This window comes from Triturus cristatus, chromosome 5_1 (genome assembly GCF_964204655.1).
Source record: "Triturus cristatus chromosome 5_1, aTriCri1.1, whole genome shotgun sequence".
NCBI lineage: Eukaryota > Metazoa > Chordata > Amphibia > Caudata > Salamandridae > Triturus > Triturus cristatus.
In genome coordinates, this window is record NC_140587.1 from 32,938,886 (window position 1) to 33,227,243 (window position 288,358).

The 288,358-nt window shown below is 49.1% G+C and overlaps 1 protein-coding gene across 2 annotated transcripts; it reads left to right on the forward strand.

The window, feature by feature from the left end:
- Nucleotides 1-23,583: 23,583 nt before the first annotated feature.
- LOC146830016 (lymphocyte antigen 6E-like) lies at nt 23,584-219,915 on the forward strand. 2 transcript variants are annotated; one of them, XR_014961125.1, is made up of 5 exons: nt 23,596-23,920; nt 94,847-94,966; nt 193,071-193,256; nt 195,123-195,251; nt 219,593-219,915. XR_014961125.1 is itself a non-coding variant. In XM_085604012.1 (4 exons), exons 1-3 carry the CDS (start codon nt 23,869-23,871, stop codon nt 193,247-193,249), a joined length of 351 nt encoding a protein of 116 aa, XP_085460138.1. In that variant the 5' UTR covers nt 23,584-23,868; the 3' UTR covers nt 193,250-193,256; nt 219,593-219,915. The 2 variants fall into 2 exon arrangements, 1 of the variants encoding a protein (XP_085460138.1); XM_085604012.1 differs by lacking the exon at nt 195,123-195,251 and having other exon boundaries at nt 23,584-23,920.
- The last annotated feature ends 68,443 nt before the right edge of the window (nt 219,916-288,358 follow it).

Sequence of the window (288,358 nt, forward strand, 5' to 3'; positions counted from 1 at the left end):
AATCACTTAATCTCCCAGTGCCTACCAAAAAATGAATGTGTCCTTGTGTAATATAACTGGTGCTCAGTATAGCGCTCCAATAACTTTGGGTTGAGTTGGCTCTATATAAAACTCCCAAAAAATAAAACCTTTGTTACTTTTGAATCCTCAAAGCCTGCCATCGCCAGTGGAAGTCTCATTAAATGCCCACTCGAGGGAGCTGCCAGAACAAAACTAATCCTATATACTCTGTCCCTTTAGAGACCCTCCCAGTGCGAAGCAAGCATGCCAACTGCATACAAGACAACAGACCTGATTCAGGCAGTCGACTCCATATTTAAGCCAAATAAGGATTCATTTTAGCCGTCCCCCCTCTAGTCTCCCACTTTCCTGTTCTACAATGTTGGCATGTATGTGACTGGCACTAAATGTATACAAAGATAAGGATGTAGCAATCCGAGATTAAACAGTAAGGATTAGAATAAGTGAACATAAACACTTCTCAGCACTTTGAAGAGCACTGTTCTTTAGAACTACACTTCTGAGCCAAGACATGGGTATGTACGTGACGCAGCAGAGATCCAAGCTCAAGACTTGTGCGTAGTTTATAATCCTTGTATACACAGTGCTGGAATGACAGGGGATCCTGCCGGACCATGATACGGCAACTATTATTGAGCGAGCGAGATCGGCGATCCGTTTGGCTCCAGTTAAATATGCTGACTTTGTCCAGACCGGGACACTATACAGAAGTACCCCGCGTTGTCTGCTTTCTGTTAGGAGCGGCAATGGGGAGGCAGCGAAGGGGCTTTCTTATTTTAGATTTTAGCTGGGCCCAAAACAAAGGCCGAAATTAAAGGACCATCAGCCCTCCTTTTGTTCTAGTATAATCCTGACTGGGAGCTATCTGGAGCCTAACACCTAGACGCCAATGAAATGGTGGGAAACAAGGGCACGTAGCTTGTTAACACTTCACAAGTACTTAAGAGAAGCTACAATGTAGGATGCTGGCTCAATATATATTGTCCCCCTACGGTGAGGTACTGAGGCCAGGCAACCCCTAGTGGTAGTGTTTAGGTCTCCGAAAACCAGAGCTCTCAAGGGGTAGCTGTGGAGAGCAGCTAAGGCTTATTCAGGAGGGTGTAAAGCAAGTACATTTACCACGCAGTCTGTCAATAAGCTTTTCATACAAGAAAGAATCACACCAGGTGAGCATAACAATACTTTGTATTTATTAGCACACACTAGACACTAACTTGGTATATCTCAGAGATTTCAACTACACACAAGAAATATTTCAGAAATAGGTCGGTAGCATAGAAAAAGGGCCCAACCAGGAGGTCAAACCATGTGCTAAAATAGTGGAATGTGAGGTAAGCACCAAAACAGGACTTGTGGCCAAGGATGGAGGACCCCAGGGGAGACATGGAATCACCCAAGGTGAGCAGCCAGGGACTCTGAGGTGCACAGGTGTAGAGTGGTTACATCGGGTCAAACATTCATAGGATAACACGGGGGTAAGTCGTGGTTGGATCAAGGAAGGTGGGAGAGCCACCCCACCTGTGGATACTTCAGGAACCAGGATACCTAGACCAAGGACCCCAGGGGAGACATGGAATCACCCAAGGTGAGTAGCCAGGGACTCTGAGGTGCACAGGTGTAGAGTGGTTACATCGGGTCAAACATCCATAGTAGAACACAGGGTAAGTCCTGGTTGGATTTTTACAGTTCTAGGACCCTTCCCGAAGGACCCCAAAGAAACCACTTGGATCAAGGAAGGTGGGAGTGCCACCCCACCTGTGGATACTTCAGGAACCAGGATACCTAGACCAAGGAGCCCAGGTGCAAAGGAATGAAGTGGTGTTGGAACCGTCCGTAGACACCAATGGAGGTTCGTGGAAGATCAGCAGGTACAGATTCTTGTGACCGGGCCGGTGGAACCAGGATGTGGAATCCAGATGAGAAGAACCTGAATGCAGAGGAGGTGACCAGGAGGCACAGGAGCACAATCCCAGCCCTTGTTAGACGTTCTTGCTGGAGCACGGTGAGGGTGAAGCAGCAGCTGTGGAGATCAGCCGGTGATGCAAGAGAACAGGAGTTGTTCATGAGCTGTTCTATGCTGGGTGATGAGCGCAGGAAGGTCTGTGGCCAGTAGGACCACCAACAAACCTTTGCAAAATGCAAACAGATGCAGTGCACAGGGAGGCGGTTCACGTCGGCTGGAGAGGGGTTACAGGTGCCCAAATTGCAGGAACGACTGGTCAGGCATCTGGAGTGCCAACAAACCACCACCTGTGTTGCAGAGTCGGGCGATGTCCATGGGACAAGTGGATCAGCAAACTGGTCATCGTTGTAGAGGGACCTGCAGATGCAGGGAACTGACTCCTTCATCCCAAGGGAGATTCCTTCTTGCTTGGATGCAGGCTGAGTCCTTGGTGACTCGGAGGATGCACGGTCATGGAGTTGCAGAACTTGAAGAGGCACGGAGACGGAGATGCCACAGGAATCTTCCTACTGAACCAGACTTGTCTCTGGTCCTGGCTTGAAGAACGGCAGAGTTCCAGTTTCCATCAGCAGAAGAGTCTTTGAAACGTCTTCAGACGACAGGCAGCTGGATCTTGAAGTTGTTGTCGGGACTAACCTAAGGGCCCACCCTTAGGGCAACCCTTAATTAACCCTAAAAAGGTTGACGGACCTCTTCTCTGGTGACCTACCTACCAGAGGGGGTCAGAGACGCTACTCATCTCATATAGCCATGCTCCCAGGGGCTTAGATTCAACAGGGAAGAATCAAGTGCCCACTTGGAGGAGCTCTGGGCACCTACCTAGCGGAGAGCTGGGCAGGGGGTAGACAATCCCTTCTCCTTTGTGTAGTTTTGTGCCAAAGTAGGAGCCAAAGGCTCCTGAACTGGGCAAAACTGGTTTATGCAAGGAGGGCACCAAATGTGCCTTTCAAAGCAGTCTGGTGGTGGTTGGAAGCACGTCCACCCTACCTAATTCTAAAGGAGAGTTGGTCACACCTCTCCTTCACAGGAAATCCTGTGTTCAGCTTCCCCTGCCTGAGTTAAGCTCATCAGCATGGGGCAGAACGGTGTCTGGGGACTGCAGCAGCGCAGGATGATAGCAAGGGCCATGTAAGGCTACACAGGTAGGTATTGGGGGGTCCTCTAAGGAGCCCCCCAGTACATGTTATCATGCAACCAACACTGGAATCTGTGTGGTTGAATGATTCCAACATGTTTCATACCAAACATGACCAGGTTCGGGGCAGCCATTATGTACTTGGACATCTTGACTTGCCAGTGTGCACTTGGACTGGAGGGCCTCCCTTAGGGGTGACTTATAGCTAAAAAGTGCAGTGACCGGGAAAGCGTATGTCCAAAGGTGCATGGGGGACGCTAACCATCAGCAGGAGCTTTGCTGTGAGGGAAAATGGCTGTCGCTTCTCTGCCTGTGACAGCCGTGAGGGGAACGGCTTGGAGGACAAATCAACACGCCGTGAGGGGAACGGCTGGAAACTACTCCCCCAGCAGACTTGGGCGCCAGCTACTGACGCTGCACTGGGCACCCGGAGGCGCAATAAAATCCACGCTAGGCTCCTGGGGCAGCGGGGACGCTAACCATCAGCAGGAGCTTTGTCATGAGGGAAACTGCCCGTCGCTTCTGTGCCCGTGACAGCCGTGAGGGGAACAGCTTGGAGGACTAATCAACGCGCCGCGAGGGGAACGGCTGGAAATTACTCTCCCCAGCAGGCTTGGGCGCCTGCTACTGATGCTGCACTGAGTGCCCGGAGGTGCAATAAAATCCACGCCGGGCTCCCGCGGGCGGGCGGGCCCGTCCTTGCCCATCAGAGTCAGGAAGAGGCAGGGCTGGGCCACCCCCCTTGAGTTCCTGATTTCAAGAGAAAGAGGGTCAAGCACCAGGACACTACCGGTGGAAGGTTAGTGATTGAACCCTCCCCCCTTGCTCACTTCCAACAGTGACCCTTTTTATTTCATTCCCTCTGGTGGCTAAATACATCTATGGAACCATGTGGAAGCGTGATTGTGTGGACAAGAAACAAATTGTCCCTCTAAATTGATGCCTAATGTCCAACCTATCTCGATTGACAGCATGTTACAAAGGGCAATAGGGGTAGTGTCAAATGAAATTGAACTGACCGGGAGACGGTTATCGTTAACCCCAAACTTGGAATTGCCCCTGATAGACTTGAACGCAACTCAGCCCTCAGGAACTTTGGTCCCAGAAACACCTTTGCCACAGCTAACGGTAGATGATTCCCCCAATGATGACCAGCCAAGGGGGGCCAGGCTAACACGCCATGATAAAAGGGGAAAGCCTAAAGTTACAGTAACAGCGGGGGCAAAACGCAGGAAGGGAACGGATGAAGTTACAACAAACACAACCATGGGAGCAGACGGTATCATAAGTCCCGCAGCTACAGTCCCTGACCAACCTATTTGGATTACAAATTTAGTGGTGGACTTGCAAATACAAGTCAGGAACATCGTAAACAGATGTCTGAAAGGGTAGAAAAGTTTGGCGTGATGCTCGAGGCCCATGTTGGTAACTGTGGGGTAATAAATGGGGTAGCAAAAAAAGGCAGAACTCAAGTGGGCCAGGCCGTACCCAGTTTAACTAAGGATGACCCCCCACCAGTATTGAATGGCCTTACTGTAAGTAATGCTAGGAGCCATGATTCTTTGTCTACCACTAACATAACCAAGAGAAACTCTACCATTCCACCAGTGCCCAACATCAGTCCAGGGCAAGAAATAAGACTTTGGGGGGGGGGGGGGCAAGTCTTAGCAAGAGCCCAGTAAATAATCCACCCTTGCCTTGCATTAACCTACCACCTGCGTCAACACCCTATGTTATTGTCCTCTCTGGAGTCAAGGAGTATGGGAGGGGGTGCTCTGAAACGCATCAGGAACTAAAAAAACAAATGTATGTTTTGGTTAAATAGACAAAAGAAATTCCCATTTGAGGAAGCAGGAGAGATCTTAATGAGTCGAATAGTTAACTGGCTAGGCTGGAGACCTAAGGATAGGCAGGGGGGCTGCATTGTTATAAGTTTTAGAAACCCACAGATAGCAAGAGCCATTTTAAATAGAAACATCTGGAGACAGGAGGGGCCTATAGTGGACTTACCGCTAGGCTACTTCTATCCTATAGGGGGACCGTGCCAAACAAGAAGGTCAAATGAATGGGAGGAGGACAAACTACATCAGCCCAACCAGCCAATTAACCTGTTTCATGACTGGGCTAGGAACCAACATTTGAACATACACACAACCAATAGGTTTAGCGTGGTAGAGGGTGTTGATTGACTTGAATCTGCAAGTCATAGGTTGGAGGAATTTCACCATATGGGCAAGTCACTGGCGGAAAATAGTCAGAAAAGGGAGGTACAAAATCGGAGTGTGTGCCGAAGAGGGGATAAGACAAGTATCCAAAAGAATGCGGTAAGGACGGGAACAATTGATGGGGAAACTAGGGACCCAATCACTAGTTATCCAGATGATACAATAAAAGTAATCCCACAGTCTCTCGACAAGGGCACCAGTGTGAGTAGGTATTTGCCCTCACCGTCACCGGTAGAACCAGCTAACAAGCCGGATTCAGCTAGGAATAATTGTTTTATCATGGAACCTAGACAGTATGACCTCCAAGTTAGAGAACCCTGAATGGAGCACTTTTATTGAACAGCATGAGATCTGCATGCTACAAGAAACGTGGGCAAGGAGGCACACGTTTAAATCTGGATATGCATCATATAGTTAAGCTGCAACTTCGGAGGGTAAGGGTAGACCCTCAGGGGGCTCTGTATCTGGGTGGGCACCTACTTGGGATTCACAGTAAAACAATTGGATACATCATCAAAAGACATCCAAGGTATTCTTAAATTCCCCACAAAGCTTACAATTGCCCTAATTAATGTATACTCGCATCCTGTAAGTCGCAGCCAAGAGTCCAAAACCCTGGATGAGCTCACAACATTTTTAGCTACCATTCCTGACCACTGCACTGTGATCCTTGGAGGGGACTTCAATTGTCAGTATGAGCCTTTATTCTGCATGAATGAAAATAACCCCTGTGAAGAGGATCAACAGTGGGCCATCCCCGAGACGTCATGTGCACCAGTAGGAGTCTGGACTCCGCTGGTCCTTCAAATGATCTCTCTCACGCTCAGACACTCAATGAGGGCATGTAATGGAAGATCACAGTCGGATACACCTGGTGGACACACTTACAATGGAATCGGGCACTCCTCTATACTGGACTATATCTTGATAGATACCAAATCCTGGTGCAGGGTAGTGGACTTTAAGATGGAACCCCGCTTTGACAGCGACCGCAATGCACTGATTTTAGAACTATTAGCGCCATGCTCGGGGAGTACACCCGGTCTGGAAGTACCAACTGATGACAAACTAACCCTCACTAGCTGCAGGAGGCGAGTTAGATGGACAGACTTAAGTCAATTACAAGAAAAACTAGCACTCATCCATGACAACTATAGGCCTATTTCCCTTCTCCGTGCTCTGGCGAAAGTGGCCGAGAAATTTGCACATCGGACGATTTCCAATTTCATCGAAGGAAACGACCTGTTGCATGATACGCAATCTGGGTTCCGTGCAAATTTCAGCACGGAGTCGGCTCTTCTCGAGGTCACGGATGCCATCAGGGAAGTTCTCGATTCCGGAGGAAGGGCCATGTTGGTAATGTTAGATCTGTCGGCGGCCTTCGACACCGTCCCTCATGATCGCCTCCTTGTAAGACTCTGGGAGAGCGGCATTCGGGGGACGGTGTGGAATTGGCTTAAATCCTTTCTGGCCGGCCGCCGGCAAACGATCTGGGCGCCTCCTTTCTCCGCTGATATGGCTCCACTAGAGGTAGGGGTACCGCAGGGTTCCATTCTTAGCCCCATGCTATTTAACATCTTTATGGCCCCCCTGGCGGTAGTCGCGGAGTCTTTTGGCGCCCAGATCGTATCTTACGCCGGTGACACCCAGCTCCTGTTCACTTGTGATAGGGGCGGGTCATTCGACGGCGTACAGATCAGGGATTGCCTTGGTGCGGTTTTTGAGTGGTTCAGGTGTAATGGATTAAAGTGCAATTCCGATAAGTCGGAGCTGCTCTTTTTTGGTTGCACCTGTGAACCAGATTGGAAAGCTTGGTGGCCACAAGATCTGTTTCCACCTGACAATGTGTCTCTTAAGGCTAAAAATTTGGGAGTTATTGTGGACAGTGAATTGTCCTTTGGGCCACATGTTTCATGCCTTTCAGGCACATGCTTTGGCATTTTACGGATGCTGAGGAAGTTTCTTCCTCTAGTGTCTTTCCAGCATAGGAAGATTATTGTTCAGGCTTTGATCGGATCCCGACTGGATTACGCAAACGTACTTTTCTTGGGTCTACCAAAATATCTTTTGACCCGTTTGCAAGTGGTCCAGAACTCGGCAGCCCGTGCTATTTACGGGCTCCCGAGAAGAGCAGGTGCCACGGCTTTACTGAATTCTTTACACTGGCTACCGATCGCTAAAAGAATTCTTTTTAAGTGCCTGACTTTTGCCTTCAAGGCTTTACAAGGATCTGGCCCTAAGTACATAAGGAAACGTCTCTCCCGATATGTACCTAGCAGGTCTCTGAGATCATCCTTTCTATCCAAAATGACAGTCCCGGTTATCAGGCGTGCAAGGATGGGAGGTCGATCGTTCCGCTACCTAGCCCCGAAGGAGTGGAATGAACTACCACTTTCTCTTAGACAGGCTCCCAATCTCCTTGCTTTTAGAAAAGAGCTTAAAACGTGGCTTTTTACTAAATAAATATTTCTACTACTAAACTTGATCCTTTTCTTCTGTCTGTTTTCTTTAGCTGTTATGTCTTGTTTTGTCTGCCGATATTCTTCATTAAAGCGCCGGGATGCTCCTTGGAGTAGCCGAGCGCTATAGAAGAAATAAATTAACATAACATAACACTCCTATACCAGACTGCTATTCCTATCCTCGAAAACATAATTCAGTCTGTGCAAGAGGATGGCATAACAATTGATCTCGAGACGGTTTCCACTACCCACTCTAGTCTGATATCCACTATGGAAGAATTTTTTTTCCCAAACCAAAAACCTAGGTCTAAAAGTAACCCCAAACATCCCTGGTATAGCGGGGAATGTCGACAATCTAAAACTGCCCTGATTGATGCAATTAAGGCCAAGGATAGGTCCTTGATTAAAACTAGAAGAGCAGTCGACCGTAAAACCACAGACGAGGCCAAAAAAGGGTGGGAGAGTGCAAAGTGGGACACCCTGAGAAGTGCTGTAGGTGCTCATGACATGAGGACGTTTTGGCTTACAGTTAATACTGGCAGTGCCCATGGGGATTCAGCGGTAGCTCCAAACTTGGGGGCGGATGTGTGGATGGACCACTGTGAGTCCAGAAACAGAGGTTGGCAGTCCAGATAATGACCGCTCCCCCTCACAGGGCAGCACCGCTGTTGGTAATATAATACCTCCTGACGATAACCAAGACGGTCCAATGATGACCCTTAAAGAGGTCATTGGTGCTTTGAGTAAAATAGCCCCAGCTAAAGCCCCTGGGTTAGACAAAATACCTGGGGATCTTTACCGCAGCAAACCTACCATCTGGCCCCTATACTTTTGGATTCTTTTTAACGCATGGATATCCCCACAACCTGGGCTGGTGCGGAAATTATCCCTGTCTTAAAAAAAGGCTCTCCACTGCTCCCTTCAAATTATAGGCCAATCAGCCTTATCGATTTCAGCCAAACAAAATGTGCGCGAGTGCTGCTTGGCCGTTTACATAGATGGATGGAGGAGCACAATGTTTTGAGCCCGCTACAAGCAGGGTTTAGGGAAAAAATGTCTACTCTGGATCAGAACTTCAGGCTACAACTATTACATTGGAAGAGCGTGTGTATCGAGGGTGGCATCCTCTACCTAATATTTGTAGACCTGAGATCTGCATTCGACCTGGTTCCAAGAGACCAATTGTGAGGTATTCTTCATGAGCTAGGGGCCTCGATCTACTTGTGCCAAATGTTGAAGCGACTACATAAGGGAAACTTTGCCCGAATACGGTTCGGTAAATATGGGGAACTCACTACTCCTCTCCCAGTAGCAAAGGGAGGTCAACAGGGATGCGTCCTAGCTCCAACACTTTTCTGTCTTTTTATAAATGGGTTAATTGAATTCTTACACTTAGAGCAAGATTTAGATGCACCCAAATTGGCGACTCGTAACATTCCGGCAATGATGTTCACCGATGACACCTTGCTAATCTCTAAATCCATGTATAATGCCGCGGCCTTTAATACAACATGTCGGATTCCCACGTTTCGTAATTATGTATTTAACCCAATGCATTTCGGCCCTTCGGCCTTCGTCAGGGGTAACTCTGAAGTAAAGAAAAACATTGTCTCAACAATTGTTTTTAGTTCCTCTAAACAAAACATACTTAACTAATAGCTTGGCTGTGCAAACTTAAAAAAACTCTTGTGATTAAACCCTCATTTCACTTAACGCAACATAATCCACTGTTTGTTTGAGCCCATGCCGTTAAAAATTCACCCGCGTCAAAGTCGTCGTTTGTTGTTAACCCTCATTTTTACATAACATATGCTCTATATTGTATCCAATTCCTACCTTAAACGTTCAAATTCAAAATCATTCCTTTTGCACTCCTGCTTAACGAATTGCAACACGTACTTACATATCTATCACCCCGCTAAGGCTTATATCCCCAATGCCACGCCTTCTGTTACCACGTGTTTCCCCACGGTGTGTGTTCCTAAACATAAACGAAATACTTAAGCACAGAACTCAACCGTCTCTGTAAAATAACATGAATCAATCAAGAAACCCAAACACAGTTCAAGATACCACTCATTATCTTAAATAAATTGGTGTCCATTCAAATTGTAAACAAATTTGTTTAATCCTCCGGTGCTGGGTCGGTTAGGACATCGAGTACACTGAACAAACATAGGTGCGGCCCGCAGTCACATTTCATCAAAGTTACTCTAATGAGATGCACCGTAAAACAATTGGATACATCATCAACAGACATAAAAGGTATTCTTCTTAAATTCGCGACAAAGCTTACAATTGCCCTAATTAATGTACACTCGCATCCTGTAAGTCGCAGCCAAGAGTCCAAAACTCTGGAACCCCGCATTAGAGTCAAAGTCGTCTAAAGCGGGTGAATTTTTAATGGCATGGGCTCAAACAAACAGTGGATTATGTTGCGTTAAGTGAAATGAGGGTTTAATCACTAGAGTTTTTTTACGTTTGCACAGCCAAGCTATTAGTTAAGTATGTTTTGTTTAGAGGAACTAAAAACAATTGTTGATACAACGTTTTTCTTTACGAGTTACCCCTGACGAAGGCCGAACGGCCGAAATGCATTGGGTTAAATACATAATTACGAAACGTGGGAATCCGACATGCTGCGGAATTATACATGCATTTGCACATTGGGGTTATCATGTTTCACATATTCTACTAAATGGACAATAACATTTCTAATGAAGATGAAAGCGGATTAAGAATTATTACTTCTGATTTACGATGATTTTTATCATTCAGCAACGTGGTGGTTGCCTCCTGGGACTGATATATTCAATATCAGCTAGTTCAACAGACGTTTTCATAGTACTCTAGGACATGGCACTTACCAGGAGAGCACCCCTAAATGCTTACATTTTAGTACCTTTGATGAAATGTGAGTGCGGGTCACTCCTATATTTGTTTAGTAATCTCTAAAACCCCCATGGGCATACAGAGGATTCTCAATCAATTTGTCCTTTTCTGCAAGGAAAGGGGTCTCGAGATTAATTCACAAAAGACGAAGTCCATGGTCTTTAACCCAGGAAAATGTACCCGACCAAATCCATGCCTGGATGGCACACCTTTAGAAAGGGCACCAGTTTTTGAGCACCTTGGCTTAACGATCACCGACAAAATGGACTGGGGTGCACAAATTAAGAAATCCAGTCTGAAACTAGCCCAGACAACGGAGGGTTTGGCCAAAGTATTCCGAAACTCTGGCCACAAACCAGTTGGCCCAGTATTGGAAATATATAATACCCAGGCTAGAGCAGCATCTGTTTACGGAGGGGATTTTTGGGGGTACGGCAACTCTATCAGTCTTACTCAGGCTGAAAATTCTTTTGTAAGACGACTATTCAGTCTCCCCGTAGTTTTCCCCATGCTCCACTCAGATTAGATTTTGGGGTCAGACCAATCGTAGAGGTTATTGCCCTTAGACCCCTTCTATTCTGGTGCCGTCTTTGGGCCACCCAAGAACTGGCTAGCTTTAGAGAAGAACTAACGGAGGTGATCAGTCTACCCGGTGCAGGAAAAATGCCATGGTTATCTTACATACGAAACATGCTTGTATCCATGGGAGTGGGTCATATGTGGTCTAGTTCAGAAACAAGCTGCCCTACTGTGTCAAAGAAGATGTTAAAGGATCTCTACTGGGTCCATAAGTTGACCTTGATACGGGGGCGTTGCACAACTGGCAGACTCACTATAGCTGCTGCTCCTGAGTTTCAAAAAGAGAAGGGAAATCCAGAGTGAAAATAACTCTCTTTAAAGGGTTTCCCTCCCCTACAACGCTCCCCTGGCATGATGGCATGCCGTATCTTCTCCACTAGTGACAAGTGAGCAGCTCACACTTGTGAGAAGTGAGCAGTGTGCGCAGCGCACACTAGTGAGAAGTGAGCAGTGTGAGCAGCTCAAACTAGTGAGAAGTGAGCAGTATGAGCAGCTCACACTAGTGAGAAGTGAGCAGTGTGTGCAGCGCACACTAGTGGGAAGTGTGAGCAGGGCACACTAGTGAGAAGTGAGCAGCGCACACTAGTGAAAAGTGAGCAGTATGAGCAGCTCACACTAGTGAGAAGTGAGCACTGTGAGCAACACACACTAGTGAGAAGTGAGCAGTGTGAGCAACTCACACTAGTGAGAAGTGAGCAGTGTGAGCAGCGCACACTAGTGAGAAGTGAGCAGTGTGTGCAGCACACACTAGTGAGAAGTGAGCAGTGTATGCAGCGCACAATAGTGAGAGGTGAGCAGTGTGCGCAGCGCACACTAGTTAGAAGTGTTAGCAGGGCACACTAGTGAGAAGTGAGCAGTGTGAGCAGCGCACACTAGTGAGAAGTGATCAGTGCGAGCAGTTCACACTAGTGAGAAGTGATCAGTGTGAGCAGCGCACACGAGTGAGAAGTGAGCAGTGTGAGAAGCTCACACTACTGAGAAGTGAGCAGTGTGAGCAGCTCACACTAGTGAGAAGTGAGCAGTGTGAGCAGCGCACACTAGTGAGAAGTGAGCAGTGTGAGCAGCTCACACTAGTGAGAAGTGAGCAGTGTGAGCAGTGCACACTAGTGAGAAGTGTGAGCAGGGCACACTAGTGAGAAGTGAGCAGTGTGAGCAGCGCACACTAGTGAGAAGTGAGCAGTGCGCGCAGCACACGCTCAAGAGAAGTGTGAGCAGGGCACACTAGTGAGAGGTGAGCAGTGTGCGCAGCGCACACTAGTTAGAAGTGTGAGCAGGGCACACTAGTGAGAAGTGAGCAATGTGCGCAGCGCACACTAGTGAGAAGTGAGCAGTGTGAGCAGCTCACACTAGTGAGAAGTGATCAGTGTGAGCAGCTCACACTAGTGAGAAGTGTGCAGTGTGCTCAGCACACATCGATGGGCCTGCTGTCACTGCAGTCCGGAAAAAAATGGACCGTTTGTGCCAGGGCACAAAACAGAGCCCGATAGAGACCCGTTTCGAAGCCCCCTTTTAAAAAACTGCCGGTGAGACCCGGCCCACTTAAAGCCCTGCCTCTCCGTTCATATTATCCCATCAGACTTGCTGGCCACACAAAGATCTCTGCAGCTCCATGAGATATATTAAAACGCAGACTTTGTGCCCATTTATGCCACAACAGACTTACCGTTACATTAATCTTTTGCCCATTTTTCTGTGCAGAGTTAAAAAAAAATATATATATATATATCTGTCAAACTACTTTTCATGACCCCGCCCCTCGTGACCCCACCCTTTTTTGTTGACACGCAACGACCCCCTATTTATGGGTTCACGGACTAAATTTGTTCCAAAACAACCCTGCGTCTACATGTGAACTGGTTATATGTATATTAACGGTGGTGCTGTGTAGCGCCTCCGTGAGGTGGGCCACCGGTAGCCCCGCAGCGCTAGCGGCTGGTGCTGGGGTCGCGACTCGCGGGGCGGTGCCGGGGTACGCAGGGTCCTTTCTGCAGTAGATCGATGCCGCCCACCGGGCAACCCCGCCCTCCAGCGCCTGGCAGTGGCAAAACGAAACTTGAGGGGGCCCCCTTGCAAAGTACATGGAGGGGGGGCCCCATGCTCTGGACCCATTCAGGAGCTCTCAGGCCAGGGGCCAGCCACTCATGCACAGTGCTGGAACGGGCCCTCTGGAGCTTACCACCCCCCACCAATGGGTGTGCGGGGGCTATTGTTATGTCACTGATGAGAGGATAGGTGAATGAGTGGATCTGGTAGCTCAGTGGACTAATGCGTCAACTATAGGGGCTTGTTTTTGACCTCATAGTCACAGATTCAAATCCCGGCGGGTCCACTCAGACTTTCATCCTTCTGGGGTCGATAAAATGAATACCGATTCAATTAAAAAAAACTTTATTTCGGACAAAATGTCCTAAAAAGTACATATGAATAAATAAAACAATACAATTGTACATACAATTTCAAATTATGAAAATCATCGAATCATTGAGTCATAGTATTAGGACAGAGGTAATATGGTTTTTGTTGGAGAGTTCATGGAACAATAAATATATAAATTAACCTTAAAAGTACATTCTTCAATAAAAATAGGAATAAAAAATCCTATATTTAAAACTAATACGTAAAAAATCAGTTAAAACATACAATTCTAGCATAAATTTGCACAATCAATTTACATTTTGGGATCTCAGAAGGGCCCTTCTAGTGCACCAAGCCGAAAATAAAAAGCCAGCAACCGAATAAACTATTGGGATACCAGTATCGGATTTCAATATCCTAAATGCTTCTAGGCAAGACCTGGAGCCAAGATTCCTGTAGATCTGTACCAACCAACGACTTCTTGCCTTCTGGTATCCAACACAACAAAAGAAAACATGCAGTTCTGTTTCCACAGGATGATCACACATGGGGCAATGGCTCGGATTTTGTTTACTCCATTTAGATGCAAAACAACGAAGTGGGAGTACCCTGTGTCTGAATTGTAAAAAAAGCTTCCTGGCTGCAGGTGGAGTAATAAGATCAATTGCTGGTTCAAAGCAGGAAAGTGATTTAATTTCTAAAAAGGCACTGGTATATTTCCCAACCCCGGGGGAGTTATTGAGTTGTGCTAATCTGTACTCTCTATAGCAAGCCTTCATTTGGCCCTTTGATATTAATAGACAAGCAGACTCGGGATAATGCCAACAATCTCCCAGACCCAGGCTAGATAGGAGGAGTCTTATATGGTCAAACCATGGAATTTTCAGAGAACCACAAGACCTTAATACCTCTGTAAGCTCCTCCCTGTATGATGTAAGCTCGGGGGTTGTCCACAAACGACGCCAATACATGATAGGTTTAAGTTCTACAACTTCATCTATTGGGGTTATGCCTGTATCCAGGCGTAAGGGGACCAGAGGTGTGCTACGGGGTAATCTAAATAATTGTCTTAAAAATTGGTTCTCCACCTGCAGTAATTTTAACGAATTTAGGTGACCCCATAATTCTGCACCATACAATGCTCCACCCCTTGCCTGCGCCCTATAAATTTCCAGAGCTGGGCTAACATTTCTTTTGCTAGAATTATTAAAAACCTTCATAATCCCTCCTGAGGATTGTGCTAATTTTAAGGTAGATTTTGCGGTATGGACCCCCCAATCCATAGACTCAGTAATTGTTAGTCCTAGATACACAAAAGAAGACACCCTTTCAAGAGGTTTACAATTTAGGCATGGATTGGGACGTGTACTTTTTGGGCAATTGAATGCCATAAATTTAGTTTTTTGAAGATTTATTTCGAGACCACGATCCCTACAAAATTCTTCAAACGTATCCAAAACCTTTTGTATCCCCATGACTGATTTAACAACCAAAAGGGTGTCGTCGGCAAACATCATGGCCGAGATTCTGCGAGTAGCTAGTTTGGGGGCATCTAGATCTTTTGCTGCTAGAAGAATGTCAATTAGGCCATTAATGTAGAGGCTAAACAGGGTGGGTGCGAGAACGCAACCCTGTCTAACTCCACAATTTATTGGAAAAGGGTCAGTAAGGTTGCCATCCTTCCCAAACCTAATTTGAGCATAATTGCATTCGTGTAAACGTTTAAAAAGATGTATTAAATAAACAGGAACCCCCATCCCGGCCAAAACAGACCATAGTTTCTCTCTCGGGACCAAGTCAAATGCTGATCTAAGATCAACAAATACTAAAAAGAGACTACCTCCCTGTAAACGGACAGTCTTCCAGTATAATAATTGGAGTCTTAGGACTTGGTCCAGGGTTGATAATTTTTCTCTGAAATCAGCCTGGAAGATAGACAAGATATTCCTCTCCTCCATCCATGACTGTAGTCTAAGGAGGAGGACTCTCGCAAAAAAATTTTGGGGAATATCAATCAAACTTATAGGTCTGTAATTGGTCGGGAGAAGTTGGGAACCCTTTTTAAAAATCAGAATAATTTCCGCACCTAACCAACTTTTTGGAATCTTCATGCCTTGGATAATTGAGTTAAAAAGCATCCACAAGTAAGGAGCCCAGATATCAGGTTCACTTTTAAATAAATCCCGGGCATCTTGTCTAACCCTGGGGCTTTTCCTGGTGCTATGCTAGCTAAAGCAGTATTGATTTCCTTTATAGAGATGATTAAAGACAAATCATCTTCAAATAAAGGATCCAAATCTTCGCTATTTGTTGCACCAGGAGTTAGTGGAACAAGCCCGTGGGCTTGGGCTACTTCAGGTTCCTTAGCATACAGGGATTCAAAGTGGGTCCGCCAAGTTTGTTCATCCAGATTGGGTTCGACCACACTGCGAAGAATAGTTGAACCTGAATTAACTATTCCCCAAAAGGTCCTCATATCTCTATCACCCAGTGCAATTTTCTTAGTTGCCCAATTTTCCACTTCCCGATTTTGTTTGGATTTATTTGTAACAGATTTATAATTTGCTCTTGCCATCCTTATTGTAAGGTGATCACGGTTTTTAATGGCTGTTACCAATTCCTTTTTTGCTTTACGACACAAACTGTCATACCAGGGATGGATGGGCTGTTTATCTTTTTTGCATTTTTTTGTTGGGAAAAAGAAATCATAAGTAATTTTACCCAGTTCTTCAAAATTTGATTGGACCAAGTGGATATTTGGGCTCTCCTTGATCATATTAGATAAGTTGGATGCATCTATAAGAACCGGAAGCAAGGCATCATATAAAGTGGCCATTTTTGTTTCAGAATCAATAAAATTAGACCATTTCACTCTCTTTCTGCAATAGGAGACCACAAGCCTAGGATCAAGAGGGTTGCTTGTGTCAGACGGAGTCCCTGTATTTAGTGCTTTGAGTTCCAGCATAAGGGCGGAATGGTCACTATCAATACGGGGAATTATCTTAAAGTCCACCATCATATCCCAAAAATATGAATTCATCAAAATGTAATCTAATATGGACCCTCTATTCTTACTATAGAATGTGTGGTTGTTTGATGTAACAGATGATGCTCTCCCGTTACAGGCACGAAAGCTGTGCCTCATGGTGATGCAACTCATCTGGATCACCAAGGGGGACCAAATTTTAACTTTGGGGCAACCTGACTCTGGAATTTTTAAAAACTGGTCCTCATCATACAGACTGTCCAGTGGTAGACCTTCCAATGGTTCATATTGACAGTTAAAATCTCCACCTAATATAATCAACTGGTTATTGTCAATGGTACCAAGGAAGATAGTTAATTCTTCCAAGGTAATAGATTCAATACCTTTTGGACATGGGCGTGAATATACATTTATTAGGACAACTGGGGGCCTAGATGGGAACTGTAACCTGACGCATAGTATATCTTTGGAGCCTGTATCAATTTGGGAAACTGAGCACCCCAGATGCAAGCATACCCAAATAATAAGACCCCCAGAGGGTCTGCCTTTTCCACTCGAGGATGCCAAGATGTGAAAACTAGCATATCCCGATTTAAGAACCTCTTTTTTTGCCCAGGTTTCTTGGAACATACATATTTCAAAACCATCAATAAACGTACCCCACTCAGTTTCATCAAGTTTACTGTTCATACCTGCTACGTTCCAAGATAAGACCCTAGTAATTTCATTTATAGAGGGGTTCTCATAGAGTGGAATGTTTGGGTTGTTATGTGGGGGCACATTTGGTGGGTCAATGCTTGCAATAGAATTACAAGCGGGGTGGCTCAAATGGACTGTGGAATCTGTGGGAGCACAACACAGACTAGAAGGACTTCTATTACTAATACCAATCTGGTTGGTTCCGACTGATTCCTCCATAGTCATAGGGATCATCCCATTGAACTTATCCTGGAGCTCAACATCAGAGGTAATAGTATCAGTTCCCACTTCAGTAGCATTGTCAAAGACCCCAAGTCAGTCCACACCTTCAAGTGCACTATACCTGTTACTGGTGGGGATATTAAAAATTGGATAGTTATAAGACGAATAAGCCGTCATTGGAGGCGCCATCTTTATAAAAGGTCCTCTCCTTTTCCACTGGGGAAAATGATTTTGGTAGAGAGGCCTAAACGGGGGATAAAAATGTCCTAGGGGAAGTAGAATAATTGACCCCCTATTTTTTCCATACTCTGTCGCTAAAATATGCTCAATGATACAAGGGTTTCTAAAATTGATTAATACACAGTCCCCTTAAATATCTTTTTGATGTTTACCAATCCAACCTACCCTTCTTGTGGTCAAAATCTCATGGGTGTATTCATAGCTAAAGTCACTGTGATTAACAAGCCAGTGAATAGTTTTGTGTTTTAGCTCTTCATGGGATTCACGTATACCCTCCCTTAGGGCAGGGGTTCCTGCTAAGATCAAAACATAGGGTGCAGATTCTGGTGGTAGGTTGATAGTTGGGAGGCCCTGTGCTTGCATATTTGGTACAAAATCGTTAAAATTCTGTTTAGGGAGAGTTTCAACCAGCCCCCGTCTGCATGGAGCCTCTAGTGGTACTATCGGTCGAGCCTGGGGCATAGATTGAGTAGGGGCCACATTAGCATCAGAACTCACCCTGTCAGCAGCAATTGTTCCCTGTGAGATCACAGAGGACGGGGCCTTAGATATAGTAATCAGCCCTGATTGCTTATTACTCCCATGAGCCCTGGCATTTGCCATATTCCTTTCTTTATTTGTAATGGAGGGCATTTCTTTATTTTGTATCCGTATATTCCATGCTGATGACAAGCTATCCAACTTTGCTAATACAGGGGTTAATTCTTCTTTAATGATGAGTCTTATCTGTGATTGCAGATTCGTCATCAATACAGTAACCCACTCCGGTTGGACATTTAAATTTACATCATCCCCCTCAGTGGGCTTACCCTGGTTCCCCTTCTCCAGAGAGAGGGCCTGTCCCTTTGTTTTTTTTGTTAGGGGTGGTTTCGTAGTGTGTTTAATTTTTTCTTTACATTTACGACCGGGACAGCGGGATGTCCCCACTCGTGGCCAATCAATAGGTTCTATAGCCTCATTTACAGGATTTTCTTTAGGAGGCTCGATTTCTGTTGATCGTGAAGTGTTTAGAGATTCAGAGACTTGAATAATCTCTTCTAAATTAGGAGTAATAGAAAGGCACCTTTCAGTGCGTTCAATTTCTGTAGCCACTACACCCAAGGCTTTCTCCAGCATTCTATCTATGGATGTGGGTTTGGACATGTTCATTGCAGGAGTAGAATCGCGTTGTCGCACGATACAGGCCCGTTTCCCCATCCTTAGGACAAATCACAACACACTTCAAATTGCTTCAACCCAATCTCAAACAGTTGCATAAGCACAATAGAAGTTCAGAACAGTTTTTTTGTAGTCCACACAGGGGATTAGGCACAGAATGAAACTGTCGGAGGGTAGTAAGCGTGGGCCCAACTACACGCACTGTCACATGCACAAGATACTCACGAACCACGGATGACAGAGATGTGGCCCAGCCCTGCCTCCTCCTGCCCCTGACGGCCACAGACGGCCCGCCCTCTGCCCGGGCTCAGCCCGGCACCGCCCGCGCGCGTCCCGCGAGGCGGGGGGAGCCTGGATTGAAGTAGCGCCTCCGGGGGCCCTTTCCGCCGGATGTGGGCGGGTCGGAGAATGGATGCTGGGGGCTGTAGTCCACCTCTACAGCGGCCTCGGAGTGACAAGAGGCGGCGAGGGAGACTACCAGCGGCAGTTCAGGGAGGTAAGAGGGACTCTGCCCCCCGAGCCAGAAGCCAAATGGAGACTGCTGCGTGGCGTGGCGCTGTGTGGCAATTTGGGCTGAGGTTCTGGTTCCGTCCCCCCGCTCCACCGGGGGAGCCTGGATTGAAGTAGCGCCTCCGGGCGCCCTTTCAGCCGGATGTGGGCGGGTCGGAGAATGGCTGCTGGGGGCTGTAGTCCACCTCTACAGCGGCCTCGGAGTGACAAGAGGCGGCGAGGGAGACTACCAGCGGCAGTTCAGGGAGGTAAGAGGGACTCTGCCCCCCGAGCCAGAAGCCAAATGGAGACTGCTGCGTGGCGTGGCGCTGTGTGGCAATTTGGGCTGAGGTTCTGGTTCCGTCCCCCCATTGAGTTGGGTGACAATAAACATCTTTTATTCAATGCCAAGATACCCTTGTGCACGAACGTGTGCGTTACAAATACATATGTATATGAGACGATAAGTAAGTCAGAGGATAGATACATGGGTGGATGAAAGGATGACAGAGTAAAGGGAAATTTTAGAGGATGGATGGATGACAGAGTAAATGGAAATCTGAGGAAGGATGAAAAGATGGTAGAGTAAATGAAAATCTTAGAGGATGGATGAATGGATGGATAAAATGGCCAATGGATGGAATGGTGAACAATTGAAAGTTTGGTGAAATAATGAATGGATGACAGAATGTAAAGGTGAAATGATTGATAGCAGAAGGTGGATGGGAGGGTGAAAGGATGAATGAATAGATGCTCGGATGGAAGAGACAGAGGAGCACTTCTAGGGTGTTTTGGACTCACTTGCTTCACTTGCTTGGTGGCATCAGAGCTTTGGTGCGAAGTGGTAGGATATTCTAATTTTCTGGCTAATCCATTACACACAGGCATGTCTCTCACTCTGCAGTCACCCAGCCCCTTCTCTTCCCATGCATTCAGACAGACGTGCCTCTCACCCTGCATTCACACAGTCACATACTCCTCCTGAACTCACATGACTCACCCTCTACTTAAGCGAGCACACCTCCCACTTTGCACTCACATGGGCACATCACTCTCCCAGTACTCACACAGCCACACCACTCACCCTGCACACGCATTTGACATCACTCACTCTCTGCTCACATAGGCACCCCTCTCACTCTGTACTCACATGGGTAGACCGCTGCTCACTCTCAAAGGCACATCCTTCCTTTGGGAACATCCTCCCCCATGCACTCACCAAGGTTTATCTCTCATCAAGCATTTACAAGGGCTCAAATATCCCCCTGCATTCTCCTTGGCACCCATGCATTTACAAGAGCTCAGATCTAACCATGCACTCACATAGGCTCACTTCTCGCCATACACTGTCGCACACTCACCCTTCGCCATGTACTATCATAGGTACGCCTCTCACCCTTCCTCCACACAGACTCCTCTCTCACACAGACATACCACTCACCCTGCAAGAACATCAGCTCACGTCTCAACCGGCACTCACAGAGGCACACCCTGCATTCGCAAGGTCTGAAGTGCATTCACAGAGGCCCCCCTTTCACACTGCATTCACACGGCTCAGCTGTCACTCTGCACTCACATAGGCTCAAACTGCACTAGGAGCTCGGACAGGTACATCATGCACCCTCCGCTCAGAGGGGCTGATGCGAAACAAACGCACGGAAACAAAATACTTGCTGACAGACATACATAACGCTCAACCTTCGCTATAAGGAGAGTTCTTGCTTGCTCTTCGATGTAATGAGTCCAATGGCAGTGTTGCTAAGTCTTTAAATAAAAGTAAATGCAGACGTCCACCTCATCTTCAAAGGTGTGAGGGTAGGGCGTGTTCTCTGCTGTGCATCGTTGACATACTTAGTGCTACTCGTGACTGGGCCACACCTGGGACCCAATCTACCCCCCCCCCCCTTCATAGAGTTAAGCCCCACGCTGGTCTGTCTAGTATTTAGTGCTTCGGTTTTGGAATCCAAACCCCACTAGTCTGTTTTCAGTGCTGTCAGCCTTCATTTGGGGCGCCTCCACAGACCCGCCATGGCTTCTCCACCCATCTAATATTCCCACCATGACCCCCCCGCCCCCCACTCAATTTATCACAGACCTCCAGATGTTTTTTTTACAGATATTAAGAATCTCTTGTTTGTTATTTTTTCCTAGCAGGTTCCCAGATCTCTTCCTGAGGCTGCTGTCTCTCAAAGGAGTCTCCATCAAGAGCGAGACCATAATCTTGTTCCCAGGTATGTTTCTGCCCAATCCCACTCGTGGCATGAGAAGGGTCTCTTTCATCTCGCAGTTCCCCCAATCCACCACACCTACCCCACTGCCCAACTGGGTGGCACCTCTTCTCCGGTAGGAAGAGCAGTAACTCGCATTTCCTCATAGGTCCCACCACCTCAAGAAAATGATCCCTTCTGCGCCAAGAGCTGGTTCACAAGCCTCTATTTGCCACCAGGCTCCACTTTGCCCATGGCCCAACTGTTGCCATCTTGGAATCTCCTGTGGAGGACAGAGTGAGGGACCTACTTGTGCTGTCAGTCCCTTGGGGAAAGGAGTGATTCTGCGGACCAAGCTCTGAAAATCAGCATCCTCAGTACAGTGGGTCATGGAGACAAGCCCAGAGGGCCAATCAACGCGCCTTTTCACAAGCCCACTTTTCCATGACCCTTCTGTTTAATGCAGCTAATGGTTTTTTCAAAAGTGTCTTTTACTGACATCATGTATTGCCTGTTGGCATTCAGAACTCGCTATTTGAACCAAGGGGTTACAAGATGCAGGATACTTGGGAGAGTAACTAAAATCGATAGAGAAGCCATGGCTCTTGTTTACAGAGCGACCTGCAATAAAAGTCACAGCTGGGAATGGGGACGTAGTTTAGTAAGGGCCAGTGCTTAGTTTGAGCCAGTGGTTGCAGGTGATGCCCCGCACCGCTATTTTATTGGGAACCAAGAGTTATTTTTAGGCATCACACTTTCACCCAGAAGAAGAGCGAAAAAAATCGGCAGAGGAGGAAAAGAGGAAGTAAAAGATGTAAAAACAGAGGAAAAGGGAGAAAAGCATGGATAAATAAGAACCTGTATGAGACAGCAAAAGTGGAAGGGAGTGTCTGGTGGTGGATGAGGGAGGCAGGAGATCGAATTAAGTGCACAAACTTAGTGTTCGATAACACCGATCTTCGCCAGTGGCACAGGCAGCATTTGAGAAAAAGCTGCGGCGCCACCACTTAATACTTTACAAATTAAGCACCAGTAAGACTTTTGGCTCGAGAGCTCCCAATGGGTCCAATGAGGAGCCACTAGAAGCTAGTATTCCCACAAAGGCAAAGACGACCATTCGTTTAAAACCCCAACCAAAGCAGTTCATTCAAGCCTAGAAGCTTGCTTTGTCACTTGGAGGCCGCCCTGTACCAACAGCTTCTATTCTTGGTACCCTGGGTACCGTTTTCAGTCTTTCTTTACTTTTTGCAAAGTACCTTTTGAAAGTTGGCACCAAGCCCAGGGCATGTGATGACACAGGGGAGACATGCCGGAGAGCATGCAACATTCGAAAAAGTGGGGCCACGTTCATCCCAGTTCAATGCACCGCGCCGTCACCCAGTCATGTGCTCCTCACACATGTCTCAATCTGCACTCGCAGCCGCACCTCTCACAGCCTCCACTCACAGACACATCACTCAACTGGCACTCTCACCTGGCACTCGCACTTAGGCACCATGTTCCTGCACTGAAATTGAATTTCCCCTCTAAGGGACGAGGCGGGCGTGCAGAGGTAATGTTTAAACCAGGCCTCGAAAGGGCTGTCGAATCCTGCTGGTAGGACGACTTTAAAATACTCAGGCCCCAGCCGCTGCCAGCGGCCTAACAACACGTGAGAGGGCCCCCCTGCACGATGTGCTGAAGGGGGCCCTCACATCAGTAGTCTCTGAGGGGGGCCCCCTCCGGCATGGGTAAGCCTGGGGCCCCCCCGCACCGCGGGGGCTGCGGGGGCCTTTGTTACGCCCCTGGCGCCTGGCGCCTGGTGTCTCATGCCAGGCGTGAACAATAAAGCGCTTTACCCAGAATGTTTCATGTGCCAGTGCCAAGGCCAGGTGCGCGCTGCTGCCACCCGGAGGCCGCGGGAGGCAGCACGAGAGGCTATATAAAGCCCACCCTCCGACTTCACGCGCCGACACACCCACCCCACAGCAAAACATCCCGAAGAGAGCTCCTCCCGCGGACTCACGAGCGGAGCACACCCGGGCGCCAGGCAGACGACACACTGGAGTGACACACGGGCACTAGACATCTGACACGCGGGCACCAGACATCCCCCACACGGGCAATCCGCACAGCCATCACACGGGCAACAGACACCCGTCACACAGGCACTAGACATCTGACACGCGGGCACCAGACAGCCGACACACAGGCACCGCACCCGGCCGTGCTCCCGTCCCCTCCATCTCCGAAGAGATGCAGGCTGTGCTGGTCTGGCTCCTGGCTGCTGCCCTCCTGGTGGGCACAGGTAAGGTCTCCTGTCCTTAGCTGCCCTGTACTGCCCTGCGGGAGCCTTCATGGGGTCGTCTGAGGTGACGACACTTTCCATTGATTCCATGGAGCCTGAAATAGACTGTAGTTAAGCTATGACGTATGTGTTCTGTTCTGCCGTAGTGTATGATGTGTATCTGTACATATATGTGTGCATTGGTCGAAGTGGGTGGGATCCGAGGGGCACGTCGCGCCCATACAGCTTTCATTGAGTGTCTGCTGGAGTGTCAGGCAGGGGGGTCTCCTTGCTGTGAATCCCAGGGCGGGGCCGACGGCTAGACGAGCCGTCCTGCCCGGGTGCTGCTGACAGATGTGAATCTGTGCATATATCTTCATGCATTGGTCAAAGTGGGTGGGACCCGAGGGGCACGACGCGCCCATACAGCTTGCATTGAAGAGGGAGAGTGTCTGCTGGAGTCTCATTGCTGTGAATCCCAGGGCGGGGCCGACGGCTAGACGAGCCATCCTGCCCGGATGCTGCTGCCTTAAGATATTTAACATCTGCATATGTAAAGTGCCAGAACCCGGCAGGGGCGTTCATTAACGGGGTCTCTCGACGCCTCCAGACAGCGCACCTTTTATTGAGTGAGTTTTATTGCAAAGGAGAGAGCCCCGGCCGAGCGGCGAGACGTGTGCTCCTGAGCAACGGGCATTGAAACAACGGGACTGCGCCCAGTCCGGGCGTCACAACAGTCGATGCTCCGGAAGCCCTTTGTATCTTAAGTCTTGTTGCGCCCTACCCTGCTATACCGTGTGAAATGCAAGGTTAAAATAAAGACTCCCGTATTCACAGCGCTGTATGTCACGCAGAGGCGCAACTAGAGACAAATTTCAGGGGGGGCTAAGAAAAAATATCGGGGGGGGGGGGGGCTGCCTCTTAAGCAACAGGCAGAGTGGAGCTGCAGGGGCTCTTAGAAGGGGTGAAACACCAGCGACAGCGAGGCCTCATTAACATGCAGATGGTCTTTTAAAGACCTGTGAACTGCTCGGGTGCGGCTGTGTGGGTGCCCGGGAAGCTGTCTCAGCCTGGGCTGCCACACACGAGGGGGGGGGGGGGGGGGGGGGCTGAAGCACTTTGAGTCCAATGGGTGTTGCGCGCCTGATGCCACGGGCTGGTCCCTCGCAGCGCTAAAGGCACGCAATCACTATCCTTCCCTGCACGCACCAACCCGGATTATATGTGTGTATGTATCTTTAATATGAGCCGGGCCTTATTTTATATGTAGTTCCCTGAAGGCAGGCACAGAACGCCCATAGGGCTGAAAGGGCTTCAGCGCCCCCCCCCCCCCACCCCCTCGTGTGTCTCGGCCTGGGCTGCTGCAGCTCGAGCTGCTGGGGGCTCGGCCGCCCCCCCCCCCCCTGTGTCTCAGCCCGGGCGGCTGCAGCTCGAGCTGCTGGGGGCTCGGCTGGGCCCCCCCCCCTGTGTCTCAGCCCGGGCGGCTGCAGCTCGAGCTGCTGGGGGCTCGGCTGGGCCCCCCTGTGTCTCAGCCCGGGCAGCTGCAGCTCGAGCTGCTGGGGGCTCAGCTGGGCCCCCCCTGTGTCTCAGCCCAGGCGGCTGCAGTTCGAGCTGCTGGGGGCTCGGCTGGGCCCCCCCTGTGTCTCAGCCCGGGCAGCTGCAGCTCGAGCTGCTGGGGGCTCGGCCGGGCCCCCCCTGTGTCTCAGCCCGGGCGGCTGCAGCTCGAGCTGCTGGGGGCTCGGATTGGCAGTGTCTGGACTCTTATCTCCCGCACGCCCGAGTTCTTCACAGGTCTTTAAAGACCATTTGCATATTTACATACCTTTGCAAACTGAGGGAGGATTTTTTTTCCTGGTTCCAGTCTCCCCTGGGCCCCCACTCTGCCTATTCCTTACATTTGTAATTTACATTTACTGCCCTAGTGCGAAAACGCATTTCCTGAAAAGGATTATAAAGTAGGGCTGCCAAAGAACAATGCAGCCATGTGTTGTTTCAAGAGCCTGCCATGGCCTCGCCCTGACTCTAAACAGGGCTATAAATATATAAGTGTGTCTCATTTCTAATGGGACTGCTGTCTGTTCCCTTTAATTATCAGTCATGGGTCATCCAGGCAGCCCCAGAGCACAATTAGAAGTGCTTTCTATGTGTATTTGCTGTTCGCACTATGCACAGATAACCCTGGACTTCTGGAATACCGTCTACCTCCCTACCTGCTGTTGAATCTTTCTTGGCGTCCTTGGCGTTTTGGTGCTGGCGCTGCTGTCACCGTTTGCGGGTGCCTCCTCGTTGCGTGTCTCCCCGCCGCCGTTGCCACCCCTCGCGGCCGGAGACCGGAGACCACAGCCCCCAGAGTGCCTTGCGCTTCACACGCGCCCGGAGGCGCATAAAAGAGCGACGTTCTTGTTGCGGAGTGGGAACCCTGGACTTCTGGAATACCGTCTACCTCCCTACCTGCTGTTGAATCTTTCTTGGTGTCCTTGGCGTTTTGTGTCTGGCGCTGCTGTCACCGTTTGCGGGTGCCTCCTCGTTGCGTGTCTCCCCGCCGCCGTTGCCACCCCTCGCGGCCGGAGACCGGACACCACAGCCCCCAGAGTGCCTTGCGCTTCACACGCGCCCGGAGGCGCATAAAAGAGCGACGCTCTTGTTGCGGAGTGGGAACCCTGGACTTCTGGAATACCGTCTACCTCCCTACCTGCTGTTGAATCTTTCTTGGCGTCCTTGGCGTTTTGGTGCTGGCGCTGCTGTCACCGTTTGCGGGTGCCTCCTCGTTGCGTGTCTCCCCGCCGCCGTTGCCACCCCTCGCGGCCGGAGACCGGAGACCACAGCCCCAGAGTGCCTTGCGCTTCACACGCGCCCGGAGGCGCATAAAAGAACGACGCTCCTACCGCGTCGCGGGACGCGCACGGGTGGCGCCGGTTTAAGCCCGGGACAAGGGCGGGCCGTCTGTGGCCGTCCGGGGCTGACCGCGGCTGGGCTGGGCCACCTCCTTTGATTTTCATCACAGGTATTTTGTCGATATCCCTATATAAGGGGTGCTGAGATATATTGAACGCACGGTGGTTGTCAAGAATGGGTAAATCCACGCGGATGGCCACTCGTTCAACTGTTAAAACTAAAACCGCACCTAAAACCCCTCTTCCAAGCTTGACAGCAATAGATAGGATGCTGCAAAAAACAGTTGGGGTCGTCGCTAATGCTATTGAGAGCACTGAGAGGCGGCTATCACTACCCCCTAGCCTATGTTTGCTAACGCAACAGCATCAGGACATTGAAGATCACTCTAACACCGCGCTGAGCATGCCATTATCACAAGAACCCATCCTAATGGCTTCATATGCGGACTTTCCGGTTAAGGACCCTAACTGTGTTATAATTTCGCAAACTACACCTCCTGATGACTTTATGACTCGGGAAAACAGGTTGTCTCTTACCCCCAGATTAGGATTAAGTGAGGGTCAACCTAATATAAACAATGTGCCTGATCACAGGGAGGAGTTAATTATTTGTGGAAATAAAGACATAAACACAGTGGGTTCAATACATGGTGCTATCTCCCCACAGGGGATACAAGGGAGCAGTTGAAAAGTAAAAATTGTGCAGAACGCACGCAAGAAAGGGAAACCAAAAGGCAAAAATAAGAAAATTGTACCAATCCCCCCACAAGAAAATGGGGAGAAAAGTAAGTCAATAAGTAGTATTGAATCCCTTAACCAAGATGATACGTCCACCATACAAGAAGGAATTACATTGACTGGTTTGGTAGACTTCATGATAAAAATTGAGCAGGTTATGAAGTCTTTGATATTGCCAGTCGTAGGAAGATTAAAAACCCTTGTTGAAAAAATTGAGGGCTTAGAAAAGCAAGGGGCAGGTAATTCAGAAACACTGGAACATCTTAGTACACTAATTAGACCTATAGTTGTATCTAATACTAATAAAACAGATAATGCTGTTATCAGTGTTTCGCACTCATTGGAACCTGCAATCCTACCTACGGGGGCAAATATGTTAAATGAAATGGATTCTGGTGGTAAAAGAACTAAAAAAGAGAAAGGTAAGGGACTTGAGGAGAAGGAGGGAATGGCAGATTCAAAAGTCTATAATCGAAATAAGGATACAAACGATTATGATAAGGATAAAAGAATATATATTGACCTCCCTCCACAGTCAATTCCCTATACCGTAGTGTTGACAGGGGTACCAGTGTTGAGCAATGGAAAGGTAGAAAACTATCAGGAACTCAAGAATAAGGTAATACACTGGCTGAATTATAATAGGCCATTGCCTGGACAAACACGTGTGGAAATTCTAAATGTTAGGAGAGTACACTGGATTGGACAGAGGCACAAAGATATTCAAGGAGATTGTATTATCGTAAACTTGAGAGATAGAAGAGCGGTGAGTTTTATTTGTCATTGGGAACCTAACTATAATATAGGCAGAATTCAAACTGTAGACTTAACCTATTTTTATCCATTAATGGATTCAAGGAGAGATAATACCTGGTATCATGGGGAATATAGGTCCAGACATAGAGGTAATGTCAGCCCAAATTTCAATATCCCTTTAGCAAATAGATTCCAGATCTTGCAGGGGCTAGAAGATATTGACTGACTCAAGGGAGACAACAGGCCCACTGATTTGAACACTAGCGAAAGTAGTGAGTTAAAGGACCAAGGGCCTCGGAATACCATCACTGCAATGTAATGTAATGTAATGTAATGTAAAAGAAACTTGTAAAGCGCAACGTTCACCATGCGGTTTCTTGGCGCTAAGGTAAGCAGCTACCTGGGGAGGAAGGGGTGGGAGGAGGAGAAGGGGGAGAAGTTAGTTATAAGCAAAACGGAAGAAATGAGTCTTAAGAAGAGATCTGAAGTGGGTATAAGATGTGGCCAATCTTATATCCAAGGGGAGAGTGTTCCAAAAAGAAGGGGCGAGAAACGAGAATCTAAGACCGCCCCATTTCTTGCGCTTAATTCTGGGAACTTTGAGGAGAGCCAGATGGGCCGAGCGCAGATTGCGGGTAGGAACATAAGGGCGGATGAGAGAGGAGATAAACACAGGGCTAAGACCAGCCAAGGATTTGAAGATGAGGCACCCCAGCTTGAATTTGCAACGTTCAGAGACAGGGAGCCAATGCAAAGATTTTAACAGAGGGCGAGTGTGACAATGCCTAGGTTGATGGAAAATAAGGCGGGCTGCCTGATTCTGGACGAGTTGCAAGCGTTTTTGCTGATAGTCGGGGATGCCTGCATATAAGGAATTGGCGTAGTCGATTCTGAAAATTACTAAAGCTAAGAGGGCCAGAATGAGGGCTTCCGTAGTAAGAAAGCGAGCAATTTTGCGGATTTTTCGCAGCTGAAAGAAACAGACAGAGACAGTGGCGTTAATCTGAGGTTTTATTGAGAGGTCGTTACTGATGATGACTCCCAGACTTTTAGCCGAGGTGGAAGGACAGGGAGGCGAACCCAGACTGATGGGCCAGAAGTTAGAGTTCCAAGGATTGGAAGGGCCTCCGACAAGAACCAGTTCGGTCTTGTCGGGATTAAGTTTCAAATGGTTAGCCCCCATCCAGTTACTGATGTGACAGAGGGTGGTTTGGAAATCGGTAACTGACTGGTCCGAGGAGTCGATATTGAAGACTAATTGAATGTCGTCTGCATAATTGAATGCAGAGACATTTTTGTCTCGAAGAGAGCTGATCAGGGGAGTGAGGTAAAGATTGAAAAGTAAAGGGGACAAGGAGGATCCCTGAGGCACACCACAGGTCAAATCGACCTTATCTGCGGAGAACTGTGACAGACGAACCGCTTGTTGGCGGCGGGAGAGAAACGAACGAACCCAATCAAGGGCAGTACCCTCGATCCCGGCCTGTCTGACACGGTCGACCAAGATCGCATGGTCGACCGTGTCAAAGGCGGCCGACAAGTCCAGGAGAACCAGGGCCTGGCAGATGTTAGAGTCGGCTCCTCTTCGAAGTTCTTCCATAACGGAGAGTATGACCATCTCAGTGGAATGAGCAGGCCTAAATCCGGCTTGTTGGGGGTCAAGAAAATGAGATCGCTCGACATGGGAGCTCAGAATGTTAGTGACGTGGGTCTCGAGAACCTTTCCAAGATAGGGAAGGAGGGAAATGGGGCGAAAATTACTCATAACTGTTGGGTCAGCAGTCGTTTTTTTTAAAATAGGTACCACTTCTGCTGTCTTAAAGATGCAGGGAACTTGGCCAGAGGTGAGGGAGGAATTCAGAAGAGCCAAAGGGGGAGCGGGGCAGGCCGAGAAGGCCTTGCATAAGATATTGGGGGGGCAGCAGTCAGTGGGGGATCCAGAGGAAACTTTGCTGAGGAGGGCGGGAAACTCCAATTCCGTGATGACAGGGATCCGCGAAAGGGGCGGGGAAAGAGAGGGGTCTGCACAGGGTAAAACTGGAGACAGGCAAGGGGACGGGATGGGCGGTGCCTGGATACTGTTTTTGATTTTTGCAACCTTCTCGATGAAGAAGTGGTTGAGGGAATCGCAGAGCGTCTGGGAAGGGAGGGGTTTGATGGACACTCTGTCAGGAGTCAGGATCACTGAATTAGAGATAGCTAAGGTGGTCCTTATTAGTCAGAGTCCACAAATTGAGGTACTTTGTGGTGGGGAAGCATCTCTTAACTGTAATAATAATTCAGTGGATGATCAATTTAGTGGGGAGGTTTGGTCCTTTGTGAGTTGGAACATTGCAGGTCTGAGATCTAAATTGGGTAATGAAAACTGGGAAAAACTGGTAGGTAATTTTGATGTTATTAGCCTCCAGGAAACATGGACAACTGAACCTATACACATTAATGGATTTAAAACATATTTTTCCCCAGCAGTAAGCTCAACTCATGGTAGGGCTAAAGGAGGTTTGTGTACTTACGTTTCAAATCTGTTAGCAGGAATTAAAACCGAGTTAGTTTTTAATAATGTGTATTATCACATTATAAGGATCACAGTTAAAAAGGGGTTTTCCTTAGTTTTGATTAATTTTTATGATAACATCCAAGGAGAAGACCCAATGGATGTCTTCAGATTATTAGGTAGTAATATCACCTCAGCAATTGGGAGGAGGACCGAGGACACCTGCATTATTTGGGTAGGAGATTTTAACTGTCAAATATGCAGGAGTGCAGAGAGTGGGCTATGTGGGGTAAAATTAGATAGAGACATTGGCTTTAGTCATTTTGAACATCTTGGACGAGGGGATTATTTAAATGAATTAATATTTGAAAATGATTTGGACTTTGTAAATAGGTTGATCAGTCCAGAAATCCCCTTTTTACCAACGTTCAATGGCAGAGGGGCAAATACAACTATCGATTATGCCTTAATGACTTCTAGACATAGGGAATATGATACGGAACTATAGAATTCTGGATTGCCCGCTTAGCGATCATTTTCCTCTAAGCTTCAATCTGACTATGAGACCTAAGAAACATCGTGGTAGGGCCAAATCTAAAGTGATAATAGATAATATCACTATGGCCCGTAAAAATGGATACGCTTTAAAGTGGACAAAAATTTGCCCAGTTGACTTCCAGGAGAAACTAATAAAAAGTATGTTGCCACAATTTTATGTATGTACAGATGAGAATGCCAATGATTCTGATTTTATTAATAATTGTTTACTAATTATTGCCCAAATAAGGAAGTTATTGTGGGTTGGTACTAGTGGTGGGAATGCAAGGCAGAAGAGGTGGTTTGATTCAGAATGTACTAAGGCATATAGAAGTCTAAAGCATGCTATACATGCTACGGAGAAAGATACTGATTTAATTAGGAATTGTAGGAATGTCTATAAGCAGACCCTTAAAAACAGGAAAAATGCTTTAAAGTTGGAAGCATGGGATGCTTTATGTGACGCTTCGCTAAGTAAAGACTCTGCCTTATTCTGGAAAGTTGTTAATGCCCCTTTTTTAAACTTTAGTCATACAGACCCATTAGATGTGGCAATTACAGAGTGTGAGTGGGCTGAATATTTTGCCAAGTTGTATTCCATTGTACAGGACAAGATGGAATGTACTAATGATAACACCCAAATGAGAGACTGTACACAGAGTAGTAGCCCACTTGAACCGGAAATAACAATAACAGAGGTGCAGAAATGTATTGATGCATGTCTGGCGGGGAAAGCACCCGGCCCTGACGGGGTTCCTGTTGACTTATTTAAAAACAACAGGGATCTATGGGCTCCAATCCTCACACGTTTGTTTAACGCCACTCTGGAAAAAGGCCTCCTCCCATCGTGGTGTGAATCCCTGATAGTCCCTATTTTTAAAAAGGGTGACCGTGAAAACTGTAAGTGTTACCGCCCAATATCACTCCTGGATTCTACTATCAAAATTCTAGGAAGGATAATTCTAAATAGATTACATGTATGGGCTGATGAAGCTAATATTTTAAGTGACCTACAGTATGGCTTTAGGAAAGGTCTCGGAACAATTGAACAGTGTTTGAATTTGCATATTTTAACTGAAAAATATACCAAAGTTAAAGAGGGACGAATGTTTTTAACTTTTGTGGATCTTACTTCTGCATTCGACTCTGTAACACATTGTAAACTTTGGACAGTTATGAATAAACTGGGTGTGGATAAACAGATTATTAACTTTCTTAGAGATCTCTATGCAGGAGCATCGGCCAGAGTAAGATACGGAAAAAATGGCGAATGTACTAGATCCTTTGCAATCAAAAGGGGTGTACGACAGGGCTGTGTACTGGCGCCGTTCCTTTTTACACTCTATATCAATAATGTGGAAAAGACATTGATAACTGAGTGCAGGGACGTACCAATGGTAGGGAAAAGATCAATCCCTATTTTGCTATATGCAGATGACGCGGTCCTGATGGCTAGAACACCGCAGGCCATGCAAAGAGTAGTTACATCCTTTTCTGATTTTATGAATCAGCTTGATCTAAGTATAAATTGTTCTAAGACATTCACCATGCACTGTGGACCGGGTGCACAGAGAAAGAAAAAAGCAATTTATATTGGATCTACACCAGTAGAGGATATTTTAACTTTCCCCTATTTAGGGGTCTTAATTGATAGTTCTGGGCTATGGAACAATACAATTAAGACAAGGAAATTGCTGTACTGTAAATCTATCATGGCTTTAAAAAATTTTAGTCGAAAAATAGGGAGGAAACCAATTAAGGAAATGTTGACTGTTTATAAAGCAACTTGTGTAGCCATTGTCACTTATGGGGCAGGCCTATGGGGATATGCAAATGTCAGCACTTTACAAGTGGTTGAAAATAATTTTATGAAATATCTCCTAGGGGTCCCACAGAGTGTTTCGACATATGTTTGCCATGTAGAACTTGGGGAGTCATATCTAGAAGATATAATAAAAACTACACCAGTTCTACTATGGCATAGAATATGGACTTGTTGGAGGGAGGACCACCGGGGGGTCGATGAGACTACTCCGGGGCACCTTCCTACCGCAAAGCTATAGCCGAGCGCCACTGAGAAGCCCCCTCGGGGAGGTCTTTCTCCTATGATCGTACTAGGCCCAGTAATACCACCACACAGGACTCAATATCAGTTGCTTGACTTGGTTCTTTATCAGCAGTAGTACGTTCAATATTTACAGTGGGATCGAGGGATCCAGTAAGAGTCTCAATGTCTTTCAGAGGGATAGGGTAGCGGGACAGTCTTAGTACCAACCAGGTACGGAAGGGCTCTGCGCCAGACCTTGAGTGCTGGTCTCAGAGCGGCTCGGACGTGGGGAGCCGCGACGGCGTCTGCAGGGCTCGGGTGGTAGTTCCGCTTCGGTCAAGCCGCGACACAGTCAGCAGGGCTCCGGTGGTAGGTCCGCTTTGGTCGAGCCGCGACGAAGTCAGCTGGGCTCTGATGGTAAGGTTCAACAAGGTCGGGCCGCGACAGCGTCAGCAGGGCCCCAAAGGTTCGTGTAGGTCTTTAGCACGGTGGAGCCGCAACGTCGTCAGCAGGGCTCAGAGCGTGGGTTCAGGATGAGTCTTCTTCCGGAGGGTCAGCCGCGATCCGATCAGCAGGGCTCTTGACTCCAGGATACAACTATTGTCCTGTTGTCGGGTCGCCCCAGATATAGGACTGGAGCCCTTTGATGTCCGGACCCTTGTGCCCGGAGGGGGCGGAGAGGCCGGGTAGGGAGCGGCCAGACGCCCAGCAGGAGAGGCGCCAGGCCCCAGAGAGCTGTGGGGCGATCGCACCTAGGTGTGGAAGGACGGTTGGGGGTCCCATTGATACTGCCTGCTTCCGGGGTGGGAAGGGTTCACGTGGTATGCCCCGGGCCAGGGGTTGGCGCCTTGATGTCGGGCCTCGCTGGGACAGAGGCCGGGTGCAGCGGGGTCACGCAGGAGGTCACGTGGAGTGACGTATAATCCAAAATGGAGGAGCCCCGAGGTGCATGGGACCTCGTGCGGCTTAGCGAGGGGGAACAGGACCACGCCACGAGGCCGGCTCCCACACGCGTCCCCCCCAGCTGAAGGCAGGGAGAGTCACCCATCTCCTTGGGGGTTCTCCTCGCCGAGGCGGAAGAATCTGGACAGGCCGTCAGCGTTGGCGTGGTCGTTGCCGGGCCGGTGTTCCACAGTGAAGTCCATCCCTTGCAGCGAGATGGACCATCGCAACAACTTGGGGTTCTCGCCCCGCATTTGCATGAGCCACCGCAAGGGCCGGTGGTCAGTTTGGACCCTGAAGTGGGTGCCAAAAAGGTAGGGCCGGAGCTTCTTGAGAGCCCATACCACGGCGAAGGCCTCCCGCTCGATGGTGCTCCACCTCTGTTCTCGCGGCAGCAGTCGGCGGCTGATAAAGGCCACAGGTCGGTCGAGGCCCTTGGCGTCCAGCTGGGAGAGGACCGCCCCGACCCCGTACTCCGAGGCATCGGTCTGGACTACAAATTCCTTGCTGTAGTCAGGGGCCTGTAGCACAGGGGCAGCGCACATGGCCGCCTTGAGGGCCTCAAAAGCGGTCTGACAGCGGGGCGTCCAGTGCACCGCCTTGGGCTGTTTCTTGGAAGTGAGCTCCGTGAGGGGGCCCACAATGCTGCCATAATCCTTGATGAATCGTCGGTAGTAGCCTGTGAGGCCTAGGAAGGCCCAGACAGCGGTTTGGGTTGCGGGGGGCTCCCATGCTTGGATGGCGTCGACCTTTAACTGGAGGGGCGCCACCTGGCCACTCCCCACCTGGTGGCCCAGACAGGTCACAGATCCTTGACCGATCTGGCCTTTACTGGCCTTAACGGTGAGTCCGGCTCTTTGGAGAGCAGCCAGGACTTCCCCAAGGTGTCCTAAGTGCGCGGCCCAGTGGTCGCTGAAGACGGCAATGTCGTCGAGGTAGGCCGCACTGAAGGCTTCTAGTCCGGCCAGGACCTTGTTCACTAGCCTCTGAAAAGTCGCTGGGGCGTTCTTCATACCGAAGGGCATTACCCGAAAGTGGTAGTGCCCATCGGGGGTGGAAAAGGCGGATCGTTCCTGGGCGCCGGGAGTGAGCTTGATCTGCCAGTACCCAGCGGTGAGATCAAAGGTGCTTAGGTAGCGGGCGGCCCCTAAGCGATCGATCAGCTCGTCTGCTCGTGGCAAGGGGTGGGCATCGGTCTTGGTGACTGCGTTCAGGCCCCGGTAGTCGACACAAAACCTGAGTTCTGGGGCAGTGCCGGGGGCGGCGGCCTTCGGCACCAAGACCACCGGGCTGGCCCACGGGCTGTCGGACGGCTCGATGACTCCGAGGGCGAGCATCTTGGCGACCTCGGTCTGTATGCAGGCTCGGACTCGGTCAGGTACTCTGTAAGCGCGGTGTCGCACAGGGGGGCTGTCCCCAGTATCCACGTCGTGGACGCACCAGGGGGTCACCCCGGGCGTAAGAGAGAAGAGGGCAGCGAAGGGTTGCAGCAGCTTCTGGCAGTCATGGCGCTGTTCTGGTGTCAGGGTGGCGGAGAGGCGGACGCCCTCCAAGGAGCCGTCTTGGCCCAGGAGGTCTGGTAGGGGCTCGGAGTCACTTTCGCCCCCATCGTCGGTAGCCAGCAGCAGGCTTAGTTCAGTTCGGCAAAGTGGGGCTTGAGCCGGTTGGCGTGCAGGACCCGGAGGGGGTTCCTCGGGGACTCCATGTCGACTAGGTACGTGACGGGGCTCTTGCTCTCAACTACCTTGAAGGGCCCGGTCCACTTGTCCTGCAGGGCGCAGGGGTCCACGGGTGACATGACCCAGACTTGCTGGCCCGGCTCGAACTCGATGGTTGAGGCATTTTCGTCATACCAGCGTTTCATGTCTTCTTGGCTGGCTTCGAGGTTGGCTTCTGCCAGGGCCCGGAACTTCCGAGTCTGGTTCCGCAGGGTCAGGAGGTACCGGTAGACGTCGGGAGGGGCATCTTGGACTTGCGCCTCCCAGCCCTCCTTGACCAGGCTGAGGGGCCCTCGGATGGGGTGCCCATACAATAGTTCGAAGGGGCTGAAGCCCAGGGATTTCTGTGGTACCTCCCGATAGGCGAACAGGAGGCAGGGCAGCAGGACATCCCATCTCCTCCTCAGGGGCTCTTCCAGGCCCTTGATCATCCCCTTCAGGGTTCTGTTGAACCGCTCGACCAGTCCGTTCCCCTGGGGGTGGTAAGGGGTGGTGAATTTATAGGTGACCCCACATTGTTGCCAGAGGGATCTCAGGTACTTTGAAATAAAGTTCGCACCCCTGTCGCTCACCACTTCTCGGGGGAACCCCACCCTGGAGAAGATGCCCATCAGGGCCCGACTCACCACTGGAGCTGTCACGGTGCGGAGTGGGATGGCCTCGGGGTATCGGGTGGCGTGGTCGACCAGTACCAGGATGAAGCGGTGTCCCAGGGCGGTTCGGGGGTCGAGGGGCCCCACGATGTCGATCCCCACTCGTTCGAACGGGGTGTTGACGGTTGGAAATGGTTGTAGGGGGGCTTTTACTCGACCCCCAGTCTTCCCGCTAGCTTGGCAGGTCGGGCAGGACCGGCAGTGATGGTCCACGTCTCTTCTCATAATAATAATAATAATAAAATACAGAATTTTATAAAGCGCGAGCAGTTACCTCTCAAGGAGGTGTCCCGGCGCTGAACGCAAGCAGAAAAAAACAGCTACCGAAGTGCAAAACAGTAAATTAACGAGGTTGGGAGAAGAGCCAGGTTTTCAGCATTGATTTAAAGCACGATTCAGAGGGGGCCTGCTGGAGCTCCGGGGGGAGTGAGTTCCAAAGACTTGCTACATTGGCAGAAAACCTTCTGCCGCCCAGCCGGGCCCTTCTTATTCGCGGGACTGCAAGCTGGGTCCGGAGGTTGGAGCGAAGAGAACGGGCCTGCGTATATCTTGGTAATCGGACCCTCAAGTAAGTGGGACATGAGCCAAACAAGGATCTAAAAGCTAGCGTGAGAGCCTTGAATTTAATCCTGTGTGCCACAGGTAGCCAGTGAAGTGATCGAAGATGCGGAGAGATAGAATGCTTAAATGGAATATGCATTAACAGTCTCGCAGCCGCATTCTGGACCACTTGCAAGCGTTGAATTAAGTATTTGGGCAAACCCAAGAACAGGCCATTCGCGTAATCCAATCTAGATGTGACTGTCGCATGGATTACCATTTTCCTGCAATGTGTCGGCAAAAGTCGCAGGATTTTGCGAATATTCCTGAGTTTACCCAAGCAACAGCCCATCAGCTGTTGGGTGTGGGAAACAAAGGATAGATTGTTGTCCCAACGCACTCCCAGATTTTTTGCCGAAGTGCTGGGAGAAGGGGGGGAGCCCATTGCTGCCGGCCACCAAAGCTCAGAGGGGGGCGGGGCGCCTTTGCCAAAATGCAGCATTTCTGTTTTGTCCACATTAAGTTTCCAACCAGGTACGGAAGGGCTCTGCGCCAGACCTTGAGTGCTGGTCTCAGAGCGGCTCGGACGTGGGGAGCCGCGACGGCGTCTGCAGGGCTCGGGTGGTAGTTCCGCTTCGGTCGAGCTGCGACACAGTCAGCAGGGCTCCGGTGGTAGGTCCGCTTCGGTCGAGCCGCGATGAGGTCAGCTGGGCTCTGATGGTAAGGTTCAACAAGGTCGGGCCGCGACAGCGTCAGCAGGGCCCCAAAGGTTCGTGTAGGTCTTTAGCACGGTGGAGCCGCGACGTCGTCAGCAGGGCTCAGAGCGGGGGTTCAGGATGAGTCTTCTTCCGGAGGGTCAGCCGCGATCCGATCAGCAGGGCTCTTGACTCCAGGATACAACTATTGTCCTGGTGTCGGGTCGCCCCAGATATAGGACTGGAGCCCTTTGATGTCCGGACCCTTGTGCCCGGAGGGGGCGGAGAGGCCGGGTAGGGAGCGGCCAGACGCCCAGCAGGAAAGGCGCCAGGCCCCAGAGAGCTGTGGGGCGATCGCACCTAGGTGTGGAAGGACGGTTGGGGGTCCCGTCGATACTGCCCGCCGCCGGGGTGGGAAGGGTTCACGTGGTATGCCCCGGGCCAGGGGTTGGCGCCTTGATGTCGGGCCTCGCTGGGACAGAGGCCGGGTGCAGCGGGGTCACGCAGGAGGTCACGTGGAGTGACGTATAATCCAAAATGGAGGAGCCCCGAGGTGCATGGGACCTTGTGCGGCTTAGCGAGGGGGAACAGGACCACGCCACGAGGCCGGCTCCCACAGGACTGCAGATGAGTTTAAATCGAATGATTATGGAAAATGCGATGGGTCTAGAGAAGTGCGGAAAAATTAGATGGCTGAATTATATTAATAATTTTCTCACGCTACTAGGGTTGGGGAATTATTATACAGATCCGTCTACTCTTTGTAATATATCTAGGAAATGTTTAAAAGATAGATGTATGACCTATTTGCATGAGACCAGAACTAGAATAGAGCTTAAGAAAACTACGGTGGTAGCTCATGAGCAAATTGTAATCTGCAATCATTTACAGCCATATTTAAAGCTACTGATGAGTGATTATGAAAGGTTTTTACTAACACGTTTTAGATTTAATTTACTATTCAGATCACTCAGCTTTCCAGTTCTGAATAATTGGTCAAAAACTTTGAGTAAATGTCCCTGTGATGATCTATCAGTGCAATCTGATATGCATATATGTGGGAGCCGGCCTCGTGGCGTGGTCCTGTTCCCCCTCGCCAAGCCGCACGAGGTCCCATGCACCTCGGGGCTCCTCCATTTTGGATTATACGTCACGCCACGTGACCACCTGCGTGACCCCGCTTCACCCGGCCTCTGTCCCAGCGAGGCCCGACATCCAGGTGCCAACCCCTGGCCAGGGGGATACCACGTGAACCCTTCCCACTCCCGGCGGAGGGGAGTATCGATGGGACCCCCAACCGTCCTTCCACACCTAGGTGCGATCGCCCCACAGCTCTCTGGGGCCTGGCGCCTCTCCTGCTGGGCGTCTGGCCGCTCCCTACCTGGCCTCTCCGCCCCCTCCGGGCGCAAGGGTCCGGACATCAAAGGACTCCAGTCCTATAACTGGGGCGACCCGACAGCAGGACAGCAGTTGTATCCTGGAGTCAAGAGCCCTGCTGATCGGATCGCGCCTGACCCTACGGAAGAAGACTCATCCTGAACCCACTTCTGAGCCCTGCTGACGACGTCGCGGCTCCACCGTGCTTAAAGACCTTCACGAACCTTTGGGGCCCTGCTGACGCTGTCGTGGCCTGACCTTGTTGAACTTTGCCATCGGAGCCCAGCTGACCTCGTCGCGGCTCGACCGAAGCGGACCTACCACCGGAGCCCTGCTGACTGTGTCACGGCTCGACCCAAGCGGAACTACCACCCGAGCCCTGCAGACGCCGTCGCGGCTCTCCACGTCCGAGCCGCTCCGAGACCAGCACTCAAGGTCTGGCGCAGAGCCTTCCCGTACCTGGCTGGTACTAAGACTGTCCCGCTACCTTATCCCTCTAAAGACATTGAGACTCTTGCTGGATCCCTCGATCCCACTGTAAATATTGCACGTACTACTATTGATAAAGAACCAAGTTAAGCAACTGATACAGAGTCCTGTGTGGTGGTATTACTGGGCCTAGTGCGAACATAGGAGAAGGACCTCCCCTAGGGGTCTTCTCAGCGGCGCTCGGCTATAACTTTGCGGTAGGAAGGTGCCCCGGAGTATTCTCCCCGACTCCCCGGTGGTCCTCCCTCCAACAATATACTTTTCTTTTGTAAGTTTTATACTAGACCCAGACAACTGTATGTTGTTCCTTTGCTAAAAATTATGGAAATTAATCGATGTCGCCCTGCTTTTTTAGCTGTACAGAAATTGGATAATATTTTAACAGTCGTATTTATTTCCTCATTCCTTAAAAATGTTTTTAAATTACGTAAAACAATTGAGAACTGAACTTACTCGGTTTTTCCTATGTGTAGTCTCAATAATTGTTATTTTAAAAGATGTGTAATTTTGTCTTTGTACTTTTATGGTTATTCTGTTTTAATAACCCAATAGAGATTAACTTGACTTGACTTGATAAGTGCTGAAAATAGGGCTAGGTGATTGTCTAGTTGTACTGTTTGGACATTAGAATAATGAGCTGCAAACATAATCACAAGACTGGAAGTTTGCTGCAGGATCAGCACATGATTTATTTCCTCACCCTTCAATAGTCCTGAGGAAGGTGATTTCAATAACATTGTCACCGAAACGTACGTAGACCAGCTACTTCACAACTGGACAACAAACTCTATATGGATCAACTTAAATCAAATAAGAGAAAAAACTTAACTTGCTGTCACAATCATCACAGCAAACTCTGATAAATTACTCAAAAATCAATTTGCAGTTGACCCACCCAGTTGTGTATTTTCATAAGTTTCTTTCTCTATATTTCTCTGTGTGTGGTATGTTTGTTGGGATGCAAGAATAGTATGCAAGATGAGAATGTAGATATTTATGTCGTCTGTTGAGGGGCAAACCTAATTGTTCAAATATTGTGATTTGAGACCAATGTATTTGATGTTCACATTATTGATCACTTCTACTCACTTGTTTCCAGAATATTTGTAAATCACAAAAAAGAAAATATAGAAATGAAATATGAATATATTTTTGATACAAAAAAATGTGTTTCTTGTTAAATAAAAAAACAAAGGAAAAAAAGCAATAATTGTGTGTAGACATTGTATTTATGGGTGTTGGAGGGAGGACAACCGGGGAGTCGGGGAGACTACTCCGGGGCACCTTCCTACCGCAAAGTTATAGCCGAGCGCCGCTGAGAAGCCCCCTAGGGGAGGTCCTTCTCCTATGTTCGCACTAGGCCCAGTAACACCACCACACAGGACTCCGTATCAGTTGCTTAACTCGGTTCTTTATCAATAGTAGTACGTGCAATATTTACAGTGGGATCGAGGGATCCAGTAAGAGTCTCAATGTCTTTAGAGGGATAAGGTAGCGGGACAGTCTTAGTACCAGCCAGGTACGGGAAGGCTCTGCGCCAGACCTTGAGTGCTGGTCTCGGAGCGGCTCGGACGTGGAGAGCCGCGACGGCGTCTGCAGGGCTCGGGTGGTAGTTCCGCTTGGGTCGAGCCGCGACACAGTCAGCAGGGCTCCGGTGGTAGGTCCGCTTCGGTCGAGCCGCGACGAGGTCAGCTGGGCTCTGATGGCAAAGTTCAACAAGGTCAGGCCGCAACGGCGTCAGCAGGGCCCCAAAGGTTCGTGAAGGTCTTTAAGCACGGTGGAGCCGCGACGTCGTCAGCAGGGCTCAGTAGTGGGTTCAGGATGAGTCTTCTTCCGTAGGGTCAGCCGAGATCCGATCAGCAGGGCTCTTGACTCCAGGATACAACTGCTGTCCTGCTGTCGGGTCGCCCCAGATATAGGACTGGAGCCCTTTGATGTCCGGACCCTTGCGCCCGGAGGGGGCGGAGAGGCCGGGTAGGGAGCGGCCAGACGCCCAGCAGGAGAGGCGCCAGGCCCCAGAGAGCTGTGGGGCGATCGCACCTAGGTGTGGAAGGACGGTTGGGGGTCCCATCGATACTGCCCTCCGCCGGGAGTGGGAAGGGTTCACGTGGTATCCCCCTGGCCAGGGGTTGGCGCCTTGATGTCGGGCCTCGCTGGGACAGAGGCCGGGTGAAGCGGGGTCACGCAGGTGGTCACGTGGCGTGACGTATAATCCAAAATGGAGGAGCCCCGAGGTGCATGGGACCTCGTGCGGCTTGGCGAGGGGGAACAGGACCACACCACGAGGCCGGCTCCCACAATGGGGAATACTGATGTGCTGTTATTTTGATTTTTGAGAGTATTCACCAGAAAAAAAGAATGAAAGGTCGGTAAAGAGGTAGAAATCTTATATATTTGTTCTTCTTCCCCCCTCTTGGACCTTAAAGTAACTGGGGAACACCTTTTCCCATAATCACTCACCCTCGATCCCTGAATAATGCCATAATAGCAATAATTAAACTTATATCTGAAACCCTGCGCCGACGTCAATGACAGGCTGAGTTACTTCAAGTGTCTGTGAATGCACCATGCGCTCAGACAACTCACTCCTCATTCTCGCCCTTCACTTTCACGCTCACCCTGCAGTCACAGCGATCACCATGCACTCACAGCGATCACAATGCACTCACAGCGATCACCATGCACTCACAGCGATAACCCTGCACTCACAGCGATCACCATGCACTCACAGCTATCACCATGCACTCACAGCGATCAGCATGCACTCACACCTTCACCCACTCACCCTTCACTCACAGCGATCAGCATGCACTCACAGCGATCACCATGCACTCACAGTGATCACCATGCACTCACAGCGATCAGCATGCACTCACACCTTCACCCACTCACCCTGCACTCACAGCGATCACAATGCACTCACACCATTCACCCGCTCACCCTGCACTCACAGCAAACACCATGCACTCACAGCGATCACCATGCATTCACAGCGATCACCATGCACTCACAGCAATCACAATGCACAGACACTGATCACCATGCACTCACACCTTTCACCCGCTCGCCCTGCACTGACAGCGATCATCATGCACTGACAGCGATCACCATGCACTCACACTGATCACCATGCACTCACACCTTTCACCCGCTCGCCCTGCACTCACAGCAATCACAATGCACTCACACTGATCACCATGCACTCACACCTTCTACCGCTCACCCTGCACTCACAGCGATCACAATGCACTTACACTGATCACCATGCACTCACAGCGATCACCATGCACTCACAGCGATCACAATGCACTCAAACTGATCACCATGCACTCACACCATTCACCCGCTCACCCTGCACTCACAGCAATCACCATGCACTCACAGTGATCACCATGCACTCACAGCGATCACCATGCACTCACAGCGATCACCATGCACAAACACTGATCACCATGTACTCACACCATTCACACGCTCGCCCTGCACTCACAGTGATCACAATGCACTCACACTGATCACCATGCACTCACACCATTCACCCGCTCGCCCTGCACTCACAGCGATCACCATGCACTCACACCATTCACCCGCTCGCCCTGCACTCACAGTGATCACAATGCACTCACTGATCACCATGCACTCACTCCTTCTCCCACTCACCCTGCACTCACAGTGATCACAATGCACTCACACTGATCACCATGCACTCACACCATTCACCCGCTCGCCCTGCACTCACAGCAATCACAATGCACTCACAGCGATCACCATGCACTCACACTGATCACCATGCACTCACACCATTCACCCGCTTGCCCTGCACTCACAGCGATCACAATGCACTCACACTGATCAACATGCACTCACACCATTCACCCACTCGCCCTGCACCCACAGCGATCACAATGCACTCACACTGATCACCATGCACTCACACCTTCACCTGCTCGCCCTGCACTCACAGTGACCACAATGCACTCACACTGATCACCATGCACTCACACCTTCACCTGCTCGCCCTGCACTCACACCTTCTCCCACTCACCCTGCACTCACAGCAATCACAATGCACTCACAGTGATCACCATGCATTCACACCTTCTCCCGCTCACCCTGCACTCACAATGAACTCACACTGATCACCATGCACTCACACCATTCACCCGCTCGCCCTGCACTCACAGCAATCAAAATTCACTCACACTGATCACCATGCACTCAAACCATTCACCCGCTCGCCCTGCACTCACAGCAATCACAATGCACTCACACTGATCACCATGCACTCACACCATTCACCCGCTCACCCTGCACTCACAGTGATCACCATGCACTCACAGTGATCACCATGCACTCACACTGATCACCATGCACTCACACCTTCTTCCACTCAGCCTGCACTCACAGCAATCACAATGCACTCACAGTGATCACCATGCACTCACACCTTCTCCCACTCACCCTGCACTCACACCTTCTCCCACTCACCCTGCACTCACAGCAATCACAATGCACTCACAGCGATCACCATGCACTCACACCTTCTCCCACTCACCCTGCACTCACGGCAATCACAATGCACTCACACTGATCACCATGCACTCACACCTTTACCTGCACGCCCTGCACTCACAGCGATCACAATGCACTCACACTGATCACCATGCACTCACACCTTCTCCCACTCACCCTGCACTCACACCTTCTCCCACTCACCCTGCACTCACAGCAATCACAATGCACTCACACTGATCACCATGCACTCACACCTTCTCCCACTCACCCTGCACTCACGGCAATCACAATGCACTCACACTGATCACCATGCACTCACACCTTCACCTGCTCACCCTGCACTCACAGCGATCACAATGCACTCACAGCAATCACAATGCACTCACACTGATCACCATGCACTCACAAAATTCACCTGCTCGCCCTGCACTCACAGCGATCACAATGCACTCACACTGATCACCATGCACTCACACCATTCACCTGCTCGCCCTGCACTCACAGTGATCACAATGCACTCACACTGATAACCATGCACTCACACCATTCACCCGCTCGCCCTGCACTCACAGCAATCAAAATTCACTCACACTGATCACCATGCACTCAAACCATTCACCCGCTCGCCCTGCACTCACAGCAATCACAATGCACTCACACTGATCACCATGCACTCACACCATTCACCCGCTCACCCTGCACTCACAGTGATCACCATGCACTCACAGTGATCACCATGCACTCACACTGATCACCATGCACTCACACCTTCTTCCACTCAGCCTGCACTCACAGCAATCACAATGCACTCACAGTGATCACCATGCACTCACACCTTCTCCCACTCACCCTGCACTCACACCTTCTCCCACTCACCCTGCACTCACAGCAATCACAATGCACTCACAGCGATCACCATGCACTCACACCTTCTCCCACTCACCCTGCACTCACGGCAATCACAATGCACTCACACTGATCACCATGCACTCACACCTTTACCTGCACGCCCTGCACTCACAGCGATCACAATGCACTCACACTGATCACCATGCACTCACACCTTCTCCCACTCACCCTGCACTCACACCTTCTCCCACTCACCCTGCACTCACAGCAATCACAATGCACTCACACTGATCACCATGCACTCACACCTTCTCCCACTCACCCTGCACTCACGGCAATCACAATGCACTCACACTGATCACCATGCACTCACACCTTCACCTGCTCACCCTGCACTCACAGCGATCACAATGCACTCACAGCAATCACAATGCACTCACACTGATCACCATGCACTCACAAAATTCACCTGCTCGCCCTGCACTCACAGCGATCACAATGCACTCACACTGATCACCATGCACTCACACCATTCACCTGCTCGCCCTGCACTCACAGTGATCACAATGCACTCACACTGATAACCATGCACTCACACCTTCACCCGCTCACCCTGCACTCACAGCGATCACAATGCACTCACACTGATCACTATGCACTCACACCTTCACCCGCTCACCTTGCACTCACAGCGATCACAATGCACTCACACTGATCACCATGCACTCACACCTTCACCCGCTCACCTTGCAATTTAGTGTGTTCATAAACATACTCAGGAAAGTCGGCTCGAATAAAAGTATCTTGATTCGGCCGTGGCGTAGGTTAACACAGGATACTTTTCTAGCACACTTTGAAGTGCCACCACTAGGTCATGCGGATACGGGGGATTTCGCAGTTAGTAACCTTGAATCCTCCATTACAATGGCTTTGGACAAAGCTGCTCCTTTCACCAGGGTTCAAGTGAAAAATATTGCCTCACCCTGGTTTACTGCTGCATTAAAAATTGATAACCAGCTAAGTCGAGCTGCCGAACGTCGGTGGAGAAAAACCAAAACCGAGGAAGATCGTAGGAATTATAAGCATCTTCATTCAATTTATATAAACAACATTAAATCAACTAAAAAGACTTATCTTACTCAGCATATAAATAACGCCGCCCACTCCAGTAAAGAACTCTATAAAATATTGAAGGAATTTACTTCCCCTCAGGTTGAACAGTCCTCCTTTTTGCCTACGCAAGAATGGGTCGACTCTGTTTAAATTTTATTATCAAAAAAAGAAGAAACAATCTATGCCTCATTTCCGCATCAGGCTGATGACCATAGTCATCATATCATTAATGTGATTAAGTCTCCCTCTTTGCTGGAATCTCATGAGGCCCCCTTATTAACGGAGTTTGAACCTTGTTGGAGGGAGGACCACCGGGGAGTCAGGGGGCCCACTCCGGGGTACCTTCCTACCGCAAAGTTATAGCCGAGCGCCGCTGAGAAGCCTCCTAGGAGAGGTCTTTCTCTTATGATCGTACTAGGCCCAGTAACACCACCACACAGGACTCCGTATCAGTTGCTTATCTAGGTACTTTATCAATAGTAGCACATTCGAAATATTTACAGGGGATCGAGAGATCCTGAAAGAGTCTCAATGTCTTTGTAGGGACAGGGTAGCGGGACAGTCTTAGTACCAGCCTGGTACGGGGAAGCTCTGCGCCAGACCTTGCGTTAGGCCGAAGGTGGCTCCGGGGATCGGAGCGGCAGGTGCTGGTCTCAAAGCAGCTCGGACGTGGAGAGCCGCGACGGTGTCTGCAGGGCTCGGGTGGTAGTTCCGCTTGGGTCGAGCCGCGACACAGTCAGCAGGGCTCCGGTGGTAGGTCCGCTTCGGTCGAGCCGCGACGAGGTCAGCTGGGCTCTGATGGCAAGTTCAACAAGGTCGGGCCGCGACAGCGTCAGCAGGGCCCCAAAGGTTCGTGAAGGTCTTTAAGCACGGTGGAGCCGCGACGTAGTCAGCAGGGCTCAGAGCGTGGTTCCAGGATGAGCCTTTCTCCGTAGGGTCAGCCGCGATCTGATCAGCAGGGCTCTTGACTCCGGGATACAACTGCTGTCCTGTTGCAGGGTCGCCCCAGATATAGGTCTGGAGCCCTTTGATGTCCGGACCCTTGTGCCCGGGGGGGGGGGCGGAGAGGCCGGGTCGGGAGCGGCCAGACGCTCAGCAGGAGAGGCGCCAGGCCCAGGAGAGCTGTGGGGCGATCGCACCTAGGTGTGGGAGGATGGTTGGGGGTCCCATCGATACTGCCCTCCGCTGGGAGTGGGGAAGTGTTCACGTGGTACCCCCTGGCCAGTTGTTGGTGCCTTGATGTCGGGGCTGGCTGGGGCCGAGGCCGGGATGAGCGGGGTCACGTAGGCCGGTGCGCAGAGTCACAAACAATCCAAAATGGAGGAGCCCCGAGGTGCAGGGTGTAGGAGAGTAGGGTCTGCTTTCTATGTTCACCCCCACTTTTTGCTTTTGCTTTACTGGTTTTCGACTTAGATGTGGCTGTGGGCCTGCTAATCAGACCCACAGCCCTGCTGTTCTCTCTCTAAATTAATACTATGTACTTTAGGTGCATAACCCATTTGGATAGGATCACCTTATTGGCCCCTGTACAGTGTACCCTAGGTACCCAGGGCATAGGTGTACCCTAGGCCTACCAGGGGCTGCAGCATGTATTGTGCCACCCCTGGCCTGGCCTTCCATTTTGACACAACTGGCTGATCACTCAGCTGGGGCAAGGTCGTGTAATCACCCCTTGCTTAGGTGTAGTATTCCTATACCTAACTTACATATAGACACATGTGTACCTATCAGTCACTCCTATGGCAGGCCTTGACAATCCTGGAGGCAGAGTGCTTGGTAACATGTGAGATGGTGCTCTAGCATGAGCTGAGCCTGTCTGCAGCTTTCGGAACCTTGTCCTTATAGCTGTTCTATGATATAGCCTACCATATACTCTTAAAGTGCCTTATAATCTTAGACGGTTATGGTAACTATGGTTTGGCTTTATCAAAACATGTCGTGTAAGGTGTCTAACACTCGGGAATAATACCCCCATGCCATTTCTGGACATGAGAATATTATTCCCCCCTTCTAGAGGGAAAGACATGTTAAAATCATACTTCAACTGTTAGCCTCTGACCAAAGCCTCAGCATCACAAAATGGATGCTGCTGCCACGACACAAGTCTGACCTCCTGCTGCTGGGAGTGATCCCAGCCAGGGAGGCCTGGACAATAGGTTTCCTGCTTGGGGAGGTGCTAGCACCTCCCCAGACAGCCTTTAGTGTATTGGGGCAGGGTGGGCTGAAAGGAATGAGACATGCCTGGGGCACACAAGGTGTTCCTTGCATAGTCCAGTTCAAACCGGCGCTGGGGCACCCCAGCCCCAGCTCTGGCGCGAAACTGGACAAAGGGAAGTGGGTGTAACCACCCCCTCCCAGGTCCCACCCATAAGGCGTGACCTAGCAGGTATCCCAGCCCCCCAGATTAGTATAAGAGTGGGAGTTGGGCCTCAAGACTTTAGATTATCCTGAACCTGCAAAACTGAACAGAAACTCTGGACCTTCGACATTCGACGAAAGAAGAAGACTGAAGAATCTCCCTTGTAGCCAAGGAGTGGCTACCCTGTGCAAACAGGCACCATCAAGAGACTACCCTTTGCTTTGCGACCGTTCTACGAGGAACCGACTGCAGAGCCCGACCAGAGCCTTGATTTCCAGACTTCTCCGACCCTCATCCACATCTGCAGCAGAGCTGAGATCCGTGGAGGCGACGAGCGACGTGGGACCGGCTACCTGGGAAAAGTGGCTAGTAACTTACAGCGCAGCTTCTGAGGTACCCTCGAAGTTGTGCACCGGGGATTGAGAAGCCCCAACCCCAAGCACCAACTGCACCGAAGATCAGCCCCCCACACTCCACGAGTCCTGCGTGGGGCCCTTCAGCATTTTCCTGCTTGCCGCGTCTGTCCGGTTGCTTGCCCGCTGGCTAGTGGCCTCTGTGACGACGCTCCCTGAAATCTTCTGCGCTGGTTTGGCTCCTCCAGACTGGCTCCCGCTTCTCTGCAAAGAAGAAGCACCCCAGACCTTCCTGGTCTGCACCAGAAGCAAGTCCCTTGTTCTTCGTGGGTTCCGCTTGCCAAGGCTTGGTGAGTCCTAGTCCAACTTCGACGACGCCGACAGCAAGAGCCTTCGTGGGACAGCTCGCCTCCTGGTCCTGGTCGTCCTCGACGCTTCCTGGTCCTCCTGGCTGCAGCGACAAGCTTCACCTTCACCTGCAACTCTTCACGACATCGCCTGGTTCCTTCCTGGTTCCACGTGGTCACTGGCTAGTGACCTTGACTCTGTCCCCTCTGCTTGCAGGTTTCTTCTCTTCTTGATCCCAGCCTTGGGATCCACCGGACACTCTTCACTGACTGCCTGTCAGCATCTTTCTTCAGGCATCCATAGGAGTCGACGACGAAAACGACGCATCTTCACCCCTATGCACCCGCAGCCTGTGGGCTAGGTAACTTGGGTACTCCGGTGCTCATCAGGATAGTGACTATCCTAGTGTCTAGTTTTCAAGTCTCAACTTCCTAGCTACTCCGGAAGTGTCCTAAATCTATCTATTTCTAAACTGTAACATTGCTATTGACTTTTACGCATTACGCGTGAGTGTTTCCACTCTGCACACGAATCCCGTGGGCCTCCCACTTCCTAACCAACGCTAGTGTAGTGTAGCCCCAGCGATTCCCTAGGCCTAGGCCTATTCTATTTCCGTGACAGTGGTTCTTATACCACTTATTTAGTATATGGTTTGCGTGGCCCCTAGGGCCTAACTGTATTACTTACCTGTGTGACTTACTGTATGCATTAATAAGACTGTGTTGTACTTACCTCTAAACTCATAAAGAGTGCTGAGGGTTTGCTTAGAATAAATACACTTTATTTTATATATATATCTGTTGTGGTGTCCTTTCATTTGGTATTCAAGGGATTATATATGGTATCACAGCTGGCTTCACATGCCATTCAGAGTTTAGCCTAAGACTGCTCTTGTCCATGCTACCACTAGGATAGCTGGTCTATAAGGTTGACTTTACAACCAATCACCATAAGGGTATTTGGACTGATATAAGGTGTACACTATAACTAGTGACATCATACATCAGGCCAACTTCTCACATTGGTGAGCAGCGGTTGGGATCTGAGCTTGCTGTTGTAATACCATTGTAATCTTGAGATACTAAATTGAAAGATCACACAGATATTGTCTAGGTACATATAACATAGTTTATAATACTTAAGTCCTACTGGACTTAGTGGTTGTAGGTTGAAGGGAGTAACACACCCTGACTACAACTACTAGAGAGGTTTAGTAGAAACAACTAGTGTAGGTAGGTGCACACACCACACCCTCACTAGATCATGCCTCTGGGAGGAGATCAAGTAGATGCTCTCTCAGGAGGGGCAGGTCTGCAGAAGACCCCCTCTAGGTATGATACCTTAACATTCCAGGAGATGAGACAATTGTGTACCTCCAGAGGAATAAAACAGGGTGCAAACCCTACCCTCCTTCAGTTAAGACAACTCCTAGAGGAGTATGATGCTCAGAGGGCATCTCAGGAAGGTGCCCTAGGCACAGAGGAGGGTCTACCCACCACAGAGGAGTCAGATGGGGCTTCAGATGGGGAGGTAGACAGCCAGAGCCAAGTAAGGAGACTTAGCCAGGCTAACTTAAGTTTACATGGGAGTTTGCATGGGATCCCCCCATACAGACCCAGACATTCACAGAGAAACAGGAGGGACAGATCCCCTTCAAGGGAATCCATCCACTCCCATGTCTCTAACATCTCTAATGCTTCCTCTCACAGGGGAATGACTTCACCTGAGAGAAAGGAGCATGCAGCCAGAATGAGGGAGGCTAATCTGAGGATTCAGAGGGAAGAACTTGCCCTTGCCAAAGAGAAGCTTGCTCTGGCTAGAGAACAAAAGTTAAGTGGGTTAGAACCCACTGGTGGCAGCAACATTCCTAGAGATAGAGACAGGCACTATGATAATAGAAACCTGAGCAAGATTGTCCCTCCCTACAAGTGTGGGGATGACATCCACAAATGGATAACTGCTTTGGAGAGAGCTTGCAAAGTACAGCAGGTACCCCAAAGTCAGTGGGCAGCTATCTTGTGGCTCTCCTTCTCTGAGAAAGGAAGAGACAAGCTCCTCACAGTTAGTGATGAGGATGCAGATAATTACACTGTCCTGAAGAGTGCTCTGATTGATGGGTTTGGCCTAACCACTGAACAATACAGGTTGTTGTTCAGGGATACCCAGAAGACACAGACTCAGGACTGGACTGACTTTGTAGATTGTGCCACTAAGGCTCTGGAAGGCTGGCTAATGGGAAGTAAGGTTAAGGACTATACAGGATTGTATAATTTGATCATGAGAGAACAAATACTTAACAACTGTCAAAACCAGCTACTGCATCAACACCTGATTGATTCTGATCTGACTTCTCCCCAAGAATTGGGAAAGAAGGCAGATAGATGGGTCAGGACTAGAGTTAAGCAGAAAAACCAGAACCAGGGCGGTGATCAGAAAAAGGCAGACCAGAAGGGTAATGAGCAGAAACAAAAAGACCAGAAGTCTTCACCAGGCCCCCAAAAGGCTCAGGGGGAGGGTGGTTCCAAAAAGGATAAGAAGAAAGAAGGCCAAAAGAAACCATGGTGCAACTATTGTAAGTCTACCTCACATTGGTTTAGTGAGTGCACCAAAAAGGATAAGCCCCCAGCCACCATTGCCCCTAAGGCAACTGTACCCCCTAGTTCAGCTGTAAGTGGTGGTTCCCAGCAAAAGGGTGTAGTAGGGTTAACCCTGGGAACTGAGGAGGATTCTGGCCTAGTCAGAGTACCTACTCAGGCTGTCCTGATCTGTGATGGGGACTTAGCTTTGTCCTCTACTGTAGGCCCCAGTAACCTGGGCAAGTACAGACAGACACCTTTTATCAACCAAAGAATGGCTCAGGCCTACAGGGACACTGGGGCTAGTGTCACAATGGTGACACCTGCTTTTGTGGACCCTGGACAGATCATACTAGGTGAGAATTACCTAGTGACCAACGCTAGCAATGCCACTACCTCCCATAGTGTGGCTATTGTTAACTTCTCCTGGGGAGGGGTAACTGGCCTCAAGAAAGTTGTTGTTAGTTCAGACCTTCCTGTAGAGTGTTTACTGGGCAATGATCTTGAAACTTCAGTTTGGTCTGAAGTGGAGTATAGGACCCATGCAGAAATGCTGGGGATAGATGCACATGTCCTTGCTGTGACCAGGTCACAGGCCAAAAAGTGCAACACTGAACAAGTGCTGGATCCTGAAACTATGGACCAGTCACAATCCAAGAGAAAGAGCAGTAGGGTTAAGGCTGTGCCTTCCCCCCTGCCTCAGGTGGTGGATCAGCCCTCCCAGGAGGATGATTCTGAGAGCCCTGAAGGAACTGTCCTAGAAGAACTTGAACCTGATCAGGTTGAGTTTCTTGGGACAGGGGGACCTTCCAGGGCAGATCTGAGGCAGGCTCAATTAGACTGCCCCTCTCTTGAACCCCTCAGACAGCTGGCTGCTGCTGAGGCTGCAGGGAATGCTCAAGGTACCCATAGAGTGTATTGGGATGAAGGGCTACTGTACTCAGAGGCTAGAGACCCCAAGCCTGGTGCATCCAGGAGGTTGGTCATACCACTGAAGTTCAGAGGCTTCCTTCTAACCTTGGCCCATGATATTCCCCTTGCAGGACATTTAGGCCAGAACAAGACTTGGGACAGGCTTGTCCCTCACTTTCACTGGCCCCATATGTCAGAAGATACTAAGGAGTTTTGTCACTCCTGTGTCACCTGCCAAGCCAGTGGCAAATCAGGTGGCACCACAAAGGCCCCCCTCATACCACTACCTGTGGTGGGGGTCCCCTTTGAAAGAGTGGGCATAGATATTGTAGGACCAATGGACCCACAAACAGCATCTGGGCACAGATTCATACTGGTGATAGTGGACCATGCCACCAGGTACCCAGAAGCAATTCCCCTGAGGACCACAACAGCTCCTGTTGTGGCAAGGGCCCTGCTTGGAGTATTCTCCAGAGTGGGCTTTCCAAAGGAGGTCATTTCTGACAGAGGTGCCAACTTTATGTCAGGATACTTGACTGCAATGTGGAAGGAGTGTGGTGTTAACTATAAGTTCACCACACCCTATCACCCACAGTGCAATGGGCTTGTTGAGAGATTCAACAAGACCCTAAAGGGAATGATAAAAGGATTACCAGACAAGCTTAGGCGAAGATGGGACATCCTTTTACCCTGCCTTCTGTTTGCTTACAGAGAGGTCCCACAAAAGGGGGTTGGCTACAGCCCTTTTGAGCTTTTGTTTGGGCATCCTGTAAGAGGACCCCTGTGTTTGGTGAAGGAAGGATGGGAGAGACCTCTCAGACAACCCAAACTAGACATAGTGGATTATGTACTTGGTCTCCGCTCCAGGATGGCAGAGTATCTGAAGAAGGCTTCTAAAAACCTTGAGGCAAGCCAAGAACTCCAAAAAGCTTGGCATGACCAAAAGGCTGTACTGACTGTTTACCAGCCAGGACAGAAAGTGTCCTGGCTTTTGCTTTACTGGTTTTCGACTTAGATGTGGCTGTGGGCCTGCTAATCAGACCCACAGCCCTGCTGTTCTCTCTCTAAATTAATACTATGTACTTTAGGTGCATAACCCATTTGGATAGGATCACCTTATTGGCCCCTGTACAGTGTACCCTAGGTACCCAGGGCATAGGTGTACCCTAGGCCTACCAGGGGCTGCAGCATGTATTGTGCCACCCCTGGCCTGGCCTTCCATTTTGACACAACTGGCTGATCACTCAGCTGGGGCAAGGTCGTGTAATCATCCCTTGCTTAGGTGTAGTATTCCTATACCTAACTTACATATAGACACATGTGTACCTATCAGTCACTCCTATGGCAGGCCTTGACAATCCTGGAGGCAGAGTGCTTGGTAACATGTGAGATGGTGCTCTAGCATGAGCTGAGCCTGTCTGCAGCTTTCGGAACCTTGTCCTTATAGCTGTTCTATGATATAGCCTACCATATACTCTTAAAGTGCCTTATAATCTTAGACGGTTATGGTAACTATGGTTTGGCTTTATCAAAACATGTCGTGTAAGGTGTCTAACACTCGGGAATAATACCCCCATGCCATTTCTGGACATGAGAATATTATTCCCCCCTTCTAGAGGGAAAGACATGTTAAAATCATACTTCAACTGTTAGCCTCTGACCAAAGCCTCAGCATCACAAAATGGATGCTGCTGCCACGACACAAGTCTGACCTCCTGCTGCTGGGAGTGATCCCAGCCAGGGAGGCCTGGACAATAGGTTTCCTGCTTGGGGAGGTGCTAGCACCTCCCCAGACAGCCTTTAGTGTATTGGGGCAGGGTGGGCTGAAAGGAATGAGACATGCCTGGGGCACACAAGGTGTTCCTTGCATAGTCCAGTTCAAACCGGCGCTGGGGCACCCCAGCCCCAGCTCTGGCGCGAAACTGGACAAAGGGAAGTGGTGTAACCACCCCCTCCCAGGTCCCACCCATAAGGCGTGACCTAGCAGGTATCCCAGCCCCCCAGATTAGTATAAGAGTGGGAGTTGGGCCTCAAGACTTTAGATTATCCTGAACCTGCAAAACTGAACAGAAACTCTGGACCTTCGACATTCGACGAAAGAAGAAGACTGAAGAATCTCCCTTGTAGCCAAGGAGTGGCTACCCTGTGCAAACAGGCACCATCAAGAGACTACCCTTTGCTTTGCGACCGTTCTACGAGGAACCGACTGCAGAGCCCGACCAGAGCCTTGATTTCCAGACTTCTCCGACCCTCATCCACATCTGCAGCAGAGCTGAGATCCGTGGAGGCGACGAGCGACGTGGGACCGGCTACCTGGGAAAAGTGGCTAGTAACTTACAGCGCAGCTTCTGAGGTACCCTCGAAGTTGTGCACCGGGGATTGAGAAGCCCCAACCCCAAGCACCAACTGCACCGAAGATCAGCCCCCCACACTCCACGAGTCCTGCGTGGGGCCCTTCAGCATTTTCCTGCTTGCCGCGTCTGTCCGGTTGCTTGCCCGCTGGCTAGTGGCCTCTGTGACGACGCTCCCTGAAATCTTCTGCGCTGGTTTGGCTCCTCCAGACTGGCTCCCGCTTCTCTGCAAAGAAGAAGCACCCCAGACCTTCCTGGTCTGCACCAGAAGCAAGTCCCTTGTTCTTCGTGGGTTCCGCTTGCCAAGGCTTGGTGAGTCCTAGTCCAACTTCGACGCCGCCGACAGCAAGAGCCTTCGTGGGACAGCTCGCCTCCTGGTCCTGGTCGTCCTCGACGCTTCCTGGTCCTCCTGGCTGCAGCGACAAGCTTCACCTTCACCTGCAACTCTTCACGACATCGCCTGGTTCCTTCCTGGTTCCACGTGGTCACTGGCTAGTGACCTTGACTCTGTCCCCTCTGCTTGCAGGTTTCTTCTCTTCTTGATCCCAGCCTTGGGATCCACCGGACACTCTTCACTGACTGCCTGTCAGCATCTTTCTTCAGGCATCCATAGGAGTCGACGACGAAAACGACGCATCTTCACCCCTATGCACCCGCAGCCTGTGGGCTAGGTAACTTGGGTACTCCGGTGCTCATCAGGATAGTGACTATCCTAGTGTCTAGTTTTCAAGTCTCAACTTCCTAGCTACTCCGGAAGTGTCCTAAATCTATCTATTTCTAAACTGTAACATTGCTATTGACTTTTACGCATTACGCGTGAGTGTTTCCACTCTGCACACGAATCCCGTGGGCCTCCCACTTCCTAACCAACGCTAGTGTAGTGTAGCCCCAGCGATTCCCTAGGCCTAGGCCTATTCTATTTCCGTGACAGTGGTTCTTATACCACTTATTTAGTATATGGTTTGCGTGGCCCCTAGGGCCTAACTGTATTACTTACCTGTGTGACTTACTGTATGCATTAATAAGACTGTGTTGTACTTACCTCTAAACTCATAAAGAGTGCTGAGGGTTTGCTTAGAATAAATACACTTTATTTTATATATATATCTGTTGTGGTGTCCTTTCATTTGGTATTCAAGGGATTATATATGGTATCACAGCTGGCTTCACATGCCATTCAGAGTTTAGCCTAAGACTGCTCTTGTCCATGCTACCACTAGGATAGCTGGTCTATAAGGTTGACTTTACAACCAATCACCATAAGGGTATTTGGACTGATATAAGGTGTACACTATAACTAGTGACATCATACATCAGGCCAACTTCTCACACAGGGGACCTCGTGCGGCTTGGCGAGGGGGAACAGGACCACGCCACGAGGCCGGCTCCAACAAGCGTCCCCCCCCAGCTGAAGGCAGGGAGAGTCACCCATCTCCTTGGGGGTTCTCCTCGCCGAGGCGGAAGAATCTGGATAGGCCGTCGGCATTGGCGTGGTCGTTGCCGGGCCGGTGCTCTACGGTGAAGTCCATCCCTTGCAGCGAGATGGACCATCGCAACAATTTGGGGTTCTCGCCCCGCATCTGCATTAGCCACCGCAGGGGCCGGTGGTCAGTCTGGACTCGGAAGTGGGTGCCGAAAAGGTAGGGCCGGAGCTTTTTGAGAGCCCATACCACGGCGAAGGCCTCCCGCTCGATGGTGCTCCACCTCTGTTCTCGGGGCAGCAGTCGGCGGCTGATGAAGGCCACAGGTCTGTCGAGGCCCTCGGTGTTCATCTGGGAGAGGACCGCCCCAACCCCGTACTCCGAGGCATCTGTCTGCACCACGAATTCCTTGCCGTAGTCAGATTCCTGTAGTACAGGGGCAGCGCACATTGCCGCCTTGAGGGTTTCAAAAGCGGTCTGACAGCGGGGTGTCCAGTGCACCGTCTTGGGCTGCTTTTTGGAAGTGAGCTCCGTGAGGGGGCCCACAATACTGCCATAGTCTTTGATAAATCGCCGGTAGTAGCCTGTGAGGCCTAAGAAGGCCCGGACAGCTGTTTGGGTGGCGGGGGGCTCCCACGCCTGAATGGCATCGACCTTCAACTGGAGGGGCGCCACCTGGCCACTCCCCACCTGATGGCCCAGATAGGTCACTGATCCTTGACCGATCTGGCACTTGCTGGCCTTAATCGTGAGCCCGGCCCTTTGGAGAGCGGCCAGGACTTCTCTGAGGTGTTCTAGGTGCGCGGCCCAGTGGTTGCTGAAGACTGCAATGTCGTCTAAGTAGGCCGCGCTGAAGGCTTCTAGTCCGGCCAGGACCTTGTTCACCAGTCTCTGGAAGGTCGCTGGGGCGTTCTTCATACCGAAGGGCATCACCCGAAAGTGGTAGTGCCCATCGGGGGTAGAGAAGGCGGATCGTTCCTGGGCGCCGGGGGTGAGCCTGATCTGACAGTACCCAGCGGTGAGATCAAAAGTGCTTAGGTAGCGGGTGGCCCCTAAGCGGTCGATCAGCTCGTCTGCCCGTGGCAGGGGGTGGGCATCGGTCTTGGTGACTGTGTTTAGGCCCCTGTAGTCCACACAAAATCTGAGTTCCGGGGGGGTGCCGGGGGCGGAGGCCTTCGGCACCAAGACCACAGGGCTGGCCCACGGGCTGTCGGATGGCTCAATGACTCCGAGGGCGAGCATCTTGGAGACCTCCGTTTGTATGCAGGCTCAGACCCGGTCGGGCACTCTGTAGGCACGGTGTCCCACAGGGGGGCTGTCCCCGGTATCCACGTCGTGGACGCACCAGGGGGTCACCCCGGGCGTGAGAGAGAAGAGGGCAGCGAAGGGTTGCAGCAGCTGCCGGCAGTCATGGCGCTGTTCTGGGGTCAGGGTGGTGGAGAGTTTGACGCCCTCCATGGAGCCGTCTTGGTCCGAGGACCCCAGGGGGTCGGGTAGGGGCTCGGAGTCGCTTTCGCCCCCATCGTCGGTAGCCAGCAGCAGGCTTAGTTCGGTTCGGGCAAAGTGGGGCTTGAGCCGGTTGGCGTGTAGGACCCGGAGGGGGTTCCTTGGGGACTCCATGTCGACCAAGTAGGTGACGGGGCTCTTCTTCTCAACCACCTTGAAGGGCCCGGTCCATTTGTCCTGAAGGGCGCAGGGGTCCACGGGCGACATGACCCAGACTTGCTGGCCCGGCTCGAACTCGATGGTCGAGGCATTTTCGTCATACCAGCGTTTCATGTCTTCTTGGCTGGCTTCGAGGTTGGCTTCCGCCAGGGCCCGGAACTTCCGAGTCTGGTTCCGCAGGGTCAAGAGGTACCTGTAGACGTCGGGGGGCATCTTGGACGCTCGCCTCCCAGCCCTCTTTGACCAGGCTGAGGGGCCCTCGGACGGGGTGCCCATACAACAGTTCGAAGGGGCTGAAGCCCAGGGATTTCTGTGGAACCTCTCGATAGGCGAACAGGAGGCATGGCAGCAGGACGTCCCATCTCCTCCTCAGGGGCTCTTCCAGGCCCTTGATCATTCCTTTCAAGGTTCTGTTGAACCGCTCGACCAGTCCGTTCCCCTGGGGGTGGTAAGGGGTGGTGAACTTGTAGGTGACCCCACATTGTTGCCAGAGGGATCTCATGTATTTCGAGATGAAGTTCGTACTCCTGTCGCTCACCACTTCTCGGGGGAACCCCACCCTGGAGAAGATGCCCATCAGGGCCCGGCCCACCACAGGAGCTGTCACAGTTCGGAGGGGGATGGCCTCTGGGTATCGGGTGGTGTGGTCGACCAGTACCAGGATGAAGCGGTGGCCCAGGGCGGTTCGGGGGTCGAGGGGCCCCACGATGTCGATCCCTATCCGTTCGAACGGAGTGTGGATGGCTGGAAATGGTTGGAGGGGGGCCTTGTCTCGACCCCCAGTCTTCCCGCTGGCTTGGCAGGTCTGGCAGGACCGGCAGTGGTGGTCCACGTCTCTCCGCATTCGGGGCCAATAAAAATGGGTCACCAAGCGGCTGTAGGTCTTGTCTCGCCCGAGGTGTCCGGCGAGGGGCACGTCATGCGCCAGGTTCAGGAGGAACTCTCGGAATCGGAGGGGAACCACCAACACTCGGCCGGCTCCTAGTTCGGCGACTTTCTGTTCGCTATATAACAAGTCATTGTCCCAATAGATCCAGTGGGTTCCCGTGGGGTCCCCCGTGGCCTGGGCGGCCGCTTGCTGACGGGCCCCCTCGAGGGACGGGCAGGCCTTCTGTTCTTGTTGGAACTGTTCGCGGGTGGGGCCCCTGTCGTGGCGCCACTGGGCCAGCTCGGGGATCTCGCTGAGGGAGGCGGCCTCGTCAGGGGAAAGTTCGGATGGCCCGGCCTCATCGTCAGGCTCCTCCGTGCCAGAGGAGGGTGGCAGTTCTGGACCCGCAGGCTCGACGGGGGCCGCTGCAGCGGCTGGTTGGGCGGTCAAGGACCGGGTGGTGGCGCAGGCCCATTCGGGCAGCCCTAGCATCCCCAGATGCTCTCGGCGCTCCACCTGGGCTCAGGGGGAGCTCTCCAGGTCGTTCCCCAGGAGGCAGTCCACTGGAGCGTCGTCGCGGACAGTTACTTTCAGGGTGCCTGACACTCCTCCCCACTCGAAGGGGATCCGGGCCATCCGGCACATGCTTTCGGTGTTGTCCGCGGTCCGGACAGGGCATAGGACATGCGGCAGGATCTGTTCGGGGGTCACCAGGTGGCAGCGGACAGCGGTCACACTGGCCCCAGTGTCACGGAGGGCTTCGGCCCGTTGCCCATTGATGGTGACCCACTGCTGGTACTTCTGGGTGTTGCTCGGGATGGGGGCTCGGGGCACCATTTCTAGAGTGCCCAGGCATACGAGTGACATGGCAGCCGGTTCCCACTCGGGGGACACGTCGTCGCGGTTTTCCTCCTCTTCTTCTCCTTCCCCCAGGGCTGCGGCGGCTATTTGTCGGGGAGGGGGCCCAGCGGTCCCGTTTGGTCGGTTCACAGGGCAGGCCGGGTCGCTCGCATAGTGGCCTGTCTGTTGGCAGCCGAAGCAGGTCACTGTTGGTCGGGGTCCAGGCCTGGCGATGGGGGTCCCCCTACAGACCAGGGTCGGGGACGTGTGGTTGGCGGCTTGGCCTCGTGGCGGTCTTCGGGGCGGCCCGGCCGGGAATTCTCGACTGCGGTGGGACCCTCCTCCTCCGCCCCGCTGGCGAGGAGGTCCCGTGGTCCTCCGTTGGTAGTCCCCCACGGGGTTCCGGGGGACCAGGGTGTTGACCCATCGGTCGGCTTCGGCGGCGAGCTTCCGGGGCTCGGTCAGTTTGCTGTCAAGGAGGTGTTGCCTTAGTTCGACAAAGCAGTTGTTGGCGAGGTGCTCCCAGACAATGAGGTCGAACAGTTCGTTGTACGAGGTGACCTTGCTCCCTCTTATCCACCCTTCAAAGGCTCTGCTGAAGAAGTCCACGTATTCGACCCATGTGGTACCGGGGAGCTTCTTGCAGTCCCGGAAGCGTTGCCGGTACATCTCGGCTGATAGTCCGTAGCGGGTAAGTAGGGCCTCTTTCATGTGGTCGTACGAGGTCATCACCGCGTCGGGGAGTTGCAGCAGGGTATCCCGGCCCTCGCTGAGGAACCTCCCCCATAGGCCGGCACCCCAATCCTTCCGGGGTACCCGATGGGAGGTCATGGCTACCTCGTATGCTCGGAACCATTGCTGGATGTCGTCTGTTAGACGGACCGTGAGGGTCGGCCGAGGACAAGGGGAGAGGTCTCCGGGGAGAGCCGTCTCCAGCGATCGTACAGATGAATAACTTCCCCCCCACAGATATACACCACACAAGGATAAGATTTAGCGTTCTTTATAGGTGATTTCTTAAGGTACAATGAAATGGTACAAGGAGGTCTGGACTCAGGGGTCCCCTCGATTCGAGTCTCTTGGTTTGGGGAAAAGGGGGTAGCGGGACAGTCTGGTTACCAGTCTGGTAGCTGAGATGGTATGGTGGATAGCTCACAATCCTCGAGCTCGGTGTTCTAGCTTGGACGGGCCGCGGCAGCGCCAGCAGGTCCCGGTGAAGATGGTCGTTACACGGTCCGCGGCAGCGCCAGCAGGTCCCGGTGAAGATGGTCGTTACACGGTCCGCGGCAGCGCCAGCAGGTCCCGGTGAAGATGGTCATTACACGGTCCGCGGCAGCGCCAGCAGGTCCCGATGAAGGTGGTCGTTACAACGGTCCGCGGCAGCGCCAGCAGGTCCCGACGAGGATGGATGTTGCAGAAGGCCGCGGCAGCGCCAGCAGGCAGGACGATAGTTCACAAGGCAGGGCTACGGCAGCGCCAGTAGTCCGTCAAGGATGAGTTCTCTCGGTGTCTCTCGACTCCAGGATACAACTGCCTTTCTGCTCTGGAGCTGCCCTAGTTATAGGTCTGGCGCCCTTTGATGTCCGGACCCTCGCACTTGGAGGTCGGGGGGTCCGGGATGAGGGAGTCCAGACACCCAGCAGGGGGTGGAGCCAGCGCCTGGGGGAGCTGGAGGGTGATCGGCACCTGGCGGGGGAGAGCCCTCGACGCTTCTTTCTCCCATTGACCTGCCAAGTGGTCCGTTCACCTCCTGGGTGGATGGGAGTGCCGGGATGTCGGGGCCGGCCAGGCCCAGGGTTAGGGTCGGGCTGAGGCCGCGCGGCCTCGTGGCGCAGTGTCCAAGATGGCGGCTGATCCGGCCGGGGGAGCCGGTAGTGGTTCGGCCCCATTATACATGGATGTCCGGGGGCAGGAGTTCCGTTGGGAGACGGGGTGCGGGTTGCCCTTGGGGGTAACACCTGGGAGTCCGGGGTTTGGGCCCTGTCGTGCGGGGAGGGAGCAAGCCCTTCATGTGGCCTGTCCAACATCGTCGTTTTTATAGTACTCCTTGACGACATCCTTGGGGATATGAACCTTTGGCTCGGTCAGTGGCAGAGCGTCCCGGGATCCGGGGGTGCTGGTCTCCCCCGTTTTGGATTTCAGTTCGAGTTCCTTGAGGCCCCTCTCGTGCTCGAGGGTTAGCCGTTTCTCTTCTAGTTCTCGATGCCGTTTCTTTTCTTCGATTTCCTCCTGCAGCCGTAGTTGCTCCAAGGCCAACTTTTTCTCTGCCAGCAGGAGTTCACCGTCCAACTGGAGTCGTGCGAGTTCCAATTCGTGTGTCCGGACCCTCTCCCGTTCTCGCATTTCTTCGTGGGATAGGCCGGCTTCCGGGATGCTTCGTCCCCCATCTGCCGGGGTCATGGTCGGCGGCAGGTTTTCGTCCCGGGCCGAGGTCCCTTCGCCTTGGGGTGGAGTGGCCTCGGATTCTGCCCAGGCTTTCAGGGCTTTCTGCATTTCTTCCTTGGTGCCCACTCCTGTGGTTGGGATCCCTTTGTCCTTGCAGAATTGTTTCAATTCTTTGTGGGTGTATTCTTCCAACCTTTCTTACTGGAAGGTTGCGGCCACGGTTGTTTCTTGGCTGCTCATGGTTCTCTTTCTTTTTCCGTCTGGTTAGGCAGCGGGTGCGTTACTTGCCTGTACGATTGCGTCTGGCTCGGATCCCGTTGCTGGCCACCAAATGTTGGAGGGAGGACCACCGGGGAGTCAGGGGGCCCACTCCGGGGTACCTTCCTACAGCAAAGTTATAGCCGAGCGCCGCTGAGAAGCCTCCTAGGAGAGGTCTTTCTCCTATGATCGTACTAGGCCCAGTAACACCACCCCACAGGACTCCGTATCAGTTGCTTATCTAGGTACTTTATCAATAGTAGCACATTCGAAATATTTACAGGGGGATCGAGAGATCCTGAAAGAGTCTCAATGTCTTTGTAGGGACAGGGTAGCGGGACAGTCTTAGTACCAGCCTGGTACGGGGAAGCTCTGCGCCAGACCTTGCGTTAGGCCGAAGGTGGCTCCGGGGATCGGAGCGGCAGGTGCTGGTCTCAAAGCAGCTCGGACGTGGAGAGCCGCGACGGTGTCTGCAGGGCTCGGGTGGTAGTTCCGCTTGGATCGAGCCGCGACACAGTCAGCAGGGCTCCGGTGGTAGGTCCGCTTCGGTCGAGCCGCGACGAGGTCAGCTGGGCTCTGATGGCAAGTTCAACAAGGTCGGGACGCGACAGCGTCAGCAGGGCCCCAAAGGTTCGTGAAGGTCTTTAAGCACGGTGGAGCCGCGACGTAGTCAGCAGGGCTCAGAGCGTGGTTCCAGGATGAGTCTTTCTCTGTAGGGTCAGCCGCGATCCGATCAGCAGGGCTCTTGACTCCGGGATACAACTGCTGTCCTGTTGCAGGGTTGCCCCAGATATAGGTCTGGAGCCCTTTGATGTCCGGACCCTTGTGCCCGGGGGGGCGGAGAGGCCGGGTCGGGAGCGGCCAGACGCTCAGCAGGAGAGGCGCCAGGCCCAGGAGAGCTGTGGGGCGATCGCACCTAGGTGTGGGAGGACGGTTGGGGGTCCCATCGATACTGCCCTCCGCCGGGAGTGGGGAAGTGTTCACGTGGTACCCCCTGGCCAGTTGTTGGTGCCTTGATGTCGGGGCTGGCTGGGGCCGAGGCCGGGTTGAGCGGGGTCACGTAGGCTGGTGCGCAGAGTCACGTACAATCCAAAATGGAGGAGCCCCGAGGTGCAGGGGACCTCGTGCGGCTTGGCGAGGGGGAACAGGACCACGCCACGAGGCCGGCTCCAACAAACCTATAACGGTCATTGAAGAAACGGAAAGTTTAAGTAGGATTGAATCTGGCTCTTCAGCTGATCCTTTTGCTCCCCGTTCCTGTGCCAAAATTATGCCGCTGTTTGCGAATGCCTTAACCACCATTTTTAACATGTCATTAAATCAAGCCAAGGTTCCGAAGAGATGGAAACATGCTCAGGTCAAGTCAGTTCTTAAGAAACCTTCGACTGACCCCAGCGCTCCAGTAAACTATCGCCCTATTTCATTGCTTCCCTATTTTGGGAAGGTACTGGAGCATTTAGTTAACAAACGTTTCACTGCCCATCTAGAGACCCATGGCCTTCTTGATCCCTCTCAATCAGGTTTCCGTGCTGCTCATAGTACGGAGACCGCAGTTATCGAGGTAGTAGATAACATCAGACTTGCTCTGGAAAAACGAGAATCTGCAATCCTGGTTCTCTTGGACCTGTATGCGGCTTTCGATACCATCTCCCACAGTACTTTGAAACATCGACTGTGGGAGGTGGGAATCAGAGGGAAGGCTTTGGACTGGTTTGAGAACTACCTGGCAGACCGATCCACCACAGTTTGTGTAGATGAAATGGTCTCCCGCACCCACCCAGTAACGGTTGAGGTTCTGCAGGGATCCATTCTCAGTCCCATGTTGTTCAATGTATATTTAACACCTGTAGCGGGTATCATTAGATCATACGGTTTTGAGACCCTTTCGTATGCTGATGATACCCAGCTGCTCGTTACCTGTGACTCTGACCAGAATGGTGTTCAATCCCGTTTAAAGAGCTGTATGGTCCAGATTAACAATTGGATGATCTTAAATAAGTTACAGTTGAATGACAGCAAGACTGAGGTTATTATCTTCGGAAAAGCCGAGCAGTTCTGGACACAGGACTGGTGGCCCACGGAGTTGGGCTCCTGTCCCTCTCCCAAGCTAGCAGTGCGCAACTTAGGTATTACCATAGATAACTCCCTGTCCATGAAAGCTCGTATCAATCAGGTGCTAGGAGTTTGTTTTGGGATCATGCGTAAGCTCCGAAAAATCTTTAAATGGCTACCCATTGAAGCAAGGAAACCACTGGTCCAGGGACTTATCATTAGTCGCCTTAACTATGGTAACACCCTGTTTACCATACTTAATCAGGATCTGCTTTCCAAACTTCAAATCCTTCAAAATACTGCCGCCAGACTTGTTCTTAACCTCCCTTCCCATATTCCATCGGCTCCCACTCTTAAAACCTTGCATTGGCTCTCGGTTCGCCAAAGAGGACGCTGTAAAATCCTATGCATTACTCACAAGTTAATGTATGGTATCGGTCCACACTATTTGGCAAAAATACTACAATGGTATGTACCGGGACGTTCTTTAAGGTCAGGCACAAAGTTTCACATTGCTCAACCGCGTATTAGAACGGTCCGTAATGGTGGCAGATCCTTTTCTTATCTAGCTCCTATGCTCTGGAACAAACTATCATTGGAACTGCTATCTATAACTGACCATTCATACTTCTGTAGAAGGTTGAAGACCTGGCTTTCTTCTCAGTAAGCTTCTGTATCGGGTATCTATGCTACTGTTCTGTTTCTTTGTCTTTTGCTGCTAGCGCCTTGAGACCTTTTGGTGATTTGTGCGCTCTATAAAAATGTTTGACATTGACATTGACATTGACACCTTGCAGTCACAGCGATCACAATGCACTCACACCTTCACCCGCTCACCCTGCACTCACAGCGATCACCATGCACTCACAGCGATCACAATGCACTCACACTGATCACCAGGCACTCACACAGCTCACTCTGCGCTCACCCTGCACTCACAGCGATCACAATGCACTCACACAGCTCACTCTGCACTCACAATGCACTTGCGTTGTTCACCCTGTACCTCACCCTGCAGTCACACAAGCACACTACTCCCCCTGCACTCATGTGACCCTTCACTTACCTGTCCCCCTCACTGCTCAATCTGCAATCTCACTCAAACAAGCCCATCACTAACCATGCATTCATTCGTCCACCTGCACTTACATCTGCACCCAAATTCATATGGTCACCTCACTCACCCTGCAGCCACTCCTCCTACCCTACTATCACACTGTTGCATCGCTCACCGTGCACTCAACGGGGCACTCCTGCCACTTACACAGCGCAGAGGGTTAATGTGCCTGCTGCAAAGAGAGTCTACCATGCAGATCACAGAACTGAGTCTCAGTAAACTATGAGTAGCGCATTAAAAAAAAGAATGTTTTTCAGAAAGGTGCTATAGAGAGATGAGGTGCTTCGTTGGTGAGTTCCAGTGAGGGAATTCATGGAGAAGGAGGAAATGGGGGAGGGGCGCCAAAAAAGACTGTTGAATCGTGTGCGACTAGTGCTAGGGCCAGCCCTGGCTGGGAGTGTTAGACCGCCCCCCCTGAAGTTAGGGTCTAGTTGCACCCCTGCCTTAAGGTGAAATACCCAAAAAAGATTCAAAATATTTTGTTAATTTTAGCCACACATTGGCCCTTTTACCCACCCTGAAAGCTGAGACTGTCCGGGGAAATCCGGGACGGCTGGTCACCCTACCCCCCCCCCTATGCTTTCTCACCAACCCCCACTTGCAGGCAGCACTACAGCTCCCATACTTTCATTTTACGCACTTCGACCAGTGCATGTAGGGCATGCACACAAGCCTAAATGCAAAACAGTGGGTCAGAGGGGAGGGGATATGAGATGGCAGCTGAGAGGTGTGGAGGCAGTGGGGTAACAAGCGTGCCAAAGGCCCCAGTGCAAGCGGAGGGAAAGGGGTGCAGAGAGGGTAAGGGGCTTACCAGACGGGGGTCCATGTGGTGTGTGGAGAGGGCCCTCCCAGAAGATGGAGAGTGAGGGGCATGCTAGGTCTGGGGCAAGAGAGCACAGGGTCCTGGGGGGAGAGAGCACAGGGTCCTGGGGAGAGAGAGCTCAGGGTCTTGGGAGGAGAGGGCTCAGGGTCCTGGGAGGAGAGAGCTCAGGGTCCTGGGAGGAGAGAGCTCAGGGTCCTGGGAGGGAAGAGCACAGGGTCCTGGGGGAGAGACCTCAGGGTCCTGTGGGGAGGGAGCTTAAGGTCCTGGGGGGAGAGAGCACAGGGTCCTGGGGGAGAGACCTCAGGGTCCTGTGGGGAGGGAGCTTAGGGTCCTGGAGGGAGAGCGCACAGGGTCCTGGGAGGAGAGAGCACAGGGTCCTGGGAGGAGAGAGCTCAGGGTCCTGGGAGGAGAGAACTCAGGGTCCTAGGGGAGAGAGCTCAGGGTCTTGGGGAAGAGAGCTCAGGGTCCTGGGGGGAGAGAGCTCAGGGTCCTGGGAGGAGAGAGCTCAGGGTCCTTGATGGAGAGAGCTCAGGGTATTGGGAGGAGAGAGCTCAGGGTCCTGGGTGGAGAGAGCTCAGGGTCCTGGGAGGAGAGAGCTCAGGGTCCTGGGGGGAGAGAGCTCAGGGTCCTGGGAGGAGAGAGCTCAGGGTCCTGGGAGGAGAGAGCTCAGGGTCCTGGGGGGAGAGAGCACAGGGTCCTGGGAGGAGAGAGCTCAGGGTCCTGGGAGGCGAGAACTCAGGGTCCTAGGGGAGAGAGCTCAGGGTCTTGGGGGAAGAGAGCTCAAGGTCCTGGGGGAAGAGAGCTCAGGGTCCTGGGGGGGGAGAGCTCAGGGTCCTGGGGGGAGGGAACTCAGGGTCCTGGGGAGGAGGGAGAACAGGGTCCTGGGAGGAGAGAGCTCAGGGTCCTGGAAGGAGAGAGCTCTGGGTCCTGGGGGGGGGGAGAGGGAGCTCGGGGTCCTGGGAGGGAGAAAGCTCAGGGTCCTGGGAGGAGAGAGCACGGGGTCCTGGGGGGATAGAGCTCAAGGTCCTGGGGGAGAGAGCTCAGGGCCCTAAGAGGAGAGTGCTGGGACTAGAAGGAGGGAGCTCAGGGTCTGGGAGGAGAGAGCACAGGGTCTGGGAGGAGAGAGCTCAGAGTCCTGGGAGGAGAGGGAGAGCTCAGGGTCCTGGGGGAAAAGAGCTCAGGGTCCTGGGGGGAGGGAGCTCAGGGTCCTGGAAGCAGAAAGCTCAGGGTCCTGGGAGGAGAGAGCTCAGGGTCCTGGGGAGAGAGAGTGCAGGGTCCTGGTGGGAGAGAGCTCAGGGCCTGGGAGGAGAGAGCACAGGGTCTGGGAGGAGAGGGGTTTCTTCGAAGTGTTTGGTATCACGCATGTTTGGTATCAGGCATGTTTGGTATCAGGCATGTTTGGGGTAAGGCATGTTTGGGGTAGGGCATGTTTGGGTCCAGGTGTGTTTGGGGTAAGGTGTGTTTGGGGTAAGGCATGTTTGGGGTAGGGCATGTTTATGATCAGGCATGTTTGGGGTCAGGCGTGTTTGGGATCAGGCATGTTTGGGAGACACCACAGACCTCATTTCCCATTAGAGGTCTGTGGTGTGCAGCCCAGAGGGCCTGGCACTCAGTAGAGGTCTGTGGTGTGCAGCCCAGAGGGCCCGGCGCTCAGTAGAGGTCTGTGGTGCGCTTTACAAAAGGCCCCTGCCCGTGGATGTCTGTGGTGTGCAGCCCAGAAGGCCCCGGCGCTCAGTAGAGGTCTGTGGTGTGCTGCCCAGAGGGCCCCATTTCCCAGTAGAGGTCTGTGGTGTGCAGCCCAGAGGGCCCAAGCTCCCAGTAGAGGTCTGTGGTGTGCTGTCCAGAGGGCCCAAGCTCCCAGTAGAGGTCTGTGTTGTGCAGCCCACTGGGCCCCATTTCCCAGTAGAGGTCTGTGGTGGGCCTCCCAGAGGGCCCAAGCTCCCAGTAGAGGTCTGTGGTGTGCAGCCCAGTGTGGGAGCCGGCCTCGTGGCGTGGTCCTGTTCCCTCTCGCTAAGCCGCACGAGGTCCCATGCACCTCGGGGCTCCTCCATTTTGGATTATACGTCACTCTACGTGACCACCTGCGTGACCCCGCTTCAACCGGCCTCTGTCCCAGCGAGGCCTGACATCAAGGCGCCAACCCCTGGCCCGGGGCATACCACGTGAACCCTTCCCACTCCCGGCGGAGGGCAGTATCGATGGGACCCCCAACCGTCCTTCCACACCTAGGTGCGATCGCCCCACAGCTCTCTGGGGCCTGGCGCCTCTCCTGCTGGGCGTCTGGCCGCTCCCTACCCGGCCTCTCCGCCCCCTCCAGGCGCAAGGGTCCGGACATCAAAGGGCTGCAGTCCTATATCTGGGGCGACCCGACAACAGGACAACAGTTGTATCCTGGAGTCAAGAGCCCTGCTGATCGGATCGCGGCTGACCCTACGGAAGAAGACTCATCCTGAACCCACCCTCTGAGCCCTGCTGACGACGTCGCGGCTCCACCGTGCCTAAAGACCTTCACGAACCTTTGGGGCCCTGCTGACGCTGTCGCGGCCTGACCTTGTTGAACTTTACCATCAGAGCCCAGCTGACCTCGTCGCGGCTCGACCGAAGCGGACCTACCACCGGAGCCCTGCTGACTGTGTCGCGGCTCGACCCAAGCGGAACTACCACCCGAGCCCTGCAGACGCCGTCGCGGCTCTCCACGTCCGAGCCGCTCCGAGACCAGCACTCAAGGTCTGGCGCAGAGCCTTCCCGTACCTGGCTGGTACTAAGACTGTCCCGCTACCTTATCCCTCTAAAGACATTGAGACTCTTACTGGATCCCTCGATCCCACTGTAAATATTGAACGTACTACTATTGATAAAGAACCAAGTTAAGCAACTGATACGGAGTCCTGTGTGGTGGTATTACTGGACCTAGTACGAACATAGGAGAAGGACCTCCCCTAGGGGGCTTCTCAGCGGCGCTCGGCTATAACTTTGCCATAGGAAGGTGCCCCGGAGTAGTCTCCCCGACTCCCCGGTGGTCCTCCCTCCAACGCCCAGAGAGCCCAAGCTCCCAGTAGAGGTCTGTGTTGTGCAGCCCAGAGAACCCGGCACTCAGTAGACGTCTGTGGTGTGCAGCCCAGAGGGCCCGGCACTCAGAGGTCTGTGGTGTCCATTACGGAGGGCCCTCAACAGTAGAGGTCTGTGGTGTGCAGCCCAGAGGGCCTGGCACTCAGTAGAGGTCTGTGGTGTGAAGCCCAGAGGGCCCGGAACTCTGTAGAGGTCTATGGTGTGCAGCCCAGAGGCCCCATTTCCCAGTAGAGGTCTGTGGTGTGCAGCCCAGAGGGCCCCAGTTCCCAGTAGAGGTCTGTGTTGTGCAGCCCAGAGGAACCCGGCACTCAGTAGACATCTGTGGTGTGCAGCCCAGAGGGCCCTGCACCCAGTAGAGGTCTGTGGTGTGCATTACAGAGGGCCCTCAACAGTAGAGGTCAGTGGTGTGCAGCCCAGAGGGCCCCAGCTCCCAGTAGAGGTCTGTGTTGTGCAGCCCAGAGGACCCGGCACTCAGTAGACGTCTGTGGTGTGCAGCCCAGAGGGCCCGGCACTCAGTAGAGGTCTGTGGCGTGCAGCCCAGAGGGCCCCAGCTCCCAGTAGAGGTCTGTGTTGTGCAGCCCAGAGGAACCTGGCACTCAGTAGACATCTGTGGTGTGCAGCCCAGAGGGCCCGGCACTCAGTAGAGGTCTGTGGTGTGCATTACAGAGGGCCCTCAACAGTAGAGGTTTGTGGTGTGCAGCCCAGAGGGCCCCAGCTCCCAGTAGAGGTCTGTGTTGTGCAGCCCAGAGGACCCGGCACTCAGTAGACGTCTGTGGTGTGCAGCCCAGAGGGCCCAGCACTCAGTAGAGGTCTGTATTGTGCATTACGGAGGGCCCTCAACAGTAGAGGTCTGTGGTGTGCAGGCCAGAGGTTCCAGGCTCCCAGTAGAGGTCTATGGTGTGCTTTACAAAGGGCCCTTGCCAGTAAATGGCTGTGGTGTGCAGCCCAGTAGAGGTCTGTGGTGTGCAGCCCAGAGAGCACCGGCACTCAGTAGAGGTCTGAGGTGTGCAGCCTAGAGGGCCCCATTTCCCAGTAGAGGTCTGTGGTGTGCAGCCCAGAGAGCACCGGCACTCAGTAGAGGTCTGAGGTGTGCAGCCTAGAGGGCCCCATTTCCCAGTAGAGGTCTGTGGTGTGCAGCCCAGAGGGCCCCAGCTCCCAGTAGAGGTCTGTGGTGTGCAGCCCAGAGGGCCCAAGCTCCCAGTAGGAGTCTCTGTTGTGCAGCCCAGAGGGCCCGGCACTCAGAAGAGAACTGTGGTGTGCAGCCCAGAGGGCCCACGCTCCCAGGAGAGGTCTGTGGTGTGCAGCCCAGAGGGCCCAAGCTCCCAGTAGAGGTCTGTGTTGTGAAGCCCAGAGGGCCCGGCACTCAGTAGAGGTCTGTGGTGTGCATTACAGAGGGCCCCCAACAGTAGAGGTAAGTGGTGTGCAGCCCAGAGGGCCCGGCACTCAGTAGAGGTCTGTGGTGTGCAGCCCAGAGGGCCCGAAACTCTGTAGAGATTTATGGTGTGCAGCCCAGAGGGCCCCATTTCCCAGTAGAGGTCTGTGGTTTGCAGCCCAGAGGGCCCCAGCTCCCAGTAGAGGTCTGTGTTGTGCAGCCCAGAGGACCCGGCACTCAGTAGACGTCTGTGGTGTGCAGCCCAGAGGGCCGGCACTCAGTAGAGGTCTGTGGTGTGCATTACGGAGGGCCCTCAACAGTAGAGGTCTGTGGTGTGCAGCCTAGAGGGCCCCAGCTCCCAGTAGAGGTCTGTGTTGTGCAGCCCAGATAGCCCGGCACACAGTTGAGGTCTATGGTGTGCATTACGGAGGGCCCCGGCACTCAGTGAATGTCTGTGGTGTGTAACCCAGAGGGCCCCAGTGCTCAGTAGAGGTCTTTGGTGTGCTTTACAAAGGGCCCCCACCAGTGGATATCAGTGGTGTGTAGCCCAGATGGCCCCGGCACTCAGTCGAGGTCTGTGGTATGCAGTACGGAGGTCAACGGACAGTGGATGTCTGTGGTGTGCAGCCCGGAGACACCCAGCTCCCAGTAGAGTTCTGTGGTGTGCATTACAAAGGGCCCCCATCAGTGAATATTTGTGGTGTGTATCCCAGAGGGCCCCGGCGCTCAGTAGAGGTCTGTGGTGTGCATTACAAAGGGCCTCTGCCGGTGGATGTCTGTGGTGTGCAGCCCAGAGGGCCCTGGCGCTCAGCAGAGGTCTGTGGTGTGCTTTACAAAGGGCCCCTGCCAGTAGATGACTGTGGTGTGCAGCCGAGAGGGCACCGGCGCTCAGTAGAGGTCTGTGGTGTGCTTTACAAAGGGCCCTCGCCAGTGGATGTCTGTGGTGTGCAGCCCAGAGGGCCCCGGCGCTCAGTAGAGGCCTGTGGCGTGCTTTACAAAGGGCCCTCGCCATTGGATGTCTGTGGTGTGCAGCCCAGAGTACCCCGGCGCCCAGTAGAGGTCTGTGGTGTGCTTTACAAAGGGCCCCCACCAGTGGATGTCTGTGGTGTGCAGCCCAGAGAGCCCGGCTCCCAGTAGAGGTCTGTGGTGTGCATTACGGAGTGCCACGTCCAGTGGATGTCTGTGGTGTGCAGCCCAGAGGGCCTCGGTGCTTGGTAGAGGTCTCTGGTGTGCATTAGAAAGGGCCCCTGCCAGTGGATGTCTGTGGTGTGCAGCCCAGAGGGCCCCGGCACTCAGTAGAGATCTGTGGTGTGCAGCCCAGAGGGCCGAAGCTCCCAGTAGAGTTCTGTGGTGTGCAGCCCAGAGGGCCCCGGCGCTCAGTAGAGGTCTGTGGTGTGCTTTACAAAGGGCCCCCACCAGTGGATGTCAGTGGTGTGTAGCTCAGAGGGCCCAGCTCCCAGTGGATGTCTGTGGTGTGCAGCCCAGAGGGCCCCAGCACTCAGTTGAGGTCTGTGGTATGCATTATGGAGGGCCCTTCCCAGTCGATGGCTGTGGTGTACAGCCAAGAGTGACTTTCCCATTGCAGGTCTGTGGTGTGCAGCCCAAAAGGCCTTGGCTCCCAGTAGTGGTCTGTGGTGCGCATTACGGACGGCCCCTGCCAGTAGGACCCCGGCGCCCAGTTGAGGTCTGTGGTGTGCTTTACAAAGGGCCCCCACCAGTGGATGTCTGTGGTGTGCAGCCCAGAGAGCCCGGCTCCCAGTAGAGGTCTGTGGTGTGCATTACGGAGGGCCACGTCCAGTGGATGTCTGTGGTGTGCAGCCCAGAGGGCCTCGGTGCTCGGTAGATGTCTCTGGTGTGCATTAGAAAGGGCCCCTGCCAGTGGATGTCTGTGGTGTGCAGCCCAGAGGGCCCCGGCACTCAGTAGAGATCTGTGGTGTGCAGCCCAAAAGGCCTTGGCTCCCAGTAGTGGTCTGTGGTGCCCATTACGGACGGCCCCTGCCAGTAGAGGTCTGTGGTGTGCAGCTTAGAGGGCCCAAACTCTCATTAGAGTCCTGTTGTGTGCATTACAGAGGGCCCCTCCCAGTGAAGATCTGTGTTGTGCACCCCAAAGGGCCCTAGCTCCCTGTAGAACTTGTTTCCCCAGGGGAATCCCCCCGCTGGACCTTATTTGTGCCCCGGAAGAACTTGCTTCCGCAGTGGGTATCCTCCCCCTGAACTGTACTGACCATGCTCTGGTATCTTTCTCCATCAACCGCCTGAATGTTATTTGCCCAGAATGGACACCACTGGGTCAGCCCCTTGTAGAGGTTGGTCAGAGCTTCCCTGCATCAGAGCCTACTGCCTTTGAAGATGTTAAGCTTTCTCTTGCAGCGAGTTGTTAGACCTGGCATTCTTGGCATGGTTTCCCCTCACTTTTTGCCTTCTGACCTTCTATTGGTGACTGTTTCTGCTGACTTCGCTTTTGCTGGCTTTGGCAATCTGAGCACGTTGCCAGTACTAAAGTGCATGTGCTCTTTACCTAAAACATTACAACAATTGGTTTATCCGCAACTGGCTTAGTTGATTTACTAATAAGTCCCTAATAAAGTGCACCACCTGTGCCCAGGGCCTAGAAATTAAATGCTACTAGTTGGCCTGCAGCACTGAATGTGCACCCTCCTTAAGTAGCATTTTAAACATGACTTAGCAGATACCCCCGGGATATTGAGGCATGGATTAGCAAATTTAGCGGCACAAATATGGAAATGTAGCGGCACAAATAAGGACATTTTGCGGCATTTTGAAGCATTTTATTTTACTCATAATCATTCATTTTCAGCCTTAAATTAATGGAAACTGTTTTAGCAGAGTATTCCACTTTGAATAGGCAACCTGGGATTTGGAACAGAGGAAGCAGCCCAAAGGTGAAGGCTGTTATCCCTTGGAAATGCAATCCTCCATTTGCTTTAGTATAGGTTCTGAGAAGCCCATCAAAGATGGCCTGGTAGCATCCCATAGCAAATGGCATTCTAGAACCTACCTTAGTGTATGCTCTGGGGGTCCAGATTGGGGGGACAGGGAGCTACCCAAAGAAATTGAAATTATGCAACCAGTCACAGTATATGACCTGTGGAATCCACTGAGGAGCAGCTGAGGAGAAACTCTTAATAAAGGCACTATACAACGGAGTAATACTTCAAGGAAAATCGCGAAATCCCAGAGGGTCTGGCTAGGGCTCCGACCTTTGTTTTCACGGGTGAAGGGGGCGGAGGGGCACAACGTTATAACATTTGCAATGTAATAGGACTCGCATTTACGCGCGTTCAAGCTACTGTCATTGTAAATGACAATGCCATTTATTTATGTTTTATAAACCAAAACATAAAAAAAAGGCATTGTCATTTACAATGCCAGTAGCTGGAACTCGTGTAAATGCGAGACCTATTGCATTGCAAATGCTTGTTTTTTTACTTTTCTGCTAGGGTGACAGACATTTACACAGGACATGTATGGATGGATTTTGCTGCTGCTCTGTCCTCTCTCCACCAATTCCTTGCCGCCTGACAGTTTCCAGAGTATGACTTCTCTTCACCTGATCTGCCCCATTGGGTTCACTGCCTGCGCGCTAAGTGTCCTGTTCTGGTCCCTTGTCTCCATGGTACCCATCTCCTTGCTTCCCATAAATTATCTGCCTGTATCCCATTCTGCCCCCAAGATGGTCACTTCCTGTTTACCTTTCCTCTACTCCCTGCTTTTATCCAGTTGCCACCTCATCAACTCATATCCTGGTCTTATCTCGTCACTTCACTTGATGCCTGGAAAATGTCCTCCTCTCTTGATTTCTACCTGCGCCAGGTTCTGTCCTAAGGTGCTCGCTGCCATCCCACTCCTTCCTGCCTTTGTCCTCATCTCATCTACTTGTGCTGCCTTTTGGGCCATGATGCCTGACACCTTTCGTCCACTTGGCCCTTACTTGTGCCAACTCTGTTACCAGGAAGCTTGCCGCCTGCCCTTCTCTCGCCTGCCACCTACATTTGTCATGTTGCCATTACCATACCAGTTTTTTCACTCGGTTTAAATCCCAAGATGTCCTCTTTCTGTCCGAGTTTGCTATGATAAAGGCACCCTCTTAAATTGGGAAGAAGCGTCTCCCCAGAAAACTTAGTCACCAGCAGTTGCTGTCTGATTGTGCGCATTACCGATTTCGCGGCCACTTTTTAAAAAATCGCGGCATTATTACAAAAGTGACGATTACATACAGGTCACCCCTAAAGTAGGCTCTGGACATCCCATGGACAGGGTGCAATGTATTGAAAAAACAGGACATGTAATTTAAAGTGTTACGTTTCCTGGTAGTGAAATACTCTTAAATTCTTTTTTACTACTGCAAGGTCTATCTCCCCTATAGGATATCATTGGGACTGCCTTACTACATTTCATAAGTGTAGTTTCCAATTGGGAAAGGATAAGAAAACATTCATTGAGGTCTCTGGACTCAAACATTTTAAAAACACACCCTATGGTGAAGTATGTTTTTAAATTACAGATCTGAAAATTTCACTTTTAGAAAGCTGACATTTTCTTACTTAAGCCATTTGGTGCCTTCTGTCCATCACTGGAATACACGTCTAGGCTGGGTGACAGCTGGCTTCCTGCATTCCCTCTGGACAGCCACACACAAAGGAAGAGTAGGTGTGTCTGAGTAGACATCTGCATGTTGTTGGGTCCTCCTGAGGCAGGGTGAGAGAGAGGAGGTGACACTATGCACCTGAAAGGGCTGGATCCTGTCCCCACACAAACAGTTGCATACCCCCTGTAGTAAGTCTGGGGCCAGGGCAGGAAAAATAGGGTCTTGTACACTTCAAAGCATCTCTTTGAAGTCTCCCCAATTCAAAGGACAAACTGGGGATAAGTACTGGACCTCTGACACCATGAATTCAGAACACTTCTGGAACTGAGAACATTCTATCAGGAAGGATTGCTGTGCTGCCAGGAGGGACTGCCACTTTAATGAAACTGCTTTGCAGTGTTGGCGTATCGCCTAGTGCGTCTTGCCTGGGAGAGAGAAGTACTGAACCTGACTCTCTAAATCTCCAGAACCTGAGGAACTCCAGGGGCTGGTTTTCTTGCCCCCTGCTCCCAAGTCTCAGGACCATCAAAGACTTCCTGCAACTCAACAACATCACCTGGACTCTGCTGTCTGTGAGTCCTGCACTTCCAAGTGGTGCCAATCCAGTCCTGGGCCCTTGGAAATGACTTTCCTGTGCTGATCCATCAGAAAGCATGCATCGACGACTTGACGCCGATCAGAACCAATTCATCCCCTTTGATGTAGTTGTCGCTCCATTACATCATTTCAATGGAATGCGCAGCTCGATGACAATGGACTGCGCGGCTCAATGACTACTTATCGCCTGCATTGCAAAGGAGTTCATCGACAAGGCTTCATTTACATCCACAGGATCATCAACGACTAATCATGTCCTCTGCTCCTCGCATCGGGTCCTCGGTCATTTCTCCAAACAAGGTACTTCTTCAGTGGGCTCTGCATGAGTCCTGTAGCTGGCCTGCTCTCCATTGTGGTCGGCCTGAACTTTGGTTTTACCCCGGTCTAGCGTGACCAGATGTCCCTGTTTAAAAATTCATAACTCCAGTTCCACTTATTGGGTCTTTTTCCTTTTGGTCATGTTTACTCATAAAACTATATATTGGTTATTTTCCTAAACTGGTGTGGTGTCCTTTTGTGGTGGTTTCACTGTGTTACTGTGTGTGTTGTGCACATATATTTTACACATTGCCTCTTAGTTAAGCCTGATAGCTCTGTGCCTAGTTACCAGAGAGTGAGCACAAGACAATTTAGAGTGCATTACTGACTTACCCTGACTAGGATTGTGGTTCCTGCTTGGACAGGGTGCATACCTCTGCCAACCAGAAACCCCATTTTTAACAGGGGGTTGCGGAGGCTTTAGATAAGGCATTACCATTTAAAAAGGTTAGAATTTGTAGAAGACCTTCTGCACCTTGGTACAGGCCAAATGATCTTGTAAGCAACATTTACAGTACGCTGTGTGCCTAAAGCTAAAGAGGACTATTATGCAAAGACTGTTCTTGAGGCTTCAAATAATTAAAAAAGTATGTCTGGAATTGCATGCGAGTTATGCGACTCAGACTGCGTAAAGCAGGCTATCACGCCCTCCCAATCCTTATGTGACACTTTGTCAGACTTCTGTGATAATAAGGTCCAGGTCATTATCTCCACTATTAATCTCCCCTGATATCCTCCTTGACTTTATCAAAGGTGGAAGAGGGCACCTTAGACGCAACTCTAACGGCCCGTACCAGCACTCTAGAATCCTTTGAAACGATGTCCAAGGATGGTTTCTGGCCAGTAGCAGTGTCCATTTCATCAGGCGCGTCACTTGACTCGCTGCCAGGCAACTCCTGGAAAATGCAAGCAGATCATCTGTTCTTCCACTTTTAAATGTCTGCAGTCTGTCTTTGGAAATTGGCCAGGTCCCATGTGCCTGGAAATGGGGCACACCAGTAATTCCTCATTCAAAGAAATCCACGGTGGATCCCTTAGTGTCCTGCACCTACAGGCCCATATCTCACTTGCCTTTTCCAGTTACAATCGTTAAAATATTTGTAAGTATTAACACCCTTATGCATCAAGCCAAAATCCAGTCGGTAAAATACCGAATCGCATAATAAATAACCTCGAACATACCGAATCGCTAATACCCAAAATGCTAATTTACCGAATCGCTATATACCGAATTAGCAATTACCGAAATCACTATTAGCTCCCGGAAAGTGCCAATAGCAAATAACGATTCGCACCCCAATGCAACAAAACTCACTAATAACGAAAATCCCAAAAATCGCTATTTTGCAAGAGCTAAATAAGGGGAATCAAAACCTGGAGGTAAAGTTACAAAAAAAAAAAAAGATGAGGCAAAATTTTTTCCAACATGTGCAAATGATTGAGGCAATCACTAAACCCTTAAATGTGGCCCAGGAGACCCTGTTGGCTCCCACAAAATGGCTGCCCTCTAGGTGCTTGCAAGGAGGATGCGGATCAATGCAGCAGGACAGCGCAGGAGAAGGGTCCAGGAGCGAGTTTTCAGACTGCGCATAACCTTGCTCGGCCAGAATGAGGACGAGGTGTACCAGAAGTATCGCCTCAATCGCGCTATGATCATGCGCCTGATTGCAGACCTGGAACCATTACTGCAGCACCAGACACACCGGACAAATGCTATCCCTGCGCACGTTCAGGTCCTATGCAGCCTGCACCTACTGGCCTCAGGGAGTTTCCAGGGGGTAATTGCGGTGGCCGGAGGTGTTTCGCAAAGCGCACTGTCACGCTTCTTCAAGAAATTCCTAGATGCCATGCTGACAATGCTCCACACACACATCAGCTTCCCAACAACCCCACAGCAGTTGGACTGCACCAAACAGGCTTTCTACCAGGTGGCACAATTCCCACATGCGATTGGATGCATCGACTGCACGCATATCCCCATATGTCCTCCGTCAGCAAATGAGTACCTATTCCGGAACCGCAAGTCATACCACTCGATCAACGTGCAGGTTGTGTGCGATGCCAACAACATCATAACGGACCTAGTGGCACAATTCCCAGGGAGCACACACGACTCATACATCTTCCGCAACAGTGGAATGCACAGGCGACTAATCAATGGAGAATTTGGAGAGGGACTCCTGCTAGGTACGTAGAAATACGCTTCCCCACACCAACACCACACATGTATGTACATCACCAATGCTAAGTCTATGCTTCTATCTTCTAGGTGACAGTGCTTACGCCCTGCGGGAATACATACTCACCCCATACCTAAATCCAGCAACCCCGCAGGAACATCGCTACAACGCTGCACACATCAGCACGAGGAATGTGATAGAGCGGACTTTTGGGATTCTCAAGAGCCGCTTCCGTATCCTCCACAAGACTGGCGGCGCCATGCTATACCAACCAGAAACATGCTGTCGGATAATTGCTGTATGTGCAATGCTGCACAACATTGCCACCAGAAGGGGGATACCCATGGAGGTGGACAGGGATGACGACCACCGGGCTGACCAACCACCCGCCCAACGACGACAGGCACACATCCCAAACACAGCAGAGGGCCATAGGAGGCGGACATACATAATGCAAAATCATTTTTGACCCTGGGTAAAATGAGACATTACAAGTTGGTTTGGGGTGCAACTGTTTAATGCACAGTAGCACTGAGGATTGTGCAACAGAACTAGCATTGTAAATCATGCTCCGATTGCATTCATGTAAATAAAAGGTGCCTTAAAGTCAGGCCTGTGCAAACACAATAATTGGATGGCCATGGTTGCCCCACCATGGTCCTGCAGCATGTCCAACTGTCTAGTGGCGCTTGCCACGTACCCTAAGCCTCCGCTCAGGTGCATCCAATGCCTCACCACGGCCTGTCCCCGTGGAGGCACGCGAACTGCGGCGCCTGGTGCTGGCCTCTGCCAGTGACACGCTGCTGACACTGGAGGCAGCCTCACTTGTGTCATCCCCTCCCAATGCAGCAGCACTGCATGCGCTGCTCTGAAGTTGTTCCACAGCAGTGGTGATGTGTCCCAGTGACTTAGCGACATCCCCGCAGAAGTGCCCAAGGTCCACCTGCAGGCAGACTGTGCGGCGTGCCAACACAGCGGTGCTGTTGCTGTGCCGTGTTATGGCCTTGGTAGCGGCGGCGGAACGCAACATTAGCTGCCGGTTACTCCTCCTCTGGGACTCATGGCCCTCCCTGATGGCACGGGTGAGCTCACGTACCTCCTCCCTGAGCTGAGCATTGCCATCAGCAACCGCAGTGGTCTGGTCCCTGACCGCCGTGCCCATGTCCCTGACCGCCGTGCCCATGTCGGTGACTGCTGCAGTCATGGCGCGCATCTCCCTCGCAAGGCGCACGATATTGCAGCTAATGCTAGCCACATGTCGTCCCTGCAGGCGCTGTGTACGCAGCATCCTCTCCTCGATTGCAGAGGTTGTTGGGACATCCTGGTCTGCTGAGGAGACGGAACTGCGACGGGCCCTGTGACGCCGTGCGTGTCTTGAGCCTCCAGGTGGTGCAGCAGGTGGTGTGGATGTGCGCTGCCTGGGTGCCAATTGCGGGGGGGGGGTGTTACCATCTCCTGCAAGGGCGCAACTTGGTGCCTGTGCCTCTGAGGTATTGTGGCTGTACTAGCTGCAGGCTGTTTTGCTGGTGCCGTTGCTTGTGGCGCTGTTGCTGGTGCCTTGGCTAGTGGCGCAGGTGCTGGTGCCTTAGCTTGTGGCACTGGTGCTGGTGCCGTTGATTGTGGCGCTGGTGGAGGTGGTGCTGGTGGGGTGGCAGGTGTTGGCGATGCGTGCTCATCCTGCGCTGTCTCCTGGTCTGACAATACGGGTGTCTCCGAAATGATCAGCTGGTCGCTGTCGTCAGAGTCCCCAGGTGATGCATCTGTGTGTGAAACAGTGCATGGTTAGTGGGATGATTACACCTACATAGTGTTGTACCCATTAATGTCCCTCTGTGGTCCAACAAATGAACAGTCTCCATCCAACTGATGTGGTGTATGCTCATTGGATTTACGTCTGTACATGCACACTGGGCTGACTAGACTACAACTCCCAAGATGCACTAGTGTCATGTGTGGAGCTGTCTGTGCCAGAGCTGCAGACACAGTGAGATTGGGCTGGGGGCATGGGTATGGATTTACGCTATGCTGGGTGTGGCACAGGCATGCATCTTACCTTGGGCACTTGTGGCTGCGCCGGACATGTCCATCTGGGTCACCCCCACGACGGCTTCCCGCTCTATCGTCCCTTCCACAAGGTCCTCCAGGGCTGTGTTGGATGGTGCAGTAGATGTGCCGCCTCCAGTCCTGCTAGCCTCCCGGAGCCTCTCAGCAATCCTCTCTTTGGCGCGCTTCCGCAGGTCATACCACCGTTTTTTAAGGTCGTCGATGCTGCGGGTAGTGACGCCAACCGCATTGACCCTCTCACGGATGCGCAGCCAGATGCGCCGCTTCTCTGTCTCAGGCACCTTGAGGGACAGCTTGCCAAAGAGGCGGTCGTGTTTGCTGGACACTCCCTCGATGAGGTACTCCAGCTCCCTGTCCGAAAACTTCTTCTTGCGCTTGCGTGCAGATTCTGCGCTGGATGGCACTTCCTGCGCCATGATGGATGTCTGATGTGATTTGCAGAATCGGTGTGGCCTCACTCTGCACAGGCAGTCTTTCTTCCCAGCTCCTGTCTGCTCCTCTATCGAGGCTATGTGGGTGGGGCAGCAGTATTTCCTGGTTGGTGATGTCATCTGCACGTTCCCGGAGCGACGCGGCAATTTGCGATTTCGCTATTACCGATTCGGTAATAGCTAACTCGGTATTACCGAACTCGCTATTAGCTAATTCGGTATTACCGAACTCGCTATTTGCTAGTGAGGCCGTTTGCGTGCCCCGCTATTAAGGAATCGGTAAATTTAGCGATTTTTAAGGAATCGCTAAATTTTACCGAATCTGTTGATGCATGCCAATTACCGATTCCTTAATGGCGATTCCTTATTTTTCGCTATTAAGGAATCGGTATTCGTTTGGTTGATGCATATGCCCCTAAGTACTTAATTAAAAGTCTAGAGGTCTTTGCCCGCCAGACTCATGGTGGCGCAGTGGTGGCAGCCCTGCACCCGCCGTATTGCGATACGGCCATTTGGTCTGCCACCGTTGCGCCGACTGTGCCAGGAAATCAGCATTCCCTGGTGGTGGCGTAGTGGACAGGGGTATCCAGTAGGCAAGGGAGGACCACTGTGGTCCACTGAGAATATTTTGAGTTACCCCACTGCCAGTCTTTTCATGGTGGTGAGCCCACCATGAAAAGGCTGGCGGTGGTGAAACAAAGGGCCCCCATGCCCCCATCGCCATGGAGACGCATTCAGGGGGACAGAACATGTGTCCCCCTACTTACATGCACCCTAAGTTCCAGCACTGTATGGAGTAAACAGTCCATTCTGTGCTGGAATTGCTTTTGTGTTCCCGTTGCAGTGCTAATTTTCAGGGCACCAAACAGGTACCACCATGGGAACTGCGAAAGAAAAGCCCGCCAGACATGAGTTGAACTCGTAATCTGGCAGGCAGACCAATCACAGCTTGGCAGCGCTGTGCTGACGCAAATTCAGTGCAGCACAGTCAAAGATGTAATCAGGCCTTTAGACAAACTGACTGTCAAATAAGACATAAGCAACAGTGCACAGCCATTACGTTCCACTTTGCGCAAGAATATGTGGTGTGTGGCTCAGGCTTGGTCTGCAGTTACTTTAGCTGTATGCTTTTGGTGAGGGGACTGACATTTCTGCTGCCTCTGCTTTTCATGCTTTTTGCAAAAGCAGGTTACATAGGAGTCCTGTACCCGATATGTGATGAAGGCATGCATGGCTGCTTCTCATTCTGTATCTGTTTTGTGATGAAGGCATGCATGACTGCTTCTCGTCCTGTATTTGTTTGTGATGAAGGCATGCACGGCTGCTTCTCATCCTGTATTTGTTTGTGATGAAGGCATGCATGGCTGCTTCTCATCCTGTATCTGTTTTGTGATGAAGGCATGCATGGCTGCTTCTCATTCTGTATTTGTGATGAAGGCATGCACGGCTGCTTCTCGTCCAGTATTTGTTTGTGATGAAGGCATGCACGGCTGCTTCTCATCCTGTATCTGTTTTGTGATGAAGGCATGCATGGCTGCTTCTCGTCCTGTATTTGTTTGTGATGAAGGCATGCACGGCTGCTTCTCGTCCAGTATTTGTGTGTGATGAAGGCATGCATGGCTGCTTCTCATCCTGTATCTGTTTTGTGATGAAGGCATGCATGGCTGCTTCTCGTCCTGTATTTTTTTGTGATGAAGGCATGCACGGCTGCTTCTCGTCCAGTATTTGTTTATGACGAAGACATGCATGGCTGCTTCTCATCCTGTATCTGTTTTGTGATGAAGGCATGCATGGCTGCTTCTCATCCTGTATCTGTTTTGTGAGGAAGGCATACATTGCTGCTCCTCATCCTGTATCTGTTTGGTGATGAAGGCATGCACGGCTGCTCCTTGTCCTGTGTCTGTTTTGTGATGAAGGCATGCATGGCTGTTCCTCTTCCTGTATCTGTTTTGTGATGAAGGCATGTATGGCTGCTTTGCATCCTGTATCTGTTTTGTGATGAAGACATGCATGGCTGCTTCTCATCCTGTATCTGTTTTGTGATGAAGGCACGCACAACTGCTCCTTGTCCTCTATCTGTTTTGTGATGAAGGCATGCATGGCTGCTTTGCATCCTGTATCTGTTTTGTGATGAAGGCATGCATGGCTGCTTCTCATCCTGTATCTGTTTTGTGATGAAGGCATGCATGGCTGCTTCTCATCCTGTATCTGTTTTGTGATGAAGACATGCACGGCTGCTTCTCATCCGGTATCTGTTTTGTGATGAAGACATGCACAGCTGCTTCTCATCCGGTATCTGGTTTGTGATGAAGACATGCACGGCTGCTTCTCATTCGGTATCTGTTTTCTGATGAAGGCATGCATGGCTGCTTCTCATCCTGTATCTGTTTTCTGATGAAGGCACGTACAGCTGCTCCTCGTCCTAAATCTGTTTTGTGATGAAGGCACGCATGGCTACTCCTCATCCTGTATCTGTATTGTGATGAAGGTATGCGAGGCTGCTTTGCATCCTGTATCTGTTTTCTGATGAAGGCATGCAGGCATGCATGGCTGCTTCTCATCCTGTATCTGTTTTATGGTGAAGGCATGCATGGCTGCTTCTCATCCTGTATCTGTTTTGTGATGAAGGCTCACACAGCTGCTCCTCGTCCTGTATATGTTTTGTGATGAAGGGACACACGGCTGCTCCTCGTCCTGTATCTGTTTTGTGATGAAGGCATGCAGGCATGCACGGCTGCTTCTCATCCTGTATCTGTTTTGTGATGAAGGCATGCACGGCTGCATCTTGTCCAGTTTTTTGTTGTTGTGATGAAGGCGTGCACGGCTGAGTACCATCATGTATCTTTTTGTGATGAAGGAATACACAGCTACTTCTCATCCTGTATCTGTTTTCTGATGAACGCATGCACGGCTGCTCCTTGTTCAGTATCTGTTTTGTTATGAAGGCATGCACGGCTGCTTCTCTTCCTGTATATGTATTGTGATGAAGGCATGCACAGCTGCTTCTCATCCTGTATCTGTTTTGTAGTGAAGGCATGCACATCGGCTTCTCATCCTGTATCTGTTTTGTGATGAAGGCACGAACTGCTGCTTCTCATCCTGTATCTGTTTTGTGAGGAAGGCATGCACGGCTTCTTCTCATTCTGTATCTGTTTTGTGAGGAATGCATGCACGGCTGCTTCTCATCCTCTATCTGTTTTGTGATGATGGCACGCACAGCTGCTTCTCATCCTGTATCTGTTTTGTTATGAAGGCATGCACGGCTGAGTCTCATCCTGTATCTGTTTTGTGATGAAGGCAAGCGTGGCTGCTTCTCATCCTGTATCTGTTTTGTGATGAAGGCAAGCATGGCTACTTCTCATCCTGTATCTGTTTTGTGATGAAGGCAAGCATGGCTGCTTCTCATCCTGTATTTGTTTTGTGATGAAGGCATGTACAGCTGCTTCTCATCCTGTGTCTGTTTTGTGATGTAGGCATGCACAGCTGCTTCTCGTCCTGTATCTGTTTTGTGGTGATGGCGCACACAGCTGCTTCTCATCCTGTATCTGTTTTGTGATGAAGACATGCATGGCTGTTTCTCATCCTGTATCTGTTTTCTGATGAAGGCATGCATGGCTGCTTCTCATCCTGTATCTGTTTTCTGATGAAGTCATGCATGGCTGCTTCTCATCCTGTATCTGTTTTGAGATGAAGGCACGCATAGCTGCTCCTTGTACTGTATCTGTTTTGTGATGAAGGCACGTACGGCTGCTTCTCATCCTGCATCTGTTTTGTGATGAAGGAATGCGCAGCTGCTTCTCAACCTGCATCTGTTTGGTGATGACGGCATGCATGGCTGCTTCTTATCCTGTATCTGTTTTGTGATGAAGGCACGCACAGCTGCTCCTCGTCCTGTATTTGTTTTGTGATGATGGCATGCATGGTTGCTTCTCATCCTGTATCATATTTGGGAAGGTTTAAATTTGTTGTAATATTTTCCAGTGGAATTTCCACCCACAAAGAAATAATACTTCAGGGAGGGGTGATACTTACCATGGGTTCTACTGTGGCTAACAGTTCATTCATATAATCACAAGGAGGGGAGGGAGGGAGAAGCAATGGTCCATTCAGCTTCCATATAATGTCCAAAGTTCAAAAGGGAATGGACCACTTGTACCTGTGTGACCAGGGTCATGGGTTGTTGGTACCTTTCATAAAAACCCTCATACATGTACTCAGGTGGTATATCTTAGTTCTCCGCCTATTCGTAACGTGGCAGCATCATCATAGGGTTGTTTTTGGTATGCTGACCTCTACCAGGAGGTAGACCCACTGGTACTACAGTAGTGTCCAGAAACCAACACATTTTGCAAAAGTGAAGTGCTCAAGTGGAGTGGGATTAAAATTTTCTACATCCTCATTTTTGTGAAATCATTTATGGAGATGTGAAAAGGTTAAAACAACGGTGTGTAGATTGCGTTACTAACCTTACGCACTAGTTTAGTCCATATGTGCGGTCGACATGTTTCAGCCCCATTCCGCCCAGCCAGGTCTGGGGCCTTTCTTCAGGATCTATAGAAGTGAACTGTCGCTATTTGTGCAACAGTGTGAAGTGGGTCGCTGACTTACCACTTAATGATCAGGTAAATAGTACCTGAAGGATCCCTATTGCGGGCCTCTGCGGGGGACCGGCGAGACTCTCCCAGCTTACTGCAACTTCAGGAGTGCTTGCTTGTGCTCGCTCTGAAATCAGTTGCACAAATAGTGACAGCACATGGCTGGGTGGAATGGGGCTGAACCATGTCGACCTCACATATGGACTAAACTAGTGCGTAATATTAGTAATGCAATCTACACATGCACACCTTTGTTTTAACAGGGTGATGCACAATTGCCCATTGATGTCCCTGACAGTTGTAGGTAGTATTCATCCTTCCAGCTGAAGTAGCTGTGGAAAAGTGAAAAGTGTGATAGTTCCAACCAGAAAACTTTCAAATCCTCATCCATTTCGTGATTAACTAGGAACGATTCAACTGCGTTTAATCCCTGTTTGTGTGGGATAGATGTATACAAAGAACATACATCAATTGTGCATAAGGGGAATGCACTGTCTTCATCAAATTCAATAGTGTTAATTTTGTTGAGAAAATCGGTAGTATCTCTTATGTATGTCAACATTTTTTGTACAATAGGTTGTAGATGACGATCGAGATATCTACCTGTGGATTGAAAGACTTAGGGGCTCATTATGATGTCGAGCGGAAAGCCTCCGCCCGACACTGTCTCGAAATCGGGACCGACGACTTGCGGTCGGCGGTTCCAACAAACTGATTACGATGCGACCGAACACTGTTTGGTCGGATTCCCATTGTTTCCTATGGGAGTCCATCTTATGCCAGAGAACCAGCCATAACACAGGCTCCTATGGAGAAATGGGTTGCTTGCAGGAAACCTTGCACCCTGTGGCAAGCACCCCGTGGTGCCATAATCCCATGGGTGGAAACGCTGTACATAGGGGTGTAAGATGTGGATGCGACCCACACGAATACTCCAAGTCACTCCGAACAGATTCGGAATAACCGACCGGTTTACGTTCTGACCGTGGACATCTTAATCGGGCGGTCAGAATGTAAACCGACCGAGTCAGTCGGAAGGGCTCCGACGCGGTTGAGGAGATTCTGACTGTAGGGAGGAGGCTTCCAGCCCAACATCGTAATCTGCCCTGGAGTGTTTATTGTAAAGCAAGAGTTAACCTTCTATTTTAGGAGGTTTGCAGCAATTTCAAGATATTTTTACAGTTTCTGATTACTCAAAAGTGTGTAATTTCTGATATTTATCCCTTTCCATTCACCTCATTACTTGGATTTACCTGCGAGAAAATGTCACTCTAAGTGTCACACATTCAACTGTGTGTCACTCATAAGTGCTCTGAAGCCATGGACATGTCACACATAAGCAATCTATAAACTTGGCAGCTTTGGAACAGATGGATGAAAAGTGAAAGAAAGAGAGGTGAGAAGAAGTGAGCGAAGGTGCTAAATGAGAGAAAAGATGAAGGAAGATCAGAGAGACAGAGAAGAGAGAGGATAGAAGAAGATAAACAGAATGGATGGATGGAAAGAGAGAGAGAAGGAAGAAGTGATTAGTGCTAGTTTGAACAATTTTGCTTGGTTGTCTTTTTGTTCCCAGTGTGGCCCTGGTCAGGTCACTCAGAGTTTCAAAATGCACAAATGCAAAACAAGCGAAACAATCCGGACTCTTCACTGATGTAAATATGATCCTTTAATGGATACTTGGACCACATATGGCATAAGATGATGGAATAGTGCAGCCAGAGTGCAGCCAAAGTGTTTCGCCTTGAATAGGGCTTACTCGGGGCAGTAGTCGAAATCCTCCAATCTAAAAATGGTCACAAATGTACCCGGATCATTGTATAATACACTTCAAATTAGTGCGATATCGTTCCACAACTGTAATTAGTCCCAAGGACAACCTTCTATTTGTCTCCAACTTTTCTTAAAAGTCCGCAATTACTCAACAAACAATGTGGTTTATTCCCAATATGCGTAGTCAAATCCAAGTTCTGATTTCATGTGCTCACTATGGGCCTCATGTAGGTAGCCAAATACCGGTCGGTAACGGCCGATTTTCGGTAAATATGCCGTTACCGACCGGTATTCAGACAAGTGAGATGTAGGAGTCCAAAAACCACTTTTCGGTAAATATGAGGCGGTAAATACCGAATCAGATTTACCGAATTCCAAAATACCGATTCATATTTACCGAAGACATAATTAACGAATCGGTAAACATGAAGTGGTAAATATGAAGTGGTAAAATTTAAAATGACATGTAGGAGCACTCGGTAATTAAGAAATCCAGGAAAATCGGTAAATAAGAGTCGGTAATTAACACGGATTGAAAGCAGGTGGTAACCATCAACAATGCATATTAGCAAACCCAAAATGCAACAGCGTGGACAACATGGCCGCTATGTACGTCATTGCAAGGCGCCTACGTCTACAGGCAGCAGGACTGAGGGTGTGGCGACGGGAGGAACAAATCTACAGACAGCGCATCACACTATTCCAGCTGACTGATGCAGAGATACATGAGAGGTACAGGCTACACCCCGAAACCATCATGGACTTAATCAGGGACCTACACCCACTCCTGGACCAGCCAATAAAAAGGGCGCACGCCATACCCCCACATGTGCAGGTGCTCTGCAGCCTACATCTGTTGGCATCCGGCAGTTATCAGGTGGTGATAGCTGCGGTGGGTGGGGTATCCCAGAGTTGCCTGTCACGTTTCTTCAGGAAGTTCCTGGATGCCATGATGCAGAGAATGCACCACTACATAAGCTTCCCAAACACACAGGCTGCACTGCAGAAAACAAAAACTGACTTTTATCACATGGCACAGTTCCCCCATGTCCTCGGCTGTATTGATGGTACACACATCCCAATCTGTCCACCAGCTGATACAGAGCACATCTACAGGAACAGGAAGTCCACCCACTCCATCAATGTGCAGGTGATCTGTGATGCAGGGAACATCATCACAGATATTGTAGCAAAGTTTCCTGGGAGCACCCACGACTCTTACATCTTCCAGAATAGTGGGATCTACACACGACTGAGTGCCGGAGAATTCAGAGAGGGATACCTGCTAGGTGAGTAACAGTGACGCCCCTTGAAACCTGCAAATCATAGTGTATAGAGGCATGTTACTGATGGTTCCCTTTTACTCATCCAGGGGACAGTGCATATGCATGCCGGTCATTCATCCTCACTCCCTACCTACACCCAGCAACCCAGAGTGAGAGACGATACAACGTGGCACACAAAACAACATGCAATGTGGTGGAGCGCACGTTCGGACTACTGAAGAGCAGGTTCCGCTGCCTGCACAAGAGCGGAGGCGCACGCCAGTACAAACCCATCACCTGCTGCAAGATTATTGCCACTTGTGCAATGCTGCACAACCTTGCCACGAAAAAAGGTACAGGTGTGGAACTAACATATTTTGAGGACAACGAGGATGAGTCAGGCCAGCCAGAGGGCAACGCAGCCAGAGTGCCAACTGCAACAGATGGGAGAGAGAGACGGGCAGAGATCAATGCAACTATTTCTGAGTAAGTAAGGGGACACAGCGAGTTGTGAGAAGTCATGACGTAGTTTTAATGTGGCACCACGCCATGAACACAATAACAGGCCAATCTGGCAAAATGCCATCTATACAATGAGTATGTCCAGGGTTACGTCACCCAATGGCAAGTGGATAAGCAGGGCAACATCAATGTTTGCGCATACGCGCTGCAGTGGTGGATTGCACGGCCTGTGCATCCTCACTAGTGCCAACCCCTAGGCGCCTGCTGCTCCTGCGTGCTTCTGGGACGGGGGGTGTGATGCTGGTGTCGATGCTCTCCGCAGCATCCCCTGCAGCAGTTGTCGACGCCTGACTAGTCAATAGCACCCCTAGTGCACTTGTCACCTGCACCATCCCCCGAAACAGATCGCTGCAGCACTGTGTTAGGCCCTCCTGCATCGTCACAGAGCGCCGGCACAGTAGAGAAGTCGCCGTTGCCAGACGGTTGAGTGCCCTGTTGGTAGTGTCCCTTCTCTGGCGTTCCCGGCGCCGTGCTTCGATGTCAGCATCTAATTTGCTGCACAACTGCTGGATTGACTGGGACATGTCCCGAATGCCCGCAGCCATGCCGCTAATGTTAGTGTCCATGTTGACTAATGTTGTCTTCATCACCCGCATGTGCCTCTGGACTGACATGACTGCCTTTGATTGCAGGCGCTGTTGCTTCAACATTTGGCCCTCGAGCCCCAAGAAGACACCATGGCCGTCAGTGGGTGCTGGTGGACTCTGGACACGCGACCTGCGGCGCCCTCTTGCTTCCGTCTGTGCTGCCTGTGAGGTGTGGGGTACAGTGGCATGGCTCCCTTCCTGGGGCCCGGTGCGGTCTTCTGGGCCCATGCTGTCGTCTGACGAGGTGTCTAAGGCTCGTAGCCTGGCTGCTGGACGCCTCCTCATTCTCACACCTGCAAGCGGAGATGTGGCCGGTGATTCGAACATGAGTGGCGATGCTGGCTCTGGTGGTGGTGATGCTGGCTCTCGGTGAGGTGATGCTGGCTCTGTGTGCGGCGAGGCTGGCTGTGTTGGTGGTGCGGCTGCCAGTGGGCCTGCTCCCTGGTCTGAACTTGTGCTGGCTGGAGGTGATTTATGTGGCCGGTGTGCCGTCTCTCCTGCAGCATGCCCTGTCCTGCATGATGTCACATCTGTGGACAGAAATACAACATTGGCTCAGTGTCCCCGAAGGGCTGCATTGCAAGCGTCAATATCAATCATTTCACATTCCAATATGTCCCCTGTCTCCTTGTGCCTCGAGTGCGTGACATGCCTTGTTGCCCTGTAACATTTACGTCATGGTTAGTGTTGCCCTGACTACATCTCCCGGAATGCATTGCCTGTCTGCACTGACACGTGTGGACTGCAGTGTGATTATCGTTTCACAATTGGGGGATGTGGGATAGGGGTAGGGGGGGCTACATTGCTGTGCTTTCGTCTTACCTTGGTGTGTTGCGGCTCTGGCAGAACTGTCGGCGTCCCCAAGACCCACGACGCTCTCTTGCTCGATTGTGGCCGCCACCAGCTCCTCCAGTTCGGTGAGGGCAGGTGCCCTGTTGGTTCCACCTCCGGTCTGGCTGGCCTCCTTCTGGATGTCGCCCATCTTTCTCTTGGTTACGATCCTGAGGTCATACCATCGCTTTTTGAGGACCTCAATGTCCCTGTGGGTCACTCCCACGGCATTGACCTGCGCCTGGATGGCCAGCCATATGTTGCGCTTTTCCACCTCAGGCACTTGCAGGGATTGCCTTCCAAACAGCTTCTGGTGCTGCTTCACCACCTCCTCCACCAGCACCTGGAGTTCCTTGGGGCTAAATTTCAGCTTCCTCCTCCTTTCCCCTCCGTCTTTCTGTGTTCTCTGGCTGGACATGCTGTTCGTTTACCCGCTCGCACATGCAACGGCTCCCTGCCTCTCCTCTGCACTCCAAGCCTCTCCAGGGTCGGCTAATTATGTACACCTGCCTGGGTGTGGCCACTTCGGATAATTATGTACACCTGCCTGGGTGTGGGCACTTCCTGGTTGGGTGGGCTGTCGTTGCACTGGATTAGCTGTTTCGTCAAGTCATGTGATTGTATTTACCGAATCCGTACATACCGATTCGGTATTTTCCGATTCGGTAAATTCCACCTCGGTATTTTCCGATTCGGTGAATACCACCTCGGTATTTTCCGATTCGGTAAATACCACCTCGGTATTTACCGATTCGGTGAATTCCGATTCGTAATTACCGAATGTTACCGAATCGGTAACTGTTACCGAATTTTTACCTACATATAACTTACCGATTCTAATTTACCGATTCGGTACGGCTCGGTATTTAAGAACCGGTAAAATTTATTTACCTACATGAGGCCCTTTGATAGGTGACACACCTATAATTGATCTTTGTCTGAAATCGTTACTCCATTCAAAATCACTGTGCGGAAATCGCTGTTTTTGAGCCTGACAGCGGGTCGAAAGACACGGCGCCGCACAGTGATTTTGAATGGAGTAACAATGAGAAGCCCACAAGAACCTACAGTTGACATATATACAGAGACCTCTATAAAGGATAACTATTGTATTGCCAGAAGGTCTAGTAAGGCAAACAAAATCTAAACCCACCGCCTGGCTTAAATTGATGTCTAACGTGAGACCTGCATGGTGCCTCACTGGCTGACAGACGTGTAATGGCTACAGATTTACAATTCCTTTGCACTGTCACTAAGTAGATGCAAAGAATTGCAAAGTGATGTTCTCTTTGGCATCACTTTGCATCAATGAAGTGTTCTTGGGGCGGTACTTGGGAGAATTATTGCATATACTCATAAGGCATGACCCAAAGTGAGATCTTCTACAGCAGTCTGATTGAGATTTGCATCAAAATCTAGGGCCTCCTTGACGCGGGTGTCATTAAGAGGACATGTGTTCATTCCTCTACAAAGGCTACTCATTACAGTGCACACCACTCATCCAGTGCATGGAATCCTTTTAAGTTTGCCTAGGGACAGCAATTTGTAGTGGAAGGGTCTGCTGTTGATTTGTTAGAATGGACAAAGATCTCATGTGGATAGCCTAACTTGAACCATGTTCTCTAGGCCTGAAGAAGGGCACTACCACTCTTAAGTACTGTTGAAACATGGGTTGTATGGGAACTAATGGACTGATCCATATCCTCATGGGTTGGTGATTATCCTGTGGAGGGCACACAGAAGTCATCAAAAGTGATCCGGTGGAGCATGGCTGCCAGTACAGGTTACCAACAAGGGGATCAGCGTGGTGAACAAGTGTGGGTAGAAACCACCAATTGGGGCGCACTTGTTGACCGAGGTCCTCTATGTGCCATTATTTGCTATCTTTTAAATCTTTAATTGTTTTACATGTGCTTGTTCTGTAAAGCATCATCTGATGTACATGTTTATGGCGGGTGGTTCTGTACATGATCTATGGTCTGGTTTTATGAAGGAAGCTCTGTCCAAGCCGTTCACATCATCAACGGCAGTGGCTATGACGTAGAGGGGGGTACAGGGATAAACCCATCATCACAGCACGTTGCAGTGGCACTCTCTGGCAAGACGTTATTGGAATTAGTAAACTTGAAGGCGTGCTTTGGGATGTCCCCTAATAATGCTTGTGATTTTCAGACACAATGTGTGCTGCTTGGACGATCAATGTATGTGCTCAGAGGTTGAAGATTGATTTGAAAGTGAAGTATCAGTTTGAAACAAAGGAAAATACTTATAAAGCGCTATACAGTACTGTGTACGGCAAGTAGTTTCTAAGCACTGGCGTGACCCCTGGGAATGGTCTGGTCAGGTCAGAGAGCTGCCATGCCTGACTTTGTGGTGCCCAGCACATCAGAGATCTCTAGCCCTTGGTCCTGCCTGTGGTTGCCTGGATTCCACTCTTTTGTTTTGGGGAGGGGGACTGATAGCCCCCTTGCCTGAATCAATCAATCATTATTTGTAAAGCACTGCTAATCACTGCAATGGTATCCAGGCTCTGGGCACAGCCTAAAACCAGATCTTGAGCCTCTTCATGAAATACACCAGTGATTGTGATGTCTGGAGGGGAAAGGCATTCCAGGACTTAGCAGTGAAGTAGAAGAAGGAACAGCCTCTAAGATGGCTTTGGTGGATGTGTGGTGTCTGTGTGAGGGTGAGGGAGGTGGAGAAAAGGTCTCTGGATGGTTGGTGGCAGTTTAGGTGGTAGGTCATGTATGCTGGTCCTTGGCCACTGCGGTGGCTCCTGCATATGTGTGGGGTCTGTGTGAGGGCGAGGGAGGTGGAGCGAAGGTCTCTGGATTGTTGGTGAAAGTTCAGGCAGTGGGTCATGTATGCTGGTCCTTGGCAACTGATGTGGCTTCAGTGTATGTGTGGTGTCTGTGTGTGGGTGAGGGAGGTGGAGGTGGAGCGAAGGTCTCTGGATCGTTGATGGAAGTGCAGGCGGTGGCTCATGTATGCTGGTCCTTGGCCACCGCGGTGGCTTCAGCGTATGTGTGGGGTCTGTGTGAGGGCGAGGGAGGTGGAGCGAAGGTCTCTGGATTGTTGGTGAAAGTTCAGGCAGTGGGTCATGTATGCTGGTCCTTGGCAACTGCTGTGGCTTCAGTGTATGTGTGGTGTCTGTGTGAGGGTGAGGGAGGTGGTGGTGGAGCGAAGGTCTCTGGATCGTTGATGGAAGTGCAGGCGGTGGCTCATGTATGCTGGTCCTTGGCCACCGCGGTGGCTTCAGCGTATGTGTGGGGTCTGTGTGAGGGCGAGGGAGGTGGAGCGAAAGTCTCTGGATTGTTGGTGAAAGTTCAGGCAGTGGGTCATGTATGCTGGTCCTTGGCAACTGCTGTGGCTTCAGTGTATGTGTGGTGTCTGTGTGAGGGTGAGGGAGGTGGTGGTGGAGCGAAGGTCTCTGGATCGTTGATGGAAGTGCAGGCGGTGGCTCATGTATGCTGGTCCTTGGCCACCGCGGTGGCTTCAGCGTATGTGTGGTGTCTGTGTGAGGGTGAGGGAGGTGGAGCGAAGGTCTCTGGATGCTTGGTGGCAGTTCAGGCGGTGGGTCATGTATAGTGCTCATTGGCCACTGCGGTGGCTTCAGCGTATGTGTGGTGTGTGTGTGAGGGTGAGGGTGGTGGAGCGAAGGTCTCTGGATGGTTGGTGGAAGTGCAGGCGGTGGCTCATGTATGCTGGTCCTTGGCCAGCGCGGTGGCTTCAGCGTATGTGTGCTGTCTGTGTGAGGGTGAGGGAGGTGGATCGAAGTTCTCTGGATGGTTGGTGGAAGTGCAGGCGGTGGCTCCTGTATGCTGTTCCTTGGCCACCGCGGTGGCTTCAGTGTATGTGTGGTGTCTGTGTGAGGTTGAGGGAGGTGGATCGAAGTTCTCTGGATGGTTGGTGGAAGTGCAGGCGGTGGCTCCTGTATGCTGGTCCTTGGTCGTGGAGGACCTTGAAGGCAAGCATCAATATCTTGAACTGACATCTTTTCTGGACAGGGAGCCAGTGGAGGTTGTTCATCTTCATCTGTTTTCATTTCACAGTACATTCGTTGAGATGCTACACGTGCATTCAGAAGCCCAGCAATGACGACTGTCAAGACACTGGTAATTGCCCTACAGGATACAACTTCTGTGATACCTTCATCGAAAAGGATAATCAAGGTAAGTGTTGGGAAGGGGCCCACAAAGCTTTTCAGGTCTGAGTAATTCATCTTTAACAGCTTGAGATAGTGCCATATAAGAAATGTCTCATAGTTCTCTAAGAATAGAGGAGGGCACTGGGACCCTGCACTGTAGAATTCTACCAGGTCAGCCTCAGAAATGGAACAAACGTGCAAGTGAGGGTGCCAGAAAAGGGGAATGCACATCTTCCTCTTGTTGAATGCCTATTGGCAGTAGGAGAAGGCTAGAGAAATAACCTGGCAATCACTGAAAGCACACCCATTGCTTTTACATTGATGAGTGCATGATGGGTACTCACAGCCAAGAACGTCTTCCAAGCAGGTGCCAGGAAGAACCATTCCTCATTCGCTTCGTTGCATGAAGAACTTTAAACACAATGGACCTACAGCTGATGTAATGTGGAACGCTAGGTAGAATAAACATAGGAACTTCTTACAAGGACACAAAGTACAATGCATCCCCTCCCATCACAATCAAACACTGAAAGATGACCCAGTCACATCGACACTGTTAGTTTCTTCATCCTCTTCAAATCCTATCCAACATTAGTCGGAACTGTCCACTACTTCTTGGCTGGCACACGCATGATATTTCCACTACCTCTTGTCTGGCAGGCTCATGATCTTTTCACTACCTCTTGTCTGGCAGGCTCATGATCTTTCCACTATCTCTAGTCTGGCACGAGCATGATCTTTCCACCACCTCTTGTCTGGCAGACTCATGATCTTTCCATTACCTCTTGTCTGGCAGGCTCTTGATCTTTCCACTACCTCTTGTCTGGCAGGCTCATGATCTTTCCATTATCTCTAGTCCTGCATGCGCATGATCTTTCCACCACCTCTTGTCTGGCAGGCTCATGATCTTTCCAGTATCTCTAGTCTGGCATGCACATGATCTTTCCACTACTTCTTGTCTGACAGGCTCATGATCTTTCCATTACCTCTTGTCTGGCAGGCTCATGATCTTTCCACTATCTCTAGTCTGGCACGCGCATGCTCTATCCACTACCAATTGTCTGGCAAGCGCATAATCTTTCCACTACCTCTTGTCTGGCATGCGCATGATCTTTCCACTACCTCTTGTGCGGCACGCTCATGATCTTTTCACTACCTCTTGTCTGACAGGCTCATGATCTTTCCACTATCTCTAGTCTGGCACGCGCATGATCTTTCCACTACCTCTTGTCTGGCACACGCATGATCTTTCCACTACCTCTTGTTTGGCACATGCATGATCTTTCCACTACCTCTTGTCTGGCACGTACATGATGTTTCCACTATCTCTTGTCTGGAACACGCATGATCTTTCCAATACCTCTTGTCTGGCACGCTCATGATGTTTCCACTACCTCTTGTCTGGAACACGCATGATCTTTCCACTACCTCTTGTCTGGTACGCTCATGATCTTTCCATTACCTCTTGTCTGGCACGCTCATGATCTTTCCACTTCCTCTTGTCTGGCAGGCTCATTATCTTTCCACTACCTCTAGTCTGGCATGTGCATGATCTTTCAACTTCCTCTTGTCTAGCAGGCTTATGATCTTTCCACTATCTCTAGTCTTACACGTGCATGATCTTTCCACTAGCTCTAGTCAGGCACGCTCATGATCTTTCCACTACCTTTTGTCTGGCAGGCTCACGATCTTTCCACTACCTCTAGTCTGGCACACACACAATATTTCCACTACCTCTTGTTTGGCAGGCTCATGATCTTTCCACTACCTCTAGTCTGGCAGGCTCATGATCTTTCCATTACCTCTCGTCTGGCAGGCTCATGATCTTTCCACTACCTCTTGTTTGGCACGCTCACGATCTTTCCACTATCTCTTGTCTGGCATGAGCATGATCTTTCCACTACCTCTTGTCTGGCACATGCATGATCTTTCCACTACCTATTGTCTGGCGGGCTCATGACTTTTCCACTACCACTTGTCTGACACGCGCATGATCTTTCCACTATCTTTTGTCTGGCAGGCTCACGATCTTTCCACTACCTTTAGTCTGGCACACACACGATATTTCCACTACCTCTTGTCTGGCAGGCTCATGATCTTTCCACTACCTCTAGTCTGGCAGGCTCATGATATTTCCACTACCTCTCGTCTAGCAGGCTCATGATCTTTCCACTACCTGTTATTTGGCATGCTCATTATCTTTCCACTACCTCTTGTCTGGCATTCTCATGATTTTTCCACTACCACTTGTCTGGCACGCGTATGATCTTTCCACTTCCTTTTGTCTGGCATGAATATGATCGTTCCACTACCTCTTGTCTGGTACATGCATGATCTTTCCACTAAGTCTTGTCTGGCACACGCATGATCTTTCCTCTACCTCTTGTCTGGCAGGCTCATGATCTTTCCACTACCTCTTGTCTGGCAGGCTCATGATCTTTCTACTTCCTCTTGTTTGGCACACACATGATCTTTCCACTACCTCTTGTCTGACTTGCTCATGATCTTTCCACTACCTCTTGTCTGGCAGGTTTATGATCTTTCCATTAACTCTTGTCTGGCACGCTCATGATCTTTGCACTTCCTCTTGTCTGGCAGGCTCATGATCTTTCCACTACCTCTTGTCTGGCAGGCTCTTGATCTTTCCACTATCTCTAGTCTGGCACGCGCATGCTCTATCCACTACCTATTCTCTGGCAAGCGCATAATCTTTCCACTACCTCTTGTCTGGCATGCGCATGATCTTTCCACTACCTCTTGTCGGGCACGCTCATGATCTTTTCACTACCTCTTGTCTGACAGGCTCATGATCTTTCCACTATCTCTAGTCTGGCATGCGCATGATCTGTCCACTACCTCTTGTCTGGCACACGCATGATCTTTCCACTACCTCTTGTCTGGCATGCACATAATCTTTCCACTACCTCTTGTTTGGCACATGCATGATCTTTCCACTTCCTCTTGTCTGGCACGTACATGATGTTTCCACTATCTCTTGTCTGGAACACACATGATCTTTCCAATACCTCTTGTCTGGCAGGCTCATGATGTTTCCACTACCTCTTGTCTGGAACACGCATGATCTTTCCACTACCTCTTGTCTGGTACACTCATGATCTTTCCATTAACTCTTGTCTGGCACATGCATGATCTTTCCACTTCCTCTTGTCTGGCACGAACATGATGTTTCCACTATCTCTTGTCTGGAACACACATGATCTTTCCAATACCTCTTGTCTGGCAGGCTCATGATCTTTCCACTTCCTCTTGTCTGGCAGGCTCATTATCTTTCCACTACCTCTAGTCTGGCATATGCATGATCTTTCAACTTCCTCTTGTCTAGCAGGCTTATGATCTTTCCACTACCTCTAGTCTTACACGTGCATGATCTTTCCACTACCTCTAGTCAGGCACGCTCATGATATTTCCACTACCTTTTGTCTGGCAGGCTCACGATCTTTCCACTACCTCTAGTCTGGCACACACACAATATTTCCACTACCTCTTGTCTGGCAGGCTCATGATCTTTCCACTACCTCTAGTCTGGCAGGCTCATGATCTTTCCATTACCTCTCGTCTGGCAGGCTCATGATCTTTCCACTACCTCTTGTTTGGCACGCTCACGATCTTTCCACTATCTCTTGTCTGGCATGAGCATGATCTTTCCACTACCTCTTGTCTGGCACACGCATGATCTTTCCACTACCTATTGTCTGGCAGGCTCATGACTTTTCCACTACCACTTGTCTGGCACGCGCATGATCTTTCCACTACCTTTTGTCTGGCAGGCTCACGATCTTTCCACTACCTCTAGTCTGGCACACACACCATATTTCCCCTACCTCTCGTCTGGCAGGCTCATGATCTTTCCACTACCTCTCGTCTGGCAGGCTCATGATCTTTCCACTACCTGTTATTTGGCACGCTCATTATCTTTCCACTACCTCTTGTCTGGCACACTCATGATCTTTCCACTACCTATTGTCTGGCAGGCTCATGATTTTTCCACCACCACTTGTCTGGCACGCGTACGATCTTTCCACTTCCTTTTGTCTGGCATGAATATGATCTTTCCACTACCTCTTGTCTGGTACATGCATGATCTTTCCACTAAGTCTTGTCTGGCACACGCATGATCTTTCCTCTACCTCTTGTCTGGCAGGCTCATGATCTTTCCACTACCTCTTGTCTGGCAGGCTCATGATCTTTCCACTTCCTCTTGTCTGGCACACACACGATCTTTCCACTACCTCTTGTCTGACTTGCTCATGATCTTTCCGTTAGTTCTTGTCTGGCACGCTCATGATCTTTGCACTTCCTCTTGTCTGGCAGGCCTGTGATCTTTCCACTACCTCTTGTCTGACAGGCTCATGATCTTTCCACCACCTCTTGTCTGGCACGCTCATGATCTTTCCACTTTCTCCTGTCTGGCACACGCATGATTTTTCCACTACCTCTTGTCTGGCAGGCTCAGGATCTTACCACTACCTCTTGTCTGGCACACACATGATCTTTCCACTACCTCTTGTCTGACTTGCTCATGATCTTTCCACTACCTCTTGTCTGGCAGGCTTATGATCTTTCCATTAACTCTTGTCTGGCACGCTCATGATCTTTGCACTTCCTCTTGTCTGGCAGGCCTGTGATCTTTCCACTTCCTCTTGTCTGGCAGGCCTGTGATCTTTCCACTACCTCTTGTCTGACAGGCTAATAATCTTTCCACCACCTCTTGTCCGCCACGCTCATGATCTTTCCACTTTCTCCTGTCTGGCACACGCATAATCTTTCCACTAACTCTTGTCTGGCAGGCTCATGACCTTTCCACTACCTCTTGTCTGGCAGGCTCATGATCTTTTAAGTACCTCTTGTCTTGCAAGCTCATGATCTTTTCAGTACCTCTAGTCTAGCAGGCTCATGATCTTTTAAGTACCTCTTGTCTTGCAAGCTCATGATCTTTTAAGTACCTCTAGTCTAGCAGGCTCATGATCTTTTAAGTACCTCTTGTCTGGCAGTCTCATGATCTTTTAAGTGCCTCTTGTCTTGCACGCTCATGATCTTTTAAGTACCTCTTGTCTGGCAGTCTCATGATCTTTTAAGTGCCTCTTGTCTTGCACGCTCATGATCTTTCCACTTCCTCTTGTCTGGCAGGCTCATGACCTTTCCACTACCTCGTGTCTGGCAAGCTCATGATCTTTCCACTACCTCTTGTCTGGCAGGCTCATGATCTTTTAAGTACCTCTTGTCTGGCAGGATCATGATCTTTTAAGTACCTCTTGTCTTGCACGCTCTAGATCTTTTAAATAGCTCTTGTCTGGCAGGCTCATGACCTTTCCACTACCTCTTGTCTGGCACGCACATGATCTTGAAGGTTTTCTAAATATTTCCATCTGACAAATCTATAGCGTTCTTGCACACCCTTACAACTTACAGGACCTCAGAAAACCTTGGCAGTTTCTTCATTTGGCTTTTAGTCAAGTTTACTCTTACCCACTATCCTATGCTGAACAGAAAAACCTTATCTTCACAACTTCCTCCACACTGTTCGACACATTCAAGACGGAATCTTTGTACAGGAGAATCTTCAACCTCCTTTTTTTTTTTTATAAATTATTTTTATTGTACATAATTATACAATTAACAACAATCATTATTCCTTTTGGGAAAAAAAAATGAATAAATAAATAAATATAAAAGAAACCGTATATAAATGTAAGAAAAAGGAAAAGGCAGAAATTTACACAAAAAGCAGTGAAGATACATCAGGAAATAAATATCCACCATAAATGTATAAATCATGCACATTTTTTAAAGTTATTATATTACCCCGCCCACCCACCCTCTGAGGGGTTTGACTTTTTGTAAGCCTTTAGAGCGAGCCTGCCTACCCCTCTTTGCATAAATAGCTTTCTCAAAAGTATAATTTGCTATTAAACGAGAAAGCCATTGATGGAAGCTTGGGGGTGTTGGGTCCAACCACGCTGTAGCCAAGCTTAGACGCAAAATCGCCATACCAATAAATACCAGTTGCTCACCTGGCTTTCCCTGAATTTTTGGGTCGACCCCCAATCCCACCAGTGATGAGGTAAGAACATAGGGGCAGATTTACAAGCCCCTTGCGTGACTTTTCCGCTGCAGTTGCGTCACTTTTTTGACGCAACTGCGGCACAAACAATGCGGCCTTTTTACAACGTGACGCATCTAGGGAGATGCGTCACGTTGTAAAGCCCTGCGTCACATTATACCTGTGTCAGGTATAATGTATGCAGGGTGGGCGTTCCCACTCAGGAGGGCCTCATAAAAGTGACTCAGTGAAATCTACAAGATTTCACTGCGTCACTTTTAGAACACCACTGCGTCAAAACCTTACGCCTGCTTCAAGCAGGTGTAAGTAGTGATGCAGTGTAGTGGGAATAGGCCTCAACACGCATTGCTGGAGTTGCGTTCTGCTTGCGACACAACTCCAGCAATGCGTGACTTTTCCGCCAACAAATGCGTCAGAATTTCTGACGCATCTGTCAATACTTGCGCCATCGTGCGCCGTATTGTAAATACGGCGCATCTATGGTGGCGCAAGAGTTTCTAAGGGTGGCGCAGGGAAAGTGACGCATCTGTACAGATGCGTCACTTTCTTGTAAATCTGCCCCATAGTCCCCCCGTAGCACTTTCTTCAAGAAGTTTGAGATTTCCTGTTTTAAGCGACTTAATATGTTACATGAGCTAAACAAGTGATCCAGATCCGCTTGGTAGAATGAACAACGGGGAGATAGGGTTCCTCTTCCTAACCCCCATTTAGAGATTTTCTTTGGTGTATAATAGAGTGAGAAACAGGATTTATAAAATTGGGCCTGAAGCCGCGCTGGGATTAAAGTTTTCTGTGCTAACTCAACTGAGTGGAAAAATAGATTTTCTTGAATACCTATCTCTGCTTTCCATTTTGCGGCTCTGGCATCTATATCATCCGGCATTAGTGAATTAAAATAGCTATATACATCCCAATGGAGAGCAATCTATTTTTGTTCTGCCTTAATCTGTCTATCATGATATTATTAGCAAATCCAATTGAGCCTCCACCTTTTTTACTCAGAAAATCTCGAACCTGGAGGTATTTATAAAAGTCTCTCCAATCTAAACTATACATCTCCTTGAGATTATTGAAACTGATTATGTCAGCTAGAGAATAGAAATCACCAAGTTTGAATAGTCTGACCGTACACCATAATAGAGTCATTAAAAATTTCGGGTAAGATAGGGTTATTGTCTATTGGTGTATAGTAATTCAGTCGGCCCATCCCCAGCAATTTCCGAACTGACTTCAAAATTCTGTAACTGCCTATAAGTGTTTTAAAGCAAACCTTCTTGTAGTGGCTATCATTAAGAAATCGCCAAAGCCACCCCCAGGCGTCTTTGCCCATAATAAGTTCTATTGGTGTGGGTACTCAGTGGTCTTTCTGATATGAGGGTTATATTGGCCAATAAAGTAGTAGCCCAGTAATATAATCTAATAATTGGCAATGCTAGACCACCTCTATCTCTTGGTAACGATAAAAGTTTGCAAGCTCTTCTCGGTTTCTTATATCCCCAAATGAAACGAGAAACTAAGTTTTCAATCTTTTTCAAGCAGAGGACCGAAAATTCTAAAGGAATTGCTCTTAAGAAATACAAAATTTGGGGAAAAAAAGCATTTTAATCATGTTACAACGGCCAATAATCGATAAATGTAGATTGTGTATTCTCAATAAATCCGCTTTAATTTATTCAATTAAGGGGTCGATATTATTTTCAACGATCCTATTAACATTTGCCGAAACCTCAACCCCCAAGTATATGGCCTTTTCTACCAGTCTAGGTTCATTAGCCATAGTTATATTGCAACAAATAATTTGGGATTTTACTGCAATTAACCCTTTCGCTGCGGCGGGAATTCCGCCGCAGCGCTGGGGGGTGCGGGGGGGCAGCGCGGTGACGCTGTGCTCATGACGGAGCCGCTCCGTCATGAGCCACGGTTGAGCTGTGCTCATGACGGAACGGTTCCGTCATGACTCCGCCCATTTGCGTTGTCCCCCCGCACAGGCGGGGAAACAGCGCCGCGTAGGCGGAGCGGCCGCCAACGGCCGTGACATGACGGAACCGTTCCGTCATGAGCACACGGCCACCGTGGCTCATGACGGAGCGGCTCCGTCATGAGCGGGGAAGGGGTTAAGGGAATACCCTGAAAGATGCCCAAATCTTACTGCTTCTGTTTCTATCTCGACCATAGCTATTTCAGGGTCAGGGGTAGCAATCGCTATCTGCATAGGCTAAAGTTTTAGTGTTCCCACCTGGAGATTCGATAGGCCTAATCCTTTCATTTCATTCAAGTTGTTGTAAAAAAGGGTCTATATACAGAGCAAATAAAAGTGGAGAGCTTGGACAGCCCTGCCGAGTACCTCTAGTTATTTCAAAGAAATCTGTAAGAACTCCATTTACAGAGAGCCTTGCTTTAGGATTAAAATACAGCATTTTAAAGGCCTGTATAAGGTTTCTACTGACACCAGCCCTCGACAGAGCCACCCATAGAAAAGACCAGGAGACCCTGTCAAAGGCCTTCTCCGCATCCAGGAAAATAAGTGCTGTTGGTGCTCCAGTTATATTAGCAGCGTCAAGTAATGAAATAACTCTCCTAGTATGGTCAGTCGATCCACGTCCAGGTATAAAACCATGTTGTCGGGGTGAAACTATTTTATGAATAACAGCAGCTAAAAGACAAGCTAACATTTTTGAATAAACTTTACTATTGGCGTTTATTAAAGTGATGGGGCGATAAGAGCCAGGTTCTAATGGTAATTTATGTTTTTTTAAGAAAATTATAATTTTAGCCTGAGTCCAGGATTGTGCGGGATTCCCTCCCTCAAAAACCTGTGTGAACAAATGTAATATTATCTCTTTGAGCTGTGGGGCAAACTTTTTATAGAATTCTAAAGGTATATCATCCAGTCCAGTGGCTTTACCATTAGGTAAACTATTAATACATAGCAAAATATCCGTCCATTGGGGGAGTTCCTCAAGTTGTTCTTGATTTTCCTCTGAAAGTTGTCTCACAGAGCATTGATTAAGATATGATGAAATTTCTTTAGAGCTGTCATTGAAGTCCTCATGGCATAAGTTTTTATTGTATGAAAAAAACACTTTGTTTATACCCTTTGAATCTCGAATTCTCCCCTTTACAGGATCATTAATCTCAACTATTGTATTTTGGGTCACCCTTTGCCTTGCTTTTGTAGCAAGGTGTACCCAACTTGCTCGCTGCATTCATATGCCTTTTCTCGCCATACTGTTAGTCTATCTGCAGCTCTTTCTGTAATGACTTCAAGGATTACTGATTTTGCTAGTAGCACTTTCAAATGTGCTTCTGAGGCATTCCTGCCTTCATGAATTACTTCAACCAAATATTCCTCTGCCACCGCCAGGCTATGCTGCATGTCATCAATCAAGCAGCGTTTCTCCTTATTTCTATTAAATGAAAAACTGAATGTCTCGCCCCGTATCCCAGCTTTCAGCGTATCCCAAACTAATTCCAGCCCAGCGCTCCCTATATTCTCTTTTAAAAATTGGGGTATCCATTTCCTCATATGTATACAGTATTTCTCATTGAGAAGTAACGCACTCTCAAAACTCCAATTAGGCTTATCCTTAATTCTTCTACCAAACCCCTTAAGTTCCATCATTAGTGGGTTATGGTCTGATAAAATGCGTGGAGCTTTCTCAATGGCACAATCATGAAGAATAGTGTGTGATATAAACATAAAATCGAGTCTAACATGTTTTTGATGTGTAAAGGAAAAAAATGTAAAACCCGGATCATTGGAATTTTGCCGGTTCCAAAGGTCGAAGAGTGCTTGTTCATAACATAAAGTCCTTAGAGCTCTAAAAGCTTCAGGTTTTTGTCCACTATACTTCCAACCCTTACCACAAGATACATTCTGATTAGCAAGCAAATTTATATTAATATCCCCACACATGATGATAGGCAGTGGCCAATTAGCTAGTTTGTTTTTTATATAATCAAACACTGTTGGATCATCCATAATACTTCCATAAATGGCGCATATAGTAATTGGGTCCCCATTATTTCTATGGCATTGTGTAATTACCCACCGCCCGTTTTGATCCGCTATTGTTCGGGAAAATTTAATGGATTGATTAGCTGCAAATATTGCAACCCCCGGGTCTTAGAATTTTGGGTGGTGGCCCCCACTAATCTATACCCAAGAGTCTCCAGCAAATGTATCTGTGCTCTTTCAATATGGGTTTCTTGGAGACAAATTATATCAGCTTTAATTTTAATAGGCGTAGTCCTATCGCAGTATTTCGGCATTTCATGGCATCATTCAGAACACAAATATTAATCGTAGCAATACGCAGATTATTCATTATTACAACTATATTTCATCCAATCAAATAAAGCCATGCAACTTACTTTCAACCCCCCACATACCAGCTCCTCACCCCTCACCCCCCTCAAACCCCTCCCCCCTCTTGGACCCCCAACCCTCAAACCCCACCCCCCTCCCTCCACCTACTACTGAGGCTACCTGGCGTCGAAGATGCCATGGTGATGGCATCCAAGCACTCTAATGCCTATGACTCCCCCAGTCTTTCCCTTAACTCTCACTACTATACCATTATGTTACCCTATACAGATCAAAAATAATACATCTAATTTGTTTCTGTCAGTCCTTACATCACTCCCTTGAATCCCTATTAAAAAGAGAAAGAATAGAGATAAGTGTTGCTATTTCGGTTATAAATCTATTGTAAAACTTGTTTCAAGAGAAGAGCAGCAAATTCAAATTTCAAGCACTCATCCCAGTGTCTAATGTCACTTTTTATGAGCTGAAATCTCTTGCAAGTACGCTTGGGCTTGAATTTCTGATACAAAGCTGCGTGTAGTTCCCTTAAAGATAACCTTTAGACTGTTGCACCCAGTTGTTGAAAGGGTGCAAAAAGTTGTCTCAGACTCCATCTACGCTCCACTGTTGCGTGGGCAAAATCAGGTCATGTAAAGAAGGTAATACCATTAAATTCCTTTTTATTTGTAGGTCTTGCAAGATCACATAACATTTGTCGCAGAAGAAAGTTGCCAAAATAGATTAACATAGCTCTAGGATATTGTGCAGGGGTGGGTGATTTTTTAGATAGAGTTAATGGAAAGCGTTGTACCCGCTGTACTTCCTTGTCCCAATCCCACGAGTGTAGATCCAGGAAAGCTCCCTTAAAGAGAGTGATCATAAAAGTCTTGGGATCATCCCCCTCTGCCCCCTCTGGAATATCTAATATGCGTAAGTTGTTACGGCGTAATCTATTTTCCTGCTCCTCGATTTTAAGCATAAGATCTTTGAATACCCCATCATGTTCCTCACCTTGTGTCTTTAACGTGGCAAGATCATTCTCTAGGCTCTCGGTACGCACCTCGACTGAAGTCATCCTGTCCGCAATCTCAAAACAAGTCTTGCCCACTTTCCTGATGGTGCCCTGTAAGTTTTGCGTACCCAGGCGTGACCTTCGATTATCTAACTTAACTTCCTCTTGAAAGTTCTTTATGGATTGCATTTCATCTGATAGCGTAGGCTCCCCTTTAGACTCAGCATGGCCATCAGCAATGGGTGCATAACTCTCTTTTGAACAAATCGTTGATTCTGTCACTGTTACCAATTGTGACGCAGAATAATCCCATTTGAGGTCCGTCATGCTGCCTTGGTCCGAGGTCTCAGACTTTTTATTTCGGTTAAGCCTCTTTCTCAGTCTTTTCCTTTGCGCAATAGTTCTCAAAGATAAATCTAGGTCAATACTGCTATCCCAATTTTTTGGGCTTCCGTCTTCACTTGCATCAGATATGCTTCCATTCGACATTTCAGACTCATCCGTAAGTGAATAAAATTTATCCATGTTATCTGGTGTGTGAGGTGGAAGAGCGACGTGTTCACCGATGCCTAGATTATTCCGAGCCAGTACATCCTCATTAGTTTCAGTTGGTGTGATATTAAGGGCTTGTGAGCTATGTGCGTTGGAGCAGACTAAAAGCAAATTGTTCCCATCCTCTTCTTGAGTAACACCAGGGGAAACAGTTGGACTGGAGTAGAAGACTGGTGTTTTAATCTCCATTACACTCTTTATGGGTTGCACATTTATTAAGGAAGTAGGTTGGGTTACTAAATCATTTGAGCCAACCATTTCCACCCCTATCACATTATGTACTTTCCCTTCAACTGGAGCAAAAATATTCGTTATAAGTGGCTGTCCGCCTTGCACACTTTGGATAGATTGGCCATTTGTTATCCCTTTTACTGTTCCCTTAATAGTCTTTGCTTGTATCTTTCTAATCTGTTTGGCAGTCTGTTCACTCTTTTCTGCATACTTAAAGTTATCACTCTGTTCTTTATTTTTAGCACCGCGTGTATCTGGGCGTTTCTGACGAGTCTCATTTGTAGCAGCAACAGATTTAGGCTTTAGGAGCTCATCCCCCTGTCTCTCTGTGGCTTGAGCACTCTTGATTTTAAGACCTTTGGTCCCCCGCTCAGCCATTCTTACTTGTTTTGCAACTGTTGCGGCTGAAAAGACACAATGTATCTTCACCATCCGACGGGATCCGCCAACGTCTCTCCCCCCGTCCTCAATCGACTCCCTGGGGTCCGGAAGAACGCCTGCAGCAAGCACGCCACGCCAAAGTCCCGTCGCAAGGCAGCAGCGGTCGACGATACAGGAACGGGACCTGGAGTGAAGCGCGTGTCGAACGCCGAAAAAAAACAGCATAGGAGCATCAGCGTCTCCGCGTCTCCTCGTCTCCACAACCCGACAGGATTCTCCAGCTGAGCTCTCCGAAGACTCACCCAGCAAGTGAAAGTCCCAGCTTCAAAGCGAAACCAAAGCCACGCAGGTCGGAAAAGGTACGACTTCAGTACAGGGTCAGCACAGCCTCAATCAGGGACCAGACCAGGAGAGTCGGACCAGCAGCTGACTACTCGCCATCTTGCCTCCCCTCGCGGGAGAATCTTGAACTTCCGCCTCTTTCAACCTCCAGGAGTTCACTTCTCTATTAGTCTGCACCCTGTTGTAATCTCCCAACTTGGTATGTTCCCTTCACCCCCCTCCCCTTGATCGCAAATGGTACAGTCGTGGAACCTTGAGATGAAGCCTACCTTAGAATGTTGATGAGGCTGACTTCAGATTAGTTATGCTGTTCGACTGACTAGCTGAGGATGCATTTATGGAGTTAACAAATAAAGAAGTTTAATCCAGTTACCTGCGTGGTCACTTACTATATTTTGGCGACGAGTTACAAGGGATGCTGTGACAGGGACGGCGATACATCCTCCCCTGTAGATTTTCAGCTTGGAGTCGGAGATGTTCAGGACCAGGTCTAACAGGACAGCATCTGTGGAAGCGGAGGAAAACGAAACAACAACTGCGGTGAGGCGAAAAGATTTGGCCGGATGACCGTTGACGTTGGTTGGTGTTAGATGCTGATTTGACCTGGTGTCTCACGGAGGGTCCGGAGTGAAAGTGGACTGAAGTTATCTCCCACGGTGCGGTGCGAGATACAAATTCTAAGCAGTGATTCTGGTAAGCGCTGGCACGAAGGCAGTGGGGCTGAGCGTTGAAGAGTATCCCGGGCTGTTTGAGTGAGAAGCGGCGCGGCATTCAGTGGAAAGCATTCGCATCACTAAAGGTGGTGGCGGACATTCGTACCCCGGGAGCCACGCAGTATCCGGAAGTTGTGAGGAGGAACTGTGGAGGAGCGAAGCTGTGGTGGGAGAGACAGCGCTACCGGCGGGGGTAATGTTATTGAGGCGGCGCGCGAAGGGAAGCAAAGTCGGGAAGGTGAGCGAAGGTCTGAAGCTCATGTGTTGAAGCCGCAGCTACGGGGCATGGGATTGCCTGTGGGAGTATCTTAGCGGGAAAAGGAAAAGTATTTCAGCGAAGACTGGACTCACTCACCTCGCGTCGAGCGTCGCTGGAATCTTTCCCTGCTGTCGGCGGAAGCGACCTGAGGAGAGGAGTTTCCTGTCAGCGTTTGTGGCGACGCCTTTCTTTTCACACGGGCCAACCGGTTCCAGGAGGAGGTGGTGATTCTTGATAGAAAAAATAGAGAAAACACAGTCATAGAAAAGGGACTGCTTCTGGTTAGAAAAAAACAGTGACTAGTATACATATTTTGGAGGATACACAGTCATAGAAAAGGGACCGTGTGGCATTTCACATTGGACTAGGTTGCTAGGTGATGTCTTAGAATCTCCTCTATGTCATGGAAGGTTGTATGTGGGGAAGTTCTGTAAGTGACCAGTTGCAGGAAAGCCTCTTTGACTGTTGGATGGGATCTTCTTCTGTGGAATAAACTTCTACCTGTCTTCATCTACAATTTGATCCTGGTTTTATTACATGGGATCTTACACTGGCGTAGTCGGCTCAGGAAGTCAAAGGAGAAGATCTCAACAAGAATTCTTGGCTGGATAATTTTATAATTCAACTAAAAGAACTTAAGGATCTAAGGACTTATTTCTTCATCTGATTTAATTTGCGCTTATGAGACTGCCTTGGATGTTTTTCACCATCCGTTATGCCCTGCATACCTTTTGTGCTGGTAAACTTGGAAGGAAAGCTGAATCTCTAGCGTGATTGACTCTGGTTCACTATCTACACTGTGTTTACAAGCTGCACTTACACGACGTTTTAAGCGGTAGTGGCAGCGGAGCATTGGAATCAGTGCCGTAGCGCTGTGGATGCAGTGGTGTATCGTGACGAGATTTGGGGAAAGAATTCGTCTGGTGAACCGGTAGCTGCTCCGCTGACGAGATTTGGGGAAGTGAATTTCTGTGGTGAACCGGTTGCTGCTAAGCGAATGTGTTTTGGCATGAAAGCGCATTTTTGCCATGAAAACGCATCGTTTAAATTGATGCAACGTGGATCCCTGGAACCGCATCATTTAACCTGATTCAACGTGGCTGTTGCGAGTCTGCGACTTCATTTGAATCAAACATAAACATTGTAGTCGTCAAGGAGACGGAATCTTACCTGTCTTCCACCGGCATTGACGCTCTCTTCTCGTCTCGTTCCAAGTTTTCCATTGCTGCTCATTCCAGGTTCTCGATCGCTGCTGCATCGACGCTCTCCGTCTTTCACCAGTTTGACGTCTTCTGGATTTCTTTCAAGCACGTCACTACGCTCACGCTGACTCACGTGTGCGTGGTGGCCATTTTGAGGTTGCTTAGCAACCCAGTGTGTTTGATCATAACAAGTTGCTCGACAGTGTTTGAGCCTCGTTTTTTCTCAAACGTTTTTTGAGGAAACTCGCAGTTAATGTGCAGATATCTGTGAGTCATAAGGAAACTTCCGAACTTTGAAACCTGTATTTTTATCTTAATGTTATATCTCATATGGTGATTGTTTTTTTTTTTATTTAAAAAAAAAAAATGCTTTGTATGTAAGGGTTTGATCTTTAGTCTCATGTAAGCGTATTCTGGTGTTGGTATCGTAGTGACAATCATTTAACATGCAAAATGTCACTGCGGCTCCATTTTTCCTATCCTGTCCTGGTTCACCTCCAATCAAATGGAAAAAGTGGAAAGTTGTTTTTGAGAGGTACGCTAGAGTTTGCGGTCCCTCTTTGAGCGCGGAAAGGAAATCGGCATTGTTACTACACTGTTTGGGTTCGGAAGGTCAGGATGTGTTTGACCATTTGCCTGATCTTTCTACTGAGGAGGCGGGTAGGTTAAATGACTATGAAGTTTGCATTAAGAAATTAGATAAGCATTACCTGCCCAAAATCAGCACGATTCTGGAAAGATATCAGTTCGCAAAGAGGATGCAATCTACTGACGAGACTATTGAAGATTACATAACGCAGCTAAGAAAATTAGCTTCCTCGTGCAGATTTGAAAATTTAACTGATGAACGTATTAGAGATCAGTTCATGTTCGGTTGTTCCATTGAGAAAATTAGGGAGGAATTATGGCTAAGAGATGAGCCAAGCCTGGATGAAGTGTTAACAGTTGCCAAACGCATCGAACATTCTTTGAAATGTGTTGCTGTAATTAAAAAAGATTCAGAAAAGGGGACTAGGATTGAAGTAGTAAAAGTTAAATCTGATAGTAGTGGTCTAGTTGATACAAGCAAATCTGGGAAAGCCTGGGCAGACAGGAAATGCTATAGATGTGGTAAGGCAGACCATCTTGCTAATGACAAGAAATGTCCAGCTCTTAATCAAACATGTTCAAAGTGCAAACTGAAGGGGCATTTTACAGCCTTTTGCAAAACGAAACAAAAACCCAAGGTGAAAGAAATTGATATATATCATAGGGAATTTGAGGTATGCAATTCTGAGGAGAATGTTTGTGGGCAGATTGTGGTTCAAGTGGAAGTCAAGTGTAATAACAAAAGCTGTCCCTATGATAATATCTTGGTTGAAGGAGAGTCTACTAAGGTGTTATTTGACTCTGGTGCTAAAATAACCATTGTATCAAGTGATTTCTACAATCATAAGCTGAAGGGGAAGATTACGTTGATGAAACCTGACATAATTCCTTTAGCGTATGGTGGAGAACCTATTAAGCTGCATGGGTATTTTCTAGGGTTGATAGAATACAAAGATAGATTGATATCTGGGAAAATCTATGTTTCTAAACGTGGTGATAGCTTAATTATCTGGATTCATCAGGGTGACCTAGGTGTGTATCTTGATCCTAATGCAAATCCCTCTATACAGTTAAGAGATAGAGTTCAATCTGTCGATAAGGGGGTGGATAACAAGTATGTTCATGATTTAAAACTAGAGTTCCCGAACGTGTTCAAGGAAACTCTAGGCTGTTTGAAAGGATATCAACTTAAAATTCGACTAAAAAGTGATGCAGTACCTGTATGTTGTAAAGTAAGAAATGTACCATTTTCTGTTAGAGATGACATGAAGAAAGAAATAGAGAAATTGAGTAGTTGTGGGATCATTGAGGAGATAGAGGGATCGGAATGGTTGGCTCCAGTCGTTGCAGCACGCAAGCCTAACGGTAGTTTGCGTTTATGCATAGACTTGAGGCAGCTTAATAAGGCTGTGGTGGTGGACAGATATCCATTGCCGAACATTTCTGAGTTGTTGACGCTTCTTGATGGTGCGCAGGTATTTAGCACGATAGATCTCACTTCTGCATACCATCAAATAGAACTAGAAGAGTCATCCCGAGATTATACTTCCTTCATCACACCCTTTGGTACATTTAGGTTCAAAAGAATGCCATTTGGTTTGGTATCGGCCTCTTCGGTGTTCCAACGGGTAATGGAGAAAGTGTTAAATGGTCTTCCAGGGGTATGTGTATACCAGGACGATATTTTAGTGTTTGCTAAAGATGATGCAGAGCATGATATCAGACTAAAATCGGTTTTGAAGAGTTTGTGCAAACATAACTTAACGGTCAAGGGAGAAAAATGTAAGTTTAAATCTAACACCATCAATTATCTTGGTCACAGTATTTCAGGGGAGGGAGTAAAACCTAAGCCTGAGTTAGTTGATACCATAATGAAAATGTGTTCTCCAACTGATAAAACGGAATTAATGAAATTTTTAGGGATGATAGAATATTATGCAAAATTTGTGGTGGGCTTTGCAGTAGCAACAGTAAACATGAGACAACTGTTGCGTAAAGGTGAGGAGTTTGTTTGGTCAGATCGGTGTGAAGAAGAATTTCTGGCCATCAAGAGAAAGCTTAGTCAGGCTCCCTCGTTAAGAAGTTTTAATCCAACGAGTAGATCAATTCTTGTAACTGATGCTAGTGAGAAGGGGCTTGGAGCTGTATTAAAACAAAGTGGTCCTGATGGTATAAGAACTATTATGTTCTTGTCCAGAAGTCTCAGGGATCCAGAGATGAGATATTCTGTGGTGGAAAGGGAGGCTTTAGCTGTTTTTTGGGCAATAAGGAAACTGAAGAAATTCTTGTGGGGTTTGGAGTTTGAGGTTCAGACTGATCATAAACCTTTGATTGAGATTTTTAGCAAGAAAGGATTGGATTTAGTTTCTGGAAGAATAACCAAATGGATAATTGGTTTGCAGGAGTATAACTTTGGCATAAAATATATTCCTGGAGTTGAAAATGGCGTTGCTGATGTTCTGTCACGTTTGGTACCTGGTGGTGGTGAACAGGAAGAAAGTTTGCATGATGATGAGGAGGATGAAATTGTTTGTATGGTGGACCATGACATCATTTCTGAGGAGAGGTGGTTGAAGGAATTGGAGAGTGATGCAACTCTGGTTGAGGTGATGTCTTTATTTAAAAAAGGTTGGAATTCCAGTAAAGAGGGATCAGAAGGTACTAAGGTGTTTTGGGCTGTTCGCAATGAATTGTCTGTTGATAATAAGTTATTGTTTCGTGGGGCCAGATTGATTCCTCCTACCAGTCTCAGGAAGGAGTTGATTGATTTAGTACATATGGCTCACTCAGGTTTGTCTAAAAGTAAAGGAAGACTTCGCATGTCGTATTGGTGGCCAGGAATGGACAAGATGATTGAAAGAGTTATAAGGGACTGTGTCCCTTGTGCCATCAGTGACAAGAATAAGATTACTCATATACAACCTATGGTTTTGAGGAAACGTCCTAGTGGTCCATGGGAAGAGATTGCTGTGGATATTGTTGGGCCTATACAAGGTAAGGGCTCTCAAGTGTTCATACTGGTGATTATTGATATGTTCTCGAGATGGCCTGAAGTTTTTTTTTTGTCAACCATAAACACTGGCAATGTGATTGAATGTTTTAAGAATTTATTTGCTAGGGAAGGGTTGCCATCGTCAATTTTGTCTGATAATGGTGTTCAACTGGTTTCCAGGGAAATGGAGCAATTTTTATCGTCTAGAGGGATTCTCCATAAAACTTCTGCTCTTTATCATCCTGAAGCCAATGGTATGGTGGAAAGATTCAACAAAGTTATTAAGGAAACCATCAATTTGGCTAAAGGAGTGGGGATTGATTGGAAAAAGGAGGTTGTTAGTAAGGTTGAGGAGTACAGATTGACTCCACATGCTACCACTGGTAAAACTCCTTTCCTGTTGTTTAGGGGTAGAGTCCCTAATACCTGTGTTGAACCGTATTGGGTTAACAAGTATGGTTTATCAAAAGGGAAGGAGGGAGTGTGTGATAGTGGGCAGATGGTAAAAGTTGAAGAGGAAAAAGCTAAAATGAGAAAAGCGTATTTTGATGCCAAACATGCTGTTAGGAAAACTAAGGTGAATGTAGGTGATTGGGTCAGAATTAAACGTCCTGGTGTGTTGGGTAGTTCTTCGTGTAAATTCATGGAACCAATCAAGGTAATCAAAATTTTTTCAAATGCTATTCAAACGCAGGACCATCGGATTTGGAATTTAAGTAGAGTGTTTGTATGCAGTGGGGTGTCTGAACAGAAAAAGAGTGAGGTGTCCTCTAAAGGTGGTTTTTCTCTTCATCAACCTAAAGGGGAAGAGAGAGAGGATTTAAATTGTCCTAGGACATCTTCCAGAGTGGGGAAAAGACCAAGCTATCTGAGTGATTTTATTAACGTTATTGTTTAAATTTCATAAGCTATTTGAGTGATTGTATAAACGTTATTGTTTAAATTTCATGTGTATAGAAACTATGTTAATAGTAAATTAAATGAATGTTTCTTTCAAGGGAGGGAGATGTGTGGCATTTCACATTGGACTAGGTTGCTAGGTGATGTCTTAGAATCTCCTCTATGTCATGGAAGGTTGTATGTGGGGAAGTTCTGTAAGTGACCAGTTGCAGGAAAGCCTCTTTGACTGTTGGATGGGATCTTCTTCTGTGGAATAAACTTCTACCTGTCTTCATCTACAATTTGATCCTGGTTTTATTACATGGGATCTTACAGACCGCTTCTGATTAATAATAAACAGTGACTAGCATACATGTTTTGGAGGAATTTGAAGGGGGCATTTTTCGAGGGTGGTTTGGTCATAAGTATAGGAGGGAATTCACAGTTATAAGAGGACCATTGGAGCCCTGACAGATCCTTAACTGTCACCTTGGGGAAATTTTGCTTTAAACAGCAGGCTTTCAGTGTGATTATTGTTACCCATTAGGGCTCTTGGAGTGCAGGGACGTGTGACTGGCTGCATAGCGTACTAAGGAATTGTAATTTACACCCAGGGTGATATGGCAGGTGCAGGAATGAGTCAACCGCCCCCATTTTTGAATAAATTAGGGGAGCCAGAAATTCCGTGGAGGAGATGGGTTGGTATTTTCAAATCATATTTGATTGCCATTGGGGGTGGAAACTTTTCAAACATAAGAAAGCAGCATATTTTGTTGCACAATCTGGGCATACAAGGCAGAAAGGTGTACGAGTATGTGACAGGGAGGCTGGTGGAGGACGATCCCCTGGAGGAAGATGAAGGAGTGGATGTATATGAGTATACGTTGAGGAAATTGGAGGCGCACTTCAAAGTAAAAATAAATGTGGTCTTAGAGAGACACAAATTTTTCAAACGTAGTCAAAAGAGGGATGAGAAAGTGTCCTCCTATGTTGCGGTGTTGCGTGGGATGGCAGCCACATGTGAGTTTGGTGCCCTCACTGACTCTCTTATAAGGGACCAATTGGTGAGATGCACAAATGATGGGAAGGTGCAAGAAGAACTACTCACAAGGAATCCTGATCTAGAGGAGGCCATTTACATAGCTAAAGGGCTGGAGCACACAGCACAGTGTATGAAAGAAATGAAAATAGGGGAGGCAGTAAAGGAAAAGTCTGAGTCCAAGGAGGGAGCCAACACTGAGGTGGTGTGTATGGTGGATGTAAAACAAAGAGAGGGGGCAAACAAGAAAACGGGTAGTTTACAATGCTTCAGATGTGGTAGCCATAACCATTTGGCGAACAGTTGGAAGTGTCCGGCCAGGAATATTGTATGTAGGAAATGCAATAAGAAGGGGCATTTTTCAAAAGTATGTAATGTATTTACGCCTAAAGTACATATGATTGATCACAATGATGCTGGAGAAGAAACAAATAAGAATTTCATTTTTCAGATTGAGGAGGAGAACACGGAGATAAATACAGTGTATCTCATGTGTGAAATTAGGCTGGATGACGAATGTTTTAAAGTTTATGCAGAGTCATGTTCCCCATTCACACTAGTTGATACGAAAATATTTGATGAGAAATTCGCAAAACGTGACATTAATATAGAAACAGCAGACATTTCTCCTTCAGGGTACAACAAGGTTCCTATACCCCTAGAGGGCATGGTGAGAATGCGGATATCATTCAAAGATAGGCACACGGTGGGGAAGGTATACATTTCCAAAGAGGGGTCGAGCTTGTTGGGTTGGAAACATCAGAAGGAGCTTGGCACAAAGCTTGATCCCAACAACAGTGAACAGGTCCTACTCATGGAGCCCCCAGGGGTTGGTGCCACACTTATTGAGAGTTATCCCAAGGTTTTCAATGAGGAGTTAGGGTTGCTCAAGAATTACATGCACAAAATTGTACTGAAAGAAGGGGCAATGCCGGTGATTCACAGGACGAGATCAGTCCCCTTATTAATGAGGGAACCATTAAGGTTGGAGTTAGAAAAATTGGTGAGACAAGGGGTAAAACAGGAAATAGAGAGCTCAGCGTGGTTGGCACCAATTGTTATCACAACCAAGGATGGGGGGAAGAGCATTAGGCTCTGTGTGGATTTGAGAGCACTTAATGGAAACATAGTAGTGGACTGACACCCTTTGCCAAGGATACATGAGTTGCTGAGCACCTTGCAAGGAGCAAAAGTGTTTAGCTTTCTAGACCTATCGTCCGCATACTATCAAGTAAAGCTACACCCTGATTCACAACCGTTAACGGCATTTACTACCCCTTTTGGCAATTACAAATTCCTAAGAATGCCATTTGGACTAGCCTCTGCAGCCTCAGCCTTCCAAAGAGCCATGCAGCATGTGCTCAAAGATTGTCCAAAATCCATGTGCTTCCAAGATGACATACTTATATATGGCACTAGCGAAGGGGAGCATAAGGTGAATGCAGAGAAAGTTTTAGAAAGGTTGAAAGAAGTAGGATTCACCGCAGAGGAAAGTAAGTGCAAGGTAGGTGTCACATCAGTAGAGTACTTGGGACACATAATCTCGGAAGAGGGCATCAAACCCAAAAATAGTCTAGTAGATGCAGTGAGGAGAGCGCCCACGCCTACGGGCAAGGAGGAAGTGCTGTCATTTCTGGGCCTGGCAGAGTACATGGTGAAGTTCATCAGGAATATTTCAATGATGGCTCAACCCTTAAGGGAAATGCTAAAGAAAAAATTAGAATTTACTTGGGGCAAAGAACAGGAAGAGGCGATGGAACAAATAAAAGAAGCCATTGCTACGGCCCCTTACATTGGCAACTTTGATGTTAATAAGGATACCATCATTACCACGGATGCCAGTAGCAAAGGGATAGGGGCTATGCTATCACAAAGTACGGAAGAAGGAGTAAATGTGGTGGCCTTTGCTTCGAGAACATTGTCAGCAGCAGAGTCAAATTATTCCACTATCAAGAAGGAGGCATTGGCGGTGTATTGGGCAATCAGACACTTCAATTTTTATGTGTGGGGCATGCCTTTCGTAGTGTACACAGACCACAAACCTTTAGTGGGGTTGTTTGGAAAAAAGGATTTGGAGAACTTGACGCCAAGGATTGCTAAATGGATCCTGGGCTTACAAAGCTTTAACTACAAAGTGGGTTTTGTACCAGGTCACCAAAACAAAGTGGCAGATTTTCTATCTAGATCACCAATAGAGAAAGATGTAGAAATAGAGACCGAAGGAAAAAAAGTGATGAAAATAAAAATACCAGCAGTGACGAAAGAAGTATGGGACTTGCATTCAGAACATGATTCTAAGCTGGGAGAAGTGAGAAGGTATGTGACCAAAGGGTGGCCCAATAAGTGCAGGGATCTTGCAGAAGACATTCAACCTTTCTGGAATGTACGCAACTGTTGGACCCGGCCTCGTGGCGTGGTCCTTAACCCCCTGGATTGTGCCCGTTCCCCGCCCCGGCCGTCACGGGCCACCCGTCTGAACTGCACCAAGGCCCTTCACCCGGAGCTGCACGTGGTCGCATACTCCTCGTGGCTCCACCATCTTGTTGGCATCCACGTCACACCGTGCACCAGCCGGCGCGACCCCGCTCAACCCGGCCTCCACCCCAGCGAAGCCCCGACATCGAGGCACCACGAACTAGCCAGGGGGTGCCGCAGGAACCATTCATCGCCCCCGGCGGAGGACAGTATCGATGGGACCCCCAACTGTCCTCCCCTCTCAAGGTGTGATCGCCCTGCAACTCCCATGGGCCTGGCGCCTCTCCTGCTGGGCGTCTGGCCACCTCCACCCGGCCACTCCGCCCCCTCGGGCGCATAGGTCCGGACATCAAAGGGCTCCAGACCTATATCTGGGGCGACCCCACCACAGCTCGGCAGTTGTATCCCGGAGTCGAGAGCCCTGCTGATTGAATCGCGGCTGACCCTACGGAGAAGAACTCTTGTCGGAACCATCACGAGCCCTGCTGACTGCGTCGCGGCTCCTTCTTGTGAACCCTTTCTGAACCACCTGGAACATCGGAGCCCTGCTGACGCTGTCGCGGCCCAACCTCGCTGAAACCTTCCTCGGAGCCCTGCTGACGACGTCGCGGCTCGAGCTGAGCAGAAACCATCTTGAGAGCCCTGCTGATTGAATCGCGGCTCTCCACGAACTGTACGCCAGAGCCCTGCTGACGCCGTCGCGGCTCGACCCATCCGAGATCCGGAGGTCCTCCAGCTTGAGGATAAGAACTGGGCCCCAGGTACCCTCGTACCGCACTCCTGCCAAAGACTGTCCCGCTACCCCTACCCTTCCAAAGAGACACTGCGACTTTTTGTGGATCCCTCGATCCCTTCGTGTAAATATTGACCTCGTAACCTTTTTATTGCTGATAAAGAATTGCTTGTCACCAGACAACCTCCTTGAGTCCTGTGTGGTGGTGTTACTGTGCTAGTACGTGATAGGAGAAGGATCTCTCAGGAGACTTCTCGGCAGCGCTCGGCTACTTCGTGCAGTGAGAGGGCCCCCCCTTGGTGGTCTCACCGACTCCTCGGGGTCCGCCTTCCAACATTTGGTGGCCAGCGACGGGATCCGAGCCGAACGCAGTACGTACCAGCCAGTACCCACTAGCTACCCATCCAAACGAATAGCATCATGAGCAGCCAGGAAAACAACGCGACAATGGAGTTCCAGCCCGAACGGCTGGAAGAATATACGCACAAAGAATTAAAACAGTTCTGCAAAGACAAAGGCATTGCAACCACCAGCCTAGGTACCAAAGAAGAGATGCAGAAAGCTCTGAGGGCATGGTTGGAGGCCGGGGCAGGCCCCTCCCAGGAAGAAGGGCCCTTGCCCCTGACGGAGACCACAGCAACCGCACTGACTCCGGCAACCGGAGGAAGAAAGAGCCTAGAAACCGGCCTCTCCGAAGAAGAAATACGAGAGCGGGAAAAGGTCCGGAGCCACGAGCTAGAGCTCGCCCGACTGCGGCTGGATGGCGAACTCCAGCTGGCAGAAAAGAAACTGGCCCTCGAGCAGCTACGCCTTCAAGAAGAGATAGAAGAGAAGAGACGACACCGGGAGTTGGAGGAAAAGAAACTAACTCTTGAGCACGAGCGCAGTCTCAAGGAGCTCGAGATCAAGGCCAAGAATGGAGGGACCGACACCCCCAGTACTAGAGACACTCTACCGCCTTCCGAGGCCAAGGTACATATCCCGAAAGAGGTCGTCAAGGAGTATTACAAGAATGACGACATCCAACAATGGTTTAAGGCCTACGAGGTGGCCATGACCTCCCATCGGGTGCCCCGAAAAGACTGGGGCGCAGGCCTGTGGGGGCGATTCCTGAGTGAAGGGCGGGACACGCTACTCCAGCTACCGGAGGAGGTGATGACCTCCTACGATCACATGAAGGAGGCCCTGGTCACCCGCTACGGGCTAACAGCGGAAATGTACCGCCAGCGGTTCAGAGACTGCAAGAAAATCCCGGGTACCACATGGGTGGAATATGTGGACTTTTTCAGTCGGGCCCTAGAAGGGTGGATCAAAGGAAGCAAAGTAACCACCTACGGGCAGCTGGTCGACCTCATCGTGTGGGAACATCTTTCCAACAATTGCTTCGTGGAACTGAGACAGCACCTCCTCGACAGCAAAATGACCGACCCGCGAAAACTTGCCGTCGAGGCCGATCGATGGGTCAACTCCCGGGTCCCCCGGAGCTCAATGGGGGAGTACCAGAGGAACCCCAACGGACCCCCACGCCAGCACGGTGGGGGGGGGAGGGCCGAACAGGAACCGAGACCCTCCCGCCGGGGCCCCCAGGAGCCCCCCTCGAGGGCCACCGCAGCCACATCTCTCCCCGAGCCTAGCTCGAAGGGTGGGCCCGGCCCGACCCGGACCACGGCCACCAGTGACCTGCTATGGCTGCTGTGAGAAGTTGGCCTGGTATATGCTGTTCACTAGTTCTAGTGACCACCTTGTACCATGCCAAGCAACCCTTATGGTGTGGTTGTAAGTCAACCTTTTTGGACTAGCTGCCCTAGTGGTAGCGTAGGCTAAGCAGTCTTTGAGGCTAAACTCGTGAAGCGTGTTAAGCAAGCTGTTTTACCAATAGTAACCCCCTTTTATACCAATGAAAGGACACCACACAGATATATATTCAAAATATATATGTATTTATTTCTCAAAGTAACCCCTAGTCTCTTTATGAGCACAGGAGCACAAATCGTCAAACAAGATTATCACAGAATACACAGAAGTTGCACTTTATATGGATAGGCCCTGGTGGCCACTCGAACCATATACTAAAATAGTGGTATAAGTACCACGAACAGAAAAGGAAAAAGGCCTAGGGCCTCTAGAATCGCTGGGCCTACAAGGAGCTAACGTCAGTTAGTGACCAGGAGGTCCACGGGTGGCGTGTGCAGAGCAAATAGTCACACGCGTGCTCCCATAGGTTTCAATGGGTGCGTAAAAAGTACAAAGTTACTGCAAAAGGAATCTTCCGGATGACCTAGGAACTTAAGATTTGGAACACAGGCACTAGAGATGTAATACTACACTTGGGCACAGGAGTGCCAGCTTTACCTCACCCATAGAAAGCGGGTGCATAGGCCTCGAAGTGCGTCGGGTTTCTTCTATCGGTTCCGTGGGGCCTGTAGACAAAAGTGCTGCAGGCGGTCGGTCGGGAAGAGATGCAGTGGATCCAAGAGTGGATCGGAGATGTTGAAGACCTGTAAGCAGAGGGGACAGTGTTCACAGTCACTAGCCAGTGACCAGCGTGGCACCAGGTGGGTACCAGGCGATGTCGGGTGCAAATAGGAAGGAAGGTGTAGCTTGACTCTGCAGCCACGTGGTCCCTGAAGGTCGACGACGTCCAGGAGTCGAGTCACGAGCTGTCCCACGCCGGCTCTCGCTGTCGGCGGTGTCGGCGACTTGATCGAAGCAAACAAGCCTTGGCAAAAGCAATTGTTGTGGGCAAGGAGTTTAAGCTGATGGTTCTGACCAGCAAGGTCAGAGGAACTGCTCCTTTGGAGGGGAGCAAGGGCCGGTCTGGAGCAACCAGACCAGCGGTGTTTGTCGTAGATTTCGTCGCCAAGATGGCCACTAGCCAGCGGGCCAGCAACCGGTTAGGCGCGTCGAGTGGCAAAATGCAGAAGGGCCCCACGCAGATCGTGGAGATGCTGGAGGGCTCACCTTTGGTGCAGATGCTGCTCGAGGGTTGGGCTTCTCAAGACCCAAAGCACAACTTGGAGAGAGCCTCGGTTGTTGCACTGGTCAGCTTGTCGTAGTCGTTTCAAGATGGCTGGCTCCACGTGTCTCGGTGCCTCCACGGGTCTCCTCTTTGCAGGGACTGTGGATCGGGCGGTGAGAGGTCTGGAGGTCCAGGTCTTGTCAGTCTCTGGGCTCGGGCTCCGGCGGGAGGCGGCGGCAAAGCAGACGTTGATTCGCTGGATGGTGCTTGCGTGAGCAAGGTGGTCACTCCCTGACCACAGGGGAGATTGGCTTCAGTCCTCTGTGCGGCAGAGCGTCGAAGTTCCCGTCTTCTTCTTAGTGTTAAGTTGATTCCAGGATGTCTGAAGTCTTAGGACACAGCTCCTACCTTTAAGCGGATTCTAGGGGCCGGACTACCTGCTAGGTCCCTCCCTATGGGTGGGACCAGGAAGGGGGGTGGTTACACCCCCAATTCTTTGTCCAGCTCGCCCCAGGCCCGGGACTGGTGTGCCCCAGGACCGGTTTGAACTGGCATATGCACCGAGGCTCCTTGTGAGCCACAGGCATGTCTGGTTTCTTTCAAGCCCTACCTGACCAATACACAAAATCCTGTCTGGGGTGGTGCACGCACCTCCCCTGGCAGGAAACCCTTTGTCCACACCTCCCAAGCTGGAAGGACTCCCAGCAGCAGGAGGGCAGACTTGTGTCTGTGGTGGCAGCATCCATTTTGTGGAGCTGAGGCTATGTCTGATTTTACCCGGGTTTCAGGTACTGTACATGTCGTGTCCCTCTAGAAGGGTGGAATGCTAACCCCGTCGCCAGAATTGGCGAGGGGTTAGTATTCCAATTCGTATGACACCTTACTCGACATGTTTTGATAAAGCCAAACCAAAGATAGCATTTAACCGCGAGGTTCATAATGCACTTAAGAGTATATGGTATGACGATATCTGGAAACAGTAGAAGGAAGTTGTTCCGACCACTGCAGACAGGCTCAGCTCATGCCAGAGCACCATCTCACATGGAACCAAGCACTCTGCCTTCAGGATTGTTAAGGCCTGCCATAGGAGTGACTTATAGGTTACCAGGTGTCCCATTTAAGGTTAGGTATAGGTATACTACACCTAAGTAAGAGGTGATTACACCAACTTACCCCAGCTGAGTGATCAGCCAGTTGTGTCAAATTGTTAGGCCAAGCCTGGGGTGGCATAATACATGCTGCAGCCCTTGGCAGGCCTTGGGTACACCAATGCCCTGGGTACCTAGTGTACACTGGTACAGGGGCTGACAGGGTGATCCACTTCCAATTGGTTATGCACCTAGGGTGCATAGTTTTAATTTAGTAGAGAGAACAGCAGGCTGGGGGTCTGATTGGCAGGCCCACAGCCTCAATATGTCAAAAACCAGTGAAGCAAAAAGCAAAAATTTGGGGTGACCATAGGATAGCAGACCCTACTCTCCTACACAACCCCCCCCCCAAACGCTGGGACATTAAACTAGCCTTGACCAGTCTCGTCTTCATGTCCTAAGTGGAAGTACCTGGAGAGACCATCTGCATTCCCATGGTCAGTACCTGGCCGGTGCTCCACTGTAAAGTCCATCCCCTGTAGGGAAATGGACCACCTAAGCAGTTTGGGGTTTTCACCCTTCATCTGATTTAGCCACAAGAGGGGCTTATGGTCGGTCTGAATCTTGAAGTGAGTGCCAAACAAGTATGGCCTCAGCTTCTTCAGGGCCCACACCACAGCAAAGGCCTCCCTCTCAATAGCTGACCAATTCTTCTCTCTGGGGGTCAACCTTCTGCTAATAAAAGCAATGGGTTGGTCTTGACTAGGGGTGGGCGGAATTTGCGTAATCGCGTTACGCAAATCTCCGCGAAACGGTAAAAAATCTCCGCGAACATGCAGAAATTCCGCAAACACGCGGAATTGCTTGTTCGCGATGCTTTTTTCCTGTTCACAGTTGCTGTTTGCGTGCTCGGGGAGAAATATCTCGCGAACACGCATTTTGAGAACGCGAACAAGAACAAATTTCGCGAAGTCGCGGAAAGCAGAATTTTGGGCAATTTTGCGTTCTCCGCGGAACGCGAAATTACCGAAATTCCGCAAATTCCGCGAGCAGAACGGAATTTGCCGCCCAGGCCTAGTCTTGACCATCTACATTAAGTTGTGACATCACAGCTCCCACACCCAACTCAGAAGCATCTGTTTGGACAATAAACTCTTTGGAGTAGTCAGGACTTTTCAGGATAGGTGCAGAGCACATGGCCTCCTTCAGGTCATCAAATGCCTTTTGACAGCTTACTGTCCACTGAACCTTTTTGGGCATCTTCTTGGATGTCAGATCATTAAGAGGAGTCACAATGGACCCATAGTTCTTAACAAACTTCCTGTAGTACCCAGTCAAGCCCAAGAAAGCTCGAACTTGAGTCTGGGTGGTTGGAGGGGACCAGTCCTTGATGGATTGTATCTTACTCTCCAGTGGTTGAACCTGGCCTCCACCTACAAGGTGGCCCAAATATACAACCTTACTCTGCCCTATCTGGCACTTTGTAGCCTTGATAGTGAGGCCTGCCCTTTGCAGAGCCTCAAGAGCCTTCTTCAGGTGGATCAGGTGATCCTCCCAGGTGGAGCTAAAGACAGCAATGTCATCAAGATATGCTGCGCAAAAGTCATCCAACCCAGTAAGGACTTGGTTCACCAGCCTTTGGAAGGTGGCAGGTGCATTCGTCAGACCAAAGGGCATCACCACAAACTGGTAGTGCCCACCTGGGGTTGAGAATGCTATTTTGGCCTTAGACTCCTCAGCTAATCTGATTTGCCAATAGCCAGCTGTTAAGTCAAATGTGCTCAAAAACTTTGCAGAAGCTAGTTTGTCTATGAGCTCATCTGCCCTTGGAATAGGGTGTGCATCTGTCCTGGTGACAGCATTGAGTCCTCTGTAATCCACACAGAACCTCATCTCTCTCTTGCCATCTTTGGTGTGAGGTTTGGGGACCAGAACCACTGGGCTAGCCCAGGGGCTCTCTGAGGGTTCAATGACACCTAATTCCAGCATTTTATGTACCTCAGCCTTTATACAGTCCCTGACGTGGTCAGGTTGTCTGTAAAGTTTGTTCTTTACAGGCAGACTGTCACCAGTGTCCACCACATGGGTACACCAGTCAGTTTGACTAGGTATCAAGGAAAACATATGTGAAAATGATTGTAGAACCTGTCTACATTCAGTCTGCTGATGGGCAGTGAGGTTGCCTCCAAGGGTCACTCCTTCAACTGAGCCATCTTCAGGGTTCTGAGACAACAGGTCTGGGAGAGGGTCACTCTCTTCCTCCTGTCCCTCATCTGTAGCCATGAGCAAGCCCATGTCTGCCCTGTCAACATATGCTTTAAGCCTGTTAACATGGAGTACCCTGTGGGGACTCCTGGGAGTTCCTAGGTCGACCAAGTAGGTGACCTCTCCCTTCTTTTCCAGGATTGTATGGGGTCCAGACCATTTGTCTTGGAGTGCTGCTGGGGCCACTGGCTCCAACACCCATACCTTCTGTCCTGGCTGAAACTCAACCAAGACAGCCTTTTGGTCGTGCCAAGCTTTCTGTAAGGCCTGGCTTGCCTCAAGGTTTTTGGATGCCTTCTCCATATACTCAGCCATCCTGGAGCGGAGACCAAGTACATAGTCCACTATGTCTAGCTTAGGCTTTTTGAGAGGTAACTCCCAGCCTTCCTTCACCAAACACAGTGGGCCTCTCACAGGGTGCCCAAACAACAATTCAAAGGGGCTGTAGCCAACTCCTTTTTGTGGGACCTCTCTGTAAGCAAACAGAAGGCAGGGTAGAAGGATGTCCCATCTTCGCCTGAGCTTTTCAGGTAATCCTTTGATCATACCCTTTAGGGTCTTGTTGAATCTCTCAACAAGCCCATTGCATTGTGGGTGATAAGGGGTGGTGAACTTGTAGTTGACACCACATTCCTTCCACATAGCTGTTAAGTATCCTGACATAAAGTTGGTACCTCTGTCAGATACTACCTCCTTAGGAAACCCCACTCTGGAGAATACTCCCAGCAGGGCCCTGGCCACAACAGGAGCTGTAGTGGTCCTAAGGGGAATTGCCTCTGGATACCTGGTGGCATGATCCACTACCACCAGTATAAATCTGTGCCCAGATGCAGTGGGAGGATCCATGGGACCCACTATGTCTATTCCCACTCTTTCAAAGGGAACCCCCACCACAGGTAGTGGTATCAGGGGGGCCTTTGTTGTGTCACCTGATTTGCCACTGGCTTGGCAGGTAACACAGGAGCGACAAAACTCCTTTGTATCTTCATTCATATGAGGCCAGTGAAAGTGAGGGACAAGTCTGTCCCAGGTCTTGTTCTGGCCTAGGTGTCCTGCTAAAGGAATATCATGGGCCAAGGTAAGAAGGAAGCCCCTAAATTGCAGAGGTATAACCAACCTCCTGGTTGCACCAGGCTTGGGGTCTCTAGCCTCTGAATAAAGGAGCCCTTCATCCCAATACACTTTATGGGTACCTTGAGCATTCCCAGCAGCCTCAGCAGCAGCCAGCTGTCTGAGGGGTTCAAGAGAGGGACAGGATAACTGAGCCTGCCTCAAGTCAGCCCTTGAAGGTCCCCCTGTCCCCAGAAACTCAACCTGGTCAGGTTCAAGCTCTTCAGGGACAGTTCCTTCAGGGTCCTCTAGATCAGCTTCCTGGGAAGGCTGATCATCACTCTGAGGCAGGGGGGAAGGCACAGCCTTGACCCTCCTGTTCTTCTTCTTGGTAGGTGCTTGGTCCATTGTTCCAGGATCCAAGACCTGTGGTTCAGTGAGGCACTTTTTGGCCTGTGACCTGGTCACAGCAAGGACATGTGATGATATACCTAACATCTCTGCATGAGTCCTGTACTCCACTTCTGACCATAGAGAACTCTCTAGGTCATTGCCCAACAAACATTCTACTGGGAGGTCTGCACTAACCACAACCCTTTTGAGGCCAGTTACCCCTCCCCATGAGAAGTTAACAACTGCCACACTATGTGAAGTAGTGGCATTGCTGGCATTGGTCACCAGGTAGTTCTCACCTGGTATGTACTGTCCAGGGTCCACAAAGCCTGGTGTCACCATAGTGACACTGGCACATGTGTCCCTGTAGGCTTGAGCCACTTTGTCATTAATTAAAGGAGTCTGTCTGTACTTGCCCAGGTTACTGGGGCTCACAGTCAGGGACAAATCAATGTCCCCATCACAGATCAAGACTGCCTGTGTCAGGGTTCTGTCTAAGTCAGAATCTCCTTCAGTTCCCATAGTGATTCCCACTACACCCTTTGTCTGGGGACCAACACTGCTAACAGTAGTACTGGGAGCAGGTGCCTTAGGGGCAACAGTGTTGGGGGCTCCACCCTTTTTGCAATCACTAGTCCAGTGAGTTGTATTTTTGCAATGATTGCACCAGGGTTTCTTTTGACCTTCTTTCTTCTTTTTGGACTGTTGTTGGGACCCACCCTCCTTAGCAGTAGTTTGGGGCCCTGTTGAAGACTTCTGGTCTTTAGATTTCTGATCTCCACCCTTTTGGTCTGTTTTCTTCTGATCACCCCCTTGGCCCTGGTTCTGGTTCTTTTGCTTAACCCTGGTTCTGACCCATTTGTCTGCCTTCTTTCCCAATTCTTGGGGAGAGGTCAGATCAGAGTCAACCAAGTGTTGATGCAGTTGCTGGTTTTGACAGTTATTTAAAATCTGTTCTCTCATCATCAAATTATACAATCCTGTAAAATCAGATACCTTACTTCCCAGCAACCAACCCTCCAAAGCCTTAGTGGCACATTCAATGTATTCAGACCAGTCCTGAGTCTGTGTCTTTTGGGTGTCTCTGAACATTAACCTGTACTGCTCAGTGGTTAACCCCTTCAGCGCTGCGCGGATTCCCCCGCGGTGCTGAAGGGTTCGAGCGCGGGCGGGGCCATGACGGAACGGTTCCGTCATGAGCACAGCTCAACCGATGCTCATGACGGAACCGTTCCGTCATGAGCATGGAAGGGGTTAAGCCTAACCCATCAACTAGAACACTCTTCAGGACTCTGTAGTTTCTGACATCCTCTTCTCTAACAGTGAGGAGTCTGTCTCTGCCTCTTCCCTCAAAGGAGAGCCAGAGGATTGCTGCCCACTGGTCTTCAGGAACCTGCTGTACTTTGCAGGCTCTCTCAAGAGCAGTTATCCACTTGTGGATGTCATCCCCACTTTTGTAGGGGGGCACAACCTTAGACAGGTTTCTATTATCGAAAACCCTATCTTTGTCCTTAGGGACAATGCTGCCACCAGTGGGTATAGACCCACTCTCTTTATGCTGTCTAGCCTTGCTCAGTTTCTCTTCCATCAGGGCTACTTCTAGCTCCTGCTTCCTGATCCTCAGCTGGGCTTCTTGCATCTTGGCCTCATGTTCCCTCCTCTGAGGGGTGGTCATCCTTCTCCTGGAGTGACCTTGAGAGCCTCTAGAGCCATGGGAAGCATTGGAGTCACCTGAGCGATTCCTTTGCCTTCCAAGCCCTGTGTTAAGTCCACTGGGGAGATCCAGTGGGGTGAACCCACTGTCAGTCCCCAATAGCCTTGGTTTAGCTGGGCCAAGTATAACACTTGGCACTGGGCTAGTTCTCCCTTCATCCTCACCACTGTCTGTATCCCCCTCACTTTCCTCCTCTGTAGTATGGTTTTCATCTAAGGGATGGCTATTGGAAAGGGGTACCTCAGTGGCATCTTCAGAAGGGGGGCCTCCTGTTCCTGTCCCTAAGGGGGCTAACTGGGAAGCTCTCTTGAGCTCTCTTTGATTCTCATCATCTTGCAAGAGTGCTCTGAGCACAGCAGAGGTAGGGTTCTTGGGCTGTTTAAGGCCTCTAAGAGTTGCCAACTGCCTGAGCTCATTCTGATTAAGGGTAGCAAAGATGGATGGTGCCCTCGGGGGGTCACTCTCAACAGAGATGGGTACAGTGGACCCCTCTGCCCCAGCCATTGCTCTTAAGTGTGGGTGGATGTGTTGCAATCTACCTACACTTGGGTTTACCTACTAAACCTATCCAGTAGTTGTAGTCAGGGTGTGCTACTCCCTTTGCTCTACAACAACTAAGTTCAGTAGAACTTAAGTATATCTAATCTTGTTTTATATGTACCTACAGGTACCTATGTGATCTTTCAATTGGTAACCAAGAGATTACAATGGTAAAACACAGCAAGCTCAAATCCAACCGCTGCTCACCAATGTGAGAAGTTGGCCTGGTATATGCTGTTCACTAGTTCTAGTGACCACCTTGTACCATGCCAAGCAACCCTTATGGTGTGGTTGTAAGTCAACCTTTTTGGACTAGCTGCCCTAGTGGTAGCGTAGGCTAAGCAGTCTTTGAGGCTAAACTCGTGAAGCGTGTTAAGCAAGCTGTTTTACCAATAGTAACCCCCTTTTATACCAATGAAAGGACACCACACAGATATATATTCAAAATATATATGTATTTATTTCTCAAAGTAACCCCTAGTCTCTTTATGAGCACAGGAGCACAAATCGTCAAACAAGATTATCACAGAATACACAGAAGTTGCACTTTATATGGATAGGCCCTGGTGGCCACTCGAACCATATACTAAAATAGTGGTATAAGTACCACGAACAGAAAAGGAAAAAGGCCTAGGGCCTCTAGAATCGCTGGGCCTACAAGGAGCTAACGTCAGTTAGTGACCAGGAGGTCCACGGGTGGCGTGTGCAGAGCAAATAGTCACACGCGTGCTCCCATAGGTTTCAATGGGTGCGTAAAAAGTACAAAGTTACTGCAAAAGGAATCTTCCGGATGACCTAGGAACTTAAGATTTGGAACACAGGCACTAGAGATGTAATACTACACTTGGGCACAGGAGTGCCAGCTTTACCTCACCCACAGGAAGCGGGTGCATAGGCCTCGAAGTGCGTCGGGTTTATTCTATCGGTTCCGTGGGGCCTGTAGACAAAAGTGCTGCAGGCGGTCGGTCGGGAAGAGATGCAGTGGATCCAAGAGTGGATCGGAGATGTTGAAGACCTGTAAGCAGAGGGGACAGTGTTCACAGTCACTAGCCAGTGACCAGCGTGGCACCAGGTGGGTACCAGGCGATGTCGGGTGCAAACAGGAAGGAAGGTGTAGCTTGACTCTGCAGCCACGTGGTCCCTGAAGGTCGACGACGTCCAGGAGTCGAGTCACGAGCTGTCCCACGCCGGCTCTCGCTGTCGGCGGTGTCGGCGACTTGATCGAAGCAAACAAGCCTTGGCAAAAGCAATTGTTGTGGGAAAGGAGTTTAAGCTGATGGTTCTGACCAGCAAGGTCAAAGGAACTGCTCCTTTGGAGGGGAGCAAGGGCCGGTCTGGAGCAACCAGACCAGTGGTGTTTGTCGTAGATTTCGTCGCCAAGATGGCCACTAGCCAGCGGGCCAGCAACCGGTTAGGCGCGTCGAGTGGCAAAATGCAGAAGGGCCCCACGCAGATCGTGGAGATGCTGGAGGGCTCACCTTTGGTGCAGATGCTGCTCGAGGGTTGGGCTTCTCAGGACCCAAAGCACAACTTGGAGGGAGCCTCGGTTGTTGCACTGGTCAGCTTGTCGTAGTCGTTTCAAGATGGCTGGCTCCACGTGTCTCGGTGCCTCCACGGGTCTCCTCTTTGCAGGGACTGTGGATCGGGCGGTGAGAGGTCTGGAGGTCCAGGTCTTGTCAGTCTCTGGGCTCGGGCTCCGGCGGGAGGCGGCGGCAAAGCAGACGTTGATTCGCTGGATGGTGCTTGCGTGAGCAAGGTGGTCACTCCCTGACCACAGGGGAGATTGGCTTCAGTCCTCTGTGCGGCAGAGCGTCGAAGTTCCCGTCTTCTTCTTAGTGTTAAGTTGATTCCAGGATGTCTGAAGTCTTAGGACACAGCTCCTACCTTTAAGCGGATTCTAGGGGCCGGACTACCTGCTAGGTCCCTCCCTATGGGTGGGACCAGGAAGGGGGGTGGTTACACCCCCAATCCTTTGTCCAGCTCGCCCCAGGCCCGGGACTGGTGTGCCCCAGGACCGGTTTGAACTGGCATATGCACCGAGGCTCCTTGTGAGCCACAGGCATGTCTGGTTTCTTTCAAGCCCTACCTGACCAATACACAAAATCCTGTCTGGGGTGGTGCACGCACCTCCCCTGGCAGGAAACCCTTTGTCCACACCTCCCAAGCTGGAAGGACTCCCAGCAGCAGGAGGGCAGACTTGTGTCTGTGGTGGCAGCATCCATTTTGTGGAGCTGAGGCTATGTCTGATTTTACCCGGGTTTCAGGTACTGTACATGTCGTGTCCCTCTAGAAGGGTGGAATGCTAACCCCGTCGCCAGAATTGGCGAGGGGTTAGTATTCCAATTCGTATGACACCTTACTCGACATGTTTTGATAAAGCCAAACCAAAGATAGCATTTAACCGCGAGGTTCATAATGCACTTAAGAGTATATGGTATGACGATATCTGGAAACAGTAGAAGGAAGTTGTTCCGACCACTGCAGACAGGCTCAGCTCATGCCAGAGCACCATCTCACATGGAACCAAGCACTCTGCCTTCAGGATTGTTAAGGCCTGCCATAGGAGTGACTTATAGGTTACCAGGTGTCCCATTTAAGGTTAGGTATAGGTATACTACACCTAAGTAAGAGGTGATTACACCAACTTACCCCAGCTGAGTGATCAGCCAGTTGTGTCAAATTGTTAGGCCAAGCCTGGGGTGGCATAATACATGCTGCAGCCCTTGGCAGGCCTTGGGTACACCAATGCCCTGGGTACCTAGTGTACACTGGTACAGGGGCTGACAGGGTGATCCACTTCCAATTGGTTATGCACCTAGGGTGCATAGTTTTAATTTAGTAGAGAGAACAGCAGGCTGGGGGTCTGATTGGCAGGCCCACAGCCTCAATATGTCAAAAACCAGTGAAGCAAAAAGCAAAAATTTGGGGTGACCATAGGATAGCAGACCCTACTCTCCTACAGCTGCCAACAAACCGGACACTTTGCCAGCGATCCGGCCTGCCCTCTGAACCGAAGAAACGGGGCCGGCGGGCCCCCGCCCCGGCAGCTGACAGCCGCCGCCTTGGGGGGAGGAGAAGAGGAAGAGGAGGCCCTCGACCGAGAGAACACTGAGTGGGAGCCGGCAGCCATGTCCCTGGTCTGCCTGGGTAGCCGAGAGATGGTACCCTGCACCCCCATCCCAACCAACACCCAGAAGTACCGGCAGCAGGTCACGGTCAACGGACAACGGGCCGAAGCCCTTCGTGACACAGGCGCCAGTATCACCGCTGTCCGCTGCCACCTGGTGACCCCTGAACAGATTCTACCGAATGTGCTGTGCCCCGTACGGACGGCCGACAACAGTGAAAGCCTATGCCAGATGGCCCTGGTCCCCTTCGAGTGGGGAGGGGTGACGGGCCTGCTGAAGGTGACAGTGCGCGACGACGCCCCGGTCGACTGCCTCCTGGGGAACGACTTGGAAAGTTCCCCCTGGGCTCAAGTAGAGCGACGAGAGCACCTCCGAATGTTGGGACTGGCTGATTGGGCCTGCGCCATCACCCGGTCCATGACCGCCCAGGCCCCCCGCTCATCCTCGACCTCCGGGACCGCCCAACCCGAGGGGCTCACACCCCCTCCCACCAGCAGCGAGGAGGAGGCGGACACCGACCCTGGGCCCAGCGAATCCTCCCCCGAAGAGATGGCTTCTCCGAGCGCCCTCCCAGAGCTGACGCAATGGCAACACGAAGGGGGCCCCACCCGAGAGCAGTTCCAGCAAGAGCAACAGTCCTGTCCCTCTCTCGAAGGGGTCCGACAACAGGCGACCGCGCAAGCCAACGGTGACCAGACCGGCACCCACTGGATCTACTGGGCCGAGGGCCTGTTGTACAGTGAACAGAAAGTAGCAGAACTCGGGGCCAGCCGCGTGTTGGTGGTCCCCCTCCGCTTCCGGGAGTTCCTTCTCAACCTGGCCCATGATGTGCCCCTCGCCGGACACTTGGGGCAAGACAAAACGTACAGTCATCTGGTGACCCACTTCTACTGGCCCCGGATGCGGAGAGATGTGGACAACCACTGCCGGTCCTGCCAGACCTGCCAAGCCAGCGGAAAGACGGGGGGTCGGGTCAAGGCCCCCCTCCAGCCCTTTCCCGCCGTCAGCACCCCGTTCGAACGGGTCGGAATCGATATTGTGGGACCCCTGGACCCCCAAACCGCCCTGGGCCACCGCTTCATCCTGGTCCTCGTGGACCACGCCACCAGGTACCCGGAGGCGGTCCCGCTAAGAACTATAACGGCCCCTGTGGTAGGCCGGGCCTTGATGGGGATCTTCTCCCGAGTGGGATTCCCCAGCGAAGTGGTGAGCGACCGCGGCACGAACTTTATCTCCAGGTACATGCGGTCCCTGTGGCAACAGTGCGGGGTCACATACAAGTTCACGACCCCCTATCACCCTCAGGGGAACGGACTGGTTGAGCGGTTCAACCGAACATTAAAAGGGATGATCCAGGGCCTGGAAGAACCCCTCAGGCGGAAATGGGATGTCCTGCTGCCCTGCCTCCTGTTTGCCTATCGGGAGGTCCCGCAGAAGTCCCTGGGGTTCAGCCCGTTTGAACTATTGTATGGACACCCGGTCCGCGGACCGCTCAGCCTGGTCATGGATGGCTGGGAGATGAAGCCCCGAGGCGCCCCTCCTGACGTCTACCGATACCTCCTGACCCTCCGAAACCAGACCCGCAAGTTCCGAGCCATGGCCGAAGCCAACCTCGAGGCCAGCCAGGAGGACATGAAGCGGTGGTACGATCGCAACACTTCTACTGTAGAATTCGAGCCAGGTCAGAAAGTATGGGTCATGGCCCCGTCGAACCCGGCGCCCTCCAGGACAAGTGGACCGGGCCCTTCAAGGTGGTGGAGAAGAAAAGTCCCGTCACCTACCTGGTCGATCTGGAGTCCCCCCGGAACCCCCTCCGGGTCCTACATGCTAACAGGCTAAAACCCCACTTCGCCCGGACCGAACTGAGCCTGCTGCTGGCGACCGACGAGGGGGGCGAGGACGACTCCGAGCCCTTGCCCGACCTCTTGCAATCCGACATTCACGATGGATCGATCGAAGGGGTCCAACTCGCCTCGTCCCTGACCCCGGAACAGCGCAACGACTGCCAGCAATTACTGCGGGACTACGCAGCCCTCTTCTCTCTCACCCCGGGGGTGACCCACTGGTGCGTCCACGACGTCGACACCGGGGAGAGCCCCCCCATACGACACAGAGCCTACCGGGTGCCTGACCGAGTGCGGGCCTGCATCCAGGCCGAAGTAGCGAAGATGCTGGCCCTGGGGGTCATCGAGCCTTCCGACAGCCCGTGGGCCAGCCCTGTCGTCCTGGTGCCCAAGGCCGCAGCTCCCGGTCACCCCCCGGAGTTGCGATTCTGCGTGGACTACCGAGCCCTGAATGCAGTAACCAAGACAGACGCACACCCGATACCCCGGGCCGACGAACTCATCGACCGCCTAGGGGCCGCTCGCTACTTGAGCACGCTGGACCTCACCGCCGGGTACTGGCAAATCCAGCTCACCCCCGGCGCCCAAGAAAGATCCGCCTTTTCGACTCCGGATGTGCATTACCACTTTCGGGTGATGCCCTTCGGAATGAAGAACGCCCCGGCCACCTTCCAAAGACTGGTGAACAAGGTTTTGGCCGGGCTTGAGGCCTTCAGCGCGGCCTACTTAGATGACATTGCCGTGTACAGCAACCACTGGGCCGAGCACCTCCTCCACCTGAAGGCCGTCCTGGCCGCCCTCCAGCAGGCCGGGCTCACAATCAAGGCCAGAAAATGTCAAATCGGCCACGGATCCGTGACCTACCTGGGCCATCAAGTGGGGAGCGGGCAGGTGGCCCCTTTCCAAGCGAAGATAGATGCCATCCAGACCTGGGAACCCCCCACTACCCAGACCGCTGTCCGGGCCTTCCTGGGCCTCACCGGATACTACCGGCGGTTTATCCGGGACTATGGGAGCATTGTTGGCCCCCTCACAGAGTTAACGTCCAAAAAGCAGCCCAAGAAGGTACACTGGACACCCCGCTGCCAAACAGCCTTCGACACCCTAAAAACAGCCATGTGTACTGATCCGGTGCTGCAGGCCCCGGACTACCAGAAGGAGTTCGTGGTACAGACGGACGCCTCCGAGTATGGGATCGGGGCCGTCCTATCCCAAGCCGACGAAAAGGGGCTAGACCGACCAGTGGCCTTCATCAGCCGACGACTACTGCCCCGAGAGCAACGCTGGAGCACTATTGAGCGCGAGGCCTTCGCTGTGGTGTGGGCCCTCAAGAAGCTCCGGCCCTACCTCTTTGGCGCCCACTTCCGGGTCCAGACCGACCACCGGCCCTTGCAATGGTTAATGCGAATGCGGGGCGAGAACCCCAAGCTGCTGCGATGGTCCATCTCGCTACAAGGGATGGACTTTGACGTCGAACACCGGCCCGGCAATGACCACGCCAACGCCGACGGCCTGTCCCGCTTCTTCCGCCTTGACGAGGAGAATCCCCAAGGAGATGGGTGACTCTCCATGCCTTCGGCTGGGGGGGACGCCTGTTGGACCCGGCCTCGTGGCGTGGTCCTTAACCCCCTGGATTGTGCCCGTTCCCCGCCCCGGCCGTCACGGGCCACCCGTCTGAACTGCACCAAGGCCCTTCACCCGGAGCTGCACGTGGTCGCATACTCCTCGTGGCTCCGCCATCTTGTTGGCATCCACGTCACACCGTGCACCAGCCGGCGCGACCCCGCTCAACCCGGCCTCGACCCCAGCGAAGCCCCGACATCGAGGCACCACGAACTAGCCAGGGGGTGCCGCAGGAACCATTCATCGCCCCCGGCGGAGGACAGTATCGATGGGACCCCCAACTGTCCTCCCCTCTCAAGGTGTGATCGCCCTGCAACTCCCATGGGCCTGGCGCCTCTCCTGCTGGGCGTCTGGCCACCTCCACCCGGCTACTCCGCCCCCTCGGGCGCATAGGTCCGGACATCAAAGGGCTCCAGACCTATATCTGGGGCGACCCCACCACAGCTCGGCAGTTGTATCCCGGAGTCGAGAGCCCTGCTGATTGAATCGCGGCTGACCCTACGGAGAAGAACTCTTGTCGGAACCATCACGAGCCCTGCTGACTGCGTCGCGGCTCCTTCTTGTGAACCCTTTCTGAACCACCTGGAACATCGGAGCCCTGCTGACGCTGTCGCGGCCCAACCTCGCTGAAACCTTCCTCGGAGCCCTGCTGACGACGTCGCGGCTCGAGCTGAGCAGAAACCATCTTGAGAGCCCTGCTGATTGAATCGCGGCTCTCCACGAACTGTACGCCAGAGCCCTGCTGACGCCGTCGCGGCTCGACCCATCCGAGATCCGGAGGTCCTCCAGCTTGAGGATGAGAACTGGGCCCCAGGTACCCTCGTACCGCACTCCTGCCAAAGACTGTCCCGCTACCCCTACCCTTCCAAAGAGACACTGAGACTTTTGGTGGATCCCTCGATCCCTTCGTGTAAATATTGACCTCGTAACCTTTTTATTGCTGATAAAGAATTGCTTATCACCAGACAACCTCCTTGAGTCCTGTGTGGTGGTGTTACTGTGCTAGTACGTGATAGGAGAAGGATCTCTCAGGAGACTTCTCGGCAGCGCTCGGCTACTTCGTGCAGTGAGAGGGCCCCCCCCTTGGTGGTCTCACCGACTCCTCGGGGTCCGCCTTCCAACAGCAACGACTTGTCAATAGAGGGGAAATTGCTACTTAAGTCAGGAAAGATTGTACCCCCAGAGGGTTTGAGATCGAAAATTATTGATCTAACTCATGAGGGACACATGGGCAGGAGTATGTGTAAGGCACGCTTAAGAGCGGTGTACTGGTTCCCAGGTATGGATCAGCTGATGGAGGACAAAGTGAAGGACTGCCATTCATGCAGTAGCAGTGACAAAGCAAGAAGTATAAGACATTCCCCACTCATACCAGTGGAAATCCCGATGGTCCCATGGGACAAACTAGGATTTGACATTACAGGGCCCATCCGGGCAAAAGGACCCCAAGATTGGTACCTCTTGGTCCTTATTGACTATTATTCAAATTGGATATCTTGTAAATTCGTGAACACAATCAATACTAAGACACTTATAGAGTTCATGAGTGAAGTATTCTCGAGAGAAGGAATTCCCTCCACCTTGGTTACCGACAACGGGGTACAGTTTGTGTCGGAGGAGATGAGAGAGTTCCTTAAAGACATGTCCATATCACATGTGCGCACCCCCTATATTGTCCAAAAGCTAATGGAAAGGTGGAGAGGGCCAATAGGATGGTGAAGGAGTGCATACAACTGGCAAACAAGTCAGGGATAGCTATTGAGCCTGCCATTAGAGACATGCTATGGGAATACCACACCACACCCAGTCTCTCAACGGGTCATTCCCCCTTTGAATTGTTGAGGGGAAGGAAGGCAGGTACAAAGTTGTCCCCGAATTGGTTGTGTCCGAAGGAGAAGGTAGTGGTCAACACAAGTGAATTCAGGGAAAAAACTGATACCAGGCAGAAAAAGTACCAGGAGTGGTATGATAGGAGGTGGGGGGTTCAGGAGAAATCCCTCAGTCCAGGGCAAAGCGTGTACATCAGGAAACCTGAGATCCTGGGTGGCAGTGGGGGTAAATACTACTCTCCGGGAAGAATTAAGGATGTCAAAAGAAATGTGGTAATCCTGGAAGATGGGAAGAAATGGAGCATGGACAGAGTGGCGTTGGACGAGAGGGAGGGGATCCACAGAGAGGACAACAAGGCTCAGGGACAAGGAGCTGGGTTGGAGAAGGCACAAATCAGGAGAGGGTACCGGCAAAAGTACACTCCGATCTGGCACAAGGATTTTAGTATGGGAGACTCAAGTTAAACTTATAGGGCTCATACCTAGGGCTACAGCGGTGCTAGGGACACGGAGGGAGACCTTATGTTTTCCTCTTCTCCTCCACAGGACGGGGTCCTCACCCTGTCTGGCTTTTAGGGGAGGAAGATGTGTTGTAATCTCCCCACTTGGTATGTTCCCTTCACCCCCCTCCCCTTGATCGCAAATGGTACAGTCGTGGAACCTTGAGATGAAGTCTACCTTAGAATGTTGATGAGGCTGACTTCAGATTAGTTATGCTGTTTGACTGACTAGCTGAGGATGCATTTATGGAGTTAACAAATAAAGAAGTTTAATCCAGTTACCTGCGTGGTCACTTACTACACACCCGCTGCCACATTAGAAGTGATTGACTGGGAAGTGGAGCCCAGGAAGATAATGTGGGCTATCCCGTCTTCTTAAATATCACTCGTGCTGCATACTCCATTCAATATTTTTCAAAATTTTATTTTTCTCAACATTTTAGTGCACAGAATTTGCAATAAGTTTGGCCTAATATTCTGATTAGCCTGGAAAAGCATGCTACTGGTCTTTACCATTTGGACAAGTGACGCTGTGATATCTCCTTTTCTCTCATCTTTTTGCAGTCAATTTAGTGTCTCAAATTGTCCATTCCTGCTTGTTCCACATTGAACTTTTCTCCTTTAATTGTGAGGCCACTTCGTTTCATATCCCTGAACACCTCTTCAAGTGCAGAATCACATTCCTCCTCGAATATGCAAGAATATCTTCTTGGAGTAGGTTACACTGTGGACGCCCCTAAATAATTGATACACTGCCCTTTGTAGAGAAGCCAAAGCTGGGGCTGGTGGTGTGCAGAAGACAGTGACATTCTTCTACGTAGCCGACATCTCGTTTTTGAATGGATGCCGGCCGACCCAGAAGTTGTCTTTTCTATCTATGAGATTACAAAAACTAACAATTCCTGAAGCCCTTTAACAAACCCAGCCAGTCACACAATTGATCTATCCATCTCCTATAGAATCCCTGTTCCACTGTCCCATCACCTGTAAGACTGGTAACTGGTCAGGGTGGTTTGGGTCTGTTTTATTCCAAGGGCCTTGGTTGTGGCCAAGTCCAATCCATTTGGAAGCAAATATAACTGTGCTCATCAATTCAGATATAACCTATATGCAGCGATTATTGAGTATTAAGGGGACAGGCTTCTTCCAGCAGTGATGGACAAGTAGAGCTCCCTGAATCCTTAACTGTCTCAGATGTATACACCACATAGGGGGTGGCCCGAGGGCGTTCAGTGTTAAAGCTTGTTCATTGCTGCTTTGCCAGGCCAATATTTAATAGTTTCTTGAGTATGATGCCCATCCTTGAGTTTCTAGACCTCAGCGGGAACAACTTGTCTAACAAGGGTGAAATATCACACTTATCAGAACCGCACGTGCTCCCTCTCATCTGAGTTTTAGATTGTGACAAATATCAGATTTTCTCATAGTGTCTGACTGTTGCAGGTGGTGACTGGGTGGAAAAGCATGTTCGCGAGGTAGATGTGACCAGAGGTTTGCTTCCTCTTTTGCTCTGGAAGGTTGATACCCTGTTGTAGAACTGCATCTAGCATTGCCCAGCTGTGTGCACTGGACCAATGTAACGAAAGAGATGTTTTTTCTTGATCAACCCCCCCTCTCTCTACCCCCATATAGTTTCGACTGCTGCTGTTGGTGTTTTGACTCTACTATGCACTGGGCCCCTTTAATCTGGTCCCAGAGCATGTGCTTGGACCCTTCACAATGTATATAGTATTGGTAGATACCTTATTGGTATGTGTGACTGTTGGAGACAGCCCTTTTTGAAGGGTTAGCCCTAAACATTTTGCTTCTTCCTCCTATTTTTTCCTGACCTGCTGTTGTTGGTTTTAGGACTCTGGGCACTTTACCACTGCTGATCTGTGCTAAAGTGCATACGCTCTCAGTGTAAAATGTGTTATGGATTGGTGTTTCCACGATTGGCCTATTTGAATTATGTGTCAGTCCCTAGTAAAGTGCACTGCGCATGCCAGGGCCCATAAAATCAAATGCTGTTGGTGGGCTGCAGCACTGGATTGTGCCACCCACGCAAACAGCCAGTAAAGTGTAAATCTGGCCTGCCATTCTAGAGCCTGTGTGCAGTCTGGGACTGCCATGTCGACTTGGCAAGTGCACCCACTTGCAAGTCCCTAAACCTGCCTTTTCTAGATGTTAGTCACCCCTAAGGTAGGCCCAAGGTACCCCTATGGGCAGGGTGCATTGTATTTGAAAGGTAGGACATGCCCTGGTGTGTGTGGCATGTCCTGATAGTGAATTACAACCAATTTAGTTTTTCACTATTGCAAGGCTACCTGTTCCCCATAGGCCAGAATGGGCAGTTTGATTATGACATCTTATAATCCTAACTGACCTAGGGAACATGGTAGAAAAACGAATTTAGTATGCCTGAACTCAGAATGATAAAATACATCTTTTAGTGAAGTTGGTTTTAATATTCTGTGTTTGAAAATACCACTTTTAGAAAATAGGTATTTTCTTACCTAACCATCCAGTCGGCCTCTGTTACGTTGTGTATTGCATGTCTGGTTTGTGAGTGACAGGGGCTGGGGAGGCTCCAGGAGACCGGGTGAGTCAACACAAGGCTGAATAGACCTATCTGCATGTAGAATGGTGGGAGGAGTAGCACCTAGACTTGAATAGGGCAGTGCCTGCCTGCCACAGTGCTGGCTCCACCTCCAGTGGTGTGTCTGAGGACCCTGGCCCACCCTGACAAAGGAAAGAAGGAGTCCTGTAAACAAGGTGCTCCAGGACTGCACAGAACTGGTTTGGACTAGGTACAGGACCCTTTGGCTTTTCAGAGAACAAAGGATTTGATGGTATAAATATTGGGGCCCAAACCCCAGAACTTTAGAACTCTTGTGGATCAAGAAGACTGCCAAGAAGAAGAGCTGGAGAAGCTGTGAGGAGGAACTACCACTTTGCTGTGTGCTTTGCTGGGTTGGCCTGCAGTGGCTGCTTCTGTTTTGGGCAGTGATAGGACTGGACTGAACTTTCTGCAATCTACTTTTGTGAGTTTCTCCAAGGGCATGAGGTAGAGCTTGCCCCTGTTCAAGAAGTCTCAGAAACAGCAAAGACTTCAAGCTCTTCTGCCCTGAGCATCTACGATGCTGCTGTTGACTCCGTGTCCTGACGGCTCCGCCGAGGGCACTGCCGCAACACCGCACCGTGACCCTGGTCTCATCGACGACACCTGCTGATGCCGCCATCAAGCTGCTGCTCACACCGCGACCAGTGAGCACCGCAACGCGACCTGTGAGCACCGCACTCTGCACCAATTCACGATGACGCCTTGGTATCCCCGGCGACGCCGCTCCATGCCGGAATCGACTCCGCTGTTTGCACCGTGGTTCGAGGGTACCGCTCATAAAGTTACACGACGCACCGCACTCATCCCGCACCGCAGCCTTGGCCTACCTACGTCGGTGCCATCAACTCCTGTCCGTCAGCCAACGACAGCGCTTCAGCAACGATGATGCCGCTGCTTGCACCGTGACCTGCCAGGACCGTGACGAGCACCACCTTCAGCTTGCACCGCAACCCTGGTCTTACCGACGACATCATCTGATGCTGCCACCGAGCTGGTGCTCGCACCGCGACCTGAGGGCAACACATGCCGCACCACTGCACTTCGCACCGCAGCACCCGATGCCTGCCGACGCCAGCGCTCCTGACTTCAACCGATCTGCCACACGTGTGACTTCGAGGGCCCTGACGACTCCTGCACCGACCTCCGGAACCAACGCCTGCGGAGGCCGTGCTTTCGGAAGCTCAAAGAGAGGTCGCCGACGCCCTACATTTCTAAAAGTTACTGTTTGCAGGTCTTCCCGACACCGTAGCTGGCCTGCGACGCCGCGATCAGCCAGAACTCTTTGTATTTGTTTGCTCGTGACCCTGTGATAGCCCCGGACGGAGCTATCGACATCAAGGAACTGTTTTTCAAGGTTATTTTGATAACTGAAGATTTTTAAGTACTGTATCGTTTTTGGTCTTGTCTTAAGTATATAAAAATATTGGATATTTTTCTAAACTGGTGTGGTGTCGTTTTGTAGTGCTAACACTGTATTACTGTTGGTTATGTGCAAATGCTTTACACACTGCCTTTAAGATAAGCCTGACTGCTCGTGCCAAGCTACCAAGTGGGTTAGCAGGGGTTGTTTTAGAAGTGTAACTCCCTTATCCTGACTAGGAAGAAGGGTCCTTATTTGGACAAAGGTGCAAGACTTTGCCAACTAGAGACCCCCATTTCTAACATTGGTTGTCAGTGGTGAGGATAGGACTTGCGTTTGCACTTGACTTACAGTGATTGGTGTGCACTGCTACCATATCGCAGACCATTACATATCACATACTGTTTTTCCCTGTTTCCCTTCGGAATTTGGTTGTGGAACTCTGGTTAGTTGTAGCACCTGTGGGGCCTTGGCAAAATGGAAATCAGCTTTTGGCAAGATGAGGGAACTAAAAGTCTTTTGCAAAGAGAGGGGGCTGCCTGTGAAGAGGAACACTTCTGTTGACAATATCTTATTGAAGACCTTTGTCCAGCTCTTCTTCTTCTCATCTCCATCCAAAGGAAGACCAGCGGGTATTATGAGGGCCTTAAAAATCTGCACCCAATTTTTCTGCTGCCTGCACCAGCAAATATTCTAGTAAAATAATTAAACCAGGAACTGGCCATCATCCCATGATCTGTTGGACCCCACGCAGAATGGATTTGCAGTGGCCATAGTACTCAGTCTGCATTGGTGGCCGCTGTAGATTACATATGTTGCCAGGATCATGGAGGTGCTGCCATATTTGTTATGTTGAGTCTGTCAGTGGCATTGGCACAGTATACCCGTGCATCAGACGGGGAAAAGGGATACAGCTCTTTTGGTTCTTTTTTATCAATAGGACTCATACAGGCAGCTGCAGTAGGTTCAGATCAGCCCCCTGCGGGGTCCCATAGGGATCCTCCCTCAGGTTTACCCTTTTTAAGTCTTGCCTAGGCGGCGCATGTGCTGTCTCTCTGAAATACGCTTTAACTACTCTGTGGGCTTCGAGCACGGCCAGTGTATTTGTATTCATTTTTTTCGTGTGCCGTTCTAAATACCTGGCTCTTCAGTGGTAGATTGGCTGAATTTGTTCCTCCTTTTGTTGTTTGGTTCCCTCCTATGGCGACTGGCCCTATTACATGTGCTCATTCCCCCGTGTCTATTTAGGTTAGTTTTGGTGCACTATTTTTTTTTTGCTCCTTAGCTCATGTTTTCAGAATGTGGTGATGGAATGTGGTTGTGATTTTTTCGTGCGATACATGCTCAGCTGACTGCAACAGCATCAGCATTTGCATTTGGAACCATAAGGTAGCATGTGTAAACAAACTTCGTTTGAAATGCTTTTGAATACCATACTGCTTTTGTTTTAGAAGTGTGGCACCCATTTCCAGTATGTGCTGAGCTCAACTCCTCGGTAGGGAGCCAGATGGGGCTGTCAGACAATTAAGCATTTTGAATCTGCCATTCCATGATAGGAGATGCTTTCTTACAGAGGCTCTTGAATGCATCTATCACACGTTCACCAAATAAGCATGTCAGCGTTGGGACATGTTATGTTATGTTATGTTAAAAACACTTTTATAGCGCACAGCTGCCCCAGCCAAGGGGCGTCACGGCGCTTAAAGAAAGGTCCCAACACAACAAAGCTGTACAAGGGCAGAAGCGCGCAGATCGAAGTACTAAAGTGAAAAAGGAAACAAATGCGCTTTGATAGCCCTCCTAAACTTCAGAAGCTCATCCATTTCACGCATGTGGGGCGGAAGAGAGTTCCACAAATTTGCAGCCAAAACCCGGAAAGACCGGCCTCCGGCCCTGCATAGCCTAAACCGTGGGACCACCACCAGGTTTTGACCTAAGGATCTAAGGGAACGCGAGGGCACGTAGGGCACCAAAAGATTAGCAAGAATCTGGGGAGAGGCCCACTTGAGGATCTTGAAAGAAAGACACAGGGTCTTAAAATGGATCCTCTGTGCCATAGGCAGCCAGTGCAAAGCACGGATGGTACTTTCCGCAGAACAGAACCTCGGTAAACCTACCAGGGCTCTTGCTGCGGCATTCTGGACACGTTGCATCCGGGCAATTTCAGCCTGGTTGGCCCCCAGCAGGAGCGAACTGGCGTAAACAAGCCGCGATAGTATGGATGCCTGTATGACCAGCTGCCTGGTAGAGGCATCAAAGAACCTCAAGATGGGTCGCAGCCCTCGTAAAATGCCGAAACAGGTAGCCACCACTTTTTTTGTGTGGACACTGAAACTCAGGGCAGAATCTAACCACACCCCCAGGTTCTTTACCTCTGAGACTGGAATAGGAGTTACACCCAGTTCAGGAGGCCACCACATGTCACCCCAAAGATCCGTCCGCTTACCCACAATCATGACCTCAGTTGTTTTTGCATTTAGTTGAAGACAGTTGGCATTCATCCAGCTAGCCACTGCCAAGAGACCATCCCGGAATCTGGGGGCGTCGAGGTCGGAGTCCCCACTGAGGACAACCGCCAGCTGCGTGTCGTCAGCATAGGAGACCATAGTCATGCCCCAATGTTTGACGACAGCCACTAGCGGTCTCACATAAAGGTTGAATAATGTGGGACTCAACGACGAGCCCTGAGGCACACCCATCTCCAGCGAATAGAACTTGGACTCAAAAGGCGGAGTAGCGACCTTAAAGGTCCGATCAGTAAGGAAAGAGCGGAACCAGTCGAGAGCAATGCCCATAACACCCGCCTCCCTGAGACGTTGGAGTAAGATTCTATGCGAGACCGTATCAAACGCGGCACTGAGATCAAGTAATATCAGTGCCGCAGTCTGACCAAAGTCAAGCACAGAACGGAGATGTTCCGTCATAGAGAGCAAGGCAGTCTCGGTGCTGTGACCAGCATGGAAGCCATTCTGGGAGGAATCCAGAATGCTTGCCCTTACAAGATGTTCGGTCAACACCTCGTTCACATGAGTCTCAACAACTTTCGCGGCCCAGGGGAGGAGAGAGATCGGGCGATAGCTCTCGAGTTTTAGGGGGTCCATTGTGGGCTTTTTCAAAATGGGTGTCAAAACAGCCTGTTTCCATTTAATTGGAACAACACCTGAGGCGAGAGAGAGATTTATAAGATGGCACAATGGAGGAAGACAGATAGCAGCAGAGTCTCTAAACTGAGCTGGCCTCATGGGATCCGCTGGCGAGCCAGATTTTATCTTATGGGCCAGTTTAAAAAATATCTCCATCGATAAACTAGGAAATGATGCCAAGGCCTCAACTATAGCTGGTGTAGGGCTAGTGGGCTCAGCTATCGGCTCAGTGATGGAGAAGGCACGGTAGATAACTTGAACCTTTTCAAGGGAAAAAGAGGCCAGGTCTTCACAATGGGCCACTGAACAAATTTCCGCCGCAGAAGCTCTTTTGACCATCAGATCCTTTAGGACCTTAAAAATTAGCTTGGACGGATTGAGACTTGTTCTGAATTCCTGTGAATAATAGGCAGCACGGGCTCTACACACAGCGCTATGATATTTTTTGACTTTGGAAAAATACAGAGATTTTTACCCAGCCTCATAGGATTTCCGCCAGTCCCTTTCTGCCTGTTTACAGGCTTTTTTTAACGGCACCAGGGAACTGTCGTACCATGGGCTGGGTTCTCTGGGACGACATTTCGTCCAGGCCGCAGGGATCAATACATCCAATGCCCGAGAAACCCAATCTCAGAAAAGGTCATACCCAGAATCAACATTGAGATAAGGGCCTAGCGGGTTAGCTTCCAGCAGACGGTAAAAATCCTCCAGTTTGAGTTTCTTCCAATGGCGTTTATACACTACTCTATCCAGGGGCTTAAATGGATGTTCATTGATCAAAAGAGAAATTTTAACTAAGAAGTGGTCAGACCAGGCAACAGGGCTAGGCATAGCCACTTTGGCCCCTGTCAAATTTGTATACAAAGGATCAAGTATGTGGCCCCCCGCATGATTGGGGGAGGTAACCAGCTGAGTGAGCTGAAGGGCCTCCAAATCCGCCAAAGTATTTTTATTTATTTATTTATTTACTGATTTGTAAAGCGCATGGCTGCCCGTGAGCGTCCCAGCGCTAAGTACTACTAATGGCAGAGATATGACAACAATCAAAATGGAGATTGAGGTCTCCAAGGATGCTGAAGTTAGCGCAGCCCAATGCCAGCGAGCTGACACATTCCGGGAGAGCCTTTCTAAAAGCAGTGTCGCACCCGGGAGGACGATAAATAAGGAGGCCAGATAAAGTAAAATGATGGCTAATAGAAATTCTGAAGAACGCACTTTCGCATCCTACCAGATTCACTACCCCCCAATCACAAGGGTAGCAAGACTTTACAACCATAGCAATGCCACCACCCCTAGATGCCCGATTGTGAGTAAAAATGGAATAATCTGAAGGGAGTGCAAGATTCACGACTGCCGTGTCTACTTCCTGAAGCCAAGTTTCCGTCATGAAGAACACGTCAGGTGTCTCCTCCCTTAAAAGATCATATAGTTCTGAGTGGTGCTTCAAAAGGGACCTGATGTTGAGATTCCAAATAGTAATATCTCGAGAGGCAGATGGTCTACTACAAGAGAGCTTAAAGGGAGGAAACTCCGTCAAAGCAGAAATTGAAGAGGGGGCATTAAGCGACCAATTGCCACAGGCACACTTATACTGACCACAGAGGGGGCTAACAGGCTCGTACGCACAGCGTGGGGCCGCCTGTCCGATGTCCAACAGCTCATCCCTGGAATATCCCCTCACCGAAGACATCACCTCAGTAGGTAAGGAACTCCCACGAGCAGCGTATCCCCACGCCTCGCGCCTCCTTAGCGCTGACGGGCGCAGACGGGCAGGACTCTGGCACGACTCAGGCGCGATAATGGCGCACCCGCTGCGCATTATCGCTGCGCGCTTGAGGACTGGTTTAAGTAGAGTGACCGCGTGTGTACAACACCACTAGACCGCTCATAATGGCGCCCCAAAAACGTCACCACCACCACTCCAAGATGGCGGCCGATTCCCCCCAGTATCGTAACCCCCAGAACCGGACCCGCTAAAGCAGCGGTGAGTCGACAATTATGATGCAGGTAAGAGGGAAAATGCCCAATTTTAAAAACAGGGGAGAACAAACTAACTAATTAACATAGATACAAGACGGGTGATTTAAAAACAAACGCTGCGCACCTTCAACACAGCACTTAAGCGCGCGAGTCCTTAGATGCTCTGAAGAGCTAGGGTACCTTATACATGAAACATCCAGCGCTCGTGTTCTCATGCTGTGTATAAAACAGATCTTTTCATGGCACTGTTTCACCTTAGTCACTTAGACACTTTTATACAGTTCTTTGGAGGGTGGGGGCTCTCCAGCAACGAAAACCCTAACGCAAATGGTGCAGTCCTTCTTCTAGTTCCATGCCGCGAGCCATACCTCTTTGTGAGGATTGTTTGCAACCTTTGGAGTTCTCTTTTACAACAGCTTTTATTTGCCCCTCCTGCCCTTCCTTCTTTAATCTTAAGCTATTTGCTCTTTCTCTCACACCCAGCTTGCTGAAATTGTAGAGCTCTTCAATCCCTGGTGGCACAGCACCCATGATAATGTGCTGCATGTCTAAACACTTATAAGGTCCAAAAGGCTAGATGAATTGGCTATGCCACAGGCTCTAGGATTCACAGGAATCCTAGGGCCTAAAACTTCCACCCTGCCGCTGTGCAGCCACAGTTAGAGCTCAGTGGAACGCTGTCTCTAGCCGTTTCTGAGGCCTTCCCTGCAATAAGGTTCCTGGTGATCTCCCTCCTGAGTGGCCGAAGAGGATCTAGAGCCAAAATCCATGCCCTGCTGCAACGCTACCCTCCACCTCGTCGGCCACGGCCAGTGGTTTCTTGGTCTCTTACCCTCACGCCCGTGAAGCCTAAATCGACCTCTGCCTTGGCTGTGTTTGGAGGCCTTTCCTGTTCTTGTTCTTTGCGTCCCGCCTAGCCACATGAGATCTAGGGCCCGTTTCCCAGTGACGCCTTAATCGAGCTCTACCATAGCTGTGTTTGGAGGCCTTTCCTGTTCTTGTTCTTTGCCTCCCGCCCAGCCCGAGATCTAGGATCTAAATTTCACCCTGCCACAGTTCAGCCCCTGACCGCACTGGGCTCTCTAAGAACATGTTCCTTGTGCCGTCACCAAACGACGCCAAATTTACTCCTGTTTTGCTATTTTGATGTTCACTTATTGTTTTACTCTTTACTACCGATTCTTAAGACTCTCTACCCCTTCTCTCCACCTCTCCACCTCTGATTTCTCTCTTCTAGCCCTAATATATTCTCTCTACAATATTCCACCCCTTATTATTTTCTTTTATCCTCTCTCCTCTCTATTTTTCTCCTAGCTGTTGTTCCCTTACTGTTATACTCTCTACTACCTATTCTTTAGATTCTTTACCCCTTCTCTCCACCTCTCTCATTTCTCTCCTCTAACCCAAAAATATTCTCTCTACAATAATCACCCCCCTTATTATTTTCTTCTACCCTTTCTCCTCTCTACTGTACCCCCTGTCCCATCTAGCATCCTAATATGTCCAAGTTCCTTAATGCTGATGTTCTCTTACTGCAATTTTCTTAATCTCTGTTTCGTTTGACAAACCCTCCACTCCCCCCAATACTGACTCCCCTCTCTCTCTCTTGCTTTTCTCCCCCCCTGGTTTCCTCACTCACCTGCTCATTATTACTCATTTCTTTATTTATCCTCCCCCCTTTTTTGCTCTTCCTCCTAGGCCTCCACTTAACAACCTAATCATGCCCCCCCCAATCCTATCATCACACCTCCGGACCCTGCCCTCTCCAGACATGGCTCCAATTCTTGGAACATCTTATACCCCTCCCATCTTTCCAAGAAATTTTTTAAACATAAACTACTGATTTGTCACCCCGAAACTCTAATAGTTGATACCTACTGTTGGAGCCGGCCTCGTGGCGTGGTCCTGTTCCCCCTCGCTCAGCTGCACGAGGTCCCCTGCACCTCGGGGCTCCTCCATCTTGGATTACACGTCACTCCACGTGACCACCTCCGTGACCCTGTTCTACCCGGCCTCGATCCCAGCGAGGCCCGACATCGAGGCGCCCACCCCTGGCCCGGGGGATACCACGGGAGCCCTTCCCACTCCCGGCGGAGGGCAGTATCGATGGGACCCCCAACCGTCCTTCCACACCTAGGTGCGGCCGCCCCACAGCTCTCTGGGGCCTGGCGCCTCTCCTGCTGGGCGTCTGGCCGCGCCCTACCCGGCCTCTCCGCCCTCCTGGGCGCAAGGGTCCGGACATCAAAGGGCTCAAGACCTATATCTGGGGCGACCCGACAACAAGATGTCAGTTGTATCCTGGAGTCAAGAGCCCTGCTGATCGGATCGCGGCTGACCCTACGGAGAAAGACTCTTCCTGAAACTACCTGCTGAGCCCTGCTGACGGCGTCGCGGCTCCATCGTGCTTACAAGACCTTCACGAACCTTTGGGGCCCTGCTGACGCCGTCGCGGCCCAACCTTGTTGCAACAGACCATCAGAGCCCAGCTGACCTCGTCGCGGCTCGACCGAAGCGAACCTACCACCGGAGCCCTGCTGACTGTGTCGCGGCTCGACCCAAGCGGAACTACCACCCGAGCCCTGCTGACACCGTCGCGGCTCTCCACGTCCGAGCCGCTCTGAGACCAGCATCCAAGGTCAGGCGCAGAGCCCTCCCGTACCTGGTTGGTACTAAGACTGTCCCGCTACCCCATTCCTTCAAAGACATTGAGACTCTTACTGGATCTCTCGATCCCACTGTACATATTGAATGTGCTCCTTTTTTTATATAAAGAACCAAGATAAGCAACCGATACGGAGTCCTGTGTGGTGGTGTTACTGGGCCTGGTACGATTATAGGAGAAGGACCTCTCCTAGGAGGCTTCTCAGCGGCGCTCGGCTATAACTTGGCGGTAGGAAGGTGCCCGGAGTAGTCCTTCCGGCTCCCCGGTGGTCCTCCCTCCAACATTTGGTGGCCAGCGACGGGATCCGAGCCAGACGCAATCGTACAAGCAAGTAACGCACCCACTACCTAACCAGACGGAAAAAGAAAAAGGGAACCATGGACGGCCAAGAAGCAACCGTGGCCGCAACCTTCCAGCTGGAAAAGCTGGAAGAATACACCCACAAAGAACTAAAACAATTCTGCAAAGACAAAGGGATCCCAACCACAGGATTGGGCACCAAGGAAGAAATGCAGAAAGCCCTGAAAGCCTGGGCCGAAGCCGAGGCCACTCCACCCCGCACCGAAGGGACCTCGGCCCGGGACGAAAACCTGCCGACCACAACCCCGACAGATGGGGGGCAAGGCATCCCCGAAGCCCGCCTATCCCACGAAGAAATACGAGAACGGGAGAGGGTCCGGGCACACGAAATGGACCTCGCACGACTCCGGCTGGACGGTGAGCTCCAGCTAGCGGAGAAGAAAATAGCCCTGGAGCAACTACGGCTACAAGAGGAAATCGAGGAAAAGAAACGGCATCGAGAGCTTGAAGAGAGACGGCTAACCCTCGAGCACGAGAGGAGCCTCAAAGAACTTGAACTGAAAACCAAAACGGGGGAGACCAGCACCCCCGGGGCCCGGGACGCCCTACCACTGACCGAGCCAAAGGTTCACATCCCCAAGGATGTCGTCAAAGAGTACTACAAGAACGACGACATCCAGCGGTGGTTCCGAGCCTACGAGGTAGCCATGACCTCCCATCGGATACACCGGAAGGATTGGGGTGCCGGCCTATGGGGGAGGTTCCTCAGCGAGGGCCGTGATACCCTGCTGCAACTCCCCGACACAGTGATGACCTCCTACGATCACATGAAGGAAGCCCTACTCACCCGCTACGGACTATCAGCCGAGATGTACCGGCAGCGCTTCCGGGACTGCAAGAAGCTACGTGGACTTCTTCAGCCGGGCTTTTGAAGGGTGGATAAAAGGGAGCAAGGTCACCTCGTACAATGAACTGTTCGACCTCATTGTCTGGGAGCACCTCGCCAACAACTGCTTTGTAGAACTAAGGCAACACCTCCTGGACAGTAAATTGACCGAGCCCCGGAAGCTCGCCGCCGAAGCAGACCGATGGGTCAACACAAGGGTCCCCCGGAACCCCGTGGGGGACTACCAACGGAGTACCACGGGACCCCCTCGCCAGCGGGGCGGAGGAGGGGGGTCCCACCGCAGCCGAGACTTCCCGGCCGGACCGCCCAGAAGCCCGCCACGAGGCCAAGCCGCCAACCACACGTCCCCGACCCTGGGCCGAAGGGGGACCCCCATCGCCCGACCGGGACCCCGACCACCAGTGACCTGCTTTGGCTGCCAGTAGACCGGCCACTATGCGAGCGACCCGGCCTGCCCCGTGAACCGACGAAACGGGACCGCTGGGCCCCCTCCCCGACAAATAGCCGCCGCTGCCCTGGGGGAAGGAGAAGAAGAGGAGGAAAACCGCGAGGACGGGTCCCCCGAGTGGGAACCAGCTGCCATGTCGCTCGTCTGCCTGGGCTCCCGAGAAATGGTGCCCCGAGCGGCCATCCCAAGCAACACCCAGAAGTACCAGCAGTGGGTCACCATCAACGGACGACGGGCCGAAGCCCTCCGGGACACTGGGGCTAGCGTGACCGCTGTCCGCTGCCACCTAGTGACCCCCGAACAAATCCTGCCACATGTTCTATGCCCGGTCCGGACCACGGACAACACCGAAAGCATGTGCCGGATGGCCAGGATCCCCTTCGAGTGGGGAGGAGTGTCCGGCACCCTAAAAGTGACTGTCCACGACGACGCCCCCGTGGACTGCCTCCTGGGGAATGACCTAGAGAGCTCCCCCTGGGCCCAGGTGGAGCGCCGAGAGCATCTGGGGATGCTAGGACTGCCCGAGTGGGCCTGCGCCACCACCCGGTCCATGACCGCCCAACCCGCCGCTGCTGCGGCCACCGACCAGCCTACGGGCCCAGAACTATCGCCCTCCTCCGGCACGGAGGAACCCGATGATGAGGCCGGGCCGTCCGAACTGTCTCCCGACGAGGCCGCCTCCCTCAGCGAGATCCCCGAGCTGGCTCAGTGGCGCCACGATGAGGGCCCCACCCGCGAACAGTTCCAGCAGGAACAGAAGGCCTGCCCGTCCCTCGAGGGGGCCCGACAGCAAGCGGCCGCCCAGGCCTCGGGGGACCCCACGGGAACCCACTGGGTCTATTGGGACAATGACTTACTATACAGCGAGCAGAAAGTCACCGAGCTGGGAGCCGGCCGGGTGTTGGTGGTTCCCCTCCGGTTCAGGGAGTTCCTCCTGAACCTGGCGCATGACGTGCCTCTCGCCGGACACCTTGGGAGGGACAAGACTTACAGCCGTCTAGTGACCCATTTCTATTGGCCCCGAATGCGGAGAGACGTGGACCACCACTGCCAGTCCTGCCAGACCTGCCAGGCTAGCGGGAAAACTGGGGGTCGAGTTAAAGCCCCCCTCCAACCATTTCCAGCCGTCCACACCCCGTTCGAACGAGTGGGGATCGACCTCGTGGGGCCCCTCGACCCCCGAACCGCCCTAGGACACCGCTTCATCCTGGTACTGGTCGACCACGCCACCCGATACCCGGAGGCCATCCCCCTCCGCACTGTGACAGCTCCAGTGGTGGGCCGGGCCCTGATAGGCATCTTCTCCAGGGTGGGGTTCCCCCGAGAAGTGGTGAGCGACAGGGGTACGAACTTTATTTCGAAATACATGAAATCCCTCTGGCAACAATGTGGGGTCACCTACAGATTCACTACCCCTTACCACCCCCAGGGGAACGGACTGGTCGAGCGGTTCAACAGGACCCTAAAAGGGATGATCCAGGGCCTGGAAGAGCCCCTGCGGAGGAGGTGGGATGTCCTGCTGCCCTGCCTCCTGTTCGCCTATCGAGAGGTACCGCAGAAATCCCTGGGCTGCAGCCCCTTCGAACTATTGTATGGGCACCCCGTCCGAGGGCCCCTCAGCCTGGTCAAGGAGGGCTGGGAGGCGAACGTCCCAGATGCCCCCCCGACGTCTACCGGTACCTTCTGACCCTGCGGAACCAGACTCGGAAGTTCCGGGCCCTGGCAGAAGCCAACCTCGAAGCCAGCCAAGAAGACATGAAGCGCTGGTATGACGCAAACGCTTCATCCATCGAGTTCGAGCCAGGCCAGCAAGTCTGGGTCATGTCACCCGTGGATCCCTGCGCCCTGCAGGACAAGTGGACCGGGCCCTTCAAGGTGGTTCAGAGTTAGAGCCCCGTCACCTACCTAATCGACATGGAGTCTCCGAGGAACCCCCTCCGGGTCCTGCACGCCAACCGGCTCAAGCCCCACTTTGCCCAAACTGAACTAAGCCTGCTGCTGGCTACTGATGATGGGGGCGAGAGCGACTCCGAACCCCTGCCTGACCTCCTGGGGTCCTCGGGCCAAGACGGTTCCTTAGAGGGAGTCCACCTCTCCGACACGCTGACCCCAGAACAGCGCCATGACTGCCGGAGGCTGCTGCAACCCTTCGCTGCCCTCTTCTCTCTCACGCCCGGGGTGACCCCCTGGTGCGTACACGACGTGGATACCGGGGACAGCCCCCCTGTGCGACATCGCGCCTACAGAGTACCTGACCAAGTCCGGGCCTGCATATAGACCGAGGTCGCCAAGATGCTCGCCCTCGGAGTCATTGAGCCCTCCGACAGCCCGTGGGCCAGCCCGGTGGTCTTGGTGCCGAAGGCCGCCGCCCCCGGTACTTCTCCGGTACTCCAATTTTGTGTAGACTACCGGGGCCTGAACGCAGTCACCAAGACCGACGCCCACCCCCTGCCCCGGGCAGACGAGCTGATCGATCGATTAGGGGCCGCCCGCTACCTAAGCACCTTTGATCTCACCGCTGGGTACTGGCAGATCAAGCTCACCCCCGGCGCCCAGGAACGATCCGCCTTTTCCACCCCCGATGGGCACTACCACTTTCGGGTGATGCCCTTCGGTATGAAGAACGCCCCAGCGACCTTTCAGAGGCTGGTAAACAAGGTCCTGGCCGGGCTAGAAACCTTCAGCGCGGCCTACCTCGACGACATTGCAGTCTTCAGCGACCATTGGGCCGCGCACTTGGGACACCTCGGCAAAGTCCTGGCCGCTCTCCAAAGGGCCGGGCTCACAATTAAGGCCAGCAAATGCCAGATCGGTCAGGGATCTGTGACCTATCTGGGCCACCAGGTGGGGAGTGGCCAGGTAGCGCCCCTCCAGTTGAAGGTCGATGCCATCCAAGCGTGGGAGCCCCCCACAAACCAGACCGCTGTCCGGGCCTTCTTAGGCCTCACAGGCTACTACCGGCGATTCATTAAGGATTATGGCAGCATTGTGGGCCCCCTTATGGAGCTCACTTCCAAGAAACAGCCCAAGGTGGTGCACTGGACGCCCCGCTGCCAGACCGCTTTTGAAGCCCTCAAGGCAGCCATGTGTGCTGCCCCGGTGCTACAGGCCCCTGACTACAGCAAGGAATTTGTGGTGCAGACCGACGCATCCGAGTACGGGGTCGGGGCGGTCCTCTCCCAGATGGACGCCGAGGGCCTCGACCGACCTGTGGCCTTTATCAGCCGCCGACTGCTGCCACGAGAACAGAGGTGGAGCACCATCGAGCGGGAGGCCTTCGCTGTGGTATGGGCTCTCAAGAAGCTCCGGCCCTACCTTTTCGGCACCCACTTCAGGGTCCAGACTGACCACCGGCCCTTGCGGTGGCTCATGCAAATGCAGGGCGAGAACCCCAAGCTGTTGCGATGGTCCATCTCGTTGCAAGGGATGGACTTCACCGTGGAACACCGGCCCGGCAACGACCACGCCAATGCTGACGGCCTATCCCGACTCTTTCGCCTCGGCGAGGAGAACCCCCAAGGAGATGGGTGACTCTCCCTGCCTTCAGCTGGGGGGGACGCGTGTTGGAGCCGGCCTCGTGGCGTGGTCCTGTTCCCCCTCGCTCAGCTGCACGAGAGTCCCCTGCACCTCGGGGCTCCTCCATCTTGGATTACACGTCACTCCACGTGACCACCTCCGTGACCCTGTTCTACCCGGCCTTGGTCCCAGCGAGGCCCGACATCGAGGCGCCCACCCCTGGCCCGGGGGATACCACGTGAGCCCTTCCCACTCCCGGCGGAGGGCAGTATCGATGGGACCCCCAACCGTCCTTCCACACCTAGGTGCGACCGCCCCACAGCTCTCTGGGGCCTGTCGCCTCTCCTGCTGGGCGTCTGGCCGCGCCCTACCCGGCCTCTCCGCCCTCCTGGGCGCAAGGGTCCGGACATCAAAGGGCTCAAGACCTATATCTGGGGCGACCCGACAACAAGATGTCAGTTGTATCCTGGAGTCAAGAGCCCTGCTGATCGGATCGCGGCTGACCCTACGGAGAAAGACTCTTCCTGAAACTACCTGCTGAGCCCTGCTGACGACGTCGCGGCTCCATCGTGCTTACAAGACCTTCACAAACCTTTGGGGCCCTGCTGACGCCGTCGCGGCCCGACCTTGTTGCAACAGACCATCAGAGCCCAGCTGACCTCGTCGCGGCTCGACCGAAGCGGACTTTCCACTGGAGCCCTGCTGATTGTGTCGCGGCTCGACCCAAGCGGAACTACCACCCGAGCCCTGCTGACGCCGTCGCGGCTCTCCACGTCCGTGCCGCTCTGAGACCAGCATCCAAGGTCAGGCGCAGAGCCCTCCCGTACCTGGTTGGTACTAAGACTGTCCCGCTACCCCATTCCTTCAAAGACATTGAGACTCTTACTGGATCTCTCGATCCCACTGTACATATTGAACGTGCTCCTTTTTTTATATAAAGAACAAAGATAAGCAACCGATACAGAGTCCTGTGTGGTGGTGTTACTGGGCCTGGTACGATTATAGGAGAAGGACCTCTCCTAGGAGGCTTCTCAGCGGCGCTCGGCTATAACTTGGCGGTAGGAAGGTGCCCGGAGAAGTCCTCACTCCAACACCTACCATAGCCTCTCCTCTCCTAGAAACACAAACCTTATTTTCTACTCCAAACGCCCCTCCAAATGGAAAAGCATTTTCCTTCAACATCTCACAGTCACTAAATCAAACAAAATCCCATATGAATTCAAATTATCTACTTCCCCATCCCCAGCCTTTCTCGGTGAAATTTACATTTCCATATTTAAAACTGGTAATATCCTTATTCAATCCTCTGATCACCACCACAACATCTTTGACCACCATTTCAGTACCCTGGCAGACCTTCAATCCAAACCACTCCCCAACCCTTCCTCTTCCCTACTGTCCGACACCCTTATGATGTCTCCCCCCTGATTCTGAACCCCCCTAGACATCCCAACTGCACACAGCATCATCCAAACCCACTCGTTATCTAATGATCGATGCCCTCAAACCATGCTCTCTAACCATTTTCCTACTTCCGGACCCCCTCACCCAGAACTTCCCTGTTTAGCCCCCCCTGCGCCAATATCTTCCCCTCTGAACTGCAGTCCCTCCCCTCATTCTGATGTAATTTCTTCCCGGTCTCTTCACCTAGAACTTCCAACTCTACCCCCCCCACGCCAATACCCTACTTTCTAAATTTCACTTGCCCCCCTCAAATTGATGTAACCTCCATCTCTATCCCTCACTCCATCACATCAACATCTCCTATCACATGGCCTGTCTACATCATTGACCCTGCCGTCACCCCATCCAACAACTCAAACATGCCTCGGACTCCCCCGCCCGGCATCTCCCCCCTCCCCCCTCCACACACCAGACCCACATCCCCGAACGACACTGAACCCTCTCTTCCCCCCCTTCTCTTCAACTGAGCTCTCCCTCAACCTCATTGCTCTGACACTATCTAACATTGAACGGAATCTCTTAACCGTGAAGATGGAACTTGTTTGGTAAGCGCTACTGCTCACCGTGAGGATCTCAAGGTGCTTGGGGAGGGGGTTTCGCAGGTTCCAGTCCATCAAGGAGGGTGTCTGTCGAAGAGCCAGATTTTGAGGTTTTTTGTGAAGATGGGGAGCGATGTTGTCTGTCTGAGGTGGAGGGCGTTCCAGGCTCTGGCTGCGAGGAAGGAGAAGGAACGGCCGCCTGATCTGGTCTTTCTGATGCGGGGGACCATAGTGTAGGATAGCTGGGCTGATCGTAGGGTCCTTTGGGGTGCGTGGAATTTGAGTCAGCTGTTCAGGTATGCTGGTCCGGTGTCGTGGAGGGCCTTGTGAGCATGAGTGAGCATCTTGAAGGTGACTCTAGTTTCGATGGGGAGCCAGTGGAGTGTGCGCAGAATCTGGGAGATGTGACAGTGTCTTGGAGCAGTCTTGCGGCGGCGTTTTGGATGTTCTGTGGCTTGCGTGTGAGGTTTTTGTTTATTCCAGTGTAGAGTGCATTGCCATAGTCGAGTCTGCTGGTGAGCTGACGGTCTTTCTGTGTTTGAGGGGGATCCATTTGAAGGTCTTGCGCAGGAGGCGGAGGGTGTGGAAGCAGGAGGACGAGACGGCGTTGATCTGGCTGTCCATTTTGAGTTCGGAGTCCAGGATGATTCCCAGGTTGCGTGCGTGGTCCGTGGGTAGACTTCCGAGGGTGGAAGGCCACCAGGTGTCGTTCCAGGCATCGGGGTGTGGGACCATGATGAGTACTTCTGTTTTGTTGGTGTTTAGTTGAAGGCAGCTGTTTTTCATCCATTTGGCAACGTCTTCCATGCCTTCTCGAAATTGTGTCTGGTGGTGTTGGGTTTGTTGGATAGGGAGAGGATGAATTGGATGTCGTCTCCGTAGGACACAATGTTGAGTCCATAGGTTCTGACGATGGGGGTGAGCGGAGCCATGTACACGTTGAAGAGCATAGGGCTGAGGGATGACCCCTGGGGGACTCCGCAGGTGGTTGGTGTAGGGTCTGAGAGAAAAGGGGGAAGTTTGACCCACTGCGTTTTGCTGGAGAGGAAGGAGTGGATCCAGTCGAGGGCCTTGTCTTAAATCCCTGCATCGTGGAGTCTGTGTATTAGGGATGTCTGACGATTCAATGCAAACAAACACAACGCACACCACTACATCGCATTCATTACATCGCACACACCATTACATCGCATGCATTCACCACGCAAACCACAACATCGCACTATGCCTTCACACGCATGCAAAAGACATTTACAACGCACACAAAGACTACGCATTCTATCACTCCTCAAAATTCTCCCTAACGGCCCACCAAAGTCAGTACAATGCCCGACACTCACGGCAAAACAGTACCATATTCTAACATAAACCCTAAGCCCTAACCCTAAAGCCTAAAGCACTAGCATATACGCCCCCTAACCCTAAGCCCTGACCCTAAAGCCTAAAACACTAGCATATACGCCTCCTAAGCCCTAACCATAAAGCCTAAAACACTAGCATATACGCCTCCTAACCCTAAGCCCTAACCCTAAAGCCTAAAACGCTAGCATATACGCCTCCTAACCCTAAGCCCTAACCCTAAAGCCTAAAACACTCCCATATACAACAATTAACCCTAAGCCCTAAAACCTAAACCCCCCCCTCCACTGCACTACCCATAAACTACCCTAAACCCTAAAACAGCGTCGACCTTACCTGGTTCCAACGTTGTCTCCCCTGCCGCCCGTGTACCCGCGCCTGCGTTCTAACAGTGCCCGCAATGCAATGGCACCCGCGATGGAACATCGTGCGTAGTGAACGCACGTGGCGTAACGTCGCGTGCATTGTGACGGCATGCGATGTAAACGCATGCGATGCGACGCATGCGTTGCGATGGGTGTTCCCTGTGTATTAGGGTGCGGTGAGAGACTGTGTCGAACGTTGCTGAGAGGTTGAGGAGGATGAGGGCTGCTGTTTCTCCTTTTTCCATTAGGGTGCGGATGTCGTCTGTTGTGGCGAGGAGGGCGGTTTTTCGTGCTGTGGTTTTTTCTGAAGCCGGATTGGGAGGTGTCGAGGATGTTGTGCTCTTCGATGAATGTGGCGAGTTGGCTGTTGATGGCTTTCTCGATGACTTTCACTGGGAAGGGGAGCAGGGAGATGGGTCTGTAGTTTTTGAGGTCGGTGGGGCCCGCCGAGGGTTTCTTGAGGAGGGGGTTGATCTCGGCGTGTTTTCAGTCGTCGGGGAACGATTAGGTTTCCAGGGAGCGGTTGATGGTGTGGCGGAGCATGGGTGCGATGGTGTCGGCGGCTCTGTTGAAAATGTGGTGGGGGCAGGGGTTCATGGGTGCCCCGGAGTGGATTGAGTTCATCGTCTTCAGTGTGTCTTCGGTGGTGAGGGCTGTCCAGTTGTCGATAGTTGGCTTCATGGTGTCGGGGTGGTTGGTGACGGTTCAGTGTTTTGGTTGTCTTCATCGAAGTTGTCGTAGATGCTTTTGATATTATGGTGGAAAAGGGTGCTCAGTTTGATGCAGAGTTCTTGTGAGGGTGGGATGTCGGTTGACTCACTGGAAGGTTGAGCGATCTCCTTAATGATGTTGAAGAGTTCTTTGCTGTTGTGTGCGTGGGTGGAGATTCTGTCTTCGATCGCTTTCTTCCTCGTTTTTCTGATGAGTTGGTGGTGGACTTTGGTAGCGGTTCTGAAGTTGTTGTGGACTTCTGTCGATTTGGTGTTCCACCAGTCCTTTTCGAGGTGACGGCAGGTGCGTCTGGACTCTCGAAGTTCGGTGGTAAACAATCTAGCTTTCTTGGCGTGGGTGTTGTTGTTTTTCATGAGGGGGGCTAAGGTGTTGGTGCTGTCGGTGATCCACCTGTGCAGGTTTCAGGCTGTGGCGTTGGGGTTGTCGTTTTCCGTGACAGCAGGGGAGGAGTTGCTGAGTGATGAGGGTAGCTGGTCGTCAGTGATTCTGGTCCAGTTTCTTCATGGGAGCAGGTGCTGGTGTCTGTGGATGGTGGGTGTTCTGAAGGTGAAGTGGACGCATCGATGGTCGGTCCGTGGGAGTTCGGTGGTGTGGCTGAAGGTGCTGGAGTTTCCTGTTGTGAAGAGGGGGTTGAGGGTGTGTCCTGCTGAGTGCGTGGGTTCAGTCACTATCTGGAGGAGTCCAATGTTGTGGAGGTTGTCCAGGAGGGATGTGGTGCTGGGGTCCAGTAGATTGTTGAGGTGGAAGTTGAGGTCTCCCAGCAGAGTGTAGTTGGTGAATGCGATGGCCTGCGGGAAGATGATGTCCGTGATGGATTCGGCAAAAGGTCCATGGGGTCCAGGGGGTTGGTAGATGAGGGTTCTTTGGAGGGTGGTGGTGGGGCTGGCCAGTATCTTGAAGTGAAGGTGTTCCATGAGGTCTGTGGACTCGTCGGGGAGTGTGCTCAGGTGGAGGGTGGATTTGTGGACGCTGGCAATTCCTCCTCCTGGGCGGTTGTGGCGGTCCTTCCTGGAGATCATGTATCCTTGGGGGATGGTGATGGTGATGTCCGGTCCCGAGGAGGTGTTGGTTCATCTTTTGATGAGGAATGTTACATCCGGGGTGGTGCTGTCAAGGAGGCCCCAGATTTCGGTGGCATGTTTGTGGAGTGATCTGACGTTGAGGAGGATGCATTGCAGGGTCTTCAGTTCTTGCAGTCGGGTTGTGCTCGGTCCGTGTTCTTGGCGGTGCTGTAGGTTTGATGGCAGCGGTGACAGCTGAATGGTCCGTGGGTGTCGGCCGGTGAAGCTAGCTAGCAGTTTTTGTTGCGGCTTGGGTTGAGTGTGTGGAGTGCCGCTGGGTCATAGCGTTGGCGAGCGGAGATCCAGGTTGCCTGGCGCTGGTCGGGGTAGGGTAGCAGACGGGTTGCGGACGGACGCAGATGGGCTTGCCAGCGGCGCCCCAGCGGTGTGGCCGTGCAGCGACTGCCATTAAGTAGGGGTCCGGGAGGGCTGGACAGCTGGGAGCGGGGAGTGGAGCTGGATTGGGCATGTCGTGCTGGTCGTGCTGGGGGGATGGGCCACGGGGGCAGCAGCGGCAGAGAAAAAAACGGTGAAAAAAGGCAGACAAAAAGGTCAAACAGAGGGGAAAGTGCCAATAAGGCAGTGAAAGTGCACTCAGAGTGGAGGAAAGACACAGAGGACACAGAGGAGAGTGAAAGGGGGATATTGAGATGAGGGTGAAAAACAAGTGAAACATGGAAGAAAGACACAGAAGGAGAGTGTTGGAAGGCGGACCCCGAGGAGTCGGCGAGACCACCAAGGGGGGCCCTCACACTGTACGAAGTAGCCGAGCGCTGCCGAGAAGTCTCCTGAGAGATCCTTCTCCTATCACGTACTAGCACAGTAACACCACCACACAGGACTCAAGGAGGTTGTCTCAAGACAAGCAATTCTTTATCAGCAATAAAAAGGTTACGAGGTCAATATTTACACGAAGGGATCGAGGGATCCACGAAAAGTCTCAGTGTCTCTTTGGAAGGGTAGGGGTAGCGGGACAGTCCTCGGCAGGAGTGCGGTACGAGGGTACCTGGGGCCCAGTTCTTATCCTCAAGCTGGAGGACCTCCGGATCTCGGAGGGGTCGAGCCGCGACGGCGTCAGCAGGGCTCTGGCGGACAGTCCGTGGAGAGCCGCGATCCAATCAGCAGGGCTCTCAAGATGGTTTCTGCTCAGCTCGAGCCGCGACGTCGTCAGCAGGGCTCCGAGGGAGGTTTCAGCGAGGTTGGGCCGCGACAGCGTCAGCAGGGCTCCGATGTTCCAGGTGGCTTCAAAGTGTTCACAAGAAGGAGCCGCGACGCAGTCAGCAGGGCTCGTGATGGTTCCGACAAGAGTTCTTCTCCGTAGGGTCAGCCGCGATTCAATCAGCAGGGCTCTCGACTCCGGGATACAACTGCCGATCTGTGGCGGGGTCGCCCCAGATATAGGTCTGGAGCCCTTTGATGTCCGGACCCAGGCGCCCGGTGGGGGCGGAGAGGCCGGGTGGAGGTGGCCAGACGCCCAGCAGGAGAGGCGCCAGGCCCAAGGGAGTTGCAGGGCGATCACACCTCGAGAGGTGAGGACAGTTGGATGTCCCATCGATACTGTCCTCCGCCGGGGGCGATGAATGGTTCCTGCGGCACCCCCTGGCCAGTTCGTGGTGCCTCGATGTCGGGGCTTCGCTGGGGTCAAGGCCAGGTTGAGCGGGGTCGCGCTGGCTGGTGCACAGAGTCACGTGGGTGCCAACAAGATGGCGGAGCCACGAGGGGTATGCGACCTCATGCCGCTCAGGAGGAAGGGCCTCGGTGCAGTTCAGAAGGGTGGCCCGTGAAGGCCAGGGCGGGGAACGGGCACAATCCACGGGGGTAAGGACCATGCCACGAGGCCGGGTCCAACAGGCGTCCCCCCCAGCCGAAGGCATGGAGAGTCACCCATCTCCTTGGGGATTCTCCTCGTCAAGGCGGAAGAAGCGGGACAGGCCGTCGGCGTTGGCGTGGTCATTGCCGGGCCGGTGTTCAACGTCAAAGTCCATCCCTTGTAGCGAGATGGACCACCGCAGCAGCTTGGGGTTCTCGCCCCGCATTTGCATTAACCACCGCAGGGGCCGGTGGTCGGTCTGGACCCGGAAGTGGGTACCGAAGAGGTAGGGCCGGAGTTTCTTAAGGGCCCACACCACAGCGAAGGCCTCGCGCTCGATGGTGCTCCATCGTTGCTCCCGGGGCAGTAGCCGTCGGCTGATGAAGGCCACTGGTCGGTCGAGCCCCTTTTCATCGGCCTGGGACAGGACGGCCCCGATCCCATACTCGGAGGCGTCCGTCTGCACCACGAACTCTTTATTGTAGTCCGGGGCCTGTAGCACCGGGGCAGTACACATTGCGGTCTTTAGGGTGTCGAAGGCTGCTTGGCAGCGGGGTGTCCAGTGCACCTTCTTGGGCTGCTTTTTGGACGTTAGCTCTGTGAGGGGGCCAACAATGCTCCCATAGTCCCGGATAAACCGCCGGTAGTATCCGGTGAGACCCAGGAAGGCCCGGACAGCGGTCTGGGTAGTGGGGGGTTCCCAGGCCTGGATGGCATCTATTTTCGGTTGGAGAGGGGCCACCTGCCCGCTCCCCACTTGATGGCCCAGATAGGTCACGGATCCGTGGCCGATCTGGCATTTGCTGGCCTTGATTGTGAGCCCGGCCCGCTGGAGGGCGGCCAGGACGGCTTTAATGTGAAGGAGGTGCTCTGCCCAGTGGTTGCTGTACACGGCAATGTCATCTAGGTAGGCCGCGCTGAAGGCCTCAAGCCCGGCCAAAACCTTGTTCACCAGTCTTTGAAAAGTGGCCGGGGCGTTCTTCATTCCAAAGGGCATCACCCGAAAGTGGTAATGCCCATCCGGGGTCGAAAAGGTGGATCTTTCTTGGGCGCCGGGGGTGAGCTGGATCTGCCAGTACCCGGCGGTGAGGTCCAGCGTGCTCAAGTAGCGAGCGGCCCCTAAGCGGTCAATGAGTTCGTCGGCCCTGGGTATAGGGTGGGCGTCCGTCTTGGTCACTGCATTCAGGGCTCGGTAGTCCACGCAGAATCGCAACTCCGGGGGGTGGCCGGGAGCTGCAGACTTTGGCACCAGGACGACAGGACTGGCCCACGGGCTGTCGGAGGGTTCGATGACCCCCAGGGCCAGCATCTTCGTTACTTCGGCCTGGATGCATGCCCGCACTCGGTCGGGTCCCCGGTAGGCTCTGTGTCGTACGGGGGGGCTCTCCCCGGTGTCGACGTCGTGGACGCACCAGTGGGTCACCCCTGGGGTGAGGGAGAAGAGGGCTGCGTAGTCCTGCAGCAGTTGCTGGCAGTCGTTGCGCTGTTCCGGAGTCAGGGAAGAGGCGAGTTGGACACCCTCGATTGTTCCATCATGGACGTTGGACTGCAAGAGGTCGGGCAGGGGCTCGGAGTCGTCCTCGCCCCCCTCGTCGGTCGCCAGTAGCAGGCTCAGTTCGGTCCGGGCAAAGTGGGGTTTTAGCCTGTTAGCATGTAGGACCCGGAGGGGGTTCCGGGGGGACTCCAGGTCGACCAGGTAGGTGACGGGACTTTTCTTCTCCACTACCTTGAAGGGCCCGGTCCACTTGTCCTGGAGGGCGCCGGGTTCAACCGGGGCCATGACCCATACCTTCTGACCTGGCTCGAATTCTATGGTAGAGGAGTTCCGATCATACCACCGCTTCATGTCCTCCTGGCTGGCCTCGAGGTTGGCTTCGGCCAGGGCTCGGAACTTGCGGGTCTGGTTTCGGAGGGTCAGGAGGTATCGGTAGACGTCAGGAGGGGTGCCTTGGGGCTTCGTCTCCCAGCTCTCTTTGACCAGGCTGAGCGGTCCGCGGACCGGGTGTCCGTACAATAGTTCAAACGGGCTGAACCCCAGGGACTTCTACGGGACCTCCCGATAGGCAAACAGGAGGCACGGCAGCAGGACATCCCATCTCCGCCTGAGGGGCTCTTCTAGGCCCTGGATCATTCCCTTTAATGTTCTGTTGAACCGCTCAACCAGTCCGTTCCCCTGAGGGTGATAGTGGGTCGTGAACTTGTATGTGACCCCGCACTGCTGCCACAGGGACCGCATGTATCTGGAAATAAAGTTCGTGCCTCTGTCGCTCACCACTTCGCGGGGAAATCCCACTCGGGAGAAGATCCCCATTAGGGCCCGGCCTACCACGGGGGCCGTTACAGTACTTAGCGGGACCGCCTCCGGGTACCTGGTGGCGTGGTCCACGAGGACCAGGATGAAGCGGTGGCCCAGGGCGGTCTGGGGGCCCCACGATATCGATTCCGACCCGTTCGAACGGGGTGCTGACGGCTGGAAAGGGTTGGAGGGGGGCCTTGACCCGACCCCCCGTCTTCCCGCTGACTTGGCAGGTCTGGCAGGACCGGCAGTGGTTGTCCACGTCTCTCCGGTTCCGAGGCCAGTAGAAGTGGGTCACCAAACGGCTGTACGTTTTGTCTTGCCCCAAGTGTCCGGCAAGGGGCACATCATGTGCCAGGTTGAGCAGGAACTCCCGGAAGCGGAGGGGGACCACCAACACTCGGCTGGCCCCGAGTTCTGCCACTTTCTGCTCACTGTATAGCAGGCCCTCGGCCCAGTAGACCCAGTGGGTGCCGGTCTGGTCCCCGTTGGTTTGGGCGGACGCTTGTTGGCGGACCCCTTCGAGAGTGGGGCAGGACTGCTGCACTTGTTGGAACTGCTCCCGGGTGGGGCCCCCTTCGTGTCGCCATTGTGTCAGCTCTGGTAGGGCGCACGGGGAAGCCATCTCTTCGGGGGAGGATTCACTAGGTCCAGGGTCGGTGTCCGCCTCCCCCTCGCTGCTGGTGGGAGGTGGTGCGAGCCCCTCGGGCTGGGCGGCCCCGGAGGCCGAGGATGAGCGGGGGACCCGGGCGGTCATGGACCGGGTGATGGCACAGGCCCAGTCAGATAGTCCCAGCATTCGGAGGTGCTCTCGTCGCTCTACTTGAGCCCAGGGGGAACTCTCCAAGTCGTTCCCCAGGAGGCAGTCGACGGGGGCGTCGTCGCGTACCGTCACCTTCAGCAGGCCCGTCACCCCTCCCCACTCGAAGGGGACCAGGGCCATCTGGCACAGGCTTTCACTGTTGTCGGCCGTCCGGACGGGACACAGCACATTCGGTAGGATCTGTTCGGGGGTCACCAGGTGGCAGCGGACAGCGGTGACACTGGCGCCGGTGTCACGAAGGGCTTCGGCCCGTTGTCCATTGACCGTGACCTGCTGCCGGTACTTCTGGGTGTTGCTTGGGATGGGGGTGCAGGGTACCATTTCTCGGCTACCCAGGCAGACCAGGGACATGGCTGCCGGCTCCCATTCAGTGGTCCCTCGGTCGAGGGTCTCCTCTTCCTCTTCTCCTTCTCCCATAGCGGTAGCCGCCAGCTGTCGGGGCGGGGGCCCGCCGGCCCCGTTTCTTCGGTTCAGGGGGCAGACCGGATCGCTGGCATAGTGTCCGGTTTGTTGGCAGCCGTAGCACGTTACTGGGGGCCGTGGTCCGGATCTGACCGGGGGCGCCCCCCTTCGGGCTAGGCTCGGGGAGAGTTGTTGCTGCGGTGGCCCTCGAGGGGGACTCCTGGGGGCCCCGGCGGGAGGGTCTCGGTTCCTGTTCGGCCCTCCCCCTCCACCGCGTTGGCGGGGGGGTCCGGTGGGGTTCCTCTGGTACTCCCCCATTGAGTTCCGGGGGACCCGGGAGTTGACCCATCGATCGGCCTCGACGGACAGTTTTCGCGGGTCGGTCATTTTGCTGTCGAGGAGGTGCTGTCTCAGTTCCACGAAGCAATTGTTGGAGAGATGTTCCCACACGATGAGGTCGACCAGCTGCCCGTAGGTGGTTACTTTGCTACCTCTGATCCACCCTTCTAGGGCCCGACTGAAAAAGTCCACATATTCCACCCAGGTGGTGCCCGGGATTTTCTTGCAGTCTCTGAACCGCTGGCGGTACATTTCTGCGGTTAGCCCGTAGCGGGTGAGCTGAGCCTCCTTCATGTGATCGTAGGAGGTCATCACCTCCTCCGGCAGCTGGAGCAGTGTGTCTCGACCCTCACTCAGGAACCGCCCCCACAGGCCCGCGCCCCAGTCTTTTCGGGGCACCCGTTGAGAGGTCTTGGCCACCTCGTAGGCCTTGAACCATTGTTGGATGTCGTCATTTTTGTAGTACTCCTTGACGACCTCTTTCGGGATATGTACCTTGGTCTCGGCAGGCGGTAGAGTGTCTCTAGTACTGGGGGCGTTGGTCCCTCCATTCTTGGCCTTGATTTCGAGCTCCTTGAGACTGCGCTCGTGCTCAAGGGTCAGTTTCTTTTCCTCCAACTCCCGGTGTCGTCTCTTCTCCTCTATCTCCTCTTGAAGCCGTAGCTGTTCTAGGGCCAGTTTCTTTTCCGCCAGCTGGAGTTCGCCGTCCAGCCGCAGTCGTGCGAGCTCTAGCTCGTGGTTCCGGACCTTCTCCCGCTCTCGTATTTCTTCTTCGGAGAGGCCGGTTTCTAGGCTCTTTCTTCCTCCGGTTGCCGGAGTCCATGCGGTTGATGAGGTCTCAGTCAGGGGTAAGGGACCTTCTTCCTGGAGGGGGCCTGCCCCGGCCTCCAGCCATGTCCTCAGAGCTTTCTGCATGTCCTCTTTGGTACTTAGGCCGGTGGTTGCAATGCCTTTGTCTTTGCAGAACTGTTTTAACTCTTTGTGCGTATATTCTTCCAGCCGTTCGGGCTGGAACTCCATTGTCGCGTTGTTTTCCTGGCTGCTCATGATTACTGTACGTTTGGATGGGTAGCTAGTGGGTACTGGCTGGTACGTACTGGGTTTGGCTCGGATCCCGTCGCTGGCCACCAAATGTTGGAAGGCGGACCCCGAGGAGTCGGCGAGACCACCAAGGGGGGCCCTCACACTGTACGAAGTAGCCGAGCGCTGCCGAGAAGTCTCCTGAGAGATCCTTCTCCTATCACGTACTAGCACAGTAACACCACCACACAGGACTCAAGGAGGTTGTCTCAAGACAAGCAATTCTTTATCAGCAATAAAAAGGTTACGAGGTCAATATTTACACGAAGGGATCGAGGGATCCACCAAAAGTCTCAGTGTCTCTTTGGAAGGGTAGGGGTAGCGGGACAGTCCTCGGCAGGAGTGCGGTACGAGGGTACCTGGGGCCCAGTTCTTATCCTCAAGCTGGAGGACCTCCGGATCTCGGAGGGGTCGAGCCGCGACGGCGTCAGCAGGGCTCTGGCGGACAGTTCATGGAGTGCCGCGATCCAATCAGCAGGGCTCTCAAGATGGTTTCTGCTCAGCTCGAGCCGCGACGTCGTCAGCAGGGCTCCGAGGGAGGTTTCAGCGAGGTTGGGCCGCGACAGCGTCAGCAGGGCTCCGATGTTCCAGGTGGCTTCAAAGTGTTCACAAGAAGGAGCCGCGACGCAGTCAGCAGGGCTCGTGATGGTTCCGACAAGAGTTCTTCTCCGTAGGGTCAGCCGCGATTCAATCAGCAGGGCTCTCGACTCCGGGATACAACTGCCGATCTGTGGCGGGGTCGCCCCAGATATAGGTCTGGAGCCCTTTGATGTCTGGACCCAGGCGCCCGGTGGGGGCGGAGAGGCCGGGTGGAGGTGGCCAGACGCCCAGCAGGAGAGGCGCCAGGCCCAAGGGAGTTGCAGGGCGATCACACCTCGAGAGGGGAGGACAGTTGGGGGTCCCATCGATACTGTCCTCCGCCGGGGGTGATGAATGGTTCCTGCGGCACCCCCTGGCCAGTTCGTGGTGCCTCGATGTCGGGGCTTCGCTGGGGTCGAGGCCGGGTTGAGCGGGGTCGCGCTGGCTGGTGCACAGAGTCACGTGGGTGCCAAAAAGATGGCGGAGCCACGAGGGGTATGCGACCTCGTGCCGCTCAGGAGGAAGGGCCTCGGTGCAGTTCAGAAGGGTGGCCCGTGAAGGCCGGGGCGGGGAACGGGCACAATCCACGGGGGTAAGGACCATGCCACGAGGCCGGGTCCAACAGAGAGTGAAGGGGGAGCATGAAATTAGGGGGAAAAAATGAGTGAAAAAGGAGGAGTGACACAGAAGGAGAGTGAAAGGGGAGATAGAAACGAGGGAAAAAACAGGTGAAAAAAGGAGAGGGAAAGCAGAGCGAGAGAAAGGAGACCGACGTCCACTGGACCACCAGGGATGAGGCGCAGGTAAAACCTGCGGGTGGAGGAGGGCCTCGAGCACCAACACTCAAGAGTGCAGGGGCTCACGGGAAGGCCTCACTTAATGATGGAGCTGCGAGGAAGGGAGAGCAATTTCACTGACAATGAGTCAGTGGTCTTTCTCGCCTGTCCAATCATACAGATTCCGCCTGTTCTTGCATCCCAAACATCTCCCAACTTAACCATTGGAAAAGCACACCCCTCTGCAGCAGAACACATAGGCCTCTCCGTGCTGTGAACTACCTCTCCTCTTCTGACCTTATTGACTTATGCAACTCCTACCTACCTAAACCCTTGATTACTGATCATACCTTCCCTTATTCTTGCATCCCAGTGATTTTGGCAACTAGCTGAATCCCCTCCTCTCTCATCTCCCCTAGACCCCCAACTCAACTTACCACCATACACTCTTGATCTCCCACCAAAGTCAACCCTAAGCCCCTCTCCTGCATGCTTGTTAACTGCCGCACGGCTGCCGGACATGCAACTGAAATATCTGAAACCATCCACAGTGAAAATATCGACATTGCCTTCCTTACTTGCTTAATGACCACTCAACGGCCATCCTCGAGTTACTCACCCCCCCCACCCCCGGTTACTCTATCCTTAGGAAAGACAGACCTGACAGAAAAGGGGGTGGTTTAGCTACAATCTACAAAAGCGAACTTCAACTCACCCGTGTTAAGAACACAGACCACCTAACCTTTGAATACCTTGGCGCTGAACTCACTGTGCAGGGTTCTTTTCCAATTCGTCTACATACCATCTACCACTCTCCTGGTGATCCTCTTCTCTTCGCTGAGAAACTATCAGACCTTCTTACACAATCCTCACTCGAAAATCTCTTTTTAGGAGATTTTAACATCCACTGGAACAAAGTTGTTGATCCCACAGTCAGCCAACTCATTAATCTTCTAGAGATCAATGGCCTTATTCAACTATGACACACTCCCACCCATACCAAAGGGGCCACTCTCGACGCCATCATTTCCAACAATGACTTGGCATCCCCCTCCAACATCCTCCCCATCGACTGGTCTGACCATCACCTCATTCTGTTCAAGATCGAATCCACTCCCCTCCTTTCCCCCACTAAAAATTGCAAACCTATGAAATGGACCAGAAATCTTAATCAAATCCCTCCTGGTGAACTTGAGTCTAAACTCCAAGCACAACTTCTTCTCACCCCCCTCTCCCAAGATGCAAATGAGCTCACTGAGCTTTTCAATAAGACCACCAATGATGTCGTAGACCTTTTAGTCCCTCCCAAACTAAAAAAACAAAGAAACATTCCATCCAAATCTTGGTTCAAAACAGATCTCAATAACGAAAGACGCTCACTTAGACTGACTGAAAGAACATTTAGACAACATCCCTCCCCTTCCCATCTAGCCCTCCTCCGAGCCGCTAGATCGACTTATAAGAAACACATTTTCAATGAAAAAGCTACCTTCTTCCGAACATAACTCGATCGTGCCAAAAGAGACCCAGAGAACTGTTTAACATAGTTCAAAATCAAACATCTTTAGCCCTCCTTCAGCTTACGGCCTCAACTGACAGTGGTGAGGAAATTGCCAACTTCTTCTCGGACACAAATTGCCAAAATGTATCAATCTTTCCATCTTACTCCTACCCAACCCCAGAGTTGCCGCTAACATTACCTTTGACGTTCCTCCCTTGTTGACTCTACCTCCGAACTCTTCCCCTTACCTTCATGTTACATCCCCTCCTGAATCCAGCCTTCCCTACAACTGAAACACAGGGCATTCTAGCTTAATTTCCACAGCATGACTGAGCTCGAAGTCTTAAACATCACTGGTAAACTTAAGCCGACCTCACACACCAAAGACCCTCTCTCTAACCTTGTCCAAGATCTCAATCACATTATTGCCCCTTACTTGACTATGATCATCAACACCCCCCTTTCCACAGGATCTGTCCCTGTCTCCCTTCAACTCGGTCAAACCACTCCTATTCCTAAAAACCTCATGACCTGAACAATCTCCGCCCTATCTCTAACCTCACACTTCTTTACAAAGCCCTTGAAAAATGTGCTTTGCTCCAATTGGATAAACACATTGACAATTTAAATTTACTTGACCCCTTGCAATCCGACTTCAGAAAAGGCTGCAGCGCTGAAACCGCCATGCTAAATATAGTTGATGACATCCATTGTTCCCTTGACAATGGTGAGTCCTGCCTACTCATTCTCCTCGACCTCTCTGCTGCCTTCGATACTGTCAGACACAATTCCCTACTTAACATGCGCCAGACTCGCTTTGGCATTAACGGTATTGTCTTCAAATGGTTCGCCACGTTTCTCCAACACAGAACACAACACATCAAAATCAATGATTGCCTTTCTAACCCCTCACCTGTCTCCCTTGGTGTCCCTCAAGGCTCTATTCTCTCCCCCTCTCTCTTTAACCTCTTTATGGAGCCCCTTACCCTCATTCTGAAACAAGCTGGAATCAATTATCACCTATATGCCGATGATACCCAACCTTACTATAAGATTAGGTCCCATTCTGACATACTTCATCTTAACAATACACTGAGCGAGATCCAATCCTGGTTCTACTCCAATCATCTCAAACCTAACCCCAAAAAAACGGAAGTCATCCTCTTCTCTCCAAAAAACAATGGGCTCCCCATACAATCCTGGATCTCTGACATTAATGCCCTCAACTGTTCGCTCTCCTTATCCAACTCTGTGAAATCACTTGGCATCATCACTGACAAAAACCTTTCTCTTAACGAACACATAAAAAACTCAGCTAAAGGAGCTCTCTTCACTCTCCGTCATCTGAAGAAAATCAAACCCTTCATTCCACCTGAAGACTTCAAATGGATTGTCCAATCGTTAGTACTCTCCAAAATTGACTATGGTAATGCTATCCTCACAGGAACCCCTAAAGTGCATCTAGTCCCCCTCAGATCTGTGCTCCACTTGGCGGCCAGGCTAATCACTGACAATAAACGTTCTGACCACATCTCCCCAGCCCTTAAGGCCCTAAACTGGCTACCCGTTGAAGATAGATCCTCCTACAAGACAGCATGCATTGCGCATAAAGCTCTCCACCAAAATACCCCGTTTTACCTCACAAACAAACTCAAAATAGCAGTCCGATGAGAAGCACTAACGCTCTCCTCCTCATCCCCCCCTTATCAAAAAAGAAAATCACACTCCTTCTCCGGAAATGCACCGAACATCTGGAATGCTCTCCCCAAGGATCTGCGATGTAACCCCTCCTACCTCAGCTTTGAAAAAGACCTCAAATTCCACCTTCTCAGCAAGTATTGGGGTCCATAAACCTTGCCTCTTACCTTTCACCTTGCTTCCCACGTCTCAATTTTCCTTTACCTCATTAACATCTCTCACCTATCCCCCCCTCTTTTTATCTTTCACCCTGTTCACTCTCTCCTTACCCCCTTCTCTCCCCTCTCCTCCATCTACTACCCTTTCCCCTCTCCTCCAAAAGTCTCTCTCTGTCTACTTGTCCTCCTCTTCCCCAATTTGGTTCTTCCTACCTATTCTTATCTAATTATACCTCACCCACAGCCCTGCCAGAATCTTTTTTCTCACACCTTCACTCTTTACGTAACTTTTCCTGTGCTTCCTGTTACTGTTTAAAATAGCCCTCTCTGAGCGCCTTTTCATGTATATGGCTTTTTGCCCATTTTGTTTAATTAATGTGTTTTATATTACCTGTCTGAATGTCCTGCTATTGAATAACTGCTCTTTGTCCTGTAATCTTGTGTGCACATGTAAAGCGCTCTGATACCTCCGGGTCGAGCCAGCGCTATATAATACCTTTCAAATAAATAAATAAATAAATATGCCAATGCTTGCTAACATGTATGTCCCCCCCCCACCCTCCCTCCCCCTCCCAGCTAGACTGGTGAGGTAATTTGGCTTTCAGGTGTTGCCCTATGAAGGCGACACACACAACTGATGATTTACCCGAGGTAGCTGAAAAGTTTCGACTCTGTATGATCAGTGTCGGTCCATGGATGAAGGAGAATTGTCTCATTAAATGCAGATAAGACTGAGATCCTGGTCTTTGGGGCACAGCAATCATTGAGGCCTGGTCTCTGGTGCCTGAGATGTGTGATCTTTTACCTACCCCAGTGGCTTAGGCTAAAAACGTAGGAGTAATTTTTGACAACTCTCTCACCTTTGACACCCAGGTCAATAGAATCGTAAAATTATGTAGAGGTCTTTTCACTCATTCCGGTGGAGCTCAGAGTAGCAGTGGCCTTTGCTTTAATAACGTTGCGCGTTGATTATTGCGACGCCTTACATTTAAACATCAATAGGTCCTCGCTCAGCAGAGGGCAGGACAGTCAGAATGAGACCTTTCGCCTGGTTCTGAATGTACCCAAACAACTCTCATTGAGGGCAGGCATGTGCTTCCTGCACTGGCTTCCTGTTAGAAAGCGTGTGACATATCTGCGCAGTATTTTTTACTCTTCATCGCCAAGGGCCGGTGCCTCTGAGAACAGCTTTTCACTGGTATACCCAAAAAAGACAACTACGATCCTCCTCTCTTAGGAAGGTGTACATGCCATGATTTTGGACAGCCAGATGGCTCAGCTGCCCCTTTTTCTGCAGCTGCAGCTAAACTGTGGAACACTCTGCCGACCCACATTAAAAGAGTCTGGCCCCCTCTGCAGCTTTCTGGAAGTCATTGAAAACCTGGCTTTTCTCCCTTGCGTGATGGCAGTTCTCTGAGTGATGGCATTTGCTCCTTTCCTTTGGTGATTTCAGCGCTTTGACGCCTTTTGGCAGGATGTGCTTTATAAATACCCTTTCCATTCCACTCCATGTGGTACTGCCCTGTTGTAAAACAAATTGAGTAACCGGTTGAGGGGGCAAAACTGTCACCTAGCAGCAACCATATTTCTTGAAGTAACAAGCAAACTCCAAACTATCCTGTGCTCAACCCTCTGGTAGCTTGGCACAGAGCAGTCAGGCTTAACTTAGGTGCAATGTGTAAAGTATTTATGCAGCTCTTCAAACAGTAATAAAGTGAGAACACAACACAAGAAAAATGCCACACCAATTTAGAACAATAGAGCTAAATTTAATTAATAATTTGACACCAAAATAACAAATATCCAATCAGTAGAACCAGAGATATGCAGTTTTAAAGATTTAAGTAAAAATAGCACCCAAACTCCGAAAGTGTCACTCACGGCTATCTGGTCGTGTGTGACTGGCAGACGGTCACAAGCTCAGGTGGACTGCGATGGAGTGCAGGTTGAATAGAGGAACCAGATTAGTCCCACTGAAAAGTTACCTTGTCTGCCCAGCACAGAGTTCCATTCGCAGTGGAGGGGGCTGCAAGGAGCAGGGTAGCGTTGCCGACGGTTATCAATGAAGTTCAAACAGCGAGACTGGCATCACGGATGGCCATCAAGGTACCCTGAAGATCCTGTTGTTGTTGCTAGTGGTTGGGCCAGGGCTTCGCAGTGGCGCTCCCTCTGAGTGATTAATGATGTAGTGTGAAGAGTTAAATTGAATGGAACTTCACTTTGTTAGGCAGTGCAAGCGGCAAGGTTTTGGCACCAATGGGCCTGTCTGCAGTCTAAGAGCCCAAACACTTCAATTCAGCTCCACTGAGGCCACAGCTAGAGTCATTGACCTGAGGTACACTACTTTAGGTTAAGGAGCTTACTCCAGCTCGATCTGGGTGCTGGTAGTTGGGAGCCTATGTCATGTCCCTGTGCCTCTGAACAGGACGCAGCCTATTCAAGTATAAGTGGGCTGGGGCCCAGGTCCTTCCTCCCATCCTACCAGTGAAGGCCCATCCAGGCACACCTAAGCTCTCTGTGTGTGGATGTCTAGGAGGAATACACAAAGCCCTACTGTCAGCTACCCCCATTCATTTTTAAAATTGTAATTTAAAATCCAACCTTACCATAAGAGTATTTCTCATTATAATTTCAAAGACACCAAACATGAACTGGTGACATGTTCCCATTTGGAAGTTTGCTTATTAAATGTAATAAGGTAACTCCACTGTTATCCTATGGGAGAAGTATGCCTTGCAGTAGTGAAAAATGAATGAAAGTGTTTTTCAATACCAGGAAATGTAAAACTTAAAATTACATGTCCTACTTTTTAAATACATTGCACCGAGGGCTGTTCAGTGACCTACCCTAGGGGTGGCTGATATGTATTAAAGGTTTGGTCCTCGCAAAAGGCTTATTTAGCCAGGTTGAAATGGCAGTTTAATACTGAACACACAGGCTATAACAGCAGGCTTGAGACATGTTTGAAAGGGCTACTTAAGTAGGTTGCACAATCTCTGCTGCAGTCCCACTATTTAGTATTTAATCTACAGGTCTTGGATACATGTAGTACCACTTTACTGGAGACTTATAAGTAAATTAAAAATGCCACTTTGGGTTAAGCCAGGGTTCCACATTTTAAGGTGTGAGCACATGCACTTTACCACTGGTTAGCAGTGGTAAAGTGCACAAAGTCCTAAGGCCAGCAAAAACGAGTTAAGCAAAAATAGAGGAGGGAGGCAAAATAGTTTGGGAAAGACCACCTTAAGGCTGTCAGGTCCAACATGTGTCTTCCCCTACACTGAATGTGGGGAGAATGACCCAACCTCTTGGGAGTTTCATCACTAAGTCAGAAGAACCTGGATAAGCCATCAGCATTGGTGTGAGCTGACCCATGACAGTGTCTATTCTCTGTAGGGAGATGAATCACCGCAACAGTTTAGGATTTTCACCTCTCTTTTGGATGGGCCATCAGAGGGGCTATGGTCTGCCTGAACCCGAAAGTGAATTCCAAACAGGTATGGCCTCAGCTTCTTCAGTGCCTCGACCACAGCAAAGGCCTCCCTTTCAATCGCGCTCCACCTTTGTTCCTGGGAAAGTAACCTCTGGCAAATGAAGGCTATGATTGATCTATGCCCACCTCATTTAACTATGCTAAGACAGCCCCTATGCCATACTCTGAAGCATCTGTCTGCATCATAAACTCCTTGAAGTCAGGAGCCTGAGTTTCAATGCTGTACAGGGGGCTTCCTTAAGGGTGTCAAAGGATTTCTGACAATCCTCTGCCCTGATCACCTGTCTGGGCTGCGTCTTAGAAGTCAGCTCTGTTAAGGGGCAGCAATGGTGCCATATCCCTTAACAGACCTCCTATATTATCCTGTGAGGCCCAGAAAGTGCTGAACCTCAGTCTGTGTTATAGGACGTTGCCAGGCAAATATAGTCTCAATCTTGGCCTGGAGGGGCTGAACCTTGCCCCGCCCACTATGTGCCCATTGATGTTGACCCACTGCCTATACTTAAAAGCATTTGCAGGTATATGGGCTTTTGTCACCATCTCCTTATTCCCCAGGGGCACTAGGGTAACCTCTGTCTACTCCTCAAAGCTAACTGGGACCAATCTCCTCCCCAAGTCCTATGCTCGCCAACCCAGGTGTCTGCCCACCAGTGGGGGGATGTGCCCTCTTGGAACATTAGGTGTCTCCCTTGGAGTGCCCATACTTGTGGCGCTCAGTACACTGGGGGAGGGGGCAGGGGCAACTCTCCCAGTCTCTCAAACAATCCCTTCTTCTCTGGCTCAGACTGGGACTGGTTACTGCTGTCACCTTGAATTATTTTGGAGGACTTTTGAGAACTCCTTTTTGTGTATATTTTTCTCCAACTCTTTCTTCTGTTGGGACCCCTGACCACTCTTTGGGGAGTCCCACCCACCTCTCAAATGCATTTTGGAGACTCTAATGCTGACCCAGTGGTCCACCTCCTCAGCAACTTCCTGGGGTCAGTCTGTTTGCTGCCCACTAGGTGCTAGTGCAGCTCTGGAAAACTAAAATTGGACATGTGCTTCCTGAGAATCAAGTTTTGCAGTTCTTTGTCATCTTTAACCACCTTTTCCAGCAGTTCGGTGTCTTGCTGAAGTAGACCAAGAAATTCACCCAAGACTGGTTTAGGAGTTTATGGTTGTCCTTGAACCTCTTGTGGGATATTTCAGGGGTCAGTCCAAATTTGCAAAGAAGTATGGCTTTCATGGTGGTGTCCCTGGTTTGGTCTTCTACGTCTAGTGTAAGGTGTGCCCCTCCCTACTGGAGGCATATGTGTCCACAAGCCACCTCCCATTGCTCTTCTGGGATCTGGTGAACTCTCCGTGTCACCTCATAGACAGAAAGCCATTTATCAATGTCATCTCCCGACATATAATTGAGCACCAGACCTTTAGGGATGCGGACCTTCCTGTCTCCTTTTGACATCTGTGTGTATGTTGCCACCATTGCTGCTGGAATCTGTTTGGTTTGCCTTGAGTTCCAGCTCTACAAGGCTCCTTTCATGAGCCCTATCCGTCTCCTTGGCCTCTATTTTGAGTGTGGCCATCAGTAGCCTGCAAACCATCTCCGCCTTCCTGGCCACAAGTTCCTCTGGGTACAGGCTATGCGAGGAGACACTGCTTTCCGCTCTGGCAAAGAGTTCCAAATCAGGAGATGGGTCGTCCTCCTCCACTGAAAGCTGTATTTCACGACTGATGTCCAGGACCAGATCCTGCTCATCCGCTTCACCTTCATCATCCCTCTCTGTGGCTGTTAGTGACTGGTGAACCTCCACTCGGGACCTCAGAGCTTTCTACAGCTGCAACATCCTTGTTCCCTCTCCTTGCAGAACTATTTAAGTTCAACCACAGTGTAATTTTCCAATTTGGCCAACTCATTCAATTGCTGCAAAGTCAGCTAGTGGTAATGAGAGTAGATTTGAAAATGCAAAAGAGCCAATCAAGGAGAATTATAAAAAACTAGAAACAGTTTAAATTATTTACCTGGGATGGCAGTGTCACAATATTACTTTATGGCACTGCAGAAACACAAGTCCAAATCCTCACCGCTGAACACCAGTGTAAGAAATTGGGTTAATGGTCAAGGGGGGTAAAATCCTTATCTAGCAGAAACCACAATTTTTGTCAGGGTAAAGTCCCAAATAACCCCCAAATTAATCTGCGCTCTACCCACTGGCACAAAGCAGTCAGGCTTAACTTAGAGTCAATGTGTGAAGTATTTATGCAGCACGTCAAGCTGTAACGAAATAAAAACACAACACAAGAAAAATCCCACAACAATTAGGAAAAATAGAGCTTAATGTAATAAATATTTTGACACCAAAACAACAAAACTGCAGAGATTTAAGATTTCAAGTGAAAATAGCAGCAAAAAGCCTAAAGAGTAGCTCTTGGCTATCTGGTCATGTGAGACAGGGAGAAAGTCACACGTTCAGGGCAATTGCAATGAAGCGCTGGTCGGATACAGGGACCAGATTACTTCAGCTGAAAAGTTACCTTTGCAGTGGAAGGAGGGGAGACGCGAGGAGCAGGGAAGCATCACAATGATTGTGTATGTAGTGAGAAGTGTGTGGTAAATAAAATTCCTTTACCGGGACTGAATTTGATACAGAAACATTATAAAATAGCTCAGTAAAATGAGAGGCAGAATCCGTGATTTTAGAGTTTCGGAATGGGCTTTATTCCAGTAATCGATTATAATCGGTTGCTCCAAGTTCCATCACCACGGGGGTTCAGGAAGTGAAGTACATACTTTATTGACAAGAAGTAACTTTTATAGTACATACATTATAATGAAGTGAATACAGTAGGCGTAACAATTGATAAGGACATTGACGTTTGGTCTGCGTAACCGAAAATGGGTGTAATAATGAGTAAAAAGGAACATGATTGGTTATGATGTAATACATAGGTGGATCTATAAGATAATACTTGGCCTAAATGCGCGCGCAGCAGTATGACGTGTAATTGACGTGTAACTAGGGGGTGACGGGGACTTGACATTTAGCTCTATATGTGGAGACGAGAAGTCTGGGGGGTCAAGTCAACTTAATCCCAAATCATATCTAACATCCTATGTTTAAAGAACTATGTTATCCACAAAAGAAGGACTCTCGGACAGAATCTATTCTATACTGACTGTGCGTGCATGTACAAGCGTCTAAGTGTCTACACTGAATGCGAGGGGGTAGGAATATTCCATGGTAACAGGGCTATGAATTACTTGCATGAGGACAGAAAAACCGGGCCTTTTGCTTGGTAACTGGAAGAATGTTTACTTAAACTACTAGGCAGGAATGCATCGGCTGAGGGGGAAGCAGATAATTCGAAGGTGAAATACAGTACTTGGCAGAGAATAGGCTGATGTCAGGCTTCGTGAGCCGCGCAGAGAATGAGACAAAGTTCATGGTCACAGATGCAGGCTCAGACTGGAGCTTTCAGAGGCAGAAGGCAAAAGGAGTTTTGATGACAGAATCAGGGCCTACTTGCCTGGACTGTAAAATGGCACAAGTGAACCATATAAAGCCGGTGGCCTTTCATACTTAGGAATGGAATATCCGGCCTGTTCATGGCGGATCTGACAGAGGACATGTTGACGGTGGACGCATATGTATTTGCGTCTTCATAACTGGAACTGGAGAGAACATACATGTACTTGTAATATGCACATAGAACCGTTGGGGTCCAAGATAGGGGACATAACTGACCAGAAAAATCCATATTTCCACATTCCCTCCTTGTCCCCTACTTGCCCTTCAAGAGATATCAATCTTCATTAATCCATTGATCTGTTCATATAGCATCATTTGTTCTTCTTTCTTCTTCCGTGACGAATGAAATCTTGGTGGTGGAATACACGATGTGGCACACAGACCACAGATCGCTGGTCCACATTGTAGACATAGACAGCAACTGAATAGTATGAGAAGGCCAATACCTAGGAAGGATAAAACTCTCCATCCCCAGGCTGATATCACATTCCAAAACCAACTGGACCAAGTCCAAGTGCCTGGGTTCTGGTGTATCTGGCTTACAATCTTATGAAGGCGAGTGATGGCTTTATATACAGATGGCGAATTTTCTGGTATGAATACGCAGCAGCTTGATCCGATGACCCTACAAGCTCCGCCCCTATCAGCCAGGATGACGTCAAGGACAAGACGATTTTGAAGCACAACAATCCGCATAGCAGACTGCTCTTCTGTTAAATTGCCTAAGGCGGAAATAGTCTCATTCACTACTGCTTCAAGGGTTCTAGTTAATCTACGTATCAGCTTACTATTAGTAACGGTACCTATGTAGGGAAAGATGCCTTTATTAAAATCTACATACTTGTCCCATGCTGTTTCAGTGTAATCGACAATGGGGAGATCTCTCCGCTCTCTGTTGTGTACTAAATGAATATTTCTGTAATAATCAGGAGGAGCTAGGAAAACAGGTGGCAAAAGGAATGCAATGTAGCAGGTACCATCCCAATCTAGAGGTAAACGCATATATGCAGTCTGACCACATACAAAGTAGGAATGGCGAGAAGCTCTAAATGAAGATTTGCCTTGATCACTGAATTCTACTATAGTAGTGCATTTACTATGGCCCATATGTATGGAACCAACCTTTCTTACACACAATTCTCCCTTCGCTGGAAATACTGACATGGTGGGTAAGACTAGTTCAATTTCGGATACGACATTTAGAATCATGAGATTAGGTGTAAAATTACCTAATCCATATACTTCATTTTCTAGATCAGTTCCTGTTCTTTTGGGGCGACCCTCCTTGTCAGGGTAGCAGACCTTGAGTAAAACTAGGTTCAGGTTTCCCCATACCCAATGATCTTGGTAAACTGCTATGTCTGAGTCTATGGAATTGATTAAACTGAACCATGCTCCACAGGAGCCATTACGTGTAAATGGATGTGGAAAGAAAGGCAGGACTCCTTCATAATTCTGATAGGGAGGGAGTCGGCCACACACCCAACAATTGGTAGCATTACTAGTCTGATGGGAATGATGTAACATACTAATGAAAGTGTTATTGCGCAGCGCAAGTCTATAAGACAATTCATGCGGAGGTAAGTCACTAAAAGAATGTTCAGCAGCAACATTATAAACATGTCTAGAAATAGGGTAATATATGTGCAACAACATACTTGTAATAATTATTAAAAGACTCAATAAAAACAAAATTAATAATGTCACTATGCAGTGGCTACGCAGTGATTTACAATACGCCTGTCGTTTCAACATTTTCCGGGTATTTTCTCTACTCAGGTCCAAGGGATACATGTCAGAGACAATTCAACCGCTTCACCTTGGAGAGGACTTAAACAATCAAATTGCTCGACGTGTTGGGCCTAAGCTTTAGTTTGTAAAGTTCAGTTTCAGTCCTTTCAACCAAAGGAAGTTTTGAATCAGTCTGTGAGGGAGTGCAGGGCACAATGTCTATATCCGAAGATAGTCCATGAAATTTCTTGATATGACTTGAATGAATCCAGCCCTTGCGGCCCTCGATCTTCACGGCTGTTCTTGTGGTCAGCAGGACCAACTTGGGTGCTTTCCACCTGGGTTCCAGCTGAGTCTTTCGGTCGAAATTCCTCACACAGACGAGATCCCCCGGAACTACGTCATGGGGTTTCACCTCAGTGTTGTCGGGAAATGCTGCAGCTACCTGTGAACGAGAAGATTGTAGTGCAGACATCAAGGAAGCCAAGTAATCTGTCAGCATATTACAGTCAACATCAGTTATTTTTCGTGGTATCGGCGTCCCCCACATATTTGGTGGTCTACCGAAGATCACCTCATACGGGGATAGCCCTGTTCGTGAGTGTGCTACCATTCTCATGTAAAAGAGTGCAACGGGTAACGCTACTACCCAGTCGACACCTTTTTCTCTGCATATTTTGGACATTCTGATTTTCAGTATCTGGTTATGTCTTTCTACGAGACCTGCTGCTTCGGGGTGTCGGACACAGTGGAATTTCCACTGATATCCTAACAGAAGTGAAACGTGTTTCATTAATTCGGATGAGAACGGCTGGCCGTTATCTGAGTGAACAACACGTGGTAAACCGTATCGTGGGAAAAATTCTCGAACCAACTGTTTGGCAGTAGTCGGGGCAGTGTAATCTGAAACCGGGTACGCCTCTGTCCAACGGGACAGAGCGCAGACAACTACGAGAACATATTTGAATCCTCGACATCGTTCCATCTGGATGTAATCCATCTGTAGGACTTCAAAAGGGTGATTAGGAGGATGAAATCCACCCTGTTCTACGGGAACACTTTTTCCTGGGTTAAACTGACAACAGATCATACAGGTACGGACCTTTTGTTTGGCTGCTGCTCGTAAATGTTTATTAAACCAAATGTGTTGAATGCTGTCTAGCATCGCTTTTTCTCCTAGATGTGCTGGACTATGTATTGTGTTAATTATAACTTGGACCATTGAATCAGGAAGGAACCATACAGACTTTTCCTTCATCATCCATCCTTGGTCCGTTTGAATCCCTCCTAATTCAGTCCATCTCTTTATTTCGTCTGGTGTAGCATGTGTCTGTATGTCAATCACGTCAAGAGTAGGATCTTTAACTGTCATACAATGTGTCGGTGTCGGGACTATTGTCTTTGTCATGTCGGGGGTTTGACTCTGAGCAGTCTGTTTAGCTGTTCTGTCGGCTAGATCATTGCCTTGGGAAATGATATCAGTAACCTTCGTATGAGCCTTACATTTCATAATTGATATTGCAGTGGGTAGATGTATTGCATCTAATAAGGCATGAATGAGGGGTCCGTGCTGAATGTGGGCACCGTGGGAAGTTAAATAACCTCTCTCTCGCCACAGCACGCCGAAGTCATGTACAACTCCGAATGCATAACGTGAATCAGTGTATATGTTGACTTTTTTATTTGTGGCTTGAATACAGGCTTGTGTCAGAGCGATAAGCTCTGCGGCTTGAGCTGACAAAGTATTTATACGATTAGTTTCAATGACTTCAGTATCTGTTGTGACTGCGTAGGCAGCTACTAACTCTCCTGTACTTGTTCTCATGCATGAACCATCTACATACAACGTCAGGTCTGGATCGGACAATGGAACATCGGTCAAGTCTTGTCTGGGTTTTGTCGTTACAGTAATAACTTCAATACAGTCATGAGCTAGTGGGTCTGTTCCGGTTACTGGCAAAAGTGTGGGCGGATTCAATGTGTTGCAGCGTCTGATTTCTATTTGTGGCTGAAACAATGTAAGTTCATATCCTGTAAGTCGCGCTATAGTCAAGTGTTGTGTTTGTGTTCTATTTACAAGAACCTCTACTGCGTGTGGTACTTGAACTGTCAATGGATGTCCTAACACTATGGCATCGCTTTGTCTGATTGCTAAAGCTGTCGCTGCCACTGATTTCAGGCATGCTGGCAAAGCCTGAGCTACGGGATCTAATGTACTAGAAAAATAAGCACATGGTTTGTGTGCTCCTGCTTGATCCTGTGTGAGTACTGACAAGGCAGTACCTTCGCGTTCTGTAACAAAGAGTGTAAACTGTTTTCTGTAACATGGCGTTGCTAAAACAGGTGCTTGACATAAAGCTTTCTTTAGGCTTTCAAAAGCTTGTGTATGTTCCTGAGTCCAAGGGAGAACAGTCGATGTGGCTGCCTCCTGTGTGGTTAACTGAATGAGTGGTTTTGCTAGAAATGCATACTGAGGGATCCACTGCCTACAATATGAAGTGAGGCCTATGAAAGCTCGTACCTCCTTTTGTGTCTTGGGTATTGACATGTTAGCTATTAACTGGATGTGATCTGGTGTAAGCTGCCTTCCCTCCTTGGACAGCGAGTGTCCAAGATAAACAACTCGCTGGACACAGAATTGCAGCTTAGAAGGGGACACCTTGTGCCCCTTTTCGGCTAGAAATTGTAAAACTGTCAGTGATGCTTTTTCACATTCCGGTTCGCTTCTCGCGGTGATCAGCAGATCATCGACGTATTGAAGCAGAGCAGTGTTAACTGGCATGTGGATACTGTCTAGTTCTCTTTTCAGTGCTTGGCTATAGATGCTGGGGCTTTCTGTAAATCCTTGAGGTGCGCGTGAGAATTTAAAGCTACGTCCATTTAAACTAAATCCGAACAAATATTGGCTTTCCGGATCTATTGGGACGCTGAAAGAGGCATTCTTGAGATCAATTACAGTAAAGAATGTTGCTTCGGAATCAATAGCTGTCAGTAATGATGAGATATCTGGGACCACAGGAAATTGTGGCACAATGCACTTGTTTAATTCGCGCAGATCAATAACCAATCGATATACTGGCGGGGCCTTTGGATCTGTTCGTTTAAGAATCGGAATTATCGGTGAATTACATATATTGGAGTCTGTTTCCACAACTACTCCTTGGGCAATAAGCTCGTCAATGATTTGTAGTAAAGCCACTACAGCATCTGGTGGTAACTTGTATTGTCGCATTCGTGGTAGCACCACTCCTGCCTTTAATGTGACTCGATATGGTGTAATATTCATGCAACCAACATCAGTAGGGCCTTGTGCCCATAGACGTGTAGGTAAAGTCTGCAGTCGGGGATCCATGTCTCTAGACACATAGTGACCTTTAAAATCACGTAAAAACAATCTTACTCCTTCCGGAGAACAACATATTATGGCTCCTAAAGCTTTCAGGGTTTTAATTCCTAACAGATTTTCTGGACATGATTTTGTAAGCAATAAATCTGTAGTTCGGGTCAGAGGTCCTATCGTAAGTGGCAGAGGTTGTGACACTTCATTAACAATAGGTTTTCCTGAAAAACCAAGGGAAATATTCTGAGAGCCTGAGAGGGGTGCCCCTGGAACTTCACTTCGTTTTATAGTTGTTCGACTTGCCCCTGTATCGAGTAAAAATTTTCTATCTTGACCTAATAATTCACTATGTACATAAGGTCCTTCTTGATCTACAGGAATCTCGATAAGGGGTAAGTCCACTTCCCTCTCTAGGCTAGTTCATGCGTAACGTTGATACTCAGGATATTCATACTGTGCGGTCTGATACATTTGTCGTGTTGTTGTCTGTGTGGCAGCAGCAGGCAACGGTGGTGCAGCTGGCACAAACTGTATTGGCTGTTGTGCGGCTGGCATGGCCTGGGCATGCTGCATAGCTCCTTGTTCATTCTGATCTTGTCTGAGTGGCCGTGATCTTTCTTGTGTTTTACCTATGGCGATATTATGTTTTAAAACTGGGCAGTCGTGTACGTAATGACCTGGCTTTTTACAATAATTACATGTCCCTTTTACAGGTCCTGCTGAATCGGAATGTGTCATACCCTTTTTATGTCCTTCAGCTGGAACAGTCTGGGAAACTAGCATTTTCATTTTCGTGTCTTTCATGCGTCTGTGTTCATGTTCTTGTTCCTCTCTAATTCTATTGTGATGGTACTGTAACATTTGTAACATTTGTGATGGAGTGTTACCTTGCCAGGTACTCTCGAATTTTAATACTCTATTCTTTACTGGGGGCAGGGCATTTTCCACTAACTTTGTTACAAACAGATGTGGGTATGATTCGCTACTTGCTTTTATGCCACTATTTATACCAAAACATTTTTCAAATCGGGCATAGTAATCACTAGTGTCTTCATCTTGCTACTGCTTACAGGCTGAAATTGTACCCCAATCTTCCTTTTTCGTAGTCAATAGACGTGGCAGTACCTGTACTAGTAACCCTGGTAATGCTTTAGTTTTATCCCCAAGTCCTGCTCCTGCAGTTCGGGCCTTTTCTTCCGCTTCTAACACTGACCATTCTATCTTTTGGTCTCCTACCTCCCACTCTTTTTCCTTGAGTTTCTCATAAATGCCAGCAGGCATCAATACCTTTAATATTGTCATAATGTCGGGATAGGTATACTCTCCCATGAGTAACATGTCTTTAATTTCTCGGTGAAAACCCGCTGGATCTTTGTCATGACTGGGTACCACTTTCTTCATTTGTAACAATTCTATTTTTGATATGGGCGTATATACAAATACGCGCCTAAACTCGTTGTCCTCGCCTTTTATTGGGTGCACTTCTCGTAAGGGATTCTGTCTATCCATGTGATACGTGGTTCTTTCCTTGACGGGCAATGAAACATGCTCTGAGCATACAAAAAGAACATACTGCTTTCTTGACTCTAGAATTTCTTTAATTAATTTAGTACCTGGACCTCTCCATTTATTCATAAGCAATTCAGTCAATATGTCAGGTAAGGGACCAGGGTCCGAATGCTGACTCTGATATAGTATAATGAGTTGTTGAATCATATAAATCCCAGCTAACCTCTGTTCATCTGGGGTGAGATTCAGAAATGTGCGTACTACTGTATCATCACTGTATTTTCCGGGACTGTCCACCCAATGGACAGCTGCCCTGGCCAAATCTTGTTCGTCCATAGAATCGAGAAAATGATAACCCCTTCGTTCTCGGAGTAGCTTGTCGGCGGTTTGGAACGAATGCTCGTTAGACCTTATATTAATTATAGGTATTTGGAAATTCCTGTTATTATCTGGACATATCGGACGTATTGAGTCAGTATGACATCTAGTCTGATTCCTATTACAAGGTCTTCCTCTACCTACATAGGCTATTGTGTCCGACTGTCCTGCGGGCAGTCCTGACCCTTCTTCCTCGCTTTGTTCGAACTCGTCTGCCTCTAATCTCTCTTCGTGTAGGCGTTCTATTTCTTTACGGATCTTTCGGCACATGGCTATTATACAATTTTGCTTATCGTGTCTCCCTTCTGATATATTCTGGCTCCATCTGGTAAGAATTTTCATTGCTTCCGGGTCTACCCCCGGTCGGTCTACATTTCTGATCACACAGTTTATGAGGAAACGTAACAATTCCCCCTGTATCTCTACTTTCTGGTATTCCATAGCTCTGTAAATACATTCTGGATCTCGCCCTGTTTGGACAAAATGATATATTTCGTCTAGATGCGCAGTCATGCCTGGTAACTTCGCTAAATACACTGCGGCTCGTCTGATACGCAATGAGGCCAGGGTCATTTCGTCCTCTATACCGGGCACCGGGTCATATCTACAATCTACGAGAAGTTCTTTAAGTGCACGAGCACTTACGAATTTGGGTGTACGTGAATGCGCTGACTCTTGAAAAGTAAGTTTATTTATTCTAGGTGGCGTAGAAAAGATATTGGTAGCACCTCCCGTGGCCCCATCTGGGGCGTCGGGTGTGAAAGGATTCGTTGAACGTGACACAGCAACTATAGGTGTGGACACAGCTATAGAAGTAGCTGTAGGAACAGATGCGGAAACAGATGTGCTTGCCGGAACTTGTGACTCGATTTGTTGCTGTAGGGATACGGGTGCTGGATCTTGGCGTGAGACCTCCCTGGTATGCGGCCTTTGTGGGGCAGAATTAGCATACTCGGGAGCTGCGTCATCTAAATATGAGGAAAGAAAAACATCTTCTGCGGTTCTAGGATGCCCCTTAGGATGTACCTTGATTGGGAATAATGGGGGTGGCAAGTCTTTCGGTATCTCTGGAGTAGCCTTAGGTAATCCTTCGGCCAGAAGGGGATACATACCATTCATAAGGGCATTTCTTTGTCTGTCTACTTGTTCTGATTTCACTCGGATACCTTCCTCAATTAATAGATTTTCTTGAACTTTATTTGAACTTTCTCTATTCCTTTCTTCCTGTCTACGTGCTTTTTCTGTACGTCTATGAGATTCTTTACGCCATAACTCAACGGCGTCCTTCTGTGACTGTCTGACTTTCCTTTTCCATAACTCTTCCTCGACTTTCATGATGCACTCTGCATCCCAGGTCCCCGCTGCGGGCCACCTCTGACTTTCTGGTAATCCCTTGGTGTAGTCTACCCATAAATCAAGAAATAATATAGCGTCTAAGCCATGTTTGTGATACATGAAGTGCCCTGGAGTATCCCTAGGAGGAATAGGGACGGCTTCTTCGAGAACCCCTTTTTTAGTCGTGATCTGTCTTAATTTCGAAAAGAGCGGCATATTGAGAACTGACCTTATACTTGATTTTGACCAACTGACCTGATACTTGAATTTGAACAGACTTAATACAATAAACACGATAATGAACAGTCATTCATACCACAATATGCAGGACGTTTTTTAAACACATTAAACATTAAACATTAAACCTTTAACTGAAACAACAATGATGATCGTCTGCATAACTAATCACCAAGCTTAATTTTTGACAATAACTAGATACTTCGGAATACTTGATATACTGCTAAACAGTACAGATACACTGCTAAAACAGTGCAGACCGGATTTGTGTACCCAAACCCGTCTTGACCGGCACAACCTATGTGCACGTCAGAAATGCCTCCCCGGTAATGGTACTCACCGGGTAGCTTCGGAAACGGAAGGCCTCGGTAACTTGAACTTGAACCGGACTGGACTCGACTCGTCTCGTCGGAAACTGGGCTTGACTTCGAACTGGTGGGTCTCTGTATACCTCGGATCTTGCTCTCTCAGCTAGGCTCTGGTCGGGATACTTCGCACTTCTCACCGCCTCGTCTGGGTGTTGATCGCAGTCTCAGTCGCCTCCGCTTGACCGGAGGGAGATACAGGAAATCCTGCTGGTACGCGTTATTGTCCGTCCAGCTGTGGCAGGAGACCGGGCCTGCAACTCACCGCCGGCGCGTGAGATGAGAAAGTGTCCCTGTTCGGGCGCCATCATGTGGTAAATAAAATTCCTTTACCGGGACTGAATTTGATACAGAAACATTATAAAATAGCTCAGTAAAATGAGAGGCAGAATCCGTGATTTTAGAGTTTCGGAATGGGCTTTATTCCAGTAATCGATTATAATCGGTTGCTCCAAGTTCCATCACCACGGGGGTTCAGGAAGTGAAGTACATACTTTATTGACAAGAAGTAACTTTTATAGTACATACATTATAATGAAGTGAATACAGTAGGCGTAACAATTGATAAGGACATTGACGTTTGGTCTGCGTAACCGAAAATGGGTGTAATAATGAGTAAAAAGGAACATGATTGGTTATGATGTAATACATAGGTGGATCTATAAGATAATACTTGGCCTAAATGCGCGCGCAGCAGTATGACGTGTAATTGACGTGTAACTAGGGGGTGACGGGGACTTGACATTTAGCTCTATATGTGGAGACGAGAAGTCTGGGGGGTCAAGTCAACTTAATCCCAAATCATATCTAACATCCTATGTTTAAAGAACTATGTTATCCACAAAAGAAGGACTCTCGGACAGAATCTATTCTATACTGACTGTGCGTGCATGTACAAGCGTCTAAGTGTCTACACTGAATGCGAGGGGGTAGGAATATTCCATGGTAACAGGGCTATGAATTACTTGCATGAGGACAGAAAAACCGGGCCTTTTGCTTGGTAACTGGAAGAATGTTTACTTAAACTACTAGGCAGGAATGCATCGGCTGAGGGGGAAGCAGATAATTCGAAGGTGAAATACAGTACTTGGCAGAGAATAGGCTGATGTCAGGCTTCGTGAGCCGCGCAGAGAATGAGACAAAGTTCATGGTCACAGATGCAGGCTCAGACTGGAGCTTTCAGAGGCAGAAGGCAAAAGGAGTTTTGATGACAGAATCAGGGCCTACTTGCCTGGACTGTAAAATGGCACAAGTGAACCATATAAAGCCGGTGGCCTTTCATACTTAGGAATGGAATATCCGGCCTGTTCATGGCGGATCTGACAGAGGACATGTTGACGGTGGACGCATATGTATTTGCGTCTTCATAACTGGAACTGGAGAGAACATACATGTACTTGTAATATGCACATAGAACCGTTGGGGTCCAAGATAGGGGACATAACTGACCAGAAAAATCCATATTTCCACAAGTGCATGCCTGGCATCATGATGGATGGTTGCCACTTTAGCGTGAAGATTTGTTGTCAACGTGAGCAGTCATTCTGGTGCTTTGCAGTGGCGCTCTCCACAAGCGGTTGATGCTATAGCACGAACAGTTGGGTTGACGGAACTTCGCGTCGGCGGGCAGTGCGAGGACACAGTTGTGAAGAGACCAAAATCATCAATTCGGCTCCACTGAGACCAACAAAAGGGTCCATGACTTGAGAGGCACCACCTGGGTGTCAGGAGCTTACCCCAGCTGGACCAGGTAGTTGGGAGCCTGCTATAACCCTGTTGGCTCTGAACAGGAGGCTAGCAGACTAGCCGATGGGGTCACTCAGTGATCTGGGTTCAGGTGCAGGTCCTATCCGTCTGACTCTAGCAGCAGGGCAGCAGTCCCGCAGAGTGGCGTTCCTTTCAGCAGCACAGCAGTCCTTCTTCAGAGTTTCCTTCAGAGTGTCCACAGGTCTAGACGTGCACTCAAGAGTCGGTGTCTCAGGTCCTTAATTTATACCGGCTGCCTCCTTTGAAGTGGGAGAGGTTTCTAGAGGTTCCCTTTCAAGTCCACAGGTTTCCTGCTTCCCCTTTCCTGACGTCAGACTAAGTACAAAGGGTATGCTGCCCTTAGTGCAGAGGCAGGATGCAGCCTATTTAATTGTCCGGGCTGCTGCCGCTGACCGAAACTCCGGCAGGGGAGGCCGGGACAATAGGTTTCCTGTTGCAGGGAGGTGTCACCACCTCCCCAGACAGGCAGATGTGTATTGGGGACGGGCGGGAGCACTCTCTGGTGCTTTGAAGTCCTGCACTGGGGGCACGTTAGCTGACCCTGAGCATAGCCTTGTTCAAACCGGTTGCAGGGGCTACCTGACCCTGCTGTGGCGCAAAACTGGACAAAGGAAATGGGTGTAACCACCCCTCTTTCCAGGCCCACACATAAGTGGGGCCTTGGAGTTAGTCCATCCCCTAAACTTACTATAAGTATAGGAATCCAGTCCTTAGGACTTTAGATTACCCTAGACGAAACTCTGCAACATATATCCTGGACCTTCGACTTTCGATCACGACTAGAAGACAGAAGAAATACCCCTTGGGGTCAAGGAGTGATTCCCCTGCTTCGCAGGCACCAAAGAAGCAACTGACCGGTCTGCAATTCTGAAGCTCCCGCTGGACGCTGAAGTCTCTGCATAACCAGAGGTGGATTTCCAGACTTCCCCGAGGCGACCCTGAGTCCACAGCAAAGCTGAGGCCCTTGGCTATCGTGGGTGACATGGAACCATGACCCCTGGACAACGTGAACTTTTGCAGCTCCACCATCTTCCTGGTCTTCCTCGACATTGTGCTTTGGGCTACGAGTAGCCCCAGCCTTGAGCACCTCCTGCACCGAAGATTGCTGGCCTCCACTCCACGAGTGACCTGTGGGCCAGTTTCAAGTGCGACCGCTGGAGGCTCCTTCGCGATCGCTAGCCCGTTGGCTAGTAGGTCCCCACAAAGGCAACTGCTCTTCTGATTGGGCTTACCTGGTTGCTCCAGGCATGCCCCAACTTACCCTCGCTGGTTGAGTCCCCCAGACCTTGCTGGTCTGAAGCAACGTCCTTTCGCTGTTTTCAAGTAACTTGCCGTTGCCAAGGCATGTTGTGTCTAATCTGGTCGCCGACAACGCAGCACTCCACAGACTTTTTGGTGCAGCTCGATTCCAGCTCCATTCCATTGTAATCGACGACGCGACCCAACACCAAAAGACACCTATGCCTCCGGCTTCCCTGGGTGACGTTACGCGAGTACTCCGGTGCTCTCCTGAGTACTAGCCCTAGAACTTCTTAAGTTCAAAAGGGTTTGGTCCTGACTCGATTCTAAGTGTCCCTAATCTTTAAATTTCCAACCGATACATTCCCCATAGAAGCTAACGGGAACCCGCGGTTGTGTTTACATACTGCATACAGTCCCCGTGGGTCCCCTGTGTCACTACCTTGGGTGGTTCCTTGGGGTCCCAGCGATTCTACAGGCTATAGGCCTAGTCTGTATTCCAGTCGTGGTTCTTATACCACTTTTTTGGTATATGGTTTGGTACACCCCTAGGGCCCAAACGTGCATTTGTGCTATTACTGTTGCTAACTTGAAAATTAAGTACTTCGAACTCCAGCCTCATAAAGAGACTAGAGGGGTGTGTTTTATCTTAAATACATATATTTTAAAGATATACCTGGTGTGGTTGTCCTTTCATTTGATCATTCAAGAAATTATAGACTGGTAAAACAAGCTGCTCTACATTCCTTCAAGACTGAGCCTGGAGGCTGCTCTCCATAGCTACCACTAGGATAGCTTTCAATAAAGTTTGTCTTTAAGCATTCGCCATAAGGGGTTGTTTGGACTGATACAAGGTGCCCACTTGAACTAGTGGACAGCATATATCAGGTCACCTTCTCACATGAGCCACACGTGCGGCCTAATCACCTGAAGCCTCGGCAGCTCCACGGAGAAGTCGCAGCCGTCTGGGAGTAAGGCGGAGGGGCCCGAGGCATATTGTCGGTGCCTGCCCCTGCCGCATGTCAGCCCCGCGCAGCCCGGACCAAAGAGAGGAGATTGGAGGGCAGCCAGAAGAGCCCGGTGAGTAGGGCTCATTGGTGCAGTTGTTAGAGGGGGCGTCGGGCACATTGCCCGTGCCCGCCCCCCCTCCTGCCAGTACTAATTTCTTTTGGGGCCACATTGTCTTTAGAAGTCCCAGGGGGACTCCTAAAGCCCCCGCAATGCCCGTGCTTGTTTTGGTAGTTTTCCATCTGCCCTACGAGAACGCAGGCAGCTGCAACATTTGGGGCCCATTCATTTTTATTTAGAGTCCCAGAGAGGGGCTCAGGGGGCAAGCTGGTGCCCGTGATCATTTCTACAGCTGCCCAGCAAGTAGTGGGCAGCTGCCACGTTGAGGCTGTGCTTTGCGCACTTTTGCTTGTTTGCTTTTGCAGCCCGCCCTGACATTCTGGACATGGGGCATTGTGATTATGATCCAATGTGTTTATTATAATACAAAGGCTATTTTGATATATAACCTTGTGTGGAGTTCCTTTTGTGGTGGGCCTTGGGTGTTGTTGCTGTGTGCGTGCGCAAATGCTTTACACAAGGCCTCTGGGATAAGCCTGACTGCTCGTGCCAAGCTACCAAGGGGGTGAGCAGGGGTTATCTTTGCCTTGTACCTCCCTTGCCCTGATGAGAGTGGTGGTCTCTGCCTGGCTTTGGCGCAAGCCTTAGTCAACCAGAGATCCCATTTCTAACAATTCACAAGGAAGATATTTTGGCTGCAGTTTGTAGCAGAAGATCTAATTCTAGGAATTTGCTCCAAATTGAGGAGTTCTATCCAATGAGGTGGAATCTTGCCACAGTAATGAATCACTGTGTGGGTGCATTGTGCACCGGGCGGCTGAGGACTCGAAGTACGGGATCTGGGATTCTGTGCAGGTGGGCTTAGGAGTAGTCAGTCTCTTAGCCACTCTGGTCCAGTAGAGAATTTTACCTTCTAGGAGGAGGCTTTGGAGATATTTCTCTTGGCCAACTCCATTTGATTTATGATTTCATGAGTAGGTACCATAGCTGCTTATTGAGTTGGTTCATTTTTATGAGCGGGCTATACAATGTCAATACATAAATGACCATCCGTGAAGCACTGGCCTATTAACTGCAACTGTTTTAAATTTCAGCAGCACACCTGCCTGGCTAACAAATATATTTTCAGCTTCTGTTCCAGCATTCTGGAATCTTGCATTTACACCTGATTGAAATACATAAAATACTGCCAGTTCGCTCAGATATGTCGGAAGAACCTGTGATTGCACCTACCTCTCCGATGGTAGCTTACGACCTGATGGTGTTTTATTTTGGGTTATTGACTGGTGCAGGAGCAGTGATTGATGCGCATGTGATTTACTGGAGCGAGCAGCAGTGGGAATGGGATCTAATTGGGTGATGATTTTCAATGTCATAAATCAGATTGTCTGCTTCACCTTAGGCTGCCTACTGATGTGGAGAAAACAGACCTCACCATATGAACACATGGGCAGTAAATCTGGAATATGATTCTGAATATGTGATACAACCTGAGGTCTGAGCATGCTGAATAGTCTTTCTGCTATGTCTTTTCAGGGATGATAAAGATCACAAAGTCCTGCCAGTCACTTTGCAGTCCAGAATCCGACATTTTATCTACTACTACCTGCTGTAAAACAGACCTGTGCAACGCCAGCAGCGCGACTAGTGTGAAAATCAGCTACACAGCGATCTCCCTGGCCATAGCTGTTGGCGCGCTCCTGCTCAGAGCCTGACTCTAAGGTAAGGGAGGGTAAGGCAGGACCACTGCAGATCACGCAGGGTAGTAGGGAAGAAGGAACGTAGGGGACACCTCCATGGAACGTCTACATTTCAGTGGGGAGTTATGATTCAAAACTGGGACAGGGGACCTTATGTATTGTTCAAAGTAGTGGTAGAACTCAAATGATGGTATGAATTTAAAGCAACAGCTAGATGCCTACATGTATTGTAAAACACAGACTGAAGGACAGGAAGTCAGTCAGGTGAGTGAACGTATAAACAGGGAAGATGTGCCCTGACTCCCTGATGCAGGGAAATGCATGAGCTGGGGCAGGATTGCACAAAAGGCTGTGGTGCCGTTTTTAGACTTAGAAGTATATGTTGTGGGTGGGAATATTCATACAAAATCCTATAGAAAGACCTCGGCACGAAACTCAATTTTGCACGCTGGTAGTTTCCACCCTCAGAGCCTGAAGAAGAGCATTCCATATGGGGAACATATTAGAATGAAAAGAAACTGTAGTGAGACCAATGAGTTAGCTAAAGCACAATTTGATCTCAATGCAAGATTTACACAAAGAGGATTCCAAGCCGAAACGTTGAATCAGGCCATGAAGAAAGTCGAGAAACTACAGAGACACCAACTCCTCGCACGGCCAAGTGAACAAACTGTAAGAGTAAGACAGGACAGGGGAGCAGTTATAAGACTCATAACTGGCTTTTCAGCTTACCAAGCCGATGTCAGACATATTCTGACCAGACATTGGCATTTACTTAAAGGGGACCCAATTTTAAACACCCTCATCCCAAACAGACCAATGCTGACATTTAGAAAGGCAAAGTCAATGAGGGATGAATTGGTGATAGCGAGCCCAGAGTTAAGAACTAAACAAACTTGGCTTAGACCCAGCCCAGGCTTCCATCGCTGTTTTAAATGTAAGGCATGCAAGATTGGGAAAAATGAAACTCAGGTTCCTCGACTCTGATAAATAACCCATGGAAAATTAGATGTTCACTCAACTGCAGAAGTGAATTTGTAGTTTATGTTTTGAAGTGCTCCTGCCCCAAAATGTATGTGGGGAGCACGATACACATGGTACACATTCGGATTCTACAACATTTTAGGGCAATTAATAATAAGGATCCAAATTATGCAGTTGCCCGGCACATTCATGAATCCCACAATGGAAATGCTAATGAGTTGTGTTATTTTGCCATTGATCAAGCTCCTAAATCCCGGAGGGGAGGCAACAGGGAGCGGAAATTAAGACAACTTGAATCCAAATACATCATCTTATTCAACACCAGGGTGCCGCATGGCTTGAATTCTGAAGAAGATTTACATGTTCATTTATAAATTATCTCTATCAGATAGGATTTTCCATATGTTCTTCATTTTATTAATACTGTATTTTATATTGTTTTAAAGGTCGATTTTAGTTTCCACCAGCATTATTTAATTAATTATGAAGCAGGCTTTTTGCCTTCACCATAAGTGTGTAAACTTATTATTACAATTGCAAAGCACCATGTTGATTCTTAGAGGTGTCTTAGTTCCGGTGTCTGTTCCCTATGTACAACAAGATCATATTTGACAGAGGCTAGTCTATACATCAGCATTACGTAAATATGTATTCACAGGCACTTGCACTTTATGTACATGATTTTACCAGTTGATAAAAACAAAGTCTCTCTGATAGTTCAATAAGGAGTTATATAAATTTAAATTAACTATAAATCTTTCTATTGATTCAAGGATATAATAGTCCAACATATTTTAGAAATTTGTATTGGTTTATAAAAATAAGATAGCAATTTAAGGCCAAAGGGCAGAAGTCGTGAAGACCTTTTGGAATTCTAAAAATCCTAAATTACTTTGCTTTTTAGGCCTCCTTTACAATCAAGAACATTTCAGAGAGAGAGGCATGTGAGTGGAGAACACAAGGATTAAGAAGTTACACCAGGACACCCTCTTCGAAATAATAGTATATTGGAAGCCCTGTCAACTTGTATAAAGTAAAAATTGGGATACAGACCTGACAGCAGATTGGGTGTTATTTCAGGCCCAGCAATGTCACACTGGAAATAAGTAATTAAGTCACTGGACGCAATTGTATGTTTAATTATGATGATTTGGTAGTATTTAACTAAAGGAAATTAGTAATGTGGAAGGTATGCTTACTAATTAACATTTGTGGCAGGCTACAGATTATTATGACACATATCCACAGCCTATAGAGCAAAGTTTTTAGATTCATTTTAGTACACATTATGCGTTGAGTTGCAATATCCCCCTTTTTTCTTGAAACTGCACTATATATGCACTTTAGGAGAGAAGCACTATGCACTTTATCCGTACAAATGATGTTTACATGATAAAAAGTCAACTGGGAACATGGCTTTTTTAAACTTAGAATGAAATTTCTGTTTAAATAAATGTCCCATTATTTATTTATTTATAAAACTTTTCCTGCGCATATTAGACAATATAACAAAAAAATAACTTTTTTTATCTGATCGACTTTGCTCTCGGTAATTGGCTGGTTCAGCATAAATGTATCAGTCCATTTAAAAGAATATGAAAGAATATTTTGTTTTAATTAGTGGCTATGTCGATAAAGTTATTTGTATTTAAACAAAAAATGGTAACTTTGTATGTTTGCCTGTATCTAGGTCTGCCACAAAGTCTTTTGTCCATGTCTAGTGGTCAGTAATTGGTGGAATCTATCATGTGACCTTTTTTTGTAATTGTTGTTAGTGTATTTTAACCCACACACTGAACGAGCTATCCATTGCATGATTAAGGCAGGAATGCTGAAACGCGTCGCAAAGGATTGGAATCATTAAAACTGTGGATTTGGTGATAATCGTTGGTGTCGGCGTCCTGTCCTTTCTTTGATAGAAGACGGGAGTTGGAGGTTGATATATATATATATATATATATATATATATATATATATATATATATTATTATCTTAATGTTGAAAGTGATCTTAATGTTAGAAGACATCTACAAGTATATATGCTTATAGAGTGCAGTTTTTTCAATCCGTATGCTGCCCGAAGTCAGTTTTTCTGCACAATAAAATATGCTGGTTTACTGCTCGCTATTCTGATTCAGGCATGTGAATCTAGGAAAGCTCCAATACTGGAGTAAGAAAACAAGTTACTTACCTGTAACTGTAGTTCTCCAGTATTGGAAGTTTCATGGATTCACATGCCACCCGCCCTCCTCCCCTGAGAGGCTCACCTTTGGATTTTTGGCACAAAAAATATCTGAGGCACAAGTGCTAGAAAATCTGAGGGGCAAAATGTTCTCTCAGGAGTGTTCTAGAGGGTGAGAGGTTCTGATTGGTTCAGGGACAATTTTGGTCTCTTTTACATAATGAGAGTTATAGGTTGCAAAATGGAAATGGGCCTAGGCCTCTTTTCAATTTGGTATCTAAGCATTGCTTTTTTATTCACCGGGGACTCCCATCTCAATGACGGGGAATGAATCAGGCTTGTGAATCTATGAAAGCTTCCAATACTGGAGAACTACAGTTACAGGTAAGTAACTTGTTTTCTTGTATGAGACTGCATTGGCCCCCAGTCCAGCAGCGCACAATGTACAAGGCTCTGACATTGACTCTTCAAGCTCTTCACAACAGAGAGCCCGGGTCCCTCAACGAGAGGATGAAGAAATATAGACCAGGTAGGTCCCTGTATTCCATTTCATCTCCTGCAGCACAAGTTGTCTAACTTGCGTCTGTCTACATCAGGTCTGTGCACCAGCAATAGCTGCCTGAGGGTCACTCGTTTCTATCACCTGCCTACTAAATGTGGTGCTTGGTCCCTTCTCCACAGGCCACTAGACCCTGCATGCCACAGAAGGACCGCACATTGTTCAGGTGGGATCTGTAGATGTTCATCCGTTGCATTATATACTTGTGGTTCTTCACATATAATGGGTCATGGAAAACTACAAGTACCAGACTGTGAAGAGGCGGGGCTCACACCAGCCATGAGACAATCTGAGATGGCTGTTTTACAACAGAAGTCTTTAATTTACTTCACTCAAGCGCCACATGAGAAGCAGACCTTCTACCAAACTCCAAGCCTACCCATGAAGAAATGCAGCAGTTCTGGGTGTGACTCAACAAAACACCATCCGCGTGTCCACATGGGCCTTGGTCATGTTAATGGCATCATGATCCCTGGAACGAAGAATCATCTAGAACACAAAGACCCCAGGCATTAGCAAAGACACCACCTCAAGCTCAACCACACAGAGCACCTAAAGAGACCAGACAGACTATTGCTCACAAAGACTGGAAGCACCTTGCATGCGCACAGCAGCCACCTCCCGTTCAAACACGAAGGATGATGTGTGAATAAGTGAAGAGGGCTCTGCTTGCCCAAGCAGGTAGTGTCCCACTTACACAAGCAGCAAGGGGCCCAGGGCCAAGCACAAAAGGCAATGCTCAGGCAGCAGACAAGGCCTCCATGCCTGAACAGGCAGTACACTGAATGTGTATGTAGCAGGACACCTTCTGCTTAAGCAGTCGGGGGAGTCCTCTCCTGGAGCAGACTGGCCGGGATCCTCCTCTTGGAGCAGACAGGGCCTGGCTCTCTCTCTTGGAGCAGACGGGGCCGGGCTTTCCCTCTTGCAGATGGGGCCGGCTCTCCCTCTTCGAGCAGACGGGGCCGGGCTATCCCTCTTGGAGAAGACGGGGCCCGGCTCTCCCTCTTGGAGCAGACGGGGCCGGGCTCTCCCTCGTGGATGAGACGGGGCCTGGCTCTCCCTCTTGGAGCAGACGAGGTGGACTCTCTTTCTTGGAGCAGATGGACCCGGCTCTCCCTTTTGGAGCAGGCGAGGCCGGGCTCCCCCTCATGGAGCAGACAGGGCCCGGCTCTCCCTCTTGCAGCAGATGGGTCCCGGCTACCCCTCGTGGAGCAGATGGGCCCGGCTCCCCTCGTGGAGCAGACGGGCCGGGCTCCCCCTCGTGGAGCAGATGAGCTGGGCTCTCCCGCTTGGAGCAGATGGGGCTGGACTCTCCCTCTTGGAGCAGATGGGCCGGGCTTTACCTTTTGGAGCAGACAGGCCCGGCTCTCCTTTTTTGAGCAGAAAGGACCGGCTCTCCTTTTTGGAGCAGACAGGCCCGGATCTTCCTATGGGAGCAGACAGGCCCTGCTATCCCTTTTGGAGCACACAGGGTGGGGCTCCATCTCGTTTAGCAAACGGGTGGGGCTCTCTCTCGTGGAGCACACGGGTGGGGTGACTTCCATAAGCAGGTGGGCACTCTCTCCTTAAGTGGACAGGGTGGTGCAACATCTTTTGGCGCAGACGGGGCGGGGCTTTCTCTCCTGGAGCAGATGGGGCAGGGCTCCCTCGCCATGAGCAGATGGGGCAGGGCTCCCTCTACTGGAGCGGAGGGAGCAGGGCTCCCTCTCATGGAGCAGGAAAGGCACTCATGCAAGCATACATCGAGAAGCGGCCTGCTCATTACTGTCCCTCTATAAATGGAGGTTTGATAAGCCTTGTCTGCCTCTCCTGGAGAAGACGGGCAGGGCTCTCTCACCTGGAGCAGACGGGGCGGGGCTCTCTCTCCTGGAGCAGACAGGGCGGGGCTCTCTCTCCTGGAGCAGACGGGCATGGCTCCCTCTCCTGGAGCAGATGGAGCTGGCTCTGTCTCCTGGAGCAGACGGTGCGGGGCAGCCTCTCCGGGAGCAGACAGGGAAGGGCTCCCTCTCCTGGAGCAGACGGGGTGGGGCTCTCTGTCCTGTCCTGGAGCAGGGAAGGCAATCATGCAAGAATACATTGAGGGTCAGCCTGCTCATTACTGTCCCTCTATAAATGGATGGCTTGATCAGCCTTAGTTCCCTCTCCTGGAGCAGACGGGGCGGGGCTCACTCTCCTGGAGCAGAAGGGTGGGGTGACTTCCTGAAGCAGGTGGGCACCCTCTCCTTGAGTAGACAGGGTGGTGCGACCTCTTTTGGGGCAGGCGGGGCGGGGCTCTCTCTCCTGGAGCAGACAGGGGCGGGGCTCTCTCTTCTGGAGCAGACGGGGCAGGGCTCTCTCTTCTGGAGCAGACGGGGCAGGGCTCTCTCTCCTGGAGCAGACATGGCAGGACTCCCTCTCCTGGTGCAGACGGGGCAGGGCTCCCTCTCCTGGAGCTGACGGGGCAGGGCTCCCTCTCCTGGAGCAGGGAAGGCACTCATGCAAGCCTACGTCGAGGGGCAGCCTGCTCATTACTGTCCCTCTATAAATGAATGGTTTGATCAGCCTTGGCTCCCTCTCCTGGAGCAGAAGGGGGCGGGACACCCTCTCCTGGAGCAGATGGAGCGAGGCTCTCTCTCCTGGAGCAGACGGGGGTGGGGCTGTCTCTCCTGGAGCAGACGGGACAGTGCTCTCTCTCCTGGAGCAGACGGGGCGGGGCTCCCTCTTCTGGAGCTGACAGGGCGGGGCTCTCTCTCCTGGAGCAGACAGGGGCAGGGCTCCCTCTCCTGGAGCAGACGGGGCAGGGCTCCCTCTCCTGGAGCAGACGGGGTGGGGCTCCCTGTCCTGGAGCAGGGAAGGCACTCATGCAAGCCTACATCGAGGAGAAGCCTGCTCATTACTGTCCCTCTATAAATGGATGGTTTGATAAGCCTTGGCTCCCATAGGCCTCCATTTGCATTCCATATTCTTCAAGTTGCATTCGTTGTTTTCGCCTCCAGTTTGGGCATATGGCTCAATAACAGGTCCTTGGGGAAGGCGCATGTGGAACCAATAAAGAGCGAGCAAATAGATGTAGCTAAGGTGGGCAGTGTTGAGTGGCTCTTTCCATTACTAGAAGCAGTAACGCTTCTAGGGCTGAGACAGTCACCGCGCTGCAGATCAGTCCCAGGTACGGGTAAGCGACCTCAGTACGCTGTCTATTGTAGGGAAAAAGGCCTGAATGTGTCTTTGTGTGAGCAAAATCTTGCATAATTCACTAGTGGGTATTTTTTTAGTTACCGGTTTCACATCGTTTTAGGCCATTGGAGAGGGGATTGTCTGACAGGAACTGTGAAACTGATGTGTGCTGTGGCCAAGAGGCATTGCCTGCTGCTGATATCCCAAGCGACACGTGTGCAGGAGGTGTGCATGCTGCTGGTATCCCAAGCTACACGTCTGCAGGAGGTGTGCCTGCTGCTGATATCCCAAGCGACACGTGTGCAGGAGGTGTGCATGCTGCTGGTATCCCAAGCTACACGTCTGCAGGAGGTGTGCCTGCTGCTGATATCCCAAGCGACACGTGTGCAGGAGGTGTGCATGCTGCTGGTATCCCAAGCTACACGTCTGCAGGAGGTGTGCCTGCTGCTGATATTCTAAGCGACACGTGTGCAGGAGGTGTGCATGCTGCTGGGATTCCAAGTGACACGTGTGCAGGAGGTGTGCCTGCTGCTGGAATCCCAAGCGACACGTGTGCAGGAGGTGTGCCTGCTGCTGGTATCCCAAGCAACACATGTGCAGGAGGTATGCATGCTGCTGGTATCCCAAGCAACACATGTGCAGGAGGTATGCATGCTGCTGGTATCCCACGTGACACGTGTGCAGGAGGTGTGCCGGCTGCTGGTATCCCAAGCAACACGTGTGCAGGAGGTGTGCCTGCTGCTGGTATCCCAAGCAACACATGTGCAGGAGGTATGCATGCTGCTGGTATCCCACGTGACACGTGTGCAGGAGGAAGGCCCCGGTGCCCTTTTATACAGTTTCACACAGGTGGGTGGAAACATTTATTTCATGAAATTAGTCAGATTTTTCCCAAAATGAAGCTTATTACATGTGCAAACATTTTGCAATATTCCACTGTTGTGTCCGCGATGACAATGCTGTCTTTGTGCAGGGGCAGGTATGGTCACACACCGAGCAGAGGCAGTCCACACATCTGGTGTCTTCGAACCGTCCCAGCAGCTCGTGAGCTGCCAGGACCCTGTCAGCTGAGGGTGCAGCCCATCACCTCTTTGCCCCCTAGAGCTGTACGGCGTGGGCATCCTCACCAGTGTGTGTGTGCCGCTGTGGAGCATGAGTGCCACCGTTGTGTGGGTGCAGTGGCAGTGGCTGCTGCATCGGTGTGTGTGCATGCCTCATGATGCATATTGTGAATATTATTACTTGCAAGTGTCTGGCAGAGAGCTGAAGATGTCTCCAGGCCACACCTAACTAGCAGTAAATGATGTACTGACATCTGTCAAGGTAAGCCTTGAGGACAGTGTGCCCAGCCTGCTTGGAATGAACCCACTGCATTGAAGTGGCATCATGGCACACACAGGCACAGTGACTGTGAGAGCACCTGAGCCCACCATCAAAACATGCCCGTGGTTCATAGCTAGCATCATGAGTTGTTCTACAAGGGCTGCCTTTTGGCAAACAGATGAAGGGGCTGCATTTAATATCAACTCTATCTCTGAAACTCGTCTCCGCTGCTGCCAGGCAGGGATGGGAGAGAAGGAAGGGTAAGAAAGAAAACGCAAGGCATTGGCCTTTTTGCATCTGTGCACCCAGGATCTGGGACAGCACCCCTATATCCATGAGGGCTGCCCCAACTTAGGAAAGAGTGACTCCTCTTCAAAGAACCCTACATCGCGAGGCAGTAATACTCCACTTGTGCTCCCAGGGCACACACCCCGCAGTCCTGTCACTCAGTGGTTGTAGTGCCCGCCTGCCACCCTGTGCAGCGACCACCTTCACTTTGGCCAAGTGTGTGCTACATAAACACCACATACGTGTATATAGGAGAATTCAAAGAAGACCGAAGTATAGAGTTAGGGCACCAAACTGGACTTGGGCCATTCGCGACGCCTTCTACCCGCCTTTGCTTTGAATTTGATGTATTTTTCTTTGCGGAGTGTGCCTCCCACCACAAGATCGCTTCACGGCGCTAAGGAAATGTGCCTTGCTGATCTGTAGACCCCACGGCTGCCTTGCCCTCCAGGGTGGGTCTCCCGGTCTGCCTGGACCCACACGTACCACCAAGCATCTGTTGTTGTTTACACAACCAGGCAGAACTGGGTGTAGGTATCCCGTTACTACATTTATAGACCCCGTGTAGGGCTGGACTCCATGTTCTACCATGTATCTAGGTGCAGACCTTCTTCCCACAAATCTGTTTGTGTGTTGGTGGGATCAGCTCACTTCCATCAAACATTACTACAAGTAAGATGTAGTGGCCTGTCAGTGGAAAGCCCAAGGCTGTATATCTGGTTTCTGGTCCCTGGGAGAGAGCTCGCGACCCCCTGGATGGTCCTGGTGCCGAGACGCATAGAAGGCTGTGCACTAAACACAGTCACGTTCAATCCACCATTGCCAATAACCAGCACAAGCTGCAAGTGCCAGGCATAAAACAGGCAGGATGAAAATAAACCCATAGAGGGCTGCAGCAACTGCATTAAAAAGGGGTTTTCAGTCCTTCACTCGCAGCTCAGACCGAGGATCATTCAGGGAGGGACTCCCTCGGCCATGAGCCGCTGGGCTGTGTGTTTGAATGAGGGCCCTGGAGCACGGAGGATCATTCAAGGAGGGACTCCCTCGGCCATGAGGCGCTGGGCTGTGTGTTTGAATGAGGGCCCTGGAGCACGGAGGATCATTCAAGGAGGGACTCCCTCGGCTACGAGGCGCTGGGCTGTGTGTTTGAATGAGGGCCCTGGAGCACAGAGGATCATTCAGGGAGGGTCTCCCTAGGTCATGAGGTGCTGGGTTGTGTGTTTGAATGAGGGCCCTGGAGCACGGAGGATCATTCAGGGAGGGACTCCCTCAGCTGCGAGGCACTGGGCTGTGTGTTTGAGTGAGGGCCCTGGAGCATGGAGGATCATTCTGGGAGGGATTTCCTCGCGCATGAGACGCTGGGCTGTGTGTTTGAATGAGGGCCCGGGAGCACGGAGGATCATTCAGGGAGGGACTCCCTCGGCTATGAGGCACTGGGCTGTGTGTTTGAATGAGGGCCTGGAGCAGGGAGGATCATTCAGGGAGGGACTCCCTCGGCCATGAGGTGCTGGGCTGTGTGTTTGAATGAGGGCCCTGGAGCATGGAGGATCATTCAGGGAGGAAGTCCCTCGGCCACGAGGCGCTGGGCTGTGTGTTTGAATGAGGGCCCTGGAGCACAAAGGATGATTCAGGGACAGACTCCCTCGGCTATGAGGCGCTAGACTCTGTGTTTGAATGAGGGCCCGGGAGCACGGAGGATCATTCAGGGAGGGCCTCCCTCAGCTGCGAGGCACTGGGCTGTGTGTTTGAATGAGGGTCCTGGAGCACGGAGGATCATTCCGGGAGGGATTTCCTCGGCCATGAGGCGCTGGGCTGCGTGTTTGAATGAGAGCCCTTGTTTAACGGAGGGTCATTAAGGGAGCGACTCCCTCTGCCATGAGGCGCTGAGCTGTGTGTTTGAATGAGGGCCCTGGAGCATGGAGGATCATTCAGGTAGGGACTCCCACGGCCACGAGGCGCTGGGCTGTATGTTTGAATGAGGGCCCTGGAGCATGGAGGATCATTCAGGGAGAGACTCCCTCTGCCATGAGGCGCTGGGCTGTGTGTTTGAATGAGGGCCCGGGAGCTCGGAGGATCATTCAGGGAGGGACTCCCTCGGCTACGAGGCGCTGGGCTGTGTGTTTGAATGAGGGCCCTGGAGCACGGAGGATCATTCAGGGAGGGACTCCCTCGGCCATGAGGCGCTGGGCTGTGTTTGAATGAGGGTCCTGGAGCACGGAGGATCATTCTGGGAGGGATATCCTCAGCCATGAGGCACTAGGCTGTGTGTTTGAACGAGAGCCCTTGTTTAACGGAGGATCATTCAGGGCGGGACTCCCTCGGCCATGAGGCGCTGGGCTGTGTGTTTGAATGAGGACCCTGGAGCATGGAGGATCATTCAGGGAGGGACTCCCTCGGCCACGAGGCACTGGGCTGTGTGTTTGAATGAGGGCCCTGGAGCATGGAGGATCATTCAGGAAGGGACTCCCTCGGCCGCTGGGCTTTGTGTTTGAATGAGGGCCCGGGAGGACGGAGGATCATTCAGGGAGGGACTCCCTCGGCTATGAGGCACTGGGCTGTGTGTTTGAATGAGGTTCCTGGAGCACGGAGGATCATTCCGGGAGGGATTTCCTCGGCCATGAGGCGCTGGGCTGCATGTTTGAATGAGGGCCCTTGTTTAACGGAGGGTCATTAAGGGAGCGACTCCCTCTGCCATGAGGCGCTGAGCTGTGTGTTTGATTGAGGGCCCTGGAGCATGGAGGATCATTCAGGTAGGGACTCCCACGGCCACGAGGCGCTGGGCTGTATGTTTGAATGAGGGCCCTGGAGCATGGAGGATCATTCAGGGAGGGACTCCCTCTGCCATGAGGCGCTGGGCTGTGTGTTTGAATGAGGGCCCGGCAGCACGGAGGATCATTCAGGGAGGGACTCCCACGGCTACGAGGCGCTGGGCTGTGTGTTTGAATGAGGGCCCTGGAGCACGGAGGATCGTTCAGGGAGGGACTCCCTCGGCCATGAGGCGCTGGGCTGTGTTTGAATGAGGGTCCTGGAGCACGGAGGATCATTCTGGGAGGGATATCCTCTGCCATGAGGCACTGGGCTGTGTGTTTGAATGAGGGCCCTTGTTTAACGGAGGATCATTCAGGGCGGGACTCCCTCGGCCATGAGGCGCTGGGCTGTGTGTTTGAATGAGGACCCTGGAGCATGGAGGATCATTCAGGGAGGGACTCCCTCGGCCACGAGGCGCTGGGCTGTGTGTTTGAATGAGGGCCCTGGAGCATGGAGGATCATTCAGGAAGGGACTCCCTCGGCCATGAGCAGCTGGGCTGTGTGTTTGAATGAGGGCCTGGAGCAAGGAGGATCATTCAGGGAGAGACTCCCTCGGCCATGAGGTGCTGGGCTGTGTGTTTGAATGAGGGTCCTGGAGCACAGAGGATCATTCAGGGAGGGACTCCCTCGGCTACGAGGTGCTGGGCTGTGTGTTTGAATGAGGGCCCTTGAGCACTGAGGATCATTCAGGGATGGGTTCCTTCGGCTACAAGGCGTTGGGCTGTGTGTTTGAATGAGGGCCCTGGAGCACGGAGGATCATTCAGGGAGGGACTCCCTCGGCTACGAGGCGCTGGGCTGTGTGTTTGAGTGAGGGCCCTGGAGCACGGTGGATCATTCAGGGAGGCACTCCCTCAGCCATGAGGCACAGGGCTGTGTGTTTGAATGAGGGCCATGGAGCACGGAGGACCATTCAGGCAGGAAGTCTCTCGGCCACGAGGCGCTGGGCTGTGTTTTTGATTGAGGGCCCTGGAGCACGGAGGATCATTCAGGGAGGGACTCCCTCAGCTACGAGGCGCTGGGCTGTGTGTTTGAATGAGGGCCCTGGAGCACGGAGGATCATTCAGGTAGGGACTCCCTCAGCTATGAGGCGCTGGGCTGTGTGTTTGAGTGAGGGCCCTGGAGCACGGATGATCATTCAGGGAGGGACTCCCTCGGCTATGAGGTACTGGGCTGTGTGTTTGAATGAGGGCCTGGAGCACGGAGGATCATTCAGGAAGGGACTCCCTCGGCCATGTGTGTTTGAATGAGGGTCCTGGAGCACGGAGGATCATTCAGGGAGGGACTTCCTTGGCTACGAGGCACTGGGCTGTGTGTTTGAATGAGGGCCCTTGAGCACTGAGGATCATTCAGGGATGGGTTCCTTCGTCTACGAGGCGCTGGGCTGTGTGTTTGAATGAGGGCCCTGGAGCACGGAGGATCATTCAGGGAGGGACTCCCTCGGCTATGAGGTTCTGGGCTGTGTGTTTGAGTGAGGGCCCTGGAGCACGGAGGATCATTCAGGGAGGGACTCCCTCAGCCATGAGGCACAGGGCTGTATGTTTGAATGAGGGCCCTGGAGCACGGAGGATCATTCAGGGAGGAAGTCTCTCGGCCACGATGCGCTGGGCTATGTTTTTGAATGAGGGCCCTGGAGCACGGAGGATCATTCAGGGAGGGACTCCCTCGGCTACGTGGCGCTGGGCTGTGTGTTTGAATGAGGGCCCTGGAGCACGGAGGATCATTCAGGGATGGACTCCCTCAGCTATGAGGTGCTGGGCTGTGTGTTTGAGTGAGGGCCCTGGGGCACGGAGGATCCTTCAGGGAGGGACTCCCTTCGCTATGAGGCACTGGGCTGTGTGTTTGAATGAGGGCCTGGAGCACGGAGGATCATTCAGGGAGGGACTCCCTCGGCCATGAGGTGCTGGGCTGTGTGTTTGAATGAGGGCCCTTGAGCACTGAGGATCATTCAGGGATGGGTTCCTTCGGCTACGAGGCGCTGGGCTGTGTGTTTGAATGAAGGCCCTGGAGCATGGAGGATCATTCAGGGAGGGACTCTCTCGGCTACGAGGCGCTGGGCTGTGTGTTTGAGTGAGGGCCCTTGAGCACAGAGGATCATTCAAGGAGGGACTCCCTCAGCCATGAGGCAGAGGGCTGTGTATTTGAATGAGGGCCCTGGAGCACGGAGGATCATTCAGGGAGGAAGTCTCTCTGCCACGAGGCGCTGGGCTGTGTGTTAGAATGAGGGAACTGGATCACGGAGGATCATTCAGGGAGGGACTCCCTCGGCTATGAGGCACTGGGCTGTGTGTTTGAATGAGGTTCCTGGAGCACGGAGGATCATTCCGGGAGGGATTTCCTCGGCCATGAGGCGCTGGGCTGCATGTTTGAATGAGGGCCCTTGTTTAACGGAGGGTCATTAAGGGAGTGACTCCCTCTGCCATGAGGCGCTGAGCTGTGTGTTTGATTGAGGGCCCTGGAGCATGGAGGATCATTCAGGTAGGGACTCCCACGGCCACGAGGCGCTGGGCTGTATGTTTGAATGAGGGCCCTGGAGCATGGAGGATCATTCAGGGAGGGACTCCCTCTGCCATGAGGCGCTGGGCTGTGTGTTTGAATGAGGGCCCGGCAGCACGGAGGATCATTCAGGGAGGGACTCCCTCGGCTACGAGGCGCTGGGCTGTGTGTTTGAATGAGGGCCCTGGAGCACGGAGGATCGTTCAGGGAGGGACTCCCTCGGCCATGAGGCGCTGGGCTGTGTTTGAATGAGGGTCCTGGAGCATGGAGGATCATTCTGGGAGGGATATCCTCAGCCATGAGGCACTGGGCTGTGTGTTTGAATGAGGGCCCTTGTTTAACGGAGGATCATTCAGGGCGGGACTCCCTCGGCCATGAGGCGCTGGGCTGTGTGTTTGAATGAGGACCCTGGAGCATGGAGGATCATTCAGGGAGGGACTCCCTCGGCCACGAGGCGCTGGGCTGTGTGTTTGAATGAGGGCCCTGGAGCATGGAGGATCATTCAGGAAGGGACTCCCTCGGCCATGAGCCGCTGGGCTGTGTGTTTGAATGAGGGTCCTGGAGCACAGAGGATCATTCAGGGAGGGACTCCCTCGGCTACGAGGCGCTGGGCTGTGTGTTTGAATGAGGGCCCTTGAGCACTGAGGATCATTCAGGGATGGGTTCCTTCGGCTACAAGGCGTTGGGCTGTGTGTTTGAATGAGGGCCCTGGAGCACGGAGGATCATTCAGGGAGGGACTCCCTCGGCTACGAGGCGCTGGGCTGTGTGTTTGAGTGAGGGCCCTGGAGCACGGTGGATCATTCAGGGAGGCACTCCCTCAGCCATGAGGCACAGGGCTGTGTGTTTGAATGAGGGCCATGGAGCACGGAGGATCATTCAGGCAGGAAGTCTCTCGGCCACGAGGCGCTGGGCTGTGTTTTTGATTGAGGGCCCTGGAGCACGGAGGATCATTCAGGGAGGGACTCCCTCAGCTACGAGGCGCTGGGCTGTGTGTTTGAATGAGGGCCCTGGAGCACGGAGGATCATTCAGGTAGGGACTCCCTCAGCTATGAGGCGCTGGGCTGTGTGTTTGAGTGAGGGCCCTGGAGCACGGATGATCATTCAGGGAGGGACTCCCTCGGCTATGAGGTACTGGGCTGTGTGTTTGAATGAGGGCCTGGAGCACGGATCATTCAGGAAGGGACTCCCTCGGCCATGTGTGTTTGAATGAGGGTCCTGGAGCACGGAGGATCATTCAGGGAGGGACTTCCTTGGCTACGAGGCACTGGGCTGTGTGTTTGAATGAGGGCCCTTGAGCACTGAGGATCATTCAGGGATGGGTTCCTTCGTCTACGAGGCGCTGGGCTGTGTGTTTGAATGAGGGCCCTGGAGCACGGAGGATCATTCAGGGAGGGACTCCCTCGGCTATGAGGTTCTGGGCTGTGTGTTTGAGTGAGGGCCCTGGAGCACGGAGGATCATTCAGGGAGGAAGTCTCTCGGCCACGATGCGCTGGGCTATGTTTTTGAATGAGGGCCCTGGAGCACGGAGGATCATTCAGGGAGGGACTCCCTCGGCTACGTGGCGCTGGGCTGTGTGTTTGAATGAGGGCCCTGGAGCACGGAGGATCATTCAGGGAGGGACTCCCTCAGCTATGAGGTGCTGGGCTGTGTGTTTGAGTGAGGGCCCTGGGGCACGGAGGATCATTCAGGGAGGGACTCCCTTCGCTATGAGGTACTGGGCTGTGTGTTTGAATGAGGGCCTGGAGCACGGAGGATCATTCAGGAAGGGACTCCCTCGGCCATGTGTGTTTGAATGAGGGTCTGGAGCACGGAGGATCATTCAGGGAGGGACTCCCTCGGCCATGAGTTGCTGGGCTGTGTGTTTGAATGAGGGTCCTGGAGCACGGAGGATCATTCAGGGAGGGACTCCCTCGGCCATGAGCCGCTGGGCTGTGTGTTTGAGTGAGGGCGCTGGGGCCCGGAGGTTCATTCAGTGAGGGACTTCCCCGGCTACGAGGCACTGGGCTGTGTGTTTGAATGAGGGCCCTGGAGCACGGAGGATCATTCAGGGAGGTACTCCCTCAGCCATGAGGCGCTGGGCATCTGTGTGTTTGAATGAGGGTCCTGGAGTTGAGGCTCTTTCTTCCTTGGCACCTCTGAGTGTGCCAGGGTGAGTCATTCTGCCAGAGACACTGGGCAGAGAGCCAGGGTCATTAGCAAGAGGTGCTCACTTGAGCTGCAGCCTGACTCCAAAGCACAGGGTGGGTGAATACCACAGGTGTAATATAATCAGTCACCTGGAATAGATACCGGCCTCCAGGTGAGGCTCGTCACAACAGTCAGGACACACAGGGACAGGGTGTGCCTGGAACCCTGCCAGGGAGCTGTGGGGCTACCTCTCCTTCACCGTGTGCCCTGAGGTATTTTTCACAAGCCCTGGGTCCATATGTACAGTATGAAAGATCTCGAGACCTGGCCTGTGTGAGGAGGTTTCCTCGCATGCTCTGGTTATAAATGCCTTTAATACATAACAGATCACAAGGCCTGCAAGTGCAGAGGGCCACGGTGAAGGGGATGGGAAGGTCTGGCCCAATCAAGATCAGTCCACACAGACACCATCAATCCACCCGTGCCCTCAGTCATTCTTCATCTGTGACCTCATTCAATGGCCCTTCCACCCATGTAGCTATTCACCAGACACCGGATCATTCATAAATCACTCACTTGCCGACCCACACACACACACTCTCCTCTGTTTCCTCTCTCTCTCTCTCTCCCTCTCTCTCCCCTGTCTCTCTCCTTCTTTCTCTCTCTCTCTTTCTTTCTCTCTTTGTCTCCTCTCTTTCCCTTTCTCAGTCTTTCTCTTTCTACCTCTCTCTCTTTCCCTTTCTCAGTCTTTCTCTTTCTACCTCTCTCTCTTTCTCTTCTCTCTCTGCCTCTATCTCTCTTTCTCCCTCTCTCCCTCTCTCTCACTCTCTCTCTCTCCCTATCATTCTCTTTCCCTCATCTCTCTTTCTCTAGCTTAGCTCTTTCTCCCTCTTTCTCTCTCTTTCACTCACTCTCCTCTCCCTCCCTCTCTCTCTCTTCTCTCCCTTTTTCACTCTCACTTTCTCTCACTCTCCTCTCCCTCTCTCTCTCCCTCCTCTCTCTTCCTCTATCTCCCTTTCTCCCTCTCTCTCTCTCCCTATCCCTCCCTTTCCCTCCTCTCTCTCTTTCTCTAGCTCTCTTTCTCCCTCTGTCTCTCTCTCTCCCTCGCTCTCTTCCTCTTTCTCTCTCTCTCTCTCTCTCTCTCTCTCTCTCTCTCTCCTCCCTCTTTAATCCACAGACCAATCTTACTCTTGAAGTAACACTGCAGCTGTCCTTCGTGGGCAAACCCCCTCTTTTCCTCCTTTGCTTGTGAGCTCGGATGGTCTGCGTTTCCTAGGGAGCCTGCTCAAGGGTGGGGCATTGGTGATCCTTTTCGAGAACCCCCACCCAGTTACCGCGGCAGTCCGCGATCCCACCCACCTTGCACCGATCACTCTCCCCCCACATCATGTGCACAAACAGTCGTATTTCCTAGTGTGACCAAACACCAGTTGCACCAATGAGCAGTCTCTGCCTCACACTTCTCGCAGACACACACTCTGCTGTGACCGACAGCTACTCTCATTTGTTTACGTACAAGCATCACTGTCACACTGTCTTACACTGAGATGTCGGTTTCTCTCCCAAACCAGCCCCTTTTATCTCAAAGTGCAGTGGCACGTTTCATGAGATCACCAATGCTTGGGATCCAAAGGTGTTCATTGTGCAATACTGTTCAGTTCATATGTATTAAAGTTCATTCCATAATTCGTATTTGCAGCCATGAATGAGCCTAGGCCCAGCTCTCCCGTCCTGCTGCACCGCTCGGGTTTCTCCTCGTTTTTTGAGTGCTTTCTCCTGCTTTTGGCTGATTTTTAGGTCTCGCCTTGGTAGCGCATGCGCTGCCCGCGCTGTCTCAGCGAGACTTAAAGTAATCTGTATATTGGATTCAACTCCGTGTAATTTCTCCTGCCCCTCGTGATTGGTTTAAGTCTGGAATTGCTGTTGTTTTCTTGATTTCTGTTGGCCCTATTGTAACTTCCGTGTAGTCCCGAGGCAGCGGCGCCTAACTACAGTTTCGCTCCGCTCGCACTTAATTGCGTGCAGCCATCTGGTTGGGGGTGTGGCCCCCCTCCTCTCCCTCGTTCCGTGTGGCCGCTTGTTTCTCTTCCCGCTTTTTTCTGCACATTCCTGTGACGTGAAGCTCGTTTTACAGGCGCGTGCGATTGAGAGAGAGGAGGAGAGCGCGAGCTGGTTTGTTCATAAACAGAGTGGCCTCTGGCAGAGTAACTGGTAAAAGGTGCTTTTGCCGCATATAAACGAAGAATGCTCCACACTAGAGTTGTTGGTCCCTGGAGAAGTACATCAAACGTTCTCAGCTTAAATGTGCAGTTGTTATGTAACTGATGCTTTCTTGCATTGGTGACGCGTGCGTAACGGTCCCTGCTATGCGCATCGAACTCTGCTGAGTTTAGGACCCAGGGAAGCTGACCAGGCGTGTGGGCTGCGATAACAACGGAGGCATTGCAAGGTACACTTCATCGATTTTACAGTGATGGAGCCAACTGCAACTGTTCCTCTTTGCAGCGTCTCTAATCCTGAATGCCGTAAACTGCTCTGAAGCGAGGCAGCGGTGGAAACCAAATGTACTGCTAACATACAGCACGGGTGCAGCCACAGAAAGAGCCAAGATGCCGCGGTGGTGGGGTTTTCGCACAACGTTCCTATGTGTGACCCTTATTAACTTAGGTAAATGATGTGAATTAACTCTGAAAAATCATGGCGCTTTCCCAGTTACAAGCTATGTTTGCGCGGTTCCTGCTAAGTATAGAGCTTCATTTTAAATGGCATGCGTAACTTCTAAAACAAATACTTTCTAACGGGGTCCATCTTTTCACAGTTCTTGGGCCCGATTCACAGAACTAACTTAAGACAAAATCCTAAACTTACTACCATTTTGGTATTCACAGAAGGCACTTACTCATTTTGGTATTCACAGAAGGCACTTACTCATTTTGGTATTCACAGAAGTTAGGAGTCCTAACTTTAGGACTCCTAAATGCCTTCTGTGAATACCGAAAGTCTTAAAATTAGGATTTTTCTCAATTTAGTAGTCCTAAGTCTAAACTTAGGACTACTAAATTGAGAAAAATCCTAATTTTAAGGCTTTCGGTATTCACAGAAGGCATTTAGGAGTCCTAAAGTTAGGAGTCCTAACTATACTACTACTAAACTGAGAAAAATCCTAATTTTAAGACTTTCGGTATTCACAGAAGGCATTTAGGAGTCCTAAAGTTAGGACTCCTAACTTCTGTGAATACCGAAATGAGTAAGTGCCTTCTGTGAATACCAAAATGAGTAAGTGCCTTCTGTGAATACCAAAATGGTAGTAAGTTTAGGATTTTGTCTTAAGTTAGTTCTGTGAATCGGGCCCCTTATGTTTAAAGTTGAGTGTACTGTAAAATGACTTTTGTAAATAATAGGAATGTAGGTCTTAAAAAACTGCCAAGAATGTATTCGATTCGATATGCAGTGCGCACAACAGAGCGATAGTCTTTTTGAAACAGAAATACGAGCATTGATGCTGACACGACCGATTACCATTGCACTAAAATGCTGTGTTCTCAGTCATATTCTGCCTAGCATTAGGTATGTCGTCAGTTGTTCTCCTCGGGCGCCACATGCTTTCGTATTGCATTTGTGCAAAGCATTTCCAAATAAGTTTTGGCACTTTCGGGAAAGCACTGTAATGAACCTAAGTTAAATTGCCAAATTTGTCCTGACGTCTTAGCTCAGCTTCCCCTCTGCATTAAGAGGCGCGGGGAGTCTACGCGCACCGATGCGTCCAGTATTAGGGTTTGATCCTTGTCACTTGACACTTTTTAGGTCACAGCAGTGTGACGCTTGGCACAATAAGTTGAAATCTTTGCCTCCCCGTGATTAGCTGCCTTACTACTCTGTATCAAGTATCCATGTTGAAACGATGCTTTTTATAACATAACCAACATCAGCCGTTTGCTCGCTTGAAATATTCATGCAAAGAAATGTGGAAAAAACAGCAGTAAGTTGTGCTGTTTGCAATAAAAATTTTACCTATCACGTTTCGTGAAGTGACTAACTTTAGCAATGATTGACAAAGCCAATAGGTCTCGCCAATGGCCAAGTTCTTAGTTTTGAAAATCTGTGCGGGTGGGTTCTAAATAGACAAGTATTTTCGAAGCCTGGTCGGACATGGAAATATCTTAACCCATCGTTGGATCCAGTGTGTCCCAAGAGTTTTTCGCGGTGCTTCATAAATAAATGAGATATTTAGGACACATCACACCTGCTGTCTTTGCCAGCCCACTAGGCACCTACACATCAGATGCGGGCAGGTGCTATGCAGACTGTCTCGCAGTTTTCATCCAACAATTGTTTTCTCTAGGTAGTCTTTGATCTGACCTCTGAAGTCCGTCCTCACTTGTCAAGGCCGCGTGCCGATCCCCCATTCACGCAGACAGCTGCTGAAAAAAAATGATGCTCTAAAATGCATCAACAGCACACCTTTCAGTCTTGGCGGTTGTAAGACCCCAACGTTTTATCCAGTTTCAGCTGATGTTCATCGGGGCAACTGAAACTACAAGTTCCAGCATGCTTTGTGCAGTTGGCTGACAGACATGATTGATAGTGTTGTCAGCTATATCACTACAGAAAAAGCAAATTATTATCCCAGAGGCTTAGCTGGTAACAGTGCAGCAGGTGCAGCGGCACCGGACCCAGTGACCTTATGGTTAAAGTCCTATGCGTTTGCTAAGGATGCTGAAGGGCAATGCTACCGGCTCTCACCGTACGGGGCACCTGCCCCTTTAAGAGCGCCGGCCGTAGCAGCAGAGCGCATCAATACTGATGGGGCAACGCTATGGCCACCCGGAGCCCAGCTCTCTAGTTAACAGCTGCAATGATTATAGAATTTCAGGATAAAAGTGGAACAACAAAAACACAGTTTCTCTTTGTGTCTGCAAGCAGCATCTGCTTTGCTTTGACCCTCCCACTCCTGCTCCATATCTTCCTTCTGTATGGTGTGTAAAAGGGCGTGTAAGCAGGCATGGGTGTCAGCATACCTGCTGGAAACTAATTATGAGGAGCAAAGGCTGCTAAACTGGTTTTGCTCTGCCCACCAAGCTCCCTCCCGCCCAGCATGTCCCCTTCATGAGCTGAGATGAGCCGACGCCCTGTCACTCAAACCAGGCAGCAGCAACCCCTGCGCTCACCCGGCTCCACAACCGGTGCCCACCTCTGGAAACTGCGGTAACCGAGGCAATGAACTCCCGGAGCTTCCAACACGGCGGGGTTTGTAACCAAGGCAATGAACTCCCGGAGCTTCCAACACGGCGGGTTTTGTAACCGAGGCAATGAACTCCTGGAGCTTCCAACATGGCGGGGGTTTGTAACAGAGGCAATGAACTCCCGGAGATTCCAACACGGCGGGGGTTTGTAACCGAGGCAATGAACTCCCGGAGCTTCCAACACGGCGGGGGTTTGTAACCGAGGCAATGAACTCCCGGAGCTTCCAACACGGCGGGGGTTTGTAACCGAGGCAATGAACTCCCGGAGCTTCCAACACGGCGGGGGTTTGTAACCGAGGCAATGAACTCCCGGAGCTTCCAACACGGCGGGGGTTTGTAACCGAGGCAATGAACTCCCGGATCTTCCAACACGGCTGGGGTTTCTGACCGCGGCAATGAACTCCAGGAGCTTCCAACACGGCGGGGATTTGTAACCGAGGCAATGAACTCCCGGAGCTTCCAACACGGCGGGGGTTTGTAACCGAGGCAATGAACTCCCGGAGCTTCCAACACGACGGGGGTTTGTAACCGAGGCAATGAACTCCCGGAGCTTCCAACACGGTGGGGGTTTGTAACCGAGGCAATGAACTCCCAGAACTTTCAACACGGCGGGGGTTTGTAACCGAGGCAATGAACTCCCGGAGCTTCCAACACAGCGGGGGTTTGTAACCGAAGCAATGAACTCCCGGAGCTTCCAACACAGCGGGGGTTTGTAAATGATTGCGATCTCAACACTGCGTCTACAGATTACTAACCAGTATATACCGTTATTGAAACGTCAATGAACGTGTTCTTCTGCTCATTGCGAGGCACCTTTCCAAGGCAAAAAGGATTTCTACCACAAGAAACGTGTTCCACCGCCAAGGATGATATTTTTACAGAAAACCAAGGGTGAGTGTTCTTTGGCAGGTTCACCATTCTGTGGAAGTAGCAAGCGTAACCATGGGGCATATTATCAAGCCAGGCGATAAAATTATCGCTGCTTTAGCGACAGAAAACTGCCACTAAAACGGCGATAATGGGCTTGATAATATGCTCTATGGAATTCCAATTGAAGCCCATGTTAGATGTCCTTCACATTTAACATGGGTTTCAATTGGAATTCCATAGGGCATATTATCAAGCCCATTATCGCCGTTTAAGCGGCAGTTTCCTGCCGCTAAAGCGGCGATAATTTTATCGCCTGGCTTGATAATATGCCCCCATGTGCATTAAATACGTCGAACAGCTCCTCCCGCCCGCGCCCAAGAGGCAGCCAGTGTATACTGCACCATAAGGCCCGATTCACAAAGGTACTTACCTGAAATGCACCCTCTCGTATTTTTCTTCTGTGCACTGAAATGCAAAGTTTGTGTGCACACGGGCATTGCTGTGTGCACAGCAGCACGCTGAAATAAGCAGAGGGAGCAAGGTATCATTTCTAAGTGAATATTACGAGGAACAATAGTCTACGAACTTTTATCTTATGAATTGTAACTTTCAGGCATATTTTCTAACTTTATTGCCTAAAAAGACGCGCTTTTCAGTGTGCCCCATCACTCCAGGCCCTTCTGAACACGCACTCCAAAGCAGAACTTTTCACCTACAAATCATTGATTTCATGGGTGATAGTGCAATTAGTTCAGAGGAAGTAAAACAAGACTATAGCAGGAAAACAAGCATTTGCAATGCAATAGGTCTCGCATTTACGCAAGTTGAAGATATTGGCATTGTAAATGACAATGTCTTTTATTTATGTTTTAAAAACGAAAACATAAATAAAAGGCACTGTCGTTTACAATGCCAATAGCTCAAACTCGCGTAAATGCGAGACCTAATGCATTGCAAATGCTTGTTTTGACTGCTTTTTCCTTTCTTTCCCCCGTTTTTTCGGAGTGCTTTCTGTAGCAAGCTGACTCTTTATATAGTGGACCAAATAGAGGCACATTGTGCAAAGAGTCGAGGCAAACCTCAAAGGAATGACAGAGGCACAAATGACTCCTCAAATGTTCTCGTTTATGGTAGTGTGGGCGAGCAGTTAGGCTTATCGGAGGGCGATGCTAAGCACTTATTGCACACACAGAGGCAGTAAGTGAGACACACACGCAAAGTAATCCGACACCAATTCATAAAAATAACACATACTTTTTTTTATCAATTTAGATGCCAAGATCATCGGAATCAGGTAAGTACTTTTCAAGTTATGAATTTTTACAGGTTTCAAAAGTTGAGATTGCAATTTTTGGGTGCAGTAATGGTATCCTAGGGGGAAAAAACATGTACTGCATTTGGGGGCTTAACAGCAACTTCCGGGACTGTTCTCCAGGACTTAAGGTGAATATGGGGCAAGGTCCGAGGCCACACCAACAGGTTACCTGAGGAGGCTCAGGGGTGTCTGGATGCAGAGGTTTTACGGCGTCAGGTGTCCCATTTTCTTCAATGGGGAATAGTCTACTCAGAAAAAAGCTGCAAGCTAGGACTGGGGGACCAGTACGGGGGAACCAACGGCGGGGCTCAGCCCTTGAGATGCTCGGGCATGTAGGGACACCATTGGTCCACTTCTCTTCGGGCAGTGGAGCTCGGATGCAGTGATGTCTTTTGACGTCGGGTTCCTGTGCTGGAGTCACTCTCGGTTGAAGGGAGCCTGCAGAAAGAAGCTTCAGGTGGTGACTGGAAGTCCAGTGTGGCCAAACCCAAGAGTGGGCTTAGCTCCCTGTTGGCACTGTCAGCTTCCTTGGACTCAAGCTGAGGAGCGCTGGTGCATAGGTACTTTGAGGCGTCGGATGGCGGCTGTCGTAGACTCACTCTTTGTCTTTGGTTTCTGCAGAAGGGGCAAACAGGACAGCTGGCCCACTCTCGCTGTGGGTCTCACTGTCCCTGAAGTCCTTGGATGTGTTATCCACAGTTATCCTCTGCATTGGTGTCCAGACTGGACACATCAAGCCTTGTTTGTTGGAAGTGGTCCGGTACCCTGGGTACTGGTCCTGTGCAGCTCCAGTCGGCCCTGGCATCCCCAAAGTTGAAGTGAGGATGGATCTGACCGGTGGGAAGATGGTGACCTCTTCCTGGGCAGCTGCTACGTAGGCAGTCCCGGTGAGCGGCAGGTCGATGGACTGGACGTCGGCAAATGATACCGGAGGGAATTAGCTCCTATGCTTAAACTCAATTTGCGAAGTATCGACAGCCATGGGGGTTTCTTGGAATTTGTACATCGACAGAACAAGTTTCCTTCTTCCACAATTGTTGGGGGCAGCATTCATACTGGCAGGGTTGGAGCCAAGTCAGTCATTGCTCCTTGATTCTCATGATATCACTCTACTTTGTTCACTACTTCTTTTGATCCATCAAAATCTGAAATCTTGGTGTCAAGGGGTCCTCTAAATGCTCAATTTAGGGGCATTAAGGGGAGTGAGGAGTAGTAGCCAATGGGCTACCTACTCCTCGGGTCACTACACCCCCTAGATTATCATTGCCTTTGGGAAGTGGGCATCACCCTGTACCAGAATTCCTAATTACTCCACACACAAGATGGTGGAGTTTCTAACTTGGTGGTTACTTCTTGCTTGTCGCCCTAGATGTGTGATCGGCCTGACAGTGCAACACACCTCCTACATAGCTAATTTTGCCGCCTATCCTGGGACGAGATGGGCCCTGGGCAGAGGGTGGCATCCCCCCTTTCTAAGGAGCTTTGGGTCGCATATCAAAGGGTGGAGAGACCCTTGAAGCTTCCTGCCTTGATATGCTGATATACCAGCCTTCTGGAGGGGAAGGTGGAAACCACTTCTCTCCAGAGCAGGCATTGTTTCTGTCCTCTGAGAGAGGAGCTGTCACCTCCTAACGAATCAGAAACTCGTCTGTGGTGGCAGGCTGGACACAAAAGGGCTGGTAGGTTTCAGGGGGTACCTCTAAAAATAAATGAATAAATAAATGACTTAAAGCAGTGTGGGTTTATTAATATGAGGTGTTTGATGCAGCGGAAGGACTCGTGTTGACCAGTGCCCAGTACATACCTTAAGATGGCCTCCCTGCTCACTTGCAATAGCTAATAATAGAACCAGACATCACAGGGGCATCTCTGCTCACACAGATATGAACTCACAAAAAATATAATGCATCCTGTCTTAGGGCTCAAAGGCCTGCTCTAGGGCTGACTTACAAATATTAGATGCTGTGACTTTGGCAAGACACACAGCAATGTCATGGCGTGTTTTCACTCATTTACTAGGAACTTACAGGGGGTGCTAATGGCCTTAGCTGAAAGTAGCCCAATTCAACAACACCATGGGGCATATCTACATGGAAATGGCGCGGCGCTGTGGAAACGTTTCCAGCACTGCGACATTAAACAAATGCAGGATGTGACTTATTTACAACAATACTACGTAGCCCTGTGTTTTCTCTTTTGCTGGTGCTAAAAACAGCTGCCTAGCGCCAACACAGACACCCTTGCACCATGGTGCAAGTGTGCCTGTGCTGCAGGGATTGATTGTTTATGTACAGGAAGGTGTTCCTTCCTGCACATGAACAATTACTAATGGTGCTTTGCAGCACACATAGAAGTAGCAAATCACCATCATTTAATGAAAAATAAAAGTATTTCTCCTTGTTCACCAATCTAACATCTGCTTTGGCGTCAGTTTTTGGTGCTGCCTCAGATTTTCATATCCTTGCAAATCTGGGGCAACGTCAGCAAACAATGGGTGTTGCAGTGGAATGCCCCCAGCAACACCCACTGCAGGCCCCTTTCAGGCAAACAATTGTGAAAATGTACTATATTTGCAAAGCAGCGTTAAGTCACGCAACACCACTTTGTAAATATGTTGCAGGGCATTGAGCCACCGGAACATCGTAAGAAGTGACGTCTGGTGGTGCAATCCCCTTGTAAATATGCCCCCTTGTTTTGGGGACGGAGCACTGAAGTCTGGGTAGCAGGCCTCAGTGCAGTGTCGGAGTCCAAAATCAGCCTCCAGTAGTTAAAAAGGGGGCGAAAAGTAGGAGAATAACGGCACCAAAAGCCCAGTTTCCTCCACTTGTTCCTGCTTTTGCCTTCTTATTTACTGCTTTCACCTTCCTTTCCCCCTGCTTTTGGAAGTGCTTTCTCCTGCTTTTACTTCGTTTTTTACTGCTTTTTCCTTCCTACCCCCAACCGTTTTTTAGTGCTTTCTCCTGCTTTTGCCTCGTATTTCATTGCTTCTCCTTCTTTTTTCCTCATTTCAGAGGGGCTCGAGACATGATTGTTCCAATGAACAGAGCACCACGAAGCAGCTAGCAACTCCAGCGCCTTGAAACCCTCTCTGTGATTTGCCCCACTTTACACATCCTGATTGATTGATTTCTACCACCGCAGACAAAACTGGGGTCGAAACACACGCTGACGAATTCTCCAGTCAGCCCTTCTCGCCACAAATGTCTCTATTAAAAATGGCGTGTTTTACTGTTCGAATGATTTGTTATTTTTCTGAATGAAAGCGAATATCACCTGCACCTTGAAGCACACGCTCATTTGCAATACACAGAAATAAATGTATTTTGTTAAATATATAAAAGTGCTTTTCTCATTATTCATTCAGTTGTTACTTATTTTCTGACTTAACAACAAAGGGGATACCATGTGTAAGGAAATGGGGAGTGCTATGTGACGTGGTTTTGTAACCTCACCGTGTAATACACTTACCAACCCCCTTAGGACCAGTGGGTTTCGTTTGTCAAACCTCAGCTCAACCCTGGGTAGCTGCGGCTTTGAGCAAGTGTAAATCATTTCAATAGAAATTGCTAGACACCAAAGAAATGCTGCACCAATTTTGAAATAGACTGTATTTTTTGTATCTTCAGACACCACAACAAAAAAGATCCACAGGAGGGTTCCGGAGATTTAGAATTTCAAGACATATTAAATCAAATAGTTTCACTCAACTGCAAACAATCATTGGCAATTTCAACAAATGTGACACTTTGAAACCTTCCGGCTTGATCTAATGCGGTCAGCAGGTAAAGCAGTCTTCAGTCATTTCTAGGCATTTTATCCTTTGCAGGGCTTTCCCCTGGAAGTGGTCCTGATGTAAGAGATGCAGGATGTTGACGCTTTTCAAAGGATGCCTAGGGGTGCAATACAGTCGACAGCGGCCTTGCTGAGACTTCTTTTTGGCCCACAAAAAGAATGAGGTGACCCTGATCACAGGGTTGACGTCCCTCAAAGCACTCTCTGTGCTGGTGGAAGTCCACTCGCCACTGGGCTATCAGTCACCCCGAATCATGATCGCAAGCCAATCCTTCCTAGGTCAATAACGGGTCCTCTGGATGTCCCAGTTGCACTCCAGTGACACTCTGGGGCTCAACAACCTTGGGTGCCATTTTGTGTATCGGGTCCTGGTGCCTGATGCTACTCAGCGACAGTTGGTGGTGCGATGAAGACTTTAGGCTACCAACTCGCCTCTGCAGGCCTCTTCAGCTGATGTGTCCCTGTGCTGCCAGTAAGCTGGTGCTTGGAGTCTCTTGGCTGGGCTCTGGAGACGACTTCTGCTTGAACAGGACAAGCCGGGCACGGTCCCGTTCCTCCTTCCAGGTCCAGTCAAGATCTGAGTTCAGGGTGCCAGGGATGCCCTATTTATGCTCAGAAAATTCTCTCAGGGCAGGATGTGGTTGGTGACCAATGGGCTAACAGGTTCCCCCCCACCTGATGACCACTTCTGCGAAGTCCGGCATCTGTGCCTCTCAGGATGCACCATTTTGCCCACTTCCGATATGAAAGGACCTCTTTTCCGGGCGTGTGGAGCTCCCTAGCCCAAAACAGAGATGTGGCTACCAGAGGGCTGGCTTGCCCTCTCCTGTCCCTCATGTCAGCCTGTCCACCTGAACAATGGAGCAGCTTCTTTCCCAAGTGTTACCCATTTTCCCTTCGAAGGTGGCTTCTCCTCTGAAGCTAGCTCTTTAGCCCAACATCCGTGTGGCTTCCTGCAGGAGGGAGGTGACACCACCTTCCAGAGCAGGCTCCTCGTGTATCCTTTTCTGGTAGTCATTAGCATGTCACCCCAAGAAGGCAGAAAGCTGTCTCAGTGGCAGGACCCCATGTGCAACCGGTAGCAGCACAGGGGACAAGATGCAACCAAGTGGCAACTTTGCTCAAATTGCATTCTGGAACTTCTTACTTTAATTTTGACTTTCAAATCACGTCAGACTTATTGTGAGTTGTTTGATACCTTGGATGACCCACTTTGGTTGCACCATTTCAGAGTTATCACAGCTGAGGGGGGTCAGCGGGTAACTCTGTACTTGCAAATTGGGCAACCAAACCTTTCCACCGTAACAACAACAGGTTCCCGTTTTTACTATCAGAACATGTATAATATGCATTCTGCTCCTGAGATGTTTCACCCTGCCTTAGGACTCGATAAGCCTGCCACAGGGGCGACTTACACATATACCAGGTTGAAGTCTGGCTTTGCCATGACTTTCAATGGAAAAGTCGGGTCAGCAGTTCAAGTGCTCCTTCAGCAGCAGGCTCGGAGACTCATTTTACTTGTGTCGTGCCCAGGGTGGCACAACCAGTGCTGCAATCCATGAAGGGACGCCCTATCTTATAAGCCCTGGCTACCCTCGGTATCATTTACTAGGGATTTACAGGTAAGTTAGCTTAGCCAATTGGGAATGAGCCAGTTTGAGAGACCTGTTTAAGGGTAAGATCTCAGGCACTGAGGTCTGGTTAGCAGGCCTAAGTGCACACTCAGAGTCGAAAAAGGCAGCAGCAACAGATAAAAAAACGGGGGGTGACCTCACAAAAAGAGGCCTTTCCAAACACCATGTTTTTGAAAGAGATTGTCTACATCGGGGAGGCTTACATAAAGGTCATAAAGTGACCAGACTGTTGAATACGCTGCATCCCCTTGTCTATTGACAACAATTAGGAACTCATTTTTGGGGACCAGGTCTTTTTTTGTCTTCGGACATTGACCCAGAACAAGACAAGAAGGCAGAAAAGGGGAAAAACCAGAGGAAGGGAGTGACACAAACTGTGACAAAGGGAGAAAGCAGAGATGAAAATTGACCAGGGAGTGCCTGGCGGTGGATGAAAGAGTCGTGAGATGGAATCAAGACTAGACTTGGTGTTTCGCACGTCGACCTTCAATAGTCCCGGCCTCAGGCTTCTGAGAAACTCAGGGCTCGGTACTTATTCTTTAACAAATTAAGCGCTGGAAGCAAAAGCGCTCACCTATTGGCATCAAAGCACATCATCTTCTTGTGGCGGCCTTTGCTTTAGTCGGCACAACTTTTAATCCATGGTGAGGATTCCCATGCGCGGGTGAATTTGGTTCATAAGTTTTTTGTTCATGGAGTGGTAGAAATTATTATTGTCAGAACATCGTCTGACCAAAATGTTGTCTTCAGTATTGTTTACAAATGTATCGCCCCATATGACGTAAAGGATAATCTACAACCGACGAGATGATATTTCCTGTAAACGATATGTAGAACACGATATTTGCCATAGGATTCTTCTGTATACAATACTCTGACATCCAACCGTGGCTCCTACGTGTTTGCTGATGGCAATTTTTAGTTTAACCTACCACTCTGTAGAGCACTGACTTCTTGGGTCTCTACATCGAGAGGTATTGCTTCCTGGGCAAGTACATCAGCAGCTGGAGTCAGTGGTTACGATGGTTACAACCATTAGGCATTGCACACTGTCTCATCTCCCCCATTCAGAACCTCTGCATCAAAGGGTTCAATGCGGTTGGTAACTTGAGCTTCTCTTGGACAGTTGCTGCGAGACACCTCTTTCTTTGCGCCTAGTAACAAAGCGCCGTCTGCATTTGTTTCTGCAGCTTCTTGTGCAGTAGTAGTCATCTTCTCATAGTTGTGTGATGTCCTCCTCCACGCTGGGTGTAGGGTGCCAAAAAAAAGACCTGAACAACAATAATTGCTTCAACAGAAGAAGAGTACCATGGGTCTGGGAGCTGCACCAACAGTTCACCACCAGGGATACACTGTGATCGGTAGATCCACCCACCCTCCAGCCAATCAATGGCATTGAGTCCCTCAGTCTTACCAATGCTTCCTCCATCATGGTTTCCATGGGCTCTGTTCAGTCACCACCAGTCCCACAAATCCCCTCTTCTCCCTGATTCTCTGGCACTGGCATGCCAATGCTCTGCGAGTCCAACAGGTGCATTTTTGGGGATCCAAATACTTTAAAAAAAAAATTGTAATGAGCTAGAATTATCTGAAACAATTGTAGAGCACTGTTCAGAGCAGGTAACATCTGTTATACATTTTGTAGAAACTGAGAAGATCTGTAGAACCCAAAATCATAACTCCATCGCAACCCCCTGAGTAAAATAAAGAGAATTTATTTAACGTGCACGGGAGCCTCAGATGGGTGATGAGTGCTCAAATAGCAGAAGTAAAACACAAGCATTTATAGACACAGACCACAAGAGGATGCAGCATCTTTATACACGTAGTACAAATTAAGCATGGCCTACTTGACCAATTAGCAAGGGCCTAGTTGGTGCTATACCATTTATGGTCCGAAAAATATTGTTGCTGACCACGGGTCCCAAGTAGGCAGTTTCTGGGACTTTCCACTGTAATGTAATGTATTAGCCTTGGCACATTTCCAGTTAATAATTTGCAACATCATAGCACGTACCAGACATATTTCTAAATGTGATATGCTGAAATGTCTGTGTCTAAGCGAGCATCTTCCTCTGTTCCTGCATCTTTCTGAGCAGGCCTTCGGTTACAAGAACAGTTTAACTGAAGCACAATGGAAAAATACAAGCGTCTTGTGTGGCCGTTCATATGTCAACTTAACAGGGTCTGAAGCTTCAAGCATTTGGTATCAAAGAAGAAAAATGGCTTCTACATTGCCCCATCTGATACCAAATCACTACAGCTTACTTGCAGGACCTCCACATCATCATGTTGGTACCTCAAAATTACCCCTTAGTAGGTAGGGTGTTGAAACTAGGACAGATGTACTGTGCCCAGTTAGTGCAATTATCCTGACCCTACTGCAACCCACTACCCTGAACTTTGTGGACCTTGAGAACGAACACTACCTCTGCTACGCATCACTATCATTGGCGCTCTCCCGCAATATGTTCCCTTTCTATTGTATTCTTTGAAATTTGTGTCCTATAACACCTAGTCATTTCTTTACTATATTTGTGGTGTGTACTTTCCTAAACCTTTCCTAATGTTATTTCTAAACGTTGTGGTCTGTAACATTGGCAATGGAACTTCCAGGTGAGTGCATCTATTCTATTTATTCATTTTGGTGCAATATCTCTGAGTCGTTTAAGCAGTATCTCGGGGCCAGTGCTAGGTACAGCAGTGTGAGCGCAATACACTATATGAAGCTCCTCATAGATGGCTGCCTTGGCTAGACCGTAGTCAGTTTGTCTATACCTTCATCTGGAAAAGCACACTAAAGAATAGGCGGGGCGCAGAGGACCACTCAGCGTATTCTTTAGTTGAAATGGCAGTCTTCCTTGGCCACTACTAATTCATAACTCAACTCGTTACATCGCAGTTTAGAGTCCAAGTGGCCTGTTCATCTTAGCTAGCTTAGATTAACGGATTTCTGTCGCTTCATTTGACCTTTGAGCAAAAACATGACTGCACAGTTTCTACTATTTTTAAAGCAGTTTGCTGTTAAGTTGACAAAATGTTTTCTGACACAAGTGCCTTACAAGCACCGTCGATTGTCTGATAGAAACACTTGAGATACGGACAAGAAACAACATGTGAGACAAGAATGGGTCTTGATATTTTTTTTTTAATGAAAACTTGTTTGTTTAATTTTCTCCAACTTAGCGCCCAGAATGTTTTTTGTAGAAAAAGGGCAATATTTCTTTTTTTAATTTGCATTGTGTAACGGGCAATATTTCATGGTGCATATTTCATTTGTGTGTTACAGTGCAAAAGGGCGCAAGTTACTGAGGTGTGTTTAAAACATGTTCGACAGAAATGTTCAAGTATGTTTGGCTGCTGCCTCACTTTTTGGCTTCTTCCTTTTATGACAGTGCTGTGTATAATCCTGCTAGCCACCAGAGAGCGGTTATGGGCATCACAAGGACATGGGACGGCACAACGCCTCCATTTAATATGATGAGCTTAGTTCCACTTTAGAAAGTCTGATCACCTTGTGGTGGTATTGAGTGGAGTTCCGCATCCCTGATGGATAGAACGGTCGGTACAGTGGCTAGGCACAGCCTCTCTTGATAAGAAGGGATTGTGTTCCTGAATTTGAGGTACTCCCGTTCCATTCTCATCAGGTGCGTTCTTGTGTGTTCCAGGAGCCTGTTCGTGAAGCGTGATCATTTTTATTGGTCTCTAGTGCTGTAGTGAGGGCTTAGTGAGTCCGAGTGCTGTTTTTGGTTTTGGTTCTCTGTGGTTTTGTCTTATTAGGTTCATATCTAGTCCAAGGAAGCTTTGTATACCAGCCAGAATATGTATGCATTTTTCAGTGGATAGTTGGTGAAGTGCAATAATATAAAATATTGTATTTATTATTGTAGGGTTGATATCTTTCCATGAGCGAACTGCACGCAAATAAGCAAGATTGTAAAGTGATTATGTAAGGTTTTAGGTTTCACCCTGTTAAAAATAATTCACTACGATTTTCACAAACTTACTTTTTTTTGCGTGTGCGTGAAAAAGCAACTCAAAATGTCCGATATTTTTAAAGTATTTACATCCTGTATTACTAAAATGAGTTGCCTTGGTGACGGACCACAGGATAATTTATTCTAGTGAACCAACTAAAATTGGTCTCTGTGGTCTACTCATGCAAGTCCTGAAGCCTTGTGTCTCTAGTGGTAAGCATGCGGTGATGGACTGGAGAAATATTCTGCGCTGTTGAACTGCTGTCTCTGTAACTCCCCACCCTTCATTCATCATTCTTGCTGGGGGAATCCACGGTTAGGGATTTGGTTTCAAATACATGATACTGTATGCTTGACATGTGTTTTGAATGTGTTACTTTTAAAGTTTGGCCATCAAGTTGTTAATGTTTTTAGGTCTCGCCTACACAGCGCGCATGCGCTGCTTAGGAGACCTTTAGCCACCTTTCTGCTCTTTTTGGAAGCACATACTCGTGCTTGTGGTGGCATCTACCTTGCGGGAGCGCTCAGGGGCGTGCCACAAGCACGATTCTGTGCTTCCAAAATGAGCAGACTGCACATGCACCACTCCCGGGCTTACAGCTAGCTCCCTCACGCTTGTTTCTTACAAAGGCTCAGAAGCGGCATGCTGCAAGGGGCCATTGTGTAAGAACAACTTTTATTTAACTTTCACAACGCGCCTCGCTCGTCTTGCATTTTTATTTAAGTTATATGTAGGCACTCGCATTTCACACTTTTAGATTATCTTCACAGCTTCCCATTTTCCTGCGTTTCAGTACAGTGCTAGTGGCGCCTACGGGACTGACTTACTTTTAGAGTACTGGACATCATTCTAAGCACTTTTCCCCCTTATTTTTTAGGTAGTTTGGATGTCAACCATAAACTAGGTGGAATGTTCACAAGAGTTGGAAATGGCTTTTTAACATCTCATAAATATTTGAAGCTGTAAGGGTAGGATTTAAAAGGGTAAGCGAGAAGCTGGTCTCCTGCAGAGAAGGCAGCTGAGGCATCAAAAAGCACCCTTATAAATGTTCTCAAACAAGCGGCAGAGCTACTCTCAAGTTGAGGCATTTTCCCTCCCAGCAGAGACGGCTGGTGCATCGGGAAAGGTTGTCCTTACCTCGCCCATTATATAGAATTTATTAGCATTGTCTGATGGTTGTGCCCAGGAATTGCATCTATTTTGTAGTTAAGAAATATGTATGGAAATACTATTGGTTTCAAAGTAGTGGATTGGGCTGAACATAGATAATGCCTTCTTGGTCATATATAAGGTAACAAAAATGCTTCTGACACTTTTTTATTATAACTTCTCAGCATCCTGCACAGCAGTCACACTTCTCTCAGCATAGCTTAACGACATTAGCAAAGACAATATATCTAGCAAAACACTAATAAGGTCCCAAAGGCGAGACCTATTGGCTATGCCAATGCTTGTTTTTTTTTTGCAACTCTCTTTGGTGGCAACAGGCCATGCAATAGTTGTGCTATTAATGGTGCATGGTATATGTTGGCCAGCTGAGGTGAAGAATTCCCTCGTGGCCCACAGCTGGCCAAAATCATGGACTACCTCGAAAGCATTTCAACTGCGTGAGTAGATTCTTCCTTCAGCCAGTCAACATGCTCTTGTTAAAGCACGAAGTTCTGCTGCTCGAGCACGTTTGGATGTTTTTAATCTTGCCCCCTTCCAGTACTTTTCTAGCTGTGCCCGCTGTGTAAGAATGTTGCAGTGAGCCTGTGTTGTTGCTGAAGCATGAACCAAAATTAGAGCTATACCTCCATCGGGGAAAGGTGTGCCTCTTAAATCACGTTGAACATTTGCACACGTATCTGTGGGTAGCACACATGCATTACTCTTTACCAAACACTCCCTGTCTATGGCCCATTGCTAGGTGAGAGATCAGCGAGAGATCAGTAGTGGTGCAATGTGTGGGCCAAAGTGTCAGAATTATAGAACATATTTGCACCAGTGGAGCTTTCTAACCAGATATGAGAGGGTGAAAACGTTTATCATTATGCACATGGATCCAGGAATTAAGCACATGCATGCAAACATTGCGAAAACAGAAAACCTATTACACTCTGTAGGGGAACGAAGGAAAGAACCTAAGAATTATATTATCTTCCCTGTACAAGACTTTTTAGAAAAATCCATTATCTTCAAAAGCAAAAGAAGAATTAAAACATTGAACTTTAGCTTGTCCCAACAGCAAACACAGATGGTTAGGCGAAACCCCGCCAGAACTCAATATACCCAGTGCTATTCTATATGTGCTTTTGGGGATGGCCAGTTACCTAACCTGAGCACATTGTGTGATCCTGGGCCTTTCATTTCCTCCCCCCTTTCATATATGCATATATACACATACATACACACATATATGTATACAGACACATTTTTCAGTATCACATACAAGAACGTATAGGCCTCAGTAACTTAGCAACTTACAACATCTTTCTGTATAATTGGAAACCAGGCCACCCAGATCATTCATATCTTAGTTCAATACTTGCATTGTTGTCATGGTGGGGAGAAAGTCAATGTGTTCAAATGTCTTAAAGATCGGGACAATAGTGGCGGTGGACCAGTGAGGTAGCATTGCAGATGCTCCTGCGGCATTTAATACCCTAGCCAGGACCGACGCCCGCATGTCAATATTATTCTGGTACATGTCCGGAGGAATCCCATGAGGTCCAGGGGCGTTGTTATGGGACAATCCCTCCATGCCACACCTAACCTCTTGAAGAAGGAAATGAATAGGGCCTCACAGGGAAAGGGCTGTAATTCATTAATAAATCCTTCCTCTTGACCGTAGTTGTAAACACACTGGAAATGGGCCTTCCATTTCTAAGAGGGGATATGGTGACATGAATTCAGCTTATCCGGTTCAGAAAAACAAGGGCTGTTAATGACCCTCCAACAGAGGGTGCTGTCCCTTAGTTTGCTTGCTTATATTAGCTCCACCCAGGCCTGTTTTTGTAGCAGACACCTCCGATCCTTAAGGGCCCTTTTATAATCACACTGAGAACTAGCCACCCGAGACCTGTCATGCGGAGCATGTTTCCAGGCCTTCTTCAGGCTCCGTAGCGCCCGCGCGCACTCATTGGCAAACTAACTCGGATTTTCTGGCCGCATTGTTGCTGCTGGAGCAGTTGGCAAACTAATGCAGACTGCGCAATAAGAATGAATGAGTTGACTATTTCCTCTCCTGAGACTGACATATCTAGGCACTTTCAGATCTTGTGTCGCCGCCATTTAAAAAGAGAATTATTAAGCTCGTTAGTACCTACCTGCACCCACCGTAAGCGCCTCCCTGATCTATCGATGATCGTGCGCCCACATTCAAGCCACCGGGCATTGTCTGGTGCCCTGTACATCACGCATCAACATCAGAGGATTGTGGTCGCTAAAGGGGCTATGTTAGATCTTAACAGATGATATGAGCCGTCCTAAGAATAACGAGACGAAAATTAAATCGATAGCCGTAGCACATCCCCTCCCTATATAGGATGGGGGCAATATTCAATTTAAATAATTAGGAGCCTGATCTAACGTGAATGTTAAACCCTGGGTGTTTAGAAGATCATTCAATTCACAGCCATCTGGGGAGCGCTCCACATGCAGTTATCACACATACGGAGGAGTCTCGTAAGTTCTGTCCAACATTTGTCCAACATTTGAGCATAAATGGCAAATTAAAATCTCCCAACAGAATAAGAGTCTCCTGAGGGAGGCCCTCACCCTGTAGCGAATCAAGAAGGAACTCAACTCCTCAAGACTGGAGGAACCCCGCATCTTACTTTGACCCTTGTGAAAAATGAATTAATGTTAAGTGAAACGCTCTCCCTACCACGAGTCTAAGGCCTTGTGGCACATCAAAGGCCCAGTTTATTTGCTTTGCAGACCCACAGAGCCCCAGGGCTAGAAAAACAACTAAACCTCCCCTCGCCCTACCCGAAATAAAACCCTCTGCTGGTAGGAAGGGTTCTATGACCATCTTATAACCATCAATAAAGAATGTGTTGTCCACCTCCCAGGTATCCTGAATACAAAATGCTGAACGATCTAATACATTGAAATCACCTATCGCTTCAAATGCAGAGCCTAGACCTGCCATATTCTAGCAATTAAAACCTAAATATCCTCCAGCTTCCCACCTGTAGGATGTATAAGGGACTATAACTTGCATGTCACGGTCTATAGGCCTGGTAGAATTTAGACATATAGGGGCAAATTTACAAGCCCCTTGCGCCACTTCCGGTTCACTTTTCCCAAAGTGACGCAAAAGTGGCGCAAGGGGCTTGTGAATCCGCCCCATAGAGTCCTTTGCGCGGGGCTGGGTTTGCGAACCTGTCTGCCTTGTGTCAAAAATGAATCGGGCGCAACACTTGCTAAACAGGAATTATTATTGATGCTTTTTGTCAATCCAGAGAATTGAAGTCTGACAGGGGAGTGTAAGCGTTAGGTTTTACCTCTATTTCCACCAAAGCATGAACACCCCTCACCTGGCCTAAGGCATGGCTATTTTTAATGTGCCTACAGAAGAAACCCAATGGAAGTGGATTGATGCAAGATGCATAAGAGGAGAAGCGAGAGGTGTAACTCAAGGTGTCTCGTGGAGGTTCTGGAAATCAAAACGTGACAACCACAGTATCTCCACCAAATATTTTATGGGATTAGCCAATCCAGGAAACCCTCCTGGCCATCAAAATGTGTCTGTGGTGTGACACATTAAATCTACTGTGTCTACTTAGCCAATGTACATCTTTATTGATTAATTTGTCCATAGATTCCTCCCTGTGAGCGCCAAGCTTGGAACCCCTGCTAAGACCACGTTATAGGGTCAGCAGGCTGGAGGGGGTTCAATTACAGGTAATCCGGGAACATTCATAGTGAATGGCCTTTCCTCAGCTGTTTCACCCACACATAACGGGGGACACTGGCCACCATAACCCTTGTCCACGCCACTTGCTTGAAAATAAGAAGAACTATGGAAAACCTTTCCCAAGTCCGTCTCTCCCTCAAATATTTATTACTGCTCTGAGTGGCCATAGAGAGCATCCAGATCATTCTTCCTGTGTTTGGGAATTTGGAGAGAGAGGGGCTTTACTATTAGTATCCAGCATGTTTTCCACTGTAACAAGGGTCTCTCTAGAGTCTGACTGAACTTTTTTAAACCTATCCCAAAGCTGAGACAACAGATCCCTCAAAACATCAGTGATTTTTAGCTTTAAGGCACCCCAAACCTATCCTGCATTCCTCAGATTAATTGCTGCTGCAGGTCAGCACCTCTGTGATGAGTGTCGTTTCATTTCTTGGCTTTCCGTGACCGATTTGGTAACAGAGAACACCCCGATTCCACTCCTTGTCTAGGGCCTAGGGTCGCCCTGCTGTCATTAGGGCCATGGGAGGGAAGGGGAGGGGGGTGATACTAGGGCTAGCAATTATTCTGGCAGGTAATAAAGCCCCTATTGCTCCTTTCACGGTTTCCTGAGGGTCTGAAGTGTGAGGGTTTACACTCACGACGAATGAGAACTCACCAGAATTGCCCCCACGGCTTCCGCAAGAAAGGAGTGAATGGTCGCCCTCTTGTCACTGTTAGAAACATCATTGGGAGCTACCTTCCTCATCCCCAAGATGGCCGAAAATAGAGAGTCTTCCGGGGGCAAGAATCCAGTCCACAGGTACAAGGCAAGGCACACACTGTTAAAATAGGACTCACAATCCAATTTGTATCCGAGCTTTATCTTCAGTGACCACCAGTCGTAATAAGAAAGCCTTACCACAGATGAAGCATGGAGTGGCTCTCACTCCGATTGGCTCCAACCAGAGGGTAGACCTGGCCCGGCCCAGCCTCAAACGGCCACCTCCGGGCGCAGACGAGTCTGCCCTTGGTCCAAGCACATCCCGTGCCGTGAAGGCCGCAGTGGTGATTTTAAGCACCTCCGGACATTACTTGTCTTTGAAGGCCAGATTTATCAAGGCTTGGCGCCGCCCGTGTGCCACTTAGGGGGGCGCAAGGGTGATGCAAAACTTAAGTCAGATTTAACAAGTCACATTAGGCACCTTGAGTGGTCCTCTACGGCTTGATAAGTCTAGAGTAACGCAAGGCAGCACAGATCACTGGTTTGCGTTACTCTACCCCAGGGAGCCATTCAACGGGTTGAACGTGGGTGTTCCCACACATCCACCCATGGATTATGGCGCATTACCAGATTAGTGTAGACCTGGGAATCTGTCAAAATGCTATCCGTCCTCATGAGAGGTGTAACAAGGAACAATATCTGTATTTCTTCTTGTTTTTAACTCTTTCTACATGTGGTGCATTCTGCAGCCCATACAGAAAGAGGGAAATGCCTCTTTGGATTGTTTTTGTGCAGGAAGGCACAAGCATTGGCGCTAGACAGCCAAAAGCGTGGCAGTACAATGCAAAGGCAGGAATGTGCTGTGTAATGTTAAATACGGCGCATTCCTGCGCGGATGTATGTCGTTACAACGCACACTTTTACAACGCATGCACTTACAACGCATTTTTTACAACGCAAAATCCACTACAACGCATTCCATTACAACGCAGGACACTACAACGCATTTTTAAAAGCTACCTTTACAACGCATTCCATTACAACGCATACTACCTTTACAACGCATACCATTACAACGCATAATATTACAATGGATTTAAGGTAAGTATTGGATAGTATAGGGGTAAAAATTACTATCCTTACTCCAGGGGGTACAACAGTAGGGTAAGTGTTGGATAGTATAGGGGTAAAAATTACTATTCTAACTCCAGGGGGTGCAACAGTAGGGTAAGTGTTGGATAGTATAGGGGTAAAAATTACTATTCTAACTCCAGGGGGTGCAACAGTAGGGCAAGTGTTGGATAGTATAGGGGTAAAAATTACTATTCTAACTCCAGGGGGTGCAACAGTAGGGCAAGTGTTGGATAGTATAGGGGTAAAAATTACTATTCTAACTCCAGGGGGTGCAACAGTAGGGCAAGTGTTGGATAGTATAGGGGTAAAAATTACTATTCTAACTCCAGGGGGTGCAACAGTAGGGCAAGTGTTGGATAGTATTGGGGTAAAAATTACTATTCTAACTCCAGGGGGTGCAACAGTAGGGCAAGTGTTGGATAGTATAGGGGTAAAAATTACTATTCTAACTCCAGGGGGTGCAACAGTAGGGCAAGTGTTGGATAGTATAGGGGTAAAAATTACTATTCTAACTCCAGGGGGTGCAACAGTAGGGCAAGTGTTGGATAGTATAGGGGTAAAAATTACTATTCTAACTCCAGGGGGTGCAACAGTAGGGTAAGTGTTGGATAGTATAGGGGTAAAAATTACTATTCTAACTCCAGGGGGTGCAACAGTAGAGCAAGTGTTGGATAGTGTAGGGGTTTTAATGTAATATTCTGCGTTGTAATGGTATGCGTTGTAAAGGTAGTATGCGTTGTAATGGAATGCGTTGTAAAGGTAGTTTTTAAAAATGCGTTGTAGTGTCCTGCGTTGTAATGGCATGCGTTGTAGTGGATGTTGCGTTGTAAAAAATGTGTTGTAAGTGTAGTGCGTTGTAAAAGTTGCGTTGTAAAGGTTGTTCCCCTTCCTGCGCATTCCCTTTCATGCCGAGCAGCAAGGTGTCTTGCTGCATTGCGCTGGGTGAAATACTGATATCATAACTATTAATATGAGCCTGAATTTATTGTGCCTGATAATGCATCCATATAATATACAGATTGCTGAGCTATACGTTAGTACTTTGATGCTGATCTTGTTTATACTAGGAAGCAGATGTTGTGGCTGCTCCCCGTGACTCATGCACATGTTGTACAACTCATCTGTATTAATAGCTAATGGTCACTGTGGCATATACCATGCCGTGGATTGCCTCATCTATTATATGTCAGTCATTGATGGTGGTCAAAAGGCCTGTCCAGGAGATCAATCAGAATAGATCTATCAGATATAATGGGACGGATGAATGAAACCAGGCAGGATTCCCATCAGGTCCGGGTGCCTTAACCGTTTTAAGGCAGCTGATTACTTTGATGATTTTGGGATTGCTGATCTGTTTCTTGAGCTCTGCTTGCGAGTCTTGGCTTGTACCTGAGAGTTTATTTTATTCCTGAGATGACAGCATTTCATTTCTTGATTTTAGCTTTTCCCTGCCTTGTTTTCTTCATTTTTATTTGCTGGCCCACACATGAGCTCTTCAACTAATTTCTTTATTGTGTTACTAGTTTTCAGTTTATTTCTTTGCCTTATTGATTATTAAATGTTGTATGCGTTGTTTGATTTTAGACTTACAGCTACTGCTGGGAGCGCGTCTTTCCAAATTCTGCATACCTTAATAAAACCCAAATGGGTACAATTCATAGTAACACATTGATTGGAAAATGGAGCACGTACTTTGGATATTAAACCTGACGTGAAATCTCAGTCTTGTTCAATTAGCCACGCATACTTATTTCCCATGAATGGTAATGAGTTGTCTTGAGGGAAGATAACATAAAATCCTCAAGCTGACTATTTCAGTGATTCATGGGACAATGCCTGGGGATTTCTCAGGGCTGAAATATTAAAATATGTATGTGATTGTTGCCCTATAATAATGTGTTACCATTAATTGAATTCATTTAGGTTATATGAATGTATATAGAGTTTAGGTGTTACACACTCAAAACAGAAGCAATTAATTCTTTGAGAGGAGAAGTTAGCCCACCTCTCATTGAGTGGAATATCTCTCCTTGAGAAATAAAAAAGAAAATAAAAGCACACATAAAGGATACTAATAAGTGGAAGAGAGTGTGCCGGCTTTCCAAAGGTATTCCACTTTCTTCATGCTCTAACCCAAATTTAATTGAAAACAATACTACCAGTGGCGCGGTACATTGTACTCTGCATGGCACACCTGTGGTACTAGGAAGGATATACGCCCCCCAATTAGGAGCAAGACACCGTTATACCTCATGTCCACTGCCCTGGCAGATTTGACGCAATATTCCTGGATTGTGGGGGGGGGGCATGATCCTTGATATCCAACTGGATAGATGCCTTCCCACTATGCCAAACTCCAGTTTGCTATGACAAGCTAAAGCCCTACAATAATGGGGGTTGGGATGATCCAACTCACATAGACAGAATCTTGTGCTGTGTTGCACCTGAGGACCATTGCCCATGTAACGTATGAAGGAAAAACCATATCGGATCATAATCCTTTGGATATCACATTTACATGGGGTAGAATTCCGGCTCCCATCCCCACATGGCGGCTGCAACAGCAATTACTGAAAGACTGGGAATTTAGGAACACAATAGCCACCACAATAGACAATTGCTTTGCCGAAAATACTGATGCAATATTGTCACCACACACTGAATGGGAGGCTTTCAAGGTGGTAATACGGGGAATTGCCATAGGCACGTTTGTGGGAACCATGAAATAGTCCTCTGTGAGTTTCTTCACATCGAAGAAAGCCTAGGTCTCCTGGAAAAAGGAGCGGCTTATAGCAAGAAACATGCCCTAAGCTACAGGAGGCCAGGATTGAGTATGTTGACCTGCTAGAAGGCCTACACCTAATGCACCTTAGGGCTTACATTTAAAAAGCCCACGCATAGGATGATAAATCAGGTGCATTACTAGCCCAACTGATCTGAGCATCACCTCTTCCTACTCCCATCCTTATGATCCATACACCACAGAACATTCAAGCCAGTACCCAACTGGAAATGAACACTGCATTCCAAGACTTTTACACTGCCCCCCAACCGGCGAGCCCCAAGAGCATCCATTCTCTCCTGGAGCACCTAACACTACCCAAGGTGAAAGCCAAAGATGGAGATCTCTGAATTGTGGATTGCGAAGCAGCCAGCAGCCAGCCAGCAGAGCGCAGCAGAGAGCTCAGAGAGTTTAGTAGCGAGAAGTGAGTGGCGAACGAGCGAGTTACACCATCGATGAGCCGTGAAGCCGCGAAGCTGCAGGGCCACCGCAGAGCCACCGGAACCACAAAGGAGCGGGTGAAACAAGACCCGAGACGCTGACCTTCTCGGGCTCGCTCCTACCCTGCATACTCGCCACAGCCGCAGCCCACACCTGGAGCATTAAACCCGCAAACGCAACCCGCAGCCCAGACATCAAACAACATCAACTCCGGCGGAGGCTGTGGGGGAGCAGGCAGGTCTGAGACTGGATTGCTGGTTTGCCGCTTAGCCGTTTTGCCACTTGGTGTTTGATGCTGGCGTTTGGTGCCAGGAGAGGAGCCAGAAGAGGAGCCGGGTGAGAGGCTGACCACAGGACTTGGCGGACTCGGCTGGTTGGTGGAGTGGAGTAGAATGAGGTGAGCAAGGCCTGCGGAGTATTTGTGGTTGTGGTGAGAGTGGATTATGGAGAATGAGTGGGTGGGTGGTGTTTCTATCTTACCCTCACCTCCTCCCCACCCCCGCGCCCACCATCCTGCCCGCTCTTTTGCCTCATTTTGCAACACCTACACCTACAGCGGACACAACGATTTGGTTACTACAGGCTTTCGGTTACCACCGGCTACCATGACCTCCAGACCAGCTCTGGACAAGTGAGTGCCCCCTGACTCTCTGACTCTCTGCAGCGTGAGGAGAGACAGGGGGCAGTATTGACCAGTGTTCCCATTAGCAACAGTGGCAGCGGCAGCGGCACCCTTCTCACCAGCCACTTCATCAGCAAGTCAACCTTTTTAGGTCGAGGACTTCCGGTCTGCCGAAAGGCAGAACCGGAAGTCGGAGATTTAATGACTTGGAGAAGAGGGGCTTGATCCAGCCCCTCTTCTCCCCTGTTCTCCATTGGCTGGCCTCGTAAATGCTGGCCAGCCACTGGAGAAGAGGTCAGTCACTCCGATCAGGCCCCGTCCTTTTCGGATCGGGGGGCGTGTTTTTTGCAGAAAGTCTCTTTTATCTCCTCCAGCCAATGGCTGGAGGAGATAATTAGACAAACACGCCCCCGAATCCGAAAATGCCGCTGCCTTTCTCCGAGGCATTTCTTCTTGACCTCGGAGAAAGGCAGTGGTGTGCCTTTTGCTCTGCCTTGTTTGGGAGAAGCGTGGGGGGCTTGGTGTGGAGCAGAGAGCCTCTTAGGTAGCTCTCAGCACAAGGCCCCTTCCAAGGCCCCTCCTCAACGTGGCATTAATTTGTAAATTGGCAGATGTATGAGTACAGATAGCTGGACATGGCTGGAAGGAAATCAGGGAATTCTTTTTCCACCGTCACGTCCTTTAGAGCACTGGGCAGGAAGTTGGAATTCTCAACAGTTGCCAAAATTGGAGTCTAAGTTTTATTTTCAAAATTACACCAAAAAACAAACAATTAGGTTAGGTCGATGGCCATTTAGAATGCGCCACATTTTAGAAATGCTCTGTACAGCATTATGCAAATGTTGTTTCCGCGATAACCACCGGGTGAAAAGCACACACTGTCTGTCTCAACGTGATTGCGTCGCCCTGTGTGTCAGAGCCGGAGGTCGCCGTCGTTATTTTGCGGAATCTGCGAGAGTTCAGCAAGTGACCAGCAACAGCACAGGGGCCTCGCGCTCGGGTAATCAATCAATCCATCCAGATTTTAAAGGATGGGGCTCCAAATGGTGAAGGTGGCAGCGCTCCTTATTGTTTGCGCATTATTCAGTACAAGAGGCTGCGACCGCCCTCCATCTTTCATCTCCCAGCACAGGCAGCGTCGAGGCTCGCGCTCTTCTGTCCCTCCAGCAGCACCACCGCATGACAGACAGAGGCCATTATCAATCTTCCGCAGCAGCATCGCAGCAAAGAGGCCCTTCCCGCCCTTACAGCACCAGTGAGGCCCGCGTCACACCTCCGTGATGCCCACCTTCGTAATGAACACCAACGTCTGCAAGGACGCCGTCCACGAAAACCTGCTGGGCGAGCTCACCCAGCAGCTGGCCAAAGCCACGGGCAAGCCGTCCTCGGTGAGTGCAGGCAGTGTGGGGTGGGGGGTGCCGAAGCACGCCTCTCCCTTTCTTTAGATTACATGAATGTTTATTTATTTGTCTTGAAGTTTCATTTCGGCGAGGACAAGCCCCCTCGGATGTTAGGGCGCCTCGCATTAATGCAGTTTATAATTGATGAGGTACACATGGCCACCTTACCACATATTGAAGAAATAACATATGGCAGGCGCGCAACACCCATTGAACTCAAAGGGCTTCAGCCCCCCCCCCCTCCCCCTCCTCGTGTGTGGCAGCCCGGGATGAGACCGCTTCCCGGGCAGACACAAATTCGCGCCCGAGCACTTCACAGGTCTTTAAAAAGACCATTTGCTTGTTAATGAGGCCTTGCTGTTGTTTCACCCTTTCTAAAAGCCCCTTCAGCTCCACTCTGCCTAGATTCAGCCCCCCCACCCCCGAAATCAGCGCCACTCTGCCTACTGTTTAAAGATTCAGCCCCCCCCCCCCAAAATTTTTGCTTAGCCCCCCCCCCCCCCGAAATTTGTCTCTAGTTGCGCCTCTGACATATGGGATACAGAACGAGCTTGCAGCGCCCCAGCATCATAAATTACAAAACGTTTAAACACAAACAACAAATGTTTGTGATTGTAGTTTAGTATTAAAAGTCTGAAGACCAGTCCTGTATCTTCATTACACACAAGTGCATTCTGGGAATCGTAGTCCAGGTTTAGTTCACTTGGACCCACAGACCTGAAAAAATAAAGTCTGTGCCATGCTTTTGAAGTTGATCCAATTAGTACCGTTGAGTTGGATGATGTAGCTCGTGCTAGTCACAGCACTGAAGATGGGAGATTTTAATGGTGTTCTGTACAAAACAAACGCATTCTACGATAACGGTATTAAAGTAATATAAAAACGACAGTAAACATCGCGTGTGAAAATGACTTGCCCTAGATTTAGACAATAGTTTCACTGTTGCCTAATTTTATCGTACTCCGTCTTTCTACCTGGGAAGACTGGTTGGCTGAGTAGGCCTAGCTGCGATTTAAACTTGGAACCTCCATAGCTAAGCAATGAGCGTTTAGCTCACTGAGCCATCCAAGCTGTAATGTTTGCTTGGTTTCCAGTTTGGAGCAGGGATTGGTGCCAGTCTGCACATGTTCCGAATGGGAGCTGATGTAAATAATCTCCCATGCGTGAGGGGGCACATGGGGTGGCTGAGAGGAGTCTACAGGTGCTCAATAATCTCCCATGTGTGACGGGGCACATGGGGTGGCTGAGAGGAGTCTAGAGGTGGTCTACAAAACATTTTTGTGAAATCTATAAGAATTATTCAATTCCGGTTTGTGGGTGGTGGTTCGGAACACTTTATGGGGTCCTTTTTCAGGGCAGCCCGTGTGCGGCCCCTGGGAGCTAGGAACAGTACAAGAGGCTGCGACCGCCCTCCATCTTTCATCTCCCAGCACAGGCAGCGTCGAGGCTCGCGCTCTTCTGTCCCTCCAGCAGCACCACCGCAGGACAGACAGAGGCCATTATCAATCTTCCGCAGCAGCTTCGCAGCAAAGAGGCCCTTCCCGCCCATACAGCACCAGTGAGGCCCGCGTCACACCTCCGAGATGCCCATATTCGTAATGAACACCAACATCTGCAAGGACGCCGTCCCCGAAAACCTGCTGGGCGAGCTCACCCAGCAGCTGGCCAAAGCCACGGGCAAGCCGGCCTCGGTGAGTGCAGCCAGTGTGGGGTGGGGGGTGCCGAAGCACGCCTCTCCCTTTCTTTAGATTACATGAATGTTTATTTATTTGTCTTGAAGTTTCATTTTGGCGAGGACAAGCCCCCTCGGATGTTAGGGCGCCTCGCATTAATGCAGTTTATAATTGATGAGGTACACATGGCCACCTTACCACATATTGATGAAATAACATATGGCAGGTGCGCAACACCCATTGAACTCAAAGGGCTTCAGCCCCCCCCCCCCCCCCCCCTCGTGTGTGGCAGCCCGGGATGAGACCGCTTCCCGGGCAGACTCAAATTCGCGCCCGAGCACTTCACAGGTCTTTAAAAAGACCATTTGCATGTTAATGAGGCCTCGCTGTTGTTTCACCCCTTTTAAGAGCCCCTTCAGCTCCACTCTACCTAGATTCAGCCCCCCCTCAACCCCCAAAATCAGCGCCACTCAGCCTACTGTTTAAAGATTCAGCCCCCCCCTGAAATTTTTGCTTAGCCCCCCCCCCCCCCCCAAAAATTTGTCTCTAGTTGAGCCTCTGACATATGGGATACAGAACGAGCTTGCAGCGCACCAGCATCATAAATTACAAAACGTTTAGTTTAGTATTAAAAGTCTGAAGACCAGTCCTGTATCTTCATTACACACGAGTGCATTCTGGGAATCGTAGTCCAGGTTTAGTTCACTTGGACCAACAGACCTGAAAAAATAAAGTCTGTGCCATGCTTTTGAAGTTGATCCAATTAGTACCGTTGAGTTGGATGATGTAGCTCGTGCTAGTCACAGCACTGAAGATGGGAGATTTTAATGGTGTTCTGTACAAAACAAACGCATTCTACGATAACGGTATTAAAGTAATATAACAAGCATTTACAATGCAATGGTCTCGGCATTGGTAAAGTTAGAGCTATTGGCATTGCTCATTACATTATTTTTGTTTATGTTTTTGTTTTCAAAACATTTAAAGAAACGCCATTGTCATGAGCAATGCCAATAGCTCTAACTTTAACAATGCCGAGACCGTTGCATTGTAAATGCTTGTTTCTTTTAGAGGCTGTGACAAATTTGCGGACTGGAATCTGATCTGGAATCTGACTTGGAGTACAGTACAGAGCAGAGGGAGCTGTAGGGATCGCAGACAGCCGAAAGGGCCAAAATGATCACCAGCTGTAAAAAAAACAAGCATTTGCAATGCAATAGGTCTCGCATTTACGCAAGCTTGAGCTATTACCATTGCAAATAACAATGCCTTTTATTTTTGTTTTAAAAACTTAAATAAAGGGCATTGTCTTTACAATACCAATAGCTTAAACTCAAGTAACTGCGAGACCTGTTGCACTTCCAACGTGTTGCAGACAGCGGGACCGTGGTACAGAGGGTTGAAGTCATTTTTTTCAAGATCACATCATTTATTTAAACCGGGAGGCGAGGTTTGGAATCTAAGGCTCTCTGGTGAATGTTAACAATTGGCAGGCAGAGTAAATCGTCTCATTTTCCGAGCTTCAAACGGTTCTATTCTTCTTAGAATTGTAATGGAATTTTAGGAAATTGTCTGTGGTTGTGGTGTCTGCCATTTCTTTGAATGCTATACTGGGTGTTCCTGTACATCTGATTTTCGGCAAAGGAGGTGCGGCGGGACTGTGAGAAAGTCATTGTACCGCCTCGAAGTCCCAGGTGCCCCGTGTCGTTGCCGGGAAGGCCTCGTCCAGACGTTTCCCGAGGGCAGCTCTGCCTATCACACCTCCAGTGCTGCTATAACTCACTGTCTGCCGTGGCTGTAGCAGCGTCTGACTGCTGAGTCATGCGCTCTGCGCCTCCTGGGAGCATTTTAGACTTTTCATTGGCTTTATATAGCGCTAACATGGCTTCTTTGGCGAACCGAGGAGCTAATTTCTTTCAAGGGTCTGACAGTGTGTAGTAACAACAACCGACGTGTCGAAGGGCCTTTAACCACAGTAAAGGAAGAAACTGCAAAAAGGATAGCAGAAGCTAGAAAATACAAATATTCCCTGTAAGGATTGAATGATGTGATGCAGACCCCTCATTCAAGAACGCTTTTTTCCTTCTAAAGAGGCTTTGCAGTGATGCGAGACAGCTTATCGGGAACTGCTTTTCTTTGCTGGTCTCAGCGAACAGTTCCCTTCCTGTGGCATCGTCAACTGGTGCTCGCGCCTCTCGGCATTCAAAAGAGGCGGCAGATGCCGTCTGGTTCAGAGCAAGCGAGGATGTAAGGGTAGTGCAACGCCTCCGAGCATACCACCTCATACATGTTCATCCCACCTTTAACACTGGAGCACTGCCTGGTCTCAGCGTCCCTAGAGTTACCAGACGGGGAACAGGGCACAGGGACAAGAATCGATGAGTCCAGGATCACACAGTGCAGTGGTAGGCAGGCCAGACTGGATTACAAACCGTGTAAATTGAATGCACACTTGACAACGGAAGGTTTGACTTACACAATGCGTTGTTTTGTAATATTGATTTACTAGTGGAATTTCGGGTGTTATTTACACCAATGTTGTGAGCCAATCGCATTCACTTACAGAAACAAGCAAGAAGGGGGTGGCAAATGGTGTACACTTTGATGTCCTCAGTGGCCGCGCGGCTCACTGAGGACATCAAAGCGAAAGTGATCAGGCAGTGCTTTTCAGGCTGCCAAATGGTGCGCGCGGCCGACGCACATGCACTGTATTTGGAGGCCTGAAAAGCCACTGTTTGCACTTCCAAAACTCGCTTACTATAAGTCTCGCCAGAGCAGCGCTAAAGCGCTGTCTCAGACGAGACCTAAAAAAGCGATCTGGCAGGGTTAGAGGGTGCCCGCCCAGAACAAAAACAAATAAACGCAAAAGAGGGTCCTTGTCACCGTAGGGCTGCAAGGCTGAGCCCCAACCAAAAACCTGAGCAGGCAACATCTCTCCTGACATTAGCCCCGAGGGCTAACAAGGGGTAACAAGCTGGAGGCAGAACCAACTCAGGGCCGCTACAAACTGACACAGCCCAGGATTTATAAAAAATTACAGTGCCTAAAAAACTCAATTGCAGCACAACGTCTTAGTACTCCGCTCTCACCTCTTAAATAGTTGGATGATGGGAACAGGAGGACTCCGACAACTGACCTACGTGCAACACCCAGCACACAAAGCGACCTAGGGTTGAATGATTTATTATCTCTTCCTACCCAAAACGTAATACATTTGCTTTAACACCAGACCCGGAAGGCGATGCTAACTCAATGCAAGGCCCCCAGGGCTCTGTTGAAGTGGAGCTGACAAAAGCACACGCAAAAGCACCCAGCGACCGAGATACAACAATAAAGCTGTCAAAGTGTCTAGGACGAGCCGGAAGACAGCAGGACGAGGGAGGCTATAAAGGGAAATTGAAGAACAACTCGACTATAGGCGAGGTTCTGTCTATAATAGAACTAGGCACATAAACTACTGTCATCAATGAAGCAAAGATCAAAAGGACCCCTCCGCCAGACCCCCATCTGCTACTGTCTACAACGTCTCCCAAAATGGAAACAGAACTAGGACAAGAGTCTGGTTTTTTAGAGGAGTTCTCCAACATTGACGCAAGGGAATGGGACGAACTATTAACAACTCCCACTCAGCAAACACCTCTGAGGCCCATGTTGAACTCTCAAAATATCTCCACACCACAGAACAAAGAGTTGAAATGGAACCAGGAAAGGGAGGCCCTGTCACCGAGGTCTGATTTAGAAAACTCAACTAGACATCAGCAAAAACTGAACTCAGCAAATGCCTGGGCCAGCCTACTTAAAACAGTGCAACTTCTGGTTGAAGCCCTCCAGTACCAATCAGATAAAATGGGCACACAGCTGACTCTATTAAACACACTGGCTGTGTTTATAATGGCTGTTGATGAGAAACTCAGGGCTTTAAACATGCTTTTTCAGAGCTCGCATGGGAAACTTCATGTTAGGGAGTTAAACTGCGGGTGCGGCCCTATAGTTGACAAATTGGCCCCTCTCCCCTCAATACTGAGCAACTTATGTGCACAAATCAAAGATTCAACACAGAACTCTAGCGACCTTAAGCCAAAGGGCATTTTCTCTACTGAGGCCTTCTACTCTAAACTCACCAAAAAGAGGCAACGCAAAAAACAACGGATGTAACAAGCCTCAGGCACCAGTATCTGAATCCGCTCGGAAGTTAATGGAAGAGTCGGGTGTCCCAGGAACAACATCAAACGCCAAACAAAGGCGACCCTAAAAGAGAAAGGGACGAAATCAAAAATGTATCTCTAAAAAGGACGATTCTGCCCTCCTCTTCGATAATTTCACCCATTTTTAAGTAGGGTGACAAGACTCTGCCTAGGAACTATCGTTTAGTTGCCCTTTTGGACAATGAGGCAAAATTCTTTGCACCAGAGGACATGCAGCTGAACTACCGCCTTGTAAAATATTTGAGACAAGTAGACAAGAGAATGCCACAAAATCAAGATGCTGTTCCCCGGCCTCTAACTCTGGACAGAACAACATTATAGCCATAAAGAAAACAGTTGGATGCTGCTAAACAAATAATTTGCACTGATTTTACTGATTTTTAAGTAAATTGTTTTATAATATTTTTTAAATTGTAACTTATAAATGAAATGATTTGAGATACTCTGTAGCAACGGTTCTAATTAACTATGCTAAATAAAAAATACTTCAATACTTGATAGAGATCTCTTTGTCGCCCCCATAACCTGGGTGAGATTAGGAGAGCTATTAAGGAAATGTCCAGGAACAACATTCCAGCGCTGATGGTCTCCAAGTGGAGTTCTATGCCGTATTTGCCACACGCTTGGTCTCACAACTGGATGGCCTCTGTAAGCACTCACAACAACACAAGCCCTGGTCACCTCCTTATTAAAAAGCCCCCAACAGACTTGAACTTTTATATTCTTCTTTCCTTACTCAACACTGAATTCAAAATCCTCAGTAAGGTGTTGGCCTGTCCTTCTCCAAATACATCTGTGCAGCTTTGTTACCAATCATAACACCTCACTCAGCATACTCTGACATGTGATATAGTCCATATCATATCATGGATGCCGTAAAAGGTGCATTCCATGGACGGGACATCTCTCCTTTGATAGGCCTTTGATACTCTCAGCTGGGGTATCATGATCACGGCCCTCCAGCACTTTAACCCACATCCCACTTGCATCCATTGAGGGCGCAAATGAGCCATCATATTTCTGACACTTATTCAATTCACTGCAGCACCAGACAAGGCTGTCTGCTATCACCACTTCTTTTTATTATGGTCTTAGAACCATTGTTATGGTATGTTATTTGAATTTATAGGGCGCACAGCTACCCCAAGGGGTTTCCCGATGCCGGCCAGGCAGGAAAGAAGAAAACGAGGGAAATTACTGATTAAATAGGCATGTCTTCACTCTTCTACGGAAACTGCAAACAGTGGCTATCTCCTGTATTGAGATAGTAAGAGTGTGCCATAGGGAGGGTCCAGAACGGAAAAGGACCTGCCGCCCATCCGAGTAAGTTTGATTCTGGAAATAGCAAACTTTAACTGCCTGGAAGAACGCAGAGAACAAGGAGGTGTGTAGAGTTGGACTAAAGATTGCATGTATTGGGCTGTTCCAGATTTAATTTTGAACATAAAGCTCAAGGCTTTAAATTTTCCACGATTCTCCACTTTAAGCCAATGAAGATCACAAAGAGAGTCAGTAGCTGACAGAGTCCTTGGGAAACCGACACAGCCGCCTAGCAGCTGCATTCTGCACCACCTGCAGCCTTTGTACTGTAGTTTTGTTTGAGCCTTAAATATAGAACATTGCCGTAGTCAAGCCTGGACATGATCAGGGCATGGACTACAGTTAGTTGAACAGAAATTGTCTTTAACCATTTTAGAATGGTGAGGCAGGTTGAGGCCACCTTAGGGATTTGTGGTTTCATTGACAGGTGGTCGTCAATGATGAATCCCAGGTTACGAACTTGATGTACCAGCTGAGGTAGGGTGCCCATTTCAGCAGGCCAGTGTTGAGATCCCGAAAGATCTTGCTCTTTTCCTAGGATCATAAATTCAGTTTTGTCTCCATTTAGTTTGAGTAAGTTGTTTTGCATCTAAGATGCACTTTTCCTCAGACCAACCTGAAGAGCAGATGAATCAGACCCCCTAGATGAAGTGAGAGAGAAGATAATCTGCGTGTCATCAACGTAGGAAAATAGGGACAACCCCGCCTCTTCGGCAATATCTGCCACTGGGCAAACATAAACATTTAACAGCAGAGGACTCAACACCGAGACATGGGGAACTCCATGGGGAGATGGATGAAGATTAGAGCTTGCCAAGGTAGAGAAAACCTGAAAAGTGCAGTCAGTTAATAAAGAGCGGAGACACTGTAAGGCTGAGCCTCCAAAGCCCAAGGAATGCAAGGCTCTCAGCAGAACAATGTGAGACACCATATCAAAAGTGGCGATGAGATCGAGTAAAATGATAGCCACCGTATCGCCGGGTTCCAGTCGATGTCTCAGCATTTCAGTAACTCCAAGTAAAGTAGATTCTGTAGACAATCCTTCTCTGAAAACCCGAGAGGGGTGAAGAAAGTTGTGAAACTCGAGAAAAGAAGTCAGCTGTAAACTAACATGTTTTTCAAGGATCTTGGAGAAAGCCGGGAGCAGCGAGATAGGATGGAAGTTCGATGGCACAGTAGAATCTGCATTGGGTTTCTTTAAAAGAGGAAGCACCATGGCATGCTTCCATTCCGGAGGAACTAAACCTTCCTGTAAAGAGGCTTTGAGGAGGTCCATGACCAGCAAGATTGTGGGAGCATCAAGCTGTTTCATCACAGAGATAGGAAGGCGGTCTCAAGAGGAGCCCGATTTGATGCTGGGTCGGTTGAAAGTGCTGAGTTCTAAGAGGCCACGCTTCCAGACAAAAGGTGGATTTTGCAAGCTTTACATAGCACAAACCTTACGACAAGAAGCCCACAACTGGGGAATACCAAGAGGTCCCACAACCCACGCAATATCACTTTATGCAGATGACATGATGCTTTACATAAAGGAGCTCCGTGCAGATATGTCTGATACAGCCAGAGTTTTTAACACATTTGCGATGTTCTCTTGGCGACACATTACCATTGGCAAATTCTAAACCTTCTCATGACACTATACACCTTCCATTACCTGGGAATATGAGTGTATCAAATTGTGGTGGACGTCCTGGAGGCAAATTTCCACAAAACTATAATGACTCTTAAGTCAACAATACTTTTTTGGTGTACTCTGCCGCTCTCAGTGGCGGGTCGACTGGCCCTCGACCAAATGGTTTTGCTTCCACGCCTGCTTTACTATTTTGTGAACATACTAGTTGTTGCCCGGGCTCAGATTTTTAAACTACGTAATACTCTATTAATTGATCTGATAGGGTGTATTGGCCCTTGCAGGGTTAGTCTGTCCAAACTTCAATTACCACCCGACAAAGTGGGGAAGGGCACCCCAGATTTCAAACCATATTGTTTCACTGGGCAATTGCAGTGGCTCGCCTCTTGGAGAGATGTTCACAATCTGACAGCGATCAGCTATACTGCCTCTATGTTCAATCGGGACAAACTCCACAGTAGCTTCTGTCTAGGCTCCTCTTTTCCAGCGGACAGTCTTTTGTTGCTATGGATTGCCTTTGCCCACTAGAAAGTGAGATTGCGTTATACCACACGTGAAGTACTCTGCTCTCCAAACATATCACTGCTTGGCCTCCCCCACAGCATTCAGGACCCTGACTGCGAGTAGGCTACATCCCTGGATAGAGGATGGGGTCACCACTATAACGTCACTACAGAATGATTTGATCTACATCTTACCATCACTAACGAACCATCAGAGGGCACATACAGGCATTGTCTTACTGGAACCTCATTGGCTACCCACCTGATATAGCAATTTCAATCTATACCTGATCTACTCTTAAATCATGCTGGAATAGTTTCACAACACAACCATGATAAGACTACCGAACTTGACAAAATTTCTGTTCACAGTGGCGATGTCTAGGGGAGGAGAGGTGGCATTAAGTGGGTTGATATGTCCTTACTTGTGCGTTTGACTTTATCTCGCATACTAATGTGCTGCATGCTGCCAAATTATACCACTGCTTTCAACTGCCGTGGATTATCACATCCTGTTCAATGTTTCAATTAAAAAGTGCAATACATTTGTATCAACAAAGAGTACCTGGGAAATCACTATGGACTCTATATCCAATTAACTTATCCACAAACTATTGAATAATTTATGTTTATTGGGAAACTTTTTTGAATGATACACTACAGACAAATGTAACTTGGGGCCAGATGTACGACCATTCCAAATTGCGCCTTGCAATTTGCGCTCAATTGCCAGTCGCAATTTGTTATGTACAACAGTGTCAAAGACATTGATTGCGATTCCCAATGGGGTCACAAAATGCCAGGCTCATGAATATTAATGAGTCACTCGCAATTTGCAACCCCATTGGGAGTGGCTGGCCCTCCCTGGGGTGGAGGACTGCTGGGCTCAGCAGACCTCCATGTCTGGGACTGCTGGTCCCTGGGACCACTGTATTTTAAGATCTAGTCACAATGGGGAAGGGGTCTCCTGGGGACCCCTTTCCATTTGCAACTCCAATACCACCCTCTTGAAGAGGGCGGAAAATAGCGAGTCGCAAAACACTATTTTCCAAGTTGCAATTTTTTGCAGATCGCAAAATAGTGTTTGTACATGGCCATGTAGGTTTTTGTGTGCGCAAACGTGTCACAAACCAGTTTGTGCATGCAAAAACTCGTCATATATCTGGCCCCATGTGAGTGAAATAACCAATAGATTCTATTCCATGATTTCTATGACAGAGTCTTGTCTATTGCATATCCACCATTCCAATTTTCATTTTTATTGAGAATTATTCTCAAGAAAATGGCCAAGATAATTGTGATTTATAATTTGTTTGAAAGTGTTACGGGCAGAGTGCTTGTTATGGGGGGGCGTGGCGAGGCGCCCGAGGAGAATGGTGGCGCCGGAGTAGAGCTCCGTCCGAGCCAGGGTTCATCGGCGGTTTCGCGCGTCACACGCGACCATTGAAGGGAAGTCTCGGCAGTTTCAAGGTGACGGGCATGTCCTGAGCCCACTTCTGCCGCCGTGATGGTCTTCCTTCCGACTCTGCCATCCCTTTTGGTCCCGGTCGCGGCTCTGTAACGGCCGCGACCGCCATTTTGTTTCCTGCATGCCTGAAATCCCCTCAGCAGCGCGTCTAGCGCGCTTTGAAGTCCTGGATGTTTCTACGGACCTGCAATGTTCACAGCAATATGGGTGACACAGATGCCGCAGCAAAGTATTTTCAGGTGACTTTTTCTTGACTCGTACGGCTTTTTTATGACTTAATGGACATTTCTTCTTCTCCTCAAACCCGGCAGCCATTTTGGGACTTTATTCTGCTTCTCCTGGCTCTTGGTATTTTTGTTATTTCTGGCCTGGCATATTTTTTCGCCAACTCTTTTTAGCTGCCTCTCTTTTATTTTTCTTTTATTTTTCACGCTCTTTTGCTCCCGCAAGGTGCCTGTTTCGTTTCCAGTCTTCCGGTGTGTCTCCGGTGAACCTGCACTTCATAGACGAGTCGATGGCTGATTGTTCCAGCAAGGTCCATAAGCGCAATTATATTAAGAACTCCAGGCTTTTCACGGAACTGGCCCATTTAGAAGCCTCCCAGTCTCTACCTCCCAGTGAGATGACGTCACATATGGAAGCTTCTTCACAGCCTTCAGCAAAAACGATGCCTAAGAGGTTGAAAAAAGATCCACCTTCGCCTCCCAAGTCCTCTTCGAACATCTCGATGGAGTTGCTCCTTGAAGAGATACGGGCCTTGCGTCCTTTTATGGAAGAAACCAACGCTAAGCTGCAGGTTCTTACTGACAACTGGGCTTCGATGGATGAAAGAGTGTCGTCAGTGGAGCGTGATGTCTCTTCTCTTCAGGATTCTGCAGCCAAAGTCACCCATCTGCATGCGCAAGTCTCCTCTCTCCAGAAGCAGATGGAGGACTTGGAAAATCGAAACAGGCGCAACAATCTTCGCCTTTACGGCCTGGTGGAAGGATGCGAGGGGAGTGACCCCATCAATTTTTTCAAGTCATTTCTTCCCAAGCTTTTACACTTACCCGAAGACCCACTGCTCAATATCCAGCGCGCCCACAGGCTTGGAAGAGTTTCCTCCTCTCTATCCACACCAGCGAAGCCCAGGGGTGTAATAATGTATTTTCTGGAATATACAGATCTGCTGAAAGTTCTTTCAGCAGCCAGAGCCTCTCCTCGTTTCACATGGTCGGGTTCCACTCTGTTCTTTGCGCAGGATTATGCCAGAGCCACTGTGAACCGACGTAAGGCCTTTTTGGACATGAGACCTGACCTTCGCTCCATTGGTGCCCGATACGGTCTCTTCCACCCTTGCTTATTTAAAGTCACCTACAATAATAAAACCACGACATATGAGGACCCTACGCGACTTCGCAGTTTCCTGAACTCTTGCAGCCAGTCTGACATGGAGCTCTCTGGTCCTTCCTCTTCTCTCCCACCGTGACTTTTTCCGAAGTTGTACTATGTTGTTCCAGTTTTCAGTTGTTGCTGATTTTTCTAACTCAAATGTTCTTTGACTTATGTGTGTTCTTGATGATTTTATACTTTTTACAGAAATGTTTGTTATTTACGTCATAGTTTCTTGGTCCGCCCTATCCTTTGCTTGTCTAATGTCTCTGTTGTTTGCCGTTGCCTAACCTTGTTATTTTTCTTCCCTCGCAGCTCAATGTTCCGCGTTCCGCCCTGTTCCTCTGGTCGGACATCTCGCTGACCCCGAGTGTCCTGCCCTCTCCAGTTGGCCCTACCTCCCTCCCCTCGTCTCCACGTACGTTTTTGCATGTTCCTGTTCCTGACCGTACCTCTCCTAATTTACCCCTTGTAAGTATTCCTCATATCCTTTATGATATGTCTGTTTTTGTTCTATTTCTATTGACCTTGATTTTTCCCTTCATGTCTTCAGGTTTATTGGTGTCATTACCTTTTTTACGACCTTTTTCCTCTTCTCTCTCTCTTTACCATTTTCTCCTCACCTTTCATTGGCTCCCTCGGTCATGCTTCCTTCTCATTACACATTTCATTCCCTTGTCACTTCACCTCTCCTATGACTTATATTTACTTTCCTTTCCTTTTGGCCATTCTCTCTCTCATCTTGTTTTTTCATTGGTCTTTCTGCGCATGTTCTTTTTTCTCTTTCATTGGACCTTTATTATTATTATCTCCGGACTTTATCTTGTCGTTTCACTGATCTTAGTAACACCTTGGTTTTCCTCTATCTTTATGGTATTTCTCAGTCTTCTCTTCTTCTTCCTGCTCCTGTCCATTTCATTTCTTCTCTATTCTTTTTCTTTCTTTTTCCTACGTCTTTTATTTTTCACGAGGCTTTCTCTCAATGTTTTATTCCCTCTTTGTATTATTCTTTTAATAATCTTTAATGTCAGTGCGTATTGTATCCTGGAATGTTAAAGGTCTTCACTCTCCCATTAAGTGGCAAAAAATTCTTTCTCATCTAGCCAAATTGAATGTAGATATTGCCTTCTTGCAAGAAACACATTTGTCTGATGTTGAAGCTGCTAAGCTCAAGAGGGGTTGGGTTGGTGATGTTTTCTCTGCCCCTGGGGATGGTAAAAGGAATGGTGTGGCTGTGTTAGTTCGTAAATCTCTCTCTCACTCTCTTTTGTCTTCTGAGGCAGACCCTGAGGGCAGATGGTTGCATGTCAAACTTTCCTCGAAGGGTATTCCCATTTCCCTTTTCAACATTTACGCACCTACTGGTGGTGACCCCGCCTTTTGGCGCACAATGGCTCCCTGTATTTATGAATACATTGATGATAATTTCATTATGGCAGGAGATTGCAACTTACCCCATGACCCCTTTTTGGATAGGCATTCCAAAGCATCCTATGTCCCTAATAAGTCTCACAAATTGTTTGTTCAGGCAGTGTCCCAGCACAAACTCGTTGATGCCTGGCGTTTATGCAATCCTACTACTAAAGAGTTTACTTTTTACTCCCCCATCCCACCAATCCCAGTCCCGCATTGATTATATATTTTTTTCCCATCATATCTCTCAGTCCCTCACTCACACCGATATTGGCCCCATTTTGTTCTCTGATCACGCCCCTGTTTTGGTTAACATTGATGTTTTACCCAAGGCCACTGGGCCGAAGCGATGGCGCTTTAATAACACTCTCCTTCTTGATTCCAAATTCACTACCTCCTTTGTTGAATTTACCACAGAATTTTTTGCCATCAATGATACGCCCGATGTGCCCAAGCATGTTATTTCGGATGCTTACAAAGCTGCAGCCAGGGGTTTCATCATTGATTTTGTGGCTAAAAAGCGTAAAACCGCTCGCAAGCGTACTAGTGATCTCCTCCTTATGATTAAAAAACTGGAGCACACCTTTTATACCTCCCATTCGCAGGAAAGTTTGACTACTCTTATTGAAGCTAAGATGCAATTTAACAAACAATCCACTGATGATGCTTCGTTATATCTGTTGAAATCTAGTTCAAAATTTTATGGGGGTAAGAACAGAGCGGGGAAGGTTTTAGCCAATTATTTAAAAGTTAAGCAACACAAACTGAATATTGAGTCTGTTTTTGATGCTAATTCTGTTTTAAGGCACACAGATGCTGATATTGTAGAAGAATTTTCCCGCTTTTATGCTACGCTTTACTCTTCTGAAACTCACCCTACTCCCCAATCCCTTGCTACCTTCTTCTCCAGCATTCAGGCTCCCCCCAATTTTCCTGTTGACTTATCCACTCTTGAAACGCCCATCTCCAGTTCCGACCTGCACACTGCTCTCCAGTCACTTAAGAAGGATAAGGCCCCGGGTCCGGATGGATTTACCGTTGAATTTTATTTGCAATTCTCTAAATTACTACTACCCAGATTACACTCTCTTATTGATTCTTTTGTCCTTAGTGGTACTTCCTCCGGCACTTTTTCAGACGCCCACATATGCATAATACCCAAAGAAGGAAAAGATACCCAGTATTGCAAGAATTATAGACCAATCTCTTTAGTCAATATTGATGACAAGATATACGCTAAATCCCTTGCCATAAGACTAGACCCCTTTCTTCCTGAATTATTGGGCCCAGAGCAGTCTGGATTTGTTAAAGGTCGTTTCATCACAGACAATACCAGACTTCTGTTTAATGTCCTGTCCAAATCCTCACGATTCCAAGATTCGTTAGCAGCAATTGCTTTGGACGCAGAAAAAGCGTTTGACAGAGTAGAGTGGACTTTTCTTTTTTCCGCCCTCAGATGGTTTGGATTTGGTCCTAATTTTATTTCCTTTGTTTCTTTCCTTTATTCCAATCCCAGAGCAGCGGTTTGTGCTAATGGCCTAATCTCTTCTTTCTTCAATTTAGGTAGAGGAGTTCGTCAGGGCTGTCCCCTTTCTCCTTTCCTTTTTAATCTGGCCTTAGAACCCTTCCTATCAAAACTTCGCCAAAATCCTAATCTGCATGGTTTCCACTGTTCTCAAACAAAAATTAAACTTGCTGCCTATGCGGATGACATCCTTCTCTTTATTTCCAACCCTGCCATCTCCATTCCTGCATTTCTAACTGAAGTCCATGAGTACTCCCAAATTTCCGGTTATAAGTTGAACAATGACAAATGTGAAATTTTACCTCTCACAAAATTCACCTTCAAACCTGATTTCGTTTTGTCCAATTTCACTTGGAGTGCCTCGCATATCAAATATCTTGGTTTGCATATTACCCCCTCCCTTTCAGACACTGTCTCACTATGCCTTAGCAAGTGTACCCAGAGACTGTCTGACCTTACTTCCAGGTGGCACCCGCTTTACCTTTCCTGGTGGGGTCGCCTCGACACGATTAAAATGATGCTCTCCCCAATAGTTCTTTACACTATTTCCAACATTCCAATTCCTATTCCAGCTAAATTTTTTAGGAAAATCAACACTATTCTTTCTTCTTTCCTCTGGTCAGGCAAAAAGGCGTGTATGTCCTTGTGCAGACTACGACTCCCCAAATCAGAGGGTGGGGTCAATTTTCCAGATTTTCCCACTTACCACAAAGCTTTCCTTCTACGACAAGCTTCCCTTTGGTTGCGAGAGCCTGCTGACTCTCCCCCTTTATGGCTTGTTATTGAGCGTCTTTCTCTATCCCCCTTTACTTTCGCTGAATATCTCTCATTTTCTCGTAAACCCCAGCTCATTTCCACTCCCATCCACAAATTCACCACCAAGCTTCTTCTTTCCACTTCCCCAAGCCCTCCTTCTTCTGTAGACGATTTTCTCAATATCACCATTTGGTATAACAATAGCATCCTCATTAATCACAAGCCCTTTTATTGGAAATCTTGGAGACAAAAAGGACTGATCTGGGTATCCCACCTCTTTTCTGGCTCTGATTTCTTACCTTTCTCTGTTCTTTCCCATAACTTCAACCTCCCCTCCTCCTTTGCCCGTAAGTACCTCACGCTCAAGAATGCAGTAATATCCACCTATATCCAACTTTCCAACTCTCCCGCTCAACCCGATCCTTCCAACCCCACTCTACGCCTTCATTCCTTGCTTCGCACTTATAATACTGCCTCACTAATTTACCGCTCATTTCACAAGACTCTCACCCCCAGGCCAAAATCCACGGTAGAGGAACAATGGGAATCTGATCTTGATATCTCTTGGCCCACCTCTCTTTGGGATAAAGTGTGGACCAAACTTCGCAAATCATCCAGGGCTGCCTCCCTTACGCAAACCCTTTTTTTTATTTATAACAGACTTCTTTTTTCACCCCATATGTTGAATAAGAGGTTTCCTTTAGTCCCTGACCATTGTTGGTCCTGCTCGACACCCAAGGCTACTCTTTTTCACATGCTTTTTTCATGTACTGCTGTGAACAATTTTTGGAAACAAGTTTGGGCTCAGATTAATGCCATATTTCACACTACATTTCCCTTTTCCTTTGTCAATGTTTTTTTAGGAAGTCTCTCTTCCTGTTGGGCAGATGTTGATTTTAATGTGCAGATTGTTGACTTGTTGTTAGGTGTTGCATTCCAGCAAATTACTGTAAATTGGAAAAATGTTGCTAATATCTCTTTTAGAGCATGGTGGTACAATGTATGCCATAGTCACAGGCTAGATACCGTTCTTATCTATCCCCTTAGTCTGGCTAAAAAACGACATGACCTTTGGGTACCTGTGACTTTGTACCTTGATATTTGCGCTAAGCGCTCGTCTCATTTGCCTCCCTTTCAGCAGGAGGTCCCCAAGCCTCCCCGATTGACCTTTTTTGTTCCTTTGCATTTTCCATAATTCATTTTATTGCATATTATTTCCAGTACTGATTTCTGTTATATAGCCTCAATTATTTGTTATCTCTTAGTTTCATGTTTATTTCCACAGACATGTTTATTCTACTTACTATATTGCTGTTATGCTTTAGTTTTTCTTATGTATTGGCACCTTTACTTCTCTAATAAAGATCTTTTGAACTAAAAAAAAAACAAAAAAAAAAAAGTGCCTGTCATGTATGTTATTGTCTTCAAGAAATGTTTTTACCGTTATAATGAATAAATGATGTACAGGTAGAATTATGTTAACTGTTTAGTTCAACTCAAATTAATTCAAATCTAAAACAAAGGTTGCAGGGATGTTTTAGTTAGGGACAGATTATACTCATATGAAACCAGTAAAATTCTTCAGTTATAGTTAGCTGAGCTAACTTTAACTTACATCTCACAATGCACTGCTTATGGCCTCATATATTACATCACTCATGACATTCCCAGTGACATCCTTCATGGCATCACTGATGACATCCCTAATGACATCACTGATGATGTCATCCACAGCACCACTCACACATCTACTCAAATACCCATACAACCACTCATACACCCAGACACACACTCATATTACCACTTTTACATTCACTCCCTGATCAATAGAGTCCACAAGAGTCACCCATACAGCCACTCAAACACCCACACAGGCACAAACATGTGTACTCCCTCACCCATACAGTCACTCACATAAACACTCACTCTCTAACACAACCTCTCACACAACCAATCAGTTAATCAAACACCCACTCAAAGAGCCACTTAGTCACCCATACAACCACTTAAACACATAGTCACTCACACATACAGCCCCTCACAGAGCTACTTAGTCCCCGATACAGCAACTCACATATACACTCACAGACCCAAACAGATACCCATACACCCACTCACTCACTAATAAAAGCACTTACATAAACCCAGAGGGCTGTTAGCTTTGTAGGGCACTAGAGCATGAAGGTATTTCAATTATAACTTTTTATAAAATGTAATCATAATATTAATTAAATATTTAAGGAAGTAATTATGTATTTTTAATTGAGTATTTATCATATGAGTTGTTTATTTTACTTGAATTATTGTTAACTGTTGATTTCTATTAGATACTGAGCAAATTTGAAAAATACATTTCATCAATTACATAATACTTAGAATATATAAAAATACAGATATGCACATGTAATGTGGTCATCCGTTTTTATTCACCAATTTCATAATCCATCAGCAAACCTATGTATGTGTGGAATATTTTCTACACCAGTTTTCAAATGTATAAATGGTAGCTCTCTTTCTACAATACAACTTATTTGATGATTACTCAATTTCAGATTACATTATTAAATATTTACAATAGCCTTCATGGACACCGCATCCATTGGTGTTGCTTGCACTGGCACACTGGCACCATCTAGGGGCAGTCTTTAAAACAGCATTCATGCTAAAAGAGAGTGGGGAAATAGACACAGGCAGTGTCAAAGGAACACTGAAATGTAGAATTTGGAGTATGTTCATTAACAAAAAAGATAACCTTTTAAAAATTGCCAACAAGTTGATATTCTGAATTGTCCCTTTGAGGCGTATTGAGCGTTCTCACAAGTGTCCTAAGCATGAAAGCCGGTGGGTTATTACCTTGGGGAATACATATGTGCTACAGACATGAGCTTAATTCTTTTGCACTTTTCTGATACACATGGTTTTTAAACTGATGAGCACATTACATGTACATAGAGATATTTTTATATATAAAAAAGAAATGGTAAATCACCTGGAAAAGTAACACTCATATAGCTCATGTTCTCATTGGTAATTTTGCAGTATTTCCTTTTTCTCACTTGCTGTGAGGTGGTTGATGATTCTTGTGTGCCTTATGTTGTAGGGCTGGTTGTCTTCCATGTGTTGTCTGTCTGCTTTGTTGCTGGTCTTGTTGCTAGGGTGATGTAGTGGCTTGAGGTGCAGGTAATCTTGCTGCTCTTCTTTCTGCTTTTTCTTATTCAAAGATCCTGCCCATCTTTCTCTAGCCCCCAGTCATGAACAGCAGGCATGGTTGTCTAGCCTTTCATGCTGAAAACCTAGGCCCATATTCATCAATATTTCTCATTGGAGTGAACGTGTCACCACTGTTGAGTGACCAGGACCAGCGCATCCTCGCCGATGCATGTTTTGACATTGGCGCATTGCCCCCCTCTGCACTCTGCAGCCTCTCCATTGACGGGATCTTCGGCGTCAGGACATCCCGGACTATGGTACTTTTACACCATGGACTCAATCTGGTCCCGCGCTCTATCGCAGTGGAGCTGAGCTTTTTATTTTGTCCTGGTCCAGCATGACTAGATATCCCTTTTTGGTGATTAGTGCTTTTTGGCACTACTTCAATTAATATTTTTGGGTTTACCCAAATGTAATTTATGTTTCTAAATTGATTTGGGATTTTTCATGTGTCATGGTTTTACTTTTTAACTGTTTGTGTGCTTTAAAAATACTTTACATATTTCCTCCGAGTTAAAGCTGGACTGCTCATGTGCCAAGCTACGCAGGGTAAAGCACAGGTTAATCTATGGGCTCTATGTGGGTCATCCTCCAAGGGATTGCGGCTGTTGCTTGACCAGGGTTTACACTCCAGTCAACCACCAACCCTATTTCTAAGAGGGAGGTTTAATAATAGTTAGTGTATTTCCATGACCCGGTATCATTAACACCCCATCTACCTGCCATTATGATGTTTATGTCCCAGAATCTGGAATACCACATGAGCTCATGCTATTACCAGGCCATTTGCCCAATGTTACACAAATTCATGGGCCTTTTCTGATCACAAATTCCACTTTATATAAACATTTGTGACCAGGAATGTCATTGATATTATTGGGGGCAGTGCTCCAGGGTAGATTTGTTACTGAGAAACATATGGTAAAAACATGCTGTGCCGGATGTAATGTGTCCTATGTGTTTTCTTGGACTTAAGCAGTCATTAGTAGTTTGAGAGTGTGTCCCACTTCAGTCTTATTTGTTATGTGCACATTTAATATGTACCAGATATAGCATTGGAATAGCTTAGGAGTAGAAATAGTGGTTTTAGAATGCTTGCCGTTTGAATATCAGACTAGACGTTGACTCAATTGGACTGGTGTAGATAAAAAGCAGGTGTAATACCCAGGTACAGAAGCCACTTAGTGGCACGGCAACGTAAAATTGAAGACCATGCCAACAAAGCTAGAGGTCTGAATGTTTTTGAGGACTAGAGCCGGGTGAAATTATCTCCGAGGTCCAACTGTGCATTGATATGCAAATATGGAAACACAGATAGGCTTGCAGAAAACAACTGGCTCTGCAGATAGTTAAACTTAAAATAGCACGGAAGTTAGAGAACATCAGGCAACCCATATAAGCACGTGTTCTGCTTTAGAGTTTAGTGGAAAAGGTGTGCTGCCAAACCCTTGATCCGCCGGCTTCATTGAGAGACAAACAGCCCTTACAGTTTCAAACAACAGAGCCCTTGTTTGCACTAATGATGGAAGACTTCCTCTGAAGGACTGAAAGAGTGGAGGTAGTCATAGGTATTTGACTAAACTGTTCATCTCCTTTATTGCGGACAGTGTAAGGAGTAATTTCTTTTTTTCTGTATGCCACCGCCAGGAAATCTTGGTGGTAAGGACCAGAAACAAAATATTGGCCCACCACACCATAGACAAAATCTTTTCCTGGTAATGACAGGTGCAAATTAAAGACATTACAATGTCCAACCTAAGTAAGCAATTTCCTTCACCACCTTGAAGGAAGGAGTATCATCCAACAAACATTGAATCAGCCCACAGTTTCATGACAAAACATTGTAGGAAACTCTCTTTATTATTATTTACATCTAATTGTCCCTGCTTTTATGACCATTAAGAATGCTTTAGAAGCATTACCACCTAAAGCCCTGGTCGCTTCAGCCACTATCTCTGGCTCTACTTTACCTCACTGTTGAGAAACATTTCTTGACATTTATTGGATATTTGATTTTTACCCCTGTTCACTTTTATATTCCACTGCTACATCTTAATCAGCTTCGTCAATTTTAACAATTGTGAACTTTCCAATCAAGCAACGAATGTTCTCCCTCACTGTGGACACTCCATCTACCAGTGTGTGTGTTGCAGGGTATAGTTGCAAAGCAAAGAGGTACCATCCTTGTCACTCTAATCCCTATTTTTTTACAGCACCTTCGCATGACTGATGATTCTAGGGTTGAATTTACATCAGGTGCAAGAGGGCACCTGATGTAAATTCCACCCTAGTCATCTCCAGCTCTGGGGCTTCGTGAGCCAGGACAATGTCAAATTACCTGATTTTTTAATGCAGTTCAATCCATTTATAATGTGTAGTTGATTTGACCATTATATTATAATTGCCAGTTGTTGATGTACTGTGTACCCACTTTGGATTTATTTAGAGGTGTACAAATCAGAAAGCTGCCGGTGACCTCCCCAGGTATGCCAACACCCTCATTCTCAGGTTTGACATAATGGACTGCATGTGATGTTCAAGATGTAAGAGCGGAAACTGACTTCCTGGATCTGTGAATTGAAATGTGGCCTTGGGCAGCATCGGTATAGATCAATCTATTCACCTTTAAAAACCAGAGGAAAAAAGAATAGAAGTGAAGGAAATAGAACTATTTTTACCCTTCATTTGCTTTGTGAATCTCTAGTACAAGCAGAGTATGTTGCAGGTGGGAAAGATTCTGCCACATAAGGTGCCAGTTTGCAGCCAGGAGGTTGTGTTTGTTTGTATGGATGAGAAAAGACGTAGAGATGCACATTTTATGCACATCAGAAATGAGAACCAGTGTAGATTGTCAAGTGTAAGAGGGACTAGGGGAGAGTTATCAGATAGGTTTCCATATGGAAGACATATTGTCGATGAGTAATTGTGGGAACACAAAACCAGTGTGCATGAGATTGTCCTGTTTTCAAATGAAAGTATCTATTGAGAAGATAGATTTGATGTATTGCATGAGACCAGGTGACACCACCCAGTCTGGAGCTTCTCATCTGCCTCTTGAAGGAAAGGCTTGGGTAGATACACAGACCAAGGGACCTCACACTTGTGGAGAGGAAAGGCTATTGCTGCATGTAGCTTAGAAAGTCTGGAAAGTGTTGCTGCTTTCCCACAAATATGCCTCAGAGATGGTATAAATTTGTTATAAACTGTGTATATCCACGATGAAACGATGGCCCAGGTAATATCTAATATCAGCTGCTGATGTTAACTCGAGCTATACTTGCATCACATACGAGTACAAATAACTTGTTGGACAGTAATACTCCTAAGGCCTCCATGATCAGATTAAAGACCATTGTGTGTTAATGTAGCCCTAGGAGTGCTCCATGTTTGACAGTGAGGACTGATGATCTAGAGTCCATTTAAATGCATTGATGCATATTGGCTGGAAAGGACACGAGGATTTCCTTTATATAACTGTGCAAAGAAAAGTTCATCAACAGCATCAAAGGTCAGCTAGAGGTCATAGTGGAATAGCTTGCAGGGGTTAGTTGATATTCTTATGCCACTTATATTTGGTATTTTTTTCCCACCTCCCTGTTATTTGAAGATTCTGAAACCTAAGGCAGCCTCCTGCCCAAATATATATATGAGAACATTGTCATGAGACATCCGGGTCACCATCAGACCGAGTAACTCTTGCTTTATCCTAAATCATGATGAGGAGATTTAAGATAGGTTTTACAGACTCAATTAGGGGACCAGCATCAAAATGTTAAGGCTTAATCAGCCAATGGTAGACTCAGAATTCCAAACTGGGACTCACTTGTTGCAAACTCCAAGAATGGCTTTGACTTTCATGGAGTCAAGATTATAGCAAACCTAAAGTCCACCATGTACGCGACAGACAGTCTTGAACTTCTCTTTGTTTCAACCCATCCTCCATTGCACTTCACAGCGATGGCAGTCATGGCATCTGTTATGGTTCGATGTCAATGAGGGCTCCAGCTATGGTCTCGTATATAAGACTCTGGGTCATCATTCCATTGCAGGCATTATTAGCACTGATGTTTCATCCTGTCTTTAACATAAACTCTTCTACATAGGTGTCTATTCTCCTTAATTCCTTTTACATCACCTCTCTTATCCATAAAACACAGACCCATAGTAGAGACAGCAGTGTCAACTATAGTTTATTAATCTTTTCAATCTAAAGAATAAAGCAGGTGTACATGTTTTATGCTATGGTTTTGCTACAGCACAAAGCAGATCAATTCCAGGATTACAGAGTGCATTAAAACTGAGGACATAAACTCTTAACTCTGCGTTCTTCTGTTTTGACATCATCAACACAATTGTGAGTAATGGTCTCACAGCATCTTGGCAGGTACGCACAGTAATTCATCACTATAGACTTGGGTCCCCGGTAGGTAGAATAATTCACAGTAACATGCTTTCATGCTATACGGTTTCACATATTCAGCTGCAAAAAAACCACACAGACAATTATCAGTAATTAGCAATGCTGCACCATAAATATTTTCTACATCTAGGAAATAAATCATGCCCATCCTGGTCCAAACTTTCCAAGATCTCATATTGGCCACTAATACACACACTGGTAGTTGATTGAAACAACCTGAAATTCATTCCAGGGCCTGAAGTTCCAGGCTGAATTGTGATTGTCGCAAAGTTTTTATACATCTGATTATGTTGGGAATTAAGAGCACTGTACAGAACAAGGACACTGTCGGCCTGACTGCTAAGTAATAATTTCCACTGTACATTGTCAACAATAAATATAAATCACCCACATTATTTTATGGAGATTATCTAAGGAATCATTTCATTTTTTTATTGTTTTTGAATTCTTTTTCTTTTATACTAAATCTTGAACACTTTACATGTTAATTCAACTTATTTCTAAAACCCAAGCATGCTCACATTTTTCTGCAAACGTTGTAATGATCTGTACCTCATTTATAACAGAAAATAAAACTCTTTTATTTTTATTTTTTTATCTTTTTATGCTACCTCACCTTGGTGTTGAGCCATCAGTGTGAGTTAAAAAAAAATCTATTCCTGTGGTTCATCATACTGCTCTCCTCTAGGCAACTAGTGTTGCAAAGTGAGAATACATATGAACCGTCTTTCTTTCTGCAGGGGGTACAGCAAGAACAACGCACTCCTGTGGTCACCGTGGCTCCAACATGAAACTTGTTGGAGACTGACTGGACCTTGCACCTTAGAGAAGCTGCACAGCCTGCCCGACATTAATGGAATCACCTGGGAGAACCCGTCCTCTAAAATAGCTGACACACAGACACGATGATAATGTAGGTATTGGTTCTTTTCTTGGTATTGTTCCCAGCTGTCTCTTGAGTTTATGTCCAGTGGTAAATTACAGAACCTTCCATGGTGAGTAAGTAGCTTGCTGGGCTCCCAAGAGTGGACCACTGGTATAACCCCCATCCTGATCACCTGCCACATTCTATGTACAGCAGCGTCCCATTATTTGGAAAAGTATTGATTAAGTGTGGTGTATTCCCTTGGGCTGTACTGTATGATGGGCATTTAGTCACAGCAAAAAGTTAAGAATTGCAGGGACAGAAAGAATTATATAGTTTTCTATCTACATTTGTATCTTAGCATCTCTTTCACCAACAAGCAGGACAAAAAAAATCCATTATATGGTAAGCATTTGTCCGGATTTATATTGATTAGGTGGGACTGAGTCGCTCTACGGTTGTAGATTGCCCACTCTGTGTGGCTCCAGATGACTCGGAGAACAACATGGTCCCTTCTTCTTTCCCAGCCATCCCTTTTAACTCCCCCTTGGGAAAATTGTCTTGCAGACATCTGTGCATGCTTTGAGCCATATCACAGGCTCTGACAACTTTCTCAGCCACTGTGGCCCTGAGGCCTTGCAGCACTGAAGGGCACTACTGCCCCTTCTCCCCACCGGCTCCGCTTTCTGCTGCTGGGACAGGACCTGCTGCCTGCTGGGCATCTGTAACTGCTGCCGGTGCCTCGCAACAACGTCACATAATGCTGATGGGAGACACCACGACTAGTGTCTCCACGGCCCATCACAGATGCCTTTTGCTGTCCTGTCAGGTCCACACTGCTGGACTAAGCCCTTTGGCTTCAGCATTGTCTACCACAGGTGAGCCATAAGAGTCACGGCAAGAGGATTCTTTGAGGATATAATTCTTATTACCACAGCGGAGCTGCTCTAATATCAGAACCATGGTGCAACCGGGATTTTTACGGGCCTTGTTGACGTTAAGCCCATTCCCTCACCATTTACTTGAACATCTCTTTAAAAGACCCTCTCCACTACCTCGATCCCGGTCTACAGGTTTGCCCCCATACCTTCCAGAGACTGTTGGACCTTGGACACTATCACCAATGACAGGATCCCTTGCTTGTGGATGGGTTTCAGCCCTGCCCCTCTTCTGTAGGCCAACCCACTGGAATGTCAGGACCTTAGATGATGTACCTTTATATGTTGACGGTACGACTACATGTCTTGTCCTGGTTGATTCACACTTTCCTGCAGTGTCGGCCTGCCGGGCAGCTACACTGTCTAGCCCCACGTGGACTTGACAGTGATTGCTGTCTCTAACCTGTCTCACATCACTGTGTACCTGGACCTTGCCTTTTTTACATCTGTTACTGAACCAGGCTCCTAATGCAATATTCTCATATAAATCCTCTCACCATCTACACTTCAAGGGTGTAGTTGGAGAGGGGTAAGAAGTTGGCCTCTGCATTACCGCAAAAACCCCTAGACGCAATACTCAAGAAACCTCCTCCAGCTGTCCTTCATTGGCCAGACGATAATCGATCTTATGAAGACGCCGTGACCATATAGGACAGCATAAGCTAATTTCACGCTGAGTGGACATAACTGACTGGTAGCTAGTCAATGCAGAAGACTGATTGGGGCACCTGGAACTGGACCACAATCCCTCAAATATAAGTTGACCTTGAATACTGGTCACCCCACCTGAACATCTGCTATTATGGAATACTAGAACGCAATGGCACCAACACGTTCCTCTTGGATCTTATCATATTCATCACTGGTCTCTTCTTTAGCCCCAACTGGAAATTTAGAGGGCGTATAGCATTTGGTCTTACAACTCTACTGTGTCCTCCAATAGACTTCCTCTGCTGATAGCCTGTTTAGTACTATAACTTTATTCGGTTGAATAACCATCGAAGTACACACAACAAATAAAAGCAAAAACACAAACAATCAATTACAGGGGAAAAAAGAGACTGGGGACAGCATCATCACAATTGACATACATGTTTCAGTCAATTCATTAAAGCATTCATAATATTAATAAATTTTCATAATTCCATCAGTTCTCTCCAGGAAGTTAAAATACACAGAAAAAAACACAGTAAAAACATCTCATAAAAAGAGTACAAAACAAGCTAAAATATGTATTACTCCAGATATCAATAACTAGGACTTCAAGGTTCACTTTTTTGATTATTTATAAAAACAACAGCAATTTGCCTCCTATACATATGCAGATTCTGTCCTCACCTATAATGTGAGGGCTGTGCAAAAAGTGCAGAAAAGTGTAAGTGCATAGTGCATAATGCAATATAAAATTAAACTACAGTACATAATGGGAAAAGTGAACCAGTGAGGCACATCATTCCACAGCCTTTATAACTTTGGATTTCTTGTGCCACATTGCTTCTAAACATTTACTTACAGCAAAGACTTTTTTTTTGTGATGTGTCACTTTTTAGGATCCTAAAGGCTTCTAGGTGACTGCCTGTGGCCTTGCTATGACAGATAGCAGCTAGCCATTTGCGATGTATTTAATAATACTCCTTACAGAAAAACAATACATGCTTCTCATCTTCAGTAGCCAGATCACAAATGGGGCAGATTTTAGTTACTTGATTTGCGGACCATTTACTTGTAACGGTCCTCAGCGGTAGAATTCCATAAGGAAATCTTATGTACAGATTCCTAGCTGAGGATGGAAATATTAAATCTAGGAATTCTTCAAATAATGGAGTATGGTTATGGGTCAGGAACGTAATAGTTACAGAGCCATTGTGGGTATTCCGAGCATATTGGTGATTTATATAAGCCCAATACCGGATTTTTAGCAATTTGTTATCAGATTTTGAAATAGAGTTGGGCTCATCCCACAGGTTCTGCATTCCGAGTTTAGAAAACCATTCAGAGACGGATTTAACCCAAGGGATTTCCCTTGTTCCTTGAAGATTCAGTACTTCTACCAGTGAGTCTTTGAAAAACTACAAGTTCAGGTGTACACCAAGGTCAGATCCAATATTCTAAAGTTTCTAGGATAGTCAATAGTTAATTTGGATTTCCCTGGGCTGTTGCTCGGTAAACTTCCACAGCTGGGGGAATTTGGCGCGTGACTTGGTTTGATTATCAAACATTAAAATAGCATTGGATCTATGTTGAATAGTTAATTTGGATTTCTCTAATTGGTTTGTCCACCTTAGGTTGTCCTTAAGTCTGACCCCCAAATATTCAAAACTATGTACTTTACCAAGGGCTTCTCCCCCTGCGTGGATACTGCGACTTCCCTTTTTCCTCATTCCAAAGACCCTAAACTTAGTTTTGTTTATATTTAGTTCTAGGCCTCTTGAGTTACAAAAGTTTAAAAATGTGTCAATTAAAATTTGGAGGCCCATTGGAGATTTAGATATGATAAGTGAATCGTCAGCAAAAAGTAAAATAGGTACCTTTTTGTTATTCAAAATTGAAGAGAAACTTCTACAATGTTCTAAGGTGTCCACAGCCTCGTTAATATACAATGAAAATAGGGTAGGTGCTAAAACGCAGCACTGGCGACCTCCTCTCTCTATGGGAATAAGATCCGTCATTTCCCCATTTGGGCCACAGCGAACTTGTGCAAAGTCATTCACATGTAGTCTATTTATTAGATGCACTAAGTTAGCTGGGGCACCCATGTTTATGAGGGCTTGCCAGAGAGCGGATCGTGGTATAAGGTCAAATGCCAATCTGAGGCCAAGTAAAGTTGTTGTTTCTGAAGTAAAACATATTTCCAATATTAACCAATGAATCTAAAAATCTGATCTGTTGTACCAATTATTGATCTAAAACCTGCCTGGAGAGGAGATACAATCCCTTGGGTATCAACCCAGTCAAGAAGTCTCATCAGAATTTGTTTTGAAATTTTCTTTTGAGCATTATCAGTAAGGCTGATAGGCCTATAAATAGAAGGCTGCCCTAGTTCACATTTTTTGTGTATGGCTATAATTTCATAGCCTGTTTTCTACGTCATGCCCAAACCCTTTTTATTATACAGGATGCACATGACAGTAGACTTTTAATCAGAGACCAGCACTAAAAGGAAGGTGTTTCTAGACATATGCATGCACCTGGGACGTTGGTTTGTGGAGTTGAGACCTACTAGGGGACCACAAAGTTGATGTTAATCTTGATGCAGAAGTTAATGCTCCTGTTTCTGATAGTATTTATGGCCATGGTTCTGGTAATGTTGCTATACTTGCTCACATCTCTGTTATTACACTTGTTTACCTACCTCAGCTTGAACGCCCGCCTCTCTTCCTCATCTTTACGAATGGCATCTATACATCATCATACATTGACAGTTTCTCATTTGCCATCTGTCTAGTTGGCCTGGACACACACCCCATGGTAAATCTACTCTCTCACCATCTACTTCCCTTCCCCCAAACAGTTGCAAATAGACTATCGTGTCTAGGCCCCCCTCGGCACCCACTGTATCATTTTCCCTCCTCTCTCCTCTAACAAGGCACACTAACCATACTTATCTCTAAAGCGTATGACCATCATGAGTACCCCATGCCACCCTTGATCTCCCGGAGGGGAATCAACACACAAGAAACAGATACTGTAACACCACCTGAACATACATTTACTACTCATACCCTTACTACCCTTTTTTACTTTGTCTACTCTACATCCCTATTGGCTTAACTTCCCTGTGCCAAATCCCCCTCATCTGCCTACCTCCCGCACATGCCCTTATATATTGTTTGGGTTCATGCTCCCCTTCACCTGCGCCACTCCTGTTGTTGAGTAAATCTCGAAGTCAGAAACTGGTGCAAAGCGTAGTTTAATGGTACAAGTACAGCACCACCAGAATACATCCAACACCGTCCTTCACCAACCACCAGCTGCCCACAGATAGCACGGCACAGACCCAAGACTCTAGAACAGAATCAGAATCAACGGTCCGTGCCAAGAACATAGCTGCAGCACACTTAACACATCTTCCCCCCCTTTAAACAAAACAAACAAAAAAACAAAGAGGAAGAGAGGAAAAAAAGAACATTAACAAATCATGTGTTCAACTTATCTCTAATGCGAGTGACAAAATCAGGTTTCCATACATGTTTTTTGTGTAAACGCTTTGCATCGGATAAATGAGGAACGGAAGTTTTGTCCTGCTCCTGGGCATTGCTAGAACCACCAGAAACAATGACATTTGGTAGAGAAACTACTTCAGGACAGCCAGTACTCTGTAATCTCTTATCTCCATTTCTGCAAACCTCAATGGCACTTTTCTTGAGCGTATCCTCGATGTCAAATCGCGCTTGGGTGCAGAACGTTGCCCTTTATATCATTTTTCCTCACCCTTGAGCACAGCAATTCTACTTAAATTCCACACTTTACCATTAGAAAGTCTCACAGAATTTTTCAAAACATCCTTTACAACAAAAGGTCCCATAAACTGGCTTTCTCCTTTGCATATTCTCAAAGTTTTTTTCCTTTAACAAGCATTCCAGCCTGAATAACGGGATCCCTCCTAGAACCTCTCCTCAAATCAAACCTATGCTTGTTAACAATGTGAGCCTTTTCAAATCTTTTTTTGATCATATCAAAATCAACATGACTCTTGGTAGAAGTTATTAACCAAGTTGAATTACTTTTTGTTCTGGGTAATCTGCCTCTCATAATCTCAAAAGGAGAGTAGTCCTGTACTTACACATGGTTTTTACCATTTGAATTTCCCATTTGTCAACCTCAACACCAGCAATTTGTATGGCACCCTTAAGTACTCTGTTAAACCTCTGAATTATCCCGTTTCCACCAGGGTTGTATAAGGAGGTAGTACAATGTATAAGACCCACGCTTTTAAAATAGTCTTTGGCCTTGTTAGATAGGAATTGTACACTGTTAATAGGGAAAGCACCTTCATCATGTACTAAAGCAATTTGAAAATCATTCCATGAATGCTGAGCATTTTCTTGAGGAGGCAAAGGGAGTCTTGATAAAAAATCTGCCATTACATTGTCCTTGCCAGGTACATACACCATTGTGTAAATGACGTCCTGCAATCTCATTGACATTCTGGCGATTCTCGCGGGAGCCTTGGTCATTCCATCAGTAGTGAGTAAAGAGTTTATGGTCCCTCCTAATTTCACATTCTTTGCCAGAAACAAACACTCTAAAATGCTCAATTTTCCACACGCCGGCTAAAGTCTCCCTCTCTATAGTTGAATATTTCTCCTCAGATGGGGATAAAACCCTTGAAGCAGAAGCAATAATGGCTTCACCACCATCTTCTAGTTTTTGTGCCAATACAGATCCCAAGCCTTTTGAACTGGCATCGGTAGTGATGAGACAAGTAAGTTGAGGATCAAAACTATAAAAGAACTGTAGCTTTTTCGATGGCTGACTTAACATACTTGTACACCTTTTTACACTCAACATCCCACACAAATCTGCTTTTGTTCTTTAATAACTGCCTAATGTTAAAAACTAAAAAGAAAAATGTTTTATGTATTTAGAGTAAAACCCAGTTAAAACCAGAAATGACCTTACATCATCATTGGTATTTTTGGACGGTGCCAACCTAATGTCCTCTACAAGATTAGGTTTGGGTTTAATTCCGTCATCACAAAGAACATTGCCGAAATAAGTCACTGAAGTAACATAAAATTTACACTTTGCATGTTTCACAGTTAAACCATTAGCACATAATCTGCCTAGAACAACTTCTGATGCATGGCTATGATCAGATGTGCTGTTGCCAAAAACAAGAATATCATCTTCAAAGCACACGTCATTTTTACAATCACCAAAAATGTTATGCATAATACGCTGAAAAACAGCTGCCGCTGACACAAGGCCAAATGGCCTTCTCTTAAATTGAAAACACGGTGTAATAAATGCCGAGTATTTTTCACAGCTGCCGTGCAAAACAAGTTGATGATAAGCAGCTGAAAAATCAATGCAAGAAAAGAGCTTAGCTTTACCTACCAAAGCCAATATTTCAGTAATAGGAGGTAAAGGAAATCGATCGATAACAATATTACTGTTGAGATGGCGCAAATCAATGCATAACCTAATGTTACCATTAGCTCGTCTGGCAACAACAATGGGAGAAACCCATTCCGAAGATTCAATCTTCTCTATGATGTTACTCTCAACATGTTTATGAAGTTGTTTTTCCACCTCATTCCTTTCCATTTTAGGGATATTTCTGGCTTTGTAAATCTTATGACAAGCATTATCCTTTAAAAATATTTTGTGCTTGAAATTGACCAACTCCCCAATGTCATCCCTGAAAACCTCAGGAAACTTGTCTAAAACATCCGTTCTGCATTCGTTAGACTCTCCAATGACCTTGACAAGATCTGGACTGTTAAGGTTCAGAATTATGTCAAGTCCTTGTTCAAACCATCCTAAAACAGAAGGACCCTGTTTGGATATATACAATTTAGCCACACGTTCACAGTCTTTAAATCTAAACACAAGTAGGCGAAAACCAATAATTTCAATCCTCTCGCCTGAATATCCTTCTGGATTAATGTCAGAAGGATCTAAATTGGATCCAAGTTTGCCTACAAATTTAGATTTCCATATATTTTTAGTCTCTATGGCATATGGTGACCCAGAGTCAGCATACATTTATATCTCAACTCCTCCTATCATCATGTTGCAAATAGGTTTCTTTTTAACAGCAGTATTCTCAATGTTCAAAATAACCGAAGAAGTATATCTAATATTCAACAAGGGCAACCTTTTGAAATCTGTGTCTTTGCTGTCACAATCACTCTCACAAAACTCACCCTCTTCAACACACTAACCCTTACTATTCTTGCATTCCTCCATACTTTGGCCAAGTATCCAATGGCACCCCACACTGAGCACGTATGTTTAACGGCAGGTCAACTTTTTTGTTTGCCAAATGTAACTTACTGTCACACCTGTAGCATCTGAGCTCATCTTTGTCAGAAACAGTACTACGTTATTTAGTAAATCCTTGTTGCCCAATCTTTTTGCTTTGAATCTCCTCATGGAAAATGTCAAACAAAAATCCACCAAATTGTACACCTGCTTCGTCGATCTAAAAGCAGCGTTTGACATGGTACCCAGAGAACTTCTGTGAAAAAAAATGGCAAAATGGTGTGTCCCTCCATCACCATTACAGGCCATCGTTAATCTGTACACATCCACTTTGGTCCAGATAAAACTGGGCAATAGAGAAAGTACCAGAGCAAGGATTCCTACGCGCACCGGCCAAAAGCAGGGATGTATGCTGGCACCTATTCTCTTCAACATCTTTACCGCAGACTTAGATAGGAGGCTATCAGAAGTGCCAAGTGACCCCCAAAATCACAAACGTCAAAATAAGAAGTTTGCAATATACAGACGATATCGTCTTATGCAGTCAGAAGCCAGTGGGACTCCAGCGCTTGATTACAAAGTTGGTGGAATACACCAAGGAGCTTGGGTTGTCTCTCAACTACAAGAAAACGAAGGTCATGTGTTTCTCAAGAAAAACAGTGCCCAATAGGGGAAATTACCATGGTATGCAGCAAGAAATAGAATTGAGCAGCGTGCCTCCTATAAATACCTGGGAGTAGTGGTCGACACAAGGTTCACACTCAAAGACCACTTAAACAACAGAAAAGCACAAGCACATAAACTACGATTTGCACTGAATATGTTTAAACTAAAATTAAAGTGTCCATCTAACGCCCATCTACTAAAAGTCACTGCTGCCAAGTTTCTCCCAACTCTCACATACGGCTTTGAACTATGCAAAGGACAAGATGCCCACTTCGTGAATGTATTGCAATCAGGCCTATTTAAACAAGTCTTCCGAATTCCGCAGTACACATCTCAAGCCCAAGTTTGCTTGGAATTCGGGTTATTAAACCAACATCCGATTAGACAAGCAGCAGTAATAAAGATGTGCTGGAACTTAAAAGCAGCACCAGAGGACTCCTTGTTGGGGCACTGCTGCACAGAAATAAAGAACCAGCCCAAAGGAAGAAATGCTTGGCCCACCGAACTCAAACAAGCGCTGACAAGGCTCGATATGCATGATGCCTGGAACACTGATCATAGTTTCAACGCATTCAAAAAAATAATCATCAACACAGCAAAGCAAAAGGCCAGGATAATAGATAAGGCTGCCCTATCGAAGAAAAAACACGGCTGGATGGTCTTATCCTCATATGAGATGTGATTGCCTCAACCGTACCTCGTCCAGCACATCACGCCATCGACCCAGCACCAGCTACTTTTGATCAGGTTGGGAGCTCTTGCCACAAAAGACCAGGTTCCAAAATGGAAACAGTCATGGCCAACCATGCTATGCAGGCTTTGTGGCCAAGCCGAGGGGTCTAGTGTGCATTTGCTCAGCTGTTACGGCAATATATACTTCATGCACTCAGCGATTCGCAAATTAGATCGTATCGACCGCTCATCATGCAACTATTGAACACCTATTTGCTTCAGACCTCATGCAGGGCAATAAAATTTCTGCTGAAAGTTGGCTCACTATTGTCTAAATCAAACACATAGTGCCAACGCGTATGTGTTTTTTGGCACAAAATCTATAAGTATACCAGCTATTTGAACATGATTGTCAAATATGAGATAGACGACTGTGAACTTCTAGAAATCAACTTGTTTCAAAGCTCCTGATGCACATGGTACCAAACAGGAATCTGAGGTCTTGTAACACCTTGATTATATCTGCACACTGTCCATGATCACAGCCGTGTAGTCAAGGACTCATGCACACTGGCACTTTTCGCACATAACTGCCGCAATGAAATTTGACGACCGCCTGCAATAAGAGACTCTGTGCACAGTAGGACTGCACTTTAAACTCATGATTCCAGCCATGATGTAGCATATCACCAAAACTTGGTATTAAATATAATATTGCACATGCTTTTAGCAACAGGACAAAAGAAGTTCAAAACTGAGTAACAACTTGTGCACCGATCAATACTGACTAATCATAATGAATTCTGAACTTTGGGAAATGGACAAATCCGTCTCTTCTCCTTTCTTTCTTCTTAAATATAATAGCTGATTGTGCTTTTATTGACAAATTCCGATGGTTTTAATTAACTACATGCAATAAAATTCAGTAATTCATTCCTTGTTTTTTAAAGTTATAATTAACTCCAGCACCTCCTACCTTGGCTACTGTACTGCTCATTTTGCCAATTTCTTCTACTTTTACTTCTTTAGGACTTCGACACGACATTTCTGCTTCTCTTACTACAGCTAAGATATCCTCAAGTTTAGAGTCGCCATTAACCCACAACCTATCTTGAACGGCGCAGTCTCTTACACGCATAACCACTAAGGCCTCCTTTATGAGGTTTAGCCTTAGGGAAGCGCACCAGGCCTGCGGCAAAGGCAAAGGGCAGAAATGCACTGTATCTAGGAGATACGGCTCATTCCCGTCCTTTTCCCCTGCGCCAGTGCACAACGGACTGTGCCTGTGCAGGCACTTTTTCACCATGGTGCAAGGGTGCCTGCCGTGCAGGGATTAATAATTTTGCACAGGAAGTGAAACCTTTCTGTACAAAAATAATCACAAGAGGCTTTTTCCTCTCTCTATGGAGAAACGAGGAGAAATAAAGATATTTCTCCTCATGGTGCCTCCCTTACCCCTCCCTGGGGAGGCGTAAGCTTTTGGCGCTGCTTCAGATTTACGATCTCTCTTAAACTTGGGGCAGTGTCAAAAGGCCTTGGATGTTGCTGTGAACGCCCCCAGCAACACCCATTGCACGCCCCTTTAATGCAGAACACTGCGTTAAAGGGACTGATATTTATCAGGCAGCATTAAGCTGCTGCGCCATGGAACGTCACAAAAAGTGATGTTCCGGAGGCGCAATGAGTCTCATAAATGAGGCCCTTGGACTCTCGTAAAATCCTCTTGTAGCCCCTTGAAGTGGCAATCAAGAGAACGTGTTCTTAAAGGAGAAACATAATTATCAACTGGCTCTTCTGCACTTTGCTTTCTGTTAAAGAATTTGTACCTTAAAATACCAATGCCAACCTTTGGAAAAAACATAACGATCAAAATCATTGATTGCACATCCAGAGTTTTGATATAGTTCAGAAAATGTGCCTTCCACTCTGGCCACGTCATACAGGGCGAACTACCAGCAGACAAGAAACACTGAGGAGGAGCCGAACTATAATGTGTAGAAATGTTTGTATGATAAAGTTTGCAAAAGTCAAGAAAAGGGAATTGTTCTGTATTTATATATATATAAAAAAAACTGGTCTGGCACTATGGTGTCCAGCGTGGGGTTGGTCTACGCTCCTGAAAAAGTGACATGTCCGCCATTCTCTCCCACATCAACTGACCCATCATTGAACTCCGCAAACCCCCTATCATATTGGAAGAGGATTTTGCTCAATAAGAATGTAACAGCCTTCTGGCAGTAGGAAATGGACATTCGCTATACAGAAAGTGGCTTACTTAACTTGAGATCCGCAGAACACACACGTAGGAGGACGAAAGCTGACTGCTGTGGGCTGTGTGTGTAATGCTAAGGGAGGGGTAGCCATGTCCCTTAAACGCTTCAGCAGCTGAGTGCATCGTCTTTAACAGGGTGGAAATGAGCCTGACGACCTGGTTGTAGTACAGGGCAGCAGCAGCTATCTGGATACTGAGATACACACATTCCAAGGGTCAGATTTATCAAACTTTGATGCTGCTTAACTCAGAAAGACGACTTCAAAAGATACGGCTCATTTCTGCTCTCTCTCAGTGCAGCCTAGCACTAGAGTAGTTACCCTTGCTTCAAGGTACAAGGGTGCCTGCGTTAGAGGCAGGATTGTTTTTGTGCATGAGGGGACACCTTTGGATGTGTTTTCTCTTTGAAAGTGTGCTGTAGAATGCACCACATGTGGAAAGAGGAAATAAAAAGGAAAAATAAAGATATGTATTCTTATTGTACATCCAAAGGAAAGCTGTGCCCTTTTGAAGCATTCCCTTGTATACCAGTCCTGGTAAATCTGGGAATGCACCAAAATCCACGGGTGGATGCGTGGGAACATCCATGCTCCACACAAGGAATGCCTCCCTAGGGCAGAGTAAAGCAAGCCAGTGACTTCCATCCCCTCGCATTACTCCGGATTTACTAAGCAAAGCAGGGCCATGCAAGGTGGCCTTGTGTTGCTTGCCTAATCTGTCTTAAAGATTGCTTTGCCCTTGCAACACCATGCACAATGCAAGGGCAATGCAATCCAATTGTAGATCTGGCCTCAAGTATCTTGGATTCCCTTTCGCAAACACTGTGGTCACTCTAAATCTTAGTCTTGCTTTATTTTGCCTCCGACCCTGTACAGAACTCCATTGCTTTTTTTCTAGGTTTGAGTTATACACATACCACATCATCAGGGTATATTTGGTGAATGGGACATGATTTCTACTTTGTATTTGATGGAAACGAGCTCACTGAAGACAGTCAGGTGAATTCTATGATTTTTTTTTTTAATTAATTAGCGTGAACAGCATTTAGTTTGAAAGAAAGGACCAGAAACCAAGACGATTGGTGCAGTGGGTAATTTAACGCATAATTATGAAAATCAGTTTATCTCACCAGTTATGATTGCTCTTCCAGAGAAAATGGTGCAGGTGTTCTGCTCCCCGGTACAGTCGGTGTGCAGGAACCCGAGGACTGGTCAGAGAAAACCTCGTCACATTTATAGCCATTGGGGGTCTCATCCAAGGCAGGCACTGAAATAACGCAGAACAGAAATTGAGAAGCCTAATGTGTTCAGAAATGGGGTGCTAAGTCATGGTTAAATGATTCCACCCTAACAACAGTTGCATTACACACCACACTGTGTATGAAAATAAAATAAATGTTGTGTTCAACTCATGAGGCACAGCTTTTATGACTTCATTTGTGGCCAGAATAGAAATTATCTTCTATTGACTGCTGTTGAATAGTATGTGTTTTGAGTGACTCACTAGACCTGTACATTGTGTCACTCATTTGCAAGAGTCCGGCACCGTCGCAGCGTATCTTTCCATGATGCTCTGGTGGCGCAGGCCTCTCAATCATATCTGTAAGGCGTGGGCTCACAGAGATAGAAAAAGGCAAAGAAGCTCAAACGGCTGGCTTGCCTTACTTTACATCAATGAGGCGTCCCATGGGTGTTGATATGGGTGTTCCCACTCAACACCCATTAAGCACAACAAATGCCTCCCCAGAGCAGGTGTAATGAGGAGAAATGTTTACATTCCTCCTTTTCTCCCCTTTCAACGCGCGTTGCCTTCTGCAGCTCACATAGAATGAGTAAAAGGCTTCTCTCGATGGTTTTTCTGCAGGAAGGTGCGTCTTCCTGCATAAAAACATTAGTGTCAACAACACAGACACAGTTGTCCAATGGTACGAAGGTGCGTATGTTGGCATTCGATTGCTAATTGTTCACCGACGCTAGCTGAAAGGAGAGGAAGGCGCCATATTGTGTAAATACAGTGGATTCCTTCCCTTTTAAATTGGCATCGGGCAGAGCAGCAGAATGGCTTGTGCAGCTGTCCTATGCCAATTCTATGTAAATGAGGTCCTGTATTCTCCCTGTCTGGGAGCCTTGAGGCAACAATGCACCCCCATATCAGCTGTGCAGCAGTGTGCAATGTACCCATGGGTGTTAAGGGTCGCCTCAGCGGAAGAAGCTAAGATTAGGCGTCATACCTTTGCGTTTATGCTGGCTCTAAGCTCTACTGCATGATTCTTGATTTTAAATATTGACTTAGTTCTTTTTAAACAAACTTTTACATGTTTAACATTGTTTGGGGGAAATGAGTCTATATATGTACTGCTTTCCTTCAGTTTGAATCTGCTCTATGTTGTGCCTGCACATCACCCAGAGTTCGCATGTTGCTGACGCTCTGTTTTACTTCCTTCATTGCCGCTTGCACTTTGCGTTTTTTTCCCTCCCCTTCCGGGAGGAGGAAGGCCCGCTCTGAGCCGCCATCTTTGTGCCGCAGCGCTCTGGTGGTGTTTGATGGGCCTGCCACCGCGGATGTGCAGTGGACGCGCGCAGCGGGTGCGCTGCTGGTGCGCTGAAGGCACGCCAAAAGGAAACCCGTTTGTACCGGGACGTGACCAGCCACGCATCCCGATCTCCCCCAGTTATCACTATACCCTCAGACCTCAAAGCACCTAACACGGCTGGGACATGTAACTGCGATTTGATACCCCAGAAAAATCAGAGGCCCACTTACGTGTCTTAAATGAGGATCTGAACTGATGATTTTTTAGACTAGCCCTTGGATACCCGATAATAAGTTCGCAGATAAACTGTTAAAGGGGGGCCACATTAATGCCCGCTCTCTTTGTACACATGCCCAAGACAGCAATGAGATGATCACTCACTTACAACTTCATTTTCCATTCATTATTGAGACATGGGTTAAGGAATGGTGCAACCCTGACCGCATTAGTACTTCCTCCAGATTATACCATCTGTAGACGAGACAGATATGAAACAAGGGGAGGAGGGCTGGCCATCCTTCATCATGAGTCTTTGTATTGTAAAAACTTTCACCTCTCCTTTCTGGGTTTCTGTTTCAAAATGAATGGCTCCTTCTCTTTTGCAGGAGCCCTGATCTATCGAGCCCCTGGCACCAGTTTAGAGTCCTGGAAACTTTGGGGCAGATTTACAATAACTGGCGCATTCCTGCATATCAGCAGGGATGCGCCAGTTATTGTGCGCCACAGCTCCGCCACCATGGATGCTCCGCATTTACAATGCAGCGCACCATGGGGCAAAAACGGCACAGATGCGTGACGCATCTGTGCTGTAAAAGTGGTGCATTGCTGGAGTTGCGTCGCAAGCGCGACGCAGCTCTAGCAATGCTCTGGGGGGCCCTATCTTGTGAATGCTGCGTCAATCCTTACGCCTGCTTCAAGCAGGCGCAGGGTTTTGACGCAGCATGGCCTAAAAGTGACTGAGTGAAATCTTGTAGATTTCACTCAGCCACTTTTAGGAGGCGTTCCTGCGCCGGAACGCCGCCGCTGCGCAGGAACGCCTACATGTGGCGCAGAGCTTTACAACGTGACGCATCTTCCAGATGCGTCACATTGTAAGTACCCCGCACCATGGCGCAGGATTTGCGCGGGATTTGCGCCGCCGCTGCGTCACAGAAGTGACGCAACGGCAGCGTAAAAGAGGCGCAAGGATCTTTTAAATCTGTGATGCGTGAGGCAACCTTATGCTCCGGTATTAAAATTTTACTCTTCTAGATGATTTTAATCGCCATTTTGAATGCCAAAGCAATCCTGGAGCAGATAACCTTAGTGAAACATTAGAAACTCTTGGACTTCACCAATTGCTCTCAGTCCCTACCCACCAGGCCAGGCACAGCATCCATGGAGTATGTTAAAATTTCAATTCTCTAACAGTCAGCATCCCAGTGACGCAAGTCTGGTTGGACTATCCGCTAATTCCATTCAGCATTAACTTCCCATGTTCAACACCTGGATAACAGCGATTAGTGATGAACTAGCCCCTGTAGAGCAAGCTACAAACAAGCAACCTGGACCAGCAGAAACAAAGTACCATCTACAAATTAAGCTAGCAAGAAAAGAGTATTTCTCAAGCAAAATCTTAGATGCTCGAAATGATCAGAAAATGATTTTCACAGTGGTAAAATCCTTTAATAACCCAAAAATGTTAGTTAAGGACATTCCTCACAGATGTTATGTGTCCAGATCTCGATCTTCTTTGAACAAAAAGTTCTTAGCATCCAAAGAGAATGCAACGCTTCACACACACACCCCATAAATGTAAACCCTGATCCCACCTTCATCGGACCAGCCCTCCAGGCCTTTCAGAACATCTCACTGGATCAGTCAAGTTAAGCCTTTGTTGCTTGTAATCGGGACCCCATTAGACGTATGTCCCCCTGCAGTTCTTCAGAAGGTGGTAGACATTTTTAATCAAGTAATTAACAACATAATTCATTAATCGCTAACTACAGCAATAATTCTTACCGAATATAAAACAGAACATAGACCCTATTACACTCTCCAATCTTCACCCTATATCGCTACTACCCATCCTTGGCACAATCACAGACAGCTCACTGACTTCCTTGAGATAGCCAGGATATTACACCCCAGCCAATCTGGCTCCTTTCCTAAACATTCAACTGAGTCTGCACTCCTGGAAGTAGTAGATGCACTGAAATTAACTTTAGACAAAGGAAATAATGCTATACTGATCCTATTGGACTCATCTACTGTGTTTGATATCATTTTGGATGACATTCTTCTATCCAAAATCAAACAAAGCATTTCCTCTACTACCTTTGCTTGGATACAAACCTTTCTTGCCAAGCGTAGACAAATATTGACTCTAGGTAAATTCCACAGGGCTCTTCCCTCAGCCCTCCTTCATTTAACATATAGATGTTGTGTGGAGAAAGGACACAGCAGTTTGCCACTTCCTTTTCTTGTCTAGTCTCTCTTTTAAGGTTGCAGCTAAAGGCCTCAGCCTCTCCACTGGCAGATGCTCAAATACAACCGGACACCACTAGTGTGGGGGTGGAGCTAGGCTCTGGGTGAATGGAGGCTTTCCACTGGGGCTTGAAGGTGCCTCACCTTTGCTGTCCCGATGCAGACTCAAACACATGTGGAGTGAGGGTCATTTCCTCAGAAGTTGACATCAGGAGGTGATTGGGCCCCTTGGAAGCCCTTGCCAGAGCACTAGGAGAGCAGAGAGAGGGTCAGAGGCAGAGGGCGGGATGCCTGAGATCTCTTGTGAGCCAAATGGCAGGTGCCAACGCTCTGAAGTCAACTAAGGCTGGGGTCCCTAATGAGGGAGGGAAGGAGGCCGTGGTGTGGCCCATTGGTAGAGGACACTCCGCGACATGGGCGTAGAGGTCTGTTGGGCAAGGGGGTCCCTTGGAATGTAGGGCAGCAATATGGTTGTGTAGTTAAAAAAAGGAATACACGTGGATATTTTGAGTAGACCACCAAAGACTGCAAATGGCAACTAGCACAATTCGCAATACAGAAGCAGCTGCTACTACTGCAATGTCCCGCAGGTGATAGAGCATGCCACTGTCCAAATGGACCACAGATTCCATCAACTATTGAATGCCAAGAGGGGAGATTTTGAGCAATGGGGGAAAGTATAGTGACCTCCGGTGATAGAGCAGCGCATCAGAGCCGATCGTAAGCTCGATCCCGATATGCAAAGTTACCACTGACCTGCGATATGGGGCAGCACCAGGGAGGATCCTCTGCAGGAGGTCAGGGGCTGGTCCTGGAACAGGAGAGGTCGACTAGTCCTCAGGGCCATGGAAAGGGGACTGGGCCTAAACTAGCCTCATGGCCTGGCAGAAGTACTCTTGAATGGGCAAAATAGGCCCCAGATTTTCTACAAATACCAGCGGCACCCCACCGCAATGAATCTTGTACTTCTTGCCCATGACTCTCGGGTCATCGGCAGGTCCCATTAAGAGCACGGGCCTCTCAGTCATGAATGACCACACGGCGTAATGACCAGCAGCGCACTGTCAATACTGCAGGAGCTCGGGAGTCCGCAGTGAGAGCCACAAGGAGTAGAGAGGACCCGCAGAGTTTCTTATGACAGCAGCAGCTTTATTGAGCCCAAGGTCCGACTGGGGGCATCATTTTTACTAATGGCCGCAGTGTTTTCCGTGCCCACTTTACAGTCACACCCCACAGATACCAGTTGAGCGTCTCATGTGTCCTGGGGAGCTGGGGCAGCTCCCCTCCACTTGGGCTCTCTAGCTCCCGAAGCCTGTGGTGCCACACCTAGAATAAAATAACCAACTTGTCAGTTAGACTTTCCCTACTCCTCCTTGCCACATGAATGCTTTTTACTAAGGCGACGACTGGTAAAAAGGTCATAATGACAAACAGCAGAGATCCTGTCAATACACTCAGACATTACGTTACAAAAATGCTTGCGAAATACAGAAGAGGGATTACACTTAGCAGAACAGAAAATTGATGCATGTATAGACTGTGAACAGGATCACTGGATCCTACAAAGGAAGATCACAGACCTGGAGCACAGAAGTCACCAAGATGGTCAGCGTTGAGTTGGCATACCTGAGAAAATGGAGGGAGAACACATGATTGCATGACTGACAAAGCTTCTCCCGGAGCTTCTGAACCAGATGTTTACCTCCCATTGGAGATCCAAAGAGGAGACAGACTGAGATCATTAAACACTGGACCTAAGAAGAACTCCTGACAAGTATTGCCTCTTTTAGTAGCCATCAACATGCTGTAATTACACTATAACAACTGCAGAGAAAAAAGGGCTCCTTCTCAATGAGCGAACACTGGGTCATAAAACTGGGATTTAGATACAGTTATTGGGTCTGGCTATCATGCTCATCATCAACAAAGACCACACAACAGACTTTGAAGACCCAACTCAGTTGGAGGGCTGGTTTAACTCACAAGAAGAATGAACGTGATTACCTGTTGGCACTGTGACAACAATACATGCCACCCCTGCCACCCCCAGCACCTGGACATGACCCCAGAACCAAAAAAACTGGGAGGAAAAGAGCTTGGAGGGGATGACCAAGCAATAGGCTATGAGATCAAAATCTAATAAGTCCCACCCTCCCAGCGACAAATCAAAATCACCACTGAAACCCATCTGATGGCTTGGGGATTGGACCGCTAGCAGATAAAGTGTTTTCTTTTTTGTTTCTGAACTTTTACATGTTATAGCACCATATGCTCCACCTCGCATTATTATTCTCCTCCTTTTCGTTGAGACACTGTTATCGCTCTCTTGGCCCATTTAACATGGCACAATATGTACTGCCAGGAATCTGCATCCTACGTACCCTGAGTACATTGCTTGGCCAGGATTTATTTATGTATTTATTTATTTATGAGTTTTATATAGCGCACACCTGACACAAACGTATCGGAGCACTTTACAGAGTAACATGAGTTACATTGAGAATAGATAAAACATATGGCAGCGGTAAAAAGAGTAAACTTTATACAGTGGGATATGTAAGCAAAAAAGAAGCAAGTGAATGAGTTATATAAAGTATAAAGAAACATACATACCACCATTATATGAAAGAAGAGTCCAATAGAAACAGCAAGTGCACAAGTTACATGAAGTGTAAATAAAAGTGCACAGCAGCATTATATAAAAGAAGACTTTGATAGACAGTAGGAGGTGCGGACATGAAGTTATGAGGTAATTAAGGTGAGGAGTTGCCAGGGTGGGGAGAGTCGATGCACAGGGTCCCCAAGCTAGCGAAGAAACATGGTCACATAGTACTAATGTTCATGACAACTTAGCACTTTATAGGTGGAGCACATCAGCAATAACAAGGGGCACACAGAGAGTGAATGCAGATATATAATAATGGTAAACAGGAGTAAAAGAAATAAGGTGGGATATGTAAAACAAAATAGCAGCCGGAACCCAGGTACCATAAAGTGTAAATAAAAATACACATTGTTGATAAATCAAAGAAGAATTCGAAAGATAGTGAACATAAAAGCGATAGGGAGGTTGTGTAAGGGCGTTGCAATGGTGGGGAGAGTCAAGACACAGTTTTCTATGAGTTGGAGAGGTGTAGCTTTACGTGAGGGTGTAGTGCAACACAGATTCAAGCCTCAGTGAGAGAGGAATCTGTTGAAGAGAACATGTTTTACTTTTTTCCTGAAGAAGGATGTGGATGGTTCGCATCTGATCTCGGTAGAGAGGGAGTTTCGGATATTCGGGCCATTCAAGAAAAGATATGGTTGCAGGTTTTCTTTTTCTTAAATTTTTGTGGCTTGAGTAGTAATGTGCTTTTACTTCTGGAGGATCTGTTTCCATCCGAATGGGTTAATTTTTGGGATAGGTTGGAAGGGGTGTTGTGGTGCAGCGCGTTATGAGTCATGCAAGCAATTTTGATCCTAACCTCGAAGGAAGCCAGTTCAGAGCTCAAAGGTCAGGGTTGATGTGATCATTCTGTTTAGACCCTGTGATGAGCCTCGCTGCTGCATTAAGTGTGGCAAGAAGAGGAGCAAGTGAGGTTGTTAGAAGCCCCGCTAGGGTAGTGCTATCGCACTCTAGTTTTGAAAGCACAAGTTCATTATTCACAGTTGTGAGGTCAGTCTGGGGGAGGATTGGTTTGTGTTTCCCAGGGATAGGTAGCTGATGGTTAGCTCCTCTAGTGATGGCGCTGATGCGTTTTAGTGTGGAGAGGTCATTGTCCCAAGTAATACCTAGGGAGTAGACAATGTGTGGGGTGCAATTCACTGACTATTACCTAACTCCTACCATCAGCCATATATGCATAAGACAGGGCATCCACACAGGGGGTTTATAGTTTAGGTCACGTTCTTTATTCGTGGTTGTCCGTCTGCCTAGCCATGTCAACCTTGGGTTCTCCTTAGCATCATGGTAAAGGTTTCTAGATCACATCAACAACTCAAGCCACCTGCATAGAGGAGTGAGATCCCCGGGCCGCAGGTTCCCACCTCAGTTACAGTTGCCCATCTGTCACAGTTGCCTATGTTTGAGAACAAGTGAGGACAATATCACTTACCTTGGACTTACCCTTAGGCATCCTGCGGGTACTAACTCCTCAGTTCACAACTTTATCATAACACCAAACCCCGTACATGTAGACAACAGTATATTGCCTTAAACACCAAAGCTATACATGTAAAGTACTACAACAAAGATGCACACACTTGACTGAAAATAAAACGTCAGTGCCCTGATCTCATATGCTATGGGAATGGGAAAGTGAGCATTCGAGGGAAGTTAATGAGTGCCTCCACCATTTGGAAAAGGGAAGCATTAGCCCACCTGAGGGAACTGTATATGAAATGTTATCATTGTCCCAATCTAATAAAGCTACACACTGTAAGACAAACTTGCAAGACTATTAAAAGTTCATTATAACCTAAACAAACCACTTACCATGAAAGCAGAAACTATGCTCTCCTGTGAGAGGTGGAATACTGTGGGATGTTTGCCTACCATGCAGTTGCACTCACAAGGGGCACAATAAGGATTCTCAGACATATAAGACATAAAGAGACATATATTGATGCGTTCAATTGATATACATAATATATTTAGAAACTTTTATGTTGATTTATACACAGACGAAAGTCATCAATAAGATCTGAGGACGAGTCATACTCTCATTGTTACTTATTCCAAATCTCTTCAAAGAAAGTGCAGGGACTTGATCAGGACATAACAGAAGAAGACTTTTCAGTGGGGATAGAAGATGTTCCATATCATAAAGCCCCTGGGATGGAGGGCTGTCCCTCTGAATATTATAGAATCACTAAGCCTCTAATAGCGCCACTGCTGTGTGTAGATTAAGTCTCATGTCCATTACGTGTTGTGAACATGGCCAAAATTGCCCTCATTCTGCAACCTGGCAAAGAGCCACTGGAAAGTACTAGTTACAGACCAATAGCTCAACAAAAAAAAAGGTAATTAAAAAAATAGGTTTCCTATATATCTATTAAGAATCCACCATTATCAATGATTTGGAGTTTTATTAAATATAAAGCGGCTTTGAGTGAATATTTTAACTTGACAGCATGAAATCTTGGTATTATGAGGTGTCCACCAGCAAAGTGAACCCACCTACCTTTCTGACTACTCTCTCCAGTAGGGAGTCAAAAAGTGTGGACACCTTGGGCAGGAGCATATTCTCTTAGGGAAGTCTTCTTGCCCTATGATCAGTTAATGCCCCCTAGGTGTTCTACCCAGGTGCTTTGGAACATAGTGTGTGAGTTTCTGCCTGCAGTCCTTGGAGAACGTCTGCCATCACGGGTCCAGATTACTCACAATGCTTGGGATGCAGCCACATTTGTTATCTCCTTAGGCCTGAATATCACAGATTGTTTAGACAGTACCACAGGAACTAGCGTATTGCTTCAGCTTCATCCAATTCTGAGTCCCCCAGCAACTTCCAAAAATCCTCTTTCATGTGCCCTTAGTGGCACACAGCTACCCAGTCAGGGCTCGATCATCCACTTTCTGCAGGGGTGGCAAAATATCATATTGGAAAAAGTGGTCCAGTGCATTGTCTGTTTGGGCAACGCCCTACTATTCTTTCCAATCATCACACCTCTCACCTGCAAGGGATTAAGGCACATCAGTCCATCCTATGGCAGGAAGTGCAGGCTGTTTTTGCAAAAGAAGTTAATGAGGCGGTGCCGCCATCGGAACAGGGGACTATTTGTTATCCCCATTACTGTCTCAAAGAAGGACAGAAGCCTCTGTCCCATTCTAGACATTCCACCATTCAGAGCTTTCCTGCACAAATACAAATTCAAGATTCTGACTTTGGCTCAGGTTAGTTCTGCCCTGGATCCAGGAGGCTGCATGCTAGTGTTGCACCTGAAGGCCTGAAGGACTCTTATCTTCACAGCCCCATTCTGAAGGCTCAAATACGATATCTCTGATTCAAGGTGCCTCACAACAACTTTGAGGTTGTTTTGCTCCAATTCAACCTCAAAAATGCCACTCGGATCGTCACAAAAGTAATGGTCAGGCTACCAGTCTGACCTTACATGAACACCTGGATGCTGAAGGTTGCTCACCATAGTCAGTCACAAACCACCCTCACATGATGACATCTCTGGGGTTTTCAATCAATTTGCCAAGGTCACACCTGACTTCTTCTCAGAGGCTTCCCTTCATCGGAGCATCCTGGATACACTAGGCTTTCAGAAATTTCCTCCAGACCAACAAATCCAAACATCCGGGATATGATCCCAATCTTTGTTGTGGGTCTAAGTGAGGATGTCTCTGAAGGGTCTTGACATGTTGTCACCTGTTTTATGCTTGCTGACCATGCCAGGTGTCACATGTGAGCTTTGCTGTGGGACCTGAAATCTCAGTGGGCCCACCACCAAGGAAACCAGCTGGACTTCTTCTTGAATAAACCACTAGAGATCTGCGGTGGGGGATGCTCAACCGCAATATGACCAGTGGCAGGCTCACCCACCCAGAGCTGACAGTGGTAGAGGTTGAAATCTAAGATCTCATTGAAGGGTTGGATGACAGGATTATTCAGAAGAGGCAGATCAATACTTCTGGTACACAGTCATGATTAGTTGTTGACGAGACCCTACTAACTGCATATGGTAATGTGTAATAGAGAGACACGGTTGAGATTACTCTACTGGTGGCTGGGCCTAGATGTGCAAGTAGAGAAAGAAGGAAAGAGGTGTGGTGAAATGTTTTAAGTGGAGGCCAAAGAGGTACATATATGTTACCGTATATAAGTAATTGTCTCAAATAATGCCATCAGTTAAAAATCACTAAAATAAACCCAATGTAAAATATGAACAGCTAAAACTCACTGTAAACACATTGTCTAGCTTATGTTAATTGACATGTTATCCTCCAAGCTGATTGTAAAAATGTTGGGATAACAGTGTCTATGCTAATGCTGCCATCAGTCTTGCATCTTTTGAGAACCTCCCAATAATGTTTAGTGCCCATATTACAGCATAAGGGAACAAACAATTTAGAGATCGGAGTACTGTAGGTTCCACAAAAGAACATGAACTGCTCCCTGTTTTTTCTGCATAGTTACATTTATGTGTTCTACTTTACTATTGGATCAAAAGCATATAAAACTAGCAAGTTGTACGGCTCCCATTGTAAATTGTATATAGAAGGCCTTAATCGATATGGGAGATTAATATAATCCATAAACTCTTCAAAATTAGCTTCAATTTTAATCTTAAACCTTTTGAGAACAATGTGACTCTCTCCAGGAGCTTTTATGTAGCAGCAAATCTTTTTCAGTGGTCTATCCAAACAGCATTATATGAACTTGTGGCGATGTGTTCTGATGCAGCCTGCTGCCGTGCCCTGTTGTGAAAGTTTGACTTCTATTTCAGAGGAGAATTTGGACTCATACATAGATTTAAACACAATCGTTATACATCACCATTAAAGTACTCAAGTTCACACAGTAGTATGCTTTATTTAACCTGCTACCAGAAAAGGTTGCCCATGTAGCCTACACGTAAGAGGTTAAGGTGGTTTCATAATGTAGCAAATTACAATCAGGCCACTTTGATATGTGTACCATTTGTTAAATTAAAGTATCATTGAGATTAGTGTTATTTGACCTATGTTATTTTATGTTACTCCTATTTGTAGAACGTACATTCACCGTACGTTTTTATGGCGCTCGGGTAACAGATACATTGCATGTGACATACTATGTAATCATCTGCCAGCCTGAAAAGCCAGGTCTTTAGGAGTCTCCTCAATTTGGTGTAGCAAAGGGCAGACCTAATATCAGGTGGGGAAGGGGGGGCATTTCAAATGAGGGGCGAGTATTGAGACGCTGGAGCCTCCATGGGTCTTTTTTGTCAAAGAGGGAGTGGTGAGAAAGGTTTGAGTACAAAGACCTTAAGTTGCGAGTAGCCTGAGTGAGTGCCTCAAAGGAGAGAAGCTTCCTCAACAGGGGGGTGATGTGGCAGTTCTGGAGTTGTTGGCTCAAAACCCTGGCTGCCTGATTCATTTCTAACTGTAGTCTGTGGTTCAGGCCCTTAGGAAGACCCAGGTAAAGGGGGTTAGCATAGTCTAACCTTGAGATGAATAATGCAATGATAACCTGAGTGAGTGCCTCTAAGGAGAGAAGCTTCCTCAACAGGGGGGTGATGTGGCAGTTCTGGAGTTGTTGGCTCAAAACCCTGGCTGCCTGATTCATGTCTAACTGTAGTCTGTGGTTCAGGCCCTTAGGATGACCCAGGTAAAGGGGGTTAGCATAGTCTAACCTTGAGATGAATAATGCAATGATAACCTGAGTGAGTGCCTCAAAGGAGAGAAGTTTCCTCAACAGGGGGGTGATGTGGCAGTTCTGGAGTTGTTGGCTCAAAACCCTGGCTGCCTGATTCATTTCTAACTGTAGTCTGTGGTACAGCCCCTTAGGAAGACCCAGGTAAAGGGGGTTAGCATAGTCTAACCTTGAGATGAATAATGCAATGATAACCTGAGTGAGTGCCACAAAGGAGAGAAGCTTCCTCAACAGGGGGGTGATGTGGCAGTTCTGGAGTTGTTGGCTCAAAAGCCTGGCTGCCTGATTCATGTCTAACTGTAGTCTGTGGTACAGGCCCTTAGGATGACCCAGGTAAAGGGGGTTAGCATAGTCTAACCTTGAGATGAATAATGCAATGATAACCTGAGTGAGTGCCTCTAAGGAGAGAAGCTTCCTCAACAGGGGGGGTGATGTGGCAGTTCTGGAGTTGTTGGCTCAAAACCCTGGCTGCCTGATTCATGTCTGACTGTAGTCTGTGGTTCAGGCCCTTTAGGAAGACCCAGGTAAAGGGGGTTAGCATAGTCTAACCTTGAGATGAATAATGCAATGATAACCTGAGTGAGTGCCACAAAGGAGAGAAGCTTCCTCAACAGGGGGGTGATGTGGCAGTTCTGGAGTTGTTGGCTCAAAACCCTGGCTGCCTGATTCATGTCTGACTGTAGTCTGTGGTTCAGGCCCTTTAGGAAGACCCAGGTAAAGGGGGTTAGCATAGTCTAACCTTGAGATGAATAATGCAATGATAACCTGAGTGAGTGCCTCAAAGGACAGAAGCTTCCTCAACAGGGGGGTGATGTGGCAGTTCTGGAGTTGTTGGCTCAAAACCCTGGCTGCCTGATTCATGTCTAACTGTAGTCTGTGGTTCAGGCCCCTTAGGAAGACCCAGGTAAAGGGGGTTAGCATAGTCTAACCTTGAGATGAATAATGCAATGATAACCTGAGTGAGTGCCTCTAAGGAGAGAAGCTTCCTCAACAGGGGGGTGATGTGGCAGTTCTGGAGTTGTTGGCTCAAAACCCTGGCTGCCTGATTCATGTCTAACTGTAGTCTGTGGTACAGGCCCTTAGGAAGACCCAGGTAAAGGGGGTTAGCATAGTCTAACCTTGAGATGAATAATGCAATGATAACCTGAGTGAGTGCCTCTAAGGAGAGAAGCTTCCTCAACAGGGGGGTGATGTGGCAGTTCTGGAGTTGTTGGCT

Excerpts from the sequence above, each read along its gene's own strand:
- LOC146830016 (XM_085604012.1), top strand. The coding sequence starts at position 23,869 with ATGCAGGCTGTGCTGGTCTGGCTCCTGGCTGCTGCCCTCCTGGTGGGC. Across the intron at positions 23,921-94,846 it reads TGCCCTCCTGGTGGGCACAG|TACATTCGTTGAGATGCTAC; the intron begins GTAAGGTCTCCT and ends TTCATTTCACAG. Across the intron at positions 94,967-193,070 it reads CATCGAAAAGGATAATCAAG|GGATGATAAAGATCACAAAG; the intron begins GTAAGTGTTGGG and ends ATGTCTTTTCAG.